The sequence below is a fragment of the Bombina bombina genome, chromosome 1 (genome assembly GCF_027579735.1).
Source record: "Bombina bombina isolate aBomBom1 chromosome 1, aBomBom1.pri, whole genome shotgun sequence".
Taxonomy (NCBI): Eukaryota; Metazoa; Chordata; class Amphibia; order Anura; family Bombinatoridae; genus Bombina; species Bombina bombina.
This window is the reverse complement of record NC_069499.1, coordinates 179068618-179356975: the sequence shown is the minus strand read 5'-3', so window position 1 is coordinate 179356975 and position 288358 is coordinate 179068618. Positions and strand designations below refer to the sequence as shown.

Below are 288358 nucleotides of genomic sequence, written 5' to 3'. Positions count from 1 at the left end.
ATCGTCATCCATCCGGAGTGGAGCGGCAGCATCCTAAAGACCTCCGACGCGGAACATCCATCCTGGCCGACGACTGAACGACGAATGACGGTTCCTTTAAATGACGTCATCCAAGATGGCGTCCCTCGAATTCCGATTGGCTGATAGGATTCTATCAGCCAATCGGAATTAAGGTAGGAATATTCTGATTGGCTGATGGAATCAGCCAATCAGAATCAAGTTCAATCCGATTGGCTGATCCAATCAGCCAATCAGATTGAGCTCGCATTCTATTGGCTGTTCCGATCAGCCAATAGAATGCGAGCTCAATCTGATTGGCTGATTGGATCAGCCAATCGGATTGAACTTGATTCTGATTGGCTGATTCCATCAGCCAATCAGAATATTCCTACCTTAATTCCGATTGGCTGATAGAATCCTATCAGCCAATCGGAATTCGAGGGACGCCATCTTGGATGACGTCATTTAAAGGAACCGTCATTCGTCGTTCAGTCGTCGGCCAGGATGGATGTTCCGCGTCGGAGGTCTTCAGGATGCTGCCGCTCCACTCCGGATGGATGACGATAGAAGATGCCTCTTGGATGAAGACTTCAATCGGATGGAAGACCTCTTCTGCCCCGCTTGGATGAAGACTTCTACCGGATGGAGGACCTCTTCTTGCTCTGCTTGGATGAAGAATTTGGCTCGGCTGGGTGAAGACGACTCAAGGTAGGGAGATCTTCAGGGTCTTAGTGTTAGGTTTATTTAAGGGGGGTTTGGGTTAGATTAGGGGTATGTGGGTGGTGGGTTGTAATGTTGGGGGGGGGTATTGTATGTTTTTTTTTACAGGAAAAAGAGCTGAACTTCTTGGGGCATGCCCCGCAAAGGGCCCTGTTCAGGGCTGGTAAGGTAAAAGAGCTTTGAACTTTAGTAATTTAGAATAGGGTAGGGCATTTTTTTATTTTGGGGGGCTTTGTTATTTTATTAGGGGGCCTAGAGTAGGTGTAATTAGTTTAAAATTGTTGTAATATATTTCTAATGTTTGTAAATATTTTTTTATTTTTTGTAACTTAGTTCTTTTTTATTTTTTGTACTTTAGTTAGTTTATTTCATTGTATTTATTTGTAAGAATTGTATTTAATTTATTTATTGATAGTGTAGTGTTAGGTTTAATTGTAGATAATTATAGGTATTTTATTTAATTAATTTATTGATAGTGTAGTGTTAGGTTTAATTGTAACTTAGGTTAGGATTTATTTTACAGGTAAATTTGTAATTATTTTAACTATTTTAGCTATTAAATAGTTCTTAACTATTTAATAGCTATTGTACCTGGTTAAAATAAATACAAAGTTATCTGTAAAATAAATATTAATCCTAAAATAGCTATAATATAATTATAATTTATATTGTAGCTATATTAGGATTTATTTTACAGGTAAGTATTTAGCTTTAAATAGGAATAATTTATTTAATAAGAGTTAATTAATTTCGTTAGATTAAAATTATATTTAACTTAGGGGGGTGTTATTGTTAGGGTTAGACTTAGCTTTAGGGGTTAATACATTTATTAGAATAGCGGTGAGCTCCGGTCGGCAGATTAGGGGTTAATAATTGAAGTTAGGTGTCGGCGATGTTAGGGAGGGCAGATTAGGGGTTAATACTATTTATTATAGGGTTAGTGAGGCGGATTAGGGGTTAATAACTTTATTATAGTAGCGGTGCGGTCCGCTCGGCAGATTAGGGGTTAATAAGTGTAGGCAGGTGGAGGCGACGTTGAGGGGGGCAGATTAGGGGTTAATAAATATAATATAGGGGTCGGCGGTGTTAGGGGCTGCAGATTAGGGGTACATAGCTATAATGTAGGTGGCGGCTCTTTGCGGTCGGCAGATTAGGGGTTAATTATTGTAGGTAGCTGGCTGCGACGTTGTGGGGGGCAGGTTAGGGGTTAATAAATATAATATAGGGGTCGGCGGTGTTAGGGGCAGCAGATTAGGGGTACATAAGTATAACGTAGGTGGCGGTCGGCAGATTAGGGGTTAAAAAAATTTATTCGAGTGTCGGCGATGTGGGGGGGCCTCGGTTTAGGGGTACATAGGTAGTTTATGGGTGTTAGTGTACTTTAGAGTACAGTAGTTAAGAGCTTTATGAACCGGCGTTAGCCCAGAAAGCTCTTAACTACTGACTTTTTTCTGCGGCTGGAGTTTTGTCGTTAGAATTCTAACGCTCACTTCAGACACGACTCTAAATACCGGAGTTAGAAAGATCCCATTGAAAAGATAGGATACGCAAATGACGTAAGGGGATCTGCGGTATGGAAAAGTCGCGGCTGAAAAGTGAGCGTTAGACCCTTTTTTGAGTGACTCCAAATACCGGCGGTAGCCTAAAACCAGCGTTAGAGGCTCCTAACGCTGGTTTTCACGGCTACCGCCAAACTCCAAATCTAGGCCTAATTTAGTTATATTATCAATCTTTGTTCGTTCTCTTTGTATCTTTAGTTGAAAAGCAGGGACATATGCTCAGGAAGAGCCAGCCCATTTCTATCAATTGTTCTTCGTTCTCTTTCTACCTTTATTTGAAAAAGAAGGCATCTAAGCTTTTTTTTGGTTCAGAACTTTGGACAGCACTTTTTTATTGGTGGATCAATTTATCCACAAATAAGCAAGAACAACCCAGGTTGTTCACCAAAAATGGGCCGGCATCTAAACTTACATTCTTGCATTTCAAATAAAGAAACCAATCACGGCGTAGGCAATGTTTGCTCTGGAAGCAAGAAGAAAAGGTAAGTATTTTAACAAAACCGGTGAAATGTAAAATTTCATGAATGAAAGTGCCCCTGTTTTTAATAGTATTTTTAAAAACCGAGCACTCATTCGTGAAACTTTATAATCACTTTAATATAGAGTTAGAGTATACTGAAGATTGTTTTTTTTTCCCTCTTATGACAAAATATAATAATATTGTGACACTATCTACCGTATTTTGAGAGAAAAGGAGAGTTTGTATGTGTGTATATAATGCACCTTTTAAGATCAAAGAATCAGAGGCAGTGGTAAAATTCCAGAATTTTAAAAAACACTTCTCTATAATACAGAACCTATACACTTTCTAAATTTTAGGAACAGGTTCTTAAAGGACCAGTCAACACAGTAGATTTGCATAATCAGCAAATGCAAGATAAAACCACTCAACGGCAACCGTGGCAAACCAAACAGACCAGATATCACGGGCTGTTGAACAGCAGAGAAGGAAATCACGCACCTGTGCTGATTTCAGGGATTATAAATTTATTCTTAAGTTCTACAACTCTGCGCTCAGCCTGGCCAAACAAGTATATTTCTCCTCCCTTGTATCATCTCACGCATCCAACCCCAGAAAGCTGTTCTCAACCTTTAACTCCCTTCTACGTTCGCCTGCACCCCTTCCCACTACCAACCTCACTGCTCAGATTATTGCTGATCACTTCAAAAATAAAATTGACACCATTAGAAAAGATATCTGCACCTCTCACCTCTCAAACCCAACAATCCTACCCACCCCTTCTATTAACAAAACTCTATGCTACTTCCCTCCTGTAACTGAGGAAGAAGTCTCGGTACTCCTATCCTTGGCTCATCTCACAACCTGCCCACTTGACCCTATTCTTTCACAAATTCTTTCCTCTCTCTCCGCTTCACTAACCCTTACCCTAACTCATCTCTTTAACCAAACTCTCACCGCTGGCACATTTCCTGATACCTTCAAGCATGCGTCAATATCATACCAATCTAAAAAAGCCCTCGCTTGACCCCTCCACCCCTTCTAACTATTGACCGGTCTCCTTACTTCCCTTTGCTTCAAAATTATTGGAATGACTGGTCTATAATCAACTAACTTAATTTAAAACAACTCCTTACTTGATCCACTGCAATCTGGTTTCCGCCCTAAACACTCAACAGAAACCAATCTTACTAAAGTAACAAATTACCTTTTATTAGCTAAAGCAAAATTACACTACTCCTTACTAATTCTTCTGACCTGTCCTCTGCCTTTGACACAGTTGACCATCCTCTCCTCCTAAAAATACTACATTAATTTGGCATCCGAGACAGAGCCCTCTCTTGGTTTGCCTCATATCTCTCAAAACGCTAGTTTTCAGTTTTCTTTAACAACATATCTTGTGATCCTATGCCTCGCTCAGTTGGAGTACCACAAGGCTCTGTCTTGGGTCCCTTGCTTTTCTCTCTCTATACATCCTCCCTTGGAAAACTTATAGCCTCCTTTGGATTCCAGTACCACTTATATGCTGATGATAGTATCCCAAATCTATCTTTCCTCTCCTGATATCTCTCCCTCTTTACTCAACCAGATTTACAACTGCCTCTCTGCAATTTCCTCTTGGATGTCTTCACACTACCTCCAACTCAATCTGTCCAAAACTGAGCTGCTTCTTATTCCTCCCTCTTCGAGACATCCAACACCTGACATTTCTCTGATGGTTGGAGACTCTATTCACAACACCTCACCCCAGGTCCGCTGTCTTGGGGTCACACTAGACTCAGAACTCACATTCAACCCACATATACAAGTGCTTACCAAATCCTGCTGTTCACACATACACAACATTTCCAGAATTCGTCCCTTCCTTACTCAAAAAACTATAAAAATACTTATTCATTCCCTCATTTTGTCACACATTGATTATTGCAATCTACTTCTAAATGGCCTTCCAAAACACCGCCTCTCCTCCTTCCAATCTGTTATGAATTAATGCTTCTGCTAGACTCATTCACCTAAGTCACCGATTTACATCAGCTACTCTGCTCTGCCAGTCTTTACACTGGCTCCCCATACACTCCAGAATACAATTTAAAGTATTAACACTAACTTACAAAGCATTTAACAGTCTAACTCCCAACTATATTTCCTCTCTCATCGTGAAATATTCCCCATCCCGTCCACTTCGATCAACCTCTGACCTACGTCTCTCCACTCCTGTTATCTCTACGTCCCACTCCCATCTCCAAGACTTCGCACGTGCTGCTCCTGTCCTCTGGAACTCTCTACCCCGCTCTATAAGACTGTCTCCAACTTTGTATAGCTTCAGACGCTCCTTAAAAACCCACCTATTCAAAGGCTTACCATCTCTCCTCCATCTCTCATCATAACCAAACTAATACATGAACTGCATGATTCACTGCTGCAAGTACAACCGATGTGACACACTACCCCCAACCTTATGTCTCTGCACCCTAAACCTATAGACTGTGAGCTCTCCAGGGCAGGGCCCTCTATCTCCTGTACTAGATTTGTTTAGTTTTGTTATGTTTTGCATTTTATCACAAATCCTTGTGATTGTATACCCCTATCACTGTACCTAGTGCTACGGAATTTGGCGGCGCTATACAAATAAATGATAATAATAATAATAATAATAATAATAATAATAATAATAAAAAGACAATGCAATAGCACTTAGGGGCCGATTTATTAATGTGCGAACAGACATGATCCACTGTATCGGATCATGTCTGCCACACATCAATAAATGTCAACAGTGTATGCTTATTAGCGTAATTTATCATTGCACAAGCATTCCTTGTGAAATGCTTGTGCAATGTCGCCCCCTGCAGATTTGCGGGCCAATCAGCCACTAGCAGGGGTGTCAATCGACCCGATCGTATCTGATCGGGCTGATTGCTATCCGTCACCTCAGAGGTGGCAGATGAGTTAAGAAGCAGCAGTCTTAAGACCGCTGCTTCTTAACTCCTGTTTCCGACAAGCCTGAAGGCTCGCGCGGAAACAGCTGCATTCAGGACAATTTGGGCCTTGATAAATCGGCCCCCCAGGTCTGAACTTCAAATGAGTAGTAGGTTGTTTTTTTTTGACAAATTATGTCTATTTCCACTCCCCCTGTACCATGAGACAGCCATCAGCCAATCACAAATGCATACACGTTTATTCTGTGAATTCTTGCACATGCTCAGTAGGAGCTGGTGACTCAAAATGTTTAAATATAACAAGACTGTTCACATTTTGTTAATGGAAATAAATTGGAAAGTTGTTTAAAATTGCATGCTCTGGGGGGCGGAGCCGGACGCGGCAGTAATGGCTGCATAAACCCGGAGCTCCGTAACACCAGCTCCTGAGATCCACTGTTAGTGCAGCTCAAACCGGAATAAATAATGCCGACATAGATCTCCTAGTGCTGGGGAGGAAGGTTGATGAACTTTAAAGCCGGTCCCACACCAAGTAGACTAACAATTAAGGCTTACAAGACCCGCGGTGTCAGAGCCTGAATCTGACATTTTACATCTGCAGACAGCTATTTGCAGCAATAGAAGCAGCCTCAGATCATCCACTCATAAATAAAGAGTGCCGACATCAGAGGAGCCAGTACACTTAGAGAAAGCTGCCGCTGTGAAGGGCTCGTTGATCCTGACACCTACACCCTTGCAGAGAGAACATTCCTCTTGAGACAGAATCAGAAGAGAAAAAAATGCATGTGGAACGCAGAGTGCAGGGCTAACTCTGGCTAGCTAGCACATAAGTTATAAAGGACATAAATAGAGATAATAAAGATCTATTTATATGGAATATAGCGAATTATTCACCTCTGTAAGACACTGAAAAACACATTTAATTCATTATTTAATTCACTAAAAGCCTAATAGACATTAATTACGTTTGTCAACTATCTAAGTTCATTTACTTCTAAACCTTAGACACTCTTCCAAACGTGTCTATATCTAACCAATTATAATTGGATGTTATCCTAACATTCATAAGTATCACCTATGAGATCCCGCAACATTTCATATACCCCTTTACACCCCTTTATACACCCACTGGTGAGAACCCATATCAAATAGAATAACCTATCATTTATCCACTTCCTTGCGATCAGAAATATTAAATGATTGGACCTTAGAAATAGTCTCAACATTTAATTCCCCATAGGATAAGCTACCACCATTTATAAAATGTAGACAGACACATCTTAGAAATAGTTTTAAACATGTCCATAGGATAAGCTACTATCGATTGTATCATACTTAGACAGATATCCTATGATACGTTATAGATTGTACTGAAAGTTACAGATAAAGTGTGTTAGCCTTTTATTTATACATCTAAATACACTTTAAGAAATAGGATATGACAGACAAGTAATGTCGCCGTAACTTATTTACATTCACAGACAAGTAAGGACCAATAAGATCGGACCGTTCATACACAATAATCAAAGAGAAACTCTTAACACTGTGCCAGCCGTTCAGACATATTTCTAAGTCCAAAAAGTATAATGTCCAAAAGTATGTGAACCTTATGTGTTGCCAATGTAAGCAGAATTGAGTAGGAGTGAAATATCTATTGGTCGCAAGCTGCCACAGGTAATTTGCACTATGCAGGCAAACAAATCATATCATATCGCAATGAATAAACATGTGTAAGGCACTCTTAAGCAAACCAAACCAAATCCTTCACTCACCCTTGTTCTGCGGAATGGGGGTACTTCTGGCAAGCCTTTGCCGCTTTATTGTCGCCAGGCTCCGTGCAGGTTAAGCTCCCCTTAGGAAAAAGGCAAGAAGACCGGAAGCCGCCAGGACGAAGCGGTGTACCTCAGCCGCCTCAACTTATCCCAGCCGTAATGCTTCCTGTGTCTTGTATGTTGCTCCTCCCCCTGCTCCGCTCCGTAACATGGTGAGACTTGTGATGCAACTTGTGGTCACCGGGACCGTAAATGTTAGGCTAAACACAAATGTCCATCAAACTTGCTCCAAAGTATTGATTAGTGTCCCATAATCAGCCAATGCTACTGGTATACTGGAAAGTGAAAAAAATCAAAGAGAAGAAATCCCAGTAGCATAAAATATAATCCTTTATTCTTGGTTCAAATAAAACATGGAGAATCACAGCAAAGAAGATGTGGAAGGTGCTGAGGGCGCAGCACTAACTGGCTATGGGTGTTCATACACACCCATAGCCATTCCCCATAACAAATGTAATTAACACTAACGCTTTCTCTGGAGTATAACGTCATGTCTAATAGGATGAGCTAAAAAACGGCTCAAAACAACTTTTTTGACAGCATTAAATCTGATGACAATTTGACTATATCAAGATTATGCACACAGATAGATCTTAGAAATAGCCTTAAACATTCAACCGACCATAGGATAAATTACCACCGATTACAGATAGATACCCTATGATACGGTATAGATCATACTGAGAATTACAGATAAAGTATGTTAATCTTTTTATTCATACATCTAATACATTTTAAAACGAGTTATGATAGAAAAACATAATTTATGTTAGAATTTACCTGATAAATTCATTTCTTTCATATTGGCAAGAGTCCATGAGCTAGTGACGTATGGGATATACATTCCTACCAGGAGGGGCAAAGTTTCCCAAACCTCAAAATGCCTATAAATACACCCCCCACCACACCCACAATTCAGTTTAACGAATATCCAAGAAGTGGGGTGATAAAAAAGGAGCGAAAGCATCAATAAGGAATTGGAATAATTGTGCTTTATACAAAAAAATCATAACCACCATAAAAAGGGTGGGTCTCATGGACTCTTGCCAATATGAAAGAAATGAATTTATCAGGTAAATTCTTACATAAAATATGTTTTCTTTCATGTAATTGGCAAGAGTCCATGAGTTAGTGACGTATGGGATAGGAAATACCCAAGAAATACCCAAGATGTGGAACTCCACGCAAGAGTCACTAGAGAGGGAGGGATAAAAATAAAGACTGCCGGGGGGGCGGAGCTAGCCATCTAACTGGAGAGAGACGTGCCTGGAGAGTGCTCTCTGATAGTTTTTCAAATAATAGGCAAAAAGTACAGGAAAAAGAGATTCTAACTCACAACTTAGACCCTGCAACCTGCCCTAAAGGAGCCTAGATGACTGGGGACAAACTGGAGACTTTAGCGATACACAGCGTTGCTGAAACCAGGCTCATCTAAGAGGCCCTGTGGCGATACCCGGTCACATTACAAAACAGACCCTGCGACAACTTGGATCTCTCCCTCTGCAGTATCTACCCTAGAAGAAGGCCAACTACAAAGATATTTGTACTAAACTGCTGACCGGAGGGTCGGGGCTCCGCTCCGGTACAGCAGCATTCTACCTGATGCTCAGAGTGGGAGACCTGAAGTTCTTCTGAAAGACGGCGCCGTCGGCTGGACTTCCCCTTGCTAGCCCCTCTGTTGGAGATCGTGACCCGGCTCTGACCGGGAGCTGACATAAGCCTGCGGGTAACGGAGGGAGTGCGAGCTGCGCCACGGACTTTTTGGCGCGAACACCCGCCATCTTGCGGCCGGGTCTCTTCCCCTTGCTGGCCTCTCTGCACCACTCGCAAGGACTTGGCCTACGTCTGGAGAGGGTAAGACATACCAATATACAAGTAGATAAGTACCGGCACCTACTACCTCCCAGCCTTAACACCGCCACTGCACTTTCTGGCCTCCATACTCACAAATACCACTCGCAATATTTCTTAGGACAAATGAGCCTAACATATTAACTATTCTGTTGCCGGATGCCCTGATATACAGTTACAGGCTGAATGGACTTCCTTTAACTCAGCCACAGACCCTTAGTGCTCCTGACTTGGGGATAATAGGAGGCTCTCTGCCAAATACATACTGATTCCCTGTGAGGGCTGTGTGAGTGCTGGGAATCTGCTGACAGGCACTTAACTTTACCTTACAGAATCTCACTCGCTGCTGCAGGCCACTTGAGCCTCAAACACACACCTACAAACCAGCACAGACAGTCCTGCCTTTATTATCCCACCTTGCTCAGCACTTGCAGGGGGCTAGGAGTACTCCCCTGCCCACTACTACATCAGAGACTTTGTGGCCACCTTAGACCCCCCCTGTTTTGAGACATTTTTACCCTTCCTATTTGGATACTGTGTGGGGTCCTGAGAGAATCTATATCTGTATATTCCCCCACTGATAACTTTCAGGGACATCATCTGTCACTGTGGCTTGTTTCACTGCACCCTGAGATGATGCCTTCTTTATAAGGATACACATCTGTAACATAGCCCCTGTGAGACTGAGGAACCTGTTTTGTCACAATAACATACTTTAATGCTATGTGAAGTTATAGCTGCTGCGTCAGCCTGTATGTCTTTGGGCTCTCAACCCAAAGTGGAGTGTAATTTAATTATAATCTCTGTCTAACATTTCTCTTTACCAACAGGTCCTACCTATTGTAACAATTGCACCAGATATAATCTATAGGTTGGACACCTGAAAGGTTGCATTCTACCGATCTTATGTACTAGATTCAAAGGGCAGTAATATTCTAAGATAAGCTGTGTTTATTACTACCCATTCTTTTTCCTCCAGCACTGTATCCTAAGCTCTTTCCAAACCTGTAATTGGTATACAAATGAATACTATTAGGCTCACCGTATAAATTAATTTTGTCTTTTCCTCTGCAGGTATACTAGTATAGAGGTCTCTCTATATTTAAATTAAAGGTGCAATTAAGGTACCCAATTTGCTGGGATATCACTGGGGCATATACTCCTAGATACGCTGTCACCCAGCAGACACTATAGATTAGAATCTATTTCCCTTGATAACCTCGGACACTCTCTCCATTCATTTCCTGCTGTTCAAAGAAACAGCAGGTCATATCCTCTCTCCTTTTCCCGTCCTGGCCAAGTGAGGGCAACTCCCTTGGAGAGGGTGTCTACTGAGAATCTCACCCTGCCCACCCTCAGAGAAGTCTGACCAAGTTTTGTTGCTACCCAGGGTAGAGCTGTCGGACTTCTTTTCGATGTTCAAACCAATGCCAAATATGGTCGCCTAAACCAAGATTGACGTCAGGGGGACTTAAGCATCATCGTTCTCACATGTGTCTTATTCAATATATTCTGCACTACAGAGCAAGTGCTACACACACTGGTCAGGCCGCAGGAGCTAACCTGAAACCATGTCCCACACTACCAAAAGAAAGTCTAAACCGTCTCACCCGCTTGGAAAAACAGTTGCAGACCATTTTAAAAGCCACCATACTGGGAAATCCCAAATGTATAGAGAATCTCCATCTGCACTAGAAGGCAGTGAATCCGAAGGCAGTATGGACTCCCAGTCTCCTATGCCAGATACCCTGTCTGCAAACATTGTGGATGTTCTCACTAGACGAATGAACCTTCTCCAAGAAACACTGACAAAGGAAATTAAAGGTTCCACAGCTGAGCTCCGTAGAGAGATTGGTGCATTGGGAGAACGCACCGAAACTTTGGAGCGTAAGCAAGAGGATTTGGCTGTGGACCATGCTCACTTACAAGCCTATTCCCAAAATCTAGCAATCCAGATATCTGACCTAGAGCTAAAATTAGCCGACATGGAAGATCGCTCCCGTCGGAACAATCTAAGATTCCGTAGAATACCTGAAGAGGTAGGCCCCCAAGAACTGGAGTCCTATGTTCTGGAGTTTTGCAATATCTTACTGCCCTCTTCGGAGACGCCCGGGCTCTTACTTGATATAGTCCACAGAGTAGCAAGACCTAGATCTGTTTCCCAAGAAAAGCCTAGGGATGTCCTGGCTAGGATCCACTTCTTTACCCACAAAGAGAAGATAATGAGAGAGCTGGCCAACAAACCCCAACTTCCCGATAAGTTCCAACAAATCATGGTATTCCCGGACATCTCCAGCTACACTCTACAAAAGAGAAGATCCTTCAGGACCATCACCCAGATTCTCAGAACGGAAAATATCAGATACAGATGGGGATACCCGACAAGGCTCATAGTCTCTAAGAATGGGGAGACTCACACAATCTTCACCCCTAAAGAAGGATTTGATCTACTACAAGACTGGGGTCTCGCTCTAACTAAATCCCGGAAGGATATGGACTCTATACCCTCTAAAGATCGGTCAGATGTTCAGGATATGCCCCAAACAATAAACAGAGCTAATAGAAAGGACATCCCCTCTGCCACCGAAATCCGGGCTAGTGCCCCAGATTTTGCTCCCAGATTACAAAGCCCCACCAAATGATAAACAAAGAGCTCTGATCCGAAGTTCATAAACATATATATATTGTTTGATATAGTTACCATATGCTAGTTACTCATTCCATAGAGGAAATGGGGAGACCTGGGACCTCCCATAGGTGAATGGATACTTACCCAGTGGTACCCGCTCTGTTCTTTATGTAACCATCCTTTTAAGCCGGAACTCACGGGACCCCCCCTTTCCTCTCAGTTCTCTAAGTTGCTTAATCCCTCCCAGGCATCTATATGTTGTTGATCTACATTGTTATGAGAGTTAACTGAGTTTGCAATGTACTACATACCATTAACGTTACATACTAATCTGCTTATAGAAATGGGGACGTATTATTTAGTTTAAGTGAAGTACATTGGTATATAGTCCCCCAAATGATACTTAAATAGCTCTGGTCCATAGGTAATAAATATGTATATAATGTTTGATGCTATATCATTAACTTTACAGGGTATTATGCTTGCTGCAGTATGATGTATTATTTAACTAAATGGAAAGACACTGGTTTACTCTTTTTATTCACATTCCCCCAATGATAGTCAATCTCTACATACAAGTTAAATACTTGTACTACCTCCCCCCCCCATACACGCAAATTCCATTTGTGTTATCCCCTTTTGCGGGGACTGGAGAAGTCAGTTTCGTATTTAGTTACACTTCTCCTCTTGGTGATCCTGCGGTTCACCACATTTGATAAAGTATATAAAACCTCACCTGATTAATACTGATACACTCGGTTCAAACCTATAAGACATCCATTATATTGTTTGAACTGAATAGTTGATCTTCAGTGTTTTATTTTGATTTTGCTTTGTTCATTTGTTCAATATCTGTTCTTCTCATCATCCTCTAGGTGAAAATTGAAATCCTTATAGGAGGTGATCCCAGGTTGCTCTTTTTGAGGGCCACACTCGGGTGCGCATCTCCGGACGGGGTGAGTCTGATACCTGAATCCCTCCCTCTAACTTTCCTTCCCTGCTCACTCCCCCTTTCCCCTCCCCCCTCCCAAAAAAAAAAAAAAAAATGGCGACGACTTCTAATACTGTTTCCTTTGCAACATTAAATGTCAAGGGACTTAACTCACAGGAAAAGAGAAGTATGCTTACCAATACCATGAAGTCCCTGAAAGTACAGGTCATGTTTTTACAGGAGACACATTGGTTAGCGTCAACCCAGACCCCGTACAAGACCCCGGAATACCCTATAGTGGTTCTAGCTTCTCACACTGAGAAATCTAGAGGAGTAGCGATTGTCATACATAAATCCCTTCATTTTGAACATATCCACGCAGAGAAAGATAGCCAAGGGCGATTTCTATTGCTCAATTGTAAACTAAATGGTATACTATTCACCCTAGTTAAAATTTATGCCCCAAACCAATCACAATCTAAATTCCTAAAAGGTACGCTGTCCAAACTTGAGAAACACAAAACTGGGACGATAATACTAGGGGGTGACTTTAATATGATATGGGACCCCCTACTTGACAAGAAGGTTCAGAGTGGGAAAACAATTGACGCGTATTCTATCACTACAGCCAATAAGTTCCGACAATACATTATCCAACATAATTTGTATGATATCTGGAGGGCACTACACCACACTGACAGGGACTATACTAGACATGTGCACGGCTAAAAAATTCGGTTCGTTTTCGGTTCGGATCGATTCGGACTTTTCGAATTTCGGTTCGGATCGAATCGGATTCGGCAAAATTTGAATAAATTAGTTTCGGATTTATTTGGATCCGAATAAATTCGTTTTGGATTTATTCTGATTCGGCTGAATTCGGTTCTATTCGGTTCCTAAATTCGGTATGTTTTAGTACACTAAGTCACTAACACCCATAAACTACCTATGAACCACTAAACCGAGGCCCCCCGACATCGCAAACCCTATAATAACATTATTTAACCCCTAATCTGCCGATCGGATATCGCTGCAACCTACATTATAACTATTAACCCCTAATCTGCTGTCCCTAACATCGCCGACCCCTACATTATAGTTATTAACCCCTAATCTGCCCCCCCCAACGTCGCCGCAATCTAACTACAAGTATTAACCCCTAATCTGCCGACCCGATATCGCCGCCGCCTACATTATAGCTATTAACCCCTAATCTGCTGTCCCTAACACAGCTGACCCCTACATTATAGTTATTAACCCCTAATCTGCCCCCCCAACGTCGCCGCAATCTAACTACAAGTATTAACCCCTAATCTGCCGACCCGATATCTCCGCCGCCTACATTATAGCTATTAACCCCTAATCTGCTGTCCCTAACACCGCTGACCCCTACATTATAGTTATTAACCCCTAATCTGCCCCCCCAAAGTCGCCACAATCTAACTACAAGTATTAACCCCTAATCTGCCGACCGCAAATCGCCGCCACTATAATAAACGTATTAACCCCTAAACCGCCGCACTCCCGCCTCGCAAACACTATAATACATTTTATTAACCCCTAATCTGCCCTCCCTAACATCGCCGCCACCTACCTACAATTATTAACCCCTAATCTCCCGCCCCCAACGTCGCCGCTATAATAAGGTTATTAACCCCTAAACCTAAGTCTAACCCTAACACTAACACCCCCTAACTTAAATATAATTTAAATAAAACGAAATAAATTTACTATAGTTAAATAAATGAATCCTATTTAAAACTAAATACTTACCTGTAAAATAAACCCTAATATAGCTGCAATATAACTAATAGTTACATTGTAGCTATTTTAGCATTTATATTTATTTTACAGGCAACTTTGTATTTATTTTAACTAGGTACAATAGTTATTAAATAGTTAATAACTATTTAATAACTACCTAGCTAAAATAAATACAAATTTACCTGTAAAATAAATCCTAACCTAAGTTACAATTACACCTAACACTACACTATAATTAAATAAATGAATCCTATTTAAAACTAAATACTTACCTGTAAAATAAACCCTAATATAGCTGCAATATAACTAATAGTTACATTGTAGCTATTTTAGCATTTATATTTATTTTACAGGCAACTTTGTATTTATTTTAACTAGGTACAATAGCTATTAAATAGTTATTGACTAATTAATAGCTACCTAGTTAAAATAATTACAAAATTACCTGTAAAATAAATCCTAACCTAAGTTACAATTAAACCTAACACTACACTATCATTAAATAAACTACAAGTACCTACAATTATCTACAATTAAATAAACTAAAGTACAAAACCCCCCCACTAAATTACAAAAACAAACAAACACTAAATTACAAAAAATAAAAAAATATTACAAGAATTTTAAACTAATTACACCTAATCTAAGCCCCCTAATAAAATAACAAAGCCCCCCAAAATAAAAAAAAATGCCCTATCCTATACTAAATTACAAAAGTTAACAGCTCTATTACCTTACCAACCCTTAAAAGGGCCTTTTGCGGGGCATGCCCCAAAGAAAACAGCTCTTTTGCCTGTAAAAAAAAAACACAATACCCCCCCCACATTACAAACCACCACCCACATACCCCTACTCTAACCCAAACCCCCCTTAAATAAACCTAACACTACCCCCCTGAAGATCTCCCTACCTTGAGTCGTGTTCACCCAGCCGGGCCGAAGTCTTCATCCGATGGGGCAGAAGAGGACATCCAGACCGGCAGAAGTCTTCATCCAAGCGGGGCAAGAAGAGGTCTTCCATCCATCATACAAGTACCAAAATACAAACAAACACTAAATTACCAAAAATAATAAAATATTACAATAATTTTAAACTAATTACACCTAATCTAAGCCCCCTACTAGCTATTAATATAGCTACAATATAACTAATAGTTACATTGTAGCTATTTTAGGATTTATATTTATTTTACAGGCAACTTTGTATTTATTTTAACTAGGTACAATAGTTATTAAATAGTTAATAACTATTTAATAACTACCTAGCTAAAATAAATACAAATTTACCTGTAAAATAAATCATAACCTAAGTTACAATTACACCTAACACTACACTATCATTAAATTAATTAAATAAATGAATCCTATATAAAACTAAAGACTTACCTGTAAAATAAACCCTAATATAGCTGCAATATAACTAATAGTTACATTGTAGCTATTTTAGCATTTATATTTATTTTACAGGCAACTTTGTATTTATTTTAACTAGGTTCAATAGCTATTAAATAGATATTGACTATTTAATAGCTACCTAGTTAAAATAATTACAAAATTACCTGTAAAATAAATCCTAACCTAAGTTACAATTAAACCTAACACTACACTATCATTAAATAAATTAACTACAAGTACCTACAATTAAATACAATTAAATAAACTAAACTAAAATACAAAAAAAAACAACACTAAATTACAAAAAATAAACATTTTTACAAGAATTTTAAACTAATTACACCTAATCTAAGCCCCCTAATAAAATAACAAAGCCCCCCAAAATAAAAAATGCCCTACCCTATACTAAATTACAAAAGTTAACAGCTCTATTACCTTACCAGCCCTTAAAAGGGCCTTTTGCGGGGGCATGCCCCAAAGAAAACAGCTCTTTTGCCTGTAAAAAAAAAGACAATACCCCCCCCCACATTACAACCCACCACCCACATACCCCTACTCTAACCCAAACCCCCCTTAAATAAACCTAACACTACCCCCCTGAAGATCTCCCTACCATGTCTTCACCCAGCGGGCCGAAGTCTTCATCCGATGGGGCAGAAGAGGACATCCAGACCGGCAGAAGTCTTCATCCAAGCGGGGCAAGAAGAGGTCTTCCATCCATCAGAAGTCTTGATCCAGGCGGCATTTTCTCTGTTCATCCATCCGGAGAGGAGCGGCAGCATCCTGAAGAGACATCCGACGCAGAGCATCCTCTTCTTTCTTGATCCGACGACTCAATGACTGTACCTTTAAGTGACGTCATCCAAGATGGCGTCCCTTGAATTCCGATTGGCTGATAGGATTCTATCAGCCAATCGGAATTAAGGTAGGAAAAATCTGATTGGCTGATTCAATCAGCCAATCAGATTCAAGTTCAATCCGATTGGCTGATCCAATCAGCCAATCAGATTGACCTCGCATTCTATTGGCTGATCGGAACAGCCAATAGAATGTGAGGTCAATCTGATTGGCTGATTGGATCAACCAATCGGATTGAACTTGAATCTGATTGGCTGATTCCATCAGCCAATCAGAATATTCCTACCTTAATTCCGATTGGCTGATAGAATCCTATCAGCCAATCGGAATTCAAGGGACGCCATCTTGGATGAACGTCACTTAAAGGTACAGTCATTGAGTTGTCGGATCAAGAAAGAAGAGGATGCTCTGCGTCGGATGTCTCTTCAGGATGCTGCCGCTCCGCTCCGGATGGATGAACAGAGAAGATGCCGCCTGGATCAAGACTTCTGATGGATGGAAGACTTCTTCTTGCCCCGCTTGGATGAAGACTTCTGCCGGTCTGGATGTCCTCTTCTGCCCCATCGGATGAAGACTTCGGCCCGCTGGGTGAAGACACGGTAGGGAGATCTTCAGGGGGGTAGTGTTAGGTTTATTTAAGGGGGGTTTGGGTTAGAGTAGGGGTATGTGGGTGGTGGGTTGTAATGTGGGGGGGGTATTGTGTTTTTTTTTTACAGGCAAAAGAGCTGTTTTCTTTGGGGCATGCCCCTGCAAAAGGCCCTTTTAAGGGCTGGTAAGGTAATAGAGCTGTTAACTTTTGTAATTTAGTATAGGGTAGGGCATTTTTTTTATTTTGGGAGGCTTTGTTATTTTATTAGGGGGCTTAGATTAGGTGTAATTAGTTTAAAATTCTTGTAAAAATTTTTATTTTTTGTAATTTAGTGTTTGTTTTTTTTGTACTTTAGTTTAGTTTATTTAATTGTATTTAATTGTAGGTACTTGTAGTTAATTTATTTAATGTATTTCATGATAGTGTAGTGTTAGGTTTAATTGTAACTTAGGTTAGGATTTATTTTACAGGTAATTTTGTAATTATTTTAACTAGGTAGCTATTAAACAGTACATATCTATTTAATAGCTATTGTACCTAGTTAAAATAAATACAAAGTTGCCTGTAAAATAAATATAAATCCTAAAATAGCTACAATGTAACTATTAGTTATATTGTAGCTATATTAGGGTTTATTTTACAGGTAAGTATTTAGTTTTAAATAGGATTCATTTATTTAATTAATCTAATGATAGTGTAGTGTTAGGTGTAATTGTAACTTAGGTTAGGATTTATTTTACAGGTAAATTTGTATTTATTTTAGCTAGGTAGTTATTAAATAGTTATTAACTATTTAATAACTATTGTACCTAGTTAAAATAAATACAAAGTTGCCTGTAAAATAAATATAAATCCTAAAATAGCTACAATGTAACTATTAGTTGTAGCTATATTAATAGCTAGTAGGGGGCTTAGATTAGGTGTAATTAGTTTAAAATTATTGTAATATTTTATTATTTTTGGTAATTTAGTGTTTGTTTGTTTTTTTGGTACTTTTCTGATGGATGGAAGACATCTTCTTGACCCGCTTGGATGAAGACTTCTGCCGGTCTGGATGTCCTCTTCTGCCCCATCGGATGAAGACTTCGGCCCGGCTGGGTGAACACAACTCAAGGTAGGGAGATCTTCAGGGGGGTAGTGTTAGGTTTATTTAAGGGGGGTTTGGGTTAGAGTAGGGGTATGTGGGTGGTGGGTTGTAATGTGGGGGGGGTATTGTGTTTTTTTTTACAGGCAAAAGAGCTGTTTTCTTTGGGGCATGCCCCGCAAAAGGCCCTTTTAAGGGCTGGTAAGGTAATAGAGCTGTTAACTTTTGTAATTTAGTATAGGGTAGGGCATTTTTTTATTTTGGGGGGCTTTGTTATTTTATTAGGGGGCTTAGATTAGGTGTAATTAGTTTAAAATTCTTGTAATATTTTTTTATTTTTTGTAATTTAATGGGGTTTTTTGTACTTTAGTTTAGTTTATTTAATTGTATTTAATTGTAGGTACTTGTAGTTAATTTATTTAATGATAGTGTAGTGTTAGGTTTAATTGTAACTTAGGTTAGGATTTATTTTACAGGTAATTTTGTAATTATTTTAACTAGGTATCTATTAATTAGTCAATAACTATTTAATAGCTATTGTACCTAGTTAAAATAAATACAAAGTTGCCTGTAAAATAAATATAAATGCTAAAATAGCTACAATGTAACTACAGGGAGTGCAGAATTATTAGGCAAATGAGTATTTTGACCACATCATCCTCTTTATGCATGTTGTCTTACTCCAAGCTGTATAGGCTCGAAAGCCTGCTACCAATTAAGCATATTAGGTGATGTGCATCTCTGTAATGAGAAGGGGTGTGGTCTAATGACATCATCACCCTATATCAGGTGTGCATAATTATTAGGCAACTTCCTTTCCTTTGGCAAAATGGGTCAAAAGAAGGACTTGACAGGCTCAGAAAAGTCAAAAATAGTGAGATATCTTGCAGAGGGATGCAGCACTCTTAAAATTGCAAAGCTTCTGAAGCGTGATCATCGAACAATCAAGCGTTTCATTCAAAATAGTCAACAGGGTCGCAAGAAGCGTGTGGAAAAACCAAGGCGCAAAATAACTGCCCATGAACTGAGAAAAGTCAAGCGTGCAGCTGCCAAGATGCCACTTGCCACCAGTTTGGCCATATTTCAGAGCTGCAACATCACTGGAGTGCCCAAAAGCACAAGGTGTGCAATACTCAGAGACATGGCCAAGGTAAGAAAGGCTGAAAGACGACCACCACTGAACAAGACACACAAGCTGAAACGTCAAGACTGGGCCAAGAAATATCTCAAGACAGATTTTTCTAAGGTTTTATGGACTGATGAAATGAGAGTGAGTCTTGATGGGCCAGATGGATGGGCCCGTGGCTGGATTGGTAAAGGGCAGAGAGCTCCAGTCCGACTCAGACGCCAGCAAGGTGGAGGTGGAGTACTGGTTTGGGCTGGTATCATCAAAGATGAGCTTGTGGGGCCTTTTCGTGTTGAGGATGGAGTCAAGCTCAACTCCCAGTCCTACTCCCAGTTTCTGGAAGACACCTTCTTCAAGCAGTGGTACAGGAAGAAGTCTGCATCCTTCAAGAAAAACATGATTTTCATGCAGGACAATGCTCCATCACATGCGTCCAAGTACTCCACAGCGTGGCTGGCAAGAAAGGGTATAAAAGAAGAAAATCTAATGACATGGCCTCCTTGTTCACCTGATCTGAACCCCATTGAGAACCTGTGGTCCATCATCAAATGTGAGATTTACAAGGAGGGAAAACAGTACACCTCTCTGAACAGTGTCTGGGAGGCTGTGGTTGCTGCTGCACGCAATGTTGATTGTGAACAGATCAAAACACTGACAGAATCCATGGATGGCAGGCTTTTGAGTGTCCTTGCAAAGAAAGGTGGCTATATTGGTCACTGATTTGTTTTTGTTTTGTTTTTGAATGTCAGAAATGTATATTTGTGAATGTTGAGATGTTATATTGGTTTCACTGGTAAAAATACATAATTGAAATGGGTTGTTACAGAAGCATTAGTTATTTTGTTGTGAAGAGCTTATTTCCCAGCAGCAATGCCTGAACCAGCAAGCCAGCGCCTAAGAAGGGCTCCAAGAAAACCGTAACAAGTTTCATTTCATAAAGAGTTAACTCTTTTTTTTCAGCTTTTAGAAACTATTGTCTAATCACCTCTGGAGCCAGACTGCTAATTGATAAGATGAACTTGTAAACTTGTTATCTTAAGTACTGTAATCCTATTGTGGCCTGTCAAAGGACAGTGCTCTCTATCTAAATGTGTGATGGGGGATTTTGTGCTTCCCCCCCTCTCCCCCTGGGAGTGCCCTGTGTGCATGTAACCTTAATAAAAAGCAGGCTGGGCATCCCAGTCCTGAGTTCTTGTTTGACCCTCAATCGCAGCGTTGACTCGTTTTTGTGGGCAGAAGGGTATCCTAGCTGTACTGCAGCTAAGGGAGATTATTCTATATTTGCGAGACTCATATAGAATACTATGGAAAGCAGCTTCTCCCCTCTTTAGCAATAGGGATCCAGGCTACTAAGCGGTCCATCTCTCAGCGAGACTAAGGGTAACCGTAACATTTGGCGGCAGCGGCGGGATTTTCCTGGATTTCCTAGGAGAGGTACAGAACGGATGGAGAGCGCTTACGAAAAATTGAAGCGTACAACCCTAAAGGATTTACTTGAAAGCAGAGGGGGGTACGCCAGCAACCGGCCGAGGAGAGAGCTGATCACAGAATTGACCGAACTGGATCAGAGCTTCACAATGGCGGAAACACCGACCACGATTAGTGACGAAAAAACCAGGATTGTTCGGGAAAGGCTCTCATTATACGGGCCGAACCCCTCCATGGAATTGGTACAGCAGTTGATGGCGGAGGCGGACAAGGATATACGAGAGACTCGAGCCCACGAACTCAACCTAGCGAACGCACACCGCAATGCTGAAGCCCCGCAGGTAATCATCCCTGTCGAAAATGCTGGGAGGCCCAAGATACCCTATGCGGCATTTCGACCCTTCCTAGAGAGCGAGACAGGGATTGATGAATATTTGGCGGACTTCGAAAGGCAATGTGCCCTGCACCAGATTCCCAACAGAGAGTGGCCCACGATATTGTCTGGGAAACTATCCGGGCGAGCCCTGGAAGCCTTTCGTACTCTGGGTGCTGATGAAGTGACACAGTATGAGCTAGTTAAGGAGACACTGTTGCGACGATACGCTGTAACTCCGGACACGTATCGCCGACAGTTTCGGGGCACGGAAAAGAAGCCTAACGATACCCATATGGAATGGGCGCACCGAATGCGGAGAGCGGCAAATCACTGGCTGAGCGGAAGTAAAGCGGTGACTGGGGAGGAAATTTTACAATTGTTTCTCTTAGAACATTTTTATAATGGCATGGAACAGCAAGGGAAGGAATGGCTGCGAGACAGGCGGCCTTCTACCTTAGAAGAAGCAGCCAAATTGGCCGATGAACATTATGACTCCCGTCTTCACGAACCCATGAACTACCGAGCTCCAGCACGGGTCGAACCCAGAGAGGTTTACCGTGCACCCCCTCGTGCTGAATTCCGAGCCCCGGTGCCCACAGGGCCCGTCCGACACTCAGGACCACCCAATAACAGCTCTGAGCGTCCCAGACCGACTTGCCACCGATGCAAGCAACCAGGGCATTTCATGGCTAGCTGCCCCCTTAATACGCACCAGACACCCAGGAATTACAATTACCCCTCTGGGTCCTATCGTCCGGCCCGGGCCCTCTGTGTTAACCAAGAGGCCCCTATGGAGGGATATGTGGGGCCGCTTCACGAGGCAGACCCTGTATATGCTGCCTCAGATAACCGCCAGCACCATCGGCAGAGGGTATGGCTCGAGGGGCGATCTACCGAGGGATTGCGAGACACAGGGGCTACTATCACGCTGGTACAGAGTCATTTGGTGCCAGAGCACAAGCGATCCGGACAGACGGTGGCCGTTAGAGTGGCGGGGGGGGATGTGTACAAAATTCCAACAGCTAAAGTGCATCTTGATTGGGGAGCGGGAAAGGGGGCTGTGAACGTGGGCCTAATGGATAATTTACCTGCCGAAGTACTACTGGGCAACGATTTGGGCCCCATGACTTCTGCCTATGCTCCAGTATGCAACAACGAGGCGGACCCAGTGACTACACGGGCCCAAGCACGGACGGAGCGAGAGCTTTCACCAGTGCGGGAGACACAGGTAAGACCTACCCCGACCTTGCCTGACAGGTTAGGCCCCATACCCTGGGACACCCCAGATGCTTTCGAGGCAGAGTCTAAGACTGACCCGACCTTACAAAAGTACCGGGAACGAGCAGAGACCGGAGGGGGCGGGGCAGATAACGAAACATTCTTATGGGAAAAAGGGAAACTATACCGCTGGACAGAGAAAAGGGGACAGCGTAGGCGACAGCTGGTAGTGCCCCACAAATACCGTCAAGAAATCCTCAAAATAGGCCACGACATCCCCTTAGCAGGCCACCTAGCCGTTACCCGTACCCTACACCGCATTACTCACACGTTCTTTTGGCCAGGGGTGCACGCTGACGTTAGAACTTACTGTAACACCTGCGATGTGTGTCAACGAGTAGGAAGGCGAGGCGATCACCCTAAAGCCCAGCTAGTAAATATGCCCATTGTAGAGGAACCCTTCAGCCGGGTTGCTATTGACCTAGTGGGACCACTGGCTACCCCTAGTCCCTCCGGTAAGCGATACATTCTTACCGTAGTGGACTACGCTACCAGGTACCCAGAGGCTGTCGCCCTATCCAACATACAAGCGGATACGGTAGCGAATGCACTAGTACAGGTGTTCTCCCGGGTAGGATTTCCAAAAGAAATCCTATCCGACCGAGGCACCCAATTTACGGCTGAATTGACCCAACAACTCTGGCAGGTTTGCAAAATTAAGTCCCTCCTAAGCTCCCCATACCACCCCCAGACGAACGGGCTGTGTGAGAGGTTCAATGGGACCCTCAAGCAAATGCTCAAGACGTTCACTCAGGAATACCGAGACTGGGAACGCTTCCTGCCGCACCTCCTATTTGCTTATCGGGAGGTGCCCCAGGAAACAACAGGGTTCTCTCCCTTCGAGTTGCTCTACGGAAGAAAGGTACGGGGACCCCTAAACCTGATCCGGGAGCACTGGGAGGGAGAGATGGAGGCTGACGGTGTCCCAATTGTGCCATACGTGCTGGAACTCAGGGACCGAATGGAGCAATTAGCCAAATCCGTGCGGGCTAATCTCCAGTTGGCCCAGAGAAGACAGAAAGTATGGTACGATCGGGGGGCCCGAAAGAGAATCTTCACCATAGGACAAAAGGTGTTAGTACTTAAGCCGGTGAAGACAGACAAATTGCAGGCGTCCTGGCAGGGTCCCTACCAGATCGTAGAGAAAAGGGGAGACACCACTTATGTGATAGCTAGCTGCCACGACAACAATCTTAGAAAGACATTCCATGTAAACATGCTCAAGGAATATTTTGAGCGACCAGAGAACGTGACGGCCGTATGTTGTTCCCCTCAGGAAGACCCCGACAGTTTACCCATTCCAGACCTATTAGAAAAGAGCCTCCCCACAGGTATAGTGGCGCAGGTTCAGATAGGGGACCGACTTAGCCCCACTGAAAGGGAGCAGCTCAACCAACTCCTCCAGTCCAAACACCTCACCTTCTCCCCGAAGCCAGGGTACACTACTTTAACCACCCACCAGGTAGATACTCCGGGACAAGCTCCCTTGCGCCAGGCTCCGTACCGAATCCCCGAAGCAGTTAGGACAGGAATGAAGAAGGAGATCGATGAGATGCTCCAGCTCAGGGTAATTGAGCCCTCCGATAGTCCCTGGGCCTCCCCAGTTGTCTTGGTGCCCAAGAAAGATGGGACCACCCGGTTCTGCGTAGACTATCAGAGGCTCAATGAAAATACTGTGACGGACGCTTACCCTATGCCCAGGGTAGACGAGCTACTCGATCGTATAGCCAGGGGAAATTACCTGACCACTATTGACCTCTGCAAAGGTTACTGGCAGATTCCCCTGGCCCCGGAGGCTATCCCCAAGTCGGCATTCGTCACCCCATTCGGCTTATATCAGTTTAGGGTAATGCCGTTTGGGATGAAGAATGCCCCAGCTACATTCCAGCGCTTGGTGGATAGGCTCCTGGATGGCTTCCAGAGTTTTGCTTGCGCCTACCTGGACGACATAGCGATCCACAGTGAGTCCTGGGAGGACCACTTAGCTCATGTGGGAATGGTTCTGGATCAGATCCGGGCTGCTGGCCTGACTCTGAAGCCAGAAAAATGCCACTTTGGGATGGCCGAGGTACAGTACCTGGGTCACCGGGTGGGGTGTGGAAAGCAGCGACCAGAGCCGGCCAAAATAGAAGCTGTCGCCAATTGGCCCACCCCCATCACTAAGACTCAGGTCCTAGCCTTCCTGGGCACGGCAGGGTACTATAGACGGTTCGTACCAGACTACAGCACACTTGCCAAACCCCTGACTGACTTGACCAAGAAGAACTTACCTCGACAGGTCCTGTGGTCTCCCCACTGTGAAACGGCTTTCCAGGCTCTCAAAAATGCTCTAATTAACGCTCCTGTCTTGGCGGCCCCAGCCCTTAACAAACTTTTTATCGTCCATACAGATGCTTCCATGTTCGGGCTGGGAGCCGTCCTCAGCCAAGTAGGCGAAGATGGAGGGGAGCATCCAGTTGCCTACATCAGCCGGAAGCTCCTGCCCCGCGAAGTCAGCTATGCAGCGGTCGAAAAGGAGTGTTTGGCTTTGGTGTGGGCATTAAAGAAATTGACTCCCTATTTATATGGTCAGGAGTTCACTCTGGTCACCGACCATAACCCGTTGGTGTGGCTGAACCGGGTCTCTGGAGATAACGGCAGGCTATTACGTTGGAGCTTATCGTTGCAAACCTTCAATTTCACCATTACTTACAGACCTGGGAAACAGAATGGCAACGCCGACGGGTTGTCCAGACAAACCGACCTCAGCCCCGCATAACCAGCGGTCTGGACAGCCTTAGTCTGCCCCGAAAAGGGGTCAGACCGTGTCTGCCAGAGTGTTCCACAGAAAGGGAGCAATGTTACAGAAGCATTAGTTATTTTGTTGTGAAGAGCTTATTTCCCAGCAGCAATGCCTGAACCAGCAAGCCAGCGCCTAAGAAGGGCTCCAAGAAAACCGTAACAAGTTTCATTTCATAAAGAGTTAACTCTTTTTTTTCAGCTTTTAGAAACTATTGTCTAATCACCTCTGGAGCCAGACTGCTAATTGATAAGATGAACTTGTAAACTTGTTATCTTAAGTACTGTAATCCTATTGTGGCCTGTCAAAGGACAGTGCTCTCTATCTAAATGTGTGATGGGGGATTTTGTGCTTCCCCCCCTCTCCCCCTGGGAGTGCCCTGTGTGCATGTAACCTTAATAAAAAGCAGGCTGGGCATCCCAGTCCTGAGTTCTTGTTTGACCCTCAATCGCAGCGTTGACTCGTTTTTGTGGGCAGAAGGGTATCCTAGCTGTACTGCAGCTAAGGGAGATTATTCTATATTTGCGAGACTCATATAGAATACTATGGAAAGCAGCTTCTCCCCTCTTTAGCAATAGGGATCCAGGCTACTAAGCGGTCCATCTCTCAGCGAGACTAAGGGTAACCGTAACATGGGTATATATTTGTTTTTTGTTAAGTTGCCTAATAATTATGCACAGTAATAGTCACCTGCACACACAGATATCCCCCTAAAATAGCTATAACTAAAAACAAACTAAAAACTACTTCCAAAACTATTCAGCTTTGATATTAATGAGTTTTTTGGGTTCATTGAGAACATGGTTGTTGTTCAATAATAAAATTAATCCTCAAAAATACAACTTGCCTAATAATTCTGCACTCCCTGTATTAGTTATATTGCAGCTATATTAGGGTTTATTTTACAGGTAAGTATTTAGTTTTAAATAGGATTCATTTATTTAATTATAGTGTAGTGTTAGGTGTAATTGTAACTTAGGTTAGGATTTATTTTACAGGTAAATTTGTATTTATTTTAGCTAGGTAGTTATTAAATAGTTATTAACTATTTAATAACTATTGTACCTAGTTAAAATAAATACAAAGTTGCCTGTAAAATAAATATAAATCCTAAAATTGCTACAATGTAACTATTAGTTATATTGTAGCTATATTAATAGCTAGTAGGGGGCTTAGATTAGGTGTAATTAGTTTAAAATTATTGTAATATTTTATTATTTTTGGTAATTTAGTGTTTGTTTGTATTTTGGTACTTGTATGATGGATGGAAGACCTCTTCTTGCCCCGCTTGGATGAAGACTTCTGCTGGTCTGGATGTACTCTTCTGCCCCATCGGATGAAGACTTCAACCCGGCTGGGTGAACATGACTCAAGGTAGGGAGATCTTCAGGGGGGTAGTGTTAGGTTTATTTAAGGGGGGTTTGGGTTAGAGTATGGGGTATGTGGGTGGTGGGTTGTAATGTGGGGGGGGGGGTATTGTGGGTTTTTTTACAGGCAAAAGAGCTGTTTTCTTTGGGGCATGCCCTGCAAAAGGCCCTTTTAAGGGCTGGTAAGGTAATAGAGCTGTTAACTTTTGTAATTTAGTATAGGGTAGGGCTTTTTTTTGGGGGGGGGGGCTTTGTTATTTTATTAGGGGGCTTAGATTAGGTGTAATTAGTTTAAAATTCTTGTAATATTTTTTTATTTTTTGTAATTTAGTGTTTGTTTTTTTTGTAATTTAGTGGGGTTTTTTTTGTACTTTAGTTTATTTAATTGTAGATAATTGTAGGTACTTGTAGTTAATTTATTTAATGATAGTGTAGTGTTAGGTTTAATTGTAACTTAGGTTAGGATTTATTTTACAGGTAATTTTGTAATTATTTTAACTAGGTAGCTATTAATTAGTCAATAACTATTTAATAGCTATTGTACCTAGTTAAAATAAATACAAAGTTGCCTGTAAAATAAATATAAATGCTAAAATAGCTACAATGTAACTATTAGTTATATTGCAGCTATATTAGGGTTTATTTTACAGGTAAGTATTTAGTTTTAAATAGGATTCATTTATTTAACTATAGTAAATTTATTTTGTTTTATTTAAATTATATTTAAGTTATGGGGTATTAGTGTTAGGGTTAGACTTAGGTTTAGAGGTTAATAACCTTATTATAGTAGCGGTGACGTTGTGGGCAGGAGATTAGGGGTTAATAATTGTAGGTAGGTGGCGGCGATGTTAGGGAGGGCAGATTAGGGGTTAATAAAATGTATTATAGTGTTTGCGAGGCGGGAGTGCGGCGGTTTAGAGGTTAATACGTTTATTATAGTGGCGGCGATTTGCGGACGGCAGATTAGGGGTTAATACTTGTAGTTAGATTGCGGCGACGTTGGGGGGGGCAGATTAGGGGTTAATAACTATAATGTAGGGGTCGGCGGTGTCAGGGACAGCAGATTAGGGGTTAATAGCTATAATGTAGGCGGCGGCGATATCGGGTCGGCAGATTAGGGGTTAATACTTGTAGTTAGATTGCGGAGACGTTGGGGGGGGCAGATTAGGGGTTAATAACTATAATGTAGGGGTCGGCGGTGTTAGGGACAGCAGATTAGGGGTTAATAGCTATAATGTAGGCAGCGATATCGTTTCGGCAGATTAGGGGTTAATACTTGTAGTTAGATTGCGGCGACGTTGGGGGGGCAGATTAGGGGTTAATAACTATAATGTAGGGGTCGGCTGTGTTAGGGACAGCAGATTAGGGGTTAATAGCTATAATGTAGGCGGCGGCGATATTCGGTCGGCAGATTAGGGGTTAATAAAATAATGCAGGTGTCAGCGATAGCGGGGGCGGCAGATTAGGGGTTAATAAGTGTTAGATTAGTGGTGTTTAGAGACTCGGGGTACATGTTAGGGTGTTAGGTGCAGACTTAGTGTTTCCCCATAGGAAACAATGGGGCTGCGGTGTTAGGTTTTTTTTTCAGCCGAAACTCCCATTGTTTCCTATGGGGAAATGCCGAATTTTACCGAGCTAATTCGGATTTATTCGGAGATACGGCAGCTATTTCGGATTCATTCGGTAGATTCGGAAGTATTTTAATTCGGAAATCCGAATCGATCCGAATCGATCCGAATCTCCGAATTTACCGAATTTTCAGAATTTCCGAATAAATCCGAAACGAACCGCACATGTCTAGACTATACATATTTCTCTAGACCGCATAACTCATACTCAAGACTCGACCACTTCTTCACTGACTCATGGACACTCAATAGAGTTTTAGCGTCACATATAAGGGTCTGCCCTTGGTCGGATCATGATATTCTGATGTTCACTCTCTCTACTGACCTAACCACAGAGTCTAGACCTAGTTGGAAATTTCCAAAACAAATGATCCAAGATAAAGCTTTCAGAACCTCCCTCCAAGCCTCTATTGCAGAGTTTCTGAGAATAAATGATACCCCAGATGTATCCTCCCAAACAATATGGGCCGCTTTAAAGGCATACATAAGAGGGATATGCATTCGGAGACAGGCATTGTTTCGATGTCAGGCAGGTCAATCCTTAGGCCTTCTTGTTGCTGAGCTACGCTCTGTAGAACAGGAGAATAAAGAATCTCCAACTACAGACCTGGCTGATAAGATTAAGGTACTAAGAACACAACTGGCTGATAGAGAACTGCAAAGAGTTAAAGACTCTTATGCTAGATTCAAGAAGTTGATGTACTGTCAAGGCAATAAGGCCTCAACCATCCTTGCCCATAAACTAAGGAGCAGGACAGCGGCAGCCCGAATCTTATCTCTCCAAAGAGGCAACACCTCAGTCTCCTCACCCAAGGAAATTGGTGAGACGTTCGCGGCTTACTACTCAGACCTGTACCATCTTAAGCCCTCGATGGCTACCAAAGAGTCTTTTTCACGTGAGGTAGTAGACTTTCTACAGGCGCTATGCTTACCAGTCCTCCCAGAGGCGGATAGAGAAGCCCTTAATGCCCCATTCACCGCAAATGAGCTTAATCAAGCCATTAAACACATCCATAATAACAAAGCTCCGGGTCCTGATGGCTTCCCGAACGCCTTCTACAAATTGTTTAAATCGGAGCTAAACAGGATCCTTCTTAAGGTCTATGCTGAGGCTCGAGAGGCAGGCTCATTTCACAAAGAGTTCTTACAAGCAGTAATCTTGCCCATCCCTAAGCCAAACAAAGATCCTTCACAATGTACAAGCTACAGACCAATTTCCTTGATAAATGGTGATGTGAAGCTATATGCCAAGCTATGGGCTAATCGCCTTAATAGCATGCTCCCGAAAGTGATAAATACAGACCAGGTTGGTTTCATGTTTGGCAGAGAGGGACCGGATAATTTCCCAAAAATGCTAAACATCCTTAAGGAAGCCTCCCGTTTGAGGCTCCCCATGCTGGCCCTGTCGTTAGACGCAGAAAAGGAGTTTGACAGGGTCAGATGGGAATATCTATGGCACACACTTGCCCAATTTGGCATACCGGAAGATGTGATCACGGCAATTCGAGCCCTGTACTCCTGCCCCTCTGCAGTAGTTAAAGGTCTAGGTTTTGCCTCTCCGGAAATACGTATTACCAATGGCACCAGACAAGGCTGCCCCCTGTCACCTCTGATTTTTTCCATGGCCATTGAACCCTTGGCCCAGGCTATCAGGCAATCACACACAGTACGAGGCGTCCAGCTTGGCGACACGACTGCGAAGATTGCACTATATGCGGACGATGTAACGCTCTTTTTAACAAACCCAATAGGCTCTTTGCCAGAACTCTTTGATATTATTACTAGGCCCCGGATTGCAGCGAAAATACTCCAAAAAAGATATGAATATGGATGAGTTGCAATGCCTAGCATACGGGGGTACTATGAGGCAGCTAGGCTCTCTCATATTACAGCATGGGCAGACAAAGGGGAAGTACAGGGCTGGAAAAACATAGAAACATTAGCCCTTCCTGGGGGCTTAAAGTTAGCAGACATACCCTGGATCCCTAGCCACAGTGTCGACACCTTGAAATTAAAAAATGCCATCATCAGAGATAATCTGAAAGTTTGGTATAGCCTCAGAAATCTACGAGACATTGCCCCACACCCGTCTCCCATTCATTCCATACCAGCCTTACTGGCGGCTCTCCCTGATACACACATACAACAGTGGAGTGCGTGGGACCTGAAAGTGGTCTCACGTCTATACCCCTCGGGTACCCTACTCACTCCTCATAACATGAGAACAATTATCCCAGAGCCCCCCCCGTGGGCCTCGTTTGAATACTCGAGACTTTATGCCTTTATGACATCATGGGGATTCACCAAGGCTCTGAATAGACCCTTGACTAACTGGGAAAAGCTATGGCAGCTTCCTATTAAGACTCCTAAGCTCATATCATTCCACTATGATCTCCTACAGTTGTCCACAAATAGAGACAGATCTTGGCAGTTGAGAGCATGGGAAGGTGATCTATCTAGACCTATTTCAGATAAAGACCTAAGTACAGCTATGACACTAACTAAAAAGACGGTACATTGTGCAAACACGCTAGAGGCCTACATGAAATTATTCCTAAAATGGTACTATACTCCCATGAGGTTGTCGCAGATGTTCCCCACAACGTCTCCTCTATGCTGGAGAGATTGTATGCAAAGAGGTTCAGATATGCATATCTGGTGGGATTGCCCGAAACTTATACCCCTCTGGAATCAGGTAAAAACCCTTTGTGCTAACCTTGGGCTTTCTATCCCACTCGCTCCTACAATTGCCCTCCTACATATCTTCCCGAAGAGTGTCCCAACTCACGTATCTAAACTGGTCATCTTTGTCCTAGCGGCCACGAAACTGGCGATTGCAAGGGCCTGGAAACAAACCCAACCCCCAGATATTACAGCAGTTACATCTATAATGCAGATATACGCCAAAATGGAACAAAGTTTCTATTCTAACATGGATAAGGAGGAGCTCTGTTGGCGGATTTGGGAGCCTTGGTTTACCTATCAAGGAGACCACAGTTAAATTTTTAGCTGCATTAAAGTTTCCGATCCCTTCCATTATTATAATTAAACTCTCACACCAAATTAGGGATATGCTAATTGGCTGATGACACTTGCTTTCCTATATTCCCTACTAATAAACTGATTGCCCGCCCTTCCCCTCTCTTATCATACTTCCTAATCTTTATTTCCCCTCTCTTCCCTCCCTTCTTCCCATAGAGGGCCGCCCCCGCCTGGAGATGCGCACTGAGAATACTAGTTGAAGTGTACAGACAGATATTCCTAAACTGACTTTATGAAGTTCCTAGAAAACTGAGTTAATTGATAATACTGAAGTATTAGTTTACCCCTGTGTTTACAGTCTGTTCACACTATTTAAAAATGAGGTTTATAATTTTATTCATGATAATTAAAAATGAGGTTCATGCGGTTGATATTGTATTTCATGCTTGACATGCTTGATTTATGTGATTTGCATTTCCATCAATAGCTATATTTACTGTATCATCACAACAATATAATGTTTGCATATATGTGCATTTTTTAGTCACCTGCGTTGTGACACCGGTTGTATTGCTTAATCCTCAATAAAAACATATTTTTAAAAAAAAATTAAAAAAAAAAATTAAAAAAAATAAAGACTGCCAATTCCGCTGAAAAATGAATCCACAACTCAAATCAAAAGTTTTAATCTTAATAATGAAAAAAAAACTGAAATTATAAGCAGAAGAATCAAACTGAAACAGCTGCCTGAAGTACTTTTCTACCAAAAACTGCTTCTAAAGAAGAAAAACATCAAAATGGTAGAATTTAGTAAAAGTATGCAAAGAAGACCAAGTTGCTGCTTTGCAAATCTGATCAACAGAAGCTTCATTCTTAAAAGTCCAGGAAGTAGAAACTGACCTGGTAGAATGAGCCGTAATCCTCTGAGGCAGGGATTTACCCGACTCCAAATAAGCATGATGAATCAAAAGCTTTAACCAAGAAGCCAAGGAAATAGCAGAGGCCTTCTGACCTTTCCTAGAACCAGAAAAGATAACAAATAAACTAGAAGTCTTCCTGAAATCTTTAGTAGCTTCAACATAATATTTCAAAGCCCTTACCACATCCAAAGAATGTAAAGATCTCTCCAGATAATTCTTAGGATTAGGACACAAAGAAGGGATAACAATTTCTCTACTAATGTTGTTGGAGTTCACAACTTTAGGTAGAAATTTAAACGAAGTCCGCAAAACCGCCTTATCCTGATGAAAAATCAGAAAAGGAGATTCACAAGAAAGAACAGATAATTCAGAAACTCTTCTAGCAGAAGAGATGGCCAAAAGGAACAACACTTTCCAAGAAAGTAATTTAATGCCCAGAGAATGCATAGGCTCAAATGGAGGAGCCTGTAAAGCCTTCAAAATTAAGACTCCAAGGAGGAGAGATTGATTTAATGACAGGCCTGATACGAACCAAAGCCTGAACAAAACAATGAATATCAGGAAGATTAGCAATTTTTCTGTGGAACAGAACAGAAAGAGCAGAGATTTGTCCTTTCAAGGAACTTGCAGACAAACCCTTATCTAAACCATCCTGAAGAAACTGTAAAATTCTAGGAATTCTAAAAGAATGCCAAGAGAATTTATGAGAAGAGCACCATGAAATGTAAGTCTTCAAAACTCGATAATAAATCTTTCTAGACACAGATTTATGAGCCTGCAACATAGTATTAATTACTGAGTCAGAGAAACCTCTTTGACTAAGCACTAAGCGTTCAATCTCCATACCTTTAAATTTAATGATTTGAGATCCTGATGGAAAAACGGGCCTTGAGATAGAAGGTCTGGCCTTAACGGAAGTGGCCAAGGTTTGCAACTGGACATCCGAATAAGATCCGCATACCAAAACCTGTGTGGCCATGCTGGAGCCACCAGCAGTACAAACGAATGCTCCATTATGATTTTGGAAATCACTCTTGGAAGAAGAACTAGAGGCGGAAAAATATAAACAGGTTGATAATTCCAAGGAAGTGTCAACGCATCCACTGCTTCCGCCTGAGGATCCCTGGACCTGGACAGATACCTGGGAAGTTTGCTGTTTAGATGAGAAGCCATCAGATCTATTTCTGGAAGCCCCCACATCTGAACAATCTGAAAAAACACATGTGGGTGAAGAGACCTCTCTCCTGGATGTAAAGTCTGACGACTGAGATAATCCACTTCCCATTCCCAATTGTCTATACCTGGGATATGGACCGCAGAGATTAGACAGGAGCTGGATTCCGCCCAAGCAAGTATCCGAGATACTTCTTTCATAGCCTGAGGACTGTGAGTCCCACCCTGATGATTGACATATGCCACGGTTGTGACATTGTCTGTCTGAAAACAAATAAACGGTTCTCTCTTTAGTAGAGGCCAAAACTGAAGAGCTCTGAGAATCGCACAAAGTTCCAAAATATTGATTGTTAATCTTGCCTCTTGAGATTTCCAAATCCCCTGCGCTGTCAAAGATCCCCAGACAGCTCCCCAACCTGAAAGACTCGCATCTGTTGTGATCACAGTCCAGGTTGGATGAACAAAAGAGGCCCCTTGAACTAAACGAAGGTGATCTTACCAACAAGTCAGAGATAGTCGAACATTAGGATTTACCGATATTAATAGTGATATCTTTGTATAATCCTTACACTATTGGCTCAGCATACAAAGCTGAAGAGGTCTCATGTGAAAACGAGCAAAGGGGATCGCGTCCGATGCTGCAGTCATGAGACCTAAAACCTCCATGCACATAGCTACTGAAGGGAATGATTGAAACTGAAGGTTCTGACAAGCTGAAACAAATTTCAGACGTCTTTTGTCTGTTAGAGACAAAGTCATGGATACTGAATCTATTTGGAATCCTAAAAAGGTTACCCTTGTCTGAGGAATCAAGGAACTTTTTGGTAAATTGATCCTCCAACCATGTCTTTGAAGAAACAACACTAGTTGATTTGTGTGAGATTCTGCAGAATGTAAAGATTGAGCAAGTACCAAGATATCGTCCAAATAAGAAAACACCGCAATACCCCGCTCTCTGATTACAAAGAGTAGGGCACTGAGAACCTTTGAAAAGATCCTTGGAGCTGTTGCTAGGCTAAAAGGAAGAGCAACAAATTGGTAATGCTTGTCTAGGAAAGAGAATCTCAGGAACTGATAGTGATCTGGATGAATCGGAATATGAAGATATGCATCCTGTAAGTCTATTGTGGACATATATTGCCCTTGCTGAACAAAAGGCAGAATAGTCCTTATAGTCACCATCTTGAATGTTGGTATTCTTACATAACGATTCAACATTTTTAGATCCAGAACTGGTCTGAAAGAATACTCCTTCTTTGGAACAATGAACAGATTTGAATAAAACCCCAGACCCCGTTCCTGAAAAGGAACTGGCACAATTACCACAGATAACTCCAGGTCTGAAACACACTTCAGGAAAGCCTGAGCCTTTACTGGGTTCACTGGAATGCATGAGAGAAAGAAACTTCTCACAGACGGTCTTACTTTGAAACCTGTTCTGTACCCTTGAGAAACAATGTTCTGAATCCAATGATTTTGGATTGAATTGATCCAAACATCCTTGTAAAATCTTAGTCTGCCTCCTACCAGCTAAGCTGGAATGAGGGCCGCACCTTCATGCGGACTTGGGGGCTGATTTTGATTTTTTAAATGGCTTGGATTTATTCCAGACAGGAGAAGGCTTCCAATTGGAAACCGTTCCCTTAGGGGAAGGGTCAGTTTTCTGTTCCTTATTTTGACGAAAGGAACGAAAACGGTTAGCAGCCCTAAATTTACCCTTAGATTTTTTATCCTGAGGCAAAAAAGCTTCCTTCCCCCCAGTGACAGTTGAAATAATAGAATCTAACTGAGAACCAAATAATGTATTACCTTGGAAAGAGATAGATAGCAACGTTGATTTAGAAGTCATATCAGCATTCCAAGATGTAAACCATAAAGCTCTTCTAGCTAATATTGCTGTCGGTCATTTAAAAATTCATCAATTTTATGAGAAGTTTTAAAAGACCTTTTACGTTTATTAGAAGGTGGTATGACAGACAAAGCCTTCTGAATGGAATTAGAAACAAATTCTCTCACATTAACAGGAATATCCTGAACATTAATGGATTACTACTAATGGAAATATTGTGTGCATTTGAAAGTTTATCATGACAACTAACACAAACTACAGCCGGAGGAACAGTTACCACAAGTTAACAACAAATGCACTTAGCTTTGGTAGAACCGACATCAGGCAGCAGGATTCCAGTAGTAGATTCTGAGACAGGGTCAGATTGAGACATCTTGCAATATGTAATAGAAAAAATAACATATAAAGCAAAATTATCAATTTCCTTATATGACAGTTTCAGGAATGGGAAAAAATGCAAACAAAATAAGCCTCTGGAAACCAGAAGCAAAATGAAATAAGGACTTAAATAATGTCAAAAATCTGGCGCCAAGTATGACGCCCACAACTGACAAAATATTTTTTGGCGCCAAGAACGTCTGCAACAAACACGAGCGCCATAGATGACGCAACTACGTGAAAACTCTTGGCACCAACGAAGATGCCGGAAATGACGAAATTACGTCAACAAATGTAATTCTTGTGCCAAAAAAGTCTTGCGCCAGGAATGACGCAATAAATTATAGCATTTTGCGCTCCCGCGAGCCTAACAGCCCGCAATTTAAAAAAGAGAGTCAATTTGAAAATTTTCAGGTAAGAATTTTTTTTTTTTTTATATGCATTTCCCAAAATGAAACTGACAGTCTGTAAGAAGGAAATATACTGATTAACCTGAATCATGGCAATTATAAGTACAAAACATATATTTAGAACTTTACATATAAAGTGCCAAACCATAGTTGTGAGTGTCTTAAGTAATGAAAACATACTTACCAAAAGACACTCATCTACATAAAGTAGATAGCCAAACCAGTACTGAAACAAGAATCAGTAGAGGAAATGGTATATAAGAGTATATCGTCGATCTGAAAAGGGAGGTAGGAGATGAATCTCTACGACTGATAACAGAGAACCTATGAAATAGATCCCCGTTAGGATGACCATTGTATTCAATAGGTAATACTCCCTTCACATCCTTCTGTCATTCACTGCACTCTGAGAGGAACCGGGCTTCAGCATGCTGAGAAGCGCATTTCAACGTAGAAATCTAGCACAAACTTACTTCACCACCTCCATAGGAGGCAAAGTATGTAAAACTGAATTGTGGGTGTGGTGGGGGGTGTATTTATAGGCATTTTGAGGTTTGGGAAACTTTACCCCTACTGGTAGGAATGTATATCCCATACGTCACTAGCTCATGGACTCTTGCAAATTACATGAAAGAAAGTTAATGTTGCTGTAACTTTCTACATTTACAGATAAGTAAACAAACAAGTAAGGACCAATACGATTGGACTATTTATACACACCCATAGACCCACCCTATAACAAGTGTAACTAACACCAACGTCTACTCTGGAGTATAATGTCATGTCCAATAGGATGAGCCAAAAAACGGCTCGAAATGGCTTTTTTGACAACATTAAACCTGATGGAAATTCGATTATATTAAGATCATGTGCATAGTTGGTAACAACTACTGATTCAAATATGCAAAACATAAAACCGTTGTAACAAAGAAGAAAATAGATCACATTATAGAAAAAATAGTTATGAAAATGTTTAGAAACAAACGTAAACATGACATCAAGATACATAAAGGCTGGGTCTAAATGGATAGATTCAGTAAGAGAATTATATATTTCTATTCAACATATAAGGAATTATTTTATATAGAAGAGCGATTATAAATATTAAGCTATTTAAAATAGTTATTTAAATTTGTTTTTAACTAAAAACAGAAGTGCTAAACAAACACTTCCGGTTTGCAATGCAGCCGGTCAGTAACCAGTCCGGTATAAAAGGCCTTGATAAAGGCATTTGAGAGGCCGAAACACATAGACAACTGGTAAGCCTTTTTTCATTTATGATATTTATTTAAAACTATCTACACCATTGCACTTTTCTTTTATAGGAAGACTGCATAGGATTTTACATACTCTTTTCAAGAGGTGCAGCTCATCACTCATACACAGATTTGGGTATTAGCACATTCACCATACGGCTCTAGGGAGTTGAGCCTGTCTGTATTCCACCAAAGGAACATTTAAGGAAGATACAAAATAAATATTGAACTTGGTTTCAAAGTCTTAATCATCACGTTTATTATACTAATTCAAAGGATGTTTTATGCCTAAAGGGTATCACTCGTTTACTCATTTTCCACAGCACAGTTTGGATATGACTTTTTAGCCTTTTTTTTAAATTAATCTAGCACTTATTCTCATCGCATTTTTCTACACACTTTTTTAATATATTTAGCTATCACAGTTTTTTCACCATCACAATTTTTTAAATTTGTGACACATTTTTTTACCTTTTTTCTCTTTTTCATAATTTTTTATCAAGTTAAGCACATAGATAATGGATCCAATGAAAGTTGCCTAAACGCAAATTTATATCAAACAGCAATTAACCAAATTCATTAGGAAGCCTAGTGCTTACACATCAGGCTATTACCAATATACTAATACTTCAGACATTGGTTAATATTTTATTGTATTTTATTTTATTGGATGTTGTAATTTTAATGTTAATACGTACATGGATCCATGTTTCTTATCTTTAGACCTGTATTAATACCTGAATAAATGTATTACTGAAATATCTTGAATAAATATATTGATGTAATTATTGATATATTTTATATTTATATTTACACCGAACCATATCTAAACATTATTAGACCCAGCCTCCGTCAGGTTATGCGCTTTGGTACCTTTCTATATTCAAGTTTTCCAAGTTGATAGCTAGGTGTCAACTATCCAAAGCCCAAGGGTCTAAGCACAGCAGGCGCTAGTTGTATATCTCCACACAGTTCAAATAATGATAAAAGCAATGATAAAACCAATTTGTAGGTTTGGTACCTGGATACCATTTCTATTGTTCTAACTGTGTTAACATATATTTGCATCCTACATCAACACTAAGCTAGGGATCTCCTACTTAGTTTATAAAGGATCTCACAGACTTCATATCTGATTGGTTTTCTCATTGCTTTTATCATTATTTGAATTATTGTTATACCTTATTTTAGCTATTACATGGATCCATGCTAGGTTTTTTTTAACTCTATGTATAATACCTGTTTTTGTCTATATGCATTTTAATAAATTGTACATCTTTTACAATTGAGATCCATACTATATCGTTTTAGCTCATTGAATTATAAGTGACCATCTCCTCCTTACATTCATCATCTTTTTAGCCTATTAAGCTTGCTTTAGCGCTCACTCCAAAAAGTACATTCCTCTGGAAACTAGAGGACACTTTACTAAATGCCCCTGCTTTTGAAGCTGAAATAGAAAAACTTCTCCCAGAATATTTTAAGTTCAATTGTCTCCCAGAAACCGATCCCTTCTTAGTATGGGAAGCCCATGAATGTTATATTAGAGGCGAGTTTATCAAAAGACAGGCACAAGTTAAAAAGATGGTTAGAATACAATACCTGCAATTGACAGACTCATTGTCAAAGCTGGAGTTTGAACATAAAAAAAAACCCTCAGACCTCCACATATACACCGAACTAAACAAAGTTAGGAAATTGGTCCACGAATTATTAATCCAGGAAGCCAACACCATAGCAATTAAAAACTAAGCAAACATTCTATTTTGAGAACAATAGAGCAGGAAAATTCCTGGCTCGCTCCCTAAAACTTAAAAAACTGAAAACCTATGTTCATGAACTAAAAACGCCTACAAATCAAAAAGTGAACACCACACCAGCAATCCTCTCACAATTCCAAACATACTTCACTAAACTCTATAGTTTAAAAAAAGATTACCCCTCCATTGACATAAATGATAAGGTAAAAAATTATTTGTCAAAGACCCCCTTGCTACAAACCCAAGCAAAAGAACTGGAATTCTCAATTACTACAGCAGAAATATCAATGGCCCTTAAGCAATTGCCTACTGGAAAGAGCCCAGGCCCAGACGGCTTTACAGTTCAATATTATAAAAAAAATTGCCCGAATTTTATTACCTCAATTATGCTTAATATTTAATAGAACGGACCAGCAGCACCCCTTTCTTCCTTTTATGTTAGAAGCCCACATTTCGGTCATCCCAAAACCTGGAAAGCAGCCAGACACTCCCACCAATTTTCGCCATACCATTATTAAACATGGACATCAAACTCTACGCAAAAATTATCGCTACCAGAATTAATAGATTTCTGCCCCAACTTATACACCCCAACCAAGTAGGTTTTGTACCCCTTAGAGAAGCACGTGATAACACTACTAAGGTATTAAATCTACTAGATTATTCTCAAACCCACAATATTCCTTCAATATTTTTAGCTATCGATGCCAAGAAGGCCTTTGATAGGCTAGACTTGCTATTTCTCAAAACCACCCTCACCCAAGTTGGCTTTGGCGATATGCTTATAGACAAAATACTTGCACTATATAATGCTCCTAGGGCCCATATTAGGCTAAACGACTCCCTGTCTGACCTCTTCCCCATCCTCAATGGAATGAGACAGGGATGTCCTCTCTCACCCCTGTTGTTCGTTATGGCCATGGAAGTTGTAGCGGTTAATGTCAGACTAAACAAAGAGATCCACGGGATACAAATAGGGGACTCACAATACAAAATTACACTTTATGCCCATGATGTTCTTTTCTCTTTAACCCACCCACAATTGTCCATCCCCACACTGATGCTAGAAATTGAAACCTATAGTACGGAATTTCTGGGAGTAAAGCTTTCTGATCAGACGAGCCAACAAATAAAAACGACATACCAGTTCTGTTAGGTGTCCCCTTCAGGGGGTAAGTGTCAGTGCAGGCCAAAGCCTGGGGCCTAGTGTACCACCTGAGGCATATGTAGATTATCTGATAAGGGCCCCTTAGAATGACTCAGACCACGCAGCATTATGATCGAAAGCCAATTCTGTTTATTGCACAGTGCAAGCCTTTCTTATAGTGACATACAGGGTTAAGGGGATGACACGTTAGAACCGCGTCATCTTACACAGTTATACAGAGCAATTTACAAGGAAAAACTGGAACATGAGTTTCTCATAACAATATTTACAGAGTCATAACAAACTACCATCTGCAGAGACAACCGAGTGTCTAAAGCCTCTTGTTTACATTATCTTATTCTATCTTACTTCTAGGCATTAGGCCAGGGTACATTGGCAAGGCCGAATAGCTAAAGAAACTCATAACATGCATATAATTCTCACTGCATAATACCCCAGTATAATAAAGTCTATTCATTACAAAATGGCTGCGAGGAACAAGATGGCTGTGAAGAACAAGATGGCTGCCATCAGGTTCATATTACCCCTAACATACCATCCTTTTATTCTAACAGAATAACATAAAAATAGACAGGCATAGAAAATTAGTAAAGCCTTATATTATGGTAACAGAACTCTGTGAGAATACTAAAGAGAAAAATATTCCTATGTCGTGATATACTGTTATAGACTAATTGTCACTGCATATAGGTACAATCCCTCCAATACATTCCATCTATCTTCCAGCCTTCCCAAAACTACCGGTCTACCAGCACAGAGACCCAACCAGCCCCCCATCTACCCCCAAACAACGCTGCATTGTCTATCTCTCCACCTGCATTGCTAGCACCCCCCAATATGTCCAACAGTTCCTTTTCCACAGTAAAGCATGACATAGCAACAGCACAACTGTCTCTAGGTGGCCTCTGAACACTTTAAGAACAGTCTTTGTCCATTTGAGAGCGCTGCACCTTGACACTTTGCTATAATACAGTTCTCCAACAGTTCATTTGCAGTAGGGGTGCTTATCCACGGTTCTTCCGCAGGGAGATACTGGAAATCTGATGGTTTGTTCATGGGGTAGACAAGGCAACCAGTGGATACCCATGGCAAGCAGACACTCGAGTCACAGGGAGTCTAGGAAGCAAACAGAAACAGTACAGGATGAGTACACACCGAAATACAATCACAATTATGTCCAAATAAAATGTCACTTTCATCCTATGTCATTTAAAATCAAACAAAACATTGTTGATATATAATACAAACTAAATACATTGACATTTCTCAGAGAATAATTTACAACTTCTCTATACACTTTTAAATGTTACTTCATGAATACTAAGCAAGTGAAAACCTGTCAGACTTCCTCAAGGGCCTGACTGGTTATGCTAAAACTTAGGCTAAGGCCTGCCCTGTAGTAAGAATGGAAAAAAAGAAAAACAGTCAATGAAAATAAATGAATTTCTTTACAATATCACTTTGAACTTCTAAAAAATAAAAGAACCTTGTGTTGCTTTATTCTGGATGGCTGCTATCTATAATGTTTATAATTCTCCAACCTAAATTCTCTCACACTCCTGTATGAGGAAAGCATACAAACAGAACATCATTTAAAACTAAAAGTTCTTTTAAAGGTAATCACATCTTTATGGTAAGAATTACTCTCTTTGACAAACATCAGGAATGACCAAATTCACTTTGCAGATACCATACTAATTAACAAAAGGGAAAAATACATTTGCTTTCATAACCTATAATTATGCTATTCCCTGAACAAACATTTCTCTGTATATTTACTATAAACTTCTAGCTTAGATGTGTCCTCCTTATGTTCTAAAGGGTGAAGGGTCTAAAATATTATTCTATGTTGCAGCATTTTCCTTAAACCTATTTTCTATACTCAGTGGGCCATTCAATAGAGTACAATACTGCGAAGTTCACAGTTACACTTATCTAAAGGGTTACTTTGTTACGCACATAAACTACCATGTGCACTAATACCAATGAAGCATATGATTTCTTAGACCAAATATGATCAATAAAAATAAAACAAATACAAGAAAATACAAAACAAGCAATATAAGGAATGGAGTTAAAACAATACTCCCCTAATTTAATTGGTTGATCCTGTAACAGCATAACAGGACTTCCATATCGAGCGGTAAGGCACAGTCCAGAGAAGGATAGTCTTTATGTCCTGAAGACACACATCAGAGAAAACAGTCATGGATTACCCAGGGTCCAGTTCTGGGGCTGGTACCAGCATGCAAAGCAAAGAATGGATCCAAAGATAGTTCAGTAACTTTTTTTACTGCAGTATGATGGTTAAAACAAGCTTGACAAAAGGTCTTTCATCTTTATCTTTTCTTTCTTTAAAGGTTTACTTGCTTTCAATCTTTAATCTTTTGAAGAGTGCACTTATGGAATTTTGCCTGTACAGATTTTACCTAAATATGGAAACTCAAAAATAATTCAGTTAGTGTGTTTCAATCTCTGAAGACAGCATACTCTCATCCTGCAAATACAAATATAGTGTTAAGAACCACATAGAAAAATAAAACATTTTAGGCATCTGAAATTAACACAATAACATTGTACGAGGAGATTCAAAACGTTTTAGGTTCACCTCCTAAAAATAATCTCCTCCATTACATAAAGATATTCATCAATACTCATCAATACTTCCCCCATGTTTGCGTAAAACATCTCATGTGACACGCAAACACAAGATAACAAGAAACTAAACGATAAATCATGCACTCCACTCATGCAGAGACAATTCTCAATAGCAAGCAAAATGAAATACACTTCACAATTCAATATGCTGTCCACAAAAGAGAAAAACATAACAAACAATGAAAACCAATCGTTCTTGTCTTACACAAAACGAAACATTAGCTGCTGACACAACTTTCAAACAACCACAATTAACTTAGAATGCAACACATATTCTGACATTCGCTGAAATGCAACACACTCAGAACATGACAAACAATTAAAAACATCCACTATGTACAAAACTTTAATATCACACAAAGAAAGCAATCACAGCAGATGAAACTTAAGTTGCAGATTGCACAAATAAAATTGCGCTTATTTGGGAAAGATCAGATAACCACAGTAGCCACTGTTAAAGGGACATTCTAGGATAAATGAAAATTCATTATTCAGATAGGACTTTTAATTTTAACCAACCTTCCTAGATTAAACCAAACATAGGTAGGCTTATATGCTAATTTTTTAAACCTTTGAGGACTGCCTCTTATCACAGGCTGTATAAATCTCATTACAACACCAAGAGACAGAATACACGTAAGCCATATAAATAAAACCAAAACTGTGAACAGATAAATTAGCTAGTTATACAAATGCAGTAGAATCAGATAAACTGTGCATCATTTGTTTTAGGGGTGTTTATTTCTAGACACCTTATAGACCACGGCTTAACTGTTAAGCAGCAATCAAAGTCATTGCAATAATAGTGGTAGACTAGTTAATAACCAAATAACTATATATTTTACAGTGTCACTGAAATCACTTCATTAAATAATATCTCATTTATTTATTGAACGCAGTGGGGGTTATTTTAAATAACAAAGAGTTATATCTGTGAGATACAGTTTGACAGCCACAGAAATAAAATTATCATTTTTTAAGCTATATTCTATGACAGAATATAATATAAATACTTGTTTCTTTGTAGTGAGCAATTTATAGTTATCATTTTTTATAACATAGAACACCAGTACTTCCGCTTTAAATGTACAGTGCAAATTGTTCTCTCTCTAACAAAGCCAAACACAAGAGAGAAACTTCTTTTCTTTTTTTTTTAAAGAAAAGCAAAACATGCACAGTGTTATCATTCTTCTCAAGGATAGTAAGGCAAGCTCAAAGTTTCATTTTTACTTAAAGGAGAAACACTGTTTACTGCTTAAAAATATAAAATTCACACTAAAACTTGATAAATGCTAATTAGTTTAACCACAACAAAATTATTGGATTTAGTATTGTGTATAAATTGATATTCACCATTCTGCAGCTCTCCAGCCAAATATAATCAATTGCATATAACACAAAAATAAGCTTTCTACAAAAGAATACTAATACAATTTCCCCTTTAAATTATTCCCAATGATCCTTATAATAAAAAAATGCATACTGACGTTCATGAAATAGCCTAAACAAGCATAAGCAGCATAAGAACGCACTCACAGCGGGATGCAGGCTAATTAAAGGGACATTTTACCCAAACGCAAAAATAATCTTTAATTGAAACTGCTAACACAGTGAAATATACTAGTGTTAGGCTCACAGTAAACCTCATCGTCTTTTATGTAAATATTCCCTTAAATTCTCAGATGTTATATCAGTTTTCCTGTATCCCTTTAAATATTTTCACTCCTCTGTTTTTTCTCGTTTTTTTTTTCCTTTTCTGTCCGCTAGTCTCACGGATCCCTACACTAAAATTGTAGACAACTTATCACTTCAGTTTGCATTACAGAGAGAATTAAGTTATGCTGCAAAAAAAATATCTGCTATCTGAACAGCAAATTTAAAATAAATATATACAAAGAAAGGTCTCTAAAAATATATTTAGCAAACTACTAATACAGGGTTATTGCACTGGTTCTTTAACTAATAAAATGACAATTTTCTATTGCTCCGTCTACGCACTGAGCTCTGATTTTCCAGACAAATATAAGATAATATGCCGCTTGTATAACAAGTCATGGACAATACATTAATAGCAACACCTTGTTACAGTGAACCGTCCCTTTAAGGACTAACCATTCATCAAGCAAATTACATATGTATATCCTAACCACAATCTAGGCTGCTTGTATGATTTACCACACCAATTTCACCTCTGTACTGTAGCATGACCTGCAGATTAATTTACTTGCAACAAAAACAGACGCCCTTTTAGAAAAACTTTCAATTACAGCCTATAAATATATTTCATTGTGTGCACCCATGCCGTGCACAGACCTTACAAATACAACATACGTTAACCCATTAATCATACCAGAAACAGTTTCATATTTACCAGAGCGTGACAAAAAATCACACACCATCGCACTTTCAAAGCCGCTACTTCACTTGCAAAAAACAATATCATATCTTTACATGCCGAACAACAATTATCACTTAAAACTAAAACTGCATATGAATACCACATACTTAAAACATGCTGGTGACTTTAAAATACAGGTATATAAAATAACATGACCAAATATCTTCTAAAAACGTCTGATTTCCCAGCAGAGAAACAGAAGGAAACATTATTACGATACAGACACACAAGTTCATTTCATCTCGCATACCAAAGATTCACTCCCTTTTTCCTTTTCTCAGAAAAACATCTAATTTATAGCGTACGACATACATATAAAATTTACCAGATTACCCCATCACCAAATCCAAAATGCATTCTTTATTTTTTTTCTTTCCGATTCCACGCAAAATGGCCATTTTTTTTGCCTGGAGTGGGATAATCATTTTCAAATAATACATTCTGTTTTTGGTTTAAAGCAAATCTGTTACACTCATACCACAGTGAGAACCTACAGACCATCACACATTATGCATCTCAATATACAAAATTTCATTTTTGTTACTGCAAGCAAACAAAAAAATCTTACAAACGGAGACAGGATTTCTTTTCTCTCTTTTTTTTTTTTTTTTTTTTTCTTTTCTGAGCTATGTGCGCGCTCAGTGGTGGCCCCCCTTCTTTGCCTGCTACATTCTTTAACACAGATATTTCTCTATTTATCAAACAGCAGTACTTACTGACAGTGTTTTAAAAAAATATTTCTGTCTTTTGCAGAAACTATTAACTCTTCTTTTCTTTTACCTTATACATGTAATTTTCTCTGTGCAATCTTATCTATGAGCAGTTCCCCTTTCTCAATACAATAATAGCCACAATTAACATGCACAGCCACTTAATATTTTCTACGCACAGCATCATTTTATATAGCAGCAAAAGCAAGCATCAGATATCAACATGAGCTTCAGGTGGGTAACAAAACTCTATTATGGGAATGAATATGGGAAACTTCAACACACATGAGACTTACTCACTTCACTGCCAAGTTCGCCCGGGGGACCTTATCTTAAAAGAACCTCCCGTCAACTGGCATTCATATATTACTTGCGCGCTTATCACCGACAGGACTCACAATACCTGTCGTGTCCCAGCACAGGACTGATTACCTGTCTGGAGGGGTTATCACAACTGCCGGCAGGACTATAACCTCCGCAAACCTGTGCTTCAACCACAGGAACCCCTTTAACCCTTTATCATATATTATCAACACCTATTGCCAGACTAAATTTAGGTTCAAATTCACAGAAGGAAAGCATGGTAAAAGCACTCATACTTACGCACTGCGAATCCCACAAACTGACGCCAAAACTGTTAGGTGTCCCCTTCAGGGGGTAAGTGTCAGTGCAGGCCAAAGCCTGGGGCCTAGTGTACCACCTGAGGCATATGTAGATTATCTGATAAGGGCCCCTTAGAATGACTCAGACCACGCAGCATTATGATCGAAAGCCAATTCTGTTTATTGCACAGTGCAAGCCTTTCTTATAGTGACATACAGGGTTAAGGGGATGACACGTTAGAACCGCGTCATCTTACACAGTTATACAGAGCAATTTACAAGGAAAAACTGGAACATGAGTTTCTCATAACAATATTTACAGAGTCATAACAAACTACCATCTGCAGAGACAACCGAGTGTCTAAAGCCTCTTGTTTACATTATCTTATTCTATCTTACTTCTAGGCATTAGGCCAGGGTACATTGGCAAGGCCGAATAGCTAAAGGAACTCATAACATGCATATAATTCTCACTGCATAATACCCCAGTATAATAAAGTCTATTCATTACAAAATGGCTGCGAGGAACAAGATGGCTGTGAAGAACAAGATGGCTGCCATCAGGTTCATATTACCCCTAACAAGTTCACTCAGCAACATTTCTCACTGAAATACCTTGGGATACAAATAGCCAAAACCCCAGGTGTGTTGTTTACACTGAATTATCAAAAACTCCTCAAATCCAATTAAACAGATCTGAATACTTGGCAAAACAAACACCTCTCCTGGTTAGGTAGGATTCAAGCCTATAAAATGAGTATACTTCCCCATTTCCTGTATCTATTTCAGACGCTACCAATTCAACTGCCCCCACATTATATACGCACAGCACAGAATTTAGTCAGTGCATTGATCTGGGCACACAAAAAACCTAGAATAGCTAAACCCACGTTATATAGAAGTCGTGACAGAGGAGGGCTCGGAATCCCCAACCTTAGCTTTTATAAACAAGCGGCACAACTAACTAGAATTGTAGATTGGTGCAAGAATACACAAAGTAAGGAATGGGTAAAACTAGAACACGATCTAGCCAACACAAAAAGCCTGGGGGCATCTGTTGGACGCGCAGGCAATTTAGGAATATCCCATCTCACACTCCTACATTAACCCAGGACACTTTGGCTACATGGGACACCCTAGCAGGAACACAGAGAGGAATCTCAACAATTCCTTCACCACTTACACCCTTATTACATAATTTGGAGCTTCCCACGCATCAAAACTTGATGATGGACAGGGCACACAGCATATCTACATATTTGCCATGTCATTCTGTGTTGGAATATGGGACATTATTAACAAAAGCAGCCTTAGCAGACAGAAACATCCCTTTCTTTAATATATGGTTTGAATACTTGCAACTGTCCCACTTTATCCCACAAAATAGGGATAAGCATGACCTGGTCAGAAGTCTGTATCCCTTTAAAATGTTATGCTGGTCCACCAACCACATGAAAGGAACACTTTCAGCAATATATAAAATATTACTAGACATCCACTCCGGAAAACTTACCTCGTATACCAAAACATGGGAAGCAGAATTGGGCTTCAATATCCTGCTTGAGACTTGGAACACAATCTTTAAACAAATGGGTAAAACAAATGGGTAAATCACCTTCATCAATGAGCGTAACAGAGACCAACATGAAAATACTAGGCCGATGGTATCTCAATCCAAGCAGATTGGCTAAAATTTACAAGCAATCAGACCCTTCATGCTGGAGAGTCTGTAATCAGATTGGAACCTTGTTCCACATTTGGTGGGACTGTCCTGCCCTCCAGCCTTACTGGCAGGAAGTACACAAATAAATTGAGAAATCTTTATCACACAATATTCCATATGATCCTCTGACCCTATTGTTTAATAAACCGCCCAAAATTAAATGCAAGTATAGATCAAAACTATTATACATAATGATCAGTGATACCTATAATAAAAAGTTGGAGACAGAATGTAACTTCTCTTCTGTCTCTGGAGAAATACTACTACCAAAAAACAACAGGCTAGATTTTTATAGTGTGATGGCTTTCTATTGGGATGAATATACCCACTCCACAAACACACACCCTACTTCAGTTGCATAACTCATTGCGAATGTAACTCACAAAGTTATCTAAATATTCCTTATTTCTCTAAACTAACAACCTATATGTTAAACCAATGATATGGTTACCTCAGATACGATAATATGTTACTATGTTCATCTATTTTGTTAATTTGTTTAAAAAAAAAAAAAAAAAAAAGGACAGCAAGCTTGCTGAGATTATATCTTTGAAAGATAATAAAACAAATAGTTTATATATAATCTTACTAATTTATAATATGCTTCAAACCTTATTGTTTTCAGAATATGTGTATTGTCTTATACTATTTTACTATCAATAAAGCTTGTTTTGAAACAAATTTTTTAAAAAATGGCATGCTCTATCTGCATAATGAAATTTTAATTTTGACTTGAGTGTCCCTTTAAGAACTGTTGAGAACAAACTGAATCCCACCACTATTCTCAAGTTTCCATGATGAGTAGCTCACAGAGAGCATGGAGAGTTAGATCAGTTAAAATATACCTTTCAAATATTTCCACATTGTTTAGTCTCTGAATAAAAACACTTTGATGTAGTATTTAATGTGCTCTGGGACTTTGCCTATCTGGGTTTGGAATATATATTTTGTTGATGTAGCTGTAATGTCTTTCAGACCTAGAGTTGCTAGGGGGAGGGATTTGCTACCGGGAAATTAGGGAAGGAAAATAGAAAGGAGGGAACATCAGCCCTGGAGGGTCACATCAATAGGACAGAGGGAGGCAAAAGCTGGCAGTTGCTTGTTTTCCCTTACTTCATAAATATCAGCCAGTTTAGAGCCACATATGAAATAAAATAAGCTTTAGATTATGTTTGTGTAACAACACATAAACCAACACTTTTTGCAACAGCGTTCACTCTGCAGAAGTGTGTAGAAGGAGTAAACTGATGCATTACTAACTGACCCTGCCTACAGCCAGACCAGCCCCTTTACAAGTTCATCCTGCATGACATTCTATTTGAGCTCTGTGAATCTAATAGCTCAGCAGCAGCATATGGCAGAGCCGGTGGAAGGGGGGTGGGGCAGCACCCTGGTTTGAGCGGCCCTGCTTTAGCAAATTTTAACAGGAGGCACATTTTACCATTTTAGATTTAAAATGGACATAAATTATTTTATTATTGCACAATTACTTGTATATTACAATGCACTACTGGGAGCTAGCTGAACACATCTGATGAGCCAATGACGAGAGACATATGTGTGTAGCCACCAATCACCAGTTAACTCCCAGCAGTGCATTGCTGCTCCTGAGCCTACGTATATATTCTTTACCAAGAGAACAAAGTACATTTCATAACAGAAGTAAATTGAAATGGCTCTTAAAATTACACACTCTGAATCAATAAAGTTTTGATTTTGACTTAAATGCTCCTTTAACAAGATGTAACAAATATACTAAAAAGAATGACAACAAAGGATGACAGAATGGAATGTTCATAGACTTTACTGGAAGGTAACATTAGTAGTAGTATGGAGACCAAACTATAGGATGTATTATGTAAATCATAATTAACTGGGATTATAGCTGTGTTTATTAAATGACAAGGCTGAATGGCAAGATGGGATGTAGACTTTTTACCTCTGTGATTACCCTTGTATTTAAGTTTCTGCAGACTGCCCCCTTATCTCAGTTCTATTGACAGACTTGCATTTTAGCCAATCAGTCCTGACTCATAAATAACTCCAAGGGAGTGAGCACATTATCTATTTCACACACATGAACTAGCACTTTCTAATTGTGAAATTAGCATATGAGTGTACTGAGGTTTAGCTTTTGGCAAAGAATACCAAGAGAACAAATCAAAGTAAATTGGAAGGTTGTTCAAAATTGCATGCCCTTTCTGAATTATGAACGTTAATTTTGACTAGACTGTCTCTTTAAGTGAAATCATAGATCTGTTCATGGATGATTAACACAATGGGATGCCCAAGACTGTAATGGGAAGGAAACAAGTGATTTGGAGACAAAAGCCTAAGAAATGTCATACAGATCTTTTGATCTGATACACACATCACATCTTTATAAAGTACTCTCTAAATATTGTGGCAGTGAATCCATACAAAAGTGTAAATAGTCAAAGTAAAAAAATATAACAACATGAAACAAAATCAAACCAGAAATATATGTGAATCACCAAATAAGTAAGGATACACAACTATGTAATTGAGTGCAGTAGGAGCCACGTCACTTTGTGAGATTTATTAGCCCAGCCAGAGCTTAGGGAACAGTCAAGGGAAAAAGAGCGGAGTATAAAGGCACCATCCAAAATAGATAAAAATTAAAAATCCATCTTTATTCCATGTAATAGTAAAAAACTTTCGGCACACAAAAGAAAGCCCAAACACACAATTTTCAGAGCACAGGAGCTGCAGGCTTCTGCCTTTATCTGACCATGATATCTGTACTAAAGGTAGCTTTGTGACCTGGAAGTCGGAAGTGACCTTGCAGTGGTCTTTGTGCCAAGGCCTGTGGGGAAGGTGTTAAAGTCCTGGTGTTCTTGTCTCTGCATGTTTTTCCTGGTATGACCCCTGCTTAAATCCTTGCTGATATACTGGCTAACTACTCTTCTGCCTGCTCACTTTGCTGCAACGTTTGGTTCCTGATGGATTCCCTAGTATTGAACTTGAGCCTGGCTTCTGAATACTCTTTAAGATTAACCCTGCGTGCTGACATCTGGTTCTGTCTAACCTGTATCAACCTTGGCCTGTTCCTGACACCTGCAAGCTTGGTTCCAGACTATAAACAATGTACATTCCTGTTGCCTTATTAAATAACCAAGCCAATATGAATCCACTCCATGCAAGAGTTACAGGACTCTCAGCTAAATGTATTACAAAGAGCTTAAGGACTTCAGACTCAGGGCCTGATGATCTAAAGCTCTCCGCTCAGGTGAGATGATCTAAAATGATCGTCAAGCACTGCGAGATCCGAGATCCCTAGTAAAATTCTTAAAATGCAGATTTTGCTAGACTTTTCCAAGGGGCATTCCCTGTGATTTTATATGTGGAGGAGAGACAAGCCGAGTGCAATATAGCACTGCATGACATGAGAGTTCTGCTGCATTTACACTTTGGCCTCTATTTATCAAGCTGTCAACCGCAAATACGCTGGAATTCCGCAGCGTATTTGTGGTGAGCCTGATTCGCCTTAGTTATCAAAGGCTAGAGACCGGCAAAAGTAGAATATAGTGACGTTACATACGATGCGCCGGACTCAGTCCAACACAGATCGATGCTTACGTCACTCCAGATGTTCCAAATGCAAGTTCGGCAATCTGAATACTTTTGCTAGTTATCAAGATCCTACCAGGTACGCTCGCCACTATTCCGGCCCAGCGTACCTGGTTTTCAATCCGCCGCCCTGGAGGCAGCGGATGCCATAGGAATCAATGGGAGTCTGAGAGCAGCGAAAGTTCATGTTCACTGCTGCCCGATATCCCATTGATTCCTATGGGAAATGTCTACACCTAACACCCTAACATGTACCCCGAGTCTAAACACCCCTAATCTGCCCCCCCTACACCGCCGCCACCTACTTTATACTTATTAACACCTTAACTGCCACTCCCGGACCCCTCCGCAACTCTAATAAATGTATTAACCCCTAAACCGCTGCTCCCGGACCCCGCTGCAACTAAATAAAATGCTTAACCCCCTAAACCGCCGCCACCTACATTATATTTATTAACCCCTAATCTGCCCCCTCTACACCGCCGCCACTATATTAATTTTATTAACCCCTAAACCTAAGTCTAACCCTAACCCTAAACCCCCCCCAACTTAAATATTGTTTAAATAAATCTAAATAAATTTACTATTATTAACTAAATTATTCCTATTTAAAACTAAATACCTATAAAATAAACCCTAAGCTAGCTACAATATAACTAATAGTTACAGTGTAGCTATATTAGGGTTTATTTTTATTTCACAGGCAACTTTGTATTTATTTTAACTAGGTACAATAGTTATTAAATAGTTATTAACTATTTAATAACTACCTAGCTAAAATAAATGCAAAGTTACCTGTAAAATAAATTCTAACCTAAGTTACATTTACACCTAACACTACACTATCATTAAATTAATTCCCTAAACTACCTACAATTACTTACAATTAAATAAAATAAACTAAAGTACAAAAAACAACAAACACTAAATTACAGAAAATAAAAAATTACAAGAAGTTTAAACTAATTACACCTAATCTAAGCCCCAATAAAATAAAAAAGCCCCCCAAAATAATACAAATCCCTATCCTACACTAAAACAAAATTTATGCTTACCTGATAAATTTATTTCTCTTGTGGTGTATCCAGTCCACGGATTCATCCATTACTTGTGGGATATTCTCCTTCCCAACAGGAAGCTGCAAGAGGATCACCCACAGCAGAGCTGTCTATATAGCTCCTCCCCTAACTACCACCTCCAGTCATTCGACCGAAGACAAGCAAGAGAAAGGAGAAACTATAGGGTGCAGTGGTGACTGTAGTTTAAAACTAAAAAACACCTGCCTTAAAATGACAGGGCGGGCCGTGGACTGGATGCACCACAAGAGAAATAAATTTATCAGGTAAGCATAAATTTTGTTTTCTCTTGTAAGGTGTATCCAGTCCACGGATTCATCCATTACTTGTGGGATACCAATACTAAAGCTATAGGACACGGATGAAGGGAGGGACAAGGCAGGCGCTTAAACGGAAGGCACCACTGCCTTTAAGACCTTTCTGCCAAAAATAGCCTCCGAAGAAGCAAAAGTATCAAATTTGTAGAATTTAGAAAAAGTATGAAGCGAAGACCAAGTCGCCGCCTTACAAATCTGTTCAACAGAAGCCTCATTTTTAAAAGCCCATGTGGAAGCCACCGCTCTAGTGGAATGAGCTGTAATTCTTTCAGGAGGCTGCTGGCCAGCAGTCTCATAAGCTAAGCGAATTATACTTCTTAACCAAAAGGAAAGAGAAGTTGCTGAAGCCTTTGGACCTTTCCTCGGTCCAGAGTAGACAACAAACAATGCAGATGTTTGACGAAAATCTTTAGTAGCTTGTAAATAAAACTTTAAAGCACGAACCACGTCAAGATTGTGTAATAGACGTTCCTTTTTTGAAGAAGAATTAGGACACAGTGACGGAACAACAATCTCCTTATTGATATTCTTATTAGATACCACCTTAGGAAGAAACCCAGGTTTGGTACGCAAAACTACCTTATCTGCATGGAAGATCAGATAAGGGGAATCACACTGCAAGGCAGATAACTCTGAAACACTACCAAAAACAGAACTTTCCAAGATAAAAGCTTGATATCTATGGAATGCAGAGGTTCAAACGGAACCCCTTGAAGACCTTTAAGAACTAAATTTAAACTCCATGGCGGAGCAACAGGTTTAAACACAGGCTTGATTCTAACTAAAGCCTGACAAAACGCCTGAACGTCTGGAACATCCGCCAGATGCTTGTGCAAAAGAATAGACAGAGCAGAAATCTGTCCCTGACAATCCCTTCTCCAATCCTTCTTGGAGAAAAGATAATATCCTGGGAATCCTGACTTTACTCCATGAGTAACCCTTGGATTCACATCAATGAAGATATTTACACCATATCTTATGATAGATTTTCCTGGTGACAGGCTTTCGAGCCTGAAATAAGGTATCAATGACCGATTGGGAGAAACCACGTTTTGATAAAATCAAGCGTTCAATCTCCAAGCAGTCAGACGCAGAGAAATTAGATTTGGATGGTTGAAAGGACCCTGAAGTAGAAGGTCCTGCCTCAGCGGTAGAGTCCATGGTGGAAGGGATGACATGTCCACCAGATCTGCATACCAAGTCCTGCGTGGCCACGCAGGTGCTATCAAAATCACCAAAGCTCTCTCCTGCTTGATCTTGGCAATCAGACGAGGGAGCAGAGGAAACGGTGGAAACACATAAGCCAGGTTGAAAGACCAAGGCGCTGCTAGAGCATCTATCAGCGCTGCCTTGGGATCCCTGGACCTGGATCCGTAACAAGGAAGTTTGGTGTTCTGACTAGACGCCATGAGATCCAGTTCTGGTTTGCCCCAAAGTTGAATCAACTGTGCAAACACCTCCGGATGGAGTTCCCACTCCCCTGGATGAAAAGTCTGTCTCCCAGTTCTCTACTCCTGGGATATGGATAGCTGATAGATGGCAAGAGTGAACCTCTGCCCATAGAATTATTTTTGAAACCTCCAACATTGCTAGGGAACTCCTTGTTCCCCCTTGATGGTTGATGTAGGCTACAGTCGTGATGTTGTCCGACTGAAATCTGATGAACCTGACCGCAGCTAGCTGAGGCCAAGCCTGAAGAGCATTGAATATCGCTCTTAGTTCCAGAATGTTTATCGGAAGGAGTGTCTCCTCCTGAGTCCACAAGCCCTGAGCCTTCAGGGAGTTCCAGACTGCACCCCAGCCCAGAAGGCTGGCATATGTCGTTACTATTGTCCTATCTGGCCTGCGGAAGGTCATACCCTTGGACAGATGGACCCGAGATAACCACCAGAGAAGAGAATCCCTGGTCTCTTGATCCAGATTTAGCAGAGGGGACAAATCTGTGTAATCCCCATTCCACTGACTGAGCATGCAGAGTTGCAGCGGTCTGAGATGTAGGCGGGCAAACGGCACTATGTCCATTGCCGCTACCATTAAGCCGATTACTTCCATACACTGAGCCACTGAAGGGCGAGAAGTAGAATAAAGAACTTTTTTCTTCGTCCACTTTCCACCCATGCGACCTCAGAAATGCCAGAACAATGTCTGTATGGGACCTGGCGATTTGAAAATTTGACGCCTGTATTAGAATGTCATCTAGGTAAGGGGCTACTGCTATACCCCGCGGCCTTAGGACCGCTAGGAGTGACCCCAGAACCTTCGTAAAGATTCTTGGTGCCGTAGCTAACCCAAAGGGAAGAGCCACAAACTGGTAATGCCTGTCTAGGAAGGCGAACCTGAGAAACCGATGATGAGCTCTGTGTATCGGAATGTGCAGATAAGCATCCTTTAAGTCCACGGTAGTCATATATTGACCCTCCTGGATCATAGGTAGGATGGTTCGAATAGTCTCCATCTTGAAGGATGGGACCCTGAGAAAATTGTTTAGGATCTTGAGATCTAAGATTGGTCTGAAGGTTCCCTCTTTCTTGGGAACCACAAACAGATTTGAATAGAAGCCTTGCCCCTGTTCCTCCTTTGGAACTGGGTGGATCACTCCCATAACTAGGAGGTCTTGAACACAATGTAAGAATGCCTCTCTCTTTATCTGGTTTGCAGATAATTGTGAGAGATGAAATCTTCCTTTTGGGGAAGAAGCTTTGAAGTCCAGAAGATATCCCTGGGACACAATTTCCAATGCACAGGGATCCTGGACATCTCTTGCCCAAGCCTGGGCGAAGAGAGAAAGTCTGCCCCCTACTAGATCTGTTACCGGATCGGGGGCTGATCTTTCATGCTGTCTTAGAGGCAGCAGCAGGTTTTTTGGCCTGCTTTCCTTTGTTCCAAGCCTGGTTAGGTCTCCAGACCGGCTTGAACTGGGCAGAATTTCCCACTTGTTTTGTATTAGAGGAAGTTGAAGCTGCGCCACTCTTGAAGTTTCGAAAGGCACGAAAATTAGGCTGTTTGGTCCTTAATTTGTTGGATCTATCCTGAGGAAGGGCGTGACCTTTTCCTCCAGTAATATCAGAAATAATATCCTTCAGTCCAGGCCCGAATAGGGTCTGCCCCTTGAAGGGAATGTTGAGAAGCTTAGACTTTGAAGTAATGTCAGCTGACCAGGATTTAAGCCATAGCGCCCTACGCGCCTGAATAGCAAAACCTGAGTTCTTAGCCGTTAGTTTGGTTAAATGAACAACGGCGTCAGAAACAAATGAATTGGCTAGCTTAAGAGCTTTAAGCTTGTCAAGGATATCATCCAATGGGGTTTCTACCTGTAGAGCCTCTTCTAAGGACTCAAACCAGAAGGCCGCAGCAGCAGTGACAGGGGCAATGCATGCAAGGGGCTGGAGAATAAAACCTTGTTGAATAAAAATTTTCTTAAGGTAACCCTCTAATTTTTTGTCCATTGGGTCTAGAAAAGCACAACTGTCCTTCGCTAGAGTAGAGACTGCTCCCTCCACCTTAGGGACCGTTTGCCACAAGTCCCGTGTAGCGGCATCTATGGGAAACATCTTTTTAAAAACAGGAGGGGGAGAGAATGGTACACCTGGTCTATCCCATTCCTTAGTAATAATTTCTGAAAACCTCTTAGGTATTGGAAAAACATCAGTGTAAACAGGCACTGCATAGTATTTATCCAATTTACACAATTTCTCTGGGACTACAATGGTGTCACAGTCATCCAGAGTTGCTAAAACCTCCCTGAGCAACATGCGGAGGTGTTCAAGCTTAAATTTAAATGTAGACATATCAGAATCAGGTTGAAGTGTCTTCCCTGAGTCAGAAAAATCACCCACAGATAGAAGCTCTCCTTCTTCGGCTTCTGCACATTGTGAGGGTATATCGGACATAGCTACTAAAGCATCAGAGAGCTCTGTATTTTTTCTAGTCCCAGAGCTGTCTCGCTTTCCTTGTAACCCTGGCAGTTTGGACAATACTTCTGTAAGAGTATGATTCATAACTGCTGCCATGTCTTGTAAAGTATACGCAATGGGCGCGCTAGATGTACTTGGCACCTCTCGAGCGGGAGTTAAAGGCTCTGACATGTGGGGAGAGTTAGTCGGCATAACTTCCCCCTTGTCAATTTCCTCTGGTGATAAATCTTTTAAAGCCAGAATATGGTCTTTATAACTTATAGTAAGATCAGTGCATTTGGTACACATTCTAAGAGGGGGTTCCACAATGGCTTCTAAACATAATGAACAAGGAGTTTCCTCTATGTCAGACATGTTTAACAGACTAGTAATGAGACCAGCAAGCTTTGAAAACACTTTGATTAATGTGAAAAAGCAGAATATAAAAAACGGTACTGTGCCTTTAAGGGAAAAAAACAAACACAAAAACTGCAAAACAGTGAAAAAAGCAGTTAACTCTATTAAATTTTTACAGTGTATATAATAGACTAAAATAGCATTGCACCCACTTGCAAATGGATGATTAACCCCTCAGGTTCAAAAACAAAGCAAAAAAACTGTAAAAACCGTTATAACAGTCACAAGCAAACTGCCACAGCTCTACTGTGGCTCCTACCTCCCATAAAATGACTTTTTTAGGCACAAAAACCCTTTACAGAGGTCCAATATGTCAGGGGACTCCTTCAGGGAAGCTGGATGTCTCAGGATCTAAGAAACAACTGCGCAATTAGAGCGTGAAAATAGGCCCCTCCCACCATGCACTCAAAGTCAGAGGGCCTTAAAAAACTATTCCTAGGAGTAAAATAACATCCATGTGGAAACTAGGCCCCAAATAAAGATTTATCACCTCAGTAAAAAACGTTCCTTATATATATAACGCTTTACATACTAAGCCATAATAAAAAGTAATATGAAAATTACCCTTTACTGCAAGCATGATGCCAGTCGTTATTAAATCACTGCAATCAGGCTTACCTTAACTATATCAGGCACTGTCAGCATTTTCTAGTTCTTATCCTCTAGAAAAAAATATACTGAACATACCTCAGGGCAGTTAATTCTGCAGACCGTTCTCCCAGCTGAAGTTTCCCCATACTCTTCAGTTATGTGTGAGAACAGCAGTGGACCTTAGTTACAACCTGCTAAGATCATCAAAAACCTCAGGCAAATTCTTCTTCTAATTTCTGCCTGAGGTAAAAAACAGTACAACGCCGGCACCGTTTAAAAATAACAAACTTTTGATTGAAGATAAACTACACTAATTCACCACATCTCTCTAGCTACTTCCCTTGTCGAGAGCTGCAAGAGAATGACTGGGGGTGGCAGTTAGGGGAGGAGCTATATAGAAAGCTCTGCTGTGGGTGATCCTCTTGCAGCTTCCTGTTGGGAAGGAGAATATCCCACAAGTAATGGATGAATCCGTGGACTGGATACACCTTACAAGAGAAATTACAAATAGCCCTTAAAAGGGCCTTTTGCGGGGCATTGCCCCAAAGTAATCAGCTCTTTTACCTGTAAAAAAAGAAATACAACCCCCCCAACATTAAAACCCACCACCCACACACCCAACCCTACTCTAAAACCCACCCAAACCCCCCTTAAAAAAAACTAACACTAACCCCCTGAAGATCACCTTACCTTGAGCCGTCTTCACCCAGCTGGGCACAAGTTGTCCTCCAGAGTGTCCGAAGTCTTCATCCTATCCGGGCAGAAGAGGACCACCAGACCGGCAGAAGCATCCTCTTCATCCGATGGACGACGACTGAATGACTGGTCCTTTAAATGACATCATCCAAGATGGCGTCCCTTGAATTCCGATTGGCTGATAGAATTCTATCAGCCAATCGGAATTAAGGTAGGAAAAATCCTATTGGCTGATGCAATCAGCCAATAGGATTGACCTCGCATTCTATTGGCTGATTGGAACAGCCAATAGAATGCAAGGTCAATCCTATTGGCTGATTGGATCAGCCAATCGGATTGAACTTCAATCCGATTGGCTGATTGCATCAGCCAATAGGATTTTTCCTATCTTAATTCCGATTGGCTGATAGAATCGGAATTCAAGGGACACCATCTTGGATGACGTCTTTTAAAGGAGCAGTCATTCAGTCATCGGCCGTAGGATGAAGAGGATGCTCCGCGTCGGATGTCTTGAAGATGGACCCGCTCCGCTCCGGAAGGATGAAGATAGAAGATGTAGTGGTGTGTTGGGTTAATAAAAGAGACTATAAGATGTACAGACACAAACATAATATATCTTATAACATGCACAAAATGTGACAAACAATATATAGGTGAAACGGAAAGGATGATAAAAGAACGAATAAGGGAACACATATTATCAATAGAAAAATCGGAACTAGAAAGAAATAAAGACCTGCCAGTTCCCAAACACTTCAGAACTTGCAATAACAGCAATCTAAAATATTTCAACTACACAGCTATACAAAAAATTAAACAAAATATAAGAGGTGGTAACCAGGCAAACAACCTACTTAAAAAAGAAGCAAAATGGATCTTCGAAATGCAAACCTTAAGACTCCAGTCTAAACTGTTTCTTGAATACTTGAACCACAAAAAATCCTGCATGCCAACACCAAAAACCCAATCTGATAACAACACTTCATAAACAATTCAAAATTTCACCAAATATTTAAAAAAAATTTTTATGATACACTCCTTCAACAAAGGCTAAAAGAGAACAAACACTCCAAATTCGGAAGAGAAACCCAACAGGTTGATACACAACTAATAATAATGGATGTTCTATATCCTTGAACCAATACAATTGAAATGATAAATACCAAAAGATTAACCTGCTCTTCAACAAAAGATTATAAAAGAACAAACACTAAAAATAAATAAATTACAAAAATAGGAATAAAAATTCCAGAACCAATAATAATGCATGTTTCACCAAAAACCCAATCTGATAACAACACTTCATAAACAATTCAAAATTTCACCAAAAATTTAAAAAAATCATTTTATGATGCACTCTTTCAACAAAGGCTTAAAGAGAACAAACACTCCAAATTCGGAAGAGAAACCCAACAGGTTGATACACAACTAATAATAATGGATGTTCTATATCCTTGAACCAATACAATTGAAATGATGAATACCAAAAGATTAACCTGCTCTTCAACAAAAGATTATAAAAGAACAAACACTAATAATAAATAAATTACAAAAATAGGAATAAAAATTCCAGAACCAATAATAATGCATATTTCACCAAAAACCCAATCTGATAACAACACTTCATAAACAATTCAAAATTTCACCAAATTTTAAAAAATCGTTTTATGATACCCTCTTTTAACAAAGGCTAAAAGAGAACAAACACTCCAAATTCGGAAGAGAAACCCAACAGATTGATACACAACTATTAATAATGGATGTTTTATATCCTTGAACCAATACAATTGAAATGATGAATACCAAAAGATTAACATGCTCTTCAACAAAAGATGATAAAAGTACAAACACTAAAAATAAATAAATTACAAAAATAGGAATAAAAATTCCATAACCAATAATAATGCATGTTTCATATACTTGCACCAAAGCAATAATAATGGAAATAACGATTATTAATAAAAAACCTGCTTTTTAACAAACGATTACTAAAGATCAAACAAGAACACGCAAAATTGAAATTTCCCATTCCACTGTTATATTAAATTGCATCATCAAAACAAATGACTAAACCTCTAATTTACCAACCCTAGAATTGAACCAACAATAAAATATGCGTTCTTGCACTAAAGGACTAAAAAGAACATAATAAATATTCAAATTGGCATATACCAAAAACCTTATACTAACTCACAAACCCTGTAAGGACAGATTCTCTGATGTACAAAAAAGTTATTTATGTTTTTATTATAACAATACATTCGTATTTGTGTTTACTACTGGAACAAGTTTTCATAAGGTTTTATGCATTTACTTGGTCATCTGATACAAATAAGTGAAAATTCCCCCATCACCGTGATAAACTGAACCATTTATAGGTCACATGCTAAGGAATGACCGATCAAAAGCACCGACACAACAACCAATAGGATCACCAGATTGTAAAGATACAACTACCTAGGGCAGAGCTTTCCAAACTTTTCATGTTGGTGACACACTTTTTAGACCTACATCATTTTGTGACACAGTAATTCAGTTGAACTAGCAAAAAGGAGGTTAAACTAACTTGTTTTAAGAGCTATGGACACATAAATACATTTAGTTATTATATAATTTATGTATAAGTAACAGTATGTAAGTATGTGCAAGAATTTAAAAAAAGTTTAATAACACCAATAACTACTATTTTAATGGGATGTATGAGGTTGATGGGATGAACACAATTTCTGAATATTTGGTGGAATATTAGATAAAGAAACTCGCATTTCATCATCAAGCATTTTTAAGCTTCCACTTCCTATCCATATATCAAAAGCAGGAGCAGCAATGCACTACTGGGAGCTAGCTGCAAAAAAAACCCCAATGACTTCTGACTTCAGCTCAGCATTTAACCTGCCGCCCTCAGAGCTCGGTGAGTCTGATTGACTACTGCCCACGCTGCAAACACACTGCTGTCCCACTCACTGACTACACATGCAGTCACGAGCCATTTAAGGAGACTACACGTGCAGCCAGGAGCCAATGTGCTGCCAAAGGCGCCAATGGCAATATTTTCAGTTCCCACTGAGCTGCGCCAATAGGTTAAGATGATCTGTGACCCCCAAGGTATCAATCACGTGTCAACCATGTGATATGAGTAGCAGGCAGGCGGAAAGTCAGAAACCAAAAAAAAAAAAATTAAAAAAATTTGTGCTGAAGCAGGGACACACCTACACACTGCTGCCGACACACTAGTGTGTCCCGACACACAGTTTGGAAAGCACTGACCTAGGGGATCCAATAGAATCAAATCACAGAATACAAAAACCCACTGTTTACAACTGCAAGGATATGCTTGATAAAGGCTGTATTAATCAGCTGAAACGCGTTGCCTACTCCTTGCTACACTAAACATTTTCATAGTCCACTTTCGAAGTGGACCGCCAAGACTACATCAAACCACGGACCAACAAATACGCTTGAAAGATATTCTGAAGCGTTCAAGAACAACCTTCAAAGCACCTAGTCCTCCTTTTAAAGGACCGCCAAGAACAATTGAAATACCTTACCTAAAATTGGGCCTAAAGAAACCTGTGGACACCTGCAGATCTGATACTCTGAAACAAATAGAGTACGGATCTAAACAGAACACATTCGCTACAATTCAAGAGGTTTTGAAAACCTGAACCGGGCAAAAAGACCAGCCATCTGACGAAAGGATTAACGGTTAAAGCACATTACCCCAGCATCTACTCCTTCAAGTGTGTGTAATCGCGGAGACAAACCAACGCGACATACTGAAACCACTACAACACCGGCAGCGGCTATCCCGGCTTCCGATCCACATTTATCACAGTAAAGATTGAATTGGGTACTAAAAGAAACTAGACCAGAAACAAAGTATCCCAAAAGAAACAACGGGTAAGATTTATTATACCTACACCAACTAAGGAAGTTAATGTGAAGGGCAGATAACCAAAACTACTTAACAGTGACTTATAATCGCAACATATATAGCAATTAGACAAAAACGTGTTGCAGCACGCCCACACATACTATCCCCACAGAGGACTTAACAACAGCGCTTTTAACAAAAAGCAATTAACGATCACGGCAGAAAGACTTTATCTTTCATAACTTATTATACGATTTTTACTGTATAACTTTATTTTTGTTTCACTTTTATTATTTGTTACTAATGTTGATACCATTGACACTATTTTAATTATGTATGTTCAGCTTTAAACAAACGAATATGGTAAATATGGTAATTAAGAATTAATATTGCGAATATTCTTTGTGGATACCATACTTCTTCACAAGTCCACTATATCAAATCCATAAAAAATATCTGCAATTAAACCAAAATTCAAAAATTCAAATATACAGATATGTTTGTATAATACACTAAGTAACAGGGATTGGAAAACATATTATATCATTTTATTCACACTGTATGGTTGGCCAACCAGTTAGATTTGTTTTAAGAATCAATTTCTATTGTTTTAAATTTTATTGTATGTATTTATAATTCTAAAAATAAATAGATCTCATTGAATCCAACTACATAGTAAGACTATCTTTCCTTACTGGGTAATTAAGCACAAGCGCTTAAGAGTCTCATCCAATCCTGAAGATAGAAGATGCCGCCTGGATGAAGACTTCTGCCGGTCTGGAGGTCCTCTTCTGCCCGGATAGGATGAAGACTTTGGACCCTCTGGAGGACCACTTGTGCCCGGCTGGGTGAAGACGGCTTAAGGTAGGGTGATCTTCAGGGGGTTAGTGTTAGGTTTTTTTTAAGGGGGGTTTGGGTGGGTTTTAGAGTAGGGTTGGGTGTGTGGGTTTTAATGTTGGGGGGTGTATTTCTTTTTTTACAGCTAAAAGAGCTGATTACTTTGGGGCAATGCCCTGCAAAAGGCCCTTTTAAGGGCTATTTGTAATTTAGTGTAGGGTAGGGATTTTTATTATTTTGGGGGGCTTTTTATTTTATTAGGGGGCTTAGATTAGGTGTAATTAGTTTAAACTTCTTGTAATTTTTTTTTATTTTCTGTAATTTAGTGTTTGTTATTTTTTGTACTTTAGTTTATTTTATTTAATTGTAAGTAATTGTAGGTAGTTTAGGAAATTAATTTAATGATAGTGTAGTGTTGGGTGTAATTGTAACTTAGGTTAGGATTTATTTTACAGGTAACTTTGTATTTATTTTAGCTAGGTAGTTATTAAATAGTTAATAACTATTTAATAACTATTCTACCTAGTTAAAATAAATACAAAGTTGCCTGTCAAATAAAAATAAACCCTAAGATAGCTACAATGTAACTATTAGTTATATTGTAGCTAGCTTAGGGTTTATTTTATAGGTAAGTATTTAGTTTTAAATAGGAATTATTTAGTTAATAATAGTAAATTTATTTAAATAATATTTGTTAGGGGGGTGTTAGGGTTAGACTTAGGTTTAGGGGTTAATATGTTTATTATAGTGGCGGTGGTGTAGGGGGGGCAGATTAGGGGTTAATAAATGTAATGTAGGTGGCGGTGGGCTCCAGGAGCGGCGGTTTAGGGGTTAAACATTTTATTTAGTTGAGGCGGGGTCCGGGAGCGGCAGGATAGGGGTTAATAACTTTATGTAGGTGGCGGCGGTATAGGGGGTGGCAGATTAGGGGTTAATAAGTATAATGTAGGTGGCGGTCGGCTCCGGGAGCGGCGGTTTAGGGGTTAATATATTTATTATAGTTGTGGCGAGGTCCAGGAGCGGCGGTTTAGGGGTTAATAAGTTTATTTAGTTGCGGGGGGTTCCGGGAGCGGCGGTTTAGCGGGTAAAACTGTATAGTATAGTGTGGGTGCTTAGTGACAGGGTAGCAAGAAAGCTACGAATAAGCCGAAGAGCAGCGAGATCGATGACTGTTAGTTAACAACAGTCCGCTTCTCATCGCCCCGTACTTGTCACGCGGCTTTTTGACAGCTTTCTTGATGAATTTGGCAAACGTATTCAGGTCCGCGGCGGCGATGTTAGGCGATCTTAGGCGAGCGTATTGGGGCCGTCGAATGCAGGTAAGTAGACAGCTTGATAAATAGAGGCCTTTGTGTGTTGTATTTTATATGACTTTACATTTAAGATTAAGATTATTACATTTAAACTTTGAACTTTATTTTGCATACAGCAGTGTATTTAGGATTGTGATTTTCCAAATTCTGATTATGCTTTCACAGTTTATGTATAACTTTAACAAATTGGTATTATACTCTGTATATTTATGTGTATGTTTTACAAATTACATTTCTTCTATTTAAAATAACATTCATACTACAAAGAAAGACTGAGATATAAGTTGATTTTCAACTTATCTGTGGCGTCAGGAATTTTTGGACTTGAGGTAGGTGGTGAAATTTATCCAGGAGGCTCTTAAAAGCAGGTTACACAACAATACCTCAGTATCACATTGACAGTCTACAATATTGAAGGTTAAGCACATAAATGCATTCCCCCCCTCCCCCAAAGTTCATCCAATAAACATTCATCCAATAAACATTCAGTAGTTTTTTTATGTCAGAAATTAACAAGAATGCAGACTAGAGTTTCTATCAAAAAATGGTATGGTGACAGTGTGTAACTGAGAAAGATACTGATTTATAAATGTCCCTAGTGGGCTAACTAGTGGGCTGTGGAACTTTGGACCCTATTTTCTAAAGCTCTCTGGTCTGGCGAGATTCTATAAAATGCCTCATCAGCATTACAAGGTCCCCTTTTAGATCATGTAAGATCAGACTGGGGGGGAGTGCCTAGCATCATAGGCAGTCTCATATGGTCCGATCCTGGTCTTGAAATAACAGAATCGCATTGATGATTTCATTTTTATTGCAAGTGTTTAAACAGGAACTTTGTTACGATTTAACGGGACAGTATACTATAAAATTGTTTTTCCCTTAATTTGTTTCCAATTACTTTTTTTTACCAGCTGCCGAGAATAAGATTTTCTTTTTAAGGTTTATTTGTGTATATCAAATAGCTGATTTTGTGTTTTGAGGCCATAACCTAATAAAATGGGTTGAGCTTTTAGGTATAATCAGATCTCATTACTTTATAACATTGAGTACATATACATGCTTCTTTATCTTATATCTGTCCATAAACCAATCACCAATACATGGAGAGAACAATGGGAAATTAACATTTTATTACCTTATCTATACCCACTGTGTAATTTCTTCTGCTGACCGTGTTTACACAACTTGGCCTTAAGGCCAAAAACTTTCAGGATAGGTGTGGATACCACAGGCTAAATCAACTATTTCAAATGCCAATATAAGGGCAATGGAAATACTTGCAAACAATTTAATACACGAGTCCAGCAGGTAAAGTGGATCATTGGGAAAAAATTAAAGGAGAGACATTTTTTGAGTAAACTGTCCCTTTAAGCAATTGTACCACGACATGAATGGGTTAACTAAATAATAACATAGGTTTCACTTTCATTCTGACTGCTTGCCCCTCTCTCCTTACACTTAGGTCCTTGTGCAGATCTATTCCACTCTAAGGGGGATATTTATCAAAGGTCTGGCAAAGAGGATCAGGTCCGCCAGACAGGGAGGTGTCAATCAACCCAATCATGCTCAGAGCAGGCGGACAGGTTATGGAGCAGCGGTCCTTAGACCGCTGCTTCATAACTGCAGGCTTGCCAGAAACACGGGCCCTCGAGCTCCATCCGGAGCTTGATAAATGGCCCCTAAACAATCTTCTATCCATGCTTCTTGAAACTTAGTAAGGGATTGATTCTGTGTAAATAGAATTGTAGAGGAACAAAGGGGTTAAAGGGACAGTAAAGTCAAAATTAAACTTTCATGATTCAGATAGAACATGTAATTTTAAACAACTTTCGAATGTACTTCTATTACCTAATTTGCTTCATTCTCTTAAGATATTTTGTTGAAAAATATAGTAGGCTCAAGAGCAGCAAAGAACTATTGAGAGCTAGCTGCTGATTAGTAGCTGCACATATATGCCTCTTGACAACCATTGCTGCTCCTTCATCAAAGGATACCAAGAGAATGAAACTAAATTGATAATAGAAGTAAATCTGAAAGTTGTTTAAAATTGTATGTTCTATTTGAATCATCAAATAAAAATTTGGGGTTTATGTCCCTTTAGATCTAAGATCTATTTCTTAATTTTTTATGTTTATTTTATAACCTTGGATGTTAGGAAATGTGTTATGTCTGCAGATGCAAATTCACAGTTTTGAGAACTACAAAGTCAAAAATATGTGATAATATCTTCTAAATTTTAAAAAAAAATGCCCAAAATAATATTACAGACAAATCTGGGAGAGCGTGACATTGTAAACAGATTGATAGAATAAATTTACCCCCAAAAAATAAACATTGTAGCCATCAATATAAAACATAATGCTACATAATAAAAAGCTAATTATTATTTTAAGATAAATAATGTATCTTTAATAGAAAAACAGAATTTATGCTTACCTGATAAATTACTTTCTCCAACGGTGTGTCCGGTCCACGGCGTCATCCTTACTTGTGGGATATTCTCTTCCCCAACAGGAAATGGCAAAGAGTCCCAGCAAAGCTGGTCACATGATCCCTCCTAGGCTCCGCCCACCCCAGTCATTCGACCGACGGACAGGAGGAAATATATATAGGAGAAACCATATGATACCGTGGTGACTGTAGTTAGAGAAAATAATTCATCAGACCTGATTAAAAAACCAGGGCGGGCCGTGGACCGGACACACCGTTGGAGAAAGTAATTTATCAGGTAAGCATAAATTATGTTTTCTCCAACATTGGTGTGTCCGGTCCACGGCGTCATCCTTACTTGTGGGAACCAATACCAAAGCTTTAGGACACGGATGAAGGGAGGGAGCAAATCAGGTCACCTAAACGGAAGGAACCACAGCTTGCAAAACCTTTCTCCCAAAAATAGCCTCCGAAGAAGCAAAAGTATCAAATTTGTAAAATTTGGCAAAAGTGTGCAGTGAAGACCAATCAGCCAATCAGATTGAGCTCGCATTCTATTGGCTGATCGGAACAGCCAATAGAATGCAAGCTCAATCTGATTGGCTAATTGGATCAGCCAATCGGATTGAACTTGAATCTGATTGGCTGATTGAATCAGCCAATCCGATTTTTCCTACCTTAATTCCAATTGGCTGATAGAATCCTATCAGCCAATCGGAATTCAAGGGAAGCCATCTTGGATGACGTCACTTAAAGGAATATTCATTCATCGGGTAGTCGTCGGTTGAAGAGGATGGCTCCGCGTCGGCTCGTTTGAAGATGGCTCCGCTCCGGATGGATGAAGATTGAAGACGCCGCCTGGATGAAGACTTCTATCGGATGGAAGACCTCTTCAGCGCCCCTTGGATGAAGACTTCTATCGGATGGAAGACCTCTTCAGCGCCCCTTGGATGATGACTTCGGCCCGGCTGGGTGAACACGACTCAAGGTAGGGAGATCTTCAGGGGGGTAGTGTTAGGTTTATTTAAGGGGGGTTTGGGTGGGTTAGAGTAGGGGTATGTGGGTGGTGGGTTTTAATGTTGGGGGGGTTGTATTTTTTTTTTACAGGCAAAACAGCTGATTACTTTGGGGCATGCCCCGCAAAAAGCCCTTTTAAGGGCTGGTAAAAGAGCTGATTACTTTGTAATGTAGAATAGGGTAGGGGCTTTTATTATTTTGTTTTTTTTATTATTTATTTTATTAGGGGGCTTAGATTAGGTGTAATTAGTTTAAAATTCTTGTAATATTTTTTTATTTTCTGTAATTTAGTGTTTGTTTTTGTAATTTAGTTTAGTTTCTTTAATTGTATTTAATTGTAGGTATTGGTAGCTAATTTATTTAATTAATTTAATGATAGTGTATTGTTAGGTTTAATTGTAACTTAGGTTAGGATTTATTTTACAGGTAATTTTGTATTTCTTTTAGCTAGGTAGTTATTAAATAGTTAATAACTATTTAATAACTATTGTACCTAGTTAAAATAAATACAAAGTTACCTGTAAAATAAATATAAATCCTAAAATAGCTACAATGTAATTATTAATTACATTGTAGCTACCTTAGGGTTTATTTTACAGGTAAGTATTTAGTTTTAAATAGGAATAATTTATTTAATGATAGTATAGTGTTAGGTGTAATTGTAACTTAGGTTAGTTTTTATTTTACAGGTAAATTTGTCTTTATTTTATCTAGGTAGCCATTAAATAGTTAATAACTATTTAATAGCTATTGTACCTAGTTAAAATAAATTTAAATTTGCCTGTAAAATAAAAATAAATCCTAAAACAGCTACAATATAATTATTAGTAATATTGTAGCTATCTTAGGGTTTATTTTATAGGTAAGTATTTCGTTTTAAATAGGATTAATTTAGTTGCAGCGGGGTCCGGGAGCGGCGGTTTAGGGGTTAATAAGTTTATTAGAGTGGCGGTGGGCTCCGGGAGCGGCGGTTTAGGGGTTAACATGTTTAATATAGGTGGCGGCGGTGTAGGGGGGGCAGATTAGGGGTGTTTAGACTCGGGGTACATGTTAGGGTGTTAGGTGCAGACATCTCCTATAGGAATCAATAGGATGTCGGGCAGCAGCGAACATGAACTTTCGGTATGGTCAGACTCCCATTGATTCCTATGGGATCCGCCACCTCCAGGGCGGCGGATTGAAAACCAGGTACGCTGGGCCAGAAAAAGTGCAGAGCGTACCTGCTAGTCATTTGATAACTAGCAAAAGTAGTCAGATTGTGCCAAACTTGAGTTCGGCACATCTGGAGTAACGTAAGAATCTATCTGTGTCAGACTGAGTCCGGCGGATCGTAGCTTACGTCAAAAAATTCTACTTTTTCCGGTGTGTAGGGCTTGATAACTTAGGCGAATCAGCCTCGCCACAAATACGCTGTGGAATTTCAGCGTATTTGAGGTTGACGGCTTGATAACTAGAGGCCTAAGTATGAAATATGTATATGATAATGTGTAATATGGAAAAACACTAAAATATTACTTAAAGGGAAAAACGGCGGATAAAATGTCAAACTTTATTGAGTATAGGTTAAAATGGGACAAAGACTTTAAAAACCAAAAAGTGGTTGTCAGCCGCTCTGGAATCAATCCGGGATGTAACCCAACTGCTAGCGTGAATTGAAAGCACACGCTAGCACACTGAGAAATATCCAGGACGTGACCCACTCAGGAAGCAGATTAGAAGATAACAAAAATGAATATTGTTCCAGAATGCAGGAAAGCCACAAAGGATAAAACGTCCCTTTAAGTAGTGCAAAGAACAAAAAGGAAATGCTCTTACTTGAAGCTTCTGAAAAAGGTCCTCTTTAGCAGGCTTGTAAAACAAAGGAAAAGTTCTCTGTTGCAGCTTGTAAAAGTATAATGTCCCTTTAAGCAGGTTTATAACAAACAGAAAGGCAAAGTTCTCTTTTGCAGCTTGTAAAAGTAAATGTCCCTTTTAAGCAGGTGTATAACAAACAGAAAGGCAAAGTTCTCTTTTGCAGCTTGTAAAAGTAAAATGTCCCTTTAAGCAGGTGTATAACAAACAGAAAGGCAAAGTTCTCTTTTGCAGCTTGTAAAAGTAAATGTCCCTTTTAAGCAGGTGTATAACAAACAGAAAGGCAAAGTTCTCTTTTGCAGCTTGTAAAAGTAAAATGTCCCTTTAAGCAGGTGTATAACAAACAGAAAGGCAAAGTTCTCTTTTGCAGCTTGTAAAAGTAAAATGTCCCTTTAAGCAGGTCTTGTTTATCAAAGAATAGGTTTAAAGGTAAAGGCAAAAGCAAGGTCAGGCAGGCAGAAGTCGGCATCAAAATATCAGGAAAAGGTAGAGGCAAAAGACAAGGTCAGGCAAGCAGAAGTCGGCATCCAAGTATCAGCAAAAGGGAAACAGCTACAGGCAAGGTCAGGCAGGCAGAAGTCAATGTCCAAATATCAGCAAGTAGGGATAAGGCAAGAGGCTTGGTCAGGCAGGCAGAAGTCGGTACACAGAAGAACAAAACTGATATGGTACTCACAATCCAGGGAAACAAACAAACGGGCCCCGATTCAGATCTCCCGCCGAGATTTAAAGGGCAGGAGCGTAACCGTCATCAGAGGGTGTGAGAGGAAGCGTCATGTTGCTAAGCAACATGACGTCAGAGACACAGAGAAGTTCCGGGAGCCGCGGCGACACGGCGATGAACGGAAGCGTTCATGACAGCACCCCCTCCTCAAGGACCCCTCCGGGGGACAGGACCAGGTCTATCAGGATGAGTCTTGTGGAAGGTCTTGACCAATATAGGAGCATTTACTTGAAGAGCAGGTTCCCAAGAACGTTCCGTGACTGGATAACCCTTCCAATGAATGAGATAATACAATTTCTTGCCCCGCAATTTGGAATCTAGAATATGGCTGATCTCAAACTCAGGATGTCCATGCACCAATAACGGTGGAGGTTTAGAAAAAGGCTTAGAATACCTGTTAATCATCACAGGTTTTAAAAGAGAAACATGGAATACCGGATGGACTTTGAGAGACTTGGGTAAAGCTACCCGATAAGCAGTGGAACATACCTGACCCAGTATTCGGAAAGGACCCACATATCGTGGTCCCAATTTGTTAGAAGGTTGTTTCAGGCGAAGAAATCGAGAGGAAATCCAAACTTTATCACCAGGGCGATATTTGGGAGCCTTCTTCCGTCGAAGATCCGAAAAGAACTTGTAACGTCTAGAAGTTACAGAAAGAATACGATGTATCTTCTGCCAATGTCGAGTTAATCTTCGGGCTGTAAGATCAGAAGCAGGATTCACTGTGGAGGAAGTATGCAAAGGGAATGTCCTAGGCTGATATCCGTAAGCTGCATGAAAAGGAGAAGTCTGAAGGGAGGAATTGTACCGGGCATTATGGGCCAATTCAGCCAAAGGAAGGTAAGAAGTCCAGTTAGAGTGATAATGATCCACATAATGTCTAAGATATGTTTCAAGACACTGGTTTACTCTTTCAGTCTGACCATTCGATTGTGGGTGGTGAGAAGTAGAGAGAGATATAGTAGTACCAAAATGTTTACAAAGTGACCTCCAAAATCGAGAAACGAATTGTACCCCTCTATCTGAAACAATATCTAGAGGAAATCCATGGATTCTTACAATATGTAGAATAAAAAGTTCAGAGAGTCTTTTGGCAGATGGTAATCCTGGCAAGGGTACAAAATGAGCCGTCTTAGTGAACCTGTCGACCACCACCCAGATAGTATTGTTCCCAGTGGACAAGGGAAGATCGGTAATAAAGTCCATGGATACATGAGTCCAAGGCTGGTGGGGTATAGGCAATGGTTGGAGTAATCCTGAAGGAAGTTGGCGTGGAGTTTTGTTCATGGCACATTGTGTGCATACTGAGACGTAATCCTTCACATCTTGAGAGAGTGTAGGCCACCAGACATGTTGTTTGAGGTTTCGAGTGGTAATACTGATGCCAGGATGTCCAGAAAGGGGACTATCATGAGCCCAAAATAAAATCTTGGAACGAAGGCGTTCAGGAACAAAGAGTAAACCATCGGGAGGTTTACAGGACAAAGGAAGATGCTCTTGAGCGGACTGTAATTCTTGTAACCAAGAAGTTGTTAACTGGGCAATGACTTTATGAGGTTGGAGAATGGTACCAGACTCAGGAACTGGGGTATCTTGAAATTGTCTGGAAAGTGCGTCTGCTTTAATATTTTTTGAACCAGGTATGTAAGACAAATTATAGTGAAACCGAGAGAAGAATAATGACCAGCGTGCTTGCCTGGAATTTAGTCGTTTGGCTGTTTGGAGATACAGAAGGTTCTTATGATCAGTAAGTATAGTAAATGGCAAAGAAGTACCTTCCAGCCAATGTCTCCATTCATCCAATGCCATCTTGATGGCAAGCAACTCTTTATTCCCTACGTCATAGTTAAATTCGGAAGGAGTGAATTTTTTAGAGAAAAAAGCAACAGGATGAATCCTTCCAGTCTCTGGTATTCGTTGAGACAGAACAGCTCCAGCAGCAACAGAGGAAGCATCCACCTCCAGAATAAATTGAAACTCAGGATTTGGATGACGAAGGATAGGAGCTGAGGAAAAAGCTTCTTTGAGAGATTCAAAAGCTTCTATAGCCTCAGACGGCCATACTTTACAGTTTTGTCCTTTTCTTGTGAGAGAAGTAAGAGGAGAAGTAATAGTAGCAAAATTCTTGATGAACTTTCTGTAATAATTGGCGAAGCCTAGGAAACGTTGTAAAGCCTTCAAAGAATCAGGTCTAGGCCAATCCAAAATGGCAGAAAGTTTAGTAGGGTCCATTTCGAATCCAGATGCCGATATTACATAACCCAGAAAGGGTATGGATTTTTGATGGAAAGAACATTTCTCCAGTTTAGCAAACAGATGGAATTCTCTTAGACGTTGAAGTACTTTCTTGACGTGGTGCACATGATCTTGGTGGTTCTGAGAAAAAATTAAGATGTCGTCCAGGTATATGATAACAAAAATATTCAAAAAATCACGAAAGATCTCATTTACAAAATGCTGGAAAACCGCCGGAGCATTGCATAGCCCGAAGGGCATGACCAAATATTCATAATGCCCAAATCGAGTGTTAAAGGCAGTCTTCCACTCATCTCCTTTGCGTATACGGATCAAGTTGTATGCACCGCGTAGGTCGAGTTTGGTGAAAATGGTGGCTCCCTGAAGATAAGTAAAAAGTTCAGGAATAAGGGGCAGAGGATAACTGTTCTTGATGGTAATCTGATTCAATCCACGATAATCAATACAGGGTCTTAATCCGCCATCCTTTTTTCCCACAAAAAAGAAACCGGCCCCTACAGGGGAAGAGGAGGGTCGAATAAATCCTCTAGCCAGATTGTCTTTTATATATTCTTCCAGAGCCATGTTTTCTGGTTTAGAAAGTGGATATGTCTTGCCTCGAGGATAAGCAGCCCCAGGAAGGAGGTCAATGGGACAATCAAAAGGGCGATGAGGAGGAAGACGTTCAGCTTCTTTTTTGGAGAAGACATCCACAAAGTCATGGTAATGCATAGGTAAGGATTCCGGAGTTTCAACTGTGAGAGCAATAGTGAGTGGTAACTTAGTAATCTTTTGAAGACATTTAGTCTGGCATGTAGATCCCCAGGAAGTGAGTTCACCGAAAGTCCAAGAAAAAATGGGATTGTGAATCTGGAGCCAGGGTAATCCCAAGATAATGGGAAATTGCGGAGTGGAAATGACATCGAAACAAATTGTCTCAGAATGAAGTATTCCTACGGTGAGGATTAAGGGTTGAGTAGAAAACTGAATGTATCCAGAACCCAAAGGATCTCCACTGACCGTAGAGACTGAAATGGAATACTCCTTCTTTAGTAAGGGTATAGAATGAGTAGAAACAAATGTAGAGTCAATGAACACACCTCCAGCACCAGAATCAATTAGAGCTTGGGTATAGATCTTCTTATGTCCAATTAGAAGAGTTACTGGAACAAAGAGTTTCTTGTATAGGGAATGACCACTATTTTGGCTTAACTCAGTTCCCTGGACTAGAGTTAAGCCCTGGCTTTTACTGGCCTAGTAGGACAATCCCTTAATAAATGTCCTTTAAGGCCACAGTACAGACATAAGCCAAGAGTCCGTCTTCTCAAGCGTTCAGTCTCAGTTAATTTTATACTTCCTACTTCCATGGGTTCAGCCTGATCAGTAGTAGGAGAGGCTGGAGTGACTGGATTAGAAAAACGAGGAGCTAAACGAAAAGGAGTTCGAGTGGAAGTCCTCTGTGTTCTATCCTTTTCTTGTTGGCGTTCACGAAACCTGGCGTCGAGACTGATACAGAGATTTATTAAGGCTTCTAAGGACTCTGGAAGTTCACGATACACCAATTCATCCTTGAGACGCTCAGAAAGTCCTTTACGGAAAGCGGCTCTGAGTGCTCCCTGATTCCAAGTGGTTTCAGAGGCAAGGGTGCGGAACTCAATTGCATATTGAGAGACTGGTTGATTTCCTTGACGTAAATCCAGGAGAGTAGCTTCAGCAGCGGATGACCTTCCAGGTTTATCGAATACGTTTGAGAATGTAGATAGAAATGTATCAACATCCAACAGTATAGGATCATTCTTTTCTAGCAAAGGTGACACCCAAGCCAAGGCTTTTCCTTTCATTAAGGAAATAAGAAACGTGATTCTAGAAGAGGCAGTAGCAAAGAGAGTAGGGCTATTTCGGAAATGAAGACGGCATTGATTCAAAAAGCCTCTACATTCTTCAGGATTCCCATCATATTTATCCGGAAGAGGAATCCTGGGACTTAGTTGTACCTGAGACTGATTGTTAGGAATCGGAGGAGGTAATGCCTCAATCGGATTTGGATTGGGATTAGGATTGGGAGGTGCGGTAGCAACCAAATTTTGTAATAGAGCAGTAATTTGATCAAGTTTAGTGTCCAGAGACTGCAAGTGAGTGGCATGAGAACCCAAGAGCTGTCCCTGGTGAGCCACGGCCATAGATAATTCAGTGGGGTCCATTTTTGAGGCCCGTTTGTAATGTCAGCCGCTCTGGAATCAATCCGGGATGTAACCCAACTGCTAGCGTGAATTGAAAGCACACGCTAGCACACTGAGAAATATCCAGGACGTGACCCACTCAGGAAGCAGATTAGAAGATAACAAAAATGAATATTGTTCCAGAATGCAGGAAAGCCACAAAGGATAAAACGTCCCTTTAAGTAGTGCAAAGAACAAAAAGGAAATGCTCTTACTTGAAGCTTCTGAAAAAGGTCCTCTTTAGCAGGCTTGTAAAACAAAGGAAAAGTTCTCTGTTGCAGCTTGTAAAAGTATAATGTCCCTTTAAGCAGGTTTATAACAAACAGAAAGGCAAAGTTCTCTTTTGCAGCTTGTAAAAGTAAATGTCCCTTTTAAGCAGGTGTATAACAAACAGAAAGGCAAAGTTCTCTTTTGCAGCTTGTAAAAGTAAAATGTCCCTTTAAGCAGGTGTATAACAAACAGAAAGGCAAAGTTCTCTTTTGCAGCTTGTAAAAGTAAATGTCCCTTTTAAGCAGGTGTATAACAAACAGAAAGGCAAAGTTCTCTTTTGCAGCTTGTAAAAGTAAAATGTCCCTTTAAGCAGGTGTATAACAAACAGAAAGGCAAAGTTCTCTTTTGCAGCTTGTAAAAGTAAAATGTCCCTTTAAGCAGGTCTTGTTTATCAAAGAATAGGTTTAAAGGTAAAGGCAAAAGCAAGGTCAGGCAGGCAGAAGTCGGCATCAAAATATCAGGAAAAGGTAGAGGCAAAAGACAAGGTCAGGCAAGCAGAAGTCGGCATCCAAGTATCAGCAAAAGGGAAACAGCTACAGGCAAGGTCAGGCAGGCAGAAGTCAATGTCCAAATATCAGCAAGTAGGGATAAGGCAAGAGGCTTGGTCAGGCAGGCAGAAGTCGGTACACAGAAGAACAAAACTGATATGGTACTCACAATCCAGGGAAACAAACAAACGGGCCCCGATTCAGATCTCCCGCCGAGATTTAAAGGGCAGGAGCGTAACCGTCATCAGAGGGTGTGAGAGGAAGCGTCATGTTGCTAAGCAACATGACGTCAGAGACACAGAGAAGTTCCGGGAGCCGCGGCGACACGGCGATGAACGGAAGCGTTCATGACAGTGGTGTTAGTCTATCCTATATATAGTATAATTAGGTTATTCATACGCTGTGTAGGTAGATATCTATAGCGTGCAAAAAGTGAAGCACACTAATATAAGAATTCTAGCTATTTGCACTAAAGAATAGTTTATATGTATAATATATCAGGTATAATTAAGAGACAAATGCCAATATTATTATTGTAGCAGTCAAATGACACTTGGACAAAGCATCAATGTTGAACTGTCATGAGCACTGTTAGCATGTGATGATTGTGTATTACATCTGGGGCGAAACTACAGGGGGTGCAGAGGTCGCAATTGTGACTGGGCCCCCAAGGGTGGAGGCCCAGCTTAAAAAAAAAATATATATATATATTTTTTTAAATTAAAAACGTTGACCTGCCACTGCCTGCACTGATATCATGTGAGTGTGACATGATGCTTCACTAGTGTCTCTGACTACAGGGGTTAGTCTTTCTGTTTTACCCATTGGTGTTTATGTGTGTGTATGTGTGTATGTATGTATGTACTGTATGTGACTGTGTGTGTATTTATGCATGTATGTGTGTGTATGTTTGTGGAACCAGCAAATTACAGACCTTGTAACTACAGCAAGGGGGGAGGGGGTAAACAGTGTCACTATACAGTACCACTATATACAGTACGGGGGGCTGGACTATGTCACAGACTACTGGGGTGGGTAGGGTCAGGCCAGCTGTGTCACTGACTCACTAAATACAGTACTGGTGGGTTAAACAGTGTCACTATATACAGTAATAGGGTGTCAGACCATCTCACAGACTGTGAGCACAGGGTACCTCCTTTTGCAGACATGTAATCTGATTCACATTTTTTTTGTGTTAAATGTAAAAAAAAAAAAAAAAAAAAAAGGATATGCATCAAATTCACTTTTTTTTGGGTGGGGGGTGGGGAGCCCTTTTTAGATTCTTGCACCTGGGCCCTGTGGTTTCTAGTTACGCCTCTGTATTACACATCAAGCTATTTGAAATAAGCTTGTTTAAAAACGGAATTTCTGTAGGGTTGATTAATTATAGTTTAAACTGGTACTGTAAGAGTTAAATTTGTAATTATTCGCCCTTAATGGGTGTTAGTTGCTACGTAGCAAAAGTAGTACAAGTACCGTTTAATAACAATGTAGCAAAAGTTTTCTATTGTAGATAAACAGTTACTATTCACAATGTGTATGGTATATTGATACGTTTATCACCTAATCCAAAGATTATATACCCTTGGCTAGATCTTATGTAACAGTACGGAAAACACAATTTATGCTTACCTGATAAATTTATTTCTCTTGTGGTGTATCCAGTCCACGGATAATCCATTACTTGTGGGCTATTCTCATTCCCAACAGGAAGTTGCAAGAGGACACCCACAGCAGAGCTGTTATATAGCTCCCCTAACTGCCATATCCAGTGATTCGACCGAAAACACGCAGAGAAAGGAGAAACCATAGGGTGCAGTGGTGACTGTAGTTTAAATGAAAAAATTACCTGCCTAAAAATGACAGGGCGGGCCGTGGACTGGATACACCACAAGAGAAATAAATTTATCAGGTAAGCATAAATTGTGTTTTCTCTTGTAAGGTGTATCCAGTCCACGGATCATCCATTACTTGTGGGATACCAATACCAAAGCTAAAGTACACGGATGAAGGGAGGGACAAGGCAGGTACTTAAACGGAAGGTACCACTGCTTGTAAAACCTTTCTCCCAAAAATAGCCTCTGAAGAAGCAAAAGTATCAAATTTGTAGAATTTGGAAAAAGTATGAAGCGAAGACCAAGTCGCCGCCTTGCAAATCTATTCAACAGAAGCCTCATTTTTACAGGCCCAAGTGGAAGCCACAGCTCTAGTAGAATGAGCTGTAATCCCTTCAGGAGGCTGCTGGCCAGCAGTCTCATAGGCTAAGCGGATTATGCTTCTTAGCCAAAAAGAAAGAGAGGTTGCCGAAGCCTTTTGACCGCTCCTCTGTCCAGAGTAGACAACAAACAAAACAGATGTTTGACAAAAATCTTTAGTAGCTTGTAAGTAAAAACTTTAAAGCACGAACCACGTCCAGATTGTGTAATAGACGTTCCTTCTTTGAAGAAGGATTAGGACACAAGGATGGAACAACAATCTCTTGATTGATATTCTTGTTAGATACCACCTTAGGTAAAAACCCAGGTTTGGTACGCAAGACTACCTTATCCGTATGGAAGATCAGATAAGGAGAATCACATTGTAAAGCAGATAATTCGGAGACTCTACGAGCCGAGGAAATAGCTACCAAAAACAGAACTTTCCAAGATAAAAGTTTGATATCTATGGAATGAAGAGGTTCAAACTGAACTCCTTGAAGAACCTTAAGAACCAAATTTAAGCTCCATGGAGGAGCAACAGGTTTAAACACAGGCTTGATTCTAACCAAAGCCTGACAAAATGCCTGAACATCTGGAACATCTGCCAGACGCTTGTGCAAAAGAATAGACAAAGCAGAAATCTGTCCTTTTAAGGAACTAGCTGACAATCCTTTTTCCAAACCATCTTGGAGAAAAGATAATATCCTGGGAATCCTAACCCTTGGATTCACACCAATAAAGATATGTACGCCATATTTTATGGTAAATTTTCCTGGTGACAGGCTTTCGTGCCTGTATTAAGGTATCAATGACTGACTCGGAGAAGCCACGCTTTGATAAAATCAAGCGTTCAATCTCCAGGCAGTCAGTCTCAGAGAAATTAGATTTGGATGGTTGAAAGGACCTTAAAGTAGAAGGTCCTGTCTCAGAGGCAGAGTCCATGGTGGAAAGGATGACATGTCCACCAGATCTGCATACCAGGTCCTGCGTGGCCACGCAGGTGCTATCAAAATCACTGATGCTCTCTCCTGCTTGACCTTGGCAATCAGTCGAGGGAGCAGAGGAAACGGTGGAAACACATAAGCCAGGTTGAAAGACCAGGGCGCTGCTAGAGCATCTATTAGAGTCGCCTTGGGATCCCTGGACCTGGATCCGTAACAAGGAAGCTTGGCATTCTAGCGAGACGCCATGAGATCCAGTTCTGGTTTGCCCCAACGATGAATCAATTGTGCAAACACCTCCGGATGGAGTTCCCACTCTCCCGGATGAAAAGTCTGACAACTTAAAAAATCCACCTCCCAGTTCTCTACACCTGGGATATGGATAGCTGATAGGTGGCAAGAGTGAGTCTCTGCCCAGCGAATTATCTTTGAGACTTCTAACATCGCTAGCGAACTTCTTGTTCCCCCTTGATGGTTGATGTAAGCCACAGTCATGATGTTGTCCGACTGAAATCTGATGTACCTCAGAGTTGCTAACTGAGGCCAAGCCTGAAGAGCATTGAATATCGCTCTTCCAGAATATTTATTGTAAGGAGTGTCTCCTCCTGAGTCCACGATCCCTGAGCCTTCAGGGAGTTCCAGACTGCACCCCAACCTAGAAGACTGGCATCTGTTGTTACAATTGTCCAGTCTGGCCTGCGAAAGGTCATACCTTTGGACAGATGGACCCGAGATAGCCACCAGAGAAGAGAATCCCTGGTCTCTTGATCCAGATTTAGAAGAGGGGACAAATCTGTGTAATCCCCGTTCCACTGACTGAGCATTCATAGTTGCAGCGGTCTGAGATGTAGGCGTGCAAACGGCACTATGTCCATTGCCGCTACCATTAAGCCGATTACTTCCATGCACCGAGCCACCGAAGGGCGCGGTGCATGGAAGTAATCGGCCTAATTTAGAAGAAAACGGCAGGAATTTAGAAGCTTTGATAACCTGGACTCCGTCAGGTAAATTTTCATTTCTACAGAATCTATCAGAGTCCCTAGGAAGGAAACTCTTGTGAGTGGGGATAGAGAACTCTTTTCCTCGTTCACTTTCCACCCATGCGATCTCAGAAATGCCAGTACTACGTCCATATGAGACTTGGCAAATTGGAAGTTTGACGCCTGTATCAGGATGTCGTCTAAATAAGGGGCGACTGCTATGACCCGCGGCCTTAGGACCGCCAGAAGTGACCCTAGAACCTTCGTAAAGATTCTTGGGGCTGTAGCTAATCCAAAGGGAAGAGCTACAAACTGGTAATGCCTGTCTAGAAAGGCAAACCTGAGAAACCGATGATGATCTTTGTTATCGGAATGTGAAGATAAGCATCCTTTAAATCCACTGTAGTCATATATTGACCCTCCTGGATCATAGGTAGGATGGTACGAATAATTTCCATCTTATATGATGGAACTCTGAGGAATTTGTTTAAGATCTTTAGATCCAAAATTGGTCTGAAGGTTCCCTCTTTTTTGAGAACCACAAATAGATTTGAGTAAAAACCCTGTCCCTGTTCCTCCTTTTGAACTGGATGGATCACTCCCATAACTAGGAGGTCTCGTACACATTGTAAGAATGTCTCTCTCTTTATCTGGTTTGCAGGTGAAATCTCCCTTTTGGGGGGGAAGCTTTGAAGTCCAGAAGATATCCCTGGGATATAAGTTCCAACACCCAGGGATCCTGGACATCTCTTGCCCATGCCTGGGCGAAGAGCAAAAGTCTGCCCCCTACTAGATCCGTTACCGGATATGGGGCCGTTCCTTCATGCTGTCTTAGAGGCAGCAGCAGGCTTTTTGGCCTGCTTACCTTTGTCCCAGGTCTGGTTTGGTCTCCAGACCGTCTTGGACTGAGCAAAAGTTCCCTCTTGTTTGCATTAGAGGAAGTTGATGCCGCACTTGCCTTAAAGTTTCGAAAGGCACGAAAATTAGACTGTTTGGCCCTTGATTTGGACCTTTCCTGAGGAAGGGCATGACCTTTTTCTCCAGTGACATCAGCAATAATCTCCTTCAAACCAGGCCCGAATAGGGTCTGCCCCTTGAAGGGAATGTTAAGCAGCTTAGATTTTGAAGTCACGTCAGCTGACCATGATTTAAGCCATTGCGCCCTGCGCGCCTGTATAGCAAAACCAGAATTCTTAGCCGTTAGTTTAGTCAAATGAACAATGGCATCAGAAAACAAAGGAATTGGCTAGCTTAAGTGCTCTAAGCTTGCCAAGTATGTCATCCAATGGAGTCGCTACCTGTAAAGCCTCTTCCAGAGACTCAAACCAGAACGCTGCAGGAGCAATGCATGTAAGGGGCTGTAGGATAAAACCTTATTGAATAAACATTTTCTTAAGGTAACCTTCTAATTTTTTATCCATTGGATCTAAAAAAGCACAACTGTCCTTGACAGGGATAGTAGTACGCTTTGCTAAAGTAGAAACTGCTCCCTCCACCTTAGGAACTGTCTGTCATAAGTCCTGTGTGGTGGCGTCTATTGGAAAAAAATTTCTAAAAATAGGAGGGGAAGAGAACGTCACACCTGGTCTATCCCATTCCTTATTAATAATTTCTGTAAACCTTTTAGGTATTGGAAAAACATCAGTACACACCGGCACTGCATAGTATTTATCCAGTCTACACAATTTCTCTGGCACTGCAATTGTATCACAGTCATTCAGAGCAGCTAAAACCTCCCTGAGAAACATGCGGAGGTGTTCAAGCTTAAATTTAAATGTAGAAATATCAGAATCAGGTTGCGGCTGGCGGCTGTTTCGGCTGGACAGCCTTTTTCAAGATTTTTCAAGATCTTGAAAAAGGCTGTCCAGCCGAAACATGTTGATACCAGAGCACACCTGCACAGGATTTGAGAAGACAAAGTGAATACCAGCTATACCCAGTTGAAATATTCAAGTTCCCACTGAGCGGCATATATTTAACCGCAAAGATCACATTGATAACTAGAAATCCTTTTTCTACTTATCCTACAAACTTTCTACTTATCCCAACAACCACATTTCAGCACCCAGATCGGTCACTGACCGACATCTAAGAAACCTGGGAACAACAGACCGGAAAGGCACGCAAAAATTCCACATCAGGAGGTTATCCAACAACCATACCATCGTGATCGGTCACTGACCGACAGACAAGCCACAGAATAGAAAAACCGGAGATACTTAAAAAACATCAGCAAACGGTTAGCACTTAACCGCAACGAAGATCCCACCAAGAAACCCTTAAGAGCGCGATCGGTCACTGACCGACAAAGGATAAGGTAACTGAGCGGCCACGACAACTACCCAAACACTTATATAAAAGTGAATTTTCTCGCAGCAAACAGATAAGCCCACCTAATAAGAGGAAACCAAAGCGGCATTTATTTAACCGCCAGCAGCTCATATAGAACTGCCACCAGCTTGATCTTGAAACTTAAATCAAAACACTGGCATAGCGGCGTTTATTTAACCGCAATTATCTCACAAAAGTGATATCAAACAGATACACTTCAAGGTACTAATTTGTATACTTATATTATAGTGTGATAAAAATCGCACCAACATACCTCTACATTTGATATATAGTTGCCTAAGATAAGATCTCAATTGCATAGCTGAACTTGAAACAAAGTATCCTATATGAACTATACAGCAACTATTGTTTTATCCACTATAAAATTGTATCTACAAACATTCTGTTAGAAATTACAACTTGTGATAAACCCAAAACTGTATAAATTATAAGATTTCAACGTTATTATTTTAATTTAATTTATTTTTTATATATTATGTACATTTTTATACATAGAGACACCGGTGTCATTTTTTAAACTTTGAAGGAATTGTAATAATTTTTGTTTAACTGTACTTTTAGCATCACTACTATTGGGTAAATTTACCATAATCAAATAAAGGATCATATTTATTTCTTAAATAGTTTCGACATCCATTTTTTCCAAAAGAGAATATAAAATTAGGACTCATCAAAACATTAACATATATTGAGCCCACATATTATCACACATATTTACAGTAAGACACATTGGGAATAGCAACTTGTTTTGCGCCACCTACTACAACTAACTGAAGCTCTCCTTCCTCAGCTTCTGCATATTGTGAGGCAGTATCAGACATGGTTCTTAAAGCGTCAGTATGCTCTGCATTTCGTCTAACCCCAGAGCTATCTCGCTTACCTCTAAATTCAGGTAGTCTGGTTAATACCGCTGACAGTGTATTATCCATGACTGCCGCCATGTCTTGTAAAGTAATCGCTATGGGCGCCCTAGATGTACTTGGTGCCATTTGAGCGTGAGTCCCTTGAGCGGGAGTCAAAGGATCTGACACGTGGGAAGAGTTAGTCGGCATAACTTCCCCCTCGTCAGATTCCTCTGGTGATAATTTTTTTTTTTTTTTTTTTTTAAAGACAGAATATGATCTTTATTGCTTAAAGTGAAATCAGTACATTTGGTACACATTCTAAGAGGGGGTTCCACCATGGCTTTTAAACATAATGAACAAGGAGTTTCCTCTATGTCAGACATGTTTGTACAGACTAGCAATGAGACTAGCAAGCTTGGAAAACACTTTAAATCAAGTTAACAAGCAAATATAAAAAACAGTACTGTGCCTTTAAGAGAAACAAATTTTGTCAAAATTTGAAAAACAGTGAAAAAAGGCAGTAAATCAAACGAAATTTTTACAGTGTATGTAATAAGTTAACAGAGCATTGCACCCACTTGCAAATGGATGATTAACCCCTTAATTCAAAAAACGGATAAAAAAAAAAAAGATACAGACGTTTTTTAACAGACACAACAAACTGCCACAGCCTGCTGTGGCCCTACCTTCCCCAATAAACGACTTTGGAAAGCCTTTGAGTCCTTTAGAGATGTCCTATAGCATACAGGGGACTCCTGGGGGAAGCTGGATGTCACAGTTTGAAATTTTAACTGCAACAACTGTAACTTTTATACTACAACAGTGGAAAGCCTCAGGAAACTGTTTCTAGGCAAAATTTAAGCCAGCCATGTGGAAAAAACTAGGCCCCAATAAAGTTTTATCACCAAAGCATATATAAAAACGATTAAACATGCCAGCAAACGTTTTATATTGCAATTTTATAAGGGTATTACCCCTGAGAGTAAGCATGATACCAGTCGCTATTAAATCACTGTATTCAGGCTTAACTTACATTAATCTGGTATCAGCATTTTCTAGCATTTTCCATTTATAGAAAAAATTGTAACTGCACATACCTCATAGCAGAGTAACCTGCACGCCATTCTCCCGCTGAAGTTACCTCACTCCTCAGACATATGTGAGAACAGCAATGGATCTTAGTTACAACCTGCTAAGATCATAGAAAACTCAGGCAGATTCTTCTTCTATTTACTGCCTGGGATAAAATAATACAACTCCGGTACCATTTAAAATAACAAACTTTTGATTGAAGATAAAAAACTAACTATATTTCACCACTCTCTCTTACTACCTCCATGCGTGTTGAGAGTTGCAAGAGAATGACTAGATATGGCAGTTAGGGGAGGAGCTATATAACAGCTCTGCTGTGGGTGTCCTCTTGCAACTTCCTGTTGGGAATGAGAATATCCCACAAGTAATGGATGATCTGTGGACTGGATACACCTTACAAAAGAAATCTTGGTTCTTATATAGTGCTATGTGACCAGCTGGACAGACTGCTGCTCGCTAAATATATTATATCATGTAACATTGACTGAGTCTTTGGAAACAACGCCAAAACTACATATGGCATAGATTGTAGTACTATGTGAACAGCTTAGTAAGTTTATAACTCTCTAAGTTGATAATAATAAAAGGTTCATCAACAAGTTAAAATGCAATATTGCAATATTAAGATTATAGTAACAATGCTAATATCTTTGCGTTGTACAAATATTGGTGCAATAAGGACGAACCGGCAGATGTATATATTGATTTTCTAAATGTGTTTGGCAACTTAGTAGTCCGCAGTAGTACTACACATGACTTCTATATTAAATGGTCTATTCCAAGTATATATTATCTTATACCAACAGTTATATAGATAGTATGGTTGTTGCTACACACATAATAGTAATATTTTTTTTTTATTTAATGATTCAGATAGAGCAGGGGTTAGCTAGCTCATAGTAGTGCATTGCTGATTCTTCAATAAAAGATATTAATATTATCAGCTATTTATAGTGCAACAATAGATTCCGCAGTGCTGAGGATATAATATGAAGCAAAATTTATATTATAAGTAAACTGTAAAGTTGTTTAAAATTGTATAATCTTTCTCAGGGGTTTTCAAACCTGTGCTCAGACCTCCCTAACACCTAGGGTAAATCCTGAAACTCTGGCCTGTTAGGGAGGTCTAAGGACGTGTCTGAAAAACCCTGAGAAAGAGTATACAATGTTAAACAACTTCCCAGTTTACTTCTAATACCAATTTTTCTTCATTCTCTTGGTATCCTCAGCACTGCGGAATCTGTTGTTACTACTAATAGATGCTAATATTAATATCCTTTATTGAGGAATCAGCAATGCACTACTGTGAGCTAGCTAACCCCCTGAGCTAAACTGCATGATTATAAACCTTCATATATAAAAATAAATTTGCAATGAAAACTACAGCTTTATTTTGACAAATTAGTATATTGTTTTATGTTTATTCTTTGCACTGATTTCCCTATCCTCAGCATTGCGGAATCTGTTGTTGCTCTACAAATAACTTAAAGGGACACTAAACCCAATTTTTTTCTTTTATAATTCAGATAGAGCATTCAATTTTAACCCCTTAGTGACCAGACCACTTTTCCATTTGTTGACAGTTTGGGACCAGGCAGTGGCGTATTTAGGTTTTGTGCTGCCCTAGGCACTCACAATTCTGCTGCCCCACCCAAAGGGTTTAGGCCTTTTTTTCCCCTTAATATTTTTTTGGGTCAGTGTGTAAATTTTTTTTTTCCATAACAATTCAAAAGAAAATGGGCTAGCAAAACACTTGCATACAGGTGGGTTGAATTGCACGCCTCTCATACCATTTTGTCCCTGAGAGAAGGGAGAGAGAAAAAAAGGTGAGGGGAGAAAAGGGAGAGAAAGGAAAGAAGGGAGGGAGAGAGAGAGAGAGAGTGAGACAAGAGAAAAGTGGGGAGGAAGAGGAGAAAAGGGGGAGGGAAAGAAAGGAGGGAAAGAAAAGAGGGAAAGAAGGGAGCAAGGGAAATAAGGGAGGTATGGAAAGAAAGAAGGGAGGGAAAGAAAGAAAGAAAGAAAGAAAGAAAGAAAGAAAGAAAGAAAGAAAGAAAGAAAGAAAGAAAGAAAGAAAGAAAGAAAGAAAGAAAGGGAGGGAGGGTGTGAGTTGTCACATGCAACAACATACAGTAATTACCATCATTCAAGTAATGAAACTTTTTAAGTGTCCGTTTACTATTTACTCTGTGGATTAATAAATGCAGAGAAAGCAGAGAAAGCTAGCTATTAGTAGCTAACATACATTAGCGCTGAGAGTTTATGATTAGACATCACAAGCAGATCTAAGCAGTGCACAGACGCATCCAGTCTGTTAGTTACTAAGACCTGCAATAAGCACTGCGCTCGCAGATCCACCACAGTTAACAAGGGGAGGCAGCATATCGGCACAAGGTCTTCTTCTCCAGCCTCACCGTGTAAGCAAATCCCCGGGCAAGTTTCTCACCAAGAACGCTTCCACTGCAAAAATGCCGGCGGCTCTAAATGAAGCAACGGTTTAAAGGAGCACTGCCTGTGAAGAGCGACCTTAATCAGCGCACATGCCTTGTCTTCTCTGTAAAAGCCTGCACTTTAACGCTCACTGTACTGTGTGCTGGCTTTTAGAGAGAGGATAGGGCAGATGTGCTGCCCCCTCAAATCTGCTGAACTAGGCACCGGCCTTGTTGACCTAGGCCATAATACGTCCCTGGGACCAAGGCTATTTTTACATTTCTGCAGTGTTTGTATTTAGCTGTAATTTTCCTCTTACTCATTTACTGTATCCACACATATTATATATCATTTTTCTTGCCATTAAATAGACGTTCTAAAGATACCATTATTTTTTATCATATCTTATAATTTACTATAAAAAATATAAAATATGATGAAAAAATTGAAAAAAACACACTTTTTCTAACTTTGACCCCCATAATCTGTTACACATCTACAACCACTAAAAGACACCCATGCTAAATAGTCCTAAGTTTAGAAATACCCAGTGTTTACATGCAAGTTATAGGGCAATAAACACAAGTAGCCCTTTGCTATTTCCAAACCATTTTTCCCCTCAAAATTAGCGATAGTTACATTGGAACACTGATATCTGTCAGGAATCCCTGAATAAACCTTCACATGTACATGTTTTTTTTTAGTGGACAACCCATAGTATTGATCTAGGCCCATTTTGGTATATTTCATGCCACCATTTCACCGCCAAATGCGATCAAATAAAAAAAAATTGTTAACTTTTTCACAAACTTTTTTACAAACAGCTTGTGCAATTATGACACACATGGTTGTAAATGCTTCTCTATCTGGGATCCCCTTTGTTCAGAAATAACAGACATATATGGCTTTGGCATTGCTTTTTGGTAATTAGAAGGCCGCTAAATGCCACTGCGCACCACACTTGTATTATGCCCAGCAGTGACGGGGTTAATTAGGTAGCTTGTAGGGAGCTTGAAGGGTTAATTTTAGCTTTAGGCCTCCCACCTGACACATTCCACCCCCTGATCCCTCTCAAACGGCTCTCTCCCCTCCCCCACCCCACAATTGTTCCCACTATCTTAAAGGGACACTGTACCCAAAAAATTTATTTCGTGATTCAGATTGAGCATGAAATTTTAAGCAACTTTCTAATTTACTATTATCAAATTTTCTTCATTCTCTTGGTATCTTTATTTGAAATGCAAGAATGTAAGTTTAGATGCCGGCCCATTTTTGGTGAACAACCTGGGTTGTCCTTGCTGATTGGTGGATAAATTCATCCACCAATAAAAAAGTGCTGTCCAGAGTACTGAAACCAAAAAAAGCTTAGATGCCTTATTTTTCAAATAAAGATAGCAAGAGAACGAAGAAAAATTGATAATAGGAGTAAATTAGAAAGTTGCTTAAAATTGCATGCTCTTTCTGAATTACAAAAGAAAAAATTTGGGTTCAGTGTCCCTTTAAGTACTGGCAGAAAGTCTGCCTGTACTGAAATAAAAGGCTTTTTTAATTATTATTTTTTAAATTTAAAATAAATAAATATATATTCTGCTGTGTATGATCCCTCCTTAGCCCCCATCCTTCCTGGCCCCCCAAAGAGCTCTCTAACCCTCCCCCCACTATCTATTTGCCACCATTTTGGGTACTGGCAGCTGTCTGCCAGTACCCATTTTGCAAACAAATGTGACTTTTTAAAAATAAATCCTACTTTTTCTGTAGTGTAGCTGCCCCCCTCCATACCCTACCCCCTCCCTCTCCCAGATCCCTTTTGAAAAAGTATTACCCCCTCCTCTGCCACCCACCACCACCCTCTCCCAGCACGCTCTTCCACCACTTTAATTCTTTTTAATTGGCCAGATTGCCGCACACCCGCCCCTCACCCCCCGTGCGTGCTCCCACGTGCACCCGACAGTCACTTACAACTTCTCTCCGGAAGTTCGCCAGCGATGGGCCGCCCACCTGCCTCCCTGCAATGGCTGCAACCAACAAACGGCACCATCGCTGGCTGATGCAGAGAGGGCCACAGAGTGCATAAGTGTGTAAAAAAGGGTATCGCAGTGATGCCTCAATATCGAGGCATTGTGCAATACCCTGAGAGCAGCTGGAAGCGATAGCAATCGCTTCCAGCGCTCATTTTCAGAGGACGTACAAGGTACATCCATTGTCATTAACTGACAGTTTTTGAAGTTTTTTTTTCTGGTACGTCCTCTGTCATTAAGTGGTTAAGCAACTTTCTAATTTACTCCTATTATTAATGTTTCTTTGTTCTCTTGCTATCTTTATTTAAAAAGCAGGAATGTGATGCATAGGAGCCAGCCCATTTTTGGTTGAGAACCTGGGTTATGCTTGCTTATTGTTGGGTAAATGTAAGCCTCCAATAAACAAGCGCTATCCATGGTGCTGAATCTAAAATGGGCTGGCCGCTAAGATTTACATTCCTGCTTTTAAAATAAAGATAGCAAGAGAAGGAAGAAAAATTGATAATAGGAGTAACTTAGAAAGTTCCTTAAAATGTCATACTCTATCTGAATCATGAAAGAAAAAATGTGGGTTCAGTGTCCCTTTAATATGAATATCCTTTATTGAAGAATCAGCAATGCACTACTGTAAGCTAACTGAACACATCAGTAACTCAATGATGAGGTAAATATGTGCAGCCACCAATTAGTAGCTTTTCAACAAAGGATACCAAGCTAACAAAGCAAATTAGATAATAGACGTAGAATGGAAAATTGTTTAAGACAGTGTTCTTTCTGAATCATTAAAGGGATACTGAACCCAAATTTTTTCTTTTGTGATTCAGATTGAGCATGCCATTTTAAGCAACTTTCTAATATACTCCTATTATCACATTTTCTTTATTCTCGTGGTATCTTTATTTGAAATGCAAGAATGTAAGTTTAGATGCCGGCCCATTTTTGGTGAACAACCTGGGTTGTCCTTGCTGATTGGTGGATAAATTCATCCACCAATAAAAAACTGCTGTCCAGAGTTCTGAACCCAAAATAAAAAGCTTAGATGCCTTCTTTTTCAAATAAAGATAGCAAGAGAACGAAGAAAAATGGATAATAGGAGTAAATTAGAAAGTTGCTTAAAACTGCATGCTCTATCTGAATCACGAAAGCAAAAATTTGGGTTCAGTGTCCCTTTAAAGAAAATGTTTAGGTTGTGTGTCCCTTTAAATTAGGTTAATCCATAAAGATGTGCAAAATCCTATGTGGTAAAAATATTGTTTTCAGATAGATTGGAATACTGGTGAATGTCCGCAATAAAAATATCAGGTGGGTTTGTGCAAAAGAAAACAATAAGTAAAAAATGTATTTTGTAACACATTAGAAAAACCTTTGCAAATCACGTTCAATTGTTTTAATAGATTGGGATATAGCGGTTAGAAGACCATGGTTTGAATGCTCTGAAAGCATAACACAGGTATCTATTCTAGAGCACTTCAAGTATGTGTTGGGAATGGATCCTATAAAATACTAAATAATCACTGATTTCCCAGATTCTGTGAAACGTCTGTTTTAAGCAATTCGTATATTTCTATTCCTCCTGAATATTAGCTATATATTATATATATTTAGGAGTTGTAAGGGTTAGATGCAGTTCTAAAAGTAGTGACTAGCTTAAAGACAGACAGAATAAGAGAATGATCTTATGAGAGAAAGACGTGCAGCATTAAATGTAACACCCAGAGACCGTAATCAAAGAGGTTAAGCAAACTCTTGCAAAGACAGTAGACATTTATAACTAACACGACGAATTCTTCACACTGCGACCATAGATTTATGCACTGACAGTGACTGCACTCTGCAGCGTTCTCTGTGTTTATAAACCACCCCAAGCCACGCTGCTTCTAAATGTCATTTGGGACTTGTAGTTAAACGTGTTAATAATTCAGCACCAAATGTTAAAATAAAACTACATTTCCCAAAATGCATCTTAGGAGCAGCTTATGTCTGTGCTCTCAGCCAAACAGCAGAATGAGAGAAATCAGTGAGCGCAGAACCCGCTAATCACTGACGAGAGGGTAAGCGTGTCAGCAAATCAGACAAGCCCAGAATGATTTGTAGGCGTGTGTACAGTAATGGTAGGTTAGAACGATTCATAGGGCACACCAGAGATACGCTGCTGCCCGGCGTAAGGAATATCTAGTGAACGGGATTGTTTGACAGGAGCAAAATGCCAGTTCACTCGAGAGAGAAGAAGGAGAGTAATCACAATGACATGGAGGTGGATTACCCGGAGAATGAGGGTAGCAGTACTGAGGAAGAGGACACAGATAGCTCTAGCGGGAGCGAAGAAGGAGATAGCTCCGGTAAGCGTCCACAGTCACCGTGAGCTGCCCGCCCCTTGAATGCATTAGTGCTGGATAAAGGAACCCACAGACCTAACTGGAACAGCTATTTCAACAGAGCCATTGATAGTGCTTGAGAAATGTTACATTGAAAAAGCAAAAACACGCACACAAAAACCAAACAACCCCCCAAAAAAATCAAAAATTCACTGAGGGGGGTAAATCAATATATTGTGAACACAAAAGCCTGTTCTATGCAACAGTGTGGTTTTATTTTACACACACACACGACACTCTCCTTTCCATACATAAGTAATTTCCAGTATGTACAGCCTAATACAGATGAGTCCATAAACCCCAAATTATGGGAGTTTGTATTTAAAAAGAACAATGAATGACACCTCCTCTTATATCCAATATCTGAATTTGTTCCCCCTCCCATTTATATCATAATATCCATAAAAGAAAAATGGAACTGCCCATACCCAAATCTTGTCTGTGACTTATGAAGTGCCACCCAAACCCCATGGATGTGATCATACTCTGCCTTGAGGTTGCTCCAAAGTGAAGTTGTTATAGGGAATCACATACATATTTTTTTCATTATTAGTAATAGTAAGTAAAAAGGTGGCAGTAAATAGCCTCCCACTTGAAATAAAATGGTTACATAAAATATCACATCTGCATATTAAAACAAATCAGGCAATTAAAAAGAAAAAAATATCTATTTCAGCTTGGTACTCTTGAACAGTTTCACAATGCAGCAACCAGAAATGTTTTAAAAAAACAAAACCGCTATCCAGGTGTGGTTTTCTGTATCCAACCCTATTATAAGTGTAACAAGCGACACAGTAATGCAGAAATGTTAAACATATAGTTAAATCAGCTCAAAAGCAGCAGTACACTACTGGCTTACCAGATTTGTTCAGCTAGGTGCCAATGATAAGAGGCATACGTGCATACCCACCAAACAACAGCTATCTCCCAGTAGTACATTGCTGCTCTTAAGCCTACTTAGGTATTCTTTTCAACAAAAAATACAAATAATACAAAGTAGATTTGATAACAGAAGTAAAATATAAGTCTCTTAAAATGGCATGTTCTGTCTGTATCATGAAAATTTAATTTTGACCATATTTCTTGGAAATATCTGGTTGCCAAAGTAGGGTGCAAAGCCATTGGAAATTCTGTCCAGCTAAGATAATGAATATTGTTGGAATATTCTATGGTTACAGCTAGGACACTTTAACCTTTTCACTGTTACGACTTTCCATGCCGTCCTTATTGCACTGGGCTTTAGCGCAGTTAGGATGGCATGGAACGTCCTAGCTGTTTGGCTGTACTGAAGCCAACCACACTTCCTGAATGAGATCGTGTCATGGTGGGCGTACATAACGTTGTAGGCTCGCCCCCTGACCCGATCCCATCACTAAAATCTTGCGATCACAAGATTGCGTGATTTCAATTTATTTACAAATTAAACCCAACATAAAAGGGTTAAAGGGACATGAAACCCAAACTTTTTCTTTTGTGGGTAAGATAGAGGATACCATTTTAATCAACTTTACAATTTACTTCTATTATAGAATTTGCTTAATTCTCTTGGTATACATTGTTGAAGGAGCAGCCATGCACTACTGGAAGCTAGCTGAACGAGGTATATAGATGCTGGCACCAATCAACAGCACTCCTGAGCCTATTTAAAATACCACTAAATAAAGTAGAATTGCATAGTTAACAAGTGCATAATTAAAAGACAATGCAATAACAACTACTCTGAATTTCAAAAAAGCAGCCATTGGAAATTCTGTCCAGCTAAGATAATGAATATTGTTGTAATATTCTATGGTTACAGCTAGGACACTTTAACCTTTTCACTGTTAGGACTTTCCATGCCGTCCTTATTGCACTGGGCTTTAGCGCAGTTAGGATGGCATGGAACGTCCTAGCTCTTTGGCTGTACTGAAGCCAACTGCACTTCCTGAATGAGATCGTGTCATGGTGGGCGTACATAACGTTGTAGGCTCGCCCCCTGACCCGATCCCATCACTAAAATCTTGCGATCACAAGATTGCGTGATTTCAATTTATTTACAAATTAAACCCGACATAAAAGGGTTAAAGGGACATGAAACCCAAACTTTTTCTTTTGTGGGTAAGATAGAGGATACCATTTTAATCAACTTTACAATTTACTTCTATTATTGAATTTGCTTAATTCTCTTGGTATACATTGTTGAAGGAGCAGCCATGCACTACTGGAAGCTAGCTGAACGAGGTATATAGATGCTGGCACCAATTAACAGCACTCCTGAGCCTATTTAAAATACCACTAAATACAGTAGAATTGCATAATTAACAAGTGCATAATTAAAAGACAATGCAATAACAACTACTCTGAATTTCAAATAAGCAGCAGAATTTTTTTTTTCTGGCAAATTATTTTTTTCTCCCATTTTCCGGTTCTCGGTATCATGTGAGAGACATTAGCCAATCACAGACAAGTATACGTATACCCTGTTAAGTTGTTTCCCAGCAAGTGTGTATATAATAAAAAGAATTTGATAAAGGAAGTACATTGCTATGGGTTTTAAAACTGCATGCTCTTTCTGAGTCATAAAAGCTTATTTTGACTTGAGTGTCCCTTTAAGTATGCTTTTCAGCAAAGGATACCAAGAGTACCAAGCAAATTAGATAGAAGTAATTTTATCTCATGCTCTACCTGAATCTTGAAATTAATCATTTAATTTTAACTTTACTGTCCCTTTAAACTCTGTATGGAATACATATTTGTTCTCTTTTTAATTCATATAAATATTCTAGGATATCCTTATAAAATAGTTTTCCAAAAAAGGAAGTGATGATACATGTGGAATAAAAGGTGCTCCTAGTACAATCAAACTTCTTATAGTTTAAATCTTCCACTCTGTTTTGTGTTTTTCTTTTTAAACTTATGTTTTTGAATGATTTTTTTTTGGGTGGAGGATGGGTTGAAAAATATTCCAAACTCCTTATAGTTCAATGGAAACTTACTAGTCTACTATTTCAACTTAACAGTTTTGCTCTGGCATGTGTAAAATTGTAATGCTATATATATATATATATATATATATATATATATATATATATATATATATATATATATATATATATATATATATATATATATATAATATGTATATTCAACCGATATGGAGGAAACAGAAATGACTGTGAGGATACCTACTACATTTTAACCAACAAATACTCAAGCCAGTATCAAAACCATCACCAGACTATTATCACAATATATGTTGGATACTCCTGGCACGAGTGGCAGATCTAACTTAGCTAGAGATGAATACCATTCTTTACAAGATCTGGCTGCAGAACCCAATATAGTGATACACAGTACTGACAAGGGTGGTGCAGTAGTTATTCTTGACTTCCAATATTACCACCAATAATTAATGATCAAGAGGTATATAAACCCTTATAGAAGGATCCTACACGGAACTTTAAAGATATCATTGGTTCAAGCCCCATTTTTTACACTTTACCTAAGATCCGTAAAAATCTGGAAAAAAAACCCTGGAATACCTATAATCTCAGCCAGAGGTTCCCTTCTTCAACCGATCAAGCAGTTTTTGGATTCACTCCTACAACCACTTGTGGTAAATATTAATTCAATTACCAAAGATTCAGTTGACATGATTAAAGTCCTGCATGGAATTACATACATTAGGAATGAAGACATTCTGGTTATCATGAATGTTAATAACCTCTATACTGCTATTCCAAACAAGGAATGCTTAACAGCTATTAGCATAGCACTCTTGTGACATCCATATGTGGGCCCCTGGCCCTCCATGTGAATTCATGTTGAAATTAGTTGAATTATGTCTTACTCTCAACTATTTCACGTTTGAAAAACAATTTTTTTTAAAAGAATAGCAGGTACAGCCATGGGATGTAACACGGTGCCTGCATATGCAAACTTATTCATGGAACAATATGAAACTGCTGACTTGGGAATATTTGTGCATTCACATGTCCACCATTATAAACGCTATATAGATGGCCTCTTTCTGCAACAACACTGATATACACAATGCTGCACAACAGCAGCAACAATATTGACAGATCCACAACTTCCATTCCAGAGGTATGACTTTCTTAGGGTTGGATTTAAGAGGGGTAATAATTTACGTTATAGACTGATGCTCTTGGACCCCAAACACTGTTATGCCAATGCCAGCTGGCTTAACACCACGAAGAACGATTGCTTTAGATGCACTAGTTGCACAACTTGCAATATTATGGTACCTGGCTCTACAGTCCGACACCCACATACCAATAAAAAAATCCAATTATCTCAGATCTTTTGACAAACTTACATTTCAGGCAATTAGTGCAGACTCTTAAATAACTCCTTGTGCGTGAGCACAATGTTATATGAAACACATGAACTAACGCCCTCTAGCTGTGAAAAACTGTCAAATACATTCAGGTAAGAGACGGCCTTCAAGGGGTTAGAAATTAGCATATGAGCCTACCTAGGTTTAGCTTTCAGCTAAGCAAATTTGATGATAAAAGTAAATTCAAAAGTTGTTTAAAATTGCATGCCCTATCTGAATCATGAAAGTTTAATTTGGACTTTACTATCCCTTTAACGTGTACTACAAAATTTGTGGTGTACTTATTAAACTGCAACTGTGGTATTATTTACGTGGGAAAAACATCTGATATAAGAACAAGGATGGCCAATCACAGGACAGCCATCAGGGCAGCTGTTAGGGAAGGCAAGAGTGACCAACCAGTAGCGAGACATTTTTGTGAGAAGGGACACATGGTTCTGGATTTGAGATTCAGACTGACTGACCATGTCCCAAGCTGGAAGCGTGATGGATCTACAAATTGAACACATTACATCCACATGGACTGAATATGGCTATTGATTGGCACTGTGTTCTTTAGTACAGACCTGGCTCACCCTTACTATCATTCACCCTATGGGTCACCCAGGAGGCTACAACAGAGATCACTGATTGTAAGTCAAGGTCACTTGTTTTTTGGTGGCTTTAGAACCATGGTTTATATGCAAACGGCTTGGGTGCCTGTCTGGCTATATATATGGGTCAACATATATTCATCTTTACATGCCTCTGTCATCTAGCCCGGATATATAACTATGATTCAACCTTCAAGTACAGAATTCTTCAAAACAATAACCAATTGAGTTTGTGACATACAAAATCTCTTATACAAATTGCCACTTGTTAAGGTTGCATAATGATCTATTGGAGTAAGAGCTGCAATTTTTTTAACACAGGATTATTTAGTCAATCTTGTCAAAATATCTTATATTGAATGGCCTGTTTCTTTCAATTAGCCCTACTGGTTGTTCATTGGTCTCTTATGATAAAGAAGTTGTATCCCGATTGCCATTTGTATACACAGTTCAATGATCAGAGTATGTCTGAACTGTAGTCCTGGCACGGGACAGATTAACCAAAATTACAATATAGTGACCATCTATCGTTTTGAGGGAATCAGGTTAATGAGACTTTTGTGAGCATTTTAACCTCTGTTTGGATGGCCCTGTAGGGGACCCACTATTTCACATGTTTGGTGAATGATGTTTGAAATTCTATGTTCCTGACTGCCACTTGTAATCACAACCCTATTATCCCTTTTGGTGAGGGTGTTAGTTTTGACACAGGAACCATGTTGACGATTTGTTATTAGGTTAACCACTTAAGGATTTTTGTGTGCACTTAGGTTAGCCTTAAATACTACCTACTAAACTAGAGCAGGTTTGATTGATCCATTCATTATATTGTATATACTTACCTTTTAATACCTATATAATTACCATAAAGGTATAGGGAATGTGGCAGTAGACACACTATACCACACTGTTGGATCGTGGCTCCAATGGATCCATTTCCCACTATAGATTATTAACAATATATAATGGATATAATTTAACTACACATTATATACACAGGCAATGTAAGTGACACTGTCTTGCCCCTATATAGTGACCATCCTATAAAGATCTTCTACCATTATCGCATAATAGGGGACAGAGTTTAGTCCTGCACATATAATACAGTGTTCATGTTTTCCCCCACATTGCTGAGTCTCTTGCACAACGGCTGTGTTCAAATTTGCTCAATCATTTGTAACTGGTTTTGGGCTACATACAGTATGTATATGGGTGATCGTGTGTGATTTTTGCTTATAGGACTTATCAATCAGACACTTGCGCTAATATGTTAATATGTATATGGTCTTTAGAGGATTGACGGTTAACTGCCATAGTTAAAGCTAAACAAGACGCATGGATTTATCTGAGAATCCTTCTAAATGTTTACCTTATACAAGGAAACGTGGTATATATTCTTCCTCCATTGCTTATCTATTGGCCTGACGTAGTATGGGTGGGCGTGTCCTATATGACGTAATACTATGAGCCCATCCTTCCTGGGGTATCATTGTCTCCGTATTTTGGAGGCATGCCCTGACTCCGTCTCTGTGTTTTGTTGGTACAACACAGATTTTTGCTACAGTATTAACATACATGTTGTGGATTCAATACATATATTTGTAATCAATTACACCAATAGATGTTAGTTAACAGACTATATATATATTTTATAGAGTATATTTTTATACTCTATTTTTATCAATTAACAAAATGCAAAGTGAGTGAACAAGAAAAATCTAATTGAAATCAATATTCGGTGTGAACACCCTTTGCACCTTCAAAACAGCATCAATTATTTTAGGTACACACTGAAACAGAGACAACTGTTCAGGAGGAATACAACTGGGTGAGATACAGTAAAGCTCTGTTAACAAGGGGAGGTTGCTGAATACAGTTTAATAACAAGTCATACCCCATAGAAAGATTAAGCACAGGTAGCTCAGTTGGTAAAATGCCCTGACTACAAAAAAGCCTGTTTAAAAAAAGATCCAAGGTTACAGGTTCAAATCCCTGCAGGGCCAACTCAGCTCTACATCCTTCCGAGGTTAATAAAATGAGTACCATTAAATTTGGTAATAATAACAACTATTACTATTCAGCTGCCGATTTGGTTAATTCCGAGAGCGAGCGCTGAAAAAAGCACTTTGAGTCCCACTGGGAGAAATTCGCTATATAAATACTAGTTATTGTTATTATTATAACAAGATAGTTATATTGCATCAGCAAGGTCTCTCCCAGGCAGAAATTTTTAAGAAAGACGTGGGAAGTTCCAGATTTGCTGTTTAAGTTCTGAAGAAGCACAAAGAAACAGGCAATGAGGAACATAAACTTGCTTACGTCCCTTCACAATCGTAAGATGTCCAGCAGTGCCATCCGTTCAAAATTGCAGAAACCAGTGGGACCCTGGTACACCCATCTACTGTCTGAAGAAGTCTGGTAAGAAGTGGTCTTTATGGAAGACTTGTGTGCCCGAAAACACAGGAACTAGCCTTCAGAAAAATAACAGCAGGTGCTCTGGGCAAATGAGTCAAACGAGTTAAATGTTTGGCTGTAACAGAAGGCAATTTATTTACCATAGGGCAGGAGAGCAGTACAAGAATGAGTGTCTGCAGGCTACAGTGAAGCATGGTGGAGGTTTCTTGCAAGTTTGGGGCTGCATTTCTGCAAAAAAGTTAGGGATTTGTCAGAATTAATGATCTCCTCAATGCTGAGAAGTACAGGTTAATACTTATCCATCATGTAATACCATCTGACTGACCCCAAATGTATTCTGTGGCATGACAATAATCCCAAATATACAGCCAAATTCATTAAGAACTATCTTTAGCGTAAAGGAGAATTAGAAGTCCTCAAACTGATAGTATGCCCCATAGAGCCATGATCTCAACAGCAAGTCTGTCTGGGATTACATGAAGAAACAGAAACAGCTGAGGTTGCATAAAGCCACATAAGAACTAGGATTCATTCTCCAAGATGTTTAGAACAACCTATCTGTCAATGTCCTTAAACAAATGTGTGCAAGTGTATCTTGAAGAATTGATGCTGTATTAAAGGGTCACCAAGTATTGATTTGTTTTAGATTTTTTTTAGCTGACTACATCGGTATGACAACATGCATATTTTTGTGCAGCCACCAATCAGCAGTTAGCTCACAGCTCCTGAGCCTACCTAGGTATGTTTATCAACAAAGTATACCAAAATAACAAAGCAAATTAGATAACAGAAGTCATTTTTTTTTAAATTGTATGCTCTTTCTGAATCTATGTCCCTTTAAGTCCTTTTACATTGCAGATTGTGTTTACTACACAATTATGTCTTTATGCAATACACACAAATGTGCTGCATATATCTTTGTAAGATTAGGGCATTTAATTCTCAGTTTTGAAACATGACTAGTGCAAAAATAACATGCACTCTTTCATTTTAGTATGTGATTTCTGCACTAACCCTCCATCTCTGTGTTCAACCCTTGAAACAAACTAAATTCATGTAAAGTCCTTCTCTGGAGGAGCCCCTAAGCTGAGCACAGCCAGTGATTGGTGTGGTCATGCGACTGCTGCTTTTAATTGGCTCACCAGCTGTGTCCTTCTTTATGACCAGTTATTCCCGGCAGCTCCTGAGCAGGGCTTTACTGATGTGTCTATTTTTTGTTGTTCTTGAACTAGATATTTTATTTTATTTAAAATACAGTGTCCAAACCTCAGAAACGACAAGATTCCATATCCACTTGTGGACAAATCTGTTTAAAATTTAGGAGCCAGTAAGAATATTTAGGAGCCAGACAGTTGTATTTGCATATAGATATATGGATAATTAGCCCAAACTTAGGAGCAGGAGTAAAATTGTAGTGGCTCCTTGGCTTCTGGGAATGTTGTGCCCTGTTCCATATAATGACATCTGTACTAGATGTCAGTAGTAAATATGCAGACAGAATATATGTCAATTATGGTAGCATTTAAATGGATGTCACACTAATTTCTTCTGACCTTTTTTATGCTCACAATTCTTCATCTTTTCTTCATTTCCATTTTACTTAGTTTCACGATATAGCTCCGACATGCCCCAACTGATTGCATTCAAAGCACCGGGTTCCTGTCGGCTGGGGTGGACTGGGTCCGGAGGAGCGAGGGTGAACCTGCAGAGATAAAGGGTAGCGGGAGCCCACTGGTGGGCGCGCCGGGGCTGCATTGGAGCGGCCCGCTGGGCGATGCTTGGGTTGAACCTGACGCCGAGCATCCAAAAACTGATCAGCCAGAACGGCAGCCTGGTCGACTGTCTTGGGCCTCCGACCTTTGACCCAGTCTCGTACATCCGGGGGGGAGTGATCTTAAAAGTGTTCAAGGAATGAGCTGGGAGGCCTCGGCCAGGGTGGTTACTTGGCATCCTTCTAACTAGTAGTCCAAAGAGCTGGTGAATTGGTGTTCACACTCCATGAAAAGCCGCCCCTCTTTCTTCCTTAGTCCACGAAACTTCAGCCGGTGAGTCTCCGGCGTGAGAGAATACTGGGCTAGGATGTGTGCCTTTACCCGGTCATAGTCCTTTTGGTCCTCTGAAGGAATAGCTTCGAAGGCATCCAAGGCTCTCCCTGATAACTTCCCAATAAAGATGGTTACTCGGTCGGCGATGCACTCCGGCTACCCCGGCTGGGTAGCTCTTCCAAGAAGGTCCTTCCTGTCCCTGGAACTTGCAGCTATAGAGCGGAGAGAAGTGATTATAGCAAGAGCCCACCCAAATAACCAGACAGAACCAGTATTCAGGTGGAACAAGAACCTCTTTATTGTGAAACACACACACTTATATACACCAAGCTCATGTTGATAAGGGTCTTATCTGACCCCCAGATCTCTCGCCATTCCTGCCCCTCCAGACAGGCTGTTGGCCCCCATAGTGTCCATAGTCCCATAGAGTCCCAGGGTTACAGATGTGGTGATTCTCGAGTGATCCCGGGGGTGCGGCGGCACTTCTAGGATGTCGTTGGAAAGTCCTTAGTCCCCAGATGCCACAGTCCAAAAAGCAACACAGTTGGGGACCAGAGCTTTGGGTGATCAAACGTACACTGGGAAAGCCAGGGGAAGTAGGGGTTGTAGATTAGTCTGAAACCCCAAGTTCCCAAGGGAGCTCCCTTCTGGCACTCACCCCACCTCTTGCCCTCCCTATGGGGTACCCATCTCCAAAAGAGCGGAGCTCTGGGATAAAGGGCCGCTGGAGCGATCTGGGGTATAGGTTAGCGGGTGTTCGGGGTGATGCGACCGACTGACAGTTCCAGGAGTCCGACCAGCCGGAGAGGGTTTTGGAGGTCAGATATCCGCTCTTCCGTGAGTATGTACAAACCACAAAACAAGCAATAGGAAGAGTCTGGGAGATTGCAGTAAAAAAGAGTGAGCCAGGTAGTAGGGGGTAGCCTTGGCAGCCTGGTATCCGTGACAGTCAGGGTGATTGATCTTGCCACCTTAAGGTAACGAGAGGAAAAAGAAGCGGTTTCTGCTTCTTACATTTCTAGCAGCAGACTAGCTTATGCTGATAATCTGCTCCACATAACCGAAAAACTGCATATGCACCTTAATAAAATAAGCCCATAAATTATTATATAGTTTGCAGATTATCAGCCTTATACCTTTTTACTAGTATTGTTTTCAGTCTAGCTTTGGATACGGGGCGTATGTGAAGTATATCATTTATATGGATGGCATCTGAACATTTTGCCTTTAGAATGTGTCTGCCACCTCCTGGACAAAAGATATATACTTTGTAAAGATAAGGTACTTGTGTTTCCGGCAGTGTTCTCCCCAGGGCATATTTAATTGGTACACCACCTGGCTAAAATTGAAGTCAGTATTAAGCTAAAATTAGCGCTGATATTAAAAATTGTCACCAAAAAATCATCATTACTTCAATTAAATTAATTTGTACTTTAAATAGCTTGCTTGACATTTATAAATAAGAGAAAATGTTATAATATTGCAAAGTATTACACTGTCACCACCCGACTACTTCATAACGCCACCAAGCTGGCAACATTTTCTGTGGAGAACACAGCTATAAATTCTGCAACTCAAAGTTCATAATTAAAGGGATACTAAACCCAAATTTTTTTTTTCATGATTCAAGTAGAGCATGCAATTTTAAGCAATTTTCTAATTTACTCCTATTATCAATTTTTCTTCTTTCTCTTGCTATCTTTATTTGAAAAATCAGGAATCGAGGCTTAAAGGGACAGTCAAGTCCAAAAAAAACTTTCATGATTCAAATAGGGCATGTAATTTTAAACAACTTTCCAATTTACTTTTTTCGCCAATTTTGCTTTGTTCTCTTGGTATTCTTTAGTTGAATTTGCTAATTTCTTAGACCTTGAAGGCCGTCTCTGCATTTGACAGTTTTTCACCACTAGAGCGTGTTAGTTCATGTGTTTTATATAGATAACATTGAGCTCATGCATGAGAATTTACCGAGGAGTGAGCACTGATTGGCTAAAATGCAAGTCTGTCAAAAGAACTGAATTAAGTGGGCAGTCTGCAGAGGCCACAGAGGAAAAACGTGTATTATTATGATATTATAACTGTGTTAGTTATGCAAAACTGGGGAATAAAGGAATGATCTATCTTTTAAAACAACAAAAATTCTGGTGTTGACTAAATGTAGCCACCAATCAGCAAGTGCTATCCAGAGTCCTGAACCAAAAATGGGCCGGCTCTTAAAGGGACAGTCAAGTATAAAAAAAACTTTCATGATTTAAATAGGGAATGCAATTTTAAACAACTTTCCAATTTACTTGTATCACCAATTTTGCTTTGTTCTCTTGGTATTCTTAGTTGAAAGCTAATTCTAGGAGGTTCATATGCTAATTTCTTAGACTCTGAAGACTGCCTCTAATCTGAATGCATTTTGACCACTAGAGGGCATTAGTTCATGTGTTTCATATAGATAACATTGAGCTCATGCACGTGAAGTGGACTGGAGTGAGCACTGATTGGCTAAACTGCAAGTCTGTCAAAAGAACTGAAATAAGGGGGCAGTCTGCAGAGGCTTAGATACAAGGTAATCAGAGGTAAAAAGTATATTTATATAACTGTGTTGGTTATGCAAAACTGGGGAATGGGTAATAAAGGGATTATCTTTATTTTTAAACAACAACAATTCTGGTGTTGACTGTCCATTTAAGCTTACATTCCTGCTTTTTCAAATAAAGATAGCAAGAAGACGAAGAAAAATTGATAATAGGAGTAAATTTGAAAGTTGCATGCTCTATCTGAATCATGAAAGGAAAAATTGGGTTTAATATCCCTTTAATTTTGTTCAGATTTTTTAATTTTATTAATTTATTTTTGTCTTTTCATAGAAATGGATGATGAAGATTGTGAGAGACGCAGAATGGAATGCCTAGATGAAATGTCAACCCTTGAGAAACAGTTTACAGATTTAAAAGATCAGTAAGTAATCTGCATTTGCTTCACAATATCAGTTTAATGTTTACTATGTTTTAGAACCTGCTGTGTAAGGTTAAAATAGGGCTTCACAAACCTGCTAGCCAGGGAGGAATGGGTCCTATAAAATTTAAAGGGACATGAAACCCATTTTTATTCTTTCATGATTGTTACTTCTATTATCAATTTTGCTTCTTTCTTTTGGTATTCTTTGTTGAAGGAGCAGTAATGCACTACTGGGAGCTAGCTGATCAGATTGGTAAGCCAATAACAACAGCCACCAATCGGTACAGCTACATATTTCCAAATCCGGAATTCCAAAATCCAAACTTATTCTGAAATCCAAACTTTTTAATGAACATTGCTTAAAAATAAAATGATCAAAAAAGACTGTTTTTTCCTGCCTGTGAGTCACAATCTTCTCTGCCTGTGTCTTTGGTATGTTTGTGTTCTAAAATGCAAATAATAGTCTATATTTAATTAAAATAACAAATATTATCTTTCTGATTACAATACTGCACTATCTTTCTGGGTGTACTGTGTACACAAAAGTATTAAATATGATATAAAGCTACCTTTAGGTTGCATGCATAAGCTGTATTATGACTTGTAAATATTGCCTCAACTGTTGTCTACACTTGGTTCCATCACCTCTCCAAACTGTTCCATTTTAAAGATGCAAATATTCCAAAATCCAAACTATTTAGAAATCCTTTCCCAAGCAGTATGGATAAAAAAATTTCGACCCGTAGCTGTCTCCCAGGTAGGTATGCGTTTCAACAAAGAATACCAAAAGAACTAAGCAAATTTGTTTGATTTCACATCTCTTTAACCTTGGCTCAGGGCTAAAAAAAAAAAAAAAATACTTGCCACCAGTGTGCCTTGACAACTCGGATCAATATTTGGCATCAGTATTTGGAAATTCTGAAAATGCTTTAATGGCCTTCCACTATACTACAGTTTAATTCATTGTCTTGTTTTCCCATTAAACATTTGCACATTGAAGACATTGCAGTGTTAGGCATAAATGGTGGCTTTCAGTATTTTCCAAGTGCCATTAAGAACACTATGCTATAGAGCATAAGGTGGTGAATGCAGCTACGATATATGTGCTGTCAGTCATACTGAAAACAGCAGCACAGGAGTAGAAGTCTATGTGAAGCACTCATTTCTCCTGGAGAAGACAGCTATGTGCTAAAACAGTATAAGCAAAACTGAAGCAATGTCACCTGCTTTTAATGAATAAATCCGGTCATCTGTTTTGCTTCTGCTTGCGAGTATTATTCATCATTTCAAAGCTACTTTGTTTTCAATATTTGACTCAGATGGACTTGATGAAGAAGGAAGACTGAAGTGCCTAGTATATGCTGGTGATGCGAGAGGTGGCAGGTGCTTAATACTGCGAAAAAAACTTTTGCACACTTTTTGCCTTTTCCTCTTTTTTTTTTCCCTTTTTTTTCTCAAACTGTGACTTATCCATATCTGATTATTCGCATAATGTTCTTAAAGGGCCAGGAAACTTTACACTTTTATGCACATTTAAACTAATCTATTCATTAAGCAATATTCAAGTAAGCATAATCCATTTGATTTTTTTAATATATATAAAAATTCTTATCTAATCATACCCCATAATTTCTGATTTCACAGCCGTGACGTCCGATTTCCGACAGCCTGCAGAAATGTAAAGTGAGGCTTGACGGTGACTTTTTCAGTAACTTACAGTGCTATAATTAGCTGCTATATATTCATTCTTTTTTATTCTCACTCCCAATCGCATGCTCATTAGTTATATAGAAGTGCGCATGAGCAAAGGTATAAAATGTCACCACTAAGAATGATATATGAACCGTGTTGAAGTTTCTCGTTATTCAAGGGGCAGCTTTTTTCATTATTTTAACATGCTCGCTTATCAAAGAGTAAGGTATTTACTTACCTGCTCTGCTATACTCTGTTCCTCTTCTCTGCCGGGTCATGTGACAACCACTCCATCTAAAGAATCTGAAAGCTTGCAGACAGCTTGCAGACGGAGCAGTGACATATGTAAAAAAAAATTCCCAGAGACAGAATATTTTGCGCAGAATCGGTGGAATAGCAACATGGGATGCATGCTTTCAAGGGGTATATGTATACCCCCTCCATGGTTGGCTATGTATAATGAGCCACACAAAATTCATTGTAAACTAGTTATTTAAAATATTAAAATCCTATTGATCATGTAAATATTTAATATTTTGCTATTTAATGCTGTATATTTTTTTTGAGTTGCATGGCCCTTTAATGTGGAATGAAATATCTTTTCTTTTTTTTTTTTTTTAAATTCTTCCAGGGATATATGTTGCCTAAACAACAAAAACAAAATACTTGACCCTTTCATTTCAGCTTCTTTAAATGCTAACTGTTCTGATGTGTATGTAAACTGTTTGACTATCACATGAAGGTGCAGAACTGTTACAGAATTTCTGTTTTGGCTGAGAAGGGTCCCACTAAACTAGGAAAGACCCTGGGTGTTTATGCACAACAAGCAAAAGTGTATCTCCTCCCATATGTTTGCTCAAGTGACAGATTTATCAAGAGACAAATGGCCCTATTGGTTGCAAGGTTTCAACTGTGATTTATGAAGCAGCAGTTTAAACCGATTTTTCCCAACTAATTTCTACCGGCTAAGAGTTGGCAAATATAAACCACCATACACCAATCTGACAGGGGTGACTAACAAGCCCTGCACTTACGCAAATGTATCATTCCTCTTGTCTGATTGTGTAGCGATAAATATGGGGAAGTAATGTGGCCTTGCAATCTCAGGACAGGTTCACTACATGTGAACCTTGCACGTCTGGACAATGATAAATCTGCCCCTAAGTATAAGCTAAAAGTTTCAATTCTGATCATATAAATATTTATAAAAAGAACCCTCTTTTTAATGAAATTCTTTATTGCCAGTGTTTATTAGCCATAAGTCAAGAGTATAGTTCTCTTAAAATGCAATAAATATACAGGCATAGGACGCTTCAGTCTTCTTACTGAAGTCCTTAAGAATTTTTTTAGCTTTTTAAGTTTGTTATCAAGGTGTTTTTAATTTTTTTAGTTAACACAAATTCTTGCTTTTTTTCAGCAGAGCATGCACTTTTTTTGAGCAAATTAAAACAAACAATAGGGGAGGAATGCCATCCATGAAGATATAGCTATGGGAAATAATATATAATATACATTTCCTTTTTATCATATATAAGCATAGAATAAGTATGTGTGTGTGTGTGTGTATATATATATATATATATATATATATATATATATATATATATATATATATATATTTTGACAACTTTCCCCAAAAATCTAGAAGCTAGGAGGACATTTTTGTGATTAATAAAGAAGATTTAAAGACTGGCATCACTCCATTAATTTTGGAGTGATGCCAAAATTTTAGTCTCCTTCCCCTTAGTCGCATTAGTTTTTTTAGCAGCTGCAACTTTTTAGGAAGGCTTACCACAATATTTTGGAATTTGTCTGTGCGAACTTGTGCTTTTTCAGCCAAAAGAGCATTTGTGAGGTCAGACACTGATGTTGGACGAGAAGGCTTGGCTCGTTCTTATTCATTCCAAAAGTGTTCAGTGGGGTTGAGGTCATTGCTTTATGCAGGCCACTCGAGTTCCTCCACACCAATCTTGTAAAACTATGGCTTCATGGCCTTCATTTTTTGCTTTTTTTTTGCAGTTTGCATGCTCCTTTAACGTCCATAGGAGAATACGTTGACACGGTTCAACTTTTTGCGCATGTCGGGTTTTCGCTTGCGTGCTGTTTACTTTTAACTTGTAATACAACCCGACATGCTCAAAAAGCCTCTGTCTTGCAAAGTTAACTTGCAAGTGGGAGCCCAAAATAGCAATCTGCTCGTAATCTAGTTTCTAAATAGATGTTGCTGAGAATCCTACATTAGTAAGGATGCTGGGAGTTTCATGTGATAAAGACTGCTCTTCCATCTAATATTTAGCAGTTGAGGGGTTAACTTATATATGTTTAACCCATTCAATGCCTTAGACAGTATCTAGTGGGACCTTACTCGTGTGAAAAAGCTAACGCTTTAAACCCTCTTGATTGTTTATGTGATGATATTTAGTCCTTGTTAATTAACTCTTAACATCCTACAGCAATGGCTGGATGTGATGTGAGCTGCATCCATGGTCTCATTATGAATAAATTGATTGCCTATACCAGGTTGGAGCGCAGTTTATATGATGTACTCTAATTACACTACTGGTTAGGACTATGGAGCTGGAACTAGCAGAAGTACCCAGGGTATCCCTGCCTGGTTCCCCCACAGACAACAGGAGCTGGATACTTCATGGTCCCCACAGGTTGTTTGCTTCAAGGTCCCCAGGGGTTGTTTTTCTATGTTACTGGCAACACAAACAGCAAGGATAAGTGGGGGAGGGGCACCACCAGTGGCACTTTGGAGCCCACGTTTGTTGAGCCCTGATGTAAACATTTTATGAAAAATAAATATTTTTAACCAGTTTACTTCAAATTTTCTTGTAACTGCAATACAAATACATGTAACTTTGATAGGATTAACAGTTTTTTTATATCTATTTGAAAAATTATGCTTACAATGGAGCAATTTAATTTTTCCAGGCATCATTAGTACAAGCCTACATATTAACAAATCATCAGGCTTTTTCAGGCTATGTACGTTTGTTTGAAACTTTGTTTAGATAAATAAGAATAATAATTCCTACGTTTTAAACTTTTTAAACAACAATGCATCTGTTACTTTCTGTGTATTTCTAGACTTTACAAGGAACGTCTGAGCCAAGTGGAGGCCAAACTACAAGAAGTGATTGCTGGGAAAGCACCGGAGTACCTAGAACCATTAGCAGCCTTACAGGAAAACATGCAAATTCGAACAAAAGTGGCAGGTATGGTCATACTGTATTCCTAAGATTTTGTCTAAAATTGTTAAAAATAACATCGCAGATGTCATAAATTATTCACAATCATTGGTTGCACACACTAGTGACCTGTTTATAGCTGTACCCTAATTGGCTCAGTAGAGAAGGAAATGTCAGTTATAACATGGCAACAGTTATTGAGTTATGTGCACTAAAACTTTTCATTTATTTTTCCAACATTCAAACGACTATAATAAGAAAAAGTGCATCCACATAATATTCTCTGGCTAATCTTTGCTTCAAATAAATGATTCTATCCAACAGATTTTTAGTGTTCAATGACATGCTTTATTAAAATAATTGCAGATATATGCAGTAGCAATGAGAAAATGACACTAAGTCAGTGAATAACTAACTTATGCTATGTTAAAATTAGGCAACGTGTGAATATTCAATTACCAGCAATTTAATTTCCTAAGATGAAGTTGCATTAAAGGGACATTAAACACTTTGAGATGGTAATATAAAATGATAAATTGTATATAATAAAACAACTCTGCAATATACTTTCATTATTTATTTTGTCCTCTTTGCCTGTAATTCCATTATGAAATTGTGAGCTTTTCAGTTCCTATTAGAAATAGAAGTGCAGAACACTGTTAAATCCAGCACAGCCATTGGCTGCACACTCTAGTGACCTATTTATAACTGACCCTAATTGGCCACAGCAGAGAAGGTAACACGAGTTACAACATGGCAGCTCCCAGTGTTTTATAGACACTAAAACTTTACACTTATTGTGTCACTTTTTAAACAACTAATGAAACTTTAAAAAATACATCTGCATGTTAGTCATGGACTAATCTTTTCTTTGAATGCATCATTCTATCTAGCATGTATTTATTGTTTAATGTCCCTTTAATAGTGATCATCAGTCTTATGTTACTTTTAAAACAAAACATAAGACACATATACAATCATTTTAGAATAATAACAAGCAATACTAATATGTGTGCATATATCCTGAACCAAATTCTTTATAGATAATAAAATGGTGACTAGAAATAAATCCTTAGTTTGTTTAAAATGGTATAAGATTGTAATTTGTGATTTTCTTACAGAATTATGTACTTGGGAAATATTTAGTATAATTTATGTTAATAAACGTTGGCATATTTTCCATACAATTGGGTTGAACTTGTCTCCAACAAGAAAAATAGTTCAGAAATGATAAATCTGTCACCATTAACTTCTACAGAGCTGCAGAAAATAAATACATGTAAATTATTTTACATTATTGTATAAAGGTAGAAACTTCAAAATTGTCAACAAGAAACCCCTCCTCTTGTTACCTGCCTGTAAGCAAGTACAAGATGCATCAAGGAGACTTCACCATGTAAAATGAACAAAACCTTAAAATAATCAATATATTTGCAATATATAATAGTATTTTCTCCATGTAAAGTTCTAGGGGGAGGGGTCTTAAGTATTGAGAGGACATTAAACACTAACTATATTTTATAAGCAAAGTCATGAGTGTCGCCATGTTGAAATCTCTTTCACTGCATTCCAATGCCAATGTGTTTTCACATGAGCAGCAGCTCTCCTTCAGATACCTGCAGTGTAACCTCGGTTACAAAATTGCGATACCTATAGATAGAGGATGGTGCATGAAATGTATTTAGTGTTAAATGCCCCTTTAAGTAACATGAAAGTCAGGATATGACTTTATAGCTGTATTTTGCATTTACGTTGTTTTGGTTTAGTGTTCTATGTCTTATGCAATTTTATTTTCATTTTTCCCTCAAATTTTGATTTTCATTTAGTATAAAGTGAATGAAAAGCTTATTTCTTTTACAAGATATGATGAGTCCACGGATTTCATCCTTATGGGATATCGCCTCCTGGTCAGCAGGAGGAGGCAAAGAGCACCACAGCAGAGCTGCATATATAGCTCCTCCCTTCCCTCCCACTCCAGTCATTCTCTTTGCCTGTGTTAGTGATAGGAAGAGGTAAAGTGAGGTGTTAGTTTAGATTCTTCAATCAAGAGTTTATTATTTTTAAATGGTACCAGGGTGTGCTATTTTTCTCAGGGCTAGAGCTACAGGCTTTTCAAGCAATGGACTGGGGAGATTTTAATTCTTTCTGCGACTCCCATATTGATTGCTGCCCTGCCTATGGTCTTAGCAGCTATTATCTAAGACCCTGTTTGTCCCCACAGATCTGCTGAAGGTGAGGAAAAGAACATCTTCATTGTGTGGGACGGCTTCATACTGCGCTCAGCATTAAGGTATGTACGGTCATTTGCTTCTGGGGAGACTGAAGTATCTCAGAACAGACTGGCACTTATTCCCTATACCGGGAAGGGGTAATCAGTTTGCACAGGGTATAAATGTGTGCATTGGTATCCCGATGGGTGAAATTCAGCCCTATTAAAGGATTAGCCCGGTGGATATGTTTTTGTTGTGGGCTTGACGCTGGGAGATTGTGGCAGTTGTTTTACCCTAACATTAACTTTTACTAAACTAATGGTTGGACAGGAGAGTGTGTTTTTATTTGGAGGGGGCACATTGGTGGTTCACGGTACTCTTTATAATTTATACTGACATTTTTATTTCCCATGCGGTTCTTACTGTAGCCGGGGACTTTATTTCAACTATCACAAGCGGTCTTAGGAGCGCCGGTCACAGAGGTCTATTCAGTGACTCGTGGGGACAGGTAGGCGCCATAGCAGAGCTGTGGTGAGGTGCAAGTGTTTAATTTAGTCCCTAAGGCGTTATGCATAGTTAGATTGTTAAGATACAGGAATATCTTCTAAACGTTTTATGGTGCTTCCCTGTTATTGCAGGTTTACTGAGAAGCAGTAAAGGCCTATATGGTTTTAATTTTTAAAGAGACAGTACACTGGTTTTTTTCAGCAAATTTTCTAAAAGTGTTTGCTTTTTATTTTTAATTACAGTAAAAACTACCAATATTGCTATTGCTGGTTTTTTTGTCATGGCTGACCTTCAGGAAAGTACATGTTCTATGTGTTTAGATGCCAATGTGGGACCCCCTATTCCTTTTTGTCCCTCATGCACTGAGAGGGCTTTACAGTTTAAAGAACAAATTTTCTTTAAGGCAAATATATCTAAGGATGTTTCTCAGCCTGATGAGACTCAGGGTATGCTGCAACTTTCTCCCCAAGCGTCACAACCTTTAACGCCCGCTCAGGCGATGCCGTGTTCTTCAACTGCGTCCACTTCATTCACCCTGCAGGATATGGCTGCAGTTATGTCATCCACTCTTTCAGAAGTTTTATCTAAGTTGCCAGCTTTACAAGGCAAACGCAGTAGGGCAGAGGCCCAGGTGGTCCCTGCGACTTCTGATGCTTTGATGGCTATCTCCGATGTACCCTCCCAGGGCTCTGAATTGGGGGGTAGGGAGGCCCTGTCTGAGGGGGAACTGTCTGACTCAGGAAGTGCATTGCCCCCGACGGTTTCAGTCGTCATGTCCTTCAGGTTTAAGCTTGAACACCTCCGTCTTTTGCTACGAGAGGTTTTGGTGGCTCTGGACGACTGTGACTCTATTGTTGTCCCACCAGAAAAATTGAGTAAGATGGACAGATACTTAGAGGTCCCTTCTTATTCCAATGTTTTTCCAGTTCCTAAGAGAATTTTGGAAATTGTTGCTAGGGAATGGGAAAGACCGGGTATCCCGTTCTCCCCTTCCCCTATTTTTAAGAAAATGTACCCTATCGCTGACACCGTTCGGGATTCTTGGCAGACGGTCCCTAAGGTGGAGGGAGCTATCTCTATCCTGGCGAAGCGTACGACTTTCCCTATCGAGGACAGTTGTGCTTTCAAAGACCCCATGGATAAGAAGTTGGAGGGTCTTCTCAAAAAACTCTATGTTCATCAAGGGTTCTTATTGCAACCGGCGGCCTGCATCGTAACAGTCACAACTGCGGCTGCTTTTTGGTTTGACGCTCTAGAAGAGTCTTTTAGGACTGAGACTTCTTTAGAGGAAATACAGGATAGAATTAAGGCCCTTAAGCTGGCTAATTCTTTTATTACGGATGCTTCCTTTCAGATCACCAAATTGGCGGCTAAGAGTTCGGGATTCTCCATCTTAGCACGAGGAGCCTTATGGTTAAAATCTTGGTCTGCGGATGTGTCCTCTAAATCCAAGCTTTTGGCTATTCCTTTCAAGGGAAAGACTCTATTCGGGCCTGACTTGAAATAAATCATTTCTGACATTACGGAAGGTAAGGGTCACCTCCTCCCTCAAGACAAAACATCTAAGCAACGGGGACGACAGAGTAATTTTCGTTCCTTTCAAAATTTCAAGGGAGTCTTTTCTTCCTCTTCCACTAAACAGGAAGGGAATTATTCACAAGCCAAACCCACCTGGAGACCCAACCAGGCTTGGAACAAGGGTAAAAAACCCAAGAAGCCTGCTGCTGCTTCCAAGACAGCATGAAGGGGCGGCCCCCGATCCGGGACCGGATCTAGTAGGGGGCAGACTTTCTCTCTTTGTCCAGGAGTGGATAAGAGACGTTCAGGATCCCTGGACACTAGAAATCGTGTCTCAAGTTTATCAGTTGGAGTTCAAAAATTCCTTCCCCAGAGGAAGGTTTCTTCTTTCACGATTGTCTGTAGACCAGATAAAAAGAGAGGCGGTCTTACGTTGTGTAAAAGACATCTCCTCCATGGGAGTAATTTGTCCCTTTCCAATACAGGGGCAGGGGTTTTACTCAAATCTTTTTGTTGTTCCCACAAAGAGGGAACGTTCTGACCCATTTTAGATCTCAAGAGCCTCAAAATGTTTCTCAGAGTTCCATCCTTCAAGATGGAGACTATTCGGACAATTCTTCCATTGATCCAGGAGGGTCAATATATGACTACTGTGAACTTAAAGGATGCATATCTTCATATCCCTATCCACAGAGATCATCACAAGTTCCTGAGGTTTGCCTTTCTGGACAAGCATTTTCAGTTCTTGGCCCTTCCTTTCGGGATGGCCACGGCACCCAGAATTTTCACAAAGGTTCTAGGGTCCCTGCTAGCGGTTCTCAGGCCGCGGGGCATTGCAGTGGCACTGGATGATATTCTGATCCAGGCGTCGTCTTACCAGCTGACAAAGTCTCATACTGACATTGTTCTGTCCTTTCTAAGGACTCACGGGTGGAAGGTGAATCTAGAAAAGAGTTCACTAATTCCACAGACAAGGGTTCCTTTCCTGGGAACTCTAATCGACTCTCTGTCCATGAAAATCTTTTTGACGGAAGTCAGAAATTTAAAGATTCTGAATACATGCCGATCCCTTCAGTCCAATCCTCGGCCGTCAGTGGCTCAGTGCATGGAGGCAATTGGATTGATGGTGGCAATGGACATCATTCCGTTTGCTCGTTTTCATCTCAGCCCCCTACAACTGAGCATGCTCAGACAATGGAATGGAGATTATGCAAATGTGTCTCCTTAAATAGATCTGGATCAGGAGACAAGGGACTCTCTTCTTTGGTGGTTGTCGCTGAATCATCTGTCCCAAGGGACGTGCTTCCGCAGACCCTCATGGGTGCTAGTGACAACGGACGCCAGCCTAATAGGATGGGGTGCAGTCTGGAATTCCCTGAAGGCTCAGGGTGTGTGGACTCAGTCGTAGTCTCTACTTCCCATCAATATTCTGTAGTTGAGAGCAATATTCAATGCACTTCAGGCTTGGCCTCAGTTGGCTTCGGCAAAATTCATCAGATTCCAGTCGGACAACATCACGACTGTGGCTTACATCAATCATCAGGGAGGAACAAGGAGTTCCTTAGCGATGACAGAAGTATCCAAGATAATTCAGTGGGCGGAAACTCACTCTTGTTATCTGTCACCAATTTACATCCCAGGAGTGGACAACTGGGAAGCGGAGTTTTTGAGCAGACAGACGTTTCATCCGGGGGAATGGGAACTCCATCCGGAGGTCTTTGCCAACCTGATTCTCAGATGGGGCAGGCCGGAGCTGGATCTTATGGCGTCTCGCCAGAATGTCAAGCTTCCGAGATATGGATCCAGATCCAGGGATCCTCAGGCCGAACTGATAGATGCCTTGGCAGTGCCTTGGTCGTTCAACCTTGTTTATGTGTTCCCGCCGTTTTCTCTCCTTCCCCGGGTGATTGCTCGAGTCAAACAGGAGAGGGCTTTGGTGATCCCCATCACTCCGGCGTGGCCTCGCAGGACTTGGTATGCTGATCTGGTGGACAGGTCCTCTCTGCCACTGTGGAAGCTTCCATTGAGGCAGGACCTTCTCATTCAGGGACCCATCCATCATCCGAATCTAATTTCTCTGCAGCTGACTGCTTGGAGATTGAACGCTTGATTTGATCTAAGCGAAGGTTCTCTGATTCGGTCATTGATACCTTGATTCAGGCACGTAAGCCTGTTGCTAGAAAGATTTACCATAATATATGGCGTAAATATCTTTATTAGTGCAAATCCAAGGGCTACTCATGGAGTAGGGTTAGGATTCCTAGAATTTTATCTTTTCTCCAAGAAGGATTGGAGAAAGGGTTGTCAGCAAGTTCCTTAAAGGGACAGATTTCTTCTCTATCTATTTTGCTACACAAACGTCTGGCAGATGTTCCGGATGTTCAATCTTTTTGTCAGGCTCTGACTAGAATCAGACCTGTGTTTAGACCAATTGCTCCTCCTTGGAGTTTGAATTTAGTTCTTAATGTTCTTCATGGTGTTTCGTTTGAACCTATGCATTCCATAGATATTAAGTTGTTATCTTGGAAAGTTTTATTTTTGGTTGCTATTTCTTCTGCTCGCAGAGTTTCTGAGCTTTCGGCATTACAATGTGATTCTCCTTACCATATTTTTCATTCAGATAAGGTTGTGTTACGTACCAAACCTGGTTTTCTTCCTAAAGTTGTTTCCAACAAAAATATTAATCAGGATATTATTGTTCCTTCATTGTGTCCTAATCTTCTTCTAAGAAGCAGCGTCTGTTACATAATTTGGAGGTAGTCCGTGCCCTGAAGTTTTACTTGCAGGCGACTAAGGAATTTCGTCAATCATCTTCATTATTTGTTGTCTTTTCTGGGAAACGTAGGGGTCAGAAAGCTATGGCTTCCTCTCTTTCTTTTTGGCTGAAGAGTATCATACGTTTTGCATATGAGACTGCTGGACAGCACACAAATCACATGGAATAAGGAGCACCAGCCAGGAGTGAAATTTAAAAAGTGAAAATTTATTTAGTTGTTTTAAATAGCCTGTGGCACAGACTATGTAAAAAATTGCAACAAGAAGTCAGCATATAAAGCAATGGCTGATGCGTTTCTGCGGGTGCTGTAATCGTAGCTGCTTGCTTCACATACTAAAACATTCTATTTAAAACCCAATGCTGCGTCTGGTTGGTTAACACTTAATGGGTTAATTGATAACACTTGTCACTCTAAATTCACCATTACATCACCTATTTGAACCTACAAAAGAACTTAGCACTTCAACTATTTCACTATTCTCACATTCATGCTAAGTCATTATATTGTATATCTAGCAACCTATGAAGGGAGACCTTATTTGATTTGGGAATATACTCCAAACCTTTATATGTGTATATATACTGGGATGGGACTTATAAAGTAATTGCTGTGTTAAGAGCTGCATATAAAAATTATTAATGTAATACATGAAGGGCAAGTTGTGTATATTTGTACATTTTATTGACACCATAGATTTTACCTTCATAGTTATTCATATAAATCTTTATCTTGTTGGTTTAATTCATTTTTGAGATATATTGTTAAAACAAAATTAACAATCTTATATCCTAGAATTCTACTGTGGATAGAAGGTATTATTCTAATTATCCCTTACCTTACTTTTGAAATATATTATTGTATATAGAACAAAATAGCCTATGTAATGTGCAGATTATACTGCTGAGAAATTATAGAATAAAATAAGGTAAAGAAAAACTAGGGTAAGGTGCTGTCCTTATTCACTCTAACTACAGGATGCAGACTAGATCATCATTGCCAGAAATTTATCAGATCGTAGTCAGAGTTTAACCCCTTCGGATGTCTGGTTTTTAACTTAAAAATCCAGAACACCTCTCTTTTACCTAGAAGAGCTTCTCGGTCTCCTCCCCTTTCTGGTAAAACAACTCTCTCAATGCAAGTCCATCTAAACGAATCTGCACTTTTGTTATGTATTTGTGTGAAATGTTGCACTAGTCATGTGCTTGCCGTTCCAATTTTAATATTTGAAAGATGTTCTCTGATCCTAGACCTTATCTTACGTGTCGTGAGGCCTACATACTGCTTATCACAAACCTTACAGGTGATCAGATACAACACGAATGTTGACCTGCAATTTAGACAAGAGTACTTTCTGTACGTCTGACCTGTTACTATTGAGTTAAAACTGTCTCCTGTATCTACCTTTTCACATGCTACGCATGTTCTATTGTGGCAACGAAACATCCCATGTGTGGTTAACCAAGAGGACTCTCTTTTCACTCTTTGTGGCAATTTGGTGGGGGCAATCATGTTGCCAATTGTTTTCCCTCTCTTATATGCAAACTTACAATTCTCAACGGAGAGGTTGGCTAAACCATCATTTGCCCTCAAAAGAGGAATATGCCTCCTAACAATCTCACAAATGCCATTAAATTGTTCTGAGTAATCTGTTATAAATAAGATATTCTCTTTGCCTGAAGTCTGTGTTTGTTTAGCTTTCCTCTTGTCCCCTTTCAACAAATCTGTTCTATCCAATTTCTCTACTATGTCAAATGCCTCCTTAATAACCTTATTATCATAGCCTCTCTCTTTTAAACGTATGGATAGACCTGAGGCTTGTTGATGGTATTTGGCCAGGTCAGAACAATTTCTTTTCAGACGTATGAACTGACCCTTGGCTACCCCCTTGAACACATTTTTAGGGTGGCTGCTCTTTGCAAAAATATTAATCAGAAAATTATTGTTCCTTCATTGTGTCCTAATCCTTCTACTAAGAAGGAGCGTCTGTTACATAATTTGGACGTAGTCCGTGCCCTGAAGTTTTACTTGCAGAAGACTAAGGAATTTCGTCAATCACCTTCATTATTTGTTGTCTTTTCTGGGAAACGTAGGGGTCAGAAAGCTACGGCTACCTCTCTTTCTTTTTGGCTGAAGAGTATCATCCGTTTTGCATATGAGACTGCTGGACAGCAGCCTCCTGAACGAATTACGGCTCATTCCACTAGGGCTGTGGCTTACTCATGGGCATTTAAAAATGATGCTTCTGTTGAACAGATTTGCAAGGCTGCAACTTGGTCGTCTCTTCACACTTTTTCCAAATTTTCCAAATTCGATACTTTTGCCTCGTCTGAGACTGTTTTTGGGAGAAAGGTTCTTCAAGCAGTGGTTATTTCCGTTTAGGTTCCTGTCTTGTCTCTCCCTTTCATCCGTGTCCTATAGCTTTGGTATTGTATCCCATAAGTAAGGATGAAATCCGTGGACTCGTCATATCTTGTAAAAGAAAAGGAAATTTATGCTTACCTGATAAATGTATTTCTTTTACGATATGACAAGTCCATGGCCCACCCTGTCATTTTCTAAGACAGGTCTTTATTTTTGTTAAACTTCAGTCACCTCGGCACCTCGGTTTTTCCTTTCTCTTCCTAACTTCGGTCGAATGACTGGAGTGGGAGGGAAGGGAGGAGCTATATGTGCAGCTCTGCTGTGGTGCTCTTTGCCTCCTCCTGCTGACCAGGAGGCGATATCCCATAAGTAAAGATGAAATCCGTGGACTCGTCATATCGTAAAAGAAATAAATTTATCAGGTAAGCATAAATTTCCTTTTTAATCAGCACTACATTGTAGCAATATGTAAGACATGCTTTCTTTTGTTTTTTTTCTAAGCATTCTGATGTTTGGTTTTATTTCATTTTATGCCAAGGAGCAGTGCATTTATTATTTAATATAAGTAATTCAAGACATTCCTTCAGTATTTATTATGTTAGTTTAGAAGGTAAAAGTAGCATAATTCATGCTCAGCATTTCAATTCCCGATTTGCCTTTCTGTCTAGAAGTAACAGCTAATTGTTCATCATTGATTGGCTAATGTTCCATATTTTCTGTTCACACTATGGAACTCATTGGATCACATCCAGAACTTGGCTCTGGGCAAAAGGCCTCAATAATCCTAATAAATATACATCAAATTCTGAGCAGTACTTCTGCGCTTTTATGTAAATTTAGGCTACCCCCAATTATAAAGTTAAAAAACATTGTCCAATTTTCTATTCTGGCATGAATACATTTCTTGGCACTGCACCTTACTCTATAGCCCCAGTAGATGATTCATCATTAGAGGTAATTTACCCGTTTTGCCTCTTTTACTATCTCGATCCTCGCTAACTATAATACAGGTCAAGGTGTTCTCTACTCTGCATGGTGTGAGTGATCCTAGGATCCCTCTTTCCTATAAAGTATACACCTTTATATATAATGAAATAAAGAACAGTGATGTGCACTCACTTAAATTCAGGGGTATGAATCCATTTTGGTAGCCTCTTTGGGAACTGCAGTTGGTAGCATGATTGCTTTAGGAATAATCTAATTTAAACATTTTAAAAAAGTGTAATAAAGGGATAAGTAATTATTGGTGCTTGTCCGCTCAATATGCTTCAATTTAAAGTAATATCAGTCACTTTTTTCCATTGTAGCATCTGGAAGAAAAAAAAGGTATTTTAAAAGGACATTCTTGTGCTTTATCAACTTTTTTTTTGGTTTTCCTTGTATTCAAGTAGTTGCCAATTTCAGCCAGTGAGATTTTGAATACTTCTGTATACTTTCACAAACATGGATTTCAGCATGGTTTTTTCTTTCTAATGACACAGTGAGTCCACGGATCATCATAATTACTATTGGGAATATCACTCCTGACCAGCAGGAGGAGGCAAAGAGCACCACAGCAAAGCTGTTAAATACCACGCCCCTTACCCACAACCCCCAGTCATTCTCCTTGCTTGTATCAGTTACAAGGAAGGGGTAAAGTTAGGTGTCTGATTCTTCAATCAAGAGTTTGTTATTTTTAAGCAGGACAAGTTTGTTCTGTTTTTTTTTCTGGGGTTTAGCTGTAATCCACTTCAGTCTCTTCAGTAGAGCAGTGGTGGCTTTTAAGCTTTGGGGAACTGTGGGGGTATAATCCCTTCTGTGCCTCCCAGGTTGTGAGCTGCACTTTTGGTAAAAAGACTATGTAGGTTTACTTGGTCTTTTTTTGTATCCACAGGCCCATGTTAGGAATGAAGTCTTTCAAACCTTGTGAGCTGCCCTGCTGCCGGGCAGATTATTATGGAGATAAGTGCTGTTTTTTATTTTTCTGATATAGTGGTCAGAAAAGGTTGGCACTTATGGGGATAACTTTGGGATAGTGAACCTGCTTGTGTAGGTTTATTTTATTATGGCAGCTTTTGTGGGGCACTGCTGTAGTAGGATGTTTGGCTCTGTTTTAGGAGTTCTACTTTGTTCTCCTTGTATGGCTCTTTTTTATTTTCTGTGATATTACCACGGTTCTGTTAGAGATCTCTCATTATAGCCAGTTTTACATGCCTTTAAGGGGTAGACTGTGTTTGGTTGCGGACTGCTTGGGAGTTTAGTCTCGCATTTACTTTTCCTCCCGCCGGCTGTTTGTTGTACTATGCCCGCCGGGAGGTGTTCGCATACGCCCACGTTTGGCGGGGCTTTGGTGGCGCGAGTTTTGTACGCTCTTTTAGGAGGCAGGGGAAGGAAGTTTGTGTCTGTCCTGTCGACTTCTATGCTGGTGTATGTGCGGTCAATCTGAGAGCAGGTAGTAGCAGTGAGAGAGTCCGGATCGTTTCTGCTACGTTGGTTATTACTTCAGTCCGTGGGAGGTCAGGTAAGCACCTCAGCAAGGCTTGTTGAGGTGCATAGGTGCTGCAGGGGTTTATATTTATAGTGTATTGTATATTTTCTGTGGGAATTGTTAAACGTTTTGTTTTCTTAAAGGGACAGTAACGTTTTAAAATGTTTTAATTTTTTTTTTGCTGCTGCAGTTTTTCTGATTTTTGAATATCTTGATTTTTGTTCTCTTGCTGGTGTTAAGATGGAGCAAGAGGACTTGCAGGATATTACTTGCACTTTATGCCTTGATGCTAAAGTGGAGCCGCCTATCCCTTTCTGTTCCTCATGTTTAGAGAGAACATTACAGTATAGGGATAGGCTTTTTGATTCAGAGCCTACATTTTATAAGGAGAATGTTGTTCAGGAGTCTCCTGTTCAAGCTATTCTGCAGCTTTCTCCCCAATCATCCCAATCTCAATCCTCTTCTCATGCAGTGCCCAGCGTTTCGTCTCAGATTGTTTTTTCATTGCAGGATATGGCTACTCCCATATCCACTGCTGTATCTGATGCTTTGTCTGCTTTTCCTGCTTTGCAGGGGAAGCGCAAAAGGAAGTTTAAGGGTTCTGACTCTGACTCTGTTGGAGTTATGTCTAATGTTTCTTCCCATAAGTCTGATGAAGAATATACTTCAGTAGCATCTGAAGCTGAAATTTTGGACTTTGATAGTGTAAATCATTCTCCTGATTCTGAGGTGGTTTCCTTCAGATTTTAGTTGGAGCACCTCCGTTTGTTACTTAGGGAGGTTTTAACTACCTTGGATGATTCAGATTCAACGGTCATAGTTACTCCTAAGAAGGCTAGTAAGCTTAATAAGTTTTTGTTGTTCCCTCCGTGGTGGAAGTTTTTCCTGTTTCGGATCGGGTTTCAGAGATTATTTCTCGGGAATGGGAAAAGCCTGGAATTCCTTTTTCCCCTTCTCCTATTTTTAGGAAGATTTTTCCTATTGCGGATTCTATTAAGGAATCTTGGCAGACAGTTCCTAAGGTAGAGGGAGCTATTTCCACTTTGGCTAAGAGGACCACTATTCCTATTGAGGATAGTTGTTCTTTTAAGGATCCTATGCATAAGAAGTTGGAGGCTTTGCTTAAGAGGATTTATGTTCGCCAGGGCCTCCAATGACAGCCAGTTGCGTGTATTGCTACGTTTACCAGTGCAGCTGCATATTGGTTTGATGTGTTGTCTGATTCTATTCATAAGGAGACTTCTCCCGAGGAGATTCAGGATAGGATTAAGGCTTTAAAATTGGCCAATTCTTTTATTGCGGTTTTGCTGTTTTGGCTCGCAGGGCTTTATGGTTAAAGTCCTGGTCTGCGGATGTATCATCCAAGTCTAAGCGTTTATCGATTCCTTACAAAGGAAAGTCTTTGTTTGGATCTGGTTTGACTGAAATTATTTCTGATATTACTGGTGGGAAGGGGCATTCTCTTCCTCAGGATAAGAGAAATAAGCAGAAAGGTCGTCAGAGTAATTTTCGTTCTTTTGATAACTTCTCTGGTAAGTCTTCCTCTTCCTCCTCCAAGCAGGATCAATCCAAGCCTTCTTGGAGACATAATCAGTCCTGGAGCAAGGGGAAGCAATCTAAGAAGCCTGCCGCTGACTCAAAGGCTGTCTTTTTTCGCTCAAGCCTGGGTTCAGGACGTTCCAGATCCCTGGGTGATATGTATTGTGTCCCAGGGATACAGGCTGGAGTTAAAAAAATGTCCTCCCAGGGGCAGGTTTCATCTATCAAGGTTATCTGTAGACCAGATAAAAAGAAAGGCATTCTTAAGTTGTGTACAGGATCTTTCCGACATGGGAGTGATCGTTCCTGTTCCAGTTCAGGAGCAGGGACTAGGTTTTTATTCCCATCTGTTTATCGTTTCCAAAAAGGAGGGAACTTTCAGACCCATTCTGGATCTCAAGTGTGTAAACAAGTTTCTCAGAATTCCGCCTTTCAAGATGCAAACTATTCAGTCAATTCTTCCTCTGGTTCAAGAGGGTCAATTCATGACAACAGTAGATCTAAAGGATGCATATCTGCATATTCCGATTCACAAGGATCATCACAAGTTTCTGAGATTTGCTTTCCTAGACAAGCATTTTCAGTTTGTGGCTCTTCCTTTTGGTATTGCAACAGCTCCCAGGGTGTTTTAAAAGGTTCTGGGTGCGTTGCTGGCAGTTCTCAGATTGCAGGGGGTTGCGGTAGCTCCTTATTTGGACGACATTCTAGTTCAGGCGCCATCTTTTCAACTAGCAAACTCCCACATGGAGTTGTTGTCTCTTCTGTGCTCCCACTTGATTCCGGCTACAAGAGTGGTATTCTTGGGAACCATTATAGATTCTCTGGAAATGAAGATCTTTTTGACAGAAGCATGGAAGTCAAAAATGTTCAATTCATGTCTGGCTCTTTAGTCATCCCCTCGGCCGTCGGTGACCCATTGTATGGAGGTTATTGGTCTAATGGTCTCAGTCATGGACATCATTCCATTTGCTCGGTTCCATCTCAGACCTCTGCAGTTATGCATGCTGAGACAGTGGAACAGAGATTATACGGATCTGTCTCCAAAGATTGTTCTAGATCAAGCTGCAAGAGATTCTCTTCCGTGGTGGTTGTCTCAGGATCTTCTCTCCCTGGGAACCTGTTTTCGCAGGCCTTACTGGGTGATTGTGACCACGGATGCCCGTCTGCTGGGTTGGGGAGCTGTCTGGGGTTCGTTGAAGGCTCAGGATCTGTGGACTCGGGAGGAAACGGTTCTTCCTATAAATGTCTTAGAGATGAGGACAATTTTCAATGCTCTTCTGGCCTGGCCTCAGTTGGCCTCAACCCAGTTTATCAGATTTCAGTTGGACAATATAACGTCAGTGGGTTACATCAATCATCAGGGACGAACTCGGAGTTCCTTGGTGATGAAGGAAGTAGCCATTATTATTCAGTGGGCGGAGGCTCACAATTGTTGTCTGTCTGCGATCCACATTCCAGGGGTGGACAATTGGGAAGCGGATTTTCTGAGCAGGCAGTCTTTTCATCCGAGGGAGTGGGAACTTCATCCGGAGGTGTTTTCCAGTTTGATTCTCAAGTGGGGTCAACCGGAGTTGGATCTTATGGCATCTTGTCACAATGCCAAGCTTCCAAAGTACGGTTTGAGGTCAAGGGATCCTCAAGCGGTTCTTATAGATGCTCTGGCAGTTCCTTGGAAGTTCAGTCTGGCATACGTGTTTCCTCCGTTTTCCCTTCTTCATCAAGTTATTGCTCGGATTCGACAGGAGAGGGCGTCAGTAATTTTTATTGCTCCGGCGTGGCCTCATAGGATCTGGTATGCAGATCTGGTGGAGATGTCATCATTTCCACCTTGGAGTCTTTTGTTGAGGAAGGATCTTCTACTTCAGGGTCCCTTCCTTCATCCAAATCTCGTTTCTCTGAAGCTGACTGCTTGGAGATTGAACCCTTGATTCAGTTATTGAATCAAGCCTTGATTCAGTTATTGAGACTATGATTCAGGCACGTAAGCCTGTGACTAGGAAGATTTATTACAAGATATGGCGTAAATATCTGTATTGGTGTGAATCTAAGGGCTACTCTTGGAGTAGAGTCAGGATTCCTAGGATTTTGGCTTTTCTCCAGGAGGGTCTGGGGAAGGTTTTATCTGCTAGTACCCTGAAGGGTCAAATTTCTGCTTTATCTATTTTGTTACATAAATGTCTGGCGGATGTACCAGACGTTCAGTCTTTTTGTCAGGCTTTGGTTAAAATCCGGCCTATGGTTAAGTTTTTGTCTCCTCCTTGGAGTCTTAATTTAGTTTTGAGAGTTCTTCAACAGGCTCCGTTTGAGTCTATGCATTCTTTGGATATTAGGTTGTTAAGCTGGAAGGTTTTGTTTTTGGTTGCTATCTCTTCGGCTCGAAGAGTTTCGGAGCTCTCATTGTTGCAGTGCTAAGCACCTTTTCTTATTTTTCATTCTGATAAAGTAGTATTACGTATTGATTTAGGTTTTCTTCCCAGGGTTGTTTCTGATAAGAATATTAATCAAGAAATTGTTGTTCCTTCTTTGTGTCCTAATCCTTCTCACAAGGAACGTTTGTTGCACAACCTTAATGTAGTTTGTGCTTTGAAATATTATTTACAGGCGACTAAGGATTTTCGCCAGCCTTCTTCTTTATTTGTTATCTTTTCTGGGAAGCGTAAGGGTCAGAAAGCTACGGCTACTTTGCTTCCTTGTTGGTTGAGGAGTATTATTCGCTTGGCATATGAAACTGCTGGTCAGCAGCCTCCTGAAAGAATCACGGCTCACTCCACGAGGGCTGTTTCTTCTACCTGGGCTTTCAAAAATGGTGCTTCTGTAGATCAGATTTGCAAGGCTGCCACTTGGTCATCTTTACACACTTTTTCTAAATTTTCTAAATTTGATAGTTTTGCTTCAGCTGAGGTGGCTTTTGGGAGAATGGTTCTTCAAGCAGTGGTTGGTGCCTTCAGTTTAGGCTGTCTTGTCCCTCCCTTATCACCCGTGTCCTCTAGCTTGGGTATTGATTCCCAATAGTAATTATGGTGATCTGTGGACTCACCGTGTCATTAGGAAGAAAACATAATTTATGCTTACCTGATAAATTTATTTGTTTCTTGACATGGTGAGTCCACGGCCCGCCCTGTATTTTCAGACAATTTATTTTTTCATAAACCTCAGGCACCTCTGCACCTTATATTACTTCCTTTCTCCTTTCCCTTTGGTAAAATGACTGAGGGTTGTGGGTAAGGGGAGTGGTATTTAACAGCTTTGCTGTGGTGCTCTTTGCCTCCTCCTGCTGGTCAGGAGTGATATTCCCAATAGTAATTATGATGATCCGTGGACTCACCGTGTCAAGAAAGAAATACATTTATCAGGTAAGCATAAATTATGTTTTTTTTAAATATATCTCTTTAATATAACTTTAAGCATAATACCATAGTTTTATACACATTTCACCTCTGGGAATTAATGTTTTACAGGACAAGGATTTTTCGGGGTTAAATATAGATGTGGACCTATATATAAATAATATGCCATTCATGTACCCCAAAAGGATCAAACATATATTTCAGGTTATATATTTCTGAGAAACATTTTAGTAGTATTATTAGCCTTGTGTAAAAATGATGTGCTGCTTAAAGTGATGGTAAAGTGTTTTTGAAATGCCAGGATTTACCAGTGCTATAAATAAAAGGGGACTTTCAGTCATGAGGTATAAAAAGCTTTATGCTGAAAGTACATTTATTTGCCCACGAGCAAATAACAGGATGCTAGCAATTTGATATAATGATGATCGGCTACCATGGCTATTGGCTAAGAGGTGCAAATGTTGCCTCATTGAAAAACAGGGATAGGCACAAACCAAGGCAGTGGCGGACATTTTTGAAAGTAAAACCCTTAGTGAAGGACACCAAGGTACATTTCAAATTAAAAACATTATTATATAGTGCTGAATGTTATTATACTGATGCAGATACCACTGATCCTATAACCAGCCCTCCTCTGGCTATACCCATGTGCCAGTGTCACTACTGTGTCTTTGTATAGTGCTGAGTGTTATTATACAGATGCAGATACCACTGATCATATAACCAGCCCTCCTCTGGCTATAGCCATGTGCCAATGTCACTACTGTGTCTTTGTATAGTGCTGAGTGTTATTATACAGATGCAGATACCACTGATCCTATAACCAGCCCTCCTCTGGCTATACCCATGTGCCAGTGTCACTACTGTGTCTTTGTATAGTGCTGAGTGTTATTATACAGATGCAGATACCACTGATCATATAACCAGCCCTCCTCTGGCTATACCCATGTGCCAGAGTCACTACTGTGTCTTTGTATAGTTCTGAGTGTTATTATACAGATGCAGATACCACTGATCATATAACCAGCCCTCCTCTGGCTATAGCCATGTGCCAGTGTCACTACTGTGTCTTTGTATAGTGCTGAGTGTTATTATACAGATGCAGATACCACTGATCCTATAACCAGCCCTCCTCTGGCTATACCCATGTGCCAGTGTCACTACTGTGTCTTTGTATAGTGCTGAGTGTTATTATACAGATGCAGATACCACTGATCATATAACCAGCCCTCCTCTGGCTATACCCATGTGCCAGTGTCACAACTGTGTCATTATATAGTGCTGGGTGTTATTATACTGATGCAGATACCACTGATCCTATAACCAGCCCTCCTCTGGCTATACCCATGTGCCAGTGTCACTACTGTGTCATATAGTGCTGGGTGTTATTATACAGATGCAGATACACATCCAGTATTTCACTCAGGCTTTATTTATTCCATAACTTATCACCCAATATCGCTAGCAGTCTCTTGACAAGCCACTAACTTTATTCACACAACATATTCTCCCTTTCCCATTATTTAATCAGAAAGAAAAGATATACAACCTTAGTATATCTTTTCTTTCTAATTTAATACTATTTATAATAATCCTCAGGTGCTGGTTAAAGTGCTTTACCTTTGCATATAAAGCTCCAGGGACACAGTGGCAGCTTGCTTCTTGAATCTTCCCTCTCTCTGTCTCACTCAGTCATTTTCCCGGTACTAAGCGGCATCACGTGGGAGTGGCCACAACCCTGCGAAACGTGGCGCCGCGTATATCAAGGAGGAGTCAGGACCAGAATTAATCTGTCCCACTCCTCCCACCCCGCAACAAAATGGGCGGCGGACACTGCAAGGGCCAGTTTCCATGTACGGACACCTTGCCTATCCCTGTTGAAAAAAATGTGTTTTGCGCTGGGTGGAGTGCTCGGCATAAACTTGCGGGCAAATAAAGATATTTTCAGCATGAAGTTTTTTATACTTCATGACTGAAAGTCCGCTTTATTTATAGTACTGGTAAATTCTAGTGCTTCAAAATGTAATTTACCCATGTTTGTAGTCTCTTTAAATATGACGTTTTGTATAGAAGATATTGGTTATGCTTTGCATTTTAGCACTATATTCGTATAATCCTCTTATTAATTTTTTATTTTATTTTTTTTTTAATCTTTAAGGAATATACCGTGAGCTGTGTTTGGAGTCTGTGAAGAACAAACATGACTGTGAAATTCAAGCAGCACGCCAGCACTGTGAGGTACCAATCAACACTTGTCCTTGTTAAAATGTGGGAAAGGACTGCTTTAAAGCAGAGCGATGGGGAGGTATTTATATGATGTTTCTGTCAGCTCAGCAGCTAAAGGGACATGAAAAGAAAAAGGATTCTTTCATGATTCAGATCAAGCATGCTGTTTTAAATAACTTTGCTGTTATCAAATGTGCTTCATTCTCTTTGTAACCTTTTTTTGAACAATAGGCTCATGAGCAGCAATGCAATACTTGGAGCTAGAGAAACACAATGGGTAAACCAATAACAAGAGGCAGCCACCAATCAGCAGCTAGCACCCAGAAGTGCATTGCTGTTTTTGAACCAGTTCATTTTTTTCAAGAAAGGATTCCAAGAGAATGAAGCAAATTAGATATTAAAAGTTAATTGGAAGGTTGTTTAAAATTGCTTTCTCTATCTCAATCATGGAAATGTAATTTCACTTTACTGTCCTTTTTAAAATGACGTGTGGCTTTATAAATATAACAGCTTTTGGGGAATTATATTTTAGCAGTGAGTAATCTTGGATAATTAGTCAGATCTTCTTGCAAATGCACCGGCCCTTCCAACGTTCTACAAAATAAGGGTGGAGATTACATTATAAACTATTCCTATTTTTTATATTAGAAAATGGTTTTTGTTTTTCTTCTTTTTAGTCCTATTTCTAGGAAAAATTAAAGTGTATTAAGCAATTTGTTCTTAAATAATAAAATAGTTACTTCAACCAAAGCATGAGTTATATTTCTGTGCTTAAGTATTTTTGTTATCTAGAGTCCTAAATCCCTTAATAGTTACCTTTCCTATAAATGTGTCTGGTATCTAAATATTACCAGTGTCATGTTATGTGGAATATGGAGTATGGAACAAGTATATGTTGTTTAGGGCCTCACACATTCCTTGTATACAGCTGCTATTTTGGTCCCTTACACACGTCACAAATGCTATGTTATAGTACACAGTGCTGTTTGAGCATAAGAACATTTTGAGAGAGGTTATTATGTGCACACTGTTTAACTCCTAGAGAAAAGGCAATTTGAACTGTTTTACTGGTTTGGTAGAAACAAATGTGGAGATGTGTATTTGTTTCTCATGATTTTTCTCATTCTACGCCACCTGGACACGATTTAATACTGATTTTAGTTTCCATTTAATAAGAAAACGTTTCAACAAAGCCATAAAAAAGGGATATGAAACCCAAAAATGTTCTTCTGTGATCAGCACAGGGTATACAGTTTTACAAAAGTTTACAATTTAAATAGGAATAATTTAAAAGTTAGTGGGTTTCAAATGTTTTTCGTTCCCATGAAATTCTTTGTTAAAGAGATACTTAGGTAGGTGTCTGGAGCACTAGATGGCAGGAAATAGTGCTTTTCATTCGTGGAAAATTGCTGCCATATAGTGCTCCAGACATGTGCACACTCTTGAGTTTCATGTCCCTTTAAAGGGACATAAAAGCACAAAAAGAAAATGTTCTACTTTGTTAGAGCATTCATTATTGCATTATTGCTTGCATATCACTGGGCTATTAACCCCTGCTAAATAATACTATCTGTCTGTCTATCATCTATCTGTCTGTCGTTATGTCTACCATCTGGCTGGCTCTCTTTCTTCTGTTATGTGTGATCAGTCCACGGGTCATCATTACTTCTGGGATATAACTCCTCCCCAACAGGAAATGCAAGAGGATTCACCCAGCAGAGCTGCATATAGCTCCTCCCCTCTACGTCACTCCCAGTCATTCTCTTGCACCCAACGACTAGATAGGATGTGTGAGAGGACTATGGTGATTATACTTAGTTTTTATAACTTCAATCAAAAGTTTGTTATTTTACAATAGCACCGGAGCGTGTTGTTGCCTCTCTGGCAGAGTTTGAAGAAGAATCTACCAGAGTTTTTACTATGATTTTAACCGGAGTAGTTAAGATCATATTGCTGTTTCTCGGCCATCTGAGGGAGGTAAAAGCTTCAGATCGGGGGACAGCGGGCAGATGAATCTGCATTGAGGTATGTAGCAGTTTTTATTTTCTGAATGGAATTGATGAGAAAATCCTGCCATACCGTTATAATGACATGTATGTATACTCTACACTTCAGTATTCTGGGGATGGTATTTCACCGGAATTACTCTGTTAAAAGTACACTAAACCTTTTAATAGGTATTTATCATGTTAAACGTTTTTGCTGGAATGTAGAATCGTTTGCATTTTCTGAGGTACTGAGTGAATAAATATTTGGGCATTATTTTTCCACTTGGCAGTTGCTTGTTTTAATTGTGACAGTTTCGTTTCTCTCTCACTGCTGTGTGTGAGGGGGAGGGGCCGTTTTTGGCGCTCTTTGCTACGCATCAAAAATTTCCAGTCAGTTACTCTTGTATTTCCTGCATGATCCGGTTCATCTCTAACAGAACTCAGGGGTCTTCAAACTTCTTTGGAGGGAGGTAGATTCTCTCAGCAGAGCTGTGAGACTTATATATTGACTGTGATTAAAAAAGTTACTTTAAATAAAAGCCAATCTGTACAATTTGAACAAATTTCACCAAACAGCGAGGGGAGAGTTATGCCGACTAACTCGCCTCACGTGGCAGTACCTGCATCTCCCGCCCGGGAGGTGCGTGATATTATGGCGCCTAGTACATCTGGGCGGCCATTACAGATAACATTACAAGATATGGCTACTGTTATGACTGAAGTTTTGGCTAAATTACCAGAACTAAGAGGCAAGCGTGATCACTCTGGGGTGAGAACAGAGTGCGCTGATAATACTAGGGCCATGTCTGATACTGCGTCACAGCTTGCAGAGCATGAGGACGGAGAGCTTCATTCTGTGGGTGACGGTTCTGATCCAAACAGATTGGATTCAGATATTTCAAATTTTAAATTTAAATTGGAAAACCTCCGTGTATTACTAGGGGAGGTTTTAGCGGCTCTTAATGATTGTAACACTGTTGCAATACCAGAGAAATTGTGTAGGTTGGATAAATACTTTGCGGTACCGGCGAGTACTGACGTTTTTCCTATACCTAAGAGACTAACTGAAATTGTTACTAAGGAGTGGGATAGACCCGGTGTGCCGTTCTCACCCCCTCCAATATTTAGAAAGATGTTTCCAATAGACGCCACCACACGGGACTTATGGCAAACGGTCCCTAAGGTGGAGGGAGCAGTTTCTACTTTAGCTAAGCGTACCACTATCCCGGTGGAGGATAGCTGTGCTTTTTCAGATCCAATGGATAAAAAATTAGAGGGTTACCTTAAGAAAATGTTTGTTCAACAAGGTTTTATATTGCAACCCCTTGCATGCATCGCGCCGATTACGGCTGCGGCAGCATTTTGGATTGAGTCTCTGGAAGAGAACCTTAGTTCATCTACGCTGGACGACATTACGGACAGGCTTAGAGTCCTTAAACTAGCTAATTCATTCATTTCGGAGGCCGTAGTACATTTAACCAAACTTACGGCTAAGAACTCAGGATTCGCCATTCAGGCACGTAGAGCGCTGTGGCTAAAATCCTGGTCAGCTGATGTAACTTCTAAGTCCAAATTACTTAATATACCTTTCAAGGGGCAAACTTTATTTGGGCCCGGTTTGAAAGAAATTATCGCTGACATTACAGGAGGTAAGGGCCACGCCCTGCCTCAAGACAAAGCCAAAACTAAGGCTAGACAGTCTAATTTTCGTCCCTTTCGGAATTTCAAAACAGGAGCAGCATCAACTTCCACTGCACCAAAACAGGAAGGAGCTGTTGCTCGTTACAGACAAGGCTGGAAACCTAACCAGTCCTGGAACAAGGGCAAGCAGGCCAGGAAACCTGCTGCTGCCCCAAAGACAGCATGAACCGAGGGCCCCCGATCCGGGACCGGATCTAGTGGGGGGCAGACTCTCTCTCTTCGCCCAGGCTTGGGCAAGAGATGTTCAGGATCCCTGGGCGCTAGAGATCATATCTCAGGGATACCTTCTAGACTTCAAATTCTCTCCCCCAAGAGGGAGATTTCATCTGTCAAGGTTGTCAACAAACCAGATAAAGAAAGAAGCGTTTCTACGCTGTGTACAAGATCTGTTATTAATGGGAGTGATCCATCCGGTTCCGCGGTCGGAACAAGGACAAGGGTTTTACTCAAACCTGTTTGTGGTTCCCAAAAAAGAGGGAACTTTCAGGCCAATCTTGGATTTAAAGATCCTAAACAAATTCCTAAGAGTTCCATCGTTCAAAATGGAAACTATTCGGACAATCTTACCCATGTTCCAAAAAGGTCAGTACATGACCACAGTGGATTTAAAGGATGCTTACCTTCACATACCGATTCACAAAGATCATTACCGGTATCTAAGGTTTGCCTTCTTAGACAGGCATTACCAGTTTGTAGCTCTTCCATTCGGATTGGCTACGGCTCCAAGAATCTTCACAAAGGTTCTGGGTGCCCTTCTGGCGGTACTAAGACCGCGAGGAATTTCGGTAGCTCCGTACCTAGACGACATTCTGATACAAGCTTCAAGCTTTCAAACTGCCAAGTCTCATACAGAGTTAGTTCTGGCATTTCTAAGGTCGCATGGATGGAAAGTGAACGAAAAGAAGAGTTCTCTTTTTCCTCTCACAAGAGTTCCATTCTTGGGGACTCTTATAGATTCTGTAGAAATGAAGATTTATCTGACAGAAGACAGATTAACAAAGCTTCTAAATGCATGCCGTGTCCTTCATTCCATTCAACTCCCGTCAGTAGCTCAATGCATGGAGGTGATCGGCTTAATGGTAGCAGCAATGGACATAGTTCCCTTTGCACGTCTACATCTCAGACCGCTGCAATTGTGCATGCTGAGTCAGTGGAATGGGGATTACTCAGACTTGTCCCCTACTCTGAATCTGGATCAAGAGACCAGAAACTCTCTTCTATGGTGGCTTTCTCGGCCACATCTGTCCAGGGGGATGCCATTCAGCAGGCCGGACTGGACAATTGTAACAACAGACGCCAGCCTACTAGGTTGGGGCGCTGTCTGGAATTCTCTGAAGGCTCAGGGACAATGGAATCAGGAGGAAAGTCTCCTGCCAATAAACATTCTGGAATTGAGAGCAGTTCTCCATGCCCTTCTGGCTTGGCCCCAGTTAAAAACTCGGGGGTTCATCAGGTTTCAGTCGGACAACATCACGACTGTAGCTTACATCAACCATCAAGGAGGGACAAGAAGCTCCCTAGCAATGATGGAAGTATCAAAGATAATTCGCTGGGCAGAGTCTCACTCTTGCCACCTGTCAGCAATCCACATCCCGGGAGTGGAGAACTGGGAGGCGGATTTCTTGAGTCGCCAGACTTTTCATCCGGGGGAGTGGGAACTTCATCCGGAGGTCTTTGCCCAAATACTTCGACGTTGGGGCAAACCAGAGATAGATCTCATGGCGTCTCGCCAGAACGCCAAACTTCCTCACTACGGGTCCAGATCCAGGGATCCGGGAGCGGTTCTGATAGATGCTTTGACAGCACCTTGGAACTTCGGGATGGCTTATGTGTTTCCACCCTTCCCGCTGCTTCCTCGATTGATTGCCAAAATCAAACAGGAGAGAGCATCAGTGATTCTAATAGCACCTGCATGGCCACGCAGGACTTGGTATGCAGATCTAGTGGACATGTCATCCTGTCCGCCTTGGTCTCTACCTCTAAGACAGGACCTTCTGATACAGGGTCCATTCAAACATCAAAATCTAACTTCTCTGAAGCTGACTGCTTGGAAATTGAACGCTTGATTTTATCAAAACGTGGGTTTTCTGAGTCGGTTATTGATACCCTGATACAGGCTAGGAAGCCTGTTACCAGAAGGATTTACCATAAGATATGGCGTAAATACCTATACTGGTGCGAATCCAAAGGTTACTCCTGGAGTAAGGTTAGGATTCCTAGGATAATGTCCTTTCTACAAGAAGGTTTAGAAAAGGGTTTATCGGCTAGCTCATTAAAGGGACAGATCTCAGCTCTGTCCATATTGTTACACAGGCGTCTGTCAGAAAATCCAGACGTCCAGGCCTTTTGTCAGGCTTTAGCTAGGATCAAGCCTGTGTTTAAAGCTGTTGCTCCGCCATGGAGTTTAAACTTAGTTCTTAACGTTTTACAGGGTGTTCCGTTTGAACCCCTTCATTCCATTGATATAAAATTGTTATCTTGGAAAGTTCTGTTTTTAATGGCTATTTCCTCGGCTCGAAGAGTCTCTGAGTTATCAGCCTTACATTGTGATTCTCCTTATCTGATCTTTCACTCAGACAAGGTAGTTCTGCGTACTAAACCTGGGTTCTTACCTAAGGTAGTCACTAACAGGAATATCAATCAAGAGATTGTTGTTCCATCCTTGTGTCCAAATCCTTCTTCAAAGAAGGAACGTCTTCTACACAATCTGGATGTAGTTCGTGCCCTCAAGTTCTACTTGCAGGCAACTAAAGATTTTCGCCAAACTTCTTCCCTGTTTGTCGTTTATTCTGGACAGAGGAGAGGTCAAAAAGCTTCTGCTACCTCTCTCTCTTTTTGGCTTCGTAGCATAATACGTTTAGCCTATGAGACTGCTGGACAGCAGCCTCCTGAAAGAATTACAGCTCATTCCACTAGAGCTGTAGCTTCCACTTGGGCCTTTAAGAATGAGGCCTCTGTTGAACAGATTTGCAAGGCTGCAACTTGGTCTTCGCTTCATACTTTTTCCAAATTTTACAAATTTGACACTTTTGCTTCTTCGGAGGCTATTTTTGGGAGAAAGGTTCTTCAGGCAGTGGTTCCTTCTGTATAATGAGCCTGCCTATCCCTCCCGTCATCCGTGTACTCTTGCTTTGGTATTGGTATCCCAGAAGTAATGATGACCCGTGGACTGATCACACATAACAGAAGAAAACATAATTTATGCTTACCTGATAAATTCCTTTCTTCTGTTGTGTGATCAGTCCACGGCCCGCCCTGTTTTAAGGCAGGTAAATATCTTTTAAATTATACTCCAGTCACCACTTCACCCTTGGTTTCTCCTTTCTCGTTGATTCTTGGTCGAATGACTGGGAGTGACGTAGAGGGGAGGAGCTATATGCAGCTCTGCTGGGTGAATCCTCTTGCATTTCCTGTTGGGGAGGAGTTATATCCCAGAAGTAATGATGACCCGTGGACTGATCACACAACAGAAGAAAGGAATTTATCAGGTAAGCATAAATTATGTTTTTTGTCTATCATCTATCTGTCTGTCTATCTATCAAGACAATATCAGTACTCTGTTACAAAAAAAAAACAGTAAACCACTACGTTTCAGGCTCACCTAGACCTTAAACTTAGCTTTTTTTTTTAAACAGTCTCATGCTTCTCCAATAAAGGTTTTTCTACATTTAAAGGGATAGTCAAGTCCATAAAAAACCTTTCATGATTTAAATAGGGAATGTAATTTTAAACAACTTTCCAATTCACTTTTATCACAAATTTTGCTTTGTTCTCTTGGTATTCTTAGTTGAAAGCTAAACCTAGCTAATTTCATAGACCTTGAAGACTGCCTCTAATCTGAATGCATTTTGACCACTAGAGGGCATTAGTTAATGTGTTTTATATAGATATCATTGAGCTCATGCATGTGTAGTTACCCTGGAGATAGCACTGATTGGCTAAAATGCAAGTCTGTCAAAAGAACTGAAATAAGGGGGCAGTCTGCAGAGGCTTAGATACAAGGTAATCAGAGGTAAAAAGTGTATTTCTATAACAGTGTTGGTTATGCAAAACTGGGGAATGGGTAAAAAAAATTGATTATTTTTCTTTTTAAATAGCATAAATTCTGGTGTTGACTGTCCCTTTAAGATAAAGTGCTGTTACTGCTACAGATATGGTGTTTACATATGGAAGGGGACCCTTATTGGTTACATGCACTCAGATGAATTGAGAAAGACTTAGTGGTTAGTGGGCAGGAGTGGGTGTGTCTGGGTGGTCAGTGAGTGTGTCAGCAGTTTATGGGCATGTCCTCTGGGACATATGACTGTTTCAGAGGGACAGCAGGACAGAGCTCAGAATTAGAAACTGAAGAAAAAAGGAAGAAAAGAGAGAGGGAAAGGCAAGAAAAGGGAAGGGTAAAGGGAAAAGTGAAGAGAGAATCGGGGACTGTCCCTCTCAAATAGGGACAGTTGGGGAGGTCTACATAATGGCCTATGAAATTGCAGACAATACATTGGTCAAGGACTGTTGGACAAATAGAGGAATCTGCACTATCACAAGTGATGGATGTCTTCTATAAAATAGCCTGTTTTGAAATAACCTCTACTGTATGGATTGTTGTCCTATATAATGATAATTTAGGGAAAATTAGTTTTTGGTTACTTAAACCCCCTCTCCCCCTACAAATATATTTACTGTGTATATTCCAACACAACATTTAAATATTTGCTCTACTGATTGTTGTACACAAATTTAAAAAATGTTTTCTTAATGTAAAATAATTAAACATGGACACTTTTGCCATTTTCCTTTTAGAGTGAGAAATTGTTGCTGTATGACACAGTACAGGGCGAATTGGAGGAGAAAATTCGTCGACTGGAAGAAGATCGGCATAATATTGATATTACCTCTGGTAAAGCGATTTTTTTATTTTTTTATCATTCTAAGTTTTGCTTCATTTAAGTTGATTATTGGATATTAACATTAAGGTGTACTTTAAAAAAAAGTTACAGGGGGGGCGGAGCCAGCAGCCGATGGAGTCAGTCGCACATTCCCTGAGCTCCTAGGCCATAACTATACAAAATACCTATATTTCTGGTTAAAATGATCTAGACTCACTAGTAACCTTTTACCAACTGGTTTATAATGAACCAAGGCTCTGCCTGAGTCGGGTTGCATGACTAGCTCGGGGTCTTTTGAAGGTTTTTGGAGAAAGCTGCTGCGCCACGTGTAGGGATACACTCAGATCTGCCTCCATTACTTTTAGCTTAAGTTGTTATAGCGTGAAACCTACAGTTGTTTTTACTATGGAGGTGACTCAAGAGCTGCTACACACCTTACTTCAGGACCTAGCCCGACAGTTTGACAATTGCTTCTTGGACTTATCAGATACGTTGAAGGCGGCAGTAAAGGGAGCGGCTGACAGTGCATACAATAATGAGTGCTCTGCAGCTACGGTGAACAAATCTCTAATGGAGGTCCTCTTACCAAAACCTCGCCAGCTTTCTCCACTGCACGGATCCGAGGCGGAGCTGGGTGACCCTTCACAAGACCGCTGCGATCAGCTGAGTGATCTTCCTAAACCACCAGTGGTAAATGCCGCAGCGGCCCCGGTGCAGTGTTCACAGGCTGCGGAGCAAGAGTATGCATCGGACCTCACACTGCTTTCTGTGACAAACGAGACACAGCACTTCATTTCTGTTCCGGTAAACAAAGAGGGGTCGGTTTCCATTATTATTCTACTTACCGCGGCAATGGCAAACTCAGAGGATCTGGCGGTCTGCTCTTATTCTAACTTAGATGGATTGGGGTCACGGTCACTCTGTGACCAGGTACTCCAGCTATATAGAAGGATTTACATACCGCATGGCCCAACACTACAGCCGGTCTACATTCTTCCACTAAGTCGAAGCACTAAGGTTGGAGTGGGGTAATATGGATGTTACGTTAATGAAGCCATGGTCTCCTGCTTGCATATAAGGCTTCCTTACAAGTACACCCTCTGGACATCTACATGTGATTTCAATAACGGAATACGTTTAGTTAAAATGTTAGCTTTTAAGGTCCTATGACCTCATCATATGCAGTCGTGACCTTTTAGCTACGCTTTATAAACTGGAGTTTTTGTCAAATGTTTATACCCTTCTTTAATAGTTGAAATTTATCCAATGTGCACCCTTATACAAGGTCCGGTTATTACTTATATATGCTTGTTTAGCTAAGAGGTTATTAGGTTCGCTCCTGTTTACTAAGATACCTAATGCACAGGGATTATTTACGTGTTTGTTTTATGTTTGATTTGGCAACCCCTAACCTATTCATCATTTAAGCTCTATTTCTCTTGTTAAGTGTATCCAGTCCACGGATCATCCATTACTTATGGAATATATTCTCCTTCCCAACAGGAAGCTGCAAGAGTCCACCCACAGCAAAGCTGCTATATAGCTCCTCCCCTAACTGCCATATTCAGTCATTCTCTTGCAAGCCTCAACATAGATAGGAGGTCGTGAGAGTCTGTGGTGCTTTCTACTTAGTTTATTCTTCAATCAAAAGTTTGTTATTTTTAAATGGCACCGGAGTGTGCTGTTTATCTCAGGCAGTATTTGGAAGAAGAATCTGCCTGCGTTTTTCTATGATCTTAGCAGACGTAACTAAGATCCATTTGCTGTTCTCACACATTCTGAGGAGTGAGGTACTTCAGAGGGGGAATGGCGTGCAGGTTTTCCTGCAGATAAGGTATGTGCAGTAAAATATTTTTCTAGGAATGGAATTGACTAAGAAAATACTGCTGATACCGAAGTAATGTAAGTAAAGCCTTAAATGCAGCGATAGCGACTGGTATCAGGCTTATTAATAGAGATACATACTCTTGTAAAAATGTGTTTTTTAAAACGTTTGCTGGCATGTTTAATCGTTTTTTAACATATGTTTGGTGATAAAACTTATTGGGGCCTAAGTTTTTTCCACATGGCTGGCTTAAATTTTGCATAGAAACAGTTAACTGAAGCTTCCCACTGTTGGCTGTGGCAGTTTGTTGTGTCTTTGCGTCTATGTCTTTTTTTTTTTTTTGATCTGTTTTTTGCATTAAGGGGTTAATCATCCATTTGCAAGTGGGTGCAATGCTCTGTTACCTTATTACATGTACTGTAAAAATTTCGTTTGTTTTACTGCCTTTTTTTCACTGTTTTTCAAATTTTGACAAAATTTGTTTCTCTTAAAGGCACAGTAACGTTTTATATATTTGCTTGTTAACTTGATTTAAAGTGTTTTCCAAGCTTACTAGTCTCATTATTAGTCTGTTCTAACATGTCTGACATAGAGGAAGCTCTATGTTCATTATGTTTTAAAGCCATGGTGGAACCCCATCTTAGAATGTGTACCAGATGTACTGATTTCATGTTAAACAATAAAGATCATTTTTTGTCTTTAAAAACATTATCACCAGAGGATTCTGTCGTGGGGGTAGTTATGCCGACTAACTCTCCCCACGTGTCAGACCTTTTGACTCCCGCTTTAGGGACTCACGCTCAAATGGCGCCAAGTACATCAAGGGCACCCATAGCGTTTCTTTTACCAGGGGATTCTGTCGAGGGGAAAGTTATGCCGACTAACTCTCCCCACGTGTCAGACCCTTCGACTCCCGCTTCAGGGACTCACGCTCAAATGGCGCCAAGTACATCAAGGGCGCCCATAGCGTTTATTTTACAAGACATGGCAAAGGTGGTGAATAATATTCTGGCAGCAGTATTAGTCAGACTACCTGAAATTAAAGGAAAGCAGTTAGCTCTGGGGGTAGATACAGAGCATACAGACGCTTTAAGAACCATGTATGATACTACCTCACAATATGCTTAATCTGTGGGTGATTTTTTTTTTGACTCAGGGAAGATGATTTAACCTGATTCTGATATTTCTACATTTAAAATTTATGCTTGAGAACCTCCACTTGTTGCTCAGGGAGGCTTTGGCTGCTCTGAATGAATGTGTACAATCGCAGGGCCAGAGAAATTGTGTAGACTGGATAAATAATATGCAGTGCCGGTGTGTACTGATGTTTTTTCCAATACCTAAAGAGGTTTACTAAAATTTTTTTAATAAGGAATGGGATAGACCAGGTGTGCCGTTCTCTTCCCCTCCTATTTTTTAGAAGAATGTTTTCTAATAGTTACCACCACACGGGACTTCTGGCAGACAGTTCCTAAGGTGGAGAGAAGAGTTTCTACTCTAGCTAAGCGTACCACTACCTCTGACGAGGACAGTTGTGCTTTTTAGATCCAATGGATAAAAAATGTTTATTCAACAGGGTTTTATCCTGCAGCCCCTTGCATACATTGCTTCTGTCACTGCTGCTGCGGCGTTCTGGGTTGAGTCTCTTGATGAGGCTTTACAGTTAAGCGACTCCATTGGATGAATATATTTGACAAGCTTATGCTAGCCAATTCCTTTGTTTTCTGATGCCTTGTTCATTTGACTAGACTAACGGCTAAGAATTCTGTTTTTTACTATACTGGCGCGCAGAGCGCTATGGCTTATATCATGGTCAGCTGTTGTGACTTTAATAAATAAGCTACTTAACTTCCCTTCAAGGGGCAGACCCTATTCGGGCCTGGTTTGAAGGAGATTATTGCTTATATCACTGGAGGAAAAGGTCATGCCCTTCCTTAGGATAGGTCTAAATCAAGGGCAAAAAAAAAGTCTAATTTTCGTACCTTTTAAAAACTTCAGGGCAGGTGTGGCATCCTCTTCCTCTAAGGCAAAACAAGAGGGAATTTTTGCTCAGTCCAAGGCGGTCTGGAGACAATCGGACCTGGAACAAAGATAAGCAGGCCAAGGAGCCTGCTGCTGCCTCTAAGGCAGCATGAAGGAACGGACCCCTATCCGGTAACGGATCCTATAGGGGGCAGACTTTCATTCTTTGCCCAGGCGTGGGCAAGAGATGCCCAGGATCCCTAGGCATTGGAATTTATATCCCAGAGATATCTTCTGGATTTCAAAGATTCCCCCCCAAAAAAAGGGGAGATTTCGCCTTTCACAATTATCTGCAAACCAGATAAAGAAGGAGGCATTCTTACATTGTGTACGAGATCCATCCAGTTCCAAGAGAGGAACAGGGACAGAGTTTTTACTCAAATCTGTTTGTGGTTCCCAAGGAGAGGGAACCTTCAGACCTATTTTGGATCTAAAGATCTTAAACAAATTCCTCAGAATTCCGTCATTTAAGATGGAAACTATTCGTACCATCTTAACTATGATCCAGGAGAGTCAATAGAGGACTACAATGGATTTGAAGGATGCTTATCCTCACATTGTGATGCATAAAGATCACCATTGTTTTTCAGGTTTGCCTTTCTAGACAGGCATTACCAGTTTGTAGCTCTTTCCTTTGGGATATCTACAGCCCCAAGAATCTTTATGGAGGTTCTGGGGTCGCTTTGGCGGTCCTTAGACCGCGGGGCATAGAAGTGGCCCCTTATTTAGACGACATCCTGATACAGGCGTCAAACATCCAAATTGCCCAGTCTCATACGGACGTAGTACTGGCATTTCTGAGATCACATGGGTGGAAAGTGAACAAGGAAAGAGTTCTCTATCCCCAATCTCAAGGGTTTCCCTCCTAGGGACTCTGATAGATTCTGTAGAAATGAAAATTTACCTGACGGAGTCCAGGTTGTCAAAGTTTCTAAATTTCTGCCGTGTTTTTTCATCCCATCCGCGCCCTTCGGTGGCTCAGTACATGAATGAAATCGGCTTAATGGTAGCGGCAAGGGACATAGTACCGTTTGCACGTCTACATTTCAGACCGCTGCAACTATGCATGCTCAGTCAGAGGAACGGGGATTACACAGATTTGTCCCCCTGTTAAACCTGGACCAAGAGACCAGAGATTCTCTTCTCTGGTGACTATGTCGGGTCCATCTGTCCAAGGGTATGACCTTCCGCAGGTCAGATTGGACAATTGTTACAATAGATGCCAGCCTTTTAGGTTGGGATGCAGTCTGGAACTCCCTGAAGGCTCAGGGATAGTGGACTTAAGAGGAGACCCTCCTTCTAATAAATATTCTGGAACTGGGAGTAGGCCTGTCAAAAATAATCGTTTTGACGATGCATCGCGATGCGGCATGAAACGATTCTGCATCGATGCGCTGAGACGCGATAATCGATTAACGTTACCCACGTGACCAGCCTCCAGGAAACGTAAAAGAAAGTGCGCGAAAGTGCGCGGTACATCGTTTTGACGTCACTGACGTCACGTCACCCAATAAAGCAACATGGGCGCTCATGGGCGGTCTCTTGAAGTGCCGAAGTTACGCAGTAGGAGCAAAGCAGCAAAGCAGGAGTTTGTTGCCTGAGATTGATGATGGTACACGGCGGTATACTACAGCTACACGGCGGGCTCATTTTTATTTTGTGGGAGACAGAGGAGGAGACCTATGGTGAGAATTAGACTAACTAACTGTTTGTTTAGTTAATAGTTACCAAAACGTTGTACATTTTGCCAATGCCATGCCATAATTGCCATTGCCATGCCTGCCTATTGCCTCAACTGCCTACTACTTGCCAATAGGTAAGAGCAAATCAATAAGGGGTACACAATCACATTTATTACACAATAAGGGGTAACAATTAAATACTTGCCTTATTTACTTAACGTAGTATGCTGAGCTGACTGAGGCTCAGGCTGCTGCATAATTAATTGCTGCATTATTGAATAATATTGCATATATAAAAAATGTATTATAAATAAATATAGTATACTATTATTGTCTAATAATGTCTCTATTAGTCTAATCTGTATCTATTATCTACATGTTTTTCACATGGATGGATGGCCTGGTCTGAAGTTCTAATATTTTAATAATATATTAATTCAAGAAAGTGCATGCAATTTTAAACAACTTTCCCTATTATATAATTTGCTTATCCTTTGTTGAAATGCATAGCCTCCTCCTTGTGCACAAAGTATTATATACTTATAGTAAGTAATGTGTGTGCTGTGCAATGCATTGCTAATATGTCATCAACAAACGATATCTGAGAAGTATGAAGCAAATTAAATAATAGAAGAGTTAGTTATGATGTTTATTTAAAATTGTATTCTCTATCTGAATCATGAAAGTAAATGTTTGGGTTTTTGCACCTTTAAGTGTGTAATATATTACAGTAACTGTGTCAGTGAGTGAGTGATGTCCCCTGCAATTATCACAATGCAATTTGTTTTAAAATTTATGTTCGCAAAATGTATGGCATTGGCAAAGTAGTTGAAGTTACTAGTACTTGTTGATTTTACATTTGCGGCTTGACATTTTGACAACTGGAACTTAGTGTATTTTCTTTTTTTTTTAACACTGACAGAGTTTGACGTTGACAACAACATCATCCGTCACATATGTACATGTCATGCTAAAATGACAGAGGGAGACAAAAAAGATAGAGAGATAAAAAATGCACCTAGCATTTTAAAAGCAAGCATCTGGGCACATTTTGGATTTTATGAACATACTGGAAAGCACGAATTGGACAAGACACACGCGGTTTGTAAAGCCTGTCACACAAAAATTAAATACCTAGGGAATACTACTAACTTGAGAAATCACGTTAGACGTTTTCACTCTGAGATGCTAACCCCTGCCGCTGTCGCCAGTGCCACTGCCAAGGAAATAACAAGACTAGCTGAAGCTCATCAGCCAAGAATTGATGCAATGCTGTCAACTTTGCCACCCAACTCTGAAAAAGGGAAGAGAATAACCAAAGCTGTGGCAACTTTCATAGCGAAGGACCTACGGCCTTACTCTGTTGTGGAAAACCTTGGGTTTCGCAACCTGTTGAAGACACTAGAGCCACGTTATAAGATCCCGTCACGCAATCACTTAACAGAAAACGTTATACCTGCACTCTACCAAGAAACAAAAGCTCAGGTAATTGCATCAATGAGCCAAGCCAGTCGAGTCGCACTAACGTGTGATTCATGGACTTCAGTCACGACGGAGTCTTATGTAACAGTAACTGCACATTACATTAGCAAGGACTGGAAGATCTTGTCGCATGTGCTGCAAACGAGAGCAGTTTATGAGTCTCACACGGGTTCTCATCTGGCGGAGCTACTGTCTCGTGTCGTGGAAGAATGGCAGCTGTCCGATAAATCTGTAGTGCTTGTGACCGACAATGCTTCGAACATGATTGTTGCTGCTCAAGTTGGAAAATTCCCTCATGTAAAATGCTTCGCCCATACACTGAATCTCGCATCCCAGCGGGCGCTGAAAGTGGCCACGCTCTCCAGGCTTTTAGGCAGAGTGCGACGAATATCAACATTTTTTCACCGCAGCACTACAGCAAACCACTGTCTGAAAGAAAAACAGAAATGTCTTGGCCTGAAGAATCATAAGCTAATAACTGATGTGACAACAAGGTGGAACAGCTCATATGACATGGTCGAGAGGTTCCTAGAACAGCAACCTGCAATCTGTGCCACATTGTTGTCTCCAGAAGTCAGAAAAAGTGAGTCAGATCTCTGCACTCTCAACGAAACAGATGTGTCAAATGCAGAGGATGCTGTGAGTGCATTAAAGCCAATGAAAGATGCAACCACACTGATGTCAGAAGAGCGCAATCCAACTGTTTCTCTCATTGCCCCTCTAAATGCACAACTGCTCCAGAACATGACAGACACCATGGGAGACACACCCATGATCCATGAGATCAAGAATGCCATCAAAACAGATCTCCTGAAGAGGTACAGCAGTGAGGCAGAGAAGAAGATACTTTATACAGCCTCTGCCCTGGATCCTCGTTTTAAGGGACTGCCTTTTATTCTCACAGAGGAGGAGAGATTGGAGATATACAGAGGAGTGACTGAGGAGGCTGCATCCTTGGAGGTAATTTTAATTGCATCATGTTTCTTGAATAGATGTGAGCTGTTGTATGCATTTATTTATGCATTACTGTCTCTCTGAGCACACACATAGCATTAGCTGGCTGGCTGCTCGAGGTAATAATGAATGCTATTTTTTCTATTCTTTTGTTCAAACACAGATTGAGTGTACTAGTACAGTTACATCTAGGAGGACAAACGTGGATGAAGTGCCACTGCCTGAGGGAAAAGAAACTCTGGAAGAAGAATCAGCCATCGAGGAGGATAACCCTTCTCCTCCCAAAAGAAAGTCCACATCGCTTCTCATGACTTTGCTGGGACAGTCTTTCACTGACACTGAAGGTACAATAGAACCCAAGACCCCCTATGCCAAGGCTGAAGAGGAAATAGAGAAATATTGTAAAGCCCCATCTCTGCCTCTCACTGAAGACCCTTTGAAATGGTGGCATGTACATGAGGTCATATTTCCCCTCCTCTCTCATTTGTCAAAGCGATACTTGTGTATCCCAGGTACAAGCGTGTCTGCAGAGCGGGTTTTCTCCACTGCAGGAGATGTGGTAACGGCTAAAAGAAGCACCCTCAAACCAGAGCATGTGGATCAACTAGTGTTCTTACAGAAAAACCTACATATTCCATAATTCTGAGTAGTGATTCAGGTTTATAATATTAATATTTAATGTTTTTTGGCACATCCAGAAGAAAGTGCTGTGTGCCCCACTGCCCAGTGCAGACTACTGTTAAGTTATTTTATATTTGTTACTGTTATATAGCTTATAGCTTTTTGAAAAATGAAGCTTAAAACCTTGAGTAAATCTTTGTTGGATCACAAAATATACTAGTACACTACACGACACGACCGACCACGTCACTCTGTCACAGTCACACACACACACACACAATACAAAAGAAACAACACACAACTGCACACACCTCATGTGTGCGTGTCAGTCAGTGTCACCCTTCACCATGATTCACTCTTTTTATTATGTGTGTTTTTTTTGGTATTGTTTGACTGTGTGTGACTGTGACTGTGTGTGTGTTGTGTAACAATATATTTGTGATCCCATAAAGATATTGATAATCAAAGTTAGTAAATCTAGTAGTTCAATGCTACTTCTTGTTTAATGTCTATTACTACTTCTAGTGTTACTGTGATGTTTGCCAATCAGGAAGTGCTCTGTTTTGTAGATGTTGTGCTATTGTTACAGCACACCCCTGTATTGTTTGCAATGCAGTGAGTGCATAGTGCACACTGCATAAGGGATTATTAATATTATTCATTCACACTAAAAAATTGTCTATTTTAAATAGACCCTTTAAGAAAGATATCATATGTTTTTGTTTATGATCCCAATTCCCAATCCCAAATGCCATCCCACCCACTCCCAGGCAGATCTGTAGGGGTTAACCGAATATAACCAACCAGTTAACAATAACAATGTGTGTACTGCAGTGTCTAACTGTCTCTTTATGAGTGTGTGAGTGTGTCTGTGAGTGAGTGCCAGTTTGAAAAGTTTGTATGTATCTCATTCTCTATGAGTGTGTGTGAGATGAGTGTATTAACTGCCTTTGAATTTTTTTGTTTGTATGTGATTGTGTGTCTGTCCCAGTGTCACTGTCTAAGTGTCTATGAGTGTGAGTGTGACTGTGGCTGACTGTGGTGCCATTGAATGTTTTTGTTTGTGTGTGTGTCCCACTGTGTCTCTAGTGTCTGAGTGTCTAGTGAGTGTGACTGTCTAACTGTCTATGAGTGCACTATGCAGAGAGTGAGACTGAAGCCAAACCCCACTATAGGGGAAGGAAAAGCCTTGAGTAAACCTTGAGTAAATCTTTATTGGATCACAAATATACTGTACACTACAGACAGTACAGCACACACACAGTGCCACACACAACAGCACAATACAAAAATAAAGCACACACACCTCAGGTGAGTGGCGTGCCACCCTTTCTTCACCATGATTTACTCCTTGATGTCTGTGTCCTTTTTTATGTATTGTTTGTTTGTGTGTGACTGCTGTGTACTGTTCAGTGACAGACTCAGTCACTATTCAGTTGTGTGTAGTACTGCTTTAACAGTAACTAATAACTAACTAATTATATTTGTGATCCCATAAAGATAATATAATCATCAAGAAGAAACTGTAGTTATAGTAGTTCAGTTCAATGCTACTTGTTTTAAATGTCTCTCTCTCAGTCTCTAGTACTATTGTAAGTCTGTAACTGTGTAAACTAATTGTATATGTCACAATCACATGTGTGTTGTGTGCACACTCTGTGCTTTTGTGTTGTGTTCCAGATTCTTCACGTGATGTTTGTTTGCCACAAATTGACAGTCATGAAGGCACAGTGGACTGCACCTGTAATTTTGTACCTATAAGGGATTTATGTTTTGTTTTCTGAGGACAATTTTCACACAAATAAGGTATTATGGTGGTAACTTAAGCTTAACCTATCTATTTGGGTTTTAATTTAATGTCTATTATATTATTATTACTAAGTAAGTAAAGAAATTAAATTAAAACCAACATAGATAGGTTAGACATTTATTTGTTGTTCATGTTTCTTTACAAGTGTATAGTGTACTACTTACTAATATATAATATATACATTTAAATATTTTCTTTTACTGAAGAAGTACACTGTGAGCACTGCACTTTTTACACTACGTACTCTGTAACTACAGTTTGATGCCATAATATTGTTTCCAAACCAATACAACAATTGCCATTTAGTATTTACTGTTCTATAAACTGTTGTTGTCTGCTGTGTTCAGACTTTGCCACAGGAAGAGTGTCCTTTTTTGAGCTAATAAAATAAAAAAAGAGTTTATTTCAATACTTTGACTTCTTGAATTTTTTTTTCTGAAAAATTTAAAAATTGGGCAGAAATAGTGCAGTAATCGTGATGCATCGCGATGCATCGTAGAATCGAATCGTATCGAATCGTTACGATGATAATCGTAATCGAATCGAATCGTGAGACAGGTGAAGATGCGCAGCTCTAACTGGGAGTGATATTCCATGCTCTTCAGACTTGGCCTCAGTTAGCAACTCTGAGGTACATCATACTCAGTCGGACAATATACACGACTGTGGCTTACATCAGCCATCAAGGGGGAACAGAAGTTCCCTAGCGATGTTAGAAGTCTTACAATAATTCACTGGACAGAGACTCACTCTTGTCTATCAGCTATCCATATCCCAGGTGTTGAGAACTGGGAGGTGGATTTTCTAAGTCGTCAGACTTTTCTTCCGGGGGAGTGGGATTTCCTCCGGAGGTCAAGACCAAGCAGGAGAGGGCTTTGGTGTTTTTGACAGCGCCTGCGTAGCCACGCAGGACCTGGTATGCAGATCTGGTGGACATGTCATCCTTTCCATCACGGTCTCTGCTTCTGAGACAGGTCCCTCTACCTCGGGGTCCTTTCAACCATCTAAATAGAATCAATCTGAGATGGACTGCCTGGAGACTGAACGCTTGATGTTATCAAAGCATGGCTTCTCCGAGTCAGTCATTGATACCTTAATACAGACATGAAAGCCTGTCTCTAGGAAAATTGAACATAGATATGGTGTAAATATCTGATTGTTATGAATCCAAGGGTTACTCATGGAGTAAAGTCTGGATTCCCAGGATATTATCTTTTCTCCAAGATGTTTTTGAGAAAAGGGTTGTCAGCTAATTCCTTAAAAGGGGACAGATTTTTACTCTGTCTATTTTTTTGCACAAGCGTCTGGCAGGTATTCTAGACGTTCAGGCATTTGGTCAGGCTTTGGTTAGATCCAAGCCTGTGTTTAAAACTGTTGCTCCGCCATGGAGCTTAAACCTGATTCTTAAGGTTCTTCAAGAAGTTCCGTTTGAACCTTTTTTGTTCCATAGATATCAATCTTTATCTTGGAAAGTTCCTTTTGGGTAGCTAATTTCTCGACTCGTAGAGTCTCCAAGTTATCTGTGTTACAATGTGATTCTCCTTATCTGGTCCTTCGTACGGATAAGGTAGTCCTGCGTACCAACCTGGGTTTTTTCCTAAGGTGGTATCTAACAAGTACATCACTCAAGAGATAGTTGTTCCATGCTTGTATCCTAATCCTTCCTCAAAGAAGGAACGTCTATTACACAATATTGGACGTGGTTTGTGCTTTAAAGTTTTACTTACAAGCTACTACAGTTTTCATCAAACGTTCACCTTGTTTGTTGTCTATTCTGGACAGAGGAGAGGTCAAAAGACTTCAGCAGCCTCTCTGTCTTTTTGGTTAAAAAGCATAATTCATTTAGCTTATGAGACTGCTGGACAGCAGCCTCCTGAAGGGATTACAGCTCATTCTACTAGAGCTGTGGTTTTCACTTGGGCCTTTTTTAAATGTGGCTTCTGTTGAACAGATTTACAAGACGGAGTCTTGGTCTGCGCTTCATACTTTTCAAATTTAACAAATTTGATACCTTGCTTCTTCGGAGGCTATTTTTGGGAGAAAGGGTTTTTTACAGGCAGTGGTAACTTCCGTTTAAGTACCTGCCTTGTCCCTCCCATCATCCGTGTACTTTAGCTTTGGTATTGGTATTCCATAAGTAATGGATGATCCGTGGACTGGATACACTTAACAAGAGAAAACATAATTTATGCTTACCTGATAAATTTATTTCTCTTGTAGTGTATCCAGTCCACGGCCCGCCCTGTCACTTTAAGGCAGGTAATTTTTTCATTTGAACTACAGTCACCACTGCACCCTATGGTTTTTCCTTTCTCTGCATGTTTTCGGTCGAATGACTGAATATGGCAGTTAGGGGAGGAGCTATATAGCAGCTTTGCTGTGGGTGGACTCTTGCAGCTTCCTGTTGGGAAGGAGAATATATTCCATAAGTAATGGATGATCCGTGGACTGGATACACTACAAGAGAAATAAATTTATCAAGTAAGCATAAATTATGTTATTTAAAATGCATCAATTATACTGTCAATTGGTTTATATGTAGGTTGAGAGCCAATGGATTTAAATAATCAGGAGGCACTTAGATAACTACTTTAGCATAGCCACTTAAATATTTTTTTAGGTAGAGCCTCACTGAAACCACATATATACGGTACAGAGCTTACGCCTCTCATAAGACTATACAGGCTCTCACTCTAGTAGCAGCGATCAGAGGTCTTCACCCATGCAGGCTATAAGTCCAGGCTAAAGTATTGCTGACGCAGTATGATCCCAATTTTTCTTTTTTATGACAAGTAACTCACTTTTTACTTTTGTCTTTTTTTTTTATTGTTGTAATCATAGGAGTGACCATTCCTTATAGAACAGGTTCTAATATTTTTAAATATTACATTAGCTCATAGGTTAGGGGAGGCAAGTGTATATTTATTATATAGGCAGAGGTAAAGGACAGGAACAGTTCTTGTGTAAGTCATCCATCTGCTATATATGTTCCACATGTTAGCTACAATTACCGAATAGATGCTCTGTATATATGTACGAACATATATGTTTACTAATTACCGTACTATGCACTCTCACTTACCTTTAAAATACCCTACCTGAGTCCGCCTACATATGTCTATACTAAAGGTCATAGGTCCTAATAGACCTTCTGAAATGTATAAAATACTTATATTTAATGTCACTCTAGAGAAATATTGGTAATAGTCCTATATGATTTATATTTGTACCACCTCCCCCCCCCATCAGGTTAATAAGAATGCCTGAGGGGTAATAGTATTGTAAATATTCACCCACCCTGGTGAATCCTTCAGCGGTATTAACCCGCTCAGATATTGCCTTGTCATAAGTTGCTCTTAGTCCTATGTCTACCAAGAAAATGAGGTATTTTGCCCCCCGTTCACGTGTATCTAATAGGAGCAACTTGTTATGATTCCCTATAATCTGTCAATTTTCAAATAATAAATACACTTATTATATAATTAATATACCACTCTATAGGAAGTATAATTTTCTTGGGATGTTTAAATTCTATCATTTCATTATGTATCTACATAAGAAACAAAAGGAAAAAAGAGGTAATGCTTGATCTTATGTATTCGATTTCTTATATGCATACAGTGTTTTCTATATTTTTTTTTTTTATGTTCGATTGGTGAGATACATATATAATACTTGAATTAAGATCTCTTTATCTTCTTATATGTAAAGGTTTCAGTATCCAATGGATAAACAATGTTGTGTATGTAAAAAACACCAAAGTAATGCAAAATGTACATTGTGTTCATGTTCCTTCTTTTTCTTGTATTGCCTCAATAAAAATCTTTGATTCAAAAAAAAAAAAAAAAAAAAAAGTTACACATTGGCCACATAGAAGATGTGAGGAAGTTTCCCATGTCTTTTTGGCTTAGCTTGAACATAAATAAACTTTTTGCGCACGTTGGGTTGCACTGATATTACGAGTTGAAAGTAAAAAGTTATTGTGCTCGAGCTAACCTGACGGGCACAATAAATTACAATATCGCATGCGTCTTTGCGTATTCCCCCGTAGAAGTCAATGGAGAAAAAAATTGATAAAAACATCCCACTCTCGCGCAAACCCGATCGCATATTCTCACGTGCACTAACCCGACATGCAAATATGAATATTTCACATTCCAATATTCTGCACATTAGAATGTTCTATTTATTCATAAATACATATTTCAATATATATGATGGTATTTTGGTACAATATATATCTATACTAATATATATATATATATATATATATATATATATATATGCAGCCAAAAGAAAATGCACTCTCAGGACTTTCATAAACAGGTTACTTTTATTTCTGTAACGTTTTCGGAGGTCTTGCCTCCTTCATCAGCATAAATAAAGTGAAAACAAACAAACTCTTAAATAGTGACATACTCACTCAAAATCATTTCAAACCACTACCTGTGCTGGCGCCAAAATTACCGGTGTTGGAACGCATAATGCGTTCCAAATGTGCTAAGTGGCGGAAGTAGTGCGCCAAACTACTTCCGGTTGTCAAAATTCTATAGCCGTAAATAATCGGCTTTCTCTATGTGAATGCCATAATTATAAAACCATTGTGGCATATTATCTAAACGCATAAAGCAAACTCTTAGCGTGCAAACGATTGTGCTGATACTTTGACTAGTGATAGTAAATGTGACAGCCGCTTGTTGCCATGACAACTTAAACAATGCTGGAGTGTAATCCTGTACAGGGACAGACTAACAGTAACTATGTTTCTGAATACACCAAAGTGTGTTAAAACAGGCATGATGTTTGGCTACAATGTGAGTGTTTAACGATGGTGTATATATTGATAAAAGAGGATAAACAAATCTAATTAGTAGGCACGCCAGCTAATATATTGTGCTATATATATATGTGTAGTGTTACCTTATGTTGAAGATATTTAGTCAATATGTCCAATATTCATAGAGGAATCTCATATGGAGATATGTACCTCCGATATATAGCCTTCAAATTCTACATAACTAAAATATTAACGATTATCGTTTATCTGCGATCTTCCCATTAGTATAAGCTGTTAACATGCATATTATTCCTATCCTCTGTCAAAAACCCTTTATGTATTTTTGAAATTTATACCGCTCACCTAGTTCCTATTCAGTGATGGGGTTATATATTAACACCATATTAATTCTCGTTATAAGAGCTACGTGGGTCATATATGTATATTCCACTGCTATCTTGTGGCTAACAATGCCCTCATATGCTCCCTATTTAAACACTCCAAAGCGTTTAGGCACAAACGTACAAAAGATGAATAAACTTAAACTTAAAAAATGAACTTAAAAAATAATAAATAAAAGCAATTGATGTGACGGTCTTTCCATTAATTTAAACACTATCCCATTCGGGATGGATTTAGCTCTAATAGTCCTTGATTTTCGTATATGCAGAATAAAGGACGTTGAGTCATTCACTTCTGTATTTATGTATAATGTGATCCACTCTGTGTTTATTTCTGTGCGTTCTTCGTTGTCTTCTATTGCCCCCTGGACCTCTAGGTTAATATTGCCTTTAGGATTGAATGCTTAGTATGCATCATATTCTCCTGGTTATTGTGCCATCAAATTATTTTCCATGTTGTTGTTTTCTTCTTCCTGGGATGCTTAAGGATCTAGTGTCCAGTTTTGGCTATGTGTACTGCTATGTGTGAAAAAACTGGTAACTCCAAGGCACCACTATCCGACTTCCACGCAGGTATTAGAAATACCAAAGACTCCTACCCCTGGTGCTGTGTGCCAACATGGTTTAGGAGCACCCCTAGAACGAGGCACGCCGACCATACGGCGCACAGAGTCATAATAGTCTAGGTGCCGTACCCTGCGCTTGTATCACATTATATAGCTGTATTACACCAAAGCCTTGAAGTCAGGGGTGGTGTTGAGCCCCCCTGGATAAATGGTACCCAATCGGTACATCCATTGTGCCTCCCGTTGCAGAAGTATTTTACCTCTGTCTCCCCCTCTATCTAATGGGGGTACATGATCAATGAGTGTGTATCTTATTGATGCCACCGAGTGTCTGTACTCTGCACAGTGTCTCGCTACCGGTTGTTCTGATTCCCCGGATTTGTGAGCCGACCTTATGGCATGCCGATGATTGGCCATCCTTTCTCTCAGGGTACCTGTCGTTTTACCGACATAGTGCCAAGAGCATGGGCATACCAATAAGTAGATGACAAACGTGGTCGTACAGGTAATCGAATGTCGTATGTGGAACTGCTTGTTGGTATGGGGATGGTTAAATATTCTGGTACTTATAAGTCCATTACAGGTAGTGCATCCTAAGCATCGATAAGATCCTCTGATGTTGGTATGTGTCCTGGGATTATAGCTTGCCTTTGAGTCAGTTTTGACTAATAAGTCTCGCAGATTTGTGCCCCTCCTATAACCGACCATAGGCGTAAGATGTTTGCTAAATTGTAATTTTGGATCAGTGGAAATGATAGGCCAATATGTCCTTAAAGAGAGTCCAGCATTTCTGGTACTAGGAGAAAATGTAGTTGCCAGTATAATTCTGTCATCCCTGGTTTGTCTAGGTTCTTGGGCCAATAGTTGTGCTTGTGTTATTTGTGACATTTCCTTCATCATCTGGCTGATTTGTTGGGTCTTATATCCCCTCTCTTCAAATTTTGCACCCATTTCAGACAACTGGGTGGCTCCTAATATAGGATCCGAATTGTTTCTAACTGTTCTGATAAGCTGCGATTTCAATATACCCTTTAGTAATGCTGGGGGGTGACAGCTATCTGACCTCAATAGGGAGTTCCTATCCGTAGGTTTACTGAATAGTGTGCATCCTAGTCCCTGTGTGGTTTTATATACTTTGAGGTCAAGAAAGTTAATAGACTCTGTGTCACTCAACATTTTGAATCTAACTGTGGTCTGTGTATTGTTGATCGTTTCAAACCACTCATGGAGGTCATCCATGCCCCCTCTCCAAATCAAAAAGATATCGTCAATATACCTACGGTAGAGAATGATGGATGAATCACATTTTCCCCATAGGTATATGTTCTCAAAATGTGACATGAAGATGTTAGCATAGGAGGGGGCCATGGATGACCCCATGGCCGTACCCGCTATCTGAAGAAAGAATTTGTTTTCGAATCTGAAATAATTCTTGTGTAAACAAAATTCAATGAGAGATAGTAAGTATTCAATGGGGGGTCCCTCATAGAGGGGATTGTTTGTGAGGTGTGCCCTAACTGCTTCTAATCCCTCCCCGTGGGGAATGATAGTGTACAGGCTGTTCACGTCCATGGTGACCAAAATGTCACCAGTCTGGACGTGAACAGCCCCCAACAGTCTAATAAATTCGCTGGTATCCAGCAAAAAGGATCGTGTTCCTCTGACAACCGGCTGTAGCAGCAGGTCAATGTACTGTGACACCGGTTGGCATAAGGAATCTACTGCCGACACGATAGGACGACCCGGAGGTGCCTTTGCATCCTTATGCACCTTTGGTATTGTGTATAATATGGGTATCCTTGGATGTGGTGTGATGCAATATTTTTTGATGTGTTCAGAGATGAATCCCTGTTCGCAACCCATCTGAATTAAATCATCCAATTGTTTTTTGTATGTATCTGTTGGATCACCCCTCAGAGCCATGTATGTAGATGTATCTGAGAGTTGATGTACGATATCACTTTTGTAGTAATCATAGTTCAAAAGGACTATGGCCCCTCCCTTATCCGCTGGTCTAATGGTAAGGGAGGTGTCATCCTGGAGTGTTTTAATAGCTTCTCTTTCTATTTGTGTTAAATTATGTTTCCATATAGAATGCTCTCTGTCCTTATCTAGGTCTTGAGAGACCATACGAATAAAGGTCTTGGTGCTGGCGCTATAATTGGTAGGCTCAAATGAGCTTGGTATATGACATTGGCGTTCAATTGCGGTTTTGGTGTTATCTGATATAGTGTTCTGGAAAAACTCCTTAAGCTTTAAGGTTCTGCAAAATTTGTGAATATCAACTTTCTGTTCATACTCATTGATTGTTGTGCTGGGAACAAATGATAGTCCCTTATTCAGAAGTTGTATTTCACCATTTGTCAGAACATGAGAGCTTAAATTAATTATTGCATCCCTCGCCTCCCCCTTCTTGGTGGTCTGTGTCTTGGTGCCCGCCCGCCTGATGTGGGGTCTCGTATGTCTGCTCTCTGTGAGCGTGTTGTAACCCCTAAAAAATGTCTTGGTGTTGACTGTGCATTGTAATGGTCAAAATTGTCACCTGTACCCGGTGGGGTATATGGCCTTGCACTAGGGGCTCTCTCATTATCGGTGGACTCAGCTCCACTTGTATCCACTGTGTCAAAGCGTACACGCCTATCTCGCTGTCTTCTCCTGGGCTGTATCTCTCTAGTGCCTGTGAGCCATTTATATACCTTGCCCTGGGAGTAATCTAACTTAACGGTATCCAGTTTCCTATTTTTAAATGTAATTAAATCATTTTTGTATTTATCAATTTGAGTTTTGATTTTGGATAACCAATTTTCTTGTTGATCATTAGCAAGAATTGGGTTATGTGTTGTTTCAAACTGCTGAATTTCAATTTTAACCTTAGTTAAGATAGAAGTGACTTCTTCAATGACCAACAATATTAAATCAAAAGAACATTTGTTTAGAATGTAGCACCACTTCTTTCTGAATTCAGGGTTGTCTCTGCCTATGGTGGGAATATTGTGTACCCTAAACCCCCTTGGAATTTGCCCATTTCTGTGGTAGTCTGAGAGATAGCTCCCATGTAACGATAAATCTATCTCACGTTTTTTCAATTTTAACAATGCAAAATATAAGTTAATAGGAGTCTCACCAGTCGTTCTGGATATGGGTGCAAACAATATGCGGTTAGCATCATCCTCGGTGTAGGAAACCGTCCCTGTTTGTGCTACTTTGGCTTGTATTGCCGGATCTTCAACCGTTTCCACATAAATGGCAATAGGATCTTGTTGGTTCTCACCTTGTGATGACATGGTTTGTTCCGGAAAATAAAGGAGCCTATAAAACAAATTCCACAGCAATCACACTGAACCTTTATGAAAAAGATGTGTCCAATCTTGTATATTTAGAGCCAAATCACAGTACGAAAGTTCCGTTTATCAAGTGGTAGAAATGATGAGGTTAATTCAGGAGGGGCACGCCTGGTCGTGTGTATAGGTATCCAAAACACCAAAACTCGCCCACAAAGGAAAACTGCCTGGGTGCAAATTTGTAGAAGATATGCAGCCAAAAGAAAATGCACTCTCAGGACTTTCATAAACAGGTTACTTTTATTTCTGTAACGTTTTCGGAGGTCTTGCCTCCTTCATCAGCATAAATAAAGTGAAAACAAACAAACTCTTAAATAGTGACATACTCACTCAAAATCATTTCAAACCACTACCTGTGCTGGCGCCAAAATTACCTGTGTTGGAACGCATAATGCGTTCCAAATGTGCTAAGTGGCGGAAGTAGTGCGCCAAACTACTTCCGGTTGTCAAAATTCTATAGCCGTAAATAATCGGCTTTCTCTATGTGAATGCCATAATTATAAAACCATTGTGGCATATTATCTAAACGCATAAAGCAAACTCTTAGCGTGCAAACGATTGTGCTGATACTTTGACTAGTGATAGTAAATGTGACAGCCGCTTGTTGCCATGACAACTTAAACAATGCTGGAGTGTAATCCTGTACAGGGACAGACTAACAGTAACTATGTTTCTGAATACACCAAAGTGTGTTAAAACAGGCATGATGTTTGGCTACAATGTGAGTGTTTAACGATGGTGTATATATTGATAAAAGAGGATAAACAAATCTAATTAGTAGGCACGCCAGCTAATATATTGTGCTATATATATATATGTGTAGTGTTACCTTATGTTGAAGATATTGAGTCAATATGTCCAATATTCATAGAGGAATCTCATATGGAGATATGTACCTCCGATATATAGCCTTCAAATTCTACATAACTAAAATATTAACGATTATCGTTTATCTGCGATCTTCCCATTAGTATAAGCTGTTAACATGCATATTATTCCTATCCTCTGTCAAAAACCCTTTATGTATTTTTGAAATTTATACCGCTCACCTAGTTCCTATTCAGTGATGGGGTTATATATTAACACCATATTAATTCTCGTTATAAGAGCTACGTGGGTCATATATGTATATTCCACTGCTATCTTGTGGCTAACAATGCCCTCATATGCTCCCTATTTAAACACTCCAAAGCGTTTAGGCACAAACGTACAAAAGATGAATAAACTTAAACTTAAAAAATGAACTTAAAAAATAATAAATAAAAGCAATTGATGTGACGGTCTTTCCATTAATTTAAACACTATCCCATTCGGGATGGATTTAGCTCTAATAGTCCTTGATTTTCGTATATGCAGAGTGGATACGCACAGAAATAAACACAGAGTGGATCACATTATACATAAATACAGAAGTGAATGACTCAACGTCCTTTATTCTGCATATACGAAAATCAAGGACTATTAGAGCTAAATCCATCCCGAATGGGATAGTGTTTAAATTAATGGAAAGACCGTCACATCAATTGCTTTTATTTATTATTTTTTAAGTTCATTTTTTAAGTTTAAGTTTATTCATCTTTTGTACGTTTGTGCCTAAACGCTTTGGAGTGTTTAAATAGGGAGCATATGAGGGCATTGTTAGCCACAAGATAGCAGTGGAATATACATATATGACCCACGTAGCTCTTATAACGAGAATTAATATGGTGTTAATATATAACCCCATCACTGAATAGGAACTAGGTGAGCTGTATAAATTTCAAAAATACATAAAGGGTTTTTGACAGAGGATAGGAATAATATGCATGTTAACAGCTTATACTAATGGGAAGATCGCAGATAAACGATAATCGTTAATATTTTAGTTATGTAGAATTTGAAGGCTATATATCGGAGGTACATATCTCCATATGAGATTCCTCTATGAATATTGGACATATTGACTCAATATCTTCAACATAAGGTAACACTACACATATATATATAGCACAATATATTAGCTGGCGTGCCTACTAATTAGATTTGTTTATCCTCTTTTATCAATATATACACCATCGTTAAACACTCACATTGTAGCCAAACATCATGCCTGTTTTAACACACTTTGGTGTATTCAGAAACATAGTTACTGTTAGTCTGTCCCTGTACAGGATTACACTCCAGCATTGTTTAAGTTGTCATGGCAACAAGCGGCTGTCACATTTACTATCACTAGTCAAAGTATCAGCACAATCGTTTGCACGCTAAGAGTTTGCTTTATGCGTTTAGATAATATGCCACAATGGTTTTATAATTATGGCATTCACATAGAGAAAGCCGATTATTTACGGCTATAGAATTTTGACAACCGGAAGTAGTTTGGCGCACTACTTCCGCCACTTAGCACATTTGGAACGCATTATGCGTTCCAACACCGGTAATTTTGGCGCCAGCACAGGTAGTGGTTTGAAATGATTTTGAGTGAGTATGTCACTATTTAAGAGTTTGTTTGTTTTCACTTTATTTATGCTGATGAAGGAGGCAAGACCTCCGAAAACGTTACAGAAATAAAAGTAACCTGTTTATGAAAGTCCTGAGAGTGCATTTTCTTTTGGCTGCATATCTTCTACAAATTTGCACCCAGGCAGTTTTCCTTTGTGGGCGAGTTTTGGTGTTTTGGATACCTATACACACGACCAGGCGTGCCCCTCCTGAATTAACCTCATCATTTCTACCACTTGATAAACGGAACTTTCGTACTGTGATTTGGCTCTAAATATACAAGATTGGACACATCTTTTTCATAAAGGTTCAGTGTGATTGCTGTGGAATTTGTTTTATAGGCTCCTTTATTTTCCGGAACAAACCATGTCATCACAAGGTGAGAACCAACAAGATCCTATTGCCATTTATGTGGAAACGGTTGAAGATCCGGCAATACAAGCCAAAGTAGCACAAACAGGGACGGTTTCCTACACCGAGGATGATGCTAACCGCATATTGTTTGCACCCATATCCAGAACGACTGGTGAGACTCCTATTAACTTATATTTTGCATTGTTAAAATTGAAAAAACGTGAGATAGATTTATCGTTACATGGGAGCTATCTCTCAGACTACCACAGAAATGGGCAAATTCCAAGGGGGTTTAGGGTACACAATATTCCCACCATAGGCAGAGACAACCCTGAATTCAGAAAGAAGTGGTGCTACATTCTAAACAAATGTTCTTTTGATTTAATATTGTTGGTCATTGAAGAAGTCACTTCTATCTTAACTAAGGTTAAAATTGAAATTCAGCAGTTTGAAACAACACATAACCCAATTCTTGCTAATGATCAACAAGAAAATTGGTTATCCAAAATCAAAACTCAAATTGATAAATACAAAAATGATTTAATTACATTTAAAAATAGGAAACTGGATACCGTTAAGTTAGATTACTCCCAGGGCAAGGTATATAAATGGCTCACAGGCACTAGAGAGATACAGCCCAGGAGAAGACAGCGAGATAGGCGTGTACGCTTTGACACAGTGGATACAAGTGGAGCTGAGTCCACCGATAATGAGAGAGCCCCTAGTGCAAGGCCATATACCCCACCGGGTACAGGTGACAATTTTGACCATTACAATGCACAGTCAACACCAAGACATTTTTTAGGGGTTACAACACGCTCACAGAGAGCAGACATACGAGACCCCACATCAGGCGGGCGGGCACCAAGACACAGACCACCAAGAAGGGGGAGGCGAGGGATGCAATAATTAATTTAAGCTCTCATGTTCTGACAAATGGTGAAATACAACTTCTGAATAAGGGACTATCATTTGTTCCCAGCACAACAATCAATGAGTATGAACAGAAAGTTGATATTCACAAATTTTGCAGAACCTTAAAGCTTAAGGAGTTTTTCCAGAACACTATATCAGATAACACCAAAACCGCAATTGAACGCCAATGTCATATACCAAGCTCATTTGAGCCTACCAATTATAGCGCCAGCACCAAGACCTTTATTCGTATGGTCTCTCAAGACCTAGATAAGGACAGAGAGCATTCTATATGGAAACATAATTTAACACAAATAGAAAGAGAAGCTATTAAAACACTCCAGGATGACACCTCCCTTACCATTAGACCAGCGGATAAGGGAGGGGCCATAGTCCTTTTGAACTATGATTACTACAAAAGTGATATCGTACATCAACTCTCAGATACATCTACATACATGGCTCTGAGGGGTGATCCAACAGATACATACAAAAAACAATTGGATGATTTAATTCAGATGGGTTGCGAACAGGGATTCATCTCTGAACACATCAAAAAATATTGCATCACACCACATCCAAGGATACCCATATTATACACAATACCAAAGGTGCATAAGGATGCAAAGGCACCTCCGGGTCGTCCTATCGTGTCGGCAGTAGATTCCTTATGCCAACCGGTGTCACAGTACATTGACCTGCTGCTACAGCCGGTTGTCAGAGGAACACGATCCTTTTTGCTGGATACCAGCGAATTTATTAGACTGTTGGGGGCTGTTCACGTCCAGACTGGTGACATTTTGGTCACCATGGACGTGAACAGCCTGTACACTATCATTCCCCACGGGGAGGGATTAGAAGCAGTTAGGGCACACCTCACAAACAATCCCCTCTATGAGGGACCCCCCATTGAATACTTACTATCTCTCATTGAATTTTGTTTACACAAGAATTATTTCAGATTCGAAAACAAATTCTTTCTTCAGATAGCGGGTACGGCCATGGGGTCATCCATGGCCCCCTCCTATGCTAACATCTTCATGTCACATTTTGAGAACATATACCTATGGGGAAAATGTGATTCATCCATCATTTTCTACCGTAGGTATATTGACGATATCTTTTTGATTTGGAGAGGGGGCATGGATGACCTCCATGAGTGGTTTGAAACGTTCAACAATACACAGACCACAGTTAGATTCAAAATGTTGAGTGACACAGAGTCTATTAACTTTCTTGACCTCAAAGTATATAAAACCACACAGGGACTAGGATGCACACTATTCAGTAAACCTACGGATAGGAACTCCCTATTGAGGTCAGATAGCTGTCACCCCCCAGCATTACTAAAGGGTATATTGAAATCGCAGCTTATCAGAACAGTTAGAAACAATTCGGATCCTATATTAGGAGCCACCCAGTTGTCTGAAATGGGTGCAAAATTTGAAGAGAGGGGATATAAGACCCAACAAATCAGCCAGATGATGAAGGAAATGTCACAAATAACACAAGCACAACTATTGGCCCAAGAACCTAGACAAACCAGGGATGACAGAATTATACTGGCAACTACATTTTCTCCTAGTACCAGAAATGCTGGACTCTCTTTAAGGACATATTGGCCTATCATTTCCACTGATCCAAAATTACAATTTAGCAAACATCTTACGCCTATGGTCGGTTATAGGAGGGGCACAAATCTGCGAGACTTATTAGTCAAAACTGACTCAAAGGCAAGCTATAATCCCAGGACACATACCAACATCAGAGGATCTTATCGATGCTTAGGATGCACTACCTGTAATGGACTTATAAGTACCAGAATATTTAACCATCCCCATACCAACAAGCAGTTCCACATACGACATTCGATTACCTGTACGACCACGTTTGTCATCTACTTATTGGTATGCCCATGCTCTTGGCACTATGTCGGTAAAACGACAGGTACCCTGAGAGAAAGGATGGCCAATCATCGGCATGCCATAAGGTCGGCTCACAAATCCGGGGAATCAGAACAACCGGTAGCGAGACACTGTGCAGAGTACAGACACTCGGTGGCATCAATAAGATACACACTCATTGATCATGTACCCCCATTAGATAGAGGGGGAGACAGAGGTAAAATACTTCTGCAACGGGAGGCACAATGGATGTACCGATTGGGTACCATTTATCCAGGGGGGCTCAACACCACCCCTGACTTCAAGGCTTTGGTGTAATACAGCTATATAATGTGATACAAGCGCAGGGTACGGCACCTAGACTATTATGACTCTGTGCGCCGTATGGTCGGCGTGCCTCGTTCTAGGGGTGCTCCTAAACCATGTTGGCACACAGCACCAGGGGTAGGAGTCTTTGGTATTTCTAATACCTGCGTGGAAGTCGGATAGTGGTGCCTTGGAGTTACCAGTTTTTTCACACATAGCAGTACACATAGCCAAAACTGGACACTAGATCCTTAAGCATCCCAGGAAGAAGAAAACAACAACATGGAAAATAATTTGATGGCACAATAACCAGGAGAATATGATGCATACTAAGCATTCAATCCTAAAGGCAATATTAACCTAGAGGTCCAGGGGGCAATAGAAGACAACGAAGAACGCACAGAAATAAACACAGAGTGGATCACATTATACATAAATACAGAAGTGAATGACTCAACGTCCTTTATTCTGCATATACGAAAATCAAGGACTATTAGAGCTAAATCCATCCCGAATGGGATAGTGTTTAAATTAATGGAAAGACCGTCACATCAATTGCTTTTATTCATTATTTTTTAAGTTCATTTTTTAAGTTTAAGTTTATTCATCTTTTGTACGTTTGTGCCTAAACGCTTTGGAGTGTTTAAATAGGGAGCATATGAGGGCATTGTTAGCCACAAGATAGCAGTGGAATATACATATTTGACCCACGTAGCTCTTATAACGAGAATTAATATGGTGTTAATATATAACCCCATCACTGAATAGGAACTAGGTGAGCGGTATAAATTTCAAAAATACATAAAGGGTTTTTGACAGAGGATAGGAATAATATGCATGTTAACAGCTTATACTAATGGGAAGATCGCAGATAAACGATAATCGTTAATATTTTAGTTATGTAGAATTTGAAGGCTATATATCGGAGGTACATATCTCCATATGAGATTCCTCTATGAATATTGGACATATTGACTCAATATCTTCAACATAAGGTAACACTACACATATATATATAGCACAATATATTAGCTGGCGTGCCTACTAATTAGATTTGTTTATCCTCTTTTATCAATATATACACCATCGTTAAACACTCACATTGTAGCCAAACATCATGCCTGTTTTAACACACTTTGGTGTATTCAGAAACATAGTTACTGTTAGTCTGTCCCTGTACAGGATTACACTCCAGCATTGTTTAAGTTGTCATGGCAACAAGCGGCTGTCACATTTACTATCACTAGTCAAAGTATCAGCACAATCGTTTGCACGCTAAGAGTTTGCTTTATGCGTTTAGATAATATGCCACAATGGTTTTATAATTATGGCATTCACATAGAGAGAGCCGAATATTTACGGCTATAGAATTTTGACAACCGGAAGTAGTTTGGCGCACTACTTCCGCCACTTAGCACATTTGGAACGCATTATGCGTTCCAACACCGGTAATTTTGGCGCCAGCACAGGTAGTGGTTTGAAATGATTTTGAGTGAGTATGTCACTATTTAAGAGTTTGTTTGTTTTCACTTTATTTATGCTGATGAAGGAGGCAAGACCTCCGAAAACGTTACAGAAATAAAAGTAACCTGTTTATGAAAGTCCTGAGAGTGCATTTTCTTTTGGCTGCATATCTTCTACAAATTTGCACCCAGGCAGTTTTCCTTTGTGGGCGAGTTTTGGTGTTTTGGATACCTATATATATATATATATATAAAAATATTTTTATATATATATATATATATATATATACAGTATATATATATATATATATATATATATATATATATATATATATATATATATATATACAGGGAGTGCAGAATTATTAGGCAAATTAGTATTTTGACCACATCATCCTCTTTATGCATGCTGTCTTACTCCAAGCTGTATAGGCTCGAAAGCCTACTACCAATTAAGCATATTAGGTGATGTGCATCTCTGTAATGAGAAGGGGTGTGGTCTAATGACATCAACACCCTATATCAGGTGTGCATAATTATTAGGCAACTTCCTTTCCTTTGGCAAAATGGGTCAAAAGAAGGACTTGACAGTCTCAGAAAAGTCAAAAATAGTGAGATATCTTGCAGAGGGATGCAGCACTCTTAAAATTGCAAAGCTTCTGAAGCGTGATCATCGAACAATCAAGCGTTTCATTCAAAATAGTCAACAGGGTCGCAAGAAGCGTGTGGAAAAACCAAGGCGCAAAATAACTGCCCATGAACTGAGAAAAGTCAAGCGTGCAGCTGCCAAGATGCCAAGATGGCCATATTTCAGAGCTGCAACATCACTGGAGTGCCCAAAAGCACAAGGTGTGCAATACTCAGAGACATGGTCAAGGTAAGAAAGGCTGAAAGACGACCACCACTGAACAAGACACACAAGCTGAAACGTCAAGACTGGGCCAAGAAATATCTCAAGACTGATTTTTCTAAGGTTTTATGGACTGATGAAATGAGAGTGAGTCTTGATGGGCCAGATGGATGGGCCCGTGGCTGGATTGGTAAAGGGCAGAGAGCTCCAGTCCGACTCAGACGCCAGCAAGGTGGAGGTGGAGTACTGGTTTGGGCTGGTATCATCAAAGATGAGCTTGTGGGGCCTTTTCGGGTTGAGGATGGAGTCAAGCTCAACTCCCAGTCCTACTGCCAGTTTCTGGAAGATACCTTCTTCAAGCAGTGGTACAGGAAGAAGTTTGCATCCTTCAAGAAAAACATGATTTTCATGCAGGACAATGCTCCATCACACGCGTCCAAGTACTCCACAGCGTGGCTGGCAAGAAAGGGTATAAAAGAAGACAATCTAATGACATGGCCTCCTTGTTCACCTGATCTGAACCCCATTGAGAACCTGTGGTCCATCATCAAATGTGAGATTTACAAGGAGGGAAAACAGTACACCTCTCTGAACAGTGTCTGGGAGGCTGTGGTTGCTGCTGCACGCAATGTTGATGGTGAACAGATCAAAACACTGACAGAATCCATGGATGGCAGGCTTTTGAGTGTCCTTGCAAAGAAAGGTGGCTATATTGGTCACTGATTTGTTTTTGTTTTGTTTTTGAATGTCAGAAATGTATATTTGTGAATGTTGAGATGTTATATTGGTTTCACTGGTAAAAGTAAATAATTGAAATGGGTATATATTTGTTTTTTGTTAAGTTGCCTAATAATTATGCACAGTAATAGTCACCTGCACACACAGATATCCCCCTAAAATAGCTATAACTAAAAACAAACTAAAAACTACTTCCAAAACTATTCAGCTTTGATATTAATGAGTTTTTTGGGTTCATTGAGAACATGGTTGTTGTTCAATAATAAAATTAATCCTCAAAAATACAACTTGCCTAATAATTCTGCACTCCCTGTATATATGTATAGATCACTGGTTTTCAAACCTCCCTAACAGGCCACATTTTGTGGATATCTGAACTGGAGCACAGATGAAATAATCAGTTGATTAGTAAACATGGTTATTTTATCTGCTCTCACCCATGGTAATCCAGAAAATCTGGCCTGTTGGGGAGGCCTGAGGACAGGTTTGAAAACCAGTGGTATAGATATATACAAATATATTAAGGAATATCTATTTATAAATACATAGAACATATTCTGCTATGTGCAGAATATTGGAATGTGAAATATTTACAGTAAATACAGTTAAAACCTTTATTAAATATGAATATTGCATACATATTTTCTTCTTAAATGGAGTCCATACCTGCATTCATTACTTTTGGGAAATAAGAACCTGGCCACCAGGAGGAGGCAAAGACAACCCGGCCAAAGACTTAAATACTCCTCCCACTCCCCTCATCCCCCAGTCATTCTTTGCCTTTCGTCCCAGGAGGATGGCAGAGAAGGGTCAGAATTTTTAATTTTTGTTTTTGTCTTTTATGGAGGGTAGTACTCTTCGGCATGGGACAGGAGTTTTAAGTAGTCCTGTCAGTCCCTCAGTGAGGGCTTAGATGAAAGTTAGAGTCCGGAGATGCAGGGAGTTTCTTTCTGTGAAGCCATCCCAACTCATATTAACAGCTCCTCAAGCAATCGGCGTTGTCGATCTTCGCTTCTCTGCCTGCTTTCTTCTCTCAAGTCCATGGCGGAGGTGATGCTACTATCCATCACACTTGAAGGGCCGTGTTCCTGTTCCACAGCGTAGATTCCGGTAAGATCGTTTCACTTTACTTTATTCGTCAATGTATTGTAATGTGAATGTTTCCCGAGAGGCTACCACCTTGCGGGTCTAACTTATAACATAAGGGTCTCAGTGGTCTCTTTTAGTATCTTGGAATCGATGGTTAATATCTCCTGAGCGGTATTATTGAAAAGGGGGGGTTAATAATCATGTTTTGTTATGTGATTCAACCTGCTTATGTGTGATGTTTACTGGGCTCGTGGTTGGAACATTGAGGCCTTTAGAAGTGACGCTTCTTGGTTGGGTGCACTTTTTTTGGACTGTACGGTTCACCTTGTGTTCGGGCGTGGCTACGTTCAGTTTTTCCATTTCCGCATTCCTGACCGCGTGGCGGAGGAAAATTTCTAGTCCGCAGTGATCTGGTCATAGGAGATGGTGAGTGCCCCAGCCATTGGGGGTGTCAGGTGCCGTTTTTGTTTTTATGACTTTAGTCCATATTTAAACATCCTCTATCCAGTTATGGAGGATTCTGATGCTGAGACTGTGTTAATTTCAGATGCAGCTACGGAGGATTCTGATACTATTGGGATTTCAGATTCTGTGTCCCGTGATGAATCTGGAGTGGCCTCGTTGACACCTGTCAACCAGTTTTGTTCCGTATGCCATTTCAGAGCGCCTGGTTCCTCAGGCTCGGGGAATCAAGGGACTACTGAGCCGTCCGCCTCTGGGGGTCTTGTCCTCTGAGAGGCGAGTTCCCTACCAAATCATACTTCTGCACATGCGGGTAACCCAGTTTATGTTTCCTTCATGCGGGGTGGCGTGTTTCCCCCGGAGGTTGCAGCGCGTTTTCGCTTCCACATAATGTTGCCGATTGTTCGTCTGCAGAGTCCAGACGTTTATTTGAGAATGTGCTCATGCCCTATTGTCTCTGACCTTCCGCCTTGGGAAGGGCCTCTACAGTTCCCCGCGGGTGTACCTGTCCCTGAGTGTTGTGCATTTCTTTACAGGATTGCGCGCCTTCGCGTGTTGATCAGACATGTTTTTCAGTTATTGAATGACCCTATCGTTACCAGATACAGGGATTTTCAGTCTGATACTTCGAATGGTGCACCTCATTAAACATGTGGGGATGAAGTAATCTCCTGATTGTCATTTGTTTGAGATCTTTCCCAGTTTTGTAAGATAGGGCTCCGTTTGGCTGGTCCTGTGGGTTGGCCTGTGTCTTTTTGGGCGTTAACCTCTGAGTTGCCTTATATTTTATTTATATCCGATGGGATGTCTTTTATTTGTTTTTGTTTCCCTCGGGAACCTTCTGGGATTGATACTCTTTACTTCTTCGGAAGTTGTTTTGGACATGTTAGTCCTATTTTAAAAATGTCTGTTTTCTGTTTTTTCCCCTATGAGGGAGAATTCATGCAGCTTGCCGGTTGGACCCTAGGTGCAGGCTGGTCCTGTCGGGTTCGTTCGGTCTTGCAGCTGTTCAGACACGTGGTGCTGTTCTTCTCGGCTGGTTCGGTAGAAGCGCTGAGTGCTCAGGTTATCATTGTTTTTCATGTTCAACTATGCATTCGAGAGGACCTGTGGGTCTGTGAGGCGGGAAGGATTGTTTCAGTCTTTATAGCCTTCAGTCATAGATGGCCGGGCAGGGGAGTTTCCCGCTGCGCCACTCTATCTGACATCTGATTTCATCAGAACCTAGAGCCTTTCCCATGTGGTGGTGGGTTGGAGGGCTTAACGCAGTTGAGCGGTTTGGCCTTCATTTTTAGGCCTTTGAATTTGTCCTTTTGAGCTTGATCCAACAGCTTGTACAGGATAGCTGTCTACCATGCGTAAGGTTAGCATTTTGAAACCAGTTGCAGCTCTTCACACCTTGCAGGTGTACGCGTAAGCTGTTTATAGTGTATCTAGATGCAGCTCTTACTCTTTGACGTGTACTGTCTGTCTGAGTTATAAGAGACCTTTGGGTCTTCTTCCATCTCCTTTTAGAGATCTGTGTTTCCAGGTGATGGTTGTTCCCTGCGGGGACTTTAGCTCGGGGGTTTCCGGAGCTGGGTAGACTTAGTACCTTTCTCTACCTTGTGTCCTCTGCTAGTAGGATTTTTTTGACCTCGAGGTATCCCTTGGTTGTCCTGAGGCTTTGAGAAGTATCTTCATATGACTTCTAGCCTTGCTCCTTGGAGCGTTGGACTTTAGATAGGGGTGGTTCCTTCCTTTGGTCGGGGCTTTAGAGTTCTTCTCGCTATCCGGATTCTGTGGATATGCATCCATATCCCTTATGTCTGGCTTTTTGGCCAGTTGGGGTGTTTAGTTCTAGGGTAATGTTTGCCTGAACTATTAGGTGCCTGGACCTGTTTTTCTCCCTGAGACGTCCGGTTGCTGAAGCTTTGCTTGGCCTTTTTCCTGACCCAGTTCTGGGTGGTTTTGGAATCTTGAATCTCCGGTCTGGTCGGGGTGTTCAACGGTTGTGGGAACATGGGCTATGTTCTTGCTCCATCTACCGGAACTGGTCATGGTTGGCCAGGTTTTCGGAGTATTTTTTACTCTTTGCCACAAGAGTAGCCCATGTCATCTAGTGGTTAGCTGTGTGGCTTGCGCCTCAAGGGTTGTTGGTTCATATGCAGCTGCTGGCACTGGATGTCCAATTTCTGGTGCGCCTTAGGGTTGCATTCCCCTGGTCAGCTTGCCAGTGTTCCCGTGGATTCCCTGCTCTGCAGGCAAATGGGTTGGCTGTGCCTCTGCTTGGCAAGCTACTTGTAGGTGGGGCCTTTTCTAGGACATCTGTATTGGGAGTTTCTCTTCCCATTAGCCAGTGGCTTCGGGCCTTGAGGAGTTGTTGCCCTTCCGGCATCATCCCTTTTCTTTAGGGGATATTCTTCTCCCTATGGAAATGGAGTCCTTGCTTGGGGCTACTTCTGGATGGAAGGCGGAATGGTGGGATTGGTTCCCCCAGGGGTCTTGCTGGCTCCACGACAGACTTGTTAGGACTTTATTTTGATAGATCCTTAGGTCTATGGCCTTGTTGTCTGTTTTCAGAGTCAGGTTGTACTTTTACTCTGTGGGGAAGGCTGTGCTATCCTTATGCTCGTTCCTGTACCTGTTTCGGGATTCTTTTGTTCCCCTGTCTTGGATCCCTGAGGTTGGGTTGGTCCAGCTGGGTGTGGGTCTGCAGGTCAGGATGGCCGAGCGGTCTAAGGCGCTGCGTTCGGGTTGCAGTCTCCTCTGGATGTGTGAGCTTGTTGTGTCTATCCTGTTAGCTCAGTCTGCTACGGTATAGATTTTCCTTTCAACTTGCTCCATTGATTTCTGGAGATGGTTTACTCTTCCTTCGGGTTCTGAGGTTTTTGGGGACCTGTGTGTAGGTCCGGCGACTTAGGTTGCCTGGAGCGTGCCCTTTGTCCGGGGGTTGCTTTTGCGGTCTGTTTCTTGCTTGACTGCTTCTTCTTCCTCGCAAGTACCCTCTGTGTTGTCCTGTTATGGACTCTGTGTTCTCAAACTTGGGGTTTTTCACCTAGGTGTATTACACACTTTTTCATGGTCGAATGCCTTGGTATTCTATGGTCAGACACTTGGAGGACTTTGCCTCTTCAGTTCCATTCCGTGCTTGCAGGATGTTGGAGAGCCGTCAGTTTTGTCTCTGTGCCTGGTCTTATCCCGGGTTTCGTTTGGTATAGGCGTGGACTCCTTTCCCTGTTTGGGTCCCTTTGGTTCTCTCTGAGCTGGGCTCACTCTTGTAGGTGTTCTTTTTTGTATTAGGGGACCTTTCGGTTTCCTCGGTTCTCCTTTGCCTTGTCCCCTTGGTTTTTTTTTGGCTGGTGTCCCCTTCATTTGTGGGGGACCATCTGTTGGACGATGGTGTTTCCTGGAGGACTGTTGGCTCAGTCGAGTCCGTTTGCAGTCTCTAATTTGACTTCTGGACTAACTGCGAGTCAGTGTCATTGGGGCTTTGCCTCTTAAAAATTTCTCGGCTTCGGACAAAGCGGGGTTTTTTATTGGTAGAGGTTCAGGCCGGGTGCCCTCAGCATGGGCCGCCTTCCGTCTTGGCATACAGTGTCCTCTATAGCTTGGGTATTGTTTTCCCAAAAGTATTGAATGCAGCTGTGGACTCTTTCCTTTTAAGAAGAAAAACATAAATTACCTGATAATTTCCTTTTCTTCTGATGGAAAGAGTCCACAGCTCCCCACCCATAATTTTATGTGGGGCATCCTTATATTTTTCTGGCACCTTTCACCCTGATATTTTTTCTACTGTTCCTTGGCAGAATGACTGGGGGATGAAGGGTGTGGGAGGAGTATTTAAGCCTTTGGCTGGGTTGTATTTGTCTCCTCCTGGTGGCCAGGTTCTTATTTCCCAAAAGTAATGAATGCAACTGTGGACTCTTTTCATCAGAAGAAAAGGAAATTATCAGGTAAGCATAATTTATGTTTCTCTTGTAAGGTGTATCCAGTCCACGGATCATCCATTACTTGTGGGATATTCTCATTCCCAACAGGAAGTTGCAAGAGGACACCCACAGCAGAGCTGTAATATAGCTCCTCCCCTAACTGTCATAGCCAGTCATTCTCTTGCAACTCTCAACAAGCTAGGATGTTGTAGGAGAGAGTGGTTAAATACAGTACAGTTTTTTATATTTGCTTGTTAACTTGATTTAAAGTGTTTTCCAAGCTTGCTAGTCTCATTGCTAGTCTGTATAAACATGTCTGACATAGAAGAAACTCCTTGTTCATTATGTTTAAAAGCCATGGTGGAACCCCCTCTTAGAATGTGTACCAAATGTACTGATTTCATTTTATGCAATAAAGATCATATTCTGTTTTTAAAAAAATTATCACCAGAGGAATCTGACGAGGGGAAAGTTATGCCGACTAACTCTCCCCACGTGTCAGACCCTTTGACTCCCGCCCAAGGGACTCACGCTCAAATGGCGCCAAGTACATCTAGGGCGCCCATAGCGTTTACTTTACAAGACATGGCGGCAGTCATGGATAATACACTGTCAGCGGTATTAGCCAGACTACCTGAACTTAGAGGTTAGCGAGATAGCTCTGTGGTGAGACAAAATGCAGAGCATACTGACGCTTTAAGAACCATGTCTGATACTGCCTCACAATATGCAGAAGCTGAAGAAGGAGAGCTTCAGTCAGTGGGTGATGTTAATGACTCAGGAAAGATACCTGATTCTAATATTTCTACATTTAAATTTAAGCTTGAAAACCTCTGCGTGTTACTTAGGGAGGTTTTAGCTGCTCTGAATGACTGTGATACCATTGCAGTGCCAGAGAAATTTTGTAGACTGGATAAATGCTTTGCAGTGCCGGTGTGTACTGATGTTTTTCCAATACCTAAAAGGTTTACAGAAATTATTAATAAGGAATTGGATAGACCAGGTGTGCCGTTCTCTTCCCCTCCTATTTTTAGAAAAATGTTTTCCAATAGACTACACCACACGGGACTTATGGCAGACAGTCCCTAAGGTGGAGGGAGCAGTTTCTACTCTAGCAAAGCGTACTACTATCCCTGTCGAGGACAGTTGTGCTTTTTTAGAGCCAATGGATAAAAAATTAGAAGGTTACCTTAAGAAAATATTTATTCAACAAGGTTTTATCCTACAGCCCATTGCATGCATTGCCCCTGTCACTGCTACTGCGGCGTCCTGGTTTGAGTCTCTGGAAGAGGCTTTACAGGTAGAGACTCCATTGGATGACATACTTGGCAAACTTAGAGCACTTAAGCTAGCCAATTCTTTTATTTCTGATGCCATTGTTCATTTGACTAAACTAACGGCTAAGAATTCTGGTTTTGCTATACAGGCGCGCAGAGCGCTATGGCTTAAATCATGGTCAGCTGACATGACTTTAAAATCTATGCTACTTAACATTCCCTTCAAGGGGCAGACCCTATTCGGGCCTGGTTTGAAGGAGTTTATTGCTGATATCACGGGAGGAAAAGGTTGTGCCCTTCCTCAGGACAGGTCCAAATCTAGGGCCAAACAGTCTAATTTTCGTGCCTTTCGAAACTTCAAGGCAGGTGCGGCATCAACTTCCTCTAATAATAAACAAGAGGGAACTTTTGCTCAATCCAAGACGGTCTGGAGACCAAACCAGACCTGGAAAAAAGATAAGCAGGTCAAAAAGCCTGCTGCTGCCTCTAAGACAACATGAAGGAACGACCCCCTATCCGGTAACGGATCTAGTAGGGGGCAGACTTTCACTCTTCGCCCAGGCGTGGGCAAGAGATGTTCAGGATCCCTGGGCGTTGGAAATTATATCCCAGGGATATCTTCTGGACTTCAAAGCTTCCCCCCAAAAGGGAGATTTCACCTTTCACAATTATCTGCAAACCAGATAAAGAGTAAGGCATTCTTACACTGTGTACAAGACCTCCTAGTTATGGGAGTGATCCATCCAGTTCCAAAGGAGGAACAGGAACAGGGTTTTTACTCAAATCTGTTTGTGGTTCCCAAAAAAGAGGGAACCTTCAGACCGATTTTGGATCTAAAGATCTTAAACAAATTCCTCAAAGTTCCGTCGTTCAAGATGGAAACTATTCGTACCATCCTACCACTGATCCAGGAGGGTCAATATATGACTACAGTGGATCTAAAGGATGCTTATCTTCACATTCCGATACACAAAGATCATCATCGGTTTCTCAGGTTTGCCTTTCAAGACAGGCATTACCAGTTGTAGCTCTTCCCTTTGGATTAGCTACATCCCCAAGAATCTTTACAAAGGTTCTAGGGTCGCTTTTGGTGGTCCTAAGGCCGCGGGGCATAGCAGTAGCCCCTTATTTAGACGACATCCTGATACAGGCGTCAAACTTCCAAATTGCCAAGTCTCATACGGACGTAGTACTGGCATTTCTGAGGTCGCATGGGTGGAAAGTGAACGAGGAAAAGTGTTCTCTATCCCCACTCACAAGAGTTTCCTTTCTAGGTACTCTGATAGATTCTGTAGAAATGAAAATTTACCTTGACGGAGTCCAGGCTATCAAAGCTTCTAAATTCCTGTCGGGTTCTTCATTCCATTCCGCGCCCTTTGGTGGCTCAGTGTATGGAAGTAATCTGCTTAATGGTAGCGGCAATGGACACAGTGCCGTTTGCACGCTTACATCTCAGACCGCTGCAACTATGCAGGCTCAGTCAGTGGAGCGGGGATTACACAGATTTGGCCCCTCAACTGAATCTGGACCAAGAGACCAGGGATCCTCTTCCCTGGTGGCTATCTCGGGTCCATCTGTCCAAAGGTATGACCTTCGCATGCCAGATTGGTCTATTGTAACAACAAATGCCAGCCTTCTAGGTTGGGGTGCAGTCTGGAACTCCCTGAAGGCTCAGGGATTGTGGACTCAGGAGGAGTCTCTCCTTCCAATAAATATTCTGGAACTAAGAGCGATATTCAAGGCTCTTCAGGTTTGGCCTCAGTTAGCAACTCTGAGGTACATCAGATTTCAGTCGGTCAACATCACGACTGTAGATTACATCAACCATCGAGGGGGAACAAGAAGTTCCCTAGAGATGTTAGAAGTTTCAAAAATAATTCACTGGGCAGAGATTCACTCTTGCCACCTATCAGCTATCCATATCCCAGGTGTAGAGCACTGGGAGGCGGATTTTCTAAGTCGTCAGACTTTTCATCCGGGAGAGTGGGAACTCCATCCGGAGGTATTTGCACAACTGATTCTCCGTTGGGGCAAACCAGAACTGGATCTCATGGCGTCTCGCTAGAACGCCAAGATTCCGTGTTACGGATCCAGGTCCAGGGATCCCAAGGCGACACTGATAGATACTCTAGCAGCGCCCTGGTCTTTCAACCTGGCTTATGTGTTTCCACCGTTTCCTCTGCTCCCTCGACTGATTGCCAAGATCAAGCAGGAGAGAGCATTGGTGATTCTGATAGCACCTGCGTGGCCACGCAGGACCTGGTATGCAGATCTAGTGGACATGTCATCCTTTCCACCATGGTCTCTGCCTCTGAGACAGGACCTTCTACTTCAGGGTCCTTTCAACCATCCAAATCTAATTTCTCTGAGGCTGACTGCCTGGAGATTGAATGCTTCTCCGAGTCAGTTATTGATACCTTAATACAGGCACGAAAGCCTGTCACCAGGAAAATTTACCATAAGGTATGGCGTAGATATCTTTATTGGTGTGAATCCAAGGGTTACTCATGGAGTAAGGTCAGGATTCCTAGGATTTTATCTTTTCTCCAAGAAGGTTTGGAAAAAGGATTGTCAGCTAGTTTCTTAAAGGGACAGATTTTTGCTCTGTCTATTCTTTTGCCCTAGCGCCTGGCAGATGTTCCAGACGTTCAGGCATTTTGTCAGGCTTTAGTTTGAATCAAGCCTGTGTTTAAACCTGTTGCTCCACCATGGAGCTTAAACTTGGTTCTTAAGGTTCTTCAAGGAGTTCCGTTTGAACCTCTTCATTCCATAGATATCAAACTTTTATCTTGGAAAGTTCTTTTTTTTTTTGGTAGCTATTTCCTCGGCTCGTAGAGTCTCTGAGCTATCTGCCTTACAATGTGATTCTCCTTATCTGATTTTTCATACGGATAAGGTAGTCCTGCGTACCAAACCTGGGTTCTTACCTAAGGTGGTATCTAACAAGAATATCAATCAAGAGATTGTGGTTCCATCCTTGTGTTACACAATCTGGACGTGGTCTGTGCTTTAAAGTTTTACTTACAAGCTACTAAAGATTTTCGTCAAACATCTGCTTTGTTTGTTGTCTACTCTGGACAGAGGAGAGGTCAAAAGGCTTTGGCAACCTCTTTTTCTTTTTGGCTAAGAAGCTTAATCCGCTTAGCCTATGAGACTGCTGGACAGCAGCCTCCTGAAAGGATTACAGCTCATTCCACTAGAGCTGTGGCTTCCACTTGGGCCTTTAACAATGAGGCTTCTGTTGAACAGATTTGCAAGGCGGCGACTTGGTCTTCGCTTAATACTTTTTCAAAATTTTACAAATTTGATACTTTTGCTTCTTCAGAGGCTATATTTGGGAGAAAGGTTTTACAGGCAGTGGTTCCTTCCATTTAAGTTCCTGCCTTGTCCCTCCCTTCATCCGTGTACTTTAGCTTTGGTATTGGTATCCCACAAGTAATGGATGATCCGTGGACTGGATACACCTTACAAGAGAAAACACAATTTATGCTTACCTGATAAATTTATTTCTCTTGTGGTGTATCCAGTCCACGGCCCGCCCTGTCATTTTAAGGCAGGTAATTTTTAAATTTAAACTACAGTAACCACTACACCCTATGGTTCCTCCTTTCTCGGCTTGTTTTCGGTCGAATGACTGGCTATGACAGTTAGGGGAGGAGCTATATTACAGCTCTGCTGTGGGTGTCCTCTTGCAACTTCCTGTTGGGAATGAGAATATCCCACAAGTAATGGATGATCCGTGGACTGGATACACCACAAGAGAAATAAATTTATCAGGTAAGCATAAATTGTGTTTTTTTTCATTTTTTTATCTACTTAACTGCAAAGCGCTCTAATGCACTTCTATATATATGTGTATATATATGTATTTGTGTTTATATGTGCATATATGTCTGTAAATACATATATACACATATAAATACATATGTACACATATATAGCTTTAGACATGTATATGTATGTATCTCAATGTTAAAGCCCTTTGTCTGCCTTTTTTTTTTTTTAAACATCTGAGATCTCATATCCTTGAGTCCTTATAACTTTTTTTAAAAATATTTTTTATTAGATGGTGTTATTATGAGTGTTAGTGTACCTTGTAATGTATTTTTGAGGTGTTGTGTGACACTTTTTTTTGCTAAACTGTTAACCAAATCTCTGAGGATGCGGTAATTATTCTAACGTAAATTGCGATTGCGCTCGAGATTATTTATTATTTATTATTTACTTTCAACTTGTAATACCAGCGCAATTTAATCTACATGGAAAAAGATTGCAAAAACCCGATATCACTTGCGTGCAAATGTTTGCGCTTCACTCGTAATCTGGCCCAACGTGTTTAAAGTGCTCTAAGAAAAGGGATGAATAACATTTTATGATTAGATAGATCAGATACACAAACTTGCATATCCTCTTCCTGGGGGTAATATGGAATAATTAATTATCAATAGTATATTAGTTTGATAAGATTTCAACTTAGAAAGAGGAAATCAAAGTAATTAACTCCTGCTTTTCACTGATATCACGTGCATGAACAACTTCAAGATCGAACTTTCTTTATAGAGGAATATGAAATAGTCTGATTAATTGTTGTAATAAAAAGCACTAGGATGTGAATTTCCCATCAGTAATTTAATGGACTCGTGGACTCTCCATGCCATTGGAAAGAAATATCTTTTAAGACATTATATAATGCTTAATATAGTTTCAAGTTGATGCACAGTATATTGTTGTTTGATAAAACCTAAAGGCCAAAGAGTAAGTTGTCATTTACTTTGCATATATTTATTACTTAACCCCTTCACAGTTTCATGGTGCATGCAGAAGCAGCCTTTGTGAGGGTTAAACACATAGATTTACAGGGTCAGTAGTTCTAAAATTACTTGCTAAAACAAATTGGAGCATGTTTGCTGTTTTTAACAATCTGTTGTTTCTTTTTATTTTTTACTTTGATATATTATATGAGTTTTTACTAAAAGAAAAGTTTCACATCCCTTTAACCCTATAACGCCTGAATTTATATTTCTCTTGTTAAGTGTGTTCAGTCCACGGGTCATCCATTACTTATGGGATATATTCTCCTTCCCAACAGGAAGTTGCTTGAGGATCACCCAAGCAGAGCTGCTATATAGCTCCTACCCTCACATTTCATACCCAGTCATTCTCTTTCAACCCTCAACGAACAAGGAGGTCGCGAGAGGAGCTGGAGTTTTTACTTATCTATTCTTCAATCAAAAGTTTGTTATTTTAAATGGCACCGGAGTGTGCTGTTTTTCTATCTCAGGCAGTATTTGGAAGAAGAAACTGCATGCGTTTTTTTTTTCTATGATCTTAGCAGGCGTAACTAAGATCCACTGGCTGTTCTCGACATTCTGAGGAGTGGGGTAACTTCAGAAACTGGGAATAGCATGCGGGGTCCTCCGCAAATGAGGTATGTGCAGTACTTTATTTTCTGGGAATGGAATTGACTAAGAAAATACTGCTGTTACTGTATGATGTAAGTACAGCCTTAAATGCAGTAGTGGCAGCTGGTATCAGGCTGATAAATGTATGCGCAGTCGAGTTATTTTCTAGTGACTAGAATTTGACTGAGAAAATACTGTTAAAACTGAAATAATACTTAAGCCTTATCTGCAGTGGTAGTGACTGGTAGCAGGCTTAGTGATAAGTTTGCATGACATTGGAAAATGTTGTTTTTTAATAAAACGTTTACTGGCATGTTATTCGTTTTTGTGAGGTACTTTGGTGATAAATCTCTTTGGGCATGATTTTTTTCCACATGGCTAACATATTTTTCTGCATGGAAACCGTTATATCAGGGCTCCCACTGTTGTGATAGGAGTGGGAGGGACCTTGTTTTAGCGCCTTGTTGCGCAGTTAAAATTCTAGCACAGTCTTCCTGCTTCTTCCTCCTTGATCCAGGACGTCTCTAGAGAGCTCAGGGGTCTGCAAAATTCATTTGTGAGGGAGGTAATCAGTCACAGCAGATCTGTGACAGTGTGCTTGACTGTGATTAAAAGCGTTAAATCTTAATTGATATCCGTTTTATCCGTTTTGGGTATTGAGGGGTTAATCATCCTTTTGCTAATGTGTGCAATCCTCTGCTAATAATACACTTCTTGTTAAGAATTGTTTAATTATATCTGTATTTTTGAAGCGTTTTTTATATTGCTTGTAAACTTATTGAAAGTGATTTCCAAGCTTGCTAGTTTCATTACTAAGTCTGTTTAAACATGTCTGATTCAGAGGAAACTGTTTGTTCATCATGTTCAAAAGCCAATGTGGAGCCCAATAGAACGATGTGTACCAATTGTATTGATATTGCTTTGAATAAAAGTCAATCTGTACCGATAAAGAAACTATCACCAGACAACGAGGGGGAAGTTATGCCGCCTAACTCTCCTCACGTGTCAGTACCTGCGTCTCCCGCTCGGGAGATGCGTAGGATTGAGACGCCAAGTACATCTAGGCCCTTACAAATCACTTTACATGATATGGCTAATGTTATGAAAGAAGTATTATATAATATGCCCGAATTAAGGGGCAAACGCGCGCTGATGACACGAGAGCCATGTCTGATACTGCGTCACAATTTGCAGAACATGAGGACGGTGAGCTTCATTCTGTCGGTGACGGTTCTGATCCTGGGAGACCGGATTCAGAAATTTCAAATTTTAAATTTAAGCTTGAGAACCTCCGTGTGTTACTAGGGGAGGTATTAGCGGCTCTGAATGATTGCGACACGGTGGCAATTCCAGAGAAATTGTGTAGGTTGGATAGATACTATGCGGTACCGGTGTGTACTGACGTCTTTCCTATACCAAAAAGACTTACAGAAATTATTAGTAAGGAGTGGGATAGACCCGGTGTGCCTTTTTCCCCTCCCCCGATATTTAGAAAAATGTTCCCTACAGACGCCACCACACGAGACTTATGGCAGACGGTCCATAAGGTGGAGGGAGCAGTTTCTACGTTAGCCAAGCGTACCACTATCGCGGTGGAGGATAGCTGTGCTTTCTCAGATCCAATGGATAAAAAATTAGAGGGTTATTTTAAGAAAATGTTTGTTCAACAGGGTTTTATATTGCAGCCTCTTGCATGCATTGCGCCTGTCACGGCTGCAGCGGCATTCTGGTTTGAGTCTCTGGAAGAGGCGATTCGCACAGAGCCATTGGATGAGGCTTTGAGCAAAGTTAGAACCCTTAAGCAAGCTAATGCGTTTGTTTCAGATGCCGTAGTACATCTAACCAAACTTACGGCTAAAAATTCCGGATTCGCCATACAGGCGCGCAGAGCGCTCTGGCTTAAATCCTGGTCAGCGGATGTAACTTCCAAGTCTAAGCTACTTAACATTCCTTTCAAAGGGCAGACCTTATTCGGGCCCGGCTTGAAGGAAATTATTGCTGACATTACGGGAGGTAAGGGCCACGCCCTTCCTCAGGACAGGGCCAAACAGTCTAATTTTCGTGCCTTTCGTAACTTCAAGGCAGGAGCAGCATCGACTTCCTCCGCTCCAAAACAGGAAGGAAATACTGCTCGTTACAGACAGGGTTGGAAAGGCAACCAGTCATGGAACAAGGGCAAGCAGGCCAGAAAGCCTACTCCCGCCCCTAAGACAGCATGAAGACAGGGCCCCCTATCCGGAGACGGATTTAGTGGGGGGCAGACTTTCTCTCTTCGCCCAGGCTTGGGCAAGAGATGTGCAGGATCCCTGGACGTTAAAGATTATATCTCAGGGATACCTTCTGGATTTCAAATCCTCTCCTCCACAAAGGAGGTTCCATCTTTCGAGGTTATCAACAAACCTAGTAAAGAGAGAGGCATTTCTTCTGTTAAGTGTGATCAGTCCACGGGTCATCATTACTTCTGGGATATTACTCCTCCCCAACAGGAAGTGCAAGAGGATTCACCCAGCAGAGCTGCATATAGCTCCTCCCCTCTACGTCACTCCCAGTCATTCTCTTGCACCCAACGACTAGATAGGATGTGTGAGAGGACTATGGTGATTATACTTAGTTTTATATCTTTAATCAAAAGTTTGTTATTTTAAAATAGCACCGGAGTGTGTTATTACCTCTCTGGCAGAGTTTGAAGAAGAATCTACCAGAGTTTTGCTATGATTTTAGCCGGAGTAGTTAAGATCATATTGCTGTTCTCGGCCATCTGAGGAGTGAGGTAAACTTCAGATCAGGGGACAGCGGGCAGATGAATCTGCATAGAGGTATGTAGCAGTTTTTATTTTCTGACAATGGAATTGATGAGAAAATCCTGCCATACCGATATAATGTCATGTATGTATACTTTACACTTCAGTATTCTGGGGAATGGTACTTCACTAGAATTACACTGTAAGAAATACATAAAGCTGTTTAATAACTAGAGATTATGTTTAACGTTTTTGCTGGAATGTAAAATCGTTTTCATTTGCTGAGGTACTGTGTGAATAAATGTTTGGGCACTATTTTTCCACTTGGCAGTTGCTTAATCTGTTTTTCTGACAGTTTCTGTTCTCCCTCACTGCTGTGTGTGAGGGGGAGGGGCCGTTTTTTTGGCGCTTTTTCTATGCATCAAATATTTCAGTCAGCAACTCATTGTATTCCCTGCATGATCCGGTTCATCTCTACAGAGCTCAGGGGTCTTCAAAACTTATTTTGAGGGAGGTAATTTCTCTCAGCAGAGCTGTGAGAATTATAGTTTGACTGAGATAAAAAACGTTTATTCTGTAATTTGTTTCCTGCTTTCAGAATTTGTTATCTTTGCTAATGGGATTAAACCTTTGCTAAAGTTGTGTTGTTTACAAGGATTGAGGCTATAACTGTTTCAATTTATTAATTTTCAACTGTCTTAGATCTTCTGTGCTTCTTAAAGGCACAGTACGTTTTAATATTATTCTAATTGAATTGTATTTCCAAGTTGCAAGTTTATTTGCTAGTGTGTTAAACATGTCTGATTCAGAGGATGATACCTGTGTCATTTGTTGCAATGCCAAAGTGGAGCCCAATAGAAATTTATGTACTAACTGTATTGATGCTACTTTAAATAAATGTCAATCTGTACAAATTGAACAAATTTCACCAAACAACGAGGGGAGAGTTATGCCGACTAACTCGCCTCACGTGTCAGTACCTACATCTCCCGCTCAGAGGGAGGTGCGTGATATTGTAGCGCCGAGTACATCTGGGCGGCCATTACAAATCACATTACAGGATATGGCTACTGTTATGACTGAGGTTTTGGCTAAATTACCAGAACTAAGAGGTAAGCGTGATCACTCTGGGGTGAGAACAGAGTGCGCTGATAATATTAGGGCCATGTCAGACACTGCGTCACAGGTGGCAGAACATGAGGACGGAGAACTTCATTCTGTGGGTGACGGTTCTGATCCAAACAGGCTGGATTCAGATATTTCAAATTTTAAATTTAAACTGGAAAACCTCCGTGTATTACTAGGGGAGGTGTTAGCGGCTCTGAATGATTGTAACACAGTTGCAATACCAGAGAAAATGTGTAGGTTGGATAAATATTTTGCGGTACCGACGAGTACTGAGGTTTTTCCTATACCTAAGAGACTTACTGAAATTGTTACTAAGGAGTGGGATAGACCCGGTGTGCCGTTCTCACCCCCTCCGATATTTAGAAAAATGTTTCCAATAGACGCCACCACAAGGGACTTATGGCAAACGGTCCCTAAGGTGGAGGGAGCAGTTTCTACCTTAGCTAAGCGTACCACTATCCCGGTGGAGGATAGCTGTGCTTTTTCAGATCCAATGGATAAAAAGTTAGAGGGTTATCTTAAGAAAATGTTTGTTCAACAAGGTTTTATATTACAACCCCTTGCATGCATTGCGCCGATCACGGCTGCAGCGGCATTCTGGATTGAGTCTCTGGAAGAGAACATTGGTTCAGCTACTCTGGACGACATTACGGACAGGCTTAGAGTCCTTAAACTATCTAATTCATTCATTTTGGAGGCCGTAGTACATCTTACTAAACTTACGGCGAAGAATTCAGGATTCGCCATTCAGGCACGCAGGGCGCTGTGGCTAAAATCCTGGTCAGCTGATGTTACTTCTAAGTCTAAATTGCTTAATATACCTTTCAAAGGGCAGACCTTATTCGGGCCCGGGTTGAAAGAGATTATCGCTGACATTACAGGAGGTAAAGGCCATGCCCTGCCTCAGGACAAAGCCAAAGCCAAGACTAGACAGTCTAATTTTCGTTCCTTTCGTAATTTCAAAGCAGGAGCAGCATCAACTTCCTCTGCACCAAAACAGGAAGGAACTGTTGCTCGCTACAGACAAGGCTGGAAACCTAACCAGTCCTGGAACAAGGGCAAGCAGACTAGGAAACCTGCTGCTGCCCCTAAAACAGCATGAATTGAGGGCCCCCGATCCGGGATCGGATCTAGTGGGGGGCAGACTTTCTCTCTTCGCCCAGGCTTGGGCAAGAGATGTTCAGGATCCCTGGGCGCTAGAGATAATATCTCAGGGATACCTTCTGGACTTCAAATACTCTCCTCCAAGAGAGAGATTTCATCTGTCAAGATTGTCAACAATCCAGACAAAGAAAGAGGCGTTTCTACGCTGCGTACAAGAGCTCTTGTTAATGGGAGTAATCCATCCAGTTCCACGATCGGAACAGGGACAGGGGTTTTCCTCAAATCTGTTTGTGGTTCCCAAAAAAGAGGGAACTTTCAGACCAATCCTGGACTTAAAGATCCTAAACAAATTCCTAAGAGTTCCATCGTTCAAGATGGAGACTATTCGGACAATTTTACCTATGATCCAAGAGGGTCAATACATGACTACTGTAGATTTAAAAGATGCTTACCTTCACATACCGATTCACAAAGATCATTATCGGTACCTAAGGTTTGCCTTCCTAGACAGGCATTACCAGTTTGTGGCTCTTCCATTCGGATTGGCTACAGCTCCAAGAATCTTCACAAAGGTTCTGGGTGCTCTTCTGGCGGTACTAAGACCGCGGGGAATCTCGGTAGCTCCATACCTAGACGACATTCTGATACAAGCTTCAAGCTTTCAAACTGCCAAGTCTCATACAGAGTTAGTGCTGGCATTTCTAAGGTCACATGGATGGAAGGTGAACGAAAAGAAAAGTTCACTCGTTCCACTCACAAGAGTTCCCTTCCTGGGGACTCTTATAGATTCTGTAGAAATGAAGATTTACCTGACAGAGGACAGGCTAACAAGACTTCAAAGTGCTTGCCGCACCCTTCATTCCATTCAACACCCGTCAGTGGCTCAATGCATGGAGGTAATCGGCTTAATGGTAGCGGCAATGGACATAGTACCCTTTGCACGCTTACACCTCAGACCACTGCAACTGTGCATGCTAAGTCAGTGGAATGGGGATTACTCAGACTTATCCCCTTCTCTGAATCTGGATCAAGAGACCAGAAATTCTCTTCTATGGTGGCTTTCTCGGCCACATCTGTCCAGGGGGATGCCATTCAGCAGACCAGACTGGACAATTGTAACAACAGACGCCAGCCTTCTAGGTTGGGGTGCCGTCTGGAATTCTCTGAAGGCTCAGGGACAATGGAGTCAGGAGGAGAGTCTCCTGCCAATAAACATTCTGGAATTGAGAGCAGTTCTCAATGCCCTCCTGGCTTGGCCCCAGTTGACAACTCGGGGGTTCATCAGGTTTCAGTCGGACAACATCACGACTGTAGCTTACATCAACCATCAGGGAGGGACAAGAAGCTCCCTAGCTATGATGGAAGTATCAAAGATAATTTGCTGGGCAGAGTCTCACTCTTGCCACCTGTCAGCAATCCACATCCCGGGAGTGGAGAACTGGGAGGCGGATTTCTTAAGTCGTCAGACTTTTCATCCGGGGGAGTGGGAACTTCATCCGGAGGTCTTTGCCCAAATACTTCGACGTTGGGGCAAACCAGAGATAGATCTCATGGCGTCTCGACAGAACGCAAAGCTTCCTCGTTACGGGTCCAGATCCAGGGATCCAGGAGCAGTCCTGATAGATGCTCTGACAGCACCTTGGGACTTCAGGATGGCTTACGTGTTTCCACCCTTCCCGTTGCTTCCTCGATTGATTGCCAGAATCAAACAAGAGAGAGCATCAGTGATTCTAATAGCACCTGCGTGGCCACGCAGGACTTGGTATGCAGACCTGGTGGACATGTCATCCTGTCCACCTTGGTCTCTACCTCTGAAACAGGACCTTCTGATACAGGGTCCCTTCAAATATCAAAATCTAACTTCTCTGAAGCTGACTGCTTGGAAATTGAACGCTTGATTTTATCAAGACGTGGATTTTCTGAGTCAGTTATTGATACCTTAATACAGGCTAGGAAACCTGTTACCAGAAAGATTTACCATAAGATATGGCGTAAATACCTATATTGGTGTGAATCCAAAGGTTACTCTTGGAGTAAGGTTAGGATTCCTAGGATATTGTCTTTTCTACAAGAAGGTTTAGAAAAGGGTTTATCTGCTAGTTCATTAAAGGGACAGATCTCAGCTCTGTCCATTCTGTTACACAAACGTCTGTCAGAAGTTCCTGACGTCCAGGCTTTTTGTCAGGCTTTGGCCAGAATTAAGCCTGTGTTTAAAACTGTTGCTCCACCATGGAGTTTAAACCTTGTTCTTAATGTTTTACAGGGCGTTCCGTTTGAACCCCTTCATTCCATTGATATAAAGTTGTTATCTTGGAAAGTTCTATTTTTAATGGCTATTTCCTCGGCTCGAAGAGTCTCTGAATTATCAGCCTTACATTGTGATTCTCCTTATTTGATTTTTCATTCGGATAAGGTAGTCCTGCGTACTAAACCTGGGTTCTTACCTAAGGTAGTTACTAACAGGAATATCAATCAAGAGATTGTTGTTCCTTCTTTATGCCCAAATCCTTCTTCAAAGAAGGAACGTCTACTGCACAACCTGGATGTAGTCCGTGCTCTAAAATTTTACTTACAGGCAACTAAGGAATTTCGACAAACGTCTTCTCTGTTTGTCATTTACTCTGGGCAGAGGAGAGGTCAAAAAACTTCCGCTACCTCTCTTTCTTTTTGGCTTCGTAGCATAATTCGTTTAGCTTATGAGACTGCTGGACAGCAGCCTCCTGAAAGAATTACAGCTCATTCTACTAGAGCTGTGGCTTCCACTTGGGCCTTCAAGAATGAGGCCTCTGTTGAACAGATTTGCAAGGCTGCAACTTGGTCTTCGCTTCATACTTTTTCCAAATTTTACAAATTTGACACTTTTGCTTCATCGGAGGCTATTTTTGGGAGAAAGGTTCTTCAGGCAGTGGTTCCTTCTGTATAAAGAGCCTGCCTATCCCTCCCGTCATCCGTGTACTTTTGCTTTGGTATTGGTATCCCAGAAGTAATGATGACCCGTGGACTGATCACACTTAACAGAAGAAAACATAATTTATGCTTACCTGATAAATTCCTTTCTTCTGTAGTGTGATCAGTCCACGGCCCGCCCTGTTTTTAAGGCAGGTAAATATTTTTTAATTTATACTCCAGTCACCACTTCACCCTTGGCTTTTCCTTTCTCGTTGGTCCTTGGTTGAATGACTGGGAGTGACGTAGAGGGGAGGAGCTATATGCAGCTCTGCTGGGTGAATCCTCTTGCACTTCCTGTTGGGGAGGAGTAATATCCCAGAAGTAATGATGACCCGTGGACTGATCACACTACAGAAGAAAGGAATTTATCAGGTAAGCATAAATTATGTTTTCTACAATGTGTACAAGACCTCTTAATCATGGGAGTGATCCACTCAGTTCCGCGATCGGAACAGGGACAAGGATTTTACTCAAATCTATTTGTGGTTCCCAAAAAAGAGGGAACCTTCAGACCAATCTTGGACTTAAATATCTTAAACAAATTCCTAAGGGTACCATCGTTCAAGATGGAAACCATTCGAACCATCCTACCCATGATCCAAGAGGGTCAATATATGACCACAGTGGACTTAAAGGATGCTTACCTTCATATACCGATTCACAAAGATCATTATCGGTACCTAAGGTTTGCCTTTCTAGACAGGCATTACCAGTTTGTGGCTCTTCCCTTCGGGTTAGCCACGGCCCCGAGAATTTTTACGAAGGTTCTGGGCTCACTTCTGGCGGTACTAAGACCACGAGGCATAGTGGTGGCTCCGTACCTAGACGACATTCTGATACAAGCATCAAGTTTTCAGAATGCAAAGTCTCATACAGAGATAGTTCTAGCATTTCTGAGGTCGCATGGGTGGACGTGGAAAAGAGTTCTCTGTTACCACTCACAAGGGTTCCTTTTCTAGGGACTCTTATAGATTCTGTAGAGATGAAGATTTACCTGACGGAGTCCAGGTTATCAAAGATTCTCAATGCTTGCCGTGTCCTTCATTCCATTCCAAGCCCATCAGTAGCTCAGTGCATGGAGGTAATCGGCTTAATGGTCGCGGCAATGGACATAGTGCCATTTGCGCGCCTGCATCTCAGACCGCTGCAACTATGCATGCTCAGTCAATGGAACGGGGATTACTCAGATCTGTCCCCTTTGCTAAATCTGGACCAGGAGACCAGAGATTCTCTTCTCTGGTGGTTGTCACCGGTTCATCTGTCCAAAGGAATGACCTTTCGCAGACCAGATTGGACGATTGTAACAACGGATGCCAGCCTTCTAGGCTGGGGAGCAGTCTGGAATTCCCTGAAGGCTCAGGGATCGTGGACTCAGGAGGAGATACTCCTTCCAATAAACATTCTAGAATTAAGAGCAATATTCAATGCTCTTCTAGCTTGGCCTCAGTTAGCAAAACTGAGGTTCATCAGATTTCAGTCGGACAATATCACGACTGTGGCTTACATCAATCATCAAGGGGGAACCAGGAGTTCCCTAGCGATGTTGGAAGTCTCGAAGATAATTCGCTGGGCAGAGTCTCACTCTTGCCACCTGTCAGCGATTTACATCCCGGGCGTAGAGAACTGGGAGGCGGATTTCCTAAGTCGCCAGACTTTTCATCCGGAAGAGTGGGAACTTCACCCGGAGGTATTTGCTCAACTGATTCGTCGTTGGGGCAAACCGGATCTGGATCTCATGGCATCTCTCCAGAACGCGAAGTTTCCTTGTTACGGATCCAGGTCCAGGGACCCGGGAGCGGTGCTGGTAGATGCATTAGCAGCCCCTTGGGTTTTCAACATAGCTTATGTGTTTCCACCATTTCCGTTGCTACCTCGACTGATTGCCAGGATCAAACAGGAGAGGGCATCGGTAATTCTGATAGCGCCTGCGTGGCCACGCAGGACCTGGTATGCAGACCTAGTGGACATGTCGTCCTGTCCACCATGGTCTCTTCCTCTGAGGCAGGACCTTCTAATTCAGGGTCCTTTCAACCATCCAAACCTAATTTCTCTGAGGCTGACTGCCTGGAAATTGAACGCTTGATTCTATCAAAGCGTGGGTTTTCGGATTCGGTTATTGATACATTAATACAGGCTCGGAAACCTGTGACCAGAAAAATTTACCATAAGATATGGCGTAAATATTTATATTGGTGCGAATCCAAGAGTTACTCATGGAGTAAGGTTAGGATTCCTAGGATATTGGCTTTTCTACAAGAGGGTTTAGAAAAGGGTTTATCCGCTAGTTCGCTAAAGGGACAGATTTCAGCTCTGTCTATTCTTTTACACAGACGTCTGGCAGAGAATCCAGACGTCCAGGCCTTTTGTCAGGCTTTGGCTAGAATTAAGCCTGTGTTTAAAGCTGTTGCTCCTCCGTGGAGCTTAAACTTGGTTCTTAAAGTTCTTCAGGGTGTTCCGTTTGAACCCCTTCATTCCATTGATATTAAGCTTTTATCTTGGAAAGTTTTGTTTTTGATGGCTATTTCCTCGGCTCGAAGAGTCTCTGAGTTATCTGCCTTACATTGTGATTCTCCTTATCTGATCTTTCATTCAGACAAGGTAGTACTGCGTACTAAACCTGGGTTTTTGCCTAAGGTTGTTTCTAACAGGAATATCAATCAAGAGATTGTTGTTCCATCATTATGTCCTAATCCTTCTTCAAAGAAGGAACGTCTTTTGCATAATCTAGACGTGGTCCGTGCTCTGAAGTTCTACTTACAGGCAACTAAAGATTTTAGACAAACTTCTTCTCTGTTTGTCGTTTACTCTGGACAGAGGAGAGGTCAAAAGGCTTCGGCTACCTCTCTCTCTTTTTGGCTTCATAGCATAATACGTTTAGCCTATGAGACTGCTGGACAGCAGCCTCCTGAAAGAATTACAGCTCATTCCACTAGAGCTGTGGCTTCCACATGGGCCTTTAAGAATGAGGCCTCTGTTGAACAGATTTGCAAGGCTGCAACTTGGTCTTCACTTCATACTTTTTCCAAATTTTACAAATTTGACACTTTCGCTTCTTCGGAGGCTGGTTTTGGGAGAAAGGTTCTACAGGCAGTGGTTCCTTCTGTTTAATGTTCCTGCCTTGTCCCTCCCATCATCCGTGTACTTAGCTTTGGTATGGGTATCCCATAAGTAATGGATGACCCGTGGACTGAACACACTTAACAAGAGAAAACATAATTTATGCTTACCTGATAAATTTATTTCTCTTGTAGTGTGTTCAGTCCACGGCCCGCCCTGTCTTTTTAAGGCAGGTTCTAAATTTTAAAATTATAACTCCAGTCACCACTGCACCTTATAGTTTCTCCTTTCTCGTCTTGTTTCGGTCGAATGACTGGATATGACATGTGAGGGGAGGAGCTATATAGCAGCTCTGCTTGGGTGATCCTCTTGCAACTTCCTGTTGGGAAGGAGAATATATCCCATAAGTAATGGATGACCCGTGGACTGAACACACTACAAGAGAAATAAATTTATCAGGTAAGCATAAATTATGTTTTTAAGAAGAAAAAATATTGTCGTTTTTATTCTTTATTTCCATAGTTATTAACATATTAAAACTAAACTAAGAAAATGTCAAATATTTTTTAAATTTTTTTTACTAAATCGTTCTTGGATTCATAATACATATAGAAAAATGACAACCAGATGTGTTATAACTAAACGTTACAAAAAAGTCACGTTCGGTGTTATAGGGCTAAGTAAAATTAATATCACTAAAAATTAATTGAAGTTTTAGGGTAGCTGTTTATAAAATAAATTTCTGTCTCTTTTTCTTGAATATTAATCTATGTATTTATGGGTTTCTTTTTAGAGCTTTGGAATGATGAAATACAGTCTCGACGAAAAAGGAAAGATCCATTCAGCCCTGAAAAAAAGAAGAAGCCTGTAGTGGTTTCTGATATCCTTCTTTACGTGTTCATATACATTTCCCATCACATCTGCTACATAAGCCAAAGCTAATATGGTAGACTATTATTTATTTGTGCGTGTGTGTGTCTCAACATTAATCTGTAAATGATGTAAAAATGGCAACAGTTTCTGGCTCCTATGCATATTATATTACTTATCCAAGGGTGCAGGTGCCGCATCAGTGACATTTTTATCACACATGATGCAGTAGCGGACCTACTCAATAGAGGGCCCTGGTGCAAGATTTCTTTGGGGCCCCCACAAATGTTACTGAGAAAAAAACAAAAGTAATACAATACATTCTGCTCTGTACAATGATTTTGAGAATAGATAGATGAACCTGCTTCTTGCACTAAAAAAAGGCTTAGGATTGTACACATTCTGCATACTTTTCTTTAACAAAAAAAGCACTGCACCTTTGTATAGGCTGGCTTTTATGGGCCCCCTTCAGCTCTTGGGCCCCGTTGCCCCTGCTGCACCAATGGTAGTTCCGCGCCTGCACATGTCTCTTGCCATTGGCTCACAAGATGGGTTCAGCTAGCTCCAAGTAGTGCATTGCTGTTCTGGTGTTGACTGTGTTTGACCCCTTTGCAAGGGTTAAAGACATAGAACATTTTATTATTGCACTGTTGCTTGCATATAACTAATATACTGGAGCATTTTCATTTTGCACTTTTATGTTCCTTTACGTGTGAATGGTGTTACATGGTCATCATCCACACAATGTATTTAGCATGGGTGACAACCACGTGTCATTATCCGGTGAGGGGCTTTCAGAGCACATTGCAGCCCCCTTCCTGCACCTTACCCGCATTCCTGGCGGTTTATGGCTCCAGTATCGCCCAGGGAATCTGGGGATGCTGGTGACTACACCACGCTTGTGCATGGTGATGTCACCAAGTCCTGGAAATCCGGAAGTGCCAGGAGGGCTTAAGGGAGCTGGATAGTTGGTTGGTATTCAAACCATTCTATATCCACTTCCTTAAAGGGACATTATACACTAGATTTTTCTTTGCATAAATGTTTTCTAGATAATCAATTTATATAGCCCATCTGGGAGTTTTTTGTAACAATGTATAGTTTTGCTTATTTTTTAATAACATTGTGCTGGTTTTCAGACTCCTAACCAAGCCCCAAAGTGTCAGGTGTATACATGCGTTTACAGACTCCTGCTGCTCCTGTTTGTCTAATCTGTCTTTTCATATGCAGGGAAGGGGTGGGGTATCTGCGCTGAGCCCCTTTCACTGGGTGTTCCAGCTAATCTCATAAACAGAGCTAAACTTGGAGCTTCTAAGTAAGTTTTTAAAATGTTTTATACTGGATTTTAGATCAGTATTTGTGCATATTCTTCTTTATAGTAGTGTCTATTACATGTCTATTACAGGACATACTTGAAAACGAGAGAAATCTCAATGTATCCTTCCTGGTAAAATATTTTATAAATAAATAAATAAATGCAGTTATATAAAAATTGGTGTATACTGCCTTTAAGCCCTAGAAACCATCTGCCTTTCAAAGGGTGTGTGTCTTGGAGGTTAAAGCTGCAGAATAAGCTGCTGAATTATTTATGGGCAAATACTTAACCAAATATTCTCAGGGATATTTTTTGTTATTTTTTCCATGATTGAAGTTGCCCTATTATTCCAGTGATTCAGACTTAAAAAATAACAAGAGAATTGCAATAAGTAGTGATAATTTTTTTGGTCTAACTATACATTTAAAAAAGAGTTTCCGCTCTTCCTCATGTTATTTACTGTTCATTTAAATGTTTAATATTCTACTTTTAACTGTACAATTTTTAAAACTTTCATTTTATGAAGAGACAAATAAGGTTAATGTCAAACATTTAAAAAAAAAATCCTTAACCTTCCCACGTCCATATATAGTTTACATGCTGCAGGACTTAGATATACTTGAAGACTGGACAACAATTAGAAAGGTGAGTATTGGCAAAATAGCCTTGCATGAAATCAGAAATGTTATTTAACTATCCTGCTTTGAACTAAAACTTTAGATTTTAGGTAGTCTGGATAGGTTTTATTTAAAGGGACAGTGTAGTCAAAATTATATTTTCATGATTCAGATAGGCCATGCAATTTTAAACAGCTTTCCAATTTACTTTTATCATCAAATTTGCTTTGTTCTTTTGGTATTCTTTTTTGAAAGCTAAACCTATGTAGGTTCATATGCAAATTAGATAGCACTGTGCTCACGCATGTGGAGTTCCTATGAGCAAGCACTGGTTGGCTAAAATGCAAGATATATATATATATATATATATATATATGCCCTTTTTGTGGGGTTGTGGATTTATTTTCCAAGTGAAATAAAGATGTTTCTCCAACATAGGTGTGTCCGGTCCACGGCGTCATCCTTACTTGTGGGATATTCTCTTCCCCAACAGGAAATGGCAAAGAGCCCAGCAAAGCTGGTCACATGATCCCTCCTAGGCTCCGCCTACCCCAGTCATTCTCTTTGCCGTTGTACAGGCAACATCTCCACGGAGATGGCTTAGAGTTTTTTAGTGTTTAACTGTAGTTTTTATTATTCAATCAAGAGTTTGTTATTTTGAAATAGTGCTGGTATGTACTATTTACTCAGAAACAGAAAAGAGATGAAGATTTCTGTTTGTATGAGGAAAATGATTTTAGCAACCGTCACTAAAATCCATGGCTGTTCCACACAGGACTGTTGAGAGCAATTAACTTCAGTTGGGGGAACAGTGAGCAGTCTCTTGCTGCTTGAGGTATGACACATTCTAACAAGACGATGTAATGCTGGAAGCTGTCATTTTCCCTCTGGGATCCGGTAAGCCATGTTTATTACGATTGTAAATAAGGGCTTCAAAAAGGGCTTATTAAGACTGTAGACTTTTTTTGGGCTAAATCGATTGATTATTAACACATATTTAGCCTTGAGGAATCATTTTATCTGGGTATTTTGATATAATAATATCGGCAGGCACTGTTTTAGACACCTTATTCTTTAGGGGCTTTCCCAAAGCATAGGCAGAGCCTCATTTTCGCGCCGGTGTTGCGCACTTGTTTTTGAGAGGCATGGCATGCAGTCGCATGTGAGAGGAGCTCTGATACTTAGAAAAGACTTTCTGAAGGCGTCATTTGGTATCGTATTCCCCTTGGGGCTTGGTTGGGTCTCAGCAAAGCAGATACCAGGGAGTCTGATGGGGCCAGGGAGGTTTTGTCTGAGGGAGAAATTACTGATTCAGGGAACATTTCTCAACAAGCTGAACCTGATGTGATTGCATTTAAATTTAAGTTGGAACATCTCCGCATTCTGCTTAAGGAGGTATTATCCACTCTGGATGATTGCGACAAGTTGGTCATCCCAGAGAAACTATGTAAAATGGACAAGTTCCTAGAGGTGCCGGGGCTCCCAGAAGCTTTTCCTATACCCAAGCGGGTGGCGGACATTGTTAATAAAGAATGGGAAAGGCCCGGTATTCCTTTCGTCCCTCCCCCCATATTTAAAAAATTGTTTCCTATGGTCGACCCCAGAAAGGACTTATGGCAGACAGTCCCCAAGGTCGAGGGAGCGGTTTCCACTTTAAACAAACGCACCACTATACCCATAGAGGATAGTTGTGCTTTCAAAGATCCTATGGATAAAAAATTAGAAGGTTTGCTTAAAAAGATGTTTGTTCAGCAGGGTTACCTTCTACAACCAATTTCATGCATTGTCCCTGTCGCTACAGCCGCATGTTTCTGGTTCGATGAGCTGATAAAGGCGGTCGACAGTGATTCTCCTCCTTATGAGGAGATTATGGACAGAATCAATGCTCTCAAATTGGCTAATTCTTTCACCCTAGACGCCACTTTGCAATTGGCTAGGTTAGCGGCTAAGAATTCTGGGTTTGCTATTGTGGCGCGCAGAGCGCTTTGGTTGAAATCTTGGTCGGCTGATGCGTCTTCCAAGAACAAGCTACTTAACATTCCTTTCAAGGGGAAAACGCTGTTTGGCCCTGACTTGAAAGAGATTATCTCGGATATCACTGGGGGTAAGGGCCACGCCCTTCCTCAGGATCGGCCTTTCAAGGCAAAAAATAAACCTAATTTTCGTCCCTTTCGTAGAAACGGACCAGCCCAAAGTGCTACGTCCTCTAAGCAAGAGGGTAATACTTCTCAAGCCAAGCCAGCTTGGAGACCAATGCAAGGCTGGAACAAGGGAAAGCAGGCCAAGAAGCCTGCCACTGCTACCAAGACAGCATGAAATGTTGGCCCCCGATCCGGGACCGGATCTGGTGGGGGGCAGACTCTCTCTCTTCGCTCAGGCTTGGGCAAGAGATGTTCTGGATCCTTGGGCGCTAGAAATAGTCTCCCAAGGTTATCTTCTGGAATTCAAGGGACTTCCCCCAAGGGGGAGGTTCCACAGGTCTCAGTTGTCTTCAGACCACATAAAAAGACAGGCATTCTTACATTGTGTAGAAGACCTGTTAAAAATGGGAGTGATTCATCCCGTTCCATTAAGAGAACAAGGGATGGGGTTCTACTCCAATCTGTTTATAGTTCCCAAAAAAGAGGGAACGTTCAGACCAATCTTAGATCTCAAGATCTTAAACAAGTTTCTCAAGGTTCCATCGTTCAAGATGGAAACCATTCAAACTATTCTTCCTTCCATCCAGGAAGGTCAATTCATGACCACGGTGGATTTAAAGGATGCGTATCTACATATTCCTATCCACAAGGAACATCATCGGTTCCTGAGGTTCGCATTCCTGGACAAACATTACCAGTTCGTGGCGCTTCCTTTCGGATTAGCCACTGCTCCAAGGATTTTCACAAAGGTACTAGGGTCCCTTCTAGCTGTGCTAAGACCAAGGGGCATTGCTGTAGTACCTTACTTGGACGACATTCTGATTCAAGCGTCGTCCCTTCCTCAAGCAAGGGCTCACACGGACATTGTCCTGGCCTTTCTCAGATCTCACGGATGGAAAGTGAACGTGGAAAAGAGTTCTCTATCTCCGTCAACAAGGGTTCCCTTCTTGGGAACAATAATAGACTCCTTAGAAATGAGGATTTTTCTGACAGAGGCCAGAAAAACAAAACTTCTAGACTCTTGTCGGATACTTCATTCCTTTCCTCTTCCTTCCATAGCTCAGTGCATGGAAGTGATCGGGTTGATGGTAGCGGCAATGGACATAGTTCCTTTTGCACGCATTCATCTAAGACCATTACAACTGTGCATGCTCAGTCAGTGGAATGGGGACTATACAGACTTGTCTCCGAAGATACAAGTAAATCAGAGGACCAGAGACTCACTCCGTTGGTGGCTGTCCCTGGACAACCTGTCACGAGGGATGACATTCCGCAGACCAGAGTGGGTCATTGTCACGACCGACGCCAGTCTGATGGGCTGGGGCGCGGTCTGGGGATCCCTGAAAGCTCAGGGTCTTTGGTCTCGGGAAGAATCTCTTCTACCGATAAATATTCTGGAACTGAGAGCGATATTCAATGCTCTCAAGGCTTGGCCTCAGCTAGCGAGGGCCAAGTTCATACGGTTTCAATCAGACAACATGACAACTGTTGCGTACATCAACCATCAGGGGGGAACAAGGAGTTCCCTGGCGATGGAAGAAGTGACCAAAATCATTCTATGGGCGGAGTCTCACTCCTGCCACCTGTCTGCTATCCACATCCCAGGAGTGGAAAATTGGGAAGCGGATTTTCTGAGTCGTCAGACATTGCATCCGGGGGAGTGGGAACTCCATCCGGAAATCTTTGCCCAAGTCACTCAGCTGTGGGGCATTCCAGACATGGATCTGATGGCCTCTCGTCAGAACTTCAAAGTTCCTTGCTACGGGTCCAGATCCAGGGATCCCAAGGCGGCTCTAGTGGATGCACTAGTAGCACCTTGGACCTTCAAACTAGCTTATGTGTTCCCGCCGTTTCCTCTCATCCCCAGGCTGGTAGCCAGGATCAATCAGGAGAGGGCGTCGGTGATCTTGATAGCTCCTGCGTGGCCACGCAGGACTTGGTACGCAGATCTGGTGAATATGTCATCGGCTCCTCCTTGGAAGCTACCTTTGAGACGAGACCTTCTTGTTCAGGGTCCGTTCGAACATCCGAATCTGGTTTCACTCCAGCTGACTGCTTGGAGATTGAACGCTTGATCTTATCGAAGCGAGGATTCTCAGATTCTGTTATCGATACTCTTGTTCAGGCCAGAAAGCCTGTAACTAGAAAGATTTACCACAAAATTTGGAAAAAATATATCTGTTGGTGTGAATCTAAAGGATTCCCTTGGGACAAGGTTAAGATTCCTAGGATTCTATCCTTCCTTCAAGAAGGATTGGAAAAAGGATTATCTGCAAGTTCCCTGAAGGGACAGATTTCTGCCTTGTCTGTGTTACTTCACAAAAAGCTGGCCGCTGTGCCAGATGTTCAAGCCTTTGTTCAGGCTCAGGTTAGAATTAAGCCTGTTTACAAACCTTTGACTCCTCCTTGGAGTCTCAATTTAGTTCTTTCAGTTCTTCAGGGGGTTCCGTTTGAACCCTTGCATTCCGTTGATATTAAGTTATTATCTTGGAAAGTTTTGTTTTTAGTTGCAATTTCTTCTGCTAGAAGAGTTTCAGAATTATCTGCTCTGCAGTGTTCTCCTCCTTATCTGGTGTTCCATGCAGATAAGGTGGTTTTACGTACTAAACCTGGTTTTCTTCCAAAAGTTGTTTCTAACAAAAACATTAACCAGGAGATTATCGTACCTTCTCTGTGTCCGAAACCAGTTTCAAAGAAGGAACGTTTGTTGCACAATTTGGATGTTGTTCGCGCTCTAAAATTCTATTTAGATGCTACAAAGGATTTTAGACAAACATCTTCCTTGTTTGTTGTTTATTCCGGTAAAAGGAGAGGTCAAAAAGCAACTTCTACCTCTCTCTCTTTTTGGATTAAAAGCATCATCAGATTGGCTTACGAGACTGCCGGACGGCAGCCTCCCGAAAGAATCACAGCTCATTCCACTAGGGCTGTGGCTTCCACATGGGCCTTCAAGAACGAGGCTTCTGTTGATCAGATATGTAGGGCAGCGACTTGGTCTTCACTGCACACTTTTACCAAATTTTACAAGTTTGATACTTTTGCTTCTTCTGAGGCTATTTTTGGGAGAAAGGTTTTGCAAGCCGTGGTGCCTTCCATTTAGGTGACCTGATTTGCTCCCTCCCTTCATCCGTGTCCTAAAGCTTTGGTATTGGTTCCCACAAGTAAGGATGACGCCGTGGACCGGACACACCTATGTTGGAGAAAACATAATTTATGTTTACCTGATAAATTACTTTCTCCAACGGTGTGTCCGGTCCACGGCCCGCCCTGGTTTTTTTAATCAGGTCTGATTATTTATTTTCTTTAACTACAGTCACCACGGTACCATATGGTTTCTCCTATGCAAATATTCCTCCTTAACGTCGGTCGAATGACTGGGGTAGGCGGAGCCTAGGAGGGATCATGTGACCAGCTTTGCTGGGCTCTTTGCCATTTCCTGTTGGGGAAGAGAATATCCCACAAGTAAGGATGACGCCGTGGACCGGACACACCGTTGGAGAAAGTAATTTATCAGGTAAACATAAATTCTGTTTTTTTAAATCCCTCCCTTTATGTTGTTACTCATGGACTCCACAGCTTGGGTATTATTTCATAGAAGAAATGGATGTTGGACTCCCTCACCACCTATTTGAAAGAAAACATGATTTATACTTACCTTACCATTTATTTCATGGTGATGAGGGTCCATGGGACCCCACCCTTTTGTTTTTTTTGTTTTTTTCCCCCCTGCTCCTTTTATGGCTCTTATTCCTTTTTCTTACCTCACTTGCTTGGCTATACGTTAGACTGAGGTATATGTGAGATTGGAGGGGTTTTATAGAGCTTTTGGGGTTTGGTAATTTTTGCCTCTATCTATCTATCTATCTATCTATTGGGTTCTTGTAAAGCGCGGCTATTCACCCGTAAGGGTCTCAAGGCGCTGAGGGTTGCAGTTCAGTCGAAGAGCCAGGTCTTGAGGTCCTTTCTGAACTTAGTTAGGGCGGTAGCTTGTCTGAGGTGCAGCGGGAGGGTGTTCCAAGTCTTGGCTGCCAGGTGAGAGAAGGATCTGCCTCCCGCGGTGGTTTTCCTGATGCGGGGGATGACTGCGAGGGCTTGTTCGGCCGATCGAAGTTGTCTGGCAGGGGTGTAGAAGGTAACGCGGTGGTTCAAGTATCCGGGACCGATGCTGTGGAGGGCCTTGAATGTGTGGGTGAGAAGCTTGAAGGTTATTCTTTTGTTGATGGGGAGCCAGTGCAGGTCCCGCAGGTGTTTGGTGATGTGGCATTGATGAGGGATGTCAAAGATTAGTCTGGCCGAGGCGTTCTGGATGCGCTGTAGTCTCTTTTGGAGCTTGATGGTGGTGCCAGCGTAGAGTGCGTTACCATAGTCCAGTCGGCTGCTGACGAGGGCGTGAGTGGCAGTCTTCCTGGTCTCGGTTGGGATCCCTTTGAAGATCTTTCGCAGCAGGTGAAGTGTGTGGAAGCATGCAGAAGAGACGGCGTTGATTTGCCGGTCCATGGAGAGCGATGAGTCCAGGATGACACCTAGATTTTGTGCATGGTTGGTGGGGATTAGAGGGTGTCCGAGGGCTGTGGGTCACCAGGAGTTATTCCAAGCGGATGTGGTGAGACGGAGGAGGGGGACTATGGTCTTGTCTGTGTTCAGCTTTATGCAGTTGTAGCTCATCCAGGTGGCGACTGCTGTCAGCCCTTCGTGGACGTTTCTCTTGGCGGTGGTGGGGTCACTGGTGAATGAGATGATTAGCTGGTTGTCGTCGGCGTAGGAGACGATGTTGAGGTTGTGTCGTCGGGTGATGGCAGCGAGAGGGGCCATGTAGATGTTGAATAGGGTGGGGCTCAGCAAAGAGCCTTGGGGTACACCGCAGCTGATTTGTGTGTGCTTGGAGGTGAAGGGTGGGAGTCTAACTTTCTGGGTTCTGCCAGTGAGGAAGGAGGTGATCCATTCCAGGGCTTTGTCGCTTATGCTGGCATCGTGTAGTCGGTTGCGGAGGGTGAGGTGGGAGACAGTGTCAAATGCTGCTGAGAGGTCTAGGAGAAGGAGGGCGGCGGTCTCTCCTCGGTCGAGTAGGGCGAGGATGTCGTCTGTGGTGGCGAGGATGTCGTCTGTGGTGGCGAGGAGTGCGGTTTCGTGCTGTGGTTGCTCCTGAAACCGGATTGGGAGGGGTCCAGGGTGTGGTTGGCTTCGATGTAGTCGAGTTGCGTGTTGATGGACTTCTCAATGACTTTGGCCGCAAAGGGGAGTATTTATATTTTGTGTTTTATCTGTTAGTCTGTTCATGGAGCTGCTCCCAAGGACTAATATACGCTATGACTTGCATAACTTATTGTGTTACTGTGCAATTTGTTGCACCTGATTAAATGGACTTTAAAAGTCGTTTATTTTCTGAGCTTCTTGTCTCTCAGGATGATGCTGTTGGGGCAATGCCACAGCTTTCTCCTCTTATGTCCCAAGACTCAATGGCGTCACATGCAGTGCCCTGCGGTTCCTCATCTCCTGGAGGAGTATATTTGCCTAGATTTTGCTACACAGCTATCTTCTGTGGTATCTGTGACATTATCTGATTTTCCAATGTTTAGGGAAAATGCATGAGGAATTTTAGAGATTCAGATAGTAAGGTTTCTGCTCCGCTTACGGTTACACAGTTTGCCCTCCCTTATTAGTCTGATGAGGAGGATATGGCAGTAGCCTCTGAGGGTGAAATCTCAGTTTAGGACAGTATAATTCCTTCATCTGATGCTGAAGTAGTAACCTTCAACACCTTTTGTGTAATGTTAACATAGGTTTGGATTTCTTTGGACGACTCCGATACGCCTTTCATCAACCTTAAGATTTTAAGTCAACTTAATAGTTGCTTGATGTTCCTTCCTCTGTGGAAGTATTTTTCTATTCCAGACCGTGCTTGAAGATTTTTCACAGGAATGGGAGAAGTCAGGGATTCTTTTTCCCCCGTCTCCTGTCTTTAAAAATATTTTTTCTGTCGCTTTCTCTATTAAATATCAGAGCACACGGTGCCTAAAGTAGTAGGTCATTTCTACTCTGAGAACTACGATTCCTAAAGATGATAGCTGTTTTTTTCAGGATCAATTGACTAAGCTGGAGGCTTACATGGAAGTTTGTATTGCCACCGTGTCAAGTGCGGCATCTTATTGGTGCAATGCCTTGTCTGATTCCAATTTGGTAGAGACTCTTTTGGAGATCCAGTACAGAATTAAGGCTCTTAAGCAAGCCATTTCTTTTATTTCGAGGAATAGTTGGATCTTACAGCGCTATAAGGAGATGAGAAATGCGACCTGTGGCTCCTATCTAAGGTGGGTCCCCAGCTACCCACAGAGTTGGAAATCTAAAAACAAGAGGACTAGAGAGGAGCGCCAAAAAGGCAAGGTCTAATATGAATGTTCGTTATGGTGAAAAATATATGTAGTACTGAACTATAGATGTAGAGATGACAATGTGTTATTATGTACACAAAAAACAAGATATAAGTGCAGATTATAGTTCTTAAATTTCAATAGTTCAGAAATTTAATACGTTTTACATAAATATACATGGATCCATGATAACATTAAAAAATAGATTAAAACAAATGACGAAGTGTATGCATTTAGCAGATAAAACAAATTAAAACAAATAGCAGATAACAAAATATATAAGCCTCACATGTAAAATGGAAAGCGTAATAGCACTGACAGTGTTAGTGCCTAAATCAAATACCCAGTGTTGGAGACGATCCAAAATAAAATAAAAATAATGAGTTTGTAAAAAGAGACGTTAGTCCAATTTAAATTGTGGTTCTGATACTGTGACAGTTCTCCTCATCTGTTATCCATAGTGTGAGTGTAGATCGAAGGTGAAAAACACAAAGTGAAAAAATGGGAAAAAGTACAATCCAAAAAATAAGAATATAAAACAATCCAAAAAATGGAAATAATAATAAAAATGACAATCAACTAGTGTGTACACAAACTAGTGTAGGATCAGCAAGGGAGTGATGGTGATCACATAAAAAACAGGATAATGGTGTATGAAAAAGTGAAAAAATAAGATTGTATGATACAAAAAATGTTAATATGTGTTCCTTAGTTATAAATCCAATCAATAAGGAGTGTGATGCAAAAATAAAAGTCCTCAAAACTTGTGAACAAAAGACAATAACATAGCGTAATACTGTTAAAATACTTGACAAATGAAAGTAATGTAGCTCACCATATATTGTCTGATCTGACAGGAATAGTTCTGATATTTCGGGTGGAAAAGGATCTTTTCTACCACAAGACAAAATATGAACAGACCTAAAGGAGTTTGCCCCAATCCGGGATCGGTCCAAGTGGGGGGTTGAATCTCTCTGTTTGTCTTTAAATATGGATACAAGATGTCCCAGATAGGCTGTGGGCATAGTATTTCAGGGTTACTACATAGTAGTCATTCTTTCCCTCCCTGAGGTCACCTCTATATTTTATTTGGAGGCCAGACAACAGTGAGGCATTTTTGTAGTGCGTTTGGGACTTCTCTTCCCTGTGAGTGATAGTTTCAGAAAAGGGTCTAGGATTTTATTTATTCTTGTTTGTGGTTCCCGAAAAAAAAAGGAATTTTTCGTCCTTTGATAGATCTAAAATGTCTCAACAAGTTGTCTCAGGGTACTGTTCTTCAAATGGAAATCAGTGGTTCCATTCTTCCTTTGGTCTAGGAAGGTCAGTTCATGGTGACCATAGACCTGGAGGACTCGTATTTTTAAGTTCCTGAGTTTTGCTTTTCTGTCAAACACTTTCAGTTTGTGGCTCTTTCCTTTGGACTTGCCATGGTTTTCAGAGGGGTCTATTTTGGCAGTGATCAGGTTTCAGGGAATTGCTGAGATGCCCTTCCTGGACGTCATAATGGTTAAGGCGCCATCTTTTCAACAAGCAAACTCTCATTCAGAGATCTTGTTGTCTTTTTTCATTCCCATGGATGGAAAAGAATCTGAAAATGAATTCCCTTGTTCCAGCTACAGGGGTTGTTTTCTTAGGGACCATATTAGTTTCCCTATCTCTAAAAATATTTTTGACGGAAGTCAGAAAATAGAGAATCCTTTCCTCTTGCTTCTTTCGTCACTCTACTGTTTGGCCCTTCTGTGGCCCAATGTATGGAGGTAATTGGTCTGATGGTTGCTTCATTTGACATTATTCCTTTGCTCGATTCAATCTGAAAGTCTGCTGTTATGCATGTTTAGATAGTGGACCGGGGATCTTGTGGCTCTGTCTCAGAGGATAGTTCTAGATCTGTCAACTTGAGATTCTTCCCTGTGGATCAGAGAGGGTAATTAGTGGTAGAGCGCTCGCTTAGCTTGTGAGAGGTTGCCCGAATTCTCCAGAATCTTTTGGTTTTCTCAGGAGCACCTGTCTCGGGGCGCATGGTTTGGAGACTTTCCTGAGTAATAGTGACCAAGGTCGCTAGCCTGTTGGGTTAGTGACTATGGACTTGGGAGGAATCTGCTCTCCCCATAACCATTGTGGAGTTCAGAGCAATCTACAATGCTCTGATTGTTTGGCCTCAGTTGTCTTAACCGGTTTTTCAGGTTCTAGTTGAACAATTTGATCTCAGTGGTTTACATTAACCACCTGGGAGGAACCTTGAGTTCCTTTCCCATGATGGGCGGGGATTGTTTGGTGGGCGGACGTTAACATTCATTGTTTATCCTCTATTCACATTTCAGGAGTGGATATCGTTAGCAGACTTTTTGAACAGTCAGATTTTTCATCACGGGGAGTGGGCTTCTCTCGGAGGTGTTCTCCAGGTTAGCCCTCAAATGGGGGGTGCTGGAGTGGGAGATGGCAGTACACCAACCTTCCAAGTTATGTTAAAGGTCAAGAGATCAGCAGGCTGTTCTGTTAAATATCCTGGAGGTTCCTTGGGATTTCCGTCTGACATCCCTGTTCCTCAGTTTGCTCTCTTTCCACGAGTCATTGTTCGTATCAAATGTTAGTGAACATCTGTATTTAATTAGTTCCTGCATAGTTTCACAGGATCTGGTATAAAGACCTAACGGAGATGTATTCTTTCACTTTGGTCGTTATTTCTGAGGAAGGACCTTAGAATTCGGGGTCCTTCTTTCATCCAACTTGCTTTTTCTCTGAAGCTTTCTGTTTGGAGATTGTATGCTTAGTTTTGTCTAAGTGTGTTTTTTCTGAATTGGTCATTGAGACCGTGATTCAGGCTCGCAAGCCTGTTACTGGTAACGTTTACCATAAGGTATAGTGTAAATTCCATGATTGCTGTGGATCCGAGAACTGCTCTTGGAAGTAGGTTCAGAATTCCTAGGGGTTTTGCCCTTTCTCTGAAGAGGTCTGGAGGACGGTTTGTCAGTCAATCCTCTGAAGGGTCGGATTTCTGCACTAGCTTTTTTTCACAAGTGTCTGGCGGATGTGCCATATGTGTATTTTTTATTTTTATTTGTCAGACCCTGGTTAGCATCAGGCCTGTATTTAAGTCTTTTGCTCCTCTTGGAGATCTAACCGTGGTTTTAAGGTTTTGCAGCAGGCTAAGTTTGAGCCATGGCATTCCATAGATTTAAAATTTTTATCTTGGAAGTTTTCTTTTTTTGCTATTCCTTCTGCTAGGAGAGTTTAGGTACTCTCGGCTTTGCAGTGTGTTTCGCTTTATCTTATTTCGGATAAGGCGGTTACCTACCTTTTCCCACAGATCCTTTGACAATTCTTTTGCTTTCCCCATGACTCAGAATCCATAATCGTCAGTGCAGCATTGGATGAAAGATGCAAGGGTCTGTCAGGAGTCCAGAAACTCATTGGCCTTTTATACACACACACTAATTACAAGAAAACAGATCACAGGTGAGGATGGTTACCTTTAATAGCCATGCAAACCCCTTTGTGTTAACTTACTTGTGTGCATGTTATCAGGCCAAAATCACCAGGGTATGTAAACTTTTGATCAGGGTCATTTGGGTAGATTCTGTTGTCATTATGATTTAAAAAGAGTAAACACAGTTGATTGATAATAAATGGCTTCAGCCAAACACTAACCATGAGTGAAAGAAAAGTTTTTGTGTTATCATTCATATTCTCTGAAAAATGGCCAAGAAATCAGAAATTCTGCCAGGGTATGTAAACTTATGAGCACAACTGTGTGTATGTATGTATGTATGTGTATATATATATATATATATATATATATATATATATATATATATATATAAACAGTATATCTATATATATATATATATATATATATATACATACTGTATATTAATTATAATGCATTAGTGTAAGTGGGGGAAGAAAATATATACTGTACATTCATTGGTGTCATTGGTCTGGTATAACTTAACTGCGGTGCCGAGGTCCAGTCCTACCTGCTCCTTTCCCACGTTGTCCTCCCACTGAACTGCCACTGGCTGCCACTGACACTCTGACAGGCCTACCCGGTATTTTTTGTGTGCAGTGGCAGGCCTGTCACAGCTCGCAGTGGGAGCATTTCAGGTTGTGACTGACCATGAGGGCTGTCAAGACCCGGTACTAGGCCGTGACCCGGCTCTTGAAAAACCAGGCTTTAGAGGATAGTACATCTTTCAAAGACCATATGGACAGAAGAGCATTTTTAAAAGCTGGCTACATGTTCAAACCAGCTATCAGTCTAGACTGTTATCCTTTTTTCAAGGAAAATTTTTGTTTGCGCCTGGTCTAGATGCCATAATCTCTACTGTGACTGGAGGTAAAGGAGCTTTAGCTTTTTCTCCCTCAGGATAAGAAGTCTAATGGAAAGAACAGAACTACTAGTTGCTTTTGTTCCTTTTGTCAATCTAGGAACCAAAGGTCTTCCTCCCCTTCACAAAAACAGAATTCTTCCCGATGTGCCTGGAAGTCCAACACTAATCAGAGGAAGGCCAAACAGTCAAAAAAGCCTTCTTCCTCTACAAAGGCAGCATGAAGGGGCAGTCCCTGATCCAGATTCCTCCCTGCTAGGGGCAAATTATGCCTTTTTATGGAAGGCCTGGTCTCAATTTCTTCAAGATCCTTGGACTCTAAACATAGTTTCTCATGAATACAGAATGGGATTCAGATGAAGACCTCCTGGGAGAAGGTTTCTTCTGTCCCATGTTCCAAAGGACCCTGTAAAGGCTCAAGCCTTTTTCTTATTTGTTCAGTATCTAGAACTTATGGGAGTGATAGTATCAGTTTCTTTATCAGAAGAAAGCAAGGGTTTTATTCCAACCTGTTTATTGTTCCAAAAAAAAGAGGGAACTTTTCAGGCCTATTCTTGATTTTTCACCAGGAAGGACTACATTTGAATTTTTCCAAAGGTGGTTTCTTTCTTCCACAAAATTCTAAAGAAAGGCTCCTACATAATTTAGATGTAGTGAAAGCATTAATGTTCTACTTACAAGTTGCAAAGTATTTCAGACAATCCTCTAATTCAAGTAAAAAAACTAATCTAAAACAAAATTAGTGCAAGGTGGCACTCTATTTTAAACATGGAGCATCGATATTCCAGGAATTAACCTTTTTAAAGTTTTTCCAGAAAAGTTTTCTTAGAGTTACGAAATTCACTTCTGCTACATCCTTGAGAGAATCAAATATTAAATTATTGAATAGGTCATACCTTACGCCTAAGAGAATTGCGAAATGGCATACTCAGGGGTCAAATGTTTGTTCCAGATGTTGTAAACCTGCAGCAGATTTATTACACGTCCTTTTTAACTGCCCTAAAATCCAAAAATTCTTGAAGCAAATAGAGTTCTGGCTAAATAGATTTTCTTTTACAAGATACGATGAATCCACGGATTTCATCCTTACTTGTGGGATATCGCCTCCTGGCTAGCAGGAGGAGGCAAAGAGCACCACAGCAGAGCTGTATATATAGCTCCTCCCTTCCCTTCCACTCCAGTCATTCTCTTTGCCTGTGTTAGTGATAGGAAGAGGTAAAATGAGGTGTTAGTTTAGATTCTTCAATCAAGAGTTTATTATTTTAAAATGGTACCAAAGTGTGCTATTTTTCTAAGGGTGTAGCTGTATTCCTGGTCAGCCTCTATAGTAGAGCTACAGGTGGCTTTAAAGCAGTGGGAACTGGTGGGGTTTTAGCCTCACTGCGCCTCCCATACTTGTGCTGCCCTTCTGGATTATGGTCTTAGCATATAGTAACTAAGGCCCTTCTGTGTCCACAGAGCTGCAGGAGGGAGAAGACCTCTTGATACTGTGGGACGTTTCATGCTGCTCAGCATTGAGGTAAATGCAGTCTTTATTTTTCTGGGTGCTATCTCAGATATGGCTGTACATTTTCTGTTGGGGAAAGATCATAGGCATTCTGAGGACAGGGCTTTCTTGCCAACAGAGTGTGAGTTCTCTTGGAGTTAATGTAGAACTGCCACTGTTATTTTAGGTTCCTTGCTGCGTGTTATATTATAGACACACTAAAAGGGCATATGGCTATTTTGGATCTGAAAATATTTTATTGCCTAAAGGGGTTTTGGCTGACGCTGGGGATTATTACCGGAGACTCTGGTTCATGATTGTGTATTGTGGAACTAGTGACAACACAATGGGAGATGCCACGACCGTATGGGTTATATTTATTGTTTTGCCCTGGTCTGATAGACTTTTATTATGGCGCAGTTGACAGCGTTCTTCTTGGGCTTAGAGCAACGCCCACGATGGACGGGACTTTCTTTGGCACGCTGGGGCTGGAGAGAAGCCGCGCGGTGTTCACTTCCGGAAAGTCCTGACTGTCAGTAGGTGCTGTCTGAGAGACGCCATGACCGCATGGTTACAAAGCAAGCGGTCTTGGGTGTCGTAGTATTGATCCGGAGCTTGTATTTACGTCTGCTTGGTGGCTCGAGTGGGCAGGTAAGCGCCTCAGCAGAGCTGCTGAGGCGAGGTGCCGTTTTTTTCTTATTGGTGTCTGGACTCATAAGGAGTTCTTAACTTATTTTTTGTCACTTTTGCTTGCAATACTGTGTCAGTAGCTTCATCCGGAAGATAGCTTGGGTACTGACAGTTAGCTTTCATATAATTTGCAAATAATTTTAGTATTCTTAATTTTAAAGAGACAAGTCAAGTTGTTGTTTTTCTTTCTGTTAAATCATGGATTCAGATATGATTCAAACTGTCCCATGTTCTATGTGTTTGAATGCCACTGTGGAACCTCCTGTTCCTTTTTGCCCTTCATGTGTTGAGAGGGCTTTGCATTATAAAGACCAAATTTCTTTTGATACATCATTGCCTAAATCGGATGCTTCTCAAGAGTCTACAGATGAGATGCAGAGTATGCAGCAGTTTTCTCCCCAAGCATCACAGCCTTTAACACCCGCTCAAGCGGTGCGAGGTATTTTGCCAGTTTCTGCCGCATTTACATTAAAAGACATTGCTGCAGTGATGTCTTCTACTCTTTCTGATGCGTTATCTAATTTTCCTATATCACACGGCAAGCGTACAAGAAGGGACAATTGTGTGGTCAATTCAGCCTCTGATTCTCTAATGGAGATTGAGGACGTACCCTCCCGCAGTGAATTGGAGGGCACGGAGGTCCTATCTGAAGGTGAACTGTCTGATTCTGGGAGTGCCTTGCCCCTGACTGACTCTGAGGTCTCTTTCAGGTTTCGGGCCTGACTTGAAGGAAATTATTTCTGACATCACGGGAGGCAAGGGTCATCTCCTCCCTCAGGATAAAAAGTCCAAACAGAGAGGGCGGCAGAGTAATTTTTGTTCCTTTCGAAATTTCAAGGGAGTTCCCTCTTCCGCTAAACAGGAAGGGAATTATTCACTAGTCTCTAATACTGTGTAAAAGCCATTTTTAATGTTAAGATATGCTTCGTTAAGGGGTTAACATCCTGTATGTTTTCTGTAATTTTTCTCATGTGTCAACAAGTTGTTTAATCAAATCATTAAATAAGCTTTGGCTTGGAGTATGTAATTCACCCTGCTCAATGAAACGGCCGGTAGTTTGAATGGCAGAGAATATGTTTTGAATATGTTTTGAATATGTTTTTATTTGACCATATGTTTGGTCTATTTAATTTTTAACATTTTTACAAGTGGAAGTCTTGTACAATACTAAGATCGAGTTGGCTTCTGCTGCCTTCAGTTCCCGGAGAGACCAGGCTGTGACCTGAGACTGCTCGCGTAACTTAGGAACCAGTGGGAACGTCTTGGACGGTGGAATCCCTTGGTCGAGCTTGCTGAACAGCTCAGAGGTTTCAGCCCGCTTATATTCACTGTTTTGGTAAACACTAAATTTGAGTACATATATTCAAATACAAGCTGGTACATTGATTCTTTATGTGGTGATACACTATGTGACACCCCCTGTGTTTTCTATTTTAGTAAATAATCCTCTAATTTGTTTGTTCGTTTCTCAGGTAAACGCATAGGCCAGAAGGCCACAGCCACTACTTTAGCTTCATGGCTAAAACTCTTGATTCAGAAGGCTTACTTGGAGTTTGGAAATCTCCACCAAAAGACATTACAGCACATTAGACTAGATCAATTGCCACTTCCTGGACTTTCAAAAATGAGGCTTAACAAATTTGCAAGGCAGCAACATGGTCATCCTTAAAGGGACAGTCAAGTCCAAAAAAAAAACTTTCAGGATTCAAATAGGGCATGTCATTTTAAACAACTTTTGCTTTGTTCTCTTGGCTATCTTAGTTGAAACCTAAACCTAGGAGGTTCATATGCTTATTTCTAAGACCTTGAAGGCCCGCTCTAATCTAAATGCATTTTGATATTTAATCACCACTAGAGGATATCAGTTCATGTGTTTCATATAGATAACATTGAGTTCATGCACGTGAGTTTACCGTGGAGTGAGCACTGATTTGCTAAAATGCAAGTCTGTCAAAAGAACTGAAATAAGTGGCAGTCTGCAAAGGCTTAGATAAAAGGTAATTACAGAAGTAAAACATGTATTATTATAACTGTGTTGGTTATGCAAAACTGGGGAATGGGTAATTAAGGGATTATCTATCTTTTAAAACAACAAAAATTCTGGTGTTGACTGTCCCTTTAACTAAGTTTTACCACTCCAATAGTCTTCTGAAGCGGCTTTTGGTAGGAAAGTCCTCCAGGCAGCAGTGTCTTGAAATTAGATGCCTACCTTTCAAATAAAAACTTGTCCTGTCCAAATTACATGTGGACTCCACAACTTGGGTGTTAGTTCCCAGGAGTAATAGGTTGTGGGCACTTACCGCCTTATGAAAGAAAACAACTTTTATCCTTACCTGATAAATGTATTTATTTCATGGTGGTGCGTCCACAAGACACGCCCATTTTCACTAGTTTTTCATAAATTTCTTTTGGCGGCAATTCTAAGTTGCACCCCATTTTCCCTGCATTGTGCTTTCCTACCCTTCTACTTATCCATGCTTGCTATACCTAAGACCACCATACCAGAAAGGTAGGAGGGATTAAGTTCTCTTGAAGTTTTGGGATTCTTTGTCTCCCCTAGTGGCCCTGAGTTGATTCTCTCCACCATGAAAAAAATTAATTTATCATGTAAGCATACATTTTGGTTTTTTTACATCTTGGTTACACTTCTATTATTTATAACAACTTTTCTGTGGAATATTTTTAGGAATAGTACAATTATATCTCTGCATTTGTTATCTTTATCCAATCTATTTTTATTTATTTTTTAAAATGGGGTATATTGATTTTTATGTATGATCTGTACGTTTCACCTTTTTATTACTATTCTTATAATTATTACATAGTTTTTGATCTTTGTATGTCCTATCTGATTCAGTTTTGCCTCTAGATTCAGAATGTGGCCCCTTCCTAGGGATGGTTTTATATTTAGATTCGGTACCTTATTTAGAATGTCCTGTTTGTTTTTAGATTTTTCAGCCCTTTATGCAATAGCTCCAATTTTTTAAGGGCTCAAAATAATTTAACACAAATTACAACAGTTCATTTTCCAGGTTATCTCAATGTAGAAGCTTACTATCTCAGCAGACTCCAAATATCTCCAACACAATGGCAACTTCACAAATCAGTCTTTCAAAGACTTCCAGACGTGGATATAATGTCTACCAGTGACAACAGTCAATTCAGCGAATTATACAGCAGATTCCCATATCCAGGGTCAATTGGGATAGACATATTCACACAGAACTGGGACTTTCAGTTGAGCTGTGTGTTCCCTACGATTCCTCTCATTCCTTGTTTATGAAAAAGAATAAGGAAGGAGGTGTGGAAATATATTGTGATAATTCTTTATTGGCCAAGAAGGCGATGGTTTTCCAACAGCTGAAAATTCAACCTCTGAGGTTTATTCCAGGATCCAAAAAGAGTTTTACATTAGAGGGTCTCATCTAAATCATTGTCTAGCTGCTTGGTTTCTGAGTAAGCAAGGTACCGTCAATTAAAAATCCAAGAACAGGTTATTCAGATCCACTTGAAGGCAAGAAAATTCATCACCTCTAAAGCTTCCTATAGGATTAGGGGCTTATTAAACTGAATAAATCTACACTTGATATTCAGTTAAGTGATCTACTTAATTTCTTGCATGGTGTGAATGGCACAATCCTGGACACACTACACAATGCTGTTTTACTTGGAGCTGTATGTCAGGCTGCAGTGTGGAAAAATTCTCATACTCTTATTTCACACTACAAGTTAGGTGTGGTTCAGTCATCATCTGCTAAATATGGCAGAAATGTTCTTCACCTTGTTTTTCACAATACATGATTTGTATATCACTAGAGAGGGAACAGGTAAGCTCTTATAGTGGTAAAAGTGGCGTGGGATGTTTCGGTCCATGCACTACTGAGGGAGCTCTCACCTAGTATGTGTTGACTAGGTTATTATATCATTTTTAGTTTTGTTTTCCAAAAGTTATTTAGTTTTTCCAGTGTACTAGTTACTTCATGGTTTTGAATTCCTAAAACAAGCATACTTTTTGTATATAGTTGATAATAATCACCATATGATCTCTGTAAGCCTTATATAGCACTTCATTACGTTTCTTTTTCATAGTAATATCTAAAATACTAAATGGTTTCAAGATGTGCTAAACATCGTTTAATGCTGGTGATTCTAATTAAAATTTTATTGAACCACATTTGCTAATTTACTCCTTTTTATTTTATAGGCCATGGCTACATTGGGACCTCACCGAGTAAAACCAGAAGGTAAGGCTATAGTTTAAAGTAGGGCTCTAAATGCACTACAATTTTAAGATTTGTAAAGAGAGAAAGCTTACGTTTTTACAGTTTTTCACAGAAAATGAATTTCTGGGAAAGACATCTTTTGAAAAATACTGGACGTACACAAATGTGGCCATACAGCCAAAAGCAAAAATGTTAACATAAGCAAAAACGTGATTACTACTGCTTATTCTCCAAAAGGAATAACTCTTATTGGTAAAGTAATCAGTAACTTTGCCTCGCTTTAACACCAACATCTAGGTTTTAGCATAGCAGATACTGCTGTTGTTTTGCTTTGGATGTTGAAAAATACTATTATAATTTAAACAACAATGTATATGTTAACAGATGTGCATATCCAACAACTCTTAATAATGGACTGGTTTGAATGAATCTTGGTTTATATGCTTGTTTTTGTATTTGTTTTTGAGGGAGGTGCTTTTTAGGACCCTCAATGGTAAATATAAGGACACAGAAATTATGCATTAGCTTTTATGCATCACTAATATTCCCTGTTGGTACCGATCAGCAGACATGCAGAACTACTTAAATAAAAAAAAATACAGTATATATATATATATATATATATATATATATATATATAGAGCAAAGGTATATAGTATATGCACTCCCACAGAATAGCTACAACTTGCCAGGGTGCTATGAAGAGATGCAAAATTTCCAAGAAAAAAGCACTCGCTGGACTGTAGACATCAGTGACAAATTCAAACTTTATTGTGTGACGTTTCGGGACCAACAGCGTCCCTTCCTCTGACAAACATCAAGTGTACAAATGAGACTTTTATAGGCCTACAAGACACTCCCCTAGTAGGCTACCAATCAAAGTGAGCCGTGTGCAAAAATTCACAAGCCTGTGTAATTAGTCCTATGGTGATTTTAAAATGTGTAAAACTTGAAAAGCAAACATAATAATGATATATCAGTAAAATTATGCAACATCATACATCATAATGAATATATATAACCCCCTATGTACACAATCTGAGATCACGATCGTTAGAACAATAAAAAAACACGGCAGCATCAATCATCTGGGAAAAAAACAACAAAAGCCCTCATTGGTGCAGATAAATCACACCTCCACTCCGGATTGGCCATATGCAGAATGCATCCACCACAACGCTAACTTGTATGAACATCAACCCGAATATAGCTACTGTGTTACTGGCAACCCCCAAACATAGGAACAGAATAGGGCTCTAGATGTGAGACTAACCTGTCCCAGGATCTTTACTGTGGCAAATACCACGATCGTAAATCACAACAATGCTCACAACCACTAGATGCCCAGATCGCTGAGGGTGGTATCAAGAAACCACAGCTCACATTTATCACCACCTACATTCCAGAACAACATTGCATTACGAAGGCAATTAAAGAGGAATGGAAAATACTTCAAAGTCATCCCACATTGCCTTTTAATGAATGGATGGCACCTCAACTTGCTTATCGCAGGGGAAGGAGTCTGAGAGACATGTTGGTCAAGACAGATATCCCTTTAAAGAGTGACAAACAACCGTGGTTGAAAAAGAAGGTTGGATGCTTTAAGTGCATCAGTTGCGTCACATGCAATAGTATGCATACAGGCACTACATTTCAACATCCGGATTGTAGAAAGAAATATCAGATAAAATTCTTCCTCACATGTACCACCCAGTTCATTGTATATCTTCTAAATTGCCCCTGTGGGAAGTTTTACACAGGAAAGACGACCGATGATGCTAGAATAAGAATGGCGAATCATCGTTCCAACATTAGAACATCTTTGAAGAAAGGCAAGGCTGAACATCCTGTAGCCCGTAATTTTCTAGACGCAGGGCACACAGTGAGTGACTTACGGTTTAGGATCATAGATCATGTGCCTATCCCAAGAAGAGGTGGCAACAGAGCCAAAATACTTTTACAAAAAGAAGCACGATGGATACATGAACTCTGTACCCTGGCCCCAAGAGGTCTTAATGTCCAGACGGGATGGCAGAATTTCCTATGAAGTGAATGTCTACGCATTCTTATTTCTCCAACATTGGTGTGTCCGGTCCACGGCGTCATCCATAACTTGTGGGAATATTCTCTTCCCCAACAGGAAATGGAAAAGAGCACAGCAAAAGCTGTCCATATAGTCCCTCCTAGGCTCCGCCCACCCCAGTCATTCTCTTTGCCGTTGCACAGGCAACATCTCCACGGAGATGGTGAAGAGTATGTGGTGTTTAGTTGTAGTTTTTTATTCTACTATCAAGAGTTTGTTATTTTAAAATAGTGCTGGTATGTACTATTTACTCTGAAACAGAAAAAGATGAAGAGTTCTGTTTGTGAGAGGAATATGATTTTAGCAGCAGTAACTAAAATCGTTTGCTGTTTCCACATAGGACTGTTGAGATGAAATAACTTCAGTTGGGGGAAACAGTTGGCAGACTTTTCTGCTTAAGGTATGACTAGCCATATTTCTAACAAGACTGTGTAATGCTGGAAGGCTGTCATTTCCCCTCATGGGGACCGGTAAGCCATTTTCTTAGTCTCAAACAGAATAAAGGGCTTAATATGGTCTATAAAACTGGTAGACACTTTTATGGGCAAGATCGATTGCTTTATTTGGGCATTTTATACAGCTTGATGTTGAAATTCACACTTATAAACTTTGGGGAACGTTTTTTTTACGTCAGACACTGGTTTAGACACCTTTCCAGTCAGGAAGGGCCTTCCCTGTAGTAGGATGAGCCTCATTTTCGCGCCATTACTGCGCAGTTACTTTTGAGAGCAGGACATGCAGCTGCATGTGTGTGGGTCTGAAAGTAGTTGAAAAGGTTCCTAGAAGGCTTCATTTGGTATCGTATTCCCCCCTGGGTTTGGAGTCTGAATTTAGTTCTTTCAGTTCTTCAAGGGGTTCCGTTTGAACCTCTACATTCCATAGATATCAAGATGTTATCTTGGAAAGTTCTGTTTTTGGTTGCTATTTCTTCTGCTAGAAGAGTTTCTGAGTTATCTGCTTTGCAGTGTAATCCGCCCTATCTGGTGTTCCATTCAGATAAGGTTGTTTTGCGTACTAAACCTGGTTTCCTTCCAAAGGTTGTTTCCAACAAGAATATTAACCAGGAAATAGTTGTACCTTCTTTGTGTCCGAATCCAGTTTCAAAGAAGGAACGTTTGTTACACAATTTAGATGTAGTTCGTGCTTTAAAGTTCTATTTAGAAGCAACAAAGGATTTCAGACAAACGTCTTCTCTGTTTGTCGTTTATTCTGGCAAGAGGAGAGGTCAAAAAGCTACTGCTACCTCTCTTTCCTTTTGGCTGAAAAGCATCATCCGATTGGCTTACGAGACTGCCGGACGGCATCACAGCTCACTCTACTAGGGCTGTGGCTTCCACATGGGCCTTCAAGAACGAGGCTTCTGTTGATCAGATATGTAAGGCAGCGACTTGGTCTTCCCTGCACACTTTTGCCAAATTCTACAAATTTGATACTTTTGCATCTTCGGAGGCTATTTTTGGGAGAAAGGTTTTGCAAGCCGTGGTGCCTTCCGTTTAGGCAACCTGATTGGCTCCCTCCCTTCATCCGTGTCCTAAAGCTTTGGTATTGGTATCAGGTTTGATGAATTTCTTTTTTTACTACAGTCACCACGGCACCCTATAGTTTCTCCTTTTTTTTTCTCCTGTCCGTCGGTCGAATGACTGGGGTGGGCGGAGCCTAGGAGGGACTATATGGACAGCTTTTGCTGTGCTCTTTGCCATTTCCTGTTGGGGAAGAGAATATTCCCACAAGTTATGGATGACGCCGTGGACCGGACACACCGTTGGAGAAAGTAATTTATCAGGTAAGCATAAATTCTGTTTTCTGAGAGTCCGCGGGTCTATTCATGAGAGGGGATTTGTTCCTCTATATGAGAGTCCACTTTATCATTCCAGTTCTTGCTGGTGTGGATATAGATTTATAGGATTTGTTAGATTTATATGCTTTGTTCTGGCTGTTTATTCCGTATAGTGCTCCCTATTTACAGCACTATAGATTACATACAGGTATTCCATGCAGTATTGGAACAAATATGAGGTGTTTTTAATATGTGTTTTTAATGATGTCTTGTATATATGTTTTAAATCATACATACACTTACACTCACACTTGTTTGATTTTTGTGATATATTTCTCCGATTGTGCACGATCTTTGAGTGTTGGTTGGACCCTATGTGTAGATTCTACACATGCTTAGTGGATGTAGTATCACCTGGGGCTTCAGGGCATGTTGGGTCAGCATGTATCTAGGACCATATCATATAGGGGTGGTCCCTTATAAGATTTGGGTCTTACTATGTAGTACATATGTTTTTTTATACCACTAGCATATTTTTTGTCATCATAGGCTGTGAGCTATTAAGTCATGTTGCATGAATTCACATTAATTCTCACACACTTTTGGAGTGCCTACACTTAGGGATGTTAAGGCACCTATACTTTATTTTATACTTATGATATGGTTAGTGATATTTGAATTTAGTATATTGGTTATACAGACGTTTGGATCTCTATATATATTGTTTTCATAGAGGTTATGACACGGATGTGGTATGGTGTGTTCTCCTGATTAGGTGACATAGTATGCTATGATAATTGTAGTAGTTGTAGTGATTTGTAAGCATAACACTATGGTGTAGATGATCTTTGTTTATCAGGCCTGGTGGTGTTGGGGGCGCACGTTGACATAGGGGCTTTTAGTATGACTTAAAACTCTTATACATTTGGGCTCATTATTCATGGTGACTGTCGAATACTGAATAGCGCAAATAACACATGTGGCTGATCCAAACTGAGTGCTGGGATTAGTTTGTTTATATAATAATCTCAATGTTGGTTGACAATGTATACACTTTGCTTTTATATTTGGGGTTAACAGAGGAGTCGTGAGTGTTGCTCTGCGCTAATTTTGCTTTACAGTATTTTGGTTATATTCTTGTGCTGTCAGTCTGCCTCTTTCACTTGATGCAAACTATGGTCCTATTGTGGGGCTCTAAATGTTGCGGTTACACATGGGTCGCCATGGAGGCAGGTATACACTGCATTGTTTTATCTAGCTGTGAGGCGGGATCTATTTATATCAATGAGAGCTCTCGTTATGCTCTAGATGTGATTTGTGTGAGTTGTGACAGGGCTGATTTGTGATAGAGTACTGGCATGATTTCTCTATTTGTTCAGGGGTGATGATGGTGTTGTAGAAGTTAACATGATGGTCTTCCGATATAGATATGATACATGAGAGGTACAAGTTTGTGGCATTGGACAGAAGGACGTGTATACACAGTATACATAAGATCTTGAGGATGTTGCGTTTTTTGCTCTGATATATCTCTGGGCGGCTATCTTGAGCAAGATAACCCTCTGGACTAATCATAAAGATGGGTGTGACAGGCCTGGTCCAATGAGAGCTGCAGCTTCTTTTTCTCTGCATACAGAAGGGGCGTGAGCATTGTTGTGATTTACGATCGTGGTATTTGCCACAGTAAAGATCCTGGGGCAGGTTAGTCTCACATCTAGAGCCCTATTCTGTTCCTATGTTTGGGGGTTGCCAGTAACACAGTAGCTATATTCGGGTTGATGTTCATACGAGAGCGTTGTGGTGGATGCATTCTGCATATGGCCAATCCGGAGTGGAGGTGTGATTTATCTGCACCAATAAGGGCTTTTGTTGTTTTTTTCCCAGATGATTGATGCTGCCGTGTTTTTTTATCGTTCTAACGATCGTGATCTCAGATTGTGTACATGAGGGGTTATATATATTCATTATGATGTATGATGTTGCATAATTTCACTGATATATCATTATTATGTTTGCTTTTCAAGTTTTACACATTTTAAAATCACCATAGGACTAATTACACAGGCTTGTGAATTTTTGCACACGGCTCACTTTGATTGGTAGCCTACTAGAGGAGTGTCTTGTAGGCCTATAAAAGTCTCATTTGTACACTTGATGTTTGTCAGAGGAAGGGACGCTGTTGGTCCCGAAACGTCACACAATAAAGTTTGAATTTGTCACTGATGTCTACAGTCCAGCGAGTGCTTTTTTCTTGGAAATTTTATATATAGGTTTCCAAGGACAATACCTCAAAGGAAAAGACAATTGCGGCAAATAAGTCCTGTTGAAACTTCAAAATGAGACAGAAGGTAAGTAGAATACTCACATATTCTAGAGCTTCACATCAAGCTCTAGATATAAACACACAGAGTGAACTCAGGAACTCAAATTAATACTTCATTAGATTGTAATCATAAAAACAAGTGTGAAAGTACAAGGCATATAAAGAGAACAAAACCACAGCAAAAACCTTCACTAACAGAGGTCTGTTTTGATACAAACTATGTCTACTTTGTTGTGATATTAGGCTCAGAAGGTTGGTCTCCGCCCAGGTAATGATGTCACACGTTGTTATCCGACATACGTTTCACCAGTAGTTTTTGGCTTGAAAAAGTACGTCGGATAACAGCAGCATACGCTGCTTCTTAAATCATCCCCAATGACTGCAAGGTGCCCAGGTCCTATGGCTTCAAAACAAGCCCAAATCATCACCCCTCTACCACTGTGCTTGACTTTTGGTATGAGTTTGTGCTGATATGCTGTGTATGGTTTTCACCAAATGTGGCGCTGTGCATTATGGCCAAACATTTCCACTTTGGTATTTTCTGTCCAAAGGACATTGTTCCCGAAGTCTTGTAGTTGTTCAGATGCAACTTTGCAAATCTAAGCCGTGCTGCCATGATCTTTTTTATAAAAAAGAGGCTTTCTCCTTGCAACCCTTCCATACAAACCATACTTGTTCAGTCTTTTTCTAATTGTACTGTCATGAACTTAATATGCTAACTGAGGCCTGTTGAGTCTGAGATGTAACTCTTGTTTTTTTTGCAATTTCTCTGAGCATTGCACGGTCTGACCTTGGGGAGTATTTGATGGGACGTCCACTCCTGGGAACATTGGCAACTGTCTTGAATGTTTTCCACTTTTGAATAATCTTTCTCAATTAAGAATCGATTGACTGAATTGTTTGGAAATGGCATTATAACCCTTCCCAGATTGATGGGCAGCAACTATTGCTTCTCTAAGATCATTGCTGATATCTTTCCTCCTTGGCATTGTGTTAACACACACTTGAATGCTCCAGACTAGCAAACTGCTAAAACTTCGGCTTTTATAGAGGTGGTCACACTTGCTTATGATCAATTAATCAAGGGCATTTGATTAGCAGCACCTGGCTGCTACTAAGCCTCTTAATTCCTATAGAAGCACTACATTTTTCACACATGGCTTCTCCATTTTGGCTTCATTTTTGTTAAATAAGTCATGACACGGGGTAATGTGTCGTGTGTGTTGTTATTCTAAGGTTGTATTTACCTAATTTTATGATCTGCTAAGGATCAGATGATTGTTATTATCTCCTGATACGTAAAGCTACATGATTGTATGTGTGTGTGTGTGTGTGTGTGTGTGTGTGTGTGTGTGTGTGTGTATATATATATATATATATATATACAGTTGTATGCAAAAGTTTAGGCACCCCTGACAATTTCAATAATTTTCATTTATAAATAATTGAGTGTTTGGATCAGCAATTTCATTTTGATCTATCAAATAACTGAAGGACACAGTAATAGTTCAGTAGTAAAATGAGGTTTATTGGATTAACAGAAAATGTGCAATATGCATCAAAACGAAATTAGACAGGTGCATAAATTTGGGCACCCTTGTCATTTTGTTGATTTGAATACCTGCAACTACCTAGCACTGATTAATTGGAACACACAATTGGTTATGTGATCCCATTAAGGCTTGAACTTCATAGACAGGTACATCCAGTCATGAGAAAATGTATTTGAGGTGGCCAATTGCAAGTTGTTCTCTTTGACTCTCCTCTCAAGAGTGGCAACATGGGGGCCTCAAAACAACTCTCAATTGACCTGAAAAAAAAAGATTGTTCAACATTACGGTTTAGGGGATGGCTACAAAAAGCTATTGCAGAGATTTAAGCTGTCAGTGTCCACTGTGAGGAACATAGTGCGGAAATGGAAGACCACAGGCACAGTTTTTGTTAAGGCCAGAAGTGGCAGGCCAAGTACAATATCGGAGAGGCAAAGGATGGTGAGAATGGTCAAAAACAGCCCACAGACCACCTCCAGAGACCTACAACATCCTCTTGCTGCAGATGGTGTCACTGTGCATCGTTCAACAATTCAGCACACTTTGCACAAGGTGAAGCTGTATGGGAGAGTGATGCGGAAGAAGCCTTTTCTGCACACACGCCACAAACAGAGTCACTTGAGGTATGCAAACGCACATTTGGACAAGCCAGCTTCATTTTGGAAGAAGGTGCTGTGGACTGATGAAACAAATATTGAGTTATTAGGTCATAACAAGGGGCGTTATGCATGGCGGCAAAAGAACACAGCATTCCAAGACAAACACTTGTTAACCACAGTAAAATTTAGTGGATGTTTCATCATGCTTTGTGGCTGTGTGGCCAGTGCCGGTACTGGGAATCTTGTTAAAGTTGAGGGTCGCATGGATTCCACTCAATATCAGCAGATACTTGAGAATAATGTTGAGGAATCGGTCACAAAGTTGAAGTAACGCCGGGGATGGATATTTCAACAAGACAACGACCCAAAACACTGTTCAAAATCTACTCTGGCATTTATGAAGAGAAACAAGTACAGTGTTCTGTATTGGCCATCCCAGTCCACAGACATGAATATCATTGAAAACCTTTACCAACCTGCACAACGGAGTGCCACAAAGTAGATCCTGTACTGATTCTTAGATACTCAAAACGGCACTATTGGAGAGTGGGTGGGTGGGGACCAATCTCTCTTACTGGATCCCGGACTTCGGCAGCTGAATCCTGTGTGTCTGCTCCACACACTAATTAATCCAAGGTATACAAAAATAGATTGGAAGGCTTCCTTTTCCCAACTGCTGTTTTGAGATCTCTCCACAGGTGCTCTATTGGATTGAGATCTGGACTCATTGCTGACCAGTTTAGTACTCTCCAGTGCTTTGTCTTACACCATTTCTGGGTGCTTTTTGATGTGTGCTTTGGGTCATTGTCCTGCTGTAACACCCATAACCTCTGACGGAGACCTAACTTTTTGACACTGGACCCTACAGTTCATAATGCCATGCACACAGTCAAGACATCCAGTGCCTAAGCAGCAAAGAATGATGGGCTTTACCAAAAAGCTGTATTTTTTGTTTAGTCTGTCAACAGCACATTCTCCCAAAAGGTTTTTGGTTTCCTCAGGTAAGTTTTGGCAAACTCTAATCTGGCTTTTTTATGTTTCTTTGTCAGCATTGGTGTTATCCTAGGTCTCCTACCATAGCGTCCCTTTTCATTCAGATGTCGACGTATAGTGCCAGCTTACAGATTTGTACCCTGTGCCTGAAGGTCAGCTTGAATTGTCTGGAAGTTAATTGAAATTCTTTATCCACCATTAGAACAATCCTTCGTTGCAATTTTTCTCTTTCGTCCACGACCAGGGAGATTAGTTACAATGCCATGGGCTGTAAACTTCTTGAAAATGTTGCGCAGAGTGGACACAGGAACACTAAGATCTCTGGAGATGGACTTGTAACCTTGAGATTGTCCATGCTTTTTCATAACGTTTGTTCTCAAATCCTCAAACATGAGACTGCTCTTTCTCTTCTCAATGCTCAGTGTGGTACACAGAGACACGCAACAGAAAGGTTGAGTCAATTTTTCACCATTTTAACTGGTTGACAGTGTGATTTCTATATTGTCAGCATTGGTTAATTGATAGAGGTGAGTTTAATTACAAATTACAGGAGCATCACAATCTTGGAATGCAATTATTTCTTACTATTTTGAGAAGGTGCCAATACTTTTGTCTAGTCCATTTTTTGAGTTTTGCGTGGAATGTTTCAGATTTGACTTTTTTTCTCTCCACTTTTTTGTGTCATACCTATACAAACAAAAGAAATAAACATGATAATGCCTATACATTTGTAATTGCAACAATTATTTGGGCGAAGTGGTGCATTATCTGACAGAAAAGCAGGGGTGCCAATATTTCTCTTGTTAAGTGTATCCAGTCCACGGATCATCCATTACTTATGGAATATATTCTCCTTCCCAACAGGAAGCTGCAAGAGTCCACCCACAGCAAAGCTGCTATATAGCTCCTCCCCTAACTGCCATATTCAGTAATTCTCTTGCAAGCCTCAACATAGATAGGAGGTCGTGAGAGTCTGTGGTGCTTTCTACTTAGTTTATTCTTCAATCAAAAGTTTGTTATTTTTAAATGGCACCGGAGTGTGCTGTTTATCTCAGGCAGTATTTGGAAGAAGAATCTGCCTGCGTTTTTCTATGATCTTAGCAGACGTAACTAAGATCCATTTGCTGTTCTCACACATTCTGAGGAGTGAGGTACTTCAGAGGGGGAATGGCGTGCAGGTTTTCCTGCAGATAAGGTATGTGCAGTAAAATATTTTTCTAGGAATGGAATTGACTAAGAAAATACTGCTGATACCGAAGTAATGTAAGTAAAGCCTTAAATGCAGCGATAGCGACTGGTATCAGGCTTATTAATAGAGATACATACTCTTATAAAAATGTGTTTTAAAACATTTGCTGGCATGTTTAATCGTTTTTTAACATATGTTTGGTGATAAAACTTATTGGAGCCTAAGTTTTTTCCACATGGCTGGCTTAAATTTTGCATAGAAACAGTTAACTGAAGCTTCCCACTGTTGGCTGTGGCAGTTTGTTGTGTCTGTTTTTAAAAAGTCTGTCATTTTTTTTATCTGTTTTTTGCATTAAGGGGTTAATCATCCATTTGCAAGTGGTTGCAATGCTCTGTTACCTTATTACATGTACTGTAAAAATTTCGTTTGTTTTACTGCCTTTTTTTCACTGTTTTTCAAATTTTGACAAAATTTGTTTCTCTTAAAGGCACAGTAACGTTTTATATATTTGCTTGTTAACTTGATTTAAAGTGTTTTCCAAGCTTACTAGTCTCATTATTAGTCTGTTCTAACATGTCTAACATAGAGGAAGCTCTGTGTTCATTATGTTTTAAAGCCATGGTGGAACCCCAACTTAGAATGTGTACCAGATGTACTGATTTCATGTTAAACAATAAAGATCATTTTTTGTCTTTAAAAACATTATCACCAGAGGATTCTGTCGTGGGGGTAGTTATGCCGACTAACTCTCCCCACGTGTCAGACCTTTTGACTCCCGCTTTAGGGACTCACGCTCAAATGGCGCCAAGTACATCAAGGGCACCCATAGCGTTTCTTTTACCAGGGGATTCTGTCGAGGGGAAAGTTATGCCGACTAACTCTCCCCACGTGTCAGACCCTTCGACTCCCGCTTCAGGGACTCACGCTCAAATGGCGCCAAGTACATCAAGGGCGCCCATAGCGTTTATTTTACAAGACATGGCAAAGGTGGTGAATAATATTCTGGCAGCAGTATTAGTCAGACTACCTGAAATTAAAGGAAAGCAGTTAGCTCTGGGGGTAGATACAGAGCATACAGACGCTTTAAGAACCATGTATGATACTACCTCACAATATGCTTAGTCTGTGGGTGATTTTTTTTTTTGACTCAGGGAAGATGATTTAACCTGATTCTGATATTTCTACATTTAAAATTTATGCTTGAGAACCTCCACTTGTTGCTCAGGGAGGCTTTGGCTGCTCTGAATGAATGTGTACAATCGCAGGGCCAGAGAAATTGTGTAGACTGGATAAATAATATGCAGTGCCGGTGTGTACTGATGTTTTTTCCAATACCTAAAGAGGTTTACTAAAAATGTTTTAATAAGGAATGGGATAGACCAGGTGTGCCGTTCTCTTCCCCTCCTATTTTTTAGAAGAATGTTTTCTAATAGTTACCACCACACGGGACTTCTGGCAGACAGTTCCTAAGGTGGAGAGAAGAGTTTCTACTCTAGCTAAGCGTACCACTACCTCTGATGAGGACAGTTGTGCTTTTTAGATCCAATGGATAAAAAATGTTTATTCAACAGGGTTTTATCCTGCAGCCCCTTGCATACATTGCTTCTGTCACTGCTGCTGCGGCGTTCTGGGTTGAGTCTCTTGATGAGGCTTTACAGTTAAGCGACTCCATTGGATGAATATATTTGACAAGCTTATGCTAGCCAATTCCTTTGTTTTCTGATGCCTTGTTCATTTGACTAGACTAACGGCTAAGAATTCTGTTTTTTACTATACTGGCGCGCAGAGCGCTATGGCTTATATCATGGTCAGCTGTCGTGACTTTAATAAATAAGCTACTTAACTTCCCTTCAAGGGGCAGACCCTATTCGGGCCTGGTTTGAAGGAGATTATTGCTTATATCACTGGAGGAAAAGGTCATGCCCTTCCTCAGGATAGGTCCAAATCAAGGGCCAAAAAAAAAAAAAAAAAAAAAAAAAAAAAGTCTAATTTTCGTGCCTTTTAAAAACTTCAGGGCAGGTGTGGCATCCTCTTCCTCTAAGGCAAAACAAGAGGGAATTTTTGCTCAGTCCAAGGCGGTCTGGAGACAATCGGACCTGGAACAAAGATAAGCAGGCCAAGGAGCCTGCTGCTGCCTCTAAGGCAGCATGAAGGAACGGACCCCTATCCGGTAACGGATCCTATAGGGGGCAGACTTTCATTCTTCGCCCAGGCGTGGGCAAGAGATGCCCAGGATCCCTAGGCATTGGAATTTATATCCCAGAGATATCTTCTGGATTTCAAAGATTCCCCCCCAAAAAAAGGGGAGATTTCGCCTTTCACAATTATCTGCAAACCAGATAAAGAAGGAGGCATTCTTACATTGTGTACGAGATCCATCCAGTTCCAAGAGAGGAACAGGGACAGAGTTTTTACTCAAATCTGTTTGTGGTTCCCAAGGAGAGGGAACCTTCAGACCTATTTTGGATCTAAAGATCTTAAACAAATTCCTCAGAATTCCGTCATTTAAGATGGAAACTATTCGTACCATCTTAACTATGATCCAGGAGAGTCAATAGAGGACTACAATGGATTTGAAGGATGCTTATCCTCACATTGTGATGCATAAAGATCACCATCGTTTTTCAGGTTTGCCTTTCTAGACAGGCATTACCAGTTTGTAGCTCTTTCCTTTGGGATATCTACAGCCCCAAGAATCTTTATGGAGGTTCTGGGGTCGCTTTGGCGGTCCTTAGACCGCGGGGCATAGAAGTGGCCCCTTATTTAGACGACATCCTGATACAGGCGTCAAACATCCAAATTGCCCAGTCTCATACGGACGTAGTACTGGCATTTCTGAGATCACATGGGTGGAAAGTGAACAAGGAAAGAGTTCTCTATCCCCAATCTCAAGGGTTTCCCTCCTAGGGACTCTGATAGATTCTGTAGAAATGAAAATTTACCTGACGGAGTCCAGGTTGTCAAAGTTTCTAAATTTCTGCCGTGTTTTTTCATCCCATCCGCGCCCTTCGGTGGCTCAGTACATGAATGAAATCGGCTTAATGGTAGCGGCAAGGGACATAGTACCGTTTGCACGTCTACATTTCAGACCGATGCAACTATGCATGCTCAGTCAGAGAAACGGGGATTACACAGATTTGTCCCCCTGTTAAACCTGGACCAAGAGACCAGAGATTCTCTTCTCTGGTGACTATGTCGGGTCCATCTGTCCAAGGGTATGACCTTCCGCAGGTCAGATGGGACAATTGTTACAATAGATGCCAGCCTTTTAGGTTGGGATGCAGTCTGGAACTCCCTGAAGGCTCAGGGATAGTTGACTTAGGAGGAGACCCTCCTTCTAATAAATATTCTGGAACTGGGAGTGATATTCCATGCTCTTCAGACTTGGCCTCAGTTAGCAACTCTGAGGTACATCATACTCAGTCGGACAATATACACGACTGTGGCTTACATCAGCCATCAAGGGGGAACAGAAGTTCCCTAGCGATGTTAGAAGTCTTACAATAATTCACTGGACAGAGACTCACTCTTGTCTATCAGCTATCCATATCCCAGGTGTTGAGAACTGGGAGGTGGATTTTCTAAGTCGTCAGACTTTTCTTCCGGGGGAGTGGGATTTCCTCCGGAGGTCAAGACCAAGCAGGTGAGGGCTTTGGTGTTTTTGACAGCGCCTGCGTAGCCACGCAGGACCTGGTATGCAGATCTGGTGGACATGTCATCCTTTCCATCACGGTCTCTGCTTCTGAGACAGGTCCCTCTACCTCAGGGACCTTTCAACCATCTAAATAGAATCAATCTGAGATGGACTGCCTGGAGACTGAACGCTTGATGTTATCAAAGCATGGCTTCTCCGAGTCAGTCATTGATACCTTAATACAGACATGAAAGCCTGTCTCTAGGAAAATTGAACATAGATATGGTGTAAATATCTGATTGTTATGAATCCAAGGGTTACTCATGGAGTAAAGTCTGGATTCCCAGGATATTATCTTTTCTCCAAGATGTTTTTGAGAAAAGGGTTGTCAGCTAATTCCTTAAAAGGGGACAGATTTTTACTCTGTCTATTTTTTTGCACAAGCGTCTGGCAGGTATTCTAGACGTTCAGGCATTTGGTCAGGCTTTGGTTAGATCCAAGCCTGTGTTTAAAACTGTTGCTCCGCCATGGAGCTTAAACCTGATTCTTAAGGTTCTTCAAGAAGTTCCGTTTGAACCTTTTTTGTTCCATAGATATCAATCTTTATCTTGGAAAGTTCCTTTTGGGTAGCTAATTCCTCGACTCGTAGAGTCTCCAAGTTATCTGTGTTACAATGTGATTCTCCTTATCTGGTCCTTCGTACGGATAAGGTAGTCCTGCGTACCAACCTGGGTTTTTTCCTAAGGTGGTATCTAACAAGTACATCACTCAAGAGATAGTTGTTCCATGCTTGTATCCTAATCCTTCCTCAAAGAAGGAACGTCTATTACACAATATTGGACGTGGTTTGTGCTTTAAAGTTTTACTTACAAGCTACTACAGTTTTCATCAAACGTTCACCTTGTTTGTTGTCTATTCTGGACAGAGGAGAGGTCAAAAGACTTCAGCAGCCTCTCTGTCTTTTTGGTTAAAAAGCATAATTCATTTAGCTTATGAGACTGCTGGACAGCAGCCTCCTGAAGGGATTACAGCTCATTCTACTAGAGCTGTGGTTTTCACTTGGGCCTTTTTTAAATGTGGCTTCTGTTGAACAGATTTACAAGACGGAGTCTTGGTCTGCGCTTCATACTTTTCAAATTTAACAAATTTGATACCTTGCTTCTTCGGAGGCTATTTTTGGGAGAAAGGGTTTTTTACAGGCAGTGGTAACTTCCGTTTAAGTACCTGCCTTGTCCCTCCCATCATCCGTGTACTTTAGCTTTGGTATTGGTATTCCATAAGTAATGGATGATCCGTGGACTGGATACACTTAACAAGAGAAAACATAATTTATGCTTACCTGATAAATTTATTTCTCTTGTAGTGTATCCAGTCCACGGCCCGCCCTGTCACTTTAAGGCAGGTAATTTTTTCATTTGAACTACAGTCACCACTGCACCCTATGGTTTTTCCTTTCTCTGCATGTTTTCGGTCGAATGACTGAATATGGCAGTTAGGGGAGGAGCTATATAGCAGCTTTGCTGTGGGTGGACTCTTGCAGCTTCCTGTTGGGAAGGAGAATATATTCCATAAGTAATGGATGATCCGTGGACTGGATACACTACAAGAGAAATAAATTTATCAGGTAAGCATAAATTATGTTTTTTGGTTATGACTGTTTGTGTGTGCATGTGTATATACAGTGTGTGTATATATATATATATATATATATATATAAAATATATATTATTTTTTTTACGGTGTGGTTAAAGTGAAGGTTAACTTACCTTCATGCCGATCGAGTATTTTACTTTTTGTACACAATCAATAGGGGTTTAATTCATAATTTTTTATCAATCTTATTATCAAACAAGTTATCGCCACTGTGACGGATACCCCGGCTATCCCGACTGGGTAGCTCTGCCAAAAGGGTCCTGCTTCCTCCCTGCCGACTGCAGCTATGTAGCTGAAAAGTGACCACAGCCTGTAGCCACCCCTGATGCCCGACAGCACCAGTACTCAGAGTCCCACCCTGTGGCGGACTCCGGCTACCCAGACTAGGTAGCTCTGCCAGAGGGTCCTTCCTCTGCCTGGAACAGGCTGCTATGTAGCCCAGGAAAGTGATTTTAGCAGGAGCCCACCCAAATAACTAGACATACTAGCATTCAGGTGAAACAGGAACTGATTTTATTGAAAACACACACTCCCTTTATACACAAAGCTCATCTTGATAAGATACTGGACAATCCCACAATTTTCCCGCCACCCCCCTCCAGACAGACCGGCACCTCCATAGCAGCCACAGAATCCCAGGACACAGGGGTGGCGGTTTCGGGGTGATCCTGGGAGAGCGGCAGGACATTCCAGGGTGTCATCAGCGTGATTTGTCACTGGGGACCGGAGATACAGCCCGTTGAATTTATGGGTGTAGGGGTGTCAAAAATCCCCAGTTCCCAAAGGAGCTCCCCTCCGTTAATTCCCCCACCTCTTGTCCTCCCTAGGGGCTACTAATCCCCAAAAGAGCGGAGCTCTGGGGCACATGGTTGCTGGAGCGACCAGGGGTAAAGTTATAGGGTGTCCTGCTGTTCTGTGGCCGACCGGGAGTTCCAGGAGCCTGGCCAGCCTGAGAGGGGTTCAAGCGGGTATCCCTTGTGAGGCGGCCGACCGGGAGTTCCAGGAGCCCGGCCAGCCTTGGAGGGTTTTCCCGGTCAAACATCAGCTCTTCTCTTAACAAGTATAGAACACAAAACAAGCAAACAAAAGCTTCCAAAGATTGTGGTTGCTCTGAGGAGCCCAAAACCACTGAGAAACAACAGGGGTGAAATTGTAGGGGGGTAGGGGTTTAACCCTTGCAGCCCGGTATCCGTGACAACCTCCCCCTTCCAGTTCGGGAGACCCGGCTAGATCCTTAACGGGTCGGCCTGGGGCTGTCCGACGGTGGTTTCAGTGTCTTTAAGTTCCATGGCCATACTGCCTCCCACTGTGACACTCTGTTGAGTACCGGCTGACCCACCCACAAAGCAAGCCAGTGCCGGTTTCCCAGCTGTATTCCCACCCCAGACTGGAGGGTGAGGTAGCTCCTTGGTGGGGCAGGTAAAGCTCGGATGCCCAAACGTGGCACCAACTGCATAAGCTTTTATCCTCCTTGCCCAATGCAACGCCTGCCCTCGTTGAGAAATCCTCCTGGGCGCAAAAAGGGTAGAGATCATGCCCAGCTACTGGGGAGAGAGACGGGCTATCTCTCCTCCTGGGAAGGGGATCTGCTGCTTGGGGGGGGGGCTGACTACCTCCGCTCCCTGAGAAACTGTGCTGCCGCTGGGGAGGGAGACCGGCTGTCTCTGCTCCCTGTACGGGGTTCTGCTGCTGGGGAGAGAGACCAACTGTCTCCTCTCCCAGAAAGGGATTCTGCCGCTGGGGAGAGATATTGATACCCGTCTCTCCCTGCAAGGGGTTCTTTGTAAGGGGAGGGAGGACAACTACCTCCGCCCCCAGGGGATGGCTCTGCCACTTGGGAGAGAGACCGACTGTCTCCTCTCCTGGGAAGGGGTTCTGTTGCTGGGGAGAGTTATCCACATCCGTCTCTCCCTGCAAGGGGTTCTGCTTACCGGGAGGGAGGACGACTACCTCTGCTCCCAGGGGATGGCTCTGCCGCTGGGGAGAGAGACCGACTGTCTCCTCTCCCGGATCCTGGCTCTGCCGCTGGGGAGAGAGCGACTCCTCTCCCAGGAAGGGGTTCTGCTGCTGGGGAGAGTTATCGACATCAGTCTCTCCCTGCAAGGGGTTCTGTGTAAGGGGAGGGAGGATGACTACCTCCACTCCCAGGGGATGGCTCTGCCTCTGGGGAGAGAGACCGACTGTCTCCTCTCCCAGGAAGGGGTTCTGTGTAAAGGGAGGGAGGACGACTACCTCCTGTCCCTGGGGATGGCTTTGCCGCTGGGGAGAGAGACCGGTTGTCTCCTCTCCTTGTACCTGGCTCTGCCACTGGGGAGAGAGACCGACTGTCTCCACTCCCGGGAAGGGGTTCTGCCGCTGGGGAGAGTTATCGACATCCGTTTCTCCCTGCAAGGGGTTCTGTGTAAGGGGAGGGAGGACGACTACCTCCTCTCCCTGGTTTACCAGAGCTGCTGCAGGGCCTGGGCAGAGGCCGGCGGCTCTCTGCCCTGTTGCCAGCGCTTCTGCTAGGGTGGCCCCCTGGTCCAAGTCCATAAGCTCGGAGCCAGACTGCTGATCGGGATCCAGCAGCCCTGGTTCCCTTTTTATTTGTTGCCACTCCTCCATGGTCGAGCTCCATGAACCCCATAGGGCTGCACCCCAGATCTGTATACCCTTGGCACTCTGCTTAACAAGATCTAGCAGCCTCTTGTATTCCTTGACCAGTGCCTCTTCCTGGTCAATTATAAAATCCAGATCATCTAGTAGCCAGGATTCCTCCAAGAGATCCAGCAGTTCCTCTTGAAGCCCAGAGATATCCTCCAGACCCTGGTCTGTCTCGCTCCCAAACTGTGAGTCCAGGGCCGCCAAAGCCCTCTGTGGGAGAGCCATCCTCCAGCCATGGCTACGCTTGCATAGCGAGCCATCGGAGGGCCGGATAGCTGTCCTCCACCAACATCTCTTGCTGGACCAATCTATGTAGAACAGATAGCCATTCCTTCTTTGGTTGTTTTCCCAGGAAAGGCACTCTCACGGTCCGCCGAACCCGGATCCTCGTGTCATTCGTGGGGAGGACCTTTCCATTGTCCCGCTCCTGTTGAAGAGCCTCCCACCAGAGGTCCCGGCAGATCAGGTCCCTCTGTTCCAGCACGTCCTGTTGGTAAAATAGGACCGTCCAGCTGGGCCAGCGCCTCCTGTACTCTCCTTAGAAATTTGACTTCCATAGTTACCGGCTACTGTGGCCTTTCTCATCTGTCAGCAGGAATCATGTGGAAGCAGATCCCACCGCTGCCAGCCAATGTGAAAGATACCCTGGCTACCCCGACTGGGTAGCTCCGCCAAAAGGGTCCTGCTTCCTCCCTGCCGACTGCAACTATGTAGCTGTCAAGTGACCACAGCCTGTAGCCACCCCAGGCTACCCAGACTAGGTAGCTCTGCCAGAGGGTCCTTCCTCTGCCTGGAACAGGCTGCTATGTAGCCCAGGAAAGTGATTTTAGCAGGAGCCCACCCAACTAACTAGACATACTAGCATTCAGGTGAAACAGGAACTGATTTTATTGATAACACACACTCCTTTTATACACAAAGCTCATCTTGATAAGATACTGGACAATCCCACAATTTTCATGCCATTCCCGACCCTCCAGACAGACTGGCACCTCCATAGCAGCCACAGAATCCCAGGACACAGGGGTGGCAGTTTCAGGGTGATTCCGGGGGAGCGGCGGCACTTCCAGGGTGTCATTTTAAAGCATGATTTGTCACTGGGGACCGGAGATACAGCCTGTTGAAGTTATGGGGGTGCCAAAATCTCCCGGTTCCCAAAGGAGCTCCCATCCGGTAATTCCCCCACCTCTTGTCCTCCCTAGGGGATACTAATCCCCAAAAGAGCGCAGCTCTGGGCTGGGGCACATGGTTGCTGGAGTGACCAGGGATAAATTTATCGGGTGTCCTGTTGTTCTGTGGCTGACCGGGAGTTCCAGGAGCCTGGCCAGCCTGAGAGGGGTTAGGTGGGTGTGCGTTGTGAGGCGGTCGACCGGGAGTTCCAGGAGCCCGGCCAGCCTTGGAGGGTTTTCCCGGTCATACATCAGCTTTTCTCTTAACAAGTTTAGAACACAAAACAAGCAAACAAAAGCTTCCAAAGATTGTGGTTGCTCTGAGGAGCCCAAAACCACTGAGAAACAACAGGGGTGAGGTTGTAGGGGGGTAGGGGTTTAACTCTTGCAGTCCGGTATCCGTGACAGGCGCTCTAAATAGATTCCTGGCGCTTTACAAAGTCAACACTTTTTTTGTTATTTTTTATTCTTGATCACGTTTTTAGTTTGTCCAACTGAAACCCTGGCCGTTAGGTGGCCGTCACCCCACGTCATTCGCCTCCTTGGACGGCCCGATTTTCAATTGGACAAGCTAAAAACGTCATTGAAAGTAAAAAAAAAAAAAGTCTAATTTGTAAAGAGCAGAGAACTTGGTTGAAAATATAGTTTATAAAAAATGATGAATTAAACGCCTATTGATGGACAAAAAGTAAAATACTCGATCGGCATCAAGGCAAGTTAACCTTTACTTTAAGTTGTGCCCAAAGTAGTAATAACATCCATTGAAAACACTTCACTCTTACGTGACTTTGCCAAGAAAACCCTAGATGTGCAAGTCTTGGTGCTCAAGCTAACACTTTTATAATGAATTACTGCTCTCTCTCTCAAGATCTTATGATCTTACGAGTCACAAAAATAGTGAGAGGTCAGTGCTTAAATACATTTTGTGAATGAAAATACTGTTAAATGTGTATAACCTCTTTTCTTCAATACTATTAATTAAATCTTTGTACACATCTGTTTGTAAAATTGAACACTGGAGTATTTAAAATAAGGGATCTACACTGAATTGAAGTTTTTTTTTGCAAACATTAATTTCTTTCCTAAGATATGGCGAGTCCAAGGAATTATCAATTACTAGTGGGAATTTCTCCAACATTGGTGTGTCCGGTCCACGGCGTCATCCTTACTTGTGGGATATCTCTTCCCCAACAGGAAATGGCAAAGAGTCCCAGCAAAGCTGGCCATATAGTCCCTCCTAGGCTCCACCCACCCCAGTCATTCTCTTTGCCGTTGCACAGGCAACATCTCCACGGAGATGGTTAAGAGTTTTTTGGTGTTTAAATGTAGTTTTTATTCTTCAATCAAGTGTTTGTTATTTTAAAATAGTGCTGGTATGTACTATTTACTCTGAAACAGAAAAGGATGAAGATTTCTGTTTGTGAGAGGAAGATGATTTTAGCAGACAGTAACTAAAATCGATTGCTGTTTCCACATAGGACTGTTGAGATGAAGTAACTTCAGTTGGGGGAAGCAGTTAGCAGACTTTTCTGCTTAAGGTATGACTAGCCATATTTCTAACAAGACGATGTAATGCTGGAAGGCTGTCATTTCCCCTCATGGGGACCGGTAAGCCATTTTCTTAGTCAAACAAACAGAATAAAGGGCTTATTATGGGCTAAAAATCTGGTAGACATTTTTATGGGCTAAATCGATTGCTTTATTTGGGCATTTTATTCATATTTATGCTGGCAATTTGCATTTATAAACTTGGGGAACGTTTATTAAACGGCAGGCACTGTGTTAGTCACCTTTTCCAGTCAGGGGGCCTTCCTAGTTGTAGACTGAGCCTCATTTTCGCGCCATTACTGCGCAGTTGTTTTTTGAGAGCAGGGCATGCAGATGCATGTGTGAGGATCTAAAAATTGCTGGAAAAGCTTCTAGAAGGCGTCAATTGGTATCGTATTCCCCTCTGGGCTTGGTTGGGTCTCAGCAAAGACTATAGCTGGGACTCTATAGGGGTTAAATTTATAAACGGCTCCGGTTCCGTTATTTTAAGGGTTAAAGCTCTGAAATTTGGTGTGCAATACCATTAATGCTTTAAGACACTGTGGTGAAATTTTGGTAATTTGAACAATTCCTTCATACTTTTTCACATATTCAGTAATAAAGTGTTTTCTGTTTAAAATTTAAAGAGACAGTAACGGTTTTGTTTTAAAACGTTTTTTGTGCTTTGTTGACAAGTTTAAGCCTGTTTAACATGTCTGTACCTTCATATAAGCTATGTTCTATATGCATGAAAGCCAATGTGTCTCCCCATTTAAATTTATGTGATAATTGTGCCATAGCGTCCAAACAAAGTAAGGACAGTACTGCCACAGATAATGAAATTGCCCAAGATGATTCCTCAGATGAGGGGAGTAAACATGATACTACATCATCTCCTACTGTGTCTACACCAGTTTTGCCCACGCAGGAGGCCCCTAGTACATCTAGTGCGCCAATGCTTATTACCATGCAACAATTAACGGCTGTAATGGATAACTCCATAGCAAATCTTTTATCCAAAATGCCTACTTATCAGAGAAAGCGCGATTGCTCTGTTTTAAACACTGAAGAGCAGGAGGGCGCTGATGATAATTGTTCTGTCATACCCTCACACCAATCTGAAGGGGCCATGAGGGAGGTTTTGTCAGATGGAGAAATTTCAGATTCAGGAAAAATTTCTCAACAAGCTGAACCTGATGTTGTGACATTTAAATTAGAACATCTCCGCGCACTGCTTAAGGAGGTGTTATCTACTCTGGATGATTGTGACAACTTGGTCATTCCAGAGAAATTATGCAAGATGGACAAGTTCCTAGAGGTTCCGGTGCACCCCGACGCTTTTCCTATACCCAAGCGGGTGGCGGACATAGTAAATAAGGAGTGGGAAAAGCCCGGCATACCTTTTGTTCCCCCCCCTATATTTAAGAAATTATTTCCTATGGTCGACCCCAGAAAGGACTTATGGCAGACAGTCCCTAAGGTCGAGGGGGCAGTTTCTACTCTAAACAAACGCACTACTATTCCTATCGAAGATAGTTGTGCTTTCAAAGATCCTATGGATAAAAAATTGGAAGGTTTGTTTAAAAAGATTTTTGTACAGCAAGGTTACCTTCTACAACCAATTTCGTGCATTGTTCCTGTCACTACAGCAGCGTGGTTCTGGTTCGAGGAACTAGAGAAGTCGCTCAGTAGAGAGACTCCATATGAGGAGGTTTTGGACAGAGTTCACGCACTTAAATTGGCTAACTCTTTTATTTTAGATGCCGCTTTGCAATTAGCTAGATTAGCGGCGAAAAATTCAGGGTTTGCTATCGTGGCGCGCAGAGCGCTTTGGCTAAAGTCTTGGTCAGCGGATGTGTCATCCAAGACAAAATTGCTTAACATCCCTTTCAAAGGTAAAACTCTATTTGGACCAGAATTGAAAGAGATTATTTCAGACATCACTGGGGGAAAGGGCCACGCCCTTCCACAAGATAGGTCTTTCAAGGCTAAAAATAAGTCTAATTTTCGTTCCTTTCGCAATTTCAGGAACGGACCGGCCTCTAATTCTGCATCCTCTAAGCAAGAGGGTAATGCCTCACAACCCAAACCAGCCTGGAAACCGATGCAAGGCTGGAACAAGGGTAAGCAGGCCAAGAAGCCTGCAGCTGCTAACAAAACAGCATGAAGGAGTAGCCCCCGATCCGGGACCGGATCTAGTGGGGGGCAGACTCTCTCTCTTTGCTCAGGCTTGGGCAAGAGATGTTCAGGATCCCTGGGCACTAGAAATAGTTTCTCAAGGTTATCTCCTGGAATTCAAGGAACTACCCCCAAGGGGAAGGTTCCACATGTCTCACTTATCCTCAAACCAAATAAAGAGACAGGCATTCTTACATTGTGTAGAAGACCTGTTAAAGATGGGAGTGATACACCCAGTTCCAATAAAGGAACAAGGAATGGGATTTTATTCCAATCTGTTCGTAGTTCCCAAAAAAGAGGGAACTTTCAGACCAATTTTGGATTTGAAAATCCTAAACAAATTTCTCAGGGTACCATCGTTCAAGATGGAAACCATTTGAACGATTCTACCCACTATCCAGGAAAGTCAATTTATGACTACCGTGGATCTAAAGGATGCGTACCTACATATTCCTATCCACAAAGAACATCATCAGTTCCTAAGGTTCGCTTTTCTGGACAAGCATTACCAGTTTGTGGCCCTCCCATTCGGGTTAGCCACTGCTCCAAGGATTTTCACAAAGGTGCTAGGGTCCCTTCTAGCGGTTCTAAGACCAAGGGGCATTGCAGTGGTACCTTACTTGGACGACATTCTAATTCAAGCGTCGTCCCTGTCAAAAGCAAAGGCTCATACAGACATCGTTCTGGCCTTTCTCAGATCACACGGATGGAAGGTGAACATAGAAAAGAGTTCTCTGTCTCCGTCGACAAGAGTTCCCTTCTTGGGAACAATAATAGATTCCTTAGAAATGAGGATTTTTCTGACAGAGGTCAGAAAATCAAAACTTCTAAGCTCTTGTCAAGCTCTTCTTTCTGTTCCTCGCCCTTCCATAGCGCAGTGCATGGAAGTAGTAGGGTTGATGGTTGCAGCAATGGACATAGTTCCTTTTGCACGAATTCATCTAAGACCATTACAACTGTGCATGCTCAAACAGTGGAATGGGGATTATACAGACTTGTCTCCAATGAGTCAAGTAGATCAGAAGACCAGAGATTCACTCCGTTGGTGGCTGACCCTGGACCATCTGTCCCAGGGAATGAGCTTCCGCAGACCAGAGTGGGTCATTGTCACGACCGACGCCAGTCTAGTGGGCTGGGGCGCGGTCTGGGAATCCCTGAAAGCTCAGGGTCTATGGTCTCGGGAAGAGTCTCTTCTCCCGATAAACATTCTGGAACTGAGAGCGATATTCAATGCTCTCAGGGCTTGGCCTCAACTAGCAAAGGCCAGATTCATAAGGTTCCAATCAGACAACATGACGACCGTTGCGTATATCAATCATCAGGGGGGAACAAGGAGTTCCTTAGCGATGAAAGAAGTGACCAAGATAATTCAATGGGCGGAGGATCACTCCTGCCACCTGTCTGCGATCCACATCCCAGGTGTCGTCAGACATTCCATCCGGGGGAGTGGGAACTCCACCCGGAGATCTTTGCCCAAATAACCCAATTATGGGGCATTCCAGACATGGATCTGATGGCGTCTCGTCAGAACTTCAAGGTTCCTTGCTACGGGTCCAGATCCAGGGATCCCAAGGCGACTCTAGTAGATGCACTAGTAGCACCTTGGACCTTCAACCTAGCTTATGTATTTCCACTGTTTCCTCTCATTCCCAGGCTGGTAGCCAGGATCAATCAGGAGAGGGCCTTGGTGATCTTGATAGCTCCTGCGTGGCCACGCAGGACTTGGTATGCAGACCTGGTGAATATGTCATCGGTTCCACCGTGGAAGCTACCTTTGAGACAGGACCTTCTTGTTCAGGGTCCATTCGAACATCCAAATCTGGTCTCCCTCCAGCTGACGGCTTGGAGATTGAACGCTTGATTCTATCGAAGCGTGGGTTTTCAGATTCTGTGATAGATACTCTGGTTCAGGCCAGAAAACCGGTAACTAGAAAGATTTACCATAAAATATGGAAAAGATATATCTGTTGGTGTGAATCCAAAAGATTTCCATGGAATAAGATAAAAATTCCTAAGATTCTCTCCTTTCTACAAGAAGATCTGGAGAAAGGATTATCTGCAAGTTCTCTAAAGGGACAGATCTCTGCTTTATCTGTCTTACTACACAAAAGACTGGCAGCTGTGCCAGATGTTCAAGCATTTGTTCAGGCTCTGGTTAGGATCAAGCCTGTTTACAGACCTTTGACTCCTCCCTGGAGTCTAAATCTAGTTCTTTCAGTTCTTCAAGGGGTTCCGTTTGAACCTTTATATTCCATAGATATTAAGTTACTATCTTGGAAAGTTTTGTTTTTGGTTGCAATTTCTTCTGCTAGAAGAGTTTCAGAGTTATCTGCTCTGCAGTGTTCTCCGCCCTATCTGGTGTTCCATGCAGATAAGGTGGTTTTGCGTACTAAGCCTGGTTTTCTTCCTAAGGTTGTTTCTAACAAAAATATTAACCAGGAGATAGTTGTACCTTCTTTATGTCCGAATCCAGTTTCAAAGAAGGAACGTTTGTTACACAACTTGGACGTAGTCCGTGCTCTAAAATTCTATTTAGAGGCTACAAAGGATTTCAGACAAACATCTTCCTTGTTTGTTGTTTACTCTGGTAAAAGGAGAGGTCAAAAAGCGACTTCTACCTCTCTTTCCTTTTGGCTTAAAAGCATCATCCGATTGGCTTATGAGACTGCCGGACGGCAGCCTCCTGAAAGAATCACAGCTCACTCCACTAGGGCTGTGGCTTCCACATGGGCCTTCAAGAACGAGGCTTCTGTTGACCAGATATGTAAGGCAGCGACTTGGTCTTCTCTGCACACTTTTGCCAAATTTTACAAATTTGATACTTTTGCTTCTTCGTAGGCTATTTTTGGGAGAAAGGTTTTGCAAGCTGTGGTGCCTTCCGTTTAGGTAACCTGATTTGCTCCCTCCCTTCATCCGTGTCCTAAACCTTTGGTATTGGTTCCCACAAGTAAGGATGACGCCGTGGACCGGACACACCAATGTTGGAGAAAACAGAATTTATGCTTACCTGATAAATTACTTTCTCCAACGGTGTGTCCGGTCCACGGCCGCCCTGGTTTTTTAATCAGGTCTGATGAATTATTTTCTCTAACTACAGTCACCACGGTACCATATGGTTTCTCCTATATATATTTCCTCCTGTCCGTCGGTCGAATGACTGGGGTGGGCGGAGCCTAGGAGGGACTATATGGCCAGCTTTGCTGGGACTCTTTGCCATTTCCTGTTGGGGAAGAGATATCCCACAAGTAAGGATGACGCCGTGGACCGGACACACCGTTGGAGAAAGTAATTTATCAGGTAAGCATAAATTCTGTTATCACTCCTGGCCAGCAGGACTACAGCACTACGGCAAATCTGCTACATATGTCACTTCCGTTACCCATAATCCCCAGTCATTCTCTTTGCCTGCGGTGCAGGTGAAGTTTTGGTGTCTATTCTACAATCACATTTTTTTTATTTTAAAAGCAAAGTAGGTTTGCTCTGATCTTTCTAAAGGGTCTAGCCTTAGCCCATGTCAGTCTCTTCAGTAGGGCAGTGGTGGTTTTTGAGCAATTGTGAACTTGTGGGGTACAATCCTCACTACGTTTTCCCAAAACATTTTGCTGCCCTATTTAGTTAGCCTGAGTAGGTTTACTCAGTCTTTCTGTATTTCCACAGGTCCATTTAAGGGATGGCATCCTCTCAAACCAGGTGAGCTGTCCTACTGCCGGACAGATAAATGGAGGGAAATATTTGGCACTTATTCAGCTGAAACTCTGCAGGGGGATGTTTTTTATTATTCCTGTCAGGGTACAGGTTTTTATGGCAGTTTTTGCAGGCACTGTTAGTATGAGGAGTTATTTATTTTATTGGTGGCTCAGTAAGGATCCGTTTTTAGTAACAGATTATGTACTTTTATTGGGGGTTTTATTGTTTGTTTGTAAGCCTGTTTTCAAGAAAGTTGTTTAAAAATAAATGTATTTTTTTGTCATTTGTAGGACCACCCCTTTTTAGGGAGGTTCTGATTCTTTGATGTCAGAGCTTTTTTTGGCGCTTTTCTTCACTTCCTGTAGAGTGAGGTGCGCATATTTCAGATGGCTCTGCTGTTTAGAAGGCTTCTTGCTGTTTTTGATTCTCTAGAAACCGGATTGTAAACGGTAAAGTTTTTTCCTCAGTTTGCTGCGGGTTGCAGGACAGGTAGGGCAGCTCAGTAATTATGCAGAGGTGTAGTGTTGCCGTTTTTTGTTTTTTTTCGATTTGGTAAATTTAAAAGGAACATTTATTTATGAACGTTTTTTTTGTTCTGTGTTATATCCTTTGTTTAAAGATAAAAAAAAAAGACTTTTTATTTGCTTCCTTTTTTTTGTATTATGGATCAAGAGGCTGTGCAGGATGTTACCTGTAGCTTATGTTTTGATGCCCAGTTGGAACCCCCAGTACCTTTTTTGTTATTTATGTATTGAAAGAACTTTAGCTTATAGAAATAGACTTTTTGACCCTGAGCCATCATTAGCTAAGGCGGATGCTGTTCAGGAGCCTCCTGTTTCAGATGTGCCGCAGCTGTCTCCTCAAGCATCCCAATCCTATTCATCTGCACATGCAGTGCCCTGAGTTTCCTCTCATGCTCCGTCTGGGGTTACTTTGCAAGATATTGCTACCCAGGTATCTTTTGCGGTATCTGAGGCACTGTCTGCTTTTCCTATGCTGCAGGGAAAACGCAAAAGGAAATTTAAAGAAACAGTAACTAAGGTTTCTGATCCTGAAGTGGCTAATCAAAGTATTTCCTCTCAGAAGTCTGAGGATAAAGATTCTTCGGGTGCATCTGAGGGTTAAATCTCAGGTTCAGGCAGTATAATTCCTTCTGCTAATGCTGAAGTTGTGTCCTTCAGATTTAAGCTGGAACATCTCCGCTTGTTACTTAAGGAGGTTTTGGCTACCTTGGATGACTCCGATACTACTATCGTTGTTAACCCTAAGAAGTCTAGTAAGCTGAACAAGTATTTTGATGTTCCCTCTGCGGTAGAGGTATTTCCTGTTCCACACCGTGCTTCTGAGATTATTGCACGGGAGTGGGAGAGACCTGGTATTCCTTTTTCTCCATCTCCTATTTTTAAGAAAATGTTTCCTATAGCTGACTCTATTAAGGAATCATGGCAAACGGTTCCTAAGGGGGAAGGAGCTATTTCCACTTTGGCTAAGAGGACCACTATTCCCATAGAGGATATTTGTTCCTTTATGGATCCAATTGATAAGAAATTGGAGGCATTATTAAAGAAAATGTATGTTCACCAAGGTCTTCAATGGCAGCCTGCGGTGTGTATTGCTACTGTTACCAGCACTGCAGCTTACTGGTTTGATGCCATGTCTGATTCTATTCAGATACTCCTCTTGAGGAGATCCAGGACAGAATTAAGGCTCTTAGGTTTGCCAATTCCTTTATTACGGATGCTTCCTTAAAGCTCATTAAACTAGAAGCAAAATTGTCTGGTTTTGCGGTCCTAGCTCGCAGAGCCCTTTGGTTAAAATCCTGGTCTGTGGATGTTTCTTCTAAATCTAAGTTATTAGCTATTCACTACAAGGGTAAGACCTTGTTTGGCTGAAATTATTTCAGATATCGCAGGAGAAGAATAAACAGAAAGGGCGTCAGAGTTATCTTTGTTCCTTTCGTAACTTTAGAGGTAAACCCTCCGCTTCCTCTTCCAAACAGGAACTATCCAAGTCTTCCTGTAGGACTGGTCAGTTTTGGAACAAAGGGAAACAGTCTAAGAAACCTGCGGCTGACTCCAAGTCAGCATGAAGGGTTGGCCCCCGATCCAGGAATGGATCTAGTAGGGGGCAGGCTTTCTCAATTTGCTCAGGCTTGGATACGAGATGCCCCAGACCTGTGGGCCGTGGAAATTGTATCTCAGGGGTACAAGATAGAATTCAAGACGTTTCCTCCCAGAGGCAGGTTTCTTCTCAAGATTATCTGTAGACCAGATAAAGAGAGAGGCATTCTTAAATTGTATCAAGGATCTTTTTGCCCTGGGAATTATAGTTTCAGTTCCTCTGCAGGAAAAGGTACTGGGATTTTATTCAAATCTGTTTGTGGTTCCAAAGAAAGAGGGGATTTTCAGACCTATTTTAGACCTAAAGTGTTTAAACATGTTCCTCAGAGTACCGTCCTTCAAGATGGAGACTATACTTTCCATTCTTCCTTTGGTTCAAGAGGGTCAGTTCATGACAACCATAGACCTAAAGGATGCGTACCTTCCTGTTCCCATCCACAGGGATCATCACAAATTTCTGACATTTGCTTTTCTAGAAAAGCACTTTCAGTTTGTGGCTCTTCCATTCGGGCTTGCCACAGCTCACAGAATTTTCTCAAAAGTCCTGGAGGCTCTTTTGGCAGTGATCCGGTCTCGGAGCATTGCAGTAGCACCTTATCTGGACGACATCCTGGTTCAGGCGTCGTCTTTTCATCAAGCAAACTCTCATACAGGTATCTTGTTGTCTTTTCTTCGCTCCCACGGTTGGAAGGTGAATCTGGGAAAGTGTTATTTGATTCCAGCCACAAGAGTAGTGTTTTTAGGGACCATAATAGACTCCCTACTAATGAAGATATTTCTGACAGATGTCAGAAAAACAAAGATCTTTGGCTCTTGTCTTGTCCTTCGGTCCTCTCCTCGGCCGTCAGTGGCTCTATGTATGGAGGTAATTGGTCTGATGGTAGCTTCCATGGACATTATTCCGTTTGCTTGGTTCCATCTCAGACCTCTGCAATTATGCATGTTAAGGCAGTGGAACAGAGACTATGCGGATCTGTCTCTGCAAATAGTTCTGGATCAGGCGACAAGGGACTCTCTTCTGTGGTGGTTGTCCCAGGAACACCTCTCCCAGGGAACTTGCTTTCACAGACCTTCCTGGGTAATCGTAACCACGGATGCCAGCCTTCTAGGTTTTTGGGGGTCATTGAAGACTCAGGGTCTTTGGACTCGAAAGGAGTCAGTTCTCCCTATAAACATTGTAGAACTGAGAGCTATTTTCTATGCTCTACTGGCCTGGCCTCAGCCTTAGCCCGGTTTATCAGGTTTAAGTCTGACAACATAACATTGGTGGCGTACATCAACCACCAGGGGGGAACTCAGAGTTCCTTGGCCATGACAGAGGTGGCCCTGATAATCCAGTGGGTGGAATCTCACAACTGTTGTCTTTCTGCGATCCACATCCCAGGAGTGGACAATTGGTAGGCAGATTTTCTGAGCCCTCAGACCTTTCATCCAGTTTAATCCTCAAATGGGGGCAGCCAGAACTGGATCTCATGGCTTCTCGGCAGAATGCCAAGCTTCTGAGGTGTGGCTCGAGGTCAAGGGATCCACAGGCTTTCTTGATAGATTCTCTGGCGGTCCCTAGGAATTTCAGTCTAGCTTACATATTTCCTCCGTTCGCTCTCCTGCCAAGAGTCATTGCTTTGATCAAGCAGGACTAGGGCGTCGGTGATTCTCATAGTGCCGGCATGGCCTCGCAGGATTTGGTATGCAGATCTTGTGTAAATGTTGTCTCTACCTCCGTGGAAACTCCCTCTGAGGAAGGACTTTCTACTTCAGGGTCATTTTCTTTATCCAAATTTTGTTTCTCTGATGCTGACTGCTTGAAGATTGAACGCTTGATTTTATCTAAGCGCAGGTTTTCAGAGTCGGTCATTGAGACCATGATTCAGGCTCGTAAGCCTGTAACAAGAAAGATTTACTATAAGATATGGCGTAAATATCTGTATTGGTGTGAATCCAGAGGCTACTCTTGGAGTAGCGTCAGGATTCCAAGGATTTTGTCTTTTCTCCAGGAGGGTCTGGAGAAAGGTTTTTAAGCTAGTACTCTGAAAGTTCAGATTTCTGCGTTGTCTATTTTATTGCATAAGCGTTTGGCGGATGCGTCAGACGTGCAATCCTTTTGTCAGGCCTTGGTTAGGATCAGGCTTGTCTTGAAGTCTGTTACTCCTTCCTGGAGTCTTAACCTTGTTCTTAGAGTTTTACAGTGGGCTCCATTTGAACCTATGCATTCCTTAGATATTAAGATGTTATTTTGGAAGGTGTTGTTTCTTGTTGCTATTTCTTCTGCTCTGAGAGTTTCGGAACTCTTGGCTCTGCAGTTTGATTCTCCTTATCTTATTTTTCATTCTGATAAGGTGGTTCTACGTACTAAATTAGGTTTCCTACCTAAGGTTGTTTCAAACAAGAATATTAATCAGGAGATCGTGGTTCTTTCTTTGTGTCCTAATCCTTCTTCTCCTAAGGACCGTTTGTTGCACAACCTAGATGTTGTGCGTGCTTTGAAGTTTTATCTTCAGGCGACTAAGGACTTTCGTCAGTCTTCTGCTTTGCTTGTTTGTTTTTCTGGAAAGCACAAGGGTCAGAAAGCTACGGCTACTTCTCTTTCTCTTTGGCTAAGGAGTATTATTCGTTTGGTCTATGAGACTGCTGGACAACAACCTCCTGAGAGAATCACTGCTCATTCCACGAGGGGTGTTTCTTCTTCCTGGGCATTTAAAAATTAAGCTTGTGTAGAACAGATTTGCAAGGCTGCAGCTTGGTCTTCTTTTCATACTTTTTCAAAGTTTTATAAACTTGATAGTTTTGCCTCGGCTGAGGCTTCTTTTGGGAGAAGGGTTCTTCAGGCAGTGGTGCCTTCTGTTTAGGTCTACCTGTCTTGTCCCTCCCTTATCATCTGTGTCCTCTAGCTTGGGTATTGATTCCCACTAATAATTGATGATTCCATGGACTCACCATATCTTAGGAAAGAAAACATAAGATAATTATCTTCTTTTTCCATTTTTCCTTCGGCCGAATACCTGGGGATTATGGCTAAGGGAAGTGACATATTTAGTAGCTTTGCTGTAGTGCTTTTTGCCTCCTCCTGCTGGCCAGGAGTGATATTCCCACTAGTAATTGATGATTCCATGGACTCACCATATCCGGAGCGAAATACATTTATCAGGTAAGCATAAATTATGTTTTCTATCTTTCCTAAGGGGAGTTCTAACAGCACTGTCATGGCAATATATAAATGCCCTTTGTAGAATTATGCCCATAAAGTCAGATCTAACGGCTAAATACACTACCAGTTGTAAGTGGTACACAAGCCAGCGAGCCAAACACGAGCGGTAATGTATCGCTGCTCTGGGGATGACTTTAACTGTGTGTTTAACTCTTTTGTAGCAGTTAAACACACGGTTTAAGCTAGCAGTAGTACAATCGGAAAATGCTCTAAAATATATAAGCGTTTTCTCATTTAAGTTTTTTATGTCCATTTAATGGCCGCATTAATAGTGAATGAGTCTTAAAGGCTCTATGCTTTCCATAACTTTTCTGAATGTTGAGACATTGTGGTACAAGGTTGGGCAGTAGATTAAAGAAAAGTATAAACTCTTTAGTGAACAAAAATTGGAAAAGCACAAGGTGATACCTTTTAATATTTTAAGATGCTTGTTCCAATCTGGGTAGGGCATGAACATCACTTTGTCTGCTAACACTATTTTCTCATACAGGGATTTCCCAAGGATCCAGTCCCTTTAGAACAGATGCTAATACTATTTTTCATCTATAAATGAAAATGAAGTGACTGCAATATTTTGAAGGACCGTAGTGCAGTTTAAATCTGTATACAGTGTACAAGCAATACTCTAGAAGACGCATTGATAGCATTATGTTGGATTTTAATAGTTAACCTGTGAAGAATCTTGTTTGCAGTTAAGGAACACATTGTTATTTCCTCTCTTCTAGTTCCAGTAAAACTGGAGAAGCATCTGCACAGTGCCAGATCAGAAGAAGGTCGACTACACTATGATGGAGAATGGTACGGCCGAGGGCAAGCAATCTGCATTGACAAAAAGGATGAGTACCCAACCAGGTATGGAAATTGTAGATTTAGGTATTAATTCAAAGCAATACAATATTATTTGAAGCTTGGTCCTGGGAATGACAAAAGAGGGAAGAGGCGCTCTGGTGCAGATAAACCCAATAATGAGTGAGATTTCCAATAAAAGAGAAATACTAATACTCACAAAGGTGATTGCACTTCCAGTGCAATAATCCACAAGCCGAAACTTCTGAGCCGTTCGGCTGACTCTTTCTCTCCCGGTATGCTCCCGGCAACAATCAGGCCCCGGTATGCTCCCGGCGACAATCTGGCCCCTAAGAGAAATAAAGCATAGAACACCTTTGGTGCAGATAACCCTGACCAATATGGAACTACTATCAGAGGGTAGATGTGAATACTCACAAACGTGTGTGCACAATCAGTGCAATATCGAGCGGACCGAAACTTTATAAAGCCGTTCGGCTGACTTCCGAAAGAAATGTGGCTATTGCTCTCACAAGTCCAGTGGAAAAGAACAGTTCAAAGCAAGGTAGAACAATATAAAAACTTTTATTAAAATACTTAAAATTTCGCTACGCGTTTCTCGGCTGCTCGCCGTTTCATCAGGCTCATAAATTTAGTGAACTACCTTGCTGTCTTAAAAAGGCTGAATTAACCAATGGGGATAGTTTGTGTATTACACACCCACCGTAACTCCCCCACCAATGGAGATGGTTTAAATGTTGCACACCCACCATAACATGTGCATTGATTGATTAGGTGCTACACCTCTTGCAAAAACTTTATAACTAACAAAGTTGTATCTCAGCTGTCGATAACATACTATTACAGATATCAATATATACATATTCGTGACAACATCGAACAACATATTGCGGGTAAACATAAAGACTCAACTTATATCTGATGCACGACGTGTGCGCAATGATCTAAATTTTATACATAATATGTACAAATAAATGTCCTATAAATTCTAGGTTTCAGGGGATTAACCCTTCCTTATATGAGTATATGATCTGTGTACATAATACCCTCGCTGTGTTATTGATATGACACTTACATACATGATGCCGTATATCATGCATCATACATGTATAGTTACTGCTTGTTAACATAATACATAAAGATAGTGATTAAATATTATGACATTCGTTGTAAATGCAATAAATCTCAATGTATTTCTAAGTATTTTGGATATTGTCCAATTTGGTTTAAGAGATAATAACATTCTATTATTTGAATCTAAACATTCTATATAATCCCAAATTACGGTTTCGAACCCTTAGTGTTTTTAAATAAATTTATAGTGGCATTAGTAACCTTGTAATAATATAGTTCCTATAATACCTATACCATATGTGTTTCCTCTACGTGATGATATATCGAGGAGGATATATCCCAGATGTAGTGCTAATGTGAATCATGGTTATAGGGATATTAGTGTATGTGCCCTTAATGTTATAGGGATATTAGTGTATGTGCCCTTAATGTGGTGAATCTATAAGTAGCATTTATCTAAGGGGAATACTGATTAATTCGAATATAAAGATGCTACTGGTGATAATTATAACTAGAAATGGGTAGTGTTGAGAAACTGTAAATTGTAATGCAACAATTAATTAGTGTAGCTGTGCTTGTAAATGTCTAAAATTTTAGAGTGAAGGGTGAAATGTCTGTGTGGTCTAACGTTGTGTTAAATAGAAAAAATTGGTAGAACAAGGTTTGTATAAACACCTATTATAGAGTGTGAAAAAGTGTGTGTACGAGGATTGTGAAATCTAAAGCAGAATCTTTTATATACCTTTGTTTTATTACTGTTGTAGATAGATCCCATTATGATTGGGATAATTCCTATTTCTATAACTTGAGTATTGGAATTCAAATTCCTTGGTCTTAACCCAAATCGTGTGTAGTGATGTTTTTATATTTATATTTATATTAACTCTTCTGAGCCGTATTGGCTTTGGAAAAGACTACATATATTTGGTATATATATGTGATTCAGAATATATATGTGTATTTGAGGATACCAGTTCCAAGCATTCTAAACAAACATCTGGGATAGAAGACAGAGTATAATATGATATATGATAATACTACCTGCAGGATGAGGCAGAGAGAGACACACTCGTGGATTATGGATAAATGGATCTTAAAATGCTGCTAGATCCACATTTAGATTAAGACCCAGAGGATGCATGGTCTTCAGTTTATGAATCCAGTATGTCTCTCTCTGCCTCAGCCTCAGGAATCTGCTGTATAAGTTGGAGGGTTCAATCTCCTCTATCGGCACTATCGTGTAACAGTTGGGGTTTCCTCCATGTTTTTTATGGCAGTGTTTAATAACACTATGGGATTTCTTATTTCTAATGATACTACAATAGTGTTCGGACCAACGATGACTCAGACGTCTGATTGTGCGACCAATATATTGAACCCCACAATCACAGGATATTAAATATATAACATAATTGGAAGCACAGGTCATCCTACTTTTAATTCTATAGGTTTTGGTATCTACATGAGAACGAAAATAGAGTGTGCCATGACCGATGTGGTCACACATTTTACATCTAGGGATCCTACATTTGTAAGCACCCCTATTCATAATTGAACAACTATTGTTTTGGCTCTTGTTCCATTTGTGCGTGGTTTTGCAAACCTTATTGGTTTGATGTCTAACAACCTTACTAGGTGCTAGAATATTTTTCAGAGTAGGTGCCCTTTTATATACTATAGATGGATTATCTCCAATCAAATCATTAAGAACGGGGTCTCTCTTTAAAATTCTCCAGTGCTTCTGGAATATGTTTTTAATTTCCTTGTGATTACTATTAAATTGTGTAATGAATCTAATTTCCATTGGTTTGTCAGCTCCTAATCTTGTTTGTTTATTGTCTTTTACCTGGACAAAATAATTTTCCCTTATTTCATTTCTTGCTCTTTGATAACTGGACTCAATAAGTTCCATCGGATAGTGTTTTTCCTTGAATCTCTCTTTAAGAATGAGACTTTGTTTGTCATAATCTGTTAGTAAACTACAATTTCTCCTTATTCTTTTAAATTGCCCATATGGGACATTCCTTTTCCAAGGATGGTAGTGATTACTGGAATAATCTAAGTAACTGTTACTGTCCACAGTTTTGAAGTGGGTAGAACTATCGATTCCACCGTTGCCATTAAAACACAAACTCAAGTCCAAAAAGACTACACTCTCTGAATGAATGCAGCTTGTAAATCTAAGTCCCCTATCATTGTTATTTAGATGGTTAATAAATTCTACTGCTTTGTCTTTAGAGCCATTCCACAAAAATATAAGGTCGTCTATGAACCTACCATAAAACACCAGGTTCACCCCGAATTCAGATTGGTAAATATATTGATTCTCAAAACTACCCATATACAAATTTGCAAAACTAGGGGCGAACCTGGTGCCCATGGCGGTTCCTTTGGTCTGTAAAAAATATTTATCTTGGAACAGAAAATAATTGTGTTGTAAAACAAATAAAATTAATTGTAAAATAAATTGTTTTTGCAATGGTGGAATGTATAGATCATCTTCCAAATAATTGGAGATTGCTATTACACCTTGATTATGAGGGATGTTAGAATAGAGCGCTTCTACATCACAGGTTATCCATAATAGATCATCTGTGATGGAAATATGTGTAAGTTTCTCTAGAAGGTCAGATGAATCTCTAATGTATGATTCGAGGTTAGTGACATATTTCTGGAGGAAGAAGTCTATGTATGCTGAACGTATTATGTACACAGATCATATACTCATATAAGGAAGGGTTAATCCCCTGAAACCTAGAATTTATAGGACATTTATTTGTACATATTATGTATAAAATTTAGATCATTGCGCACACGTCGTGCATCAGATATAAGTTGAGTCTTTATGTTTACCCGCAATATGTTGTTCGATGTTGTCACGAATATGTATATATTGATATCTGTAATAGTATGTTATCGACAGCTGAGATACAACTTTGTTAGTTATAAAGTTTTTGCAAGAGGTGTAGCACCTAATCAATCAATGCACATGTTATGGTGGGTGTGCAACATTTAAACCATCTCCATTGGTGGGGGAGTTACGGTGGGTGTGTAATACACAAACTATCCCCATTGGTTAATTCAGCCTTTTTAAGACAGCAAGGTAGTTCACTAAATTTATGAGCCTGATGAAACGGCGAGCAGCCGAGAAACGCGTAGCGAAGTTTTAAGTATTTTAATAAAAGTTTTTATATTGTTCTACCTTGCTTTGAACTGTTCTTTTCCACTGGACTTGTGAGAGCAATAGCCACATTTCTTTCGGAAGTCAGCCGAACGGCTTTATAAAGTTTCGGTCCGCTCGATATTGCACTGATTGTGCACACACGTTTGTGAGTATTCACATCTACCCTCTGATAGTAGTTCCATATTGGTCAGGGTTATCTGCACCAAAGGTGTTCTATGCTTTATTTCTCTTAGGGGCCAGATTGTCGCCGGGAGCATACCGGGGCCTGATTGTTGCCGGGAGCATACCGGGAGAGAAAGAGTCAGCCGAACGGCTCAGAAGTTTCGGCTTGTGGATTATTGCACTGGAAGTGCAATCACCTTTGTGAGTATTAGTATTTCTCTTTTATTGGAAATCTCACTCATTATTGGGTTTATCTGCACCAGAGCGCCTCTTCCCTCTTTTGTCATTCCCAGGACCAAGCTTCATTTCTACGTATACTTTGGAGAGAGCTGCTGATTCCTGGGGCTATCTACACTATATAATTTCTTAAGAATCGTGGGACTTTTCAGTACACTGAATATACATGGACTTTTCTTTTTCTGTATATCAATACCGAGGAATCCAATAAGTATTTATTATATTTCATTTGTTGATCATTCTTTATATATATATATATAATTTTAGTGTTGTATTTTTGTTTTATATTCTTTACAGGAAATAATAGAAAATATCATAATTATAACTTTCACTTTAAGAATAGCATTGAATAGGCGCACCTCTCTTTTCCTAAAAACACACTTTGGTTAGTGTTGTTTTTTTCCATATACAATATTATTTGGTAGTCTTCTGGTGCAATGCAATATTATTTCAAGACAATGTTCTTACTTTAAGCCAGTATGACATTCACCAGTAATATACAGATCATTAGAACACCTCATGTTAAAAGGACATGAAACCCAAAAAATGTCTTTCATGATTCAGATAGCGCATACAATTTTAAATAACTTTCACATTTTCTTTATTCCTTTGGTATCATTTGTTAAAGGTGCAGTAGTGCACCTCTGGGAGCTAACTTAACACATCAGGTGAGCCAGTGACAAGAGGCATATATCTGAAGCCATGCCAGCAGCTAGCTCACAGTGGTGCATTTCTGCGCCTGAGCCTACCTAGGTATGCTTTTTAACAAAGAATAAACACAGAACAAAGCAAATGTATTATTAGAAGTATATTGGAAAGTTGTGTTAAAATTGTATGCTCTGTCTGTATCATGAAAGTTTAATTATTTTTGCATTTTAATTAGTATTTCCAGTATTATTATTATCATTTATTTGTATAGTGCCATTAAATTCCATAGTGCTGGGTACAGAGATAGGGGGTATACAATGACAAGGGTTTGTGATAATATACAAAAACATAACGGTATTGTGATCTAGTACAGGAGGAAGGAGGGCCCTGCTCCGAAGAGCTTATGTTGCTTAAGGTTTGGGGAAGCTCGCCACATGAATTGTAGTAGCAGCAGAGATTTTGTGTAGGTGTGCATGACAGGATTTGGCGAGTGTGTGTATATGTGAAATGAATGTGAGATGAGAGTCAAGTGTGACCCCAAGACAGCTGACCTGGGGTGAGGTGTTGAGAATAGAATCTCCAACTGTTAGAGAAATATCAGGTGTTGGATGTCTCTAAGAGGGGGGAATGAGAAGCAGCTCAGTTCTAAATATATATAGTTATAGATAGTGTGAGGACATCCAAGAGGAGATTGCACAGAGAAAGTTTGTAATCTAGTTAAGTAAGGAGGGAGAGATATCAGGAGAGGAAAGATAGGTTTGGGTATCATCAGCATATAAGTGGTACTAAAAGCCAAAGTAGGATATAAGTTTTCCAAGGAAAGAATTGTATATATAGAAAAGAAATAATGGGCCCAAGATAGAGCCTTGCGGTACTTCAACTGAGAAAGGCAAAGGATCAGAGGATATGTGGTAAAGGAAACTGTAAACGAGCGATTTGAGAGATATGGCTGTATCTTGGATGCCAGGATTTATAAGATGAATGAATGTAGGATTTGTAAGAGGAGAGGATGGTCAACTGTGTTGAAAGCAGTAGAATGATCGAGAAAAAATCCCTTTGCTTTAGCTGATAGTAGATCATTTGTTGCTTTAGTAAAAGCGTTTTCTGTTGAGTGTTTAGTAGGTCAAGTAAGTATTTAGTTGAGAGAAATTGAGTTAGGTGATTGACTAGTCGCTCCACTAATTTTGAAGCAAATGGAAGTAACGAGGCCTGCCGATAGTTAGAAGGGATGGAAGGGTCAAGTGAGTGCTTTTTTAAGATTGGTATGATTGACGCATGCTTGAATGTATCAGCAAATGCGCCAGTGGTGAGAGACTGGTTAAAGAGATGAGTTAGAGCAGGGGTTAGAGAAGCAGAGAGAAGTGCAGGTCGATGTAGAAGTGAGTTAAAGGTTGAGAACAGCCTTCTGGGGTTGGATGTGTGAGATGATACAAGGGAGGAAAAATAGACTTGTTTGGCCAGGCTGAGGGCAGAGTTGTATGACCAAAAGAATTTATAATGCAGGAAATCAGCAAAGTTGTGTGATTTCCTCCACTGACGTTGAGTAGTCCGTGCCTTTTCTGCAGATGGTGTGGCATGGTTGTCATCGAGTGCATGATGAGCGTCGAACGTTGGAGGGTGCGGCTTTGTCAAGTGTTGATTTTAGTGCAGAATTATACTGTTAGGCCACTAGGTCTGGGCAAGAGAGGGATAAGGTCTTGGAGAGTAGAGGTTTTTAGTTGTGTAGAAAAGTCTGTGAGATCAAAGTCTTTTAAATTCCTTTAAGGTAGCAGTGTTTTGGGGGCTTGTAAGGATGCAGCAGGTAGGGTAAGAGAGAAAGTTAGATGGTGGTCAGAGAGAGTAGAGGGGAACTTAGAGAATTTGGAAACGGCACAGAGATTGATGAAGACCAGGTCGATTTAGTTGCCTTCACAGTGTGTTGGAGATGTTGTCCACTGGGGCCGGCCAAATGAGGTGGTAAGAGAGAGAAGTATAAAGACAGCAATCATGTTAGAATTGTCAACGGGTATGTTGAAGTCCCCTAAGATGAGAGAAGGGACGTTACAAAAAAGGAAGTGTGGGAGCCAGGCTTCAAAGTGGTCTAGAAATTGTGATGCTAGGCCAGGAGGCTGATAGATTACAGCTACACGGCGAGCTACAGGGGAGAAGAGGCAGATAGCGTGAACTTCAAAATGAGAAAGAAAGGGAGGGGGTGAAGGAATGCAGTGGAAGGTATAGTATAGAGACAGAAGAATGCCTACTCCCCCTCCTTGTCTGTCTCCTGGCTTATGAGTGTGACTGAAGTGCAGGCCACTGTAGGACAGAGAGGCTACAGCAGTTATGTTAGAGGAGGAGAGCCACATTTCTGTGAGGGCTAATAGGGTAAGTGATTGTGAAATGAATAGATTGTGAATAGAAGTAAGTTTGTTGCATACAGATAGTGCATCCTAAAGGGCACAAAAGGATTGTGGGATACTTACAGAAGTGCAGTTAATGATGTTGAGAGGTTTATGTGGGAAAGATTTTGGAGGTGTCAGTCAGGGTAGTGAGCAGGGAGGTAGAGGGTGGACCGGGGTTAGGCGAGATATCCCCGGCTGTAAGGAGAAGAAAGATGTTACGAGAAAGAAGATTAGTGTGTCTTATGTGAGCGTCTTCTCTTAGTATTGGTGGAGCACGGTTTGCTGAGTGATGTGACATAGGAATAGAGTGCATGTGTGTTGTAGAGGGGGACAGTAGAAGAAGATATGAATAGTCTGATTGCTGTTTGTGAAAGGAAGAGCTATGACTTTAAGGAGGAGAAGGTAAAGGCTGACAAGAGAAAGTATTGCATGTTTAGCTAACATTGGAACGTTAGGGAGATTAGATATAAGCACCTATTTTTTAATTTGTCTAACTCTGCACATAACTCCAAACCACACACTTATAAATTCCACACTTAAAGAGCTCCACACATGCTGCAAACAACAACTGCCCTAACAAGCTAGGTAACCAATTTATGGGTAATAGCAGTCACATGATCATAATTAGCATACGTCATACATTAGAGCAGTAAGAACACAACCTAAAGAAACAATGGATATGGCACCTTAACATACACAGGAAAATTTGAAAGACAATAAAATAACATAAATGAGAATTAAGATTTGAAAAAGAGAGAAATAGAAATTAAACTGAGTGAATCGGGCAGACAGGTTTAAAAGCAGGGTTAAAGCAGTGTTGTCCTGGAATACATACACTCAATGTATCAGGCAGACAGGGGTAAAAGCAGTGTTGTCCTGGAATACATACACTCAATGTATCAGGCAGACAGGGGTAAAAGCAGTGTTGTCCTGGAATACATACACTGAGTGAATCAGGCAAACGTTAAAGCTGTGTTGTCCTGGAATACGTACACTGATCAGCCACAATATTAAAACCACCTGCCTAATATGGTGTAGGTCCCCCTTGTGCTGCCAAAACTGCTTTGTTGGGTCAAGCATGGACTACACAAGACCTCTGAACGTGTCCTGTGGTATCTGGCACCAAGACATTAGCAGCAGATCATTTAAGTCCTTTAAGTTGCAAGGTGGGGCCTCCATGTATTGGATTTGTTGTTCCAGCACATCCCACAAATACTGAATCGGGTTGAGATCTGGGAAATTTGGAGGCCAAGGCAATACCTTAAACTCATCTTGTTCCTCAAACCATTCCTGAACAATTTTTGTTGGTGTGGCAGGGTGCATTATCCTTCTGAAAGAGGCCACTGCCATTAGGGAACACCATTGTCATGAAGGGGTGTATGCGGTCTGCAGCAACCTCTAGGTAAGTGGTAAGTGTCAAACTAATATCAACATGAATGCTAGGACCCAAGGTTTCCCAGCAGAACATTGCCCAGAGCATCACACTGCCTCTGCTGGCCTGCCTTCTTCCCATAGTGCATCCTGCTGCCATCTCTTCCCCAGGTAAACGATGCACACGCATCCGGCCATCCACCTGATCTAAAAGAAAACGTGAGTCATCAGACCAGGCAGCCTTCTTACATTGCTCCATTGTCCAGTTCTGAAGCTCACGTCCCCATTGAAGGTGCTTTCGGCAGTGGACAGGGGTCATCGTGGGCACTCTGACCGGTCTGCAGATATGCAGCCCCATACGCAGCCAACTGTGATGCATTTTGTGTTCGGACACCTTTCTATCATGGCCAGCATTATTTTTTTTTCAGTAATTTCAGCTATAGTAGTTCTTTAGTGTGATTGGACAAGACGGATAGCTTTCGCTCCCCAAGTGCAACAGCCATGGGCGCCCATGACCCTGACGCCGGTTCACCAGTTGTCCTTCCTTGTACCACTTTTGGTAGGTACTAACCACTGCATTCTTGGAGCACCCCACACCCCAGTCGTCTAGCCATCACTATTTGGCTCTTGTCAAAGTCATTCAAAAGTTTTTGCTTGCCCAATTTTCCTGCTTCCAACACATGAAATTCAAGAACTGTTCACTTGCTGCCTAATATATCCTACACCTTGACAATATAATCAATGTTATTCACTTAAATATGTCAGTGGTTTTAATGTTGTGGCTGATCAGTGTACACTGAGTAAATCAGGCAGACAGACAGTGTTAACAGCAGTGTTAAAGCATAAAGCAAGGTTAAAGCAGTGTTGTCCGGAATACATAAACTGAGTGAATCAGGCAGACAGACAGTGTATACTAAAAGGCATAAGTGTAAGAAGTTGGGTCAAGGTACTAATGAATGGTAAGTGACATGTTATAAGTAAGAGTAGATCAAATGTTTTATGCTGTAAATCTAGGAATTTGGTAAAGACAAAGCAGAAGGATGCTGAGCTGCAGTGACGTGCAGTCACAGGAGGCAGGTGAGGCAGTGCCTCCCCTGGCCAATCTATGTAATTACAGCATTTATTTAAAATAAAAAAATAAAAAAAATAGATTTTTTTTTTCATATATTTTTTTTTTTTTATAAAATAAGGGGACCCCCCCTACCCCCCCACCCCTCCACCAAAATCAGGATTCTGTTTTTGTCAACACTCACTGTAAATTTTATTAAAACCGACCGTAATATACTTATTACATCAATACATTCATATTGCGCAAAACAAGGACAGCCGGCTGTCCTTGCATTGCGCAATATGAATGTATTGACTACTGTGGAAGTGTATGGGACGCTGAGAGACTGCCACCAAGAGGAGAAAAGGTGCTAATGCAGTGCTCTCCAATGCGCCCCATACGCTTCCACAGGAGGCTAGCCTCCGTCCTGGCCGCCTCTCAGTCTCACTACTAGTCTCAGACTCTCAGCCAATCAGATTCAGAATTCAGAACTCGTCTGAATCTGACTGGGGCTGGCTGTCTCTGAGTGCCGGGCGGGAATGAAATAGATCCTTCCGCGTGCGGTCATGTGTCAGAGCAGCAGACTAGAGTCAGACGTGGTGGGTGTCAGTCGATCGCTCGAAGTGCTGCACTCTGCTGTGTTGTGTTGACGGCGTGACCCGGGCCCTGGCCGACTGTGAGTGATACTGAGACAGGAGTGGAGTCAGGGGCGCAGGACCTGGACAGGACGTCACTCAGGACAGGAGGACTAGGAGCCGGAGGAGCACCAGAGGTAGGTGCCGACTGCCGTTGGAATGTTTATTTAATTAATACAAATACATACACAACAACCTTTCAAATTTCAATGTGACAAGGGCCGTTTCCAAGCGGGGACAGACTGGGCTGTTTTTTGCTGAGGTGCTGCAGTGGGGAGCGCAGTGACTTGGGAGCTCTCTCTTACTTTTCTTTTTTTATAAGTTTTTTTTTATTGTTGTAAATTTGTAATCCAGGGCATTGGGGGCAAGAGAGCTAACCAGGCTGGTCCTTTGAGGCCTCCGCACTCTGCTGCATATGGTTAGGACCAGAGGAGCAAGAATCACGTTAGCTGGCAAGCTGTTTCAGCATTTACACCTAATGGCATCTGCAGAAAATCAAAGCCTCCAGACGCGTAAAGCAGAGAGGTGCACAGACATTACATAGCTAAAGTTACTTTGCAGTTTGCAAGTTGGTTAATTGATGGCATGCCGAGAAGGAGAACAGCTAAAAATGTCATAGCAGAGTTTATTACCTCCATGCCGATGCACGGGCTTCTGTGGAGACAAGGAGAAGAAGGTGGGCTGAGCAGAGCAGTGTAGCAGATGCCGGCAATAGAAGAGCTGTCACTTGTGATTTAATACAATTTAAATTGACCCCTCTACATAGGTAAGAGACAATCTTGAGCACTGTTCACTTTTTGTGTACAAATAAATAAGTGCAGCTTGTCAGGTCAGATGTTTGCTTTTTACAGCTTCCCTGTGTGTAATCTATGCATGCTGTGACCCCTGATAACAGAGGGCAGACATTTTATATCATTGTTTTGTTTTTTTAACCCCTTGTTTTCAAAAGTGTAAAGTACAGTGAGGCTATTTGCCTACAGGTTTTATTTTATTATGTTGCTGTAGGACTAATTATTAATATTTCAAATAGGTCTTTTTTTTTTTTTATTATTAAAAAAATGCATTGAAGGTAATGAATTTGTACCCCTGGAAAAAAAATTAAATCTACTATATAAACTTTAAAAAAGCTGAGAGCAAAATGTTAAATGTTTACTGTAGAAAGCAGCTGTTGATTTTTAGATGTAATAGTTTTGGGACACAGGTTTTAAAATATATACTTACAACCATGTTTCAAGTGACCTCTGGGTCCTCTGTTTATGTATATCTGATGTAACTTGTGTATATATATATATATATATATATATATATATATATATATGGTATTAATGCATATGAGTGTGTGTGTTGTGTGCGTATCTGGGTGTATGTGTGGTTTGCATGCACATGAGTGTGTGTGTATGTGTTGTATGCGTGCGTGTATGTGTGGTGTATGCGCATATGTAAGTATGTGTGCTGTGCTTGTCTATGAGTATATGTATGCGTGATGTGTGTTTATATGTGTAATGTGCATGCATGTACGTGTTTATATGTGTGGTGTGTGTGCATTTGAGTGTGTGTATGTGGGCGTTTAAATTAAACATGGGGGAGGAGTGGGCTGTTTTGCCTTAAAATGCCCGGGCCTATTTTTGGTCCCAGTCCGGCCCTGGCTATAAATTAAAAATGGCACAGAAATATTTACTTAAATCTGCTGGACGGACCCTGACAAACTGAATGGTATCTGTGAATGTGATTGATTCATTGTGCAATAATAGTACAGAACAGAAGCAGCCATAGACGTGTCGGGGTCAACACAGTCACACAGTCAGTGAGTGGTGCTTGAGTGGTGGTGACAGACTCCAGTGGTCAGTGCTAGCAACAGTCTGCTTAGGTGAAGTGAGTGTTTTTTATTATATAAATTAGAGGGACAATACATGACATCCGAATCCGATCACAGATCAACAGAACATTTGACACTGACAAGTTTCGTGCCCAACTGCTACTGCAGTGCCCACTGCCCACTGCGTCACGTTACTATTAACAGCACTCTGAGCACTGTCTTGTCTGCCACTTGGGAATAAGTAAAAAATGAGGTCTCAATTCTCAAAATTGCATTGCAAATATACCTGCTGCTTGAAGCCTTGAATATGTGTGGGAACAAAGTGACTTTATTAACACTATATGAAGGGGGGGAAATAAATTAAAACATAAATTTTAATATGCAGATAAAGATTAAAACTGGAATCACTTTATTAAAAACACACTTAGGAATTCTCATTAGGTATGTACTTTTGCATAGTAAAGGTAATAGTGTGCTAGCTTTAGGTGCTTGGTTAAATCACTTAAAACTGACGTATTTCCATTTGGGTATAGCAAGTTAATGTAAATAACCTGTATAAATAACCTGAGAATGTCTAAATAGCAGAATTGACATTGACATTTTTGCTATTTAGACATTCTCAGGTTATTTATAAAGGTTATTTACATTAAATTGCTATACCCAAATGGCAATACGTCAGTTTTATGTGATTAACCAAGCAAGCACCTAAAGCACACTATTACCTTTACTATGCAACAGTACATACCTAACAATGAGAAATCCTAAGTGTGTTTTTACTAAAGTGATTCCAGTTTTAATCTTTATCTACATACTAAGTTATGTTTTAATTTATTCCCCCCCCTTTCATATAGTGTTAATAAGGTCACCTTGTTCCCACACATATTCAAGGTATATTTGCAATTTTGAGACCTCTTCATTTTTTAGTTAATCCCATGAGTGCTGTTAATGTAGTCCAACATTTTTATATTTACAGAATAATGAAGGAATCTATAAGCATAATTTGCAGCATTAAAGTAAAAAATATGTTTTAAACATATTTTAATGGGCCTGGATTTCTAGATCTCATAATCACAGCAAGCATTTTGTTATCTGGCAAGAGTTTCTGTTACAATCCTTTAGAATAAAATCAGATGTTTACTAAGTTGACCAGTTTGCCAAGACACCATTTAAAGGGAGATGAAACCCATATGTTTTCTTTCATGATTTAGAAAGAGCATGCAATTTTAAATAACTTTCCAATTTACATCTAATATCTGGTTTTCTTCATTCTTTTGATATCCTTTGTTGAAAAATCATATCTAAATATGCTCAGTAGCTACTGAGCATATTTAGATATGATTTTCAACAAAGGATATCAAAAGAATGAAGAAAATCATATATCCTTTGTTGAAAATCATATCTAAATATGCTCAGTAGATACTGATTGGTGGCTGCATATAGATTCCTCATGTGATTGGCTCGCCCATGTGCATTGCTATTTCTTCAACAAAGGATATCTAAAGAATGAAGGCGTATCCGATTCCTAGCCACTGCCTCACCAGCCTCTGAAGTCACCGCACATCACTGCTGAGCTGAAGGATAAGAGAGACTCTGGCATTGCTAGTAATATTTCATTGTATAACTATTTTTTATTATATATACTTTAAAGTTATTACAAATTATAAAAAAAAAAATCAGACTGATGGTCCTAATCACGAGCAGTTTATGTTGGCACAGTGCCTTGGCACATTGGCTTATTTTAATTTGCTGCCTATGTGTTAGCATGGTTATAATAAATATGAGAAATATTTGAAGAAAAAGATTGAGTGGAGGTGAAAAGGAATCTGACGGTTGTAAACTGAAATAATGTAGAAATTATATAGGTGTGAAAAACAAGAGTTTGTGTTACGTGACCTGATCTGATTCTAGGCTGATCCGATCTATGATAATTGCAGCTAATTGAAATTAGATCAATGTTGACACTTAGTATTTTGATATTAGTTAGCTATGCTGACTTGTATCTTCCCTGAGTGCCTAGAAACCATCCAAACAGTCTGGGAGTTTCTCACTCCTTCATGTATCCCTCCCACTCCTTTTGGCTTAGATTTACATAATGCCCAGATGACCGAATGGGGAAAGTGCCAGGAAAAAGATTTTAACCAATAGACCTAGTCATTGGAGGTCAAACAGATCAAAGGAGACATTAAATAAACAATGTGTCTTTTGAGCCTTCATATGTCAACAGTGACATATAAAGGCAAAGTTTCGAAGGGTTGATTCCACAATAAATAAACTCTGATCCAAGAAAGAGTGTGATTCTATAAAACTGTACAAATCTTTTACAAAGTCTGAAAGATATTCTGCAGGGAAGGAAGCAATGGTTCCGAGAGTAAGATGTGACTTTACAGGAACCTGCAGTTTGATAAAATTATCAACTTGTCAACTCTAGTTTGGAGAGTCTTCAAAATTTGCTCAAATTATAAGAAAGCCTAAGATATATTTTCTGCTCACGCCATAATATTCCAAATACTTTGGTAAGCTTTAACGTTAATTGACTTTCAAGTCTTGGGCCAGGAAAGCAAAAGAATGAAACTAAAGAATGAAATTTGAAATGCATCGTAGTACATTTCAAAATTGACTTGAACTATTTTTGCTGTGTAATTTACTTTGCAACACATCATGTGACTTATCATGCACAGGACTCTCATAACATACATAAGCCATACCATTCTTTGTATTTTGTCCAGCCTCACTTTACTATAATTTCATAAAAGTTTCATGCTTGATATTAGCTTTTCAAAACCTTTGTTTAGAAGAAAATTGCCTGGTAATTTCAGACTGAACGAAATGTTCTCTTCTGTGAAATGCACAAGTGGGCAAAAAGGCTGCACGCTGAGTGGTCACCATCTCATAGGGCAGGCTACTGTCCCCGTCCATCCATAGTTGAGCCAAACAAAATGTACACTTGAAAAACAAAAGGAGGTCAACAGCAATCTTATATTCCTTTCTGCCTAATTGCTTCACTGCTGTTGTTTGGTTAATAAATGGAACATAGCCTACTGTTATACCAGTGACTCCTCCTGCTTTCCTATCTCATTGTGCACAGTACATTATCATATCTTGTGGCACCTCTGAAAAATTTTAAGCGACCCCCAGTTTTGGACATTAAACGCTAAAAACGTTTTGTGGACCGCCTTCTAATTATGGGTGCTTCCATTTTGAAATCTAAATTTTACTGCATGAAGAAGAGTTGCTGCGCACATGCAAACACGTCAGCACTGGAATGCAGTGAAAGCTAGATGTCAACGCGGTGGTACCTGTGACTAGAGTATTTAGTGTTTAATGTCCCTTTTGAAAAATGTCCCTTTTAATAAAATGTTTAAAGGGACTTGAAACCCCAATTTTTTTTTCTTTCACTATTTAGAAAGAGCGTGCAATTTTCTAATTTACTTCTATTATAACATTTGCTTCATAATCTTGATATCTTAAAAAAAAGCATATCTAAATAGGCTCAGTAGCTGCTGATTGGTGGCTGCACGTAGATGCCTCGTGTTATTGGCTCACCCAGGTGCATGGCTATTTCTTCAACAAAGGATATCTGAAGAATGAAGCAAATTAAATAATAGAAGTACATTAGAATGTTGTTTAAAATTCTATTCTCTATTTTGGGTTTCATGTCCCTTAAATTGCAAGCTCATCAATCCATTTGCTTACGTCTTCCCATGCTGTGTGCTGGCTCAGTAATAATTACGACCATTCCATACATACCAACTCACTTTTCCACATCTCATAAATATTCTATGGTGAATATTAAAATGTAATATGTTAAACGGGCAATCTGGTCAAAATTAAACTTTCATGAATCAGATAGGGTATGCACTTTTAAACAATTTTCCAATTTACTTTTCTCATCAAATTTTCTTTGTTCTTTTAGTATTGTTTGTTGAAAGCAAAACCTAGGTAGGCTCATGCTAATTTCTAAGCCATTTTGCAGGCCACCTCTTATTGCAGTGCATTTTGACAGTTTTTCACAGCTAGACAACGCTAGTTCATGTGTGCCATATAGATAACATTTTGCTCACTCCTGTGGAGTTATTTATGAGTCAGCGCTGATTAACTAAAATGCAAGTCTGTAGTTTGTCAAAAGAACAGAAATTGCAGTCTGCAGAGGCTTAGGTGCAAGGTAATCACAAGTAAAAAGTATATTAATATAACCGTGTTGGTTATGCAAAACTGGGGAATGGGTAATAAAGGTATTATCTATATTTTTAAACAATAACAATTCTTGAGTAGACTGTCCCTTTAAAGTTAATACTGTTTAGATTTATAGTTGCATTACGTGTGTTGAATATCAACTCAGCTCTTTCAGAAAAATGTAGGGTTTTCCCTACTTCTTAACTTGTTTTTCCTTTTTCCAGCCATGACAGTTGAGACTATTTTTGGAACAACAGACCATCGCATTCAGTATCTTACTCAGACATAACTGCTTTCAGCTCTTCCTTATATGATTAAGCAGCAGCTAATGTCTATCATTTCATATGTTTTGTTACCTGACTAATAACAGCCACAATATGAATAATACCTTTATTAGAACAATGCAAATGCTATGCTTTATTTGTATATGTGAGATTTTATATATATATATATACAGTGAATCATTTAAATATAGCTTAATATTCTCTATATTGTTTTTCAGTGCCATTATAACAACAATAAACAGTGACGAAGTTTGGTTTAAAAGACAAGATGGCAGTAAATCCAAACTGTATATTTCACAACTACAGAAAGGGAAATACAGCATCAAGCACATCTGAGTTCTGATTGTCACTAAGGATATTCATTCAATGCTTCTTTCTTTTGTGGCGGAAGGATATAAACTGTGCCATGCCATGGAATTGTGGAATATATATTTAAGTACTTTCTGTTGTACTTGCAAGTATTATTTGGACTTTATATGTGAGTGTGTAGTGAGTGGTTTCATGATTGTATGTATGTTTCAATCATATCTGTATTTCAAGATAATCATTAGCGGATTTAGATATTTGTATTTACCTTGTCTTGGTTACAATTACTTAAATACCTCCTGACCTCATTGATTGCCAAATCCCATAAATGTGTGGCCAAAGGCAAACTTTCTTGGGAGTTTATAATGATATGATAATGTTCCAAGTTTTCTTCTGGGTTTGCACTTAAACTGTCGTAACAGATGCAAGTAGTTTATTAATGCACATCAGAAATATTTTTCTGATCTGCTTTATCAGTTATTGTAAATCTGTTGCAGTATTAACCATATGACTTTATTACTTTGAATATATAAGTATTTCCACATGTTTACAGATACATTTAAATCCATTTTATTTTTATGAATGGCCTTATCTAACTTGTTAAAATAATAGCAAAGGGCTGTTTGACAAATTGGAGGCATCATTGCTGGTTGTTAATGATTTTATATTGTGAAGCTGTGGTGCTTTTTTTCACTTGTTCATATATGTACAGTTTGTACAAAGCTATCAAAGTTCACAAATCTATGGTGTGACCAATACCAAGGAAGAACTGGGTAGGCTTATTATGTTCTCTATACATTTCATCCTAATGTGCCATAGCGAAACTATTATATATAATAAAAGGAACTTGTATTCAAGATTTATTTGCATGGGCGGCATTAGAAAATAATGATTACAAAATAGTTCATATGTTGACTTTTCTAATCCTAGGGACTGGTTATAAGACTAATACTCGTTATGTTATATTTGATGATTAGGTTTAAAATTTGTTGAAATTACATCTTTTAAATGCAACTTATTGCAGACTTTTTTTTAATTGCAGATTTCATTTTTATGTTACCTATGTTAAAAGTACTTTAGGCTTAACTGGAACAGAAACCTCTGCTGTTTTACTACGTATGCAATTCCTCTCATAATGTATGGATCACTCGATACTCGCACCATACATTTGTGAATGAAGCTATTACATCATCTTTATTCACCAAATAGAAACTGGACTCAAACCAACAAAGCTGCTGTGTAATAGTGAAACAATTAGTCATGTTGTTTTAGCAACTGCAGTGCAATATTTTACAATGCAAGTGTTGCTTCTCAGTAAATTTGTGCCAAGACACTTTTTTTTTTGTTACTTTATACATATACAGTATATAAATATATAAAAGCACCTATTACTGATAACTACGTTAACATTGTATTTACGTGTAGTAAACAAGTTATTCATATATGTCCTCAGACTTGGGCATTTTTCAAATTAAAATTTATTTGAAGACGCTTTCAAATGCTTTCCTTGCTTTAAATTATCGATTTTACAAAAAAAATTCTTCATATTATGATTTACATGCAAATTAAACTTATCGGTCATTTTAAAGGGATAGAATTTTAAATAAAATCATTTTCGCAATATACTTCTATTAGGAAAAAATGCTTCTAGTAAAACGTATTACTGTTTCAGCGGCATACGAACATATGCTATGTGTGACTAAAGGATCAGACATCAAACACCTTGTCTGTTCAGAAAGCTGGTTGTGTTTTGTGTATTGCTTCAGTGAAGACTTAATTTGTGTCGTACGAGCCACTACTTACTCTCTGGGAACGTGTGGTGTTTTTGTATACTGGGGCATAAGGCACTTACAGCTTTTGTGCGTATGCTACTGAAATAAAAAGTACTAACTTTTACTAGAAGTATGCTTTTAATTAAAATTGCACTCATGCACAATTCAATTCTTTACCATTCTACCCCTTTAAGCCTTTTTTTAGGGCTGTCTGTGTTATTTCAACCATGATGATAAAGTTAGCAGTAAAGTACTCTTGAAAGTTTTTGCATGAACAAATATTTTATTTTACTATTTAATGTTTAACTTTTCCCATTTGATCTGATTGGAATTCTTGGGTCTGTTTAATGCTCTAGCTTATCAATGCTGATGAGATAAGACATTATTCCTCTCTTTTAATGGGGTTATCCTTCATGTAACACAAAACTCTGTTATGGTGGTATATGTTTAGTTTTCAACATAAATTAAATACCATAATAAAATATACTTGCCTCATATTATTTTGCCAGCATGTGATATTCCTTGCTGTTAGAGTAAGCAGTTCTTAATTCACTGAAGAAGTGGAACCAATTAACACGTTTTATAAATTATGTTTAAAGAAAAACACATTTGTCAGTAAAACTTCAGATTGGGGATGTTTTATGAATGTGGACAGCAGTGTGTCCAGTGTGGAGATATTGGCAAAGTTTCTCATTCTGAAATGGAAGGCATATATGAAAGCCCCTCAAAAAGCGTTGAGAGATATTTAACACTGTTTTCTCCTGTAAGGTGTATCCAGTCCACAGGTTCATCCATTACTTGTGGGATATTCTCCTTCCCAACAGGAAGTTGCAAGAGGACACCCACAGCAGAGCTGTCTATATAGCTCCTCCCCTAACTGCCACCCCCAGTCATTCTCTTGCAACTCTCGACAAGAAAGGAAGTATCAAGAGGTATGTGGTGACTTAGTGTAGTTTTACCTTCAATCAAGAGTTTATTTTTAAATGGTATCAGCGTTGTACTGTTTTACTCTCAGGCAGAAATTAGAAGAAGAGTTCTGCCTGGAGATTTGATGATCTTAGCGGTTTGTAACTAAGGTCCACTGCTGTTCTCACACATAACTGAAGAATATGGGACAACTTCAGTTGGGGGAACGGCCTGCAGATTACCTGCCTTGAGGTATGTTCAGTAATTTTATTTCTAGAGAGATGATATGAGTTCTAGAAAATACTGACAGAGCCTTGTGTACTGATGCAGTGATTTAACAGCGACTGGGATCAGGCTTACAGAACAGGGTAATACTCATGTTAATACTTATATTACTTAGGGACAAAACGTTTACATGTTTTTAAAAATAGGAAGTTTTTTTTCTGAGGGAGATAACTCTTTATTTGGGGCCTAGTTTCCACATGGCTAATCAGATACTCCTAGGAGTACTTTCTTAAGGCCCCTCTGGCATCCAGTACATGGTGGGAGGGGCCTATTTTAGCGCTCTAAATGCACAGTTTTTATTCAGACTGAGACATCCAGCTTCCCTAGAGGAGTCCTCTGACACCTGAGGACCATTACAAGGGGTTTATTTCTGCACAGAATCGTATTTGAGGGCAGGTAGGAGCCTCAGCAGAGCTGTGTCAGGGTGCTCAACTGTCTTTTAACGTTTTTCAATCCGGTTTGGGGTCTAAGGGGTTAATCATCCATTTGCAAGTGGGTGCAATGCTGCTTTAGTCCCTTACACACACTGTAAAATTTTCAAAGAATTTGCTTTATTTTTTCACTGTTTTGCAGTTTAAGTGTTAGTTTTTTTCTCTTAAAGGCACAGTAAAGTTTTTTGTTTAATTGCTGTTTTACCTTTATTAAAGTGTTTTCCAAGCTTGCTTGTCTCATTACTAGTCTGTTAAACATGTCTGACATAGAGGAAACTCCTTGTTCAATATGTTTAGAAGCCATGGTGGAACCCCCTCTGTGTCCGATATACCCTCACAATACTCAGAAGCCGAGGCAGGTGAGCTTCTATCTGTGGGTGATATTTCAGACTCAGGGAAGGCGTTACTTCAGTCTGATTCTGAAATGACAGCGTTTAAATTTAAGCTTGAACACCTCCGCTTATTGCTTAGGGAGGTTTTAGCGACTCTGGATGACTGTGACCCAATTGTGGTTCCAGAGAAATTGTGTAAAATGGACAAATACTTTGCAATGCCTGTTTACACTGATGTTTTTCCAGTCCCTAAGAGGTTTTCGGAAATTATTACTAAGGAATGGGATAGACCAGGTGTGCCGTTCTCTCCCCTCCTGCTTTCAAAAAGATGTTTCCCATAGATGCCGCCATGCGGGACTCGTGGCAGACGGTCCCTAAGGTGGAGGGAGCAGTCTCTACCCTAGCTAAGCGTACAACTATCCCCGTTGAGGACAGTTGTGCTTTCCTAGATCCTATGGATAAAAAATTGGAGGGCCTCCTTAAGAAAATTTTTATACATCAAGGTTTTATCCTCTAGCCTCTTGCATGCATAGCCCCAGTTACTGCTGCAGCGGCTTTTTGGTTCGAGTCTCTTGAGGAGGCTCTGCAGGTAGAGACCCCGTTAGACGATATTCTAGACAGGATCAAAGCTCTTAAGTTAGCTAATTCCTTTATTTCTGACGCCTTTTTTCAGTTAACCAAACTAACGGCTAAGAATTCAGGTTTTGCCATTTTTGCGCGTAGGGCGCTATGGCTTAAGTCCTGGTCAGCAGACGTTACTTCAAAGTCTAAACTTCTTAACATCCCCTTCAAGGGACAGACCCTATTCGGGCCTGGTCTGAAGGAGATCATTTCTGATATTACTGGAGGAAAAGGCCACGCCCTTCCTCAGGATAGGTCCAATAAGTTAAGGACCAAACAGAATAATTTTCGTTCTTTTCGAAACTTCAAGAGTGGCGCAGCTTCAACTTCCTCTAATGCAAAACAAGTGGGAAATTTCGCCCAGTCCAAACCGGTCTGGAGACCTAACCAGGCTTGGAACAAGGGGAAGCAGGCCAAGAAACCTGCGGCTGCCTCTAAGACAGCATGAAGGAGTAGCCCCCGATCCGGGACCGGATCTAGTGGGGGACAGACTTTCTCTCTTCGCCCAGGCTTGGGCAAGAGACATCCAGGATCCCTGGGCGCTAGAGATTGTTTCTCAGGGATATCTTCTGGAATTCAAAGGGTCATCTCCAAAGAGGAGATTTCATCTCTCACAACTATCTGTAAACCAGATAAAAAGAGAGGCATTCTTATGTTGCGTTCAAGACCTACTGGTTATGGGAGTGATCCACCCAGTTCCAAGAGAGGAACAGGGGCTGGGTTTCTACTCAAATCTGTTTATAGTTCCCAAAAAAGAGGGAAATTCCAGACCTATCTTGGATCTCAAGATCCTAAACAAATTTCTCAGGGTCCCATCCTTCAAGATGGAGACAATCCGAACCATCCTCCCTATGATTCAGGAGGGTCAATATATGACTACAGTGGACTTAAAGGATGCTTATCTCCACATTCCGATTCACAGAGATCATCATCAGTTCCTCAGGTTCGCCTTCCTAGACAGGCATTATCAGTTTGTGGCTCTTCCCTTCGGGCTAGCCACGGCACCAAGAATCTTTACGAAGGTTCTAGGGTCCCTTCTGGCGGTTCTAAGGCCGCGGGGCATAGCTGTAGCCCCTTACCTAGATGACATTCTGATTCAGGCATCGACTCTTCAAATCGCCAAGTCCCATACGGACATTGTTCTGGCCTTTCTGAGGTCTCATGGGTGGAAAGTGAACATAGAAAAGAGTTCTCTCTCTCCTCTCACAAGAGTTTCCTTCATAGGAACTCTAATAGATTCAGTAGAAATGAAAATGTTTCTGACAGAAGTCAGGATATCAAAGCTTCTAACCTCTTGCCGTGCTCTTCATTCCACTCCTCGGCCATCAATGGCTCAGTGTATGGAAATGATCGGCCTAATGGTAGCGGCAATGGACATAGTTCCGTTTGCCCGCCTACATCTCAGACCACTGCAACTTTGCATGCTCATCCAGTGGAATGGGGACTACACAGATTTGTCTCCTCTGTTAGATCTGGATCAAGAGACCAGGGAATCTCTTCTCTGGTGGTTATCTCGGGTCCATCTGTCCAGGGGAATGAGTTTCCTCAGGCCAGAGTGGACTATAGTGACGACAGATGCTAGCCTTCTGGGCTTGGGCGCAGTCTGGAACTCCCTGAAGGCTCAGGGTTCGTGGACTCAGGAGGAAGCCCTTCCGATAAACATTCTGGAACTAAGAGTGATATTCAATGCTCTTCAGGCTTGGCCTCAACTAGCTGCGGCCAAGTTCATCAGATTTCAGTCAGACAATATCACGACTGTAGCCTATATCAACCATCAGGGGGGAACAAGGAGTCCCCTGGCCATGATGGAGGTTTCCAAGATAATTCTATGGGCAGAAATTTACTCTTGCCATCTCTCAGCTATCCATATCCCAGGAGTAGAGAACTGGGAGGCGGATTTTCTAAGTCGGCAGACTTTTCATCCGGGGGAGTGGGAGCTCAATCCGGAGGTATTTGCCCAGCTGATTCATCTATGGGGCAAATCAGAACTGGATCTGATGGCGTCTCGTCAGAACGCCAAGCTTCCTCGTTACGGGTCCAGGTCAAGAGATCCCCAGGCGACGTTGATAGATGCTCTAGCGGTGCCCTGGTCCTTCAGCCTGGCTTATGTGTTTCCACCATTTCCTCTCCTCCCTCGTCTGATTGCCAAGATCAAGCAGGAGAGAGCTTCAGTGATTTTGATAGCACTTGCGTGGCCACCCAGGACTTGGTATGCAGATCTGGTGGACATGTCATCCTTCCCACCATGGACTCTGCCGCTGAGGCAGGACCTTCTACTACAAGGTCCATTCAAACATCCAAATCTAGTTTTTCTGCGTCTGACTGCTTAGAGATTGAACGCTTGATTTTATCAAAACGTGGTTTCCCCGAGTCGGTCATTGATACCTTGATTCAGGCTTGAAAGCCTGTCACAAGGAAAATCTATCATAAGATATGGTGTAAATATCTTCATTGGTGTGAATCCAAGGGTTACTCGTGGAGTAAGAAAGAAATGTGCCAAAAGAAAAGCGCTACACTCCCTATTAAGGTATGTGTTGCTTAAGGTGGTGTCCACGCTATATATCAACGTGTGAGAATTCAATATTGGATGATATAAGGGTTAAAAAATATATATTGTTTTATTACACCTCTTAAAATCAGATAAAACAATCAACAAAAAATACAATTAATTGAAAGTATACAATCAACAATAGCATTAAATTACAATATAACAATAAAATAATATTAAAATTACAGATATAAAAATCCTTTAGAACAGTGATGACATACTTTAACAGTGGTAATTGGAATAGCAAAGATGTTAATCTATTGCATGTGTGCTAATCTAAATGTGTAAATAGTGTTCATAAAGTGATGACATAAAATAATAATAATAATTATTATTATTATTATTTTATGTCATCACTTTATGAACACTATTTACACATTTAGATTAGCACACATGCAATAAATTAACATCTTTGCTATTCCAATTGATTATTGCAATTATAGCCTATCTGTACCACTTTCAGCAACGCATTACCACAGTTAAAGTATGTCATCACTGTTCTAAAGGATTTTTATATCTGTAATTTTAATATTATTTTATTGTTATTATATTGTAATTTAATGCTATTGTTGATTGTATACTTTTAATTAATTGTATTTTTTGTTGATTGTTTTATCTGATTTTAAGAGGTGTAATAAAACAATATATATTTTTTAACCCTTATATCATCCAATATTGAATTCTCACACGTTGATATATAGCGTGGACACCACCTTAAGCAACACATACCTTAATAGGGAGTGTAGCTCTTTTCTTTTGGCACATTTCTTTCTTATCTCTTTGAGATCTGGTTGGGAGATCTCGCCTAATTTAAGATAAATTTGTGTGGTATAATCCTTTGGCGCATTTTGATACATTATTTCTGAATTACTCGTGGAGTAAGGTCAGGATCCCTAGGATCTTTTCTCCAAGATGGATTGGAAAAGGGATTATCGGCTAGTTCCTTAAAGGGACAGATCTCTGCTCTGTCTATTCTTTTACACAAGCGCCTGGCTGATGTTCCAGACGTTCAGGCGTTTTGTCAGGCTTTGGTTAGAATAAGGCCTGTGTTTAAACCTGTTGCTCCGCCATGGAGTTTAAATTTAGTTCTTAAGGCTCTTCAAGGGGTTCCGTTTGAACCCTTGCATTCCATAGATATCAAGCTGTTATCTTGGAAAGTTCTGTTTTTAGTAGCTATCTCTTCGGCTCGAAGAGTTTCAGAGTTATCTTCCTTGCAGTGTGATACCCCTTATCCGATCTTCCATGCAGATAAGGTAGTTTTGCGTACCAAACCTGGGTTTCTTCCTAAGGTAGTATCTAATAGGAATATCAATCAGGAAATTGTTGTTCCGTCACTGTGTCCTAATCCTTCTTCAAGGAAGGAACGTCTGTTACACAATCTTGACGTGGTTTTAAAGTTTTATTTGCAAGCTACTAAGGATTTTCGTCAAACATCTGCATTGTTTGTAGTCTACTCTGGAAAGAGGAGAGGCCAAAAGCCTTCGGCAACTTCTCTTTCTTTTTGGCTAAGAAGCATAATCCGTTTGGCTTATGAGACTGCTGGCCAGCAGCCTCCTGAAAGAATTACAGCTCATTCTACTAGAGCGGTAGCTTCCACATGGGCTTTTAAAAATGAGGCCTCTGTTAAACAGATTTGTAAGGCGGCAACTTGGTCTTCGCTTCATACTTTTTCCAAATTTTCCAAATTTGATACTTTTGCTTCTTCGGAGGCTATTTTTGGGAGAAAGGTCTTACAGACAGTGGTGCCTTCCGTTTAAGCACCTGCCTTGTCCCTCCCTTCATCCGTGTCCTAAAGCTTTGGTATTGGTATCCCACAAGTAATGGATGAAGCCGTGGACTGGATACACCTTACAAGAGAAACCAAATTTATGCTTACCTGATAAATTTCTTTCTCTTGTGGTGTATCCAGTCCACGGCCCGCCCTGTCACTTTAAGGCAGGTGTTTTTTATTTTTAAACTACAGTCACCATTGCACCCTATAGTTTCTCTTTTTTCTTGCTTGTCTTCGGTCGAATGACTGGGGGTGGCAGTTAGGGGAGGAGCTATATAGACAGCTCTGCTGTGGGTGTCCTCTTGCAACTTCCTGTTGGGAAGGAGAATATCCCACAAGTAATGGATGAACCCGTGGACTGGATACACCTCAAGAGAAAGAAATTTATCAGGTAAGCATAAATTTTGTTTTTAAATATTCAAACACTGTGTTTCCTTTATACAGGTGGTGCACGGTCATGGGTATTACCCTTCACTACCACTAGGCATAGAGTCCACAAACCCAATTACTCTATAAAACCCCTCCTATCTCACCCATACCTCCGCTTGAGGTGGTTGAAGAATTTAATCAGAGAAAAGGGTTTTTAATCTATATTGAGGCCCAGTTTGCAATAAAAGTAAAATGCTTGGGGTAGGGTTTATGATTCTTTGTTTCATTTCATGGGAAATCTTCCATAAACCCTCTATAATCGGTCGCAGGGACTTGTCCTTTGCCTCTGTTTATGGATCTACATATACTTCTATTTCTTTTTAATGACACAATGAGTCCACGGATCATCTTAATTACGGTTGGAATATTCACCTCCTGATTAGCAGGAGGCGGCAAAGAGCACCACAGCAAAGGCTGTTAAGTATCACTTCCCTTCCCTCCAACCCCAGTCATTCTCTTTGCCTACGTCAGTGTAAGGAAATGGTAAAGTTAGGTGTTAGAAAATTCTTCAATCAAGAGTTTATTATTTTTTAAGCAGTACAAGATTGTGCTACTTTGTTCTGGGGTGTAGCTGTAGTCCATATCAGTCTCTTCAGTAGAGCAGTGGTGGCTTTAGAGCAATGGGAACTTGTGGGACATAATTCTCTCTGCGCCTCCCATATATTGATGCTGCCCTGCCCCTGGAAAACCTGAGAGATTCTAACTCAGGACTTTCTTTTCATTCACAGGTCCATGTGAGGGAGAGGACCTCTTAAAACTGGGAACTGCCTTACTGCCAGGCAGCATATGAGGTAAGTGCTGACTTTCTTTCTGAGGGCAGAAAAGGAGAATAAAGGAGGGCACTTTATCTATTGCATGGGACAAACCTCATTACTACAATACACAATCTCCCCTAAGAGCATAGGGGACATTTGTGCAGTGTTGCAGCAGGCACTGAGGCTGATTTTTACTTTCTCTGTGGTTCCACATCTCCCAGCAGTAACCTTAAAGCCGACCGGGAGATTTCTTTGACCACGCCCACGATGGGAGGTACTTAGGAAGGGTAGAGTAATTGCGTGCCCTTTTTAAAACGCTTCATGATAGCAAGCTACTATGCATTTACATATTGTAGCTGCGTATGATCTCCTGAGACTGACATAGTGCGTAACAACTCCGGAGACCGACAGTAAAAAATTCCTAGTCACACACGACTCCTGCTCAGAGGAGGTGGGCACCTCAGCAGAGTGTTGCTGAGGTGTAGGGGTGTTTATAAGTTTAATTTTATACCTATCGATTCTAAGGTGCTTAGACGTTTTTCACAGAAAAAAAGTTACAGTTTATTATTTAAAGAGACAGTAACGTTTTTAGGTTTTTGCTCTTTCTAATAAAAATGTATTCATTGGATAATTAAATTGTTTAGTTGGATGTTAGTATGGACCAAGAGGCCTTACAAAGTGTCACTTGTTCACTATGCTTTAATGCCAATGTGGAACCACCAATCCCTTTCTGTTCCTTGTGTATTGAGAGAACTTTAAGCTACAGGGATAAACTTTTTTCTGAGCCAACAATTTCTAATAAAGATGCTGTTCAGGAATCTAATGACAATGTTCAATATATATCGCAGCCTTGTCCGCAAACATCCCAGAGTTTACCGCCCTCACATGCAGTGCCCTGCGCTTCCTCTCTAACTCCCGCTGGGGTTACCTTAAAAGACATCGCTTCTCTCATGTCTTCTGCAGTTTCAGATGCGTTGTCTGCTTTCCCAATGTTGCAGGGAAAGCGTAAGAGGAAAATCAGGCATTCAGTAAGCGAGGTTTCTGACGCAGTTGTTGCTATTTCAGATGTCCCCTCACAGAAGCCTGAGGAGGAGGATAACATAGTAGCATCTGAAGGTGAGAGTTCAGATTCTGACAGTGTAATTCCTCTTGCTGATACTGAAGTTGTATCCTTCAGGTTTAAGCTAGAACACCTCCGTCTGTTACTTAAGGAGGTTTTAGCTACTCTGGATGACAACGACTCCACGGTCATTGTTAATCCCAAGAAACCCAGTAAGCTGAACAAATATTTTGAGGTACCTTCCTCCATAGAGGTTTTTCCGGTACCAGACCGAGCTTTTGAGATCTTTACTAAGGAGTGGGAGACACCGGGTATACCTTTTTCTCCATCTCCTATATTTTAAAAGATGTTTCCCATAGCCAACTTGGTTAAGGAGGCTTGGCAAACAGTCCCAAATGTGAAAGGAGCTGTTTCCACCTTAGCTAATAGAACTACTATACCCATAGAGGATAGTTGTGCTTTCAAAGATCCTATGGATAAAAAATTAGAGGGGTTACTCAAAAAGATGTATGTACACCAGGGCTTACAATGGCAGCCAGCTGTGTGCATTGGTACCGTCACTAGTGCGGCAGCATATTGGTTTGATGCATTGTCTGATGCTATTAGGACAGAAACTCCCCTGGATGAAATCCAGGATAGGATAAAGGCTCTTAAATTGGCTAATTCCTTTATCACGGATGCTTCCCTTCAAGTTATCAAACTGGGAGCAAAGATTTCAGGTTTCTCTGTTCTAGCTCGCAGAGCCTTATGGCTAAAACCTTGGTCTGCGGACGTATCCTCTAAGTCTAAGCTTCTAGCGATTCCTTACAAGGGGAAGACCTTGTTTGGTCCGGGCCTGATGGAAATAATCTCTGATATTACGGGAGGGTAAGGGTCATCTTCTCCCTCAGGAAAAGAGAAACAAACAAATGGGACGACAGAGTAATTTTCATTCCTTTCGAAATTTCAAGGGAAATGCTTCCTCTTCCACCTCCAAGCAGGAACAGTCTAAACCTTCATGGAGACCCAATCAGTCTTGGAATAAGGGAAAACAATCCATGAAGCCTGCTGTTGAGTCAAAGACAGCATGAAGTGTCTGCCCAGACTTTCTTTCTTCGCTCAGGCTATGGCTTGAGATGTTCATGATCCCTTGGCAGTAGAAATAGTGTCCCAGGGATACAAACTAGAGTTCAAAAGTTTTCCTCCCAGAGGCAGGTTTTTGCTTTCAAGATTATCTGTAGACCAGACAAAAAGAGAGGCGTTCTTACATTATCTCTCCCAGGGTACCTGCTTTCGCAGACCATCTTGGGTGATTGTGACAACATATGCCAGTCTGGGGCTCCATAAAGGCTCAGGGAGTTTGGACTCAGTCAGGGTCTGTTCTACCTATAAATATTCTGTAACTGAGAGCAATCTTCAATGCTCTTCTGACCTGGCCCCAGTTAGCCTCGGTCCAGTTTATCAGGTTCCAGTCGGGCAACATAACTTCAGTGGCTTACATCAATCATCAGGGAGGAACAAGGAGTTCCTTAGCGATGACAGAGGTAACCAAAATAATTCAGTGGGCGGAAACCCACTCTTGCTGTCTGTCGGCGATCCACATCCCAGGGGTGTACAACTGGGAGGCGGACTTCCTGAGCAGGTAGACCTTTCATCCGGGGGAGTGGGAACTCCATCCGGAAGTGTTTTCCAGCCTGATTCTCAAATGGGGTCAGCCGGAATTGGATCTCATGGCATCTCGGCAGAATGCCAAGCTTCCGAGGTACGGGTCGAGGTCCAGGGACCCTCAGGCGGTACTGATAGATGCCCTGTCTAGCATACCTATTTCCTCAGTTTGCTCTTCTTCCTCGGGTTATTGCTCGATTCAAGAAGGAGAGGGCCTCGGTGATCCTCATTGCACCGGCTTGGCCTCGCAGGATTTGGTATGCAAATCTGGTGGACATGTCATCTCTGCCAGCTTGGAGACTTCCGTTGAGGAAGGACCTTCTACTTCAAGGGCCATTCCATCACCCAAATCTAGTTTCTCTGAAGCGGACTGCTTGGAGATTGAACGCTTAATTTTATCCAAGCGGGGCTTTTCAGAATCGGTCATAGAGACCATGATTCAAACTCGTAAACCTGTAACGAGAAAGATTTACCATAAGATATGGCGTAAATATCTCTATTGGTGTGAATCCAAGGGCTACTCCTGGAGTAGAGTTAGGATTCCTAGAATTTTGTCTTTTCTCCAAGAGGGTTTGTAGAAAGGGTTATCGACAAGTTCCCTAAAGGGTCAAATCTCTGCCTTATCTATTTTGTTACACAAGCGTCTGGCAGATGTTCCAGATGTGCAATCTTTTTGTCAGGCCTTGGTCAGGATTAGGCCTGTGTTCAAAACAGATACTCCTCCATGGAGTCTTAATTTGGTTCTCAAAGTTCTTCATGGGGCTCCGTTTGAGCCTATGCATTCCTTAGATATTAAGTTGTTATCTTGGAAAGTTTTATTTCTTGTTGCTATTTCTTCTGCTCGCAGAGTATCAGAGCTCTCGGCTTACCTTATTTTTCATTCAGATAAGGTAATTTTACTAAATTAGGATATCTTCCTAAGGTTGTTTCTGATAGGAACATTAATCAGGAGATTGTTGTCCCTTCCTTGTGTCCTAATCCTACCTCTCAGAAGGAACGGCTTCTGCACAATTTGGACATGGTTCGTGCCTTAAAGTTTTAGTCAGGCGACTAAGGATTTTCGTCAGTCTTCTGCTTTATTTGTGGTTTTCTCAGGAAAGCGTAAGGGGCAGAAAGCTACGGCTACTTCTCTTTCTTTTTGACTGAAGAGTATCATACATTTTGCATATGAGACTGCTGGACAGCAGCCTCCAGAGAGAGTTACGGCTCATTCCACGAGGGCTGTTGCTTCCTCATTAAAAAGAAAAGAAAATTTATGCTTACCTGATAAATGTATTTATTTTTTGACGCAATGAGTCCACGGCCCACCCTGTTCTTAGACAGGTTGTGAGTTTTTTTTATAAACTTCAGACACCTCTGCACCTTGTTACTTCCTTTCTCTCCTTTACTTTGGTCGAATGACTGGGGTGGGAGGAAATGGAGGTGATATTTAACAGCCTTTGCTGTTGTGCTCTTTGCTGCCTCCTGCTGATCAGGAGGTGAATATCCCAATAGTAATTAAGATGATCCGTGGACTCATCGTGTCAAAAAAGAAATATATTTATCAGGTAAGCATAAATTTTCTTTTCCATAAGTTCTGCTGATATGTTTCAGTACTGGTTTGGCTGTTTGCTGCTTGTTTGTTAATAGACGACTGTCTATTGAATAGTGCTGTTGTGTAAAAGGGACATTGTACCCAAATTTTTTCTTTCGTGATTCAGATAGAGCATGCAATTTTAAGCAACTTTCTAATTTACTCCTATTATCAATTTTTCTTCGTTCACTTGTTATCTTTATTTAAAAAAGAAGGCATCTAAGCGTCTTTTTTTTTTTTTTTTTTTTTTTTTTGGTTCAGTACTCTGGACAGCACTTTTTAATTGGTGAATTAATTTATCCACCAATCAGCAGGTTATTCACCAAAAATTGGCCGGCATCTAAACTTACATTCTTGAATTTCAAATAAAGATACCAAGAGAATGAAGAAAAATTGATAATAGGAGTAAATTAGAAAGTTGCTTAAAATTGCAAAACGTTGCTTAAAATTTGGGTTCAGTGTCCTTTTAATGCTTCCTGCCATGAACATTTTTTCAATGCTGCAGTTTTTGAAGAGTTTGGATGCTCTCTCACTTTCAAACAAACCGTAAAGGCATTTCCTATGGGATTTCTGCCATGATTGCCCTCAGATGTCCCAGAGACTTTCCTGCAGCCTTCTACTGTGAGATTCTGTTTTTTTTTTTTTTGTTCTTTTTTTTATACAAGATTTCCTCTGCAATATGCACTGGATGGATTTTCTACTGGATACTGCTGCAGCTGCATGCCTGGTAAGCCGGTAGAGGTTTTGTTTTTTTTGCAGGTAAGTGCTTAAAGGGACATGAAACCCAAATTTTTCTTTCATGATTCAGATAGAGAATACAAATTTAAACAACTTTCTAATTTACCTCTATTATCTAATTTGTTTCATTCTCTTGGTATCATTTGTTGAAGTTGCAGCAATGCACTAATGGTTTCTAACTAAACTCATGGGTGAGCCAATCGCAATCGATATATATATATGCAGCTATTAATCAACAGCTGGAACCTAGGTTCTCTGCTGCTCTTGAGCTTCCCTAGATAAAGCTTTCAGGAAAGGATAACAAGAGAAGGAAGCAAATTAAATAATAGAAGTAAATTTGAAAGTTGACATGACTGAAAATTTTTGGGTTTCATGTCCCTTTAATCTTAACACACACACTGCCCAGAGGCTATTTGTTGGTACTCAGTCAGGTACAACATAGCCAGGGAACTCACTCTGTCTCTCCTTTTGATACACTATTTTGCAAGTTACTGCATTCTTTATACTTTTTTTTTTTTAAAAAATACAGACTATACTGAATGGCTTTATTTACTCTCTGGCAGCTCTTTGGAGAGTTTAACACCTTTCTGTAAAAGGTGTTTGGCCCTTTAAGCAATCTGCTTGCATTTTTGTGCAGTTAACAGTTTAGTTGTGCACTTTCTAGTTTTGTAGTGGATGTGTTTTTATGGGGTTTTAATGCTTATTTTTCTCAATACAGAAAATGTGGTTTTCTTTCCTAAGAGTCCACAACGTCATTCAATTACTAGTTGGCCGGCAGGAGGAGGCAAAGAGCACCACAGCAAAGCTGTTAAGTGTCACTCCCCTACCCATAATCCCCAGTCATTCTCTTTGCCTCTGTCAATGGAGGAGGTGAAGTTTGGTGTCTGAAGAAATGAATTCCTTTTTCAGGTACTTTTCCCTGCAAGCAAGGATTTGGGTTTAGCTGAGTCCACGTCAATCTCTTCAGTAGAGTAGTGGTGGCTTTTAAGCAGTTAGGAAGTTTTGAGGTAGTCCTTGCTTTGTTTCCTAACACATTGCTGCCCATAGTACAGAAAGCCAGAGTTGGTTACTCTGTTCTTTCTTTTTCTACAGGTCTCTGTAAGGAGTATGTGTCCTTTCACGCCTTGTGAGCTGTCTTCCTGCTGGACAGCTAGACTGCAGGTAAGTGGCAAAGAGCACCACAGCAGAGCTGTATATATAGCTTCTCCCTTCCCTCCCACCTCCAGTCATTCTCTTTGCCTGTGTTAGTAATAGGAATAGGTAAATTGAGGTGTTAGTTTAGATTCTTCAATCAAGAAGTTTTTTTTATTTTAAAATGGTGCCAGTGAGTACTATTTTTCTCAGGGAGAAATCATTAGTCACTTATTTCCTAAGTGGAGTGGAGACAATTTATTTTTCTGCCCTGATATTGATGATCTTAGCAAACGTTATCTAAGATCCATTCTGTCCCACAGAGCAGCTGAAGGTAATGTAAGAAAGATCTTCAGTGTGGAGACTGGTGTCATGCTACAAGCAGCATTGAGGTATGTTCAGTCTTTTGTTTTCTGGGGAGACTTGATATCTCAGAACAGGCTGACATTGTTCCCTATCTGGGGAGAGGTAATCAGTAGACACTGCAAGAAAGAAATAGTGTAACTGGTATTCCTTTTATTATACTTATTTAAGTGTGTGCTGTTTCACTTTAAATTTGCTATTGGCTGACGCTGGGAGATGCGGTTCTGACTTAGTTCTTTTGAACATATGGCTGACATGGCATTTTTTTTTTCTCTGTGATGCGCTTTTATAAGAGGGACACATGGCTTGTATAGGGAACTGACATTTTTAGTTCTACCCATGCGGGTCATGATACGGCTCAGAGGTACGCCCACGGTGGGCGGGCATATTTTCACGCGCTCAGCCGTGCAGTGTATTTGCCAGGTCGGAAGCACGGTCCGGAGGCTCCGGTGGGGCCTAGTTTAGTTTCTGCAATCGGAGGGCCCAGAGTGTCTCGAGAACAGTCTCTTCAGTATAATCTGGGGGCAGGTAGGCGCCGCAGCAGAGCTGTGGCGAGGTGCAGGGGCCGGTATTGCTAGAAATTTATCAAGCTCATGAAAGTATTTATAGTGATATATTTCATACTCTATCAAGTGGTGCAATATTGTTAAGCTAATTTGGGCTCATTAGGACATTTTCTGCTGCTGTAAATGTCATTTTTATTATTTAAAGGCACAGTACATTTTTACCAAAAATTTTACTTTGTATATTTTTGACTCTAAAGTACAATCTTTCAAATAAAGAACAACTATCATTGCTATTGCTAGTCTGTTTAACATGTCTGAACTTGAGGAAACTCCTTGATCTATGTGTTTAGATGCCATTGTGGAACCCCCTCTTACTTTTTGTCCCTCATGTACTGAGAGGGCCTTACAATGTAAAGGGCAGATTTTCTTTAAGGAAAGTGTGTGTAAGGATGATTCTCAGTCTGATGAGACTCAGGGTATGCCGCTACTTTCTCCCCATGCGTCACAACCTCTAACGCCCGCCCAAGCGACGCCGGGTTCTTCAACCGCGTCTACTTCATTTACTCTGCAGGATATGGCTGCAGTTATGTCATCTACCCTTACAGAGGTTTTATCTAAGTTGCCAGTATTACAGGGCAAACGCAGCAGGACAGAAGTCAATTTGAATACTGCGACCTCTGATGCTTTGTTGGCTATTTCCGATGTACCCTCACAGGGATCTGATTTGGGGGTCAGGGAACTTCTGTCTGAGGGGGAACTTTCTGATTCAGGAAATGTGTTTCCTCAGACGGACTCGGACGTCATGTCCTTTAGATTTAAGCTTGAACACCTCCGCCTGTTGCTTTGGGAGGTTTTAGCGACTCTGGATGACTGTGACTCTATTTTGGTACCACCAGAGAAATTGTGTAAAATGGACAAATACTTAGAGGTGCCTACTTACTCTGATGTTTTTCCGGTTCCTAAGAGAATCTCGGACATTATTACATGGGAATGGGAAAGACCGGGTATCCCGTTCTCACCCTCTCCTAATTTTAAGAAAATGTATCCCATATCTGACACTATTCGGGACTCTTGGCAAACAGTCCCTAAGGTGGAGGGATCTATATCTACCCTGGCTAAGCGTACAACTATACCTATTGAGGACAGTTGTGCTTTCAAAGACCATATGGATAAGAAATTGGAGGGTCTTCTAAAAAAGTTATTTATTCATCAGGGTTTCCTTTTACAACCGACAGCCTTTGTACCAGTTACCACTAACTGCATTGTACCAGTTACCACTGCGGCGGCTTCCTGGTTTGATGCCCTAGAAGAGTCTCTTAGGTCTGAGACTCCTTTAGAGGATATTCTGGATAGAATTAAGGCGCTTAGGCTGGCTAATTCTTTTATTACGGACGGCGCCTTTCAGATTGCCAAGTTGGCGGCTAAGAATGCCGGATTTGCCATTTAAGCGCGTAGAGCATTATGGTTAAAGTCTTGGTCTGCTGATGTGTCATCTAAGTCAAAGCTTTTGGCTATCCCTTTCAAAGGGAAGACCCTATTCGGGCCTGACTTGAAAGAAATTATTTCTGACATTACGGGAGGTAAGGGTCATCTCTTACCTCAGGATAAAGCAGCTAAATTGAAGGGTAAACAAAATAATGTTCGTTCCTTTCGGAGCTTTAAAGGAGTTCCCGCTTCTTCTTCTGCTAAACAGGAAGCGAATTTTGCGCAAGCCAAGACTGTCTGGAGACTCAACCAGGCTTGTAACAAAGGTAAACAAACCAAGAAGCCCACTGCTGCTCCTGTCAGTATATTTATAAGAATCTCAGTAGTGCTCTCCAAATAATATGTTAGTCTATAGCAGGGTTATAACACAAAATATATTTAATAGTTATCCTTTAAAATAAACCCTCAATCAATATACATCTACTGGAAACCATTAAATTAATATAAATATCTGAATTCTTTTTATTAGTTAATATCTATGAACATATTGGAATATATTTGCAATACTAGAATATGAGTCAATATTATATGCGTTTAAAAGCTATTCAAATATGCTATGCCAAATTCATAAAAATTTACCTTATTCACAATAGAAATTTCATCCAGTTAACACAATGAGACTTAAAATCTTTAACTGCTAAACATCCAAGCAATACAATTCTAACAATGCTTATTTAAACAATAGGACAGTATATATACTCTAATTTAAACACTAAAAGTTATATATATTATTTGTGCCAACAATCAAACTCTGAGTTATAACTCTATATTTGCACAGATAAAACAATTTAGCATCAAGGATTTGTTTAACAATATACAGGCTATGAATATAAGCAAAATACAGGCTAGGAAATACTAACTTGAAATACAAACTATTTCTTTAACCCCTTAATGACCGGACTATTTTTCAATTTTCTTACCCTTAATGACAATGGCTATTTTTACATTTCTGCAGTGTTTGTGTTTAGCTGTAATTTCCCTCTTACTCATTTACTGTACCCACACATATTATATACCGTTTTTCTCACCATTAAATGGACTTTCTAAAGATACCATTATTTTCATCATGTCTTATAATTTACTAAAAAAATAATAATAAAATATGAGGAAAAAATGGAAAAAAACACACTTTTTCTAACTTTGACCCCCAAAATATGTTACACATCTACAATCACCAAAAAACACCCATGCTAAATAGTTTCTAAATTTTGTCCTGAGTTTAGAAATACCCAATGTTTACATGTTCTTTGCTTTTTTTGCAATTTATGGGGCAATAAATACAAGTAGCACTTCGCTATTTCCAAACCACTTTTTTTCAAAATTAGCGCTAGTTACATTGGAACCCTGAAATCTGTCAGGAATACCTGAATATCCCTTGACATGTATATATTTTTTTTTAGAAGACAACCCAAAGTATTGATCTAGGCCCATTTTGGTATATTTCATGCCACCATTTCACCGCCAAATGCGATAAAAAAAAAAAAAGTTCACTTTTTCACAAAATTTGTCACAAACTTTAGGTTTCCCACTGAAATTATTTACAAACAGCTTCTGCAATTATGGCACAAATGGTTGTAAATGCTTCTCTGGGATCCCCTTTTTTCAGAAATAGCAGACTTATATGGATTTTGGGTTGCTTTTTGGTAATTAGAAGGCCGCTAAATGCCGCTGCGCACCACACGTGTTTTATGCCCAGGAGTGAAGGGGTTAATTAGGGAGCTTGTAGGGTTAATTTTAGCTTTAGTGTAGTGTAGTAGACAACCCCAAGTATTGATCTAGGCCCATTTTGGTATATTTTATGCCACCATTTCACCGCCAAATGCGAGCAAATAAAAAAAAAAAAAAACATTTTTCACAATTTTAGGTTTCTCACTGAAATTATTTACAAACAGCTTGTGCAATTATGGCAGAAATTGTTGTAAAAGCTTCTCTGGGATCCCCTTTGTTCAGAAATAGCAGACTTATATGGCTTTGGCGTTGCTTTTTGGTAATTAGAAGGCCGCTAAATGCTGCTGCGCACCACACGTTAATTATGCCCAGCAGTGAAGGGGTTAAATTAGGTAGCTTGTAGGGAGCTTGCAGGGTTAATTTTAGAGATCAGCCTCCCACCTGACACATCCCACCCCCTGATCCCTCCCAAACAGCTCTCTTCCCTCCCCCACCCCACAATTGTTCCCGCCATCTTAAGTACTGGCAGAAAGTCTGCCAGTACTAAATAAAAGAGGTTTTTTTTTTTTTTTTAAATAAAAATAATAAAGTATTTTAGCTGTGATGGACCCCTGCCTTAGCCCCAACCTCCCTGATCCCCCCTCCAGCTCTCTAACCCTCTCCCCTACCTAATTACCACCATCTTGGGTACTGGCAGCTGTCTGCCAGTACCCAGTTTGGCCCCAAAAACCCCCCAAAAAGTATTTTTATTTTATTTTTACTTAAAAAACTATTTCTGTAGTGTAGCAGCCCCCCACATTACCCCCACCCCCTCCCAGATCCTTTTCAATTTTTTTAAAAAAAAATCCCTTTTTTTTCCCCTTTCTGCCCTCATTCATTGGTGTCAGTGTGGCTAATGGGTGCACGTGCACGTGCGCACGTGCATGCTCACGTGCACACGCGTGCATCGTGCACGCGCACCCTCACACCCGGCACTATCGCTACCGGTGCAGAGAGGTCCACAGAGTGGCTCTCTCTGCATCGGGGGCTTGTAAAGTGGTATTGCAGGATGCCTCCATATCGAGGCATCACTGCAATACCCTCAGAGCTGCTGGAAGCATTTGTGATCGCTTCCAGCACTCTGTTAGACAACTGACGTACCAGGTAGTCCATTGTCATTAACTGCTTGTTAATGCATGACGTACCTGGTACGTCAGTTGTCATTAAGGGGTTAAATCTGCTACATACAGCAACAAGGAATGTTTGCTTTAAAGTGTTTTGCATACAAAAGGCAAGTTAAGAGCTATTCAATACTATGAAATACAGTTTAAAACACAAATTTCTCTCTCCAATCTACCAATAATCTTTAATACTTTACCAGGATAAACACCAATCGATATCCAATATCTTTCAGCAGGTTTACCTCAGAAATACCAATAAGTATATTTTGCAATCAATGAGAGAAGGGTAGATCAGCTTTGCCAAAGTAAAATGGTATCTCACGCCCAGCAACCAGTTACAAATGCTCAGCAGAATCTGTGTTCTTTTCCTCTCTTTTGCCTTACTTATATATGTTTCCATCATAGGTGAGGATAATGGGTGGCCCTTTTCGGAAACCTTGTCCCTTCTGATTGGATATCTGGAATGTCTTATTTTTAACAGCCTAAAAAGCCTTCTGGCTGTAGTTCTCGCATCATAACACCGGGGGGCAGCATGACAAACAAACACAGCAATACATTTAACCATTTCTAGACAGTGAAAGAAAATATTTCTTTAAAATGTGTAATAAATGCCATAATTTCCTTACATTAATAAGTTATATGTTTATATGTACTGTATTATATCACATTATTTATTCTGATCAATTTGACATGAAACACAGTATGCCCTCAACACCATACCATATCAAAACAACTATACTGCTAATTATTCCAAAATTAATAGCATTTATACATCTGTTATATTTTCAGAGCTGTGTTTAAACTTTCACAAACATCTAGTATATAATCATATGACATGATTTAGATATCCCATGCAGCCAATCCTCTAGCCCCATCTGAAAAATAGAAAAATTATGTTTTATATAATTAAACAATGGGATTATTACAGTTTCCATTCAATTTATTACAGGTTTGAATCTATTTTTCATATATATATATCCAACACAGCAATTATCCCTTTAATATAATATGTCCCTGAATATAGGTATATATATACACGCACATGTATTAATTTCTATGCTGTCTTTTAACAATGGGTTTATTGCAATTTCCATTTAATCTATTACAGATTTTAATTTATTTATTCATATATCTATTCACTGCAGCAATTATTCATTTAATATAATATGTTCCATATATATATATATATATATATATATATATATATATATATATATATATATATATATATATATATATGTTATCTGAATTATTTCAAACACACATAAAACTATTGGCATTATTTATTTTTCAAAATGTATTTAATTTTACTTATGCCATACAGGGACAGCAAATGTTAACTTGTTTGCTCCCTGCACATAGAGACTTCACAGGAGATAATTTACACATAGCTGTGAACAGTCATTTCTTCACCCAACACTGCTCCTTCCCCCGAATCTCATCCAACCTTAAAGAAAATTCCCAGACACTTCGTCTTCACTCACTGCATGGGATACAGAGTGCTCTGAATTTTTGCACTTCCAATTAAAGAGCAGATGTTTTAGTGTTAAAGTCTCTGGAGACATCCTGTCTGCAATCTTGGAATGTGTGTTCAATTCATGGGGTTTTGAATCAATCAGAATTGCAGCCCTTACTTTAGTAATATCTGATAAAAAATATGGTTTCATACATAAACACATTCCCTTGTCCTATTTACATATATATATATATATATATATATATATATATATAATGTCATTTACCTATACCCTGACATAATTCCCCCTTTCAAATTCAAATATATGTAGGACACATGTATTTGAATTGGATCAAAGTCTTATGCAGAGAGTCTGTCATTTTTGAGCCTTCATGTTCGTCAGCTATGAATCTTTAAACTACAGTATGCCTTTATTTCATTTGGGGATATGACACTTCATTCTCCCTCTATGACTTGTAGTTGGGACCTAGGATGGCATGCTCGCAGCTGATTGATATGGACCCATTTATCTATGAAACTTTCATTTTTGGGGATCCGTATTTTATAGGCTACTGGAGATAGTTTGTCAGTAATGACAAAAGGACCTTTCCATGATGGAAGACATTTCTTCTCCCTAACCTGATCTCTTCCAAAGTTATAAAGATAAACTTTATCATTTATTTCATATTCCTTTTTGGACGTCTTGAGATCATAATAGGTTTTAGTGGCAGTTGCGGCTCTTTCTAAATTCTTTTGAGCAAATGCAAAGGCCTATTGCAGGTGCTTTCTTAGGTTCTCCACATATTTATGTGTTTTGGCAGCGTTTATCAAGTTTTGGTCTGATGTACGGTATAGCAGATGCTGAGGTAGAACCATTCTTCTACCAGTCATCAGTTCAAAAGGTGACATCTTGGTAGCACTACTTGGAGTTGCTCTTAATGCCATTAAGACTAGAGGTAGTTTTACATCCCAGTCTTTACCCATTTTACTCACAAACTTTTTGAGGATTTTAACAATGGACTGGTTGTAACGCTCTACACCACCACTTGAGGCAGCTCTATAAGCAATATTGAGCTTTCTTTTTATCCCTAGTATTTTCCACATTTTTGTCATCACTTCGCCAGTGAAGTGGGTTCCCCGATCTGACTCGATTCTTTGGGGCAAACCAAATCTGGAAAACACATAGTTGATAAGCAATGCTGCACATGTTTCAGCACTATTGTTAGGTGCACTGATGCACTCTACCCATTTAGTGAACAGGCATGTCACTGTTAACATGTATTTGTTACCTCTTGATGACCTTGTTACTGGACCAATAAAATCATTTTGTATATCTGACCATGGCATTACCATCCCCCTTTTCTGCAATGGCACTCTATGTGTTGGCGCAGTGGGTTGGAACTGTGGGCAGATTAAAGACTTGACAGTAGGTTTGAACATCTTTCAATGTGTGGCCAAAAAGTGTAGTCATGCAATATTTCATACGTGAGTTTGGCACCACGATGACCAGATTTGGGAGCATCATGGGCATGTTGAAGCATTAGACCTCTGAACTTGGTGGGTACTACCCATTGCTGGATGCCAGTTTTGGAGGTTCTAATTAACAAACCATCCTGTAACTTGAATTGTGATCTAGATTTCATTAAGATTCTAAGATCTTCTTTGCCAATACAATCATCTTTTGAGATGGGGTTGCTTTCAGGATCTTCTATGTGTTTATAGAAGATGCCTACAATGGGGTCTTCTTTTTGACTAGTGATCAGGTCCTCGCTAGGAGAATCCTGACTCCATTGCACCAGGTTAGTCTCACTCTGTTGTTTCTGGTAATGGCTTCTACCTGAATTGCACCCATTAAGTGTTCAATATTAAAGGGACATTATACACTCATTTTTTCTTTGCATAAATGTTTTGTAGATAATTATTTATATAGCCCATAAAGTTTTTTTGTTTTTTTTACATGTATAGTTTTGCTTATTTTTGAATAACATTGCTCTGATTTTCAGAATCCTAACCAAGCCCCAAAGTTTTATGTGAATACTGTCAGCTACCTTCTCCAGCTATCTCCTGCTTGTGTAAAGGGTCTTTTCATTTGCAAAAGAAGGGGGGGGTGGAGTGTCTTATTTCTCACTTGCAGTGGGCTTTCCAGCTACCTTTTCAACTGAGCTAAACTTAGAACTTCTAAGTAAGTTTTTAAACAGTTTTATACTGAATTTTTATATCAGTATCTGTGCATCTTATTCTTTATAGTAGTGTCTATTACACGCAGTTATATGAAAATGAGTGTATACTGTCCCTTTAAGGAGTTCTCCAGTTATGGCTCCTTGTTTGGCTAATGAATCCGCAAGATCATTGCCTTCCTTATTGGATACCACCAGATTATCAATCTCGCAGAACAACTTGCCATGCTTGACTGGTTTGTTATTGCTTTTCTGCATGCCATTTCTTTTCCAAGTTGGCAGGTATTCAACAAAACTGTCACGCACATAATTTTAGTCAGTTATGATCACAAATTCATGAATATCATGTTCAATAGCCATTTCAATGGTTTTTAGAACAGCAGTGAGTTCTGCAACTTGACTGGATCGTGGTCCAATGTTAAAACCTACAGATATATTTGAGAATCCGTTTGCCCAAGTTATACCAATGCCAGCGACTAATCTGCGCTCATTATCAAGAACAACCATCAACATCAACATATACCCAAGGTAATGTTTGACAATTGTCCTCAGTGTACATTTTATATGGGGAAAGCAATTGTTCCTCCAGGAATTTATCTTCTGATAATTCTTCCCCAGGATCTCTAGCAGCACAGTCGTGGAGCTCAGCAAGCCCCTGTGCGACTGGATTCTTTTTATTCTGCTTGTAGCGAATTTCTAAAGGCCAGCCTTGGAAGGAAAGAGTCCACGCTGTTATGCGGCTATTAGACAGATTCCCATCTCTTATTCTCTCACTTTGCAAATATAGCAAAGGCTGGTGGGCCATTTCTACAATAATTTTCTCGCCCTGAATATAGCTGCGGAAATTTTGCAGAGCCCATACAGTAGATAAGAGGGCTTTTTTGCAATCGCTAAATTTTATTTCTACTGGGGATAGAGTTTTGCTCGCATAAGCAATGGCTTTGCTTAAATTATCATGTTTTTGATATAAAACAGCACTCATGCTTATATCTGTGTACCCTGTTTCTAAGAAGAAAGGTTTACCACCTTCAGGGTATGCTAAGCAAGGTGCTTGTGTGAGTTTTCTCTTCAGCTCTTTGATGGCCGTTTCTTGAGTCTCACTCCAGTGCCATTTCTTTAGAAGAAGTAGTAGTGGTTTAGCTAACTCTGCATAATTATCAATGAATTTGCGAGAATAATTTGTCATACCCAAGAAGGATCTCAATTCCATTAAGTTAGTTGGGTTTTTAGAATTTACTGTAGCTTCCATCTTTTTCTTCTGAGGATTTAGTCCTTCAGAAGTAACTTCATGTCCCAAGAAGTTTACACGAGTGCGGCACCATTGAGCTTTTTGTAGGGATAATTTGACACCTGCCCTTTTAAGTTGGCTGAGGACGTGTTTAAGCTCTGCGATGTGTTTTTCAAAGTCTGTGCTTTTGATCAAAACATCATCAACATAAGATAAGGTCCTCCTTTCCAGTGCATCAGGCAAAGCCTTATGCATGAATACAGCAAATTCATGTCCAGAATTTATGTATCCAAAAGTGAGTCCCTGAAATGCATATTGGACCTTTTGAAATGAGAATGCCATCTTATACTGGTCCTCGTCATGTACCTTTATGGTCCAATATCCCTGCGCACAATCAATGGCAGTGAATATTTTGGATCCATGCATCTGTGCAAGGCACTGGTCAATGTATGGTACCGGCCAGCCAAACATGTACACTCATTTGTTTAGCTGTCTTAAGTCAGCACACAAACGCCATTGTCCATTGGGCTTAAGGACACCTAGAATAAGATTATTATAAGAGCTTTGCACCTGTCGTATGATACCCCTTTCTTCCAAGTTCCTTATGATTTCTGAAAGAGAATCATATGAGGCTAAAGGAAGTCTGTATTGTTTAACAAAAACAGGTGGTGCACTGGGATCTGTTTGTATTCTTGCAATGTGCAAGTCTGTAGTACCACAGTCATAAGAATCCCTAGCAAAAATATCCTTGTACTCCATCAGGAGTTCTCGCAGCTGTTGGCGTTCATCATCGCTGGAACATCCATTAGCTAAGGATATTTGCTCTTTGACTATTTACTGAAATCCTGGAAAGATTTCAGGCTGTCCTATCTCATAGGCTTCTTCCAATCTAGAGGTGAGATCCCCTTGATTATAATTTACATCGCCCCCATGACTCTGGGTATTGGGGTAATCTTGCTGTTTGATTGGCTGATCAAATACTAGAGAGGCTTCTTCAATTTAACAGATGCCTTCCTCTGAGCTGAAGGGATAAATAGACTGAATATTAAATAGACCCTCTGGCATAGATGTAAAGGATTGTTCTATTAATTGTTCTTCAGTTAAGTATCCTTCAGGTATTAGCCCAATTACATTATACTGGAATCCAAAAGTGTAATAACTTGATTCCAACGCATATCCTATAGTAGTTCCCTTGGATAATGTTATATCCTGTGGGGTCATGTTATGCACAGTAACATGTATTGGAATAGTTCCAATATTCACCAAAGGAGTGTGGGCCATAGTAACACCCAGATTTTGTATTCTATGGGAGAGGCAAATTAGTGTTTCAGAAGTTTTTAATTTCTGACCTCTCTTTACCTGTAATGGTAAAAGAAATTTATCAGCCCCGGCAGGAATTATAACATCACTAGACACCTGCATATTCACAGCATATGGCAATTGCTGGTTTGATTTCAGGGCTGCATTTTCATCCTGAAATACTTCAGGGTCCCCCTTTAACCTGCTCCAGAGGCAAGAGTTAATCAAATCTATTTGTATGGCATATCTATGTAAGATATCATTGCCAATGTATATTTGATTATGGGGAGTATTTAAAACTAAAAACAGGTGCTTCACTGACTTATTACCTATAGAGATAGATAGTAAGCACTTAGCTGTGATGTTATAGCTTTCAAACCTGTCATCCAGGTTGTGGACACAGTGGTCTTGGGGAGAAAGATATTTAATCACTTTAGGTTCAGCTATCTGCGCTAATAACCCTTCACTTATATAGCTAGCTTCCTGTTTTAAACTCAATTTAGCATATTTTGTTGTACCA

General features: G+C 40.6%; 1 protein-coding gene across 1 annotated transcript; it reads left to right on the top strand.

The window, feature by feature from the left end:
* The first annotated feature begins 91383 nt into the window (after positions 1–91383).
* On the top strand, positions 91384–262756 carry BRMS1L (BRMS1 like transcriptional repressor). Its single transcript, XM_053697737.1, has 10 exons — positions 91384–91613; positions 103900–103990; positions 108776–108903; positions 127761–127840; positions 136312–136408; positions 188803–188889; positions 190775–190839; positions 210029–210068; positions 243103–243229; positions 260413–262756. Exons 1-10 carry the CDS (start codon positions 91478–91480, stop codon positions 260528–260530), a joined length of 969 nt encoding a protein of 322 aa, XP_053553712.1. The 5' UTR covers positions 91384–91477; the 3' UTR covers positions 260531–262756.
* Positions 262757–288358: the final 25602 nt, after the last annotated feature.

Coding starts and splice junctions, on each gene's coding strand:
- BRMS1L (XM_053697737.1), top strand. CDS start 91,478: ATGCCAGTTCACTCGAGAGAGAAGAAGGAGAGTAATCACAATGACATG. Junction 127,841..136,311: donor CAGCACGCCAGCACTGTGAG/GTACCAATCAAC, acceptor TTTTCCTTTTAG/AGTGAGAAATTGTTGCTGTA. Junction 190,840..210,028: donor ACTGGACAACAATTAGAAAG/GTGAGTATTGGC, acceptor TTTATTTTATAG/GCCATGGCTACATTGGGACC.